At 37.6% G+C, this 288,358-nt stretch overlaps 1 long non-coding RNA gene across 4 annotated transcripts; it reads left to right on the top strand.

Annotated features, from left to right (window-relative positions):
- Positions 1-50,663: 50,663 nt before the first annotated feature.
- On the top strand, positions 50,664-166,390 carry LOC119232459 (uncharacterized). Of its 4 annotated transcripts, none has more exons than XR_008549438.1 (5): positions 50,664-50,826; positions 53,860-53,926; positions 89,289-89,405; positions 111,966-112,098; positions 166,366-166,390. It is a non-coding gene; the product is annotated as an uncharacterized LOC119232459 (long non-coding RNA). The 4 variants fall into 4 exon arrangements; XR_008549437.1 differs by lacking the exon at positions 166,366-166,390 and adding an exon at positions 159,037-159,095; XR_008549439.1 differs by lacking the exon at positions 166,366-166,390 and adding an exon at positions 113,487-113,511.
- Positions 166,391-288,358: the final 121,968 nt, after the last annotated feature.

Here is a 288,358-nt window from a genome sequence, read left to right as displayed (position 1 = left end):
TCTCAGTAGGTATTCAACAACAGCTTAGCAAATTGAAAAACTATAATAGGACAGTGGGGAAACCTGCCTTGGGGGGCTTGTTTGGCTGCATATTTGCTCAATTTCTGTGGTCTACAGTTCTAGAATGGCTTCTAATCCTGTCCTCAATAACCACATCTATTCATGGATCCTCTCATTAATCAGAGACTGTTTCATCCACTATGCCCAGGGGTTAATTTTAATTTCTTAAAAAATATTCTTCCTACCTACACTGCTGTCAGGAACAGACTAATGGGTTCACCATAAATCATTGAAGACATACTGACAAATTGTGTCTCGTCACCCCAATAATTTGCTAAGCAGGGTGTCTTCAGGCATAGTCTACCTTTGGTTTCTTAGTCTCCATTTTTACTGTTGTTACCTATGTAAGGATCTCCGACAGGCAAACAGAATTAGTGTTTCTTTTTCTCACTGAGGAATCGGTGCAACCAAAAGGCCGCATTTTCTACCCTTGTTCATCTTTCAGGGGCAAGATTAACACACACATACAATAAAACTATTGAGCTATTTTAATACTTTTCCTGTCATGCATCCAGGACCCTCTAAAGTTGTCATCAGTTACTGTTTCATTTAATTCTCTGCCCTTCAGGGTAATGTAAGAAAATTGAAGAGATTAGGCGCTATCTCTTTCCTGTTCAATGCATTTGTGTTGCTGTAAATTGGCATCAACCTTCAATCTCACGGTCAGGGCTCTCCAGGGTCCTCCCAGTGATATGACAGCCCAGTCAACATGATAAATGGTGCACACCCTTTGGCACCTTTCCTTCCTGACTCCACAGTTTTCTCTCCCACACGAGCAAAGGGGCAACACGTTGGCATCTGACTGCAAGGAATGGCTGCCCACTATGTGATGTTCCTCAAGTGGATTACAGGACATGTATTCTCTAATTATTTTATATCCACTGACAAAAAAACTTTGACATTAGTCAACTGGGATAAAGGAAACATTCCTTCCAGAAAACTGGATTTTACCATTATATATTTTTCTTTCCACCTGTTCTATTGGAAAATTGTTTCTTCCTGAAAGTATACCATTTTTACCAGGTCACACCATACATTCATAGTTATAAACAAATGTGCTTAATTAAAAAGAGAGCATTCTCAATGATATAAGGAATAAATGATTTGATCTTACTCAGAGTCGTATAATTCTCTTCTATAAGAGCTGAAGTTCTGGGGATTTCAAGATACCTCTGGCATGTCTTAAAAGGGGTTTTGTCTTGGATAACATCTATTGTGAAGATAGCAGTCCTAATAAAAAGTTTAGTGCCTTACTTTCCCCTAGTTCTGTATACTTTTACTTCAGAAAATGAGTTGCCTGGCCCCTGGTCCTTCCATCCTTCTATGCCCACAGATTAAGCCTGGAGCTTCTCTGTGATGCTGTGATCAGTCTCCCTTGCCCTTCTGCCCCCAGCCCTTTGGGTGAGGATTATGGGGATATCGCAGACCATCATCCCCACTCACTAGCACACAGCATGGATGGTTTCCAAAGAGGAGGGGGATAGAGGGAGAGGTTCCCAGCACACCGCGGATGGCATGTACAGTGGTGATGGCAGGTGCATGTACTTATCCCATTTAAACATGAACTGAGCATGCGGTTTTTTAGTTAAAAAAAATCTCTTTGATTTTCCAATAACTAATGAATGAAACATCTTTATGACACTGGGGTTTTTTACCACGTAAAGTTAGTGTTCTATGTTCTTCCTTCTCCCTCAGAACCATATGTCTTAGTCACACAGGGGCATGAATTTGACCTGATGATGTTGTGTTTTCCCCTACATTTTTACTTGAATTCCTACTTGTTTTGTCCTCCTTTCCCTCCATATAGTGCTTCTTGACTCTCTCCCAGTGCCAGGCTCACTGCTGTATTTTGTTCTGCTCTATGATGCTGCAGCCAGGATCTACAAATCACCTTTCCCAGATGGTCTTGCTAACTGACTTCTGATTACGTTCTGCCAATAAGAGGCATGAAAGGGATATTTAGAGTGAGGAAAATGGGAAAAGTGGCTAAAATTTTCTTGTTGGTAGAAATTCTACCCGGTAATTCTTTCCTCACCCTCCTGCCCTGTGATCTGCTTATTGGGCAAGGGAATCCCAACAACAAAGGGTTATAGAATGGTCCATTTATGGAGTTGTGACAGACACGAGGAAGCAGTTCACTCTGAGGTTGTAGGTCTCCCCTCGGGCTGTGTAGTGGTTAGTCTGCAAGGACCTTTCAAGAAATGAGTAAGTGAGCATCATGGAGTCATCCTGAACTTGAACAGAAGGACTTTGGCTGTTCAGGGTGAGAGAGAGAAGTAATGGCAACCAAGAAAAGGAGGAAAACAGCCTTGACAAAGACAATTAAGGAAGGAGCTTGGTAGAAAGTAGCTAGTTCACTAAGGGTGTGAGAAGGGAGAATGCATGCCTCATCTGCTTGGGTTTGAGAGTTCTTGTCCAAGAGACTTAGTGGGGGAGGAGGGCATGGGAGGAATCAAGTGTGAGACTTAGGTTTTAAGAAGGAACTGAATTTTGAAGAACCACCAAAAATCTATTCTAACACTCAAAAGATGAACTGAAATTTCATTAAGAGAACTGACAACACAGAGGGGAGGTAGTTTGAGGTGACAGAACTGGATGTTAATTATTGGGGGAAATCAGATCACTTCATGGCTGTATACCAAGGAGTAGAGGCCCTCAGTAATCCTGTCACATGCATTCTCATTAGGAGATTAGAACAGTAGTTTGTTCAACTCTCTGGGTACTCTTCAGACTTTTTGGACCAAGTGCCGTCCAACTGCACTAGTGCAGTGTGCTGTGTATAAAAGGCAGGTGTAGTGAGTGACTAGACTAAGCTCTGGACACTTGGCTGGAGTTCTTTCTCACCTTCATAAGTGACCTATGACTTGTTATCTTTTGATTCTTCACTGCTGGTCTATTTTGTTTTTAAATTTTAGTAGTCCTGATGTCTAGTTACTTACCTAATTTTTCTCATTATAAGATAAGAAAGGAAGGACATAGTAAGATAATTTTCTTTAAATTAATATATATTGTTTATAAAATGCAGCAGTTATGAAAATAAAAGTGAACAATAATAGCAGCAACAGCAGAGGCAAAACTCTATCCTTACATTTTTACACAAATCATCTAAATTCTTCATACTCCAGCTTTCTCAAACTGGAGTACAAAATGGGTGCTAATTATATATGGAGTTCTTAGGTTGTTAGAAGGGTTAAGTAAGATGAAGGAAAAAGTCTTAAAAATTGCCAAACGCTATTCAAACATAACATATTATTACTCTTATAACAATTATTTGTTGAGTCATATTGCACAGGGATCAAGAGATGGAATTAATAAGAACAAGAATCATGTGATATCACCATGGTGTAGGCACAGTGGTAAACATTAAAGTTGGAGAAATCATTTGCACCTAAATGAACTGGAATGCAAATCAAAGCCAAAACCACCAAAGACACTGTGTGGGCAGAAGTGATCTGGCCAACTTTTCAAATGGCATCCTGCAGAGCCTGATTTCAAGAAGTGTTACCTTGGGAACTAGCAAAATGAGAAGAGAGAGCCCAAGTGCACGGAATCCAGACCTCAACCCTACTGCCAAAGCAGCCTTAAATTGTATTAATTTATTGGGCAGGGATCCTAGTAAGATTTCATTTGAAATCATGTCCAGTTGAGTTGCTATTCTTTATACCACGATTCATAGGGTCCTGAGATTCATTCAAGGCCATGAACTTAGCCAGGAAAAGATCAGACCTGGAGCCAGGTCTTCTGCCTTTTGAGCATTCTTCACATCATTTTACACTGCTTTTCTGGGACTCACGTTTGGAGCTATGGTCTGCAAACCAATATTTGACCATGTAATTTGGACACTGGCCTGTTCCCTATGAACTTTGGTAAAAATAGAAAATTTTAAGGGGAAGCATATTAACATTTTTATAGAATAAGGGCAGTAGGAGGAATGTCTTAGGAGGCTGGGCTCACAAATGGAATTATACCAATTTCATGCACACAAGGGGCCTTTAGGGGGATATAGTTATATATGGCTGCCAGTCACAACTAAAACAAATTAATTTTATTAAAATTTATACAATGCTATGTGAATTATTTGATTCATTCACATTCAGCTGCCAAATATTTCTTTGGGGTCTTAGATTAACATAGAAGGACAGTGACTTGTAGAGGAGGAAGAGGACTTATGTAATAAAGGAATGGCTAAGAAGTGACTGCTATCATGAGAGGAGTAAGACACATTCAAGAGTTATGTCCAGAAACACACTTATTTATTGTTAGGGTTGGACTTATCTTTTCCACAGGTGAATTAAATAGTTTTCTGGCAGATGGCAAACAGTAAATATCTTGAGGAAGACACACTTCTGACTTTCAACAAAGACCCCTATGTGCTGCTGTATTGCTGCTAGAGATGAGATAAAGGATAAAGAGCTACTTTGAAATATCACACAGAAATTTCTTGATAGAGTGGAAGGGTCTCTAAAACCTTCATTCTCCACTGATACTTTCCTCTTACCTGTGACCTCCTGGTGGGTTTATCTGCCAGTCAACTTGCCACTTGAGTTTGAGCCTTTCTGGTCTGCATTCATGAAGATCTTCCTGCAAAATATGTCCCATACTGGGATTTTCAAATCTAACACTTTCAATATCCCCTTGTTCAATTCCCTTTGAAATACATCAAAATGTAGCATTCAGAGTACAAACTTCTAAGGTTTGCAAGGTTTGGCCCCAGATCACTTTTGTGGGATCAGCTGATGCCTCCTCACCCTAACTTTCCCTGTGACCTTGTTGTACAAACAGAACTCCATTTTCAGAGCTTGGAGTACATTAGATTTCTTACTCTTTGGGCTTTTGTGTACAATACTTCTTTGGCACAGAAATTTGTTTTCTTCATCATGAAGTCCTTACTCAATCCAGGTCTTAGGTAACCATCACTTTCTTGGAGCAGACTTTCATAACTCCAGTCCAGCTTATGGTTTTTTTTTTTCTTACCATCACCTCTTTAATATCTATTCTCACCCTTTTAATATCTGTTCTCATGACATTGATGTTTTATTGTGGTAACTTGTGTGGCTAGAAATTATCAATCTATAACTATGGATACCTCCTACATGGCTGAATCATATTCAGGTAAACTATCTTCTTGGGTTTGGATAATCAAAGTTAAGGCTGGTGCTGAGCTGGATTTAGGGCTTGGAAAGAAAAAAGATAAGAGAAGTTTGGTTTTGCTTTATCCCCTGGACTATTTTCTGCATACTTTCTATGTCCCTGACCTGGCCTGGCCTGGCCTGCCTGTTCTGCTCTATGATCCATTTACTAATTTTCACAATAGTACTCTGGTGAAGTATTGTCCTTACCCTAATTATATAATAAGGAAACAATATCTTTCATTAGATTCTACAAGTAATAGTGGCATAGCTGCAATATGTTCTTGAGAGAGAAGGGTCACAGGAGAGACAAGAGAGGCCAAGGAGCCTGGAACTGATATATACATGTGTGTGTGTATATATATATGTGTGTGTGTGTGTGTGCGTGTGAAAGTCATACAACATGGGGAGGAGACTAAGACAAAGCTGAGGCGGCAAGGAAGTATATTTTAAAAAGTAATCTTTCTTGCTTTTCTACTTTGAGCTCATTTATGCATACCTCAACAATTTTTATTAAATGTTTAACATTTTATTAAATGTTACTAGGCACAGTTCACAGATCTATGTTTGGGAGCAGGGTGGGGAGAGGTAGGATACCTCACTTTTTTAAAAAAATATTTATTTATTTATACAAGAACCGGGCACAGGCCAGATGTGCAGGAGGGTGAGAGGATTCACCAGAGAGAGAGCGGGGAACAGAACAGGCAGACTGATGAAATACACTGCTGAGGGGAGCAGTGGGTGAGACAGGAGAGGTCTGCCTTGCCATGTGGGATTCTTGCCGGCCGGCTGGCTGGGATTGAACATGCACTGCAGAGGCTGCAGACAGCTTCACAGTGTGGCGCTCAACCACCTGCATCACCTGGGAGGCCCAGGATACCGCACTTTTAAGCTGTTAATTAAGTAGAAGTCTCGAGAAACAATGGAGCAAACCACATACACATCTGGAGGGAGGGTGAAAGAGACAAAAGGAACAGAAGATGCAAAGACCTTGTGGGGGAGAGTAAGGTCTTTCATCTGGAGCAGGGTTGGGAAGACAGGAATGCTGGTGATTAGGCCAATGTGGAGGTAAATTAGAATAGGTACCCCCTCTAAGCTTTGTGCTGATTGATATAGAAAAGCATTTATAAGGTTTTGAGCTGGAACTTGATCTGATTCATATTTTAAAAGAAGCACTCCGCATGCTGTGAAAAGAATAGACTGGAGGCAAGTAGGAGATCAATTAGCAGGTTGTTGCAATAATCTAAGTGATTTTTGAAATGATATTGTCTTAGACTTGATGAGAAATGATGGCATTTGAGATTTGGGAAGTGGAATTGTTGAGTTTGCTGTGCTGTATTTCTCCATCTGTTAAGTCTTGCTCACTCACTGTAGCAGCGCTATGAGTAGCATGTGTACCAATCAAGGAAGAGGGTTGGGTCTCATGTCTCATGAAGATGTAATATAGATTACAGCTAACAGACCAGACAGGAAAAAGTTTGCTAAACTGAACAAATTAAGCTGAAGTCGGTCCTCAAACCCAGACATGGGATTAAAATTTAAATACCTTGGACGTTCTCTAATTTCTGGGGTTGACACTGGACTTTCCAAAGGGAATATGATTCAATGGATTCGTAGATGGCAGGATGATCCCAACAAAAACCAAGTTTAGTCTATTTTCATTTCTACCTTGCCCTTTACACTGGGACTTAACGAGGACATGGATTGGTTTGTACTTCTATTATTTACCATTGTGCACCTAGTGGTTGGCACACAGTAGATGTTCAGCAAATATTTGTTAGAGAAAAAAGCAAATAGTTTTCATGTCCAAGAGAGAGTAACATTGTTCCACAGTCCCTGTTCATGCTAGAAGCCCAGAGTTGAGAAGAACTAAAATTCAAAAGCCTTGTTGTTTCCTTAACAACTTCTAATCAGATCTCAGCAGGCCAAATATAGAAGTCAGTATTCATAGGGATATTTTTATATCATCATATTAGCAGCAGCATCACTTATTTTGTCTATATTATGAGGCACCTATTGTGAAGCGAGAGGCAGACAGAGAGACAAAATTCAAATAGATGGGTGGGAGAGCAAGACCTGGTGGCTGTTCCTTCTTTTTCTACTTAATAGCTAGGTGCACTTGGGCAAGTATTTTACCTTCCAAGCCAAAATATGGAAAGGCAGATGATTATAAAAATTGGGGATATTTGGAACAATGCATCACGAGGACCCTATGATTTAGATAATATTTATGAATATGCTTTTGAAACTTTAAAGCACAGTATGAGAGAGAACAAAATTTGGAGGACAGGTTACTGCCTAGATTGTCACCCATACGCTCACAATTTTACAAGACATGGCTCAGTCTCAGGGTGTAACAACAGCAAGGTTTATTTACAAATGGGAAATTAGAAAAAGACAGAACTCCTATGGTCATAAATGGCCAACTGTCCCATTCCAGAGTATGTCCACAGTGTCCAGTAGTCTAAACCAAAAGATTGCTCATGCAAGATAGTGTTGTCCCTCTGATAATACCTTGGAACTGGTGACCCACCAGTAAGTAGTGGATCGGGATCCTACTAACCTGTGGCAGCTGGGGTAGTCACAGGTGGTGCAGCAGCAGCATAGCAGCAATCCAAAGAACCACTGGGCAGTGCCAGACACTAGACGGCTCTCAGAGGTGTGCCAGAGGACCATGGCACCAGTGTTTACAGCTCTTGAGAGATGCCAGGAAAAGCAGCAGAACTCCAGATGAATGCAGCTGAAGTGAAGATCTGATGAATGAAGCTGAACTGAAGGTCTCAAAAGTCTGTGTCCCAGATCTTCTCAGGAAAGAGTCAAGCTGGATCTCCTCCTGAAGTTGAAGTCTTTGAAGCTTCTCCCGAGCTGAGTCAAGCCTCTGCTTATATCCCCCTTCAAATTATCTGCCTTTCTAACCTGATTGGTCCATTTTCCAAACCAGCTGTTTCCCAAACTTGATTGGTGCTGGGGGAAGCTTGAACCTACTTGGTGTCAGTAGGAACTCGGACCTGGTCCATTTTCAAAACCAATTTGGGGTTCAAAACTGAAACCCCAGTAGTGCATCCAATCTGCTCTGCACCATTTCATGCAGGAGCTGGGCAGGTAAGCTTTGTGGTATCTGAATGGTGCTGGTCACTTTCAAACCTGACTGCTGTGCCTCCAAAACTGCTGTGTGTTTTCTCTCTCTCTCTTTTTTTTTTTTCTTTTTTGGCTGCTCTGCATTAGCCACCAAATCTGATAGCCAAGGTATAGCCCTGGCCAATGCTGCTCAGCTGGAGACTGCAACCACCTTTGGAGAACCAGGAGCCACAAGGGCTACTCTTACAAGGACATGTGTATATAATAAGTGGACTTACATTATCTTTGGTGAAAATAGAATAATAGAGTACAGTTGATCATGCTAGGTGGATTTTTCTATCTTAGGTAGACTGTACTGACCCTTGTAATCATGCCACTGTGTTCTTCTATATGTGATAGCTCCCCATAGACACAGGCAGCACTAGAGAATCCAATATTCGTTCTTGGCTCTCTCTTTGCTCCCTTCTGGACTTAAGGCATATTATGGAATTACTGTAAGCCAACAAGTCTCCATCTGCAAATGAGGGATAAAATTTGCCAGCTGTCTCCTAACCCCTCTGGGAGAAACAGGGGTTTAATAAGATAATGAACATTATTCTCTCCATATGCACTCTACACCCTTGGCTCTCATGGTCTTCAAAAGGTTCTCCATAGGCATAAATGTAGATTCCCCAAAATCAAGTTCAGACGGTTAGAAGGCAAGCTGCAGAGACTCATGCCAATGACTATGCACCACAAATTAGTATTAATATCCATTAGTTAATGTTTTCTATTAGAGACTGTACAATTAATCAAGAGCATTATGTCACAAGGCAGAACCAGCTGAGGTGGATAATTAGGATGAAGGTGGCTTACTTTCAATGTGGCCACCACATCATCTCTGCTCGTCCTTTCAAAGCTTTTCATTCCTTCTGTTGTTTCTGTTTCTGGCCAACAAATCTAAGGACTAAATCCACAAAAAGGTATTGAGAAAGCACAGCAATGTTTTCAAGGTTCAAAGAGGAGTTGCATTTTAAAAGAAAACCTCAGAAAGACAACAATATTTAAATATATAAAATTAACCAGCATTCATGATAATGAAAACAAATAATGGTGGCAATATTAGTGCTCATTGTGTAAGGCACTGCGAGGATGAAGGCTCTCAGAAGTGGCCCATGATTTCAAAATCTTAGAGTTTCCTTGGGTTCAACAATAAAAAGTCCACAAAAGTGGAAAGATGACACTACAAGTATCACAAAATTCAAACAACAGCAGAAAGAGATTTAATAAGGGTAAGTGGAGATTCCTCTCTTGGGCTGACAGGGTTTGAAGTACAGTTCTGCCACCTTCAGTTTTGTGTTCTTAGCCAGTTTATTAAATGACTTAGCCCCAGTATGCCATAGTTTCCTCATCTTTAAAATGGAAGGAACAATAATTTTTCTCACATAAGGCTGCTTTGAGAATTTTAAGAAATAACAGAGGCCATGTAATTAAAATGGTCCCTGAGCACACCATCAAACAATAATTTAAAATTATGATGCATTATTCATTGCAAATGTGTTACAGAGACACTAAGCACAATGAAACTTCAGGAGAAGGAGTCAACACCATCTCATGGAAAAGAGGATATCTGAACTAGATTTGGCCCAGGAATGAGCCTCAAGATGGTATAGAAGAAGATTCTGTTTAGCAGCCGGGAGGCCACACATGAAAGAATGAAGTTGGGCCACTCTCTAATTCCATATTCAAAAATAAGTTCCAAATGGATTAAGGATTTAGGTATAAGACCTACAATATAAAATATATAGAAGTATATTGATAATATTTTTTATGACATCACTGATAAAGATGTTTTTGGAGGCTTGGCTCCTGTGGCAAAGGAAATAAAAGCAAAAATAAACAATTGGGATTACTTCAAGTTAAAAGCTTCTACATAGAAAAAAAGAACTATATAAGAAGACTAAAAAGACATCTTACTGAATGGGAGAAAATATTCACACAATATTTAACCAACAAGGGGTTAATATTCAAGATAATATAAAAATTACACATGTGAATAGCAGAAAAGCAAACACAGTTAATAGATGGGCAGCAGATATGAACAGACTTTCACTGAAGAGGATAACCAGAAGGCCAATCAATATATGGAAAAAGTTCATCATGGCTTTGAATAAGAGAGATGTGGGTTTAAATCACAATGAGATATCATCTCATACTTGTGAGAATGACACATGCTAAAAAGACCCCAAACAACAAGTGTTGGAGAGAATCCAGAGAAAGAGAAATCCTACTATACTCTTGATGAGAACGTAAACTGGGACATCCATTATGGAAAGCGATTTGGATTCATCTGAACAAAAAAAGTCTCTGAAAATGGAAATACCATATGATCCAGCAGTTCTGCTCTTAGACATTTATCCAAATAACATGAAGTCATCATTGCAAAAAAACTCTATATCCTACAATGTTTATGCAGCACTATTTACATGGAAGCATTTTAAATACACATTAATAAACTATTGGAAGATGGAATATAATTCAGCGATATGGAAAGATGAAATGTAGCTTTTTTTAAAAATTTTATTTTTATATTCCCCATATAATTGCAACCCCCTTATTTTGTCCCCAATCCCTCCTTTCCCTGCCCTCCCACCATAGTGTGTCTCTGGTTCATATTGTTTGTTGATTTTGATTTTTTCTTTCTTATTGCTATTCTTTTTCTTGGTCCCTTATTTAGATTTTCTAGATTCCTGCTATGAGTGAGACCATCCAGTATTTTTCTTTTTCTTTCTGGCTTATTTCGCTGAGCATGACCCCTTCCAGCGCCATCCATGTTGCTGCAAATTGCATGTGTTTATCTTTTTTGAATGCTGAGTAATATTCCATGGTGTGTATGTACCACATCTTCTTGATCCAGTCATCTATTTTTGGGCATTTGGATTGTTTCCAAACCTTAGCTATTGTAAACAGTGCTGGTATAAACATAGGGGTGCAGGTGCTCTTTGGAATTGATGTTTCTCTGTCCTTTGGGTAAATACCCAGGAGTGGAATTGCTGGATCATATGGAACCTCTATCTTTAGTAGGTTGAGGAATTGTCACACAGCTTTCCATAGTGGTTAGACCAGTTTGCACTCCCACCAGCAATGCAGGAGAGTTCCTATTTCTCCACATCCTTGCCAATATTTGTTGTTGCTAGTTTTATAATATGTGCCATTCTCACTGGTGTGAGATGGTATCTCATTGTAGTTTTGAGTTGCATTTCCCTGATTGCAAGTGATGTTGAACATTTTTTCATATGCCTGTTGGCCATGAAATGTAGCTTTTTACAGCAAAAATGAGGGAGTTTGAGGGAATTATGTGTAGTAAGGCAAGTAAGAATGACAAATACTGAGCATTTACATAATATACAATTTGACAAAATAAAAAAAAAAGCTAGTAAACATTAAGGGCTCTGAGGTTAAGAGAAATAGGAAGGGAGAAGGGGACAAGGGGAGTTAGAGGTGGTGCTAGGGAATAAAATATAATACTGTAGGCCTTATAAAAATGGTGCAGAACTTTCTAGAGGGAGCTATGGGGTATCATGTAGGTAGTGAGATAGAGGCGTAGATGCAACATTTAGAAAACAGATCAAAAGGGTCAGGAACCTTCCATGTCAGTTATTAACACCTTAGAAAGGTGAATCTGGCAATGACAGGTGGGAGGACTGGAATTAGGAGAGATTAGTGGCAGCAGGTGAAGTTAAATTTCAGGCATCAATGAAAAAGAAATTTTGACTCCCAGGGAACCCCTTCAGTCTGCTTATGCATAATGTGGGTCTTTTTGGTAGGCAGGGTTTCCTTCCCATCCTAAGAGCTCAATGTGAAGTGAAATGCTAATGACCGCTCCAGAATGCAGAGCTAATGGTGTGCAGAGATATAGGTGGAATTACTTAGCGGAAGTGCTGGAAGAATTTCTAAGGGAGAAGTTGCATAGGTGGTGCACATGCCTGATGATAGTAAAAATGGGATGTGCTTTACTTAAAATCAGATATATCCTCTGTGAGCCTCAGAGCTTTTTCCTTCATGTTACGTTGTGCATTTGAAGCTTGTCAGGACTTGCCTGCTATCTTTTGAATATTGAGCCACCAACCTTTAGGGTGGAATTAGTAGCACTTTAATTTCCTGATAACACCTAAATTAAGGTAAGGGTTCTAAATACTTTATTAATAATGTACACTCTAATTAATAGAAATTACTTTTCCAGCATGTATTATTAAAAGCTGTGTTCCAACATGCTTTTTATGTTTTCCAATTTTCTTGCTTATAAAAGTGTTTGCTGTTTCCACATCTTACCCGAACCTATTCACAATCAACCCTGTACAATATGTGGAGTGGCAAACTCTTCTCTCTGGATTTAAAATGAAAGTCTTCCTCTGTTCCCCATCTGCCTCTCTGTTGAAATGACTTTTTGTTGAAAGAAGTTCTTTCATAAATATGCTTAATGCTGGATTCTTTGAGCCTCAAATTTTACTTTTCAAATGACGAGTTCTTTATACTTTCAGCTTCTGGCTTTCTACTTCCAAATAAGAAGAGGAAAATTGGAATGCTCACTCTCAAATTTGGCATTTCTTTTTTTCTTTAATCTGTAGGATGCCTGCCGCTTTTTGTTTGCCCATGTAGGAAGTTTTAGCATTCAATGTTTCTGACACAGCTTTTCCTTTTTTCCTTCTTCTTCTTTTTTTTTTTTTTTAACTTGGAATTAGTTCCAGTTCCAACCTAGTGGGAAGGGAAATTGAGGAAGTAGGTGACTCCTTCAGAGGGACACCAGAGGGGCTTAAAATTACAGGCTCTGAGATCAGTCTGCTGAGCTCAAATTTGGATTTTGAGATTTTCTCCGTGTGGGACAGTGGCCAAAGTATTTAGCCTTTCTTGCTTCATTTCTTCTGGAAGTGAGAAAGGCTGTGTCTGTTCACAGGGTTATCTTGAGGATTCCAAGAGCTGCTGTGGGTGGAGAACATAGTTCACAGCTTAACACATATAAGTGCTCAATAAACCTCACTGAGGACGACTTCTCAGGGACTCCCTTTCTTACCTCTATCCCCAACTCAGAAAACTTGTGCCCTGATGTGAACATTGAGGACAAGTAAGAGCTCTTGATCAATTTCCAAATAACTTGCCACTCAGTACACCCCAAATGTGCATGTGGAGACTGAGTGACTTGAAAACTGTGCTCAGGCTTGTGAGGACAGATGGACAGGAATGAAGCAAAGAGCAGCCCTCCAGTGTATTCTGACCTACAAGATTTGGAGATGGGAGTCCACACTGAATCAAGTTCAATTTTATTAGCAGGCAATCTAGCTTTCAAAAAGTACTGCGCACCAAGCTATGGAGAGTCTATACTGCTAGAGACTCCACAGATCCCTGTCAGTTCTGTAAGCTGTGGCTCCGTGATGTCTTCCTCTCCCCTGCCCCATATCCAGACATTCAGCAGTTGTAACACTAGTTACTGTCTAGTGCCTCTTGTCCACTCAAGTGTGGGCTGCTGTCAGAGAGATAAGAGTCATTATTTTTTCTCTGGTAATTAGTAGAGTCCTTCTTCATTTTCTTTTAATTTTTTTTTCTTTTTACTCCAGAAGAATATTTTGAATTCCAAGGCAAAGGCTTGGCAGTAGCTCCCAGATATCATGGGACTGAAGATGGATTTCTCTCAGGGGACTCGAGGAGGCCATTGGTATAATTTATTTCTGTCTCAGGGCTCAGTAATGGATGTGACCTTGTATCTCACAAGGCTCTCCTAACACCCATGGCCCTGGATATGAAGAGTTAAATGTTCAACTCCTCTGTAGAGAGATGTAGATACCTTGACATTCAGAGGCACAGTTCCCAACCTAATCCTTTCTAAATCAGATTAGTCCAGGCCACTGCTGACAGTTCACTGACGAGTGCATTCCTCCAAGAGAATCTCATCTGAGATGCAGAGCACTCGCTGCAGTTTTATAGTATCAGAGTAGTAATTCATGCCCTGAGTAATAAAGAAACTCATTAAATGTAGAATCTCGGCTCTTGCTTTGTACTTAGACCTCCCAGCAGTTTAACTTATGCATAATGAGTCTAAATACTTTAAGGGATAATATAAAAATTATCTACTATTCTTTCATATCTAAAATTGTGCATTTGTTTCTCTTCACTACATTGCTAGCATAACTAGGAAACAATATATTACCCTAATTACATGTTATTTATTAGAAAGGAAGCAAATAAGTCATTTGGAGACAAATCCCCATAGTTATTCATGGAACTGCTTTAGATGACAAAGATAGAGTAAAGCCAGCAGTCTTTCATTATATTTATTACACACTCTTTGTGCTAATGAACAATCACAGGCTTCACTGAAATAATGGTTTCTGCTCCAAGTTGTGAGGAATGCTATATGGGCCATATTTATCACGTGCCATTCAGGGCCTTGCCTGTCCTTTGTGTCTTTGCTTTCCATTGAGGGAAGTGGGTAGAAGACAAACGAAAGTAGCATGGGGAATTTTAATAAATACAATGGAAACTAGTTAGCAAATTTTAAAAAAAGGAAAGTTCACTCATGAAAAAAATGATCACTTACCATCCCACATGAATTCCAAGTAGGGTCAATTCTTACCCCGAAGAAGCAGAGCTATGTATACACAAATAATATACCTCAAAATTTGAAATTTCATTGAAAATGTTTTTAAGATTCACTAAGATTCTTTGTATATTTATTTGCTGAGCTCATCAACTGGGGGAAACTAGTAAAGCTCTTTGCTTTATAGTGGAAAACAAAAATATTTTAGAATAATCCAACCAATATTTTAGAATTATCGAAAGATAATTTTAGTCCTTGGTTTCCTAATTATTCACTTAGTTTTGGAGGAATTAGATTAAGAGGAGGAAATTATCTCAGGAGAAAAACTTTTAAAAATGCTAGGAGCAAGTGAAACAGATTTTCTATATGTGTCTGCTATTTTTCTCATGGCTCCTGCTGCTTTTTGGGGAGAAAAAATATCTTCAGCATGAAAGCAAGGGGCAAACCATTTTGTATGCTTGTGTTTTCAAGCAAGTTGTCCAAAGTTGTGATAGCTCCAAGAGGAAAAACATTTTTAGTTCCCTTCTTCTGGAATAATTGAATCAAGATGTTAGCACTTAGAAATGTTGTCTCATGTATACTACCAGAACTGTATTTGAGGGTTAAACCACAGATAACAAAGAAGCGCAGGAAACGTCTCGAGGGAGGGAAGCCAAGAAAGTCAGCTGGGACCATCTTTTCTTTTGAATTAGCAGTTACTCTTCAGTTGCTTTTTTATTCAAACATTTGTCTAGTTCCTCTTCAGAGCTGTTTAGTGTACTTTCTCCTGCTCAAGAATATACAGTAGAATTTCCCGTCCCAGATCAGACCGTTGGTGCATGTAGCTGGTATGCTAACATTGGCAATCTCTCAGTAATGAGGCATCAGCAAAGCAAACCAAGAACAAAGCATGTAAGCATATTGCCGATTTTGCTAGGTTGTGAGCAGGGTGAACCCTTGGGTGGTGCAAGCGGTGGTGGTGGGAGAGACAGAAGCCAAGGGGAGGCGGAAAGTGAATGATTTAGGACTAGGCATGAACTTTTCTGCTGCTGAAGAATGACTTATCCATTCATCCTCTAAAGCCCCTCTAAACTTTTCACAGAGATCAAATAGTTAAATATATACTTTGGAAAACCTTTCCCTGAGTTGTGAGTTGTAAGAGGGAACAAACCTAGGTTAGCTCTATAAATCCTGTTAGCAGAGTAAATTCTGCAAAATCTTTTCCATGTCTCTTCTCTCTGGTTCCTGGGTGGCATGCTTTGGAGGCTTGTGGGTTGAACTACATGTGACTAAGATGACCACATGACCTAGTTTGCTTGGAAGTCTAGGATGAAGTCTGTTGTCCTGCAGTAACATTAATAATAATGCTCCTCCTCTCTATTCTCAAAGTGTCCTGGTTTGGACATTAAGTCATGTGGTCTCCAAGTTGTACTCTAGAACTCAGCTTCAAGCAGATGAACACACTAAGAATTCCTTAATTACATTTTTGGTTCCTAGAAATACCCATCTCTATTTTGTAACTATTATGGGGCGTTTTAAATAAATCTACAAAGTCTAACCTTTGCTGATGAACATGTGTTTGGAAATTTTTCTAAGATTGCAACTTTCAAAGACATCAGGAACCTGCTATCGTTCTGAGTGATTAGAACAGAACCAGAAGACTGATCCATGTGTGAGGTGCTAGCATTAATAACTTGATCATGTTTTATTTCCCTTTGCTCTATTATGTTTTTAACTTGTGAGCAAAGTCAAGGTTACAGGTCCACAAGGGAGCAAATGAATGCAAATCAGTCAGAGTGCTTGGCTTCTCCTGGGTGTTGGTCTTGACAGCTGGTGCAAAGTGAAGGGTTCATCAGGACAGGTGACACCAGAATACTGGGCTTGCTCAAGATCTATCTGCCATAAGACTGGTGTGAGAGTGGGTTGTATGCCATTACTTTCTTTTTGAGCCACTATTAGGTTGCTTGACTATTTCTGAGTTTCATTTCATATTGTGCTGACAAGCCTAATTGGGATTTCAAAGCCATTGTATTCGCATATAAAAGAAACTCTTATTTCTAGTCTATGGAAAATATCTTCTGACAGATTTTAATTGGGCTAGAGTCATCAGCAGATTCAGGGTAGGAAGCTCATGACCAATGACAACTAGAGTCAAACAAATAATATGAAAAAGATAAGGCTGAGTTAAATAGATTGTATTTTTGGTCTAACTTTTTTTTCCTGCTTTCAATCCTTTAGTTAATAGAGATAAGAATATAATAAAACATTTACCTAGAGTTTAGATCTATTGTTAGAAAATTCAACTCATGGTAAATGGAGATGAACTTGGGACCTCTGTTTTAGGGAGAAGAAGTGATGTGGGTGTTGTAGAAATGGAGGCTACATCACCCATCAAAAAAGGGCAAGTCAGATTCAACTTCAGCCACTTGCTACTCTGTGGAAATGGACCCTTGTGATGTAATTTCTAATTTGTTTTTTTTTAAAGATTATTTATTTATACAAGCACTGGGTACAGTCAGAAGCATAGGAGGATGAGAGAATTCACCAGAGTCAGAGCGGGGAACAGAACAGGCAGACCGACGAAATACACCGCTGAGGGGAGCAGTGGGTATGGCAGGAGAGGTCTGTTGTGCCATGTGGGACCCTCACTGGTGGCCAGGGATCGAACTGGCACTGCAGAGGCTGCTGGCAGCTTCTCAGACCAGCGCTCAACCACTGTGCCACCAGGGGAGGCCCATAATTTCTAATCTGTTTTAAGAGAAATAAAGATCTCTATTTCTATGTGAAGTCACCTCCTACCCCTATGACTGGCGTTGTCTTTTCCATTCCTCAAGGTCTTTGCATGCCACCATACACCCACCTTCCTTACTCTCACTCCCCTAAAATGTACTCCTTTGAAGCACAAGCCAAAGAACTAGCTAATCCATTCCTCTGTTATCTCTGTAGTTGCTGCCTTCATTCTCTAAAGAAAAACATTGGCCCACACTCTAGAGTCTGTCTCACCATCAATCTCATGCTTATTTTTGGGCAAACACTGATATAGATGGTTATCCAACACCCTCATACCTCAGTTCCTTGACTTACTCAAACTCTGTATTTCTCTCACTCTACCTAAATCACTCACTCCCATGGTCATTCCCCATACCTTGTCAATTCTGCCACTGTCTTCAATTTCATACACCCTACTCTCTGACTACCATTTCCTATTTTCCAATTTATTCCCTCTATAATCAGACTCTAATTCTCCAGTGTTATGAGGGCTACCGATTTATTGATACAGGATCTTACTAAGCTTAGATACAATGATCTATCACCATAATCATCCAGTTGCATATACCTTAATTTCCCTGACCACTTCACTCTATCACACTTCTCTGGTTCAAAAAAAACCCAACCCTGAACAGTTCTTTCCTATTCCTACTTGCTTCAGAACTAAATAGTTGAATGTGGTTGAAGAAAAAACATAATCGTGCAGAATAGTCCCACTTGGAATTCATAATTTTAAACACTAATGTGCTCTTAGTGCTGTTATTTCCCTGTCAGTTCACCTTCCACCATCCCAGAGAATCAGTTTGCATCTTTTTCTTTCTCAAACCTCTAACACCTCCATCTCCCTCTTCAGTACCAGTTACTGATTTTGATTTTTATTTTACTTGGTGAATATAATCAATAAGTAAGAGCTTCCACATATTTCCCACTAAAAAACTATTAAATTCCTTGTGTTTAGACCTCTGCATTATTTCTTTCCCTGTTGCAACAGGTAAGATACGATTGTTTCAGCCTAATATTATGGACTTTATCCCATCTCATCTATTCACGAGCAGTATCTTACAATTTGCCGCTTTCAATCTAGTATTTCATTCTCTCCTGGTCCATACCAGTGAGCATATAAATATACTTACTTTTCTCTTCTTTGTCCTATTATAATAAAGTGACTGGCCTATGTCTTTACTCTTTTCACAAGAAAAACCTCCTAAAAATGTTATCTATATTGCCTATCTCCATTTTCTTACCTTTTTATGTTGAATCCAATCTAATCAAGTAATTTCAAAGATGTATTTATGATACAATTCCAGCCTTATGAATCTCAGTTGCATCTTCTGACATGCATGAGATATTACACCTATGTAGTACTTTGTAAATCCTATGTTCCTAATCCCATTTGATTTTAATATTACCCCTTTTGCTAAGCAAAAGAGAACAGTAAAATTTGGAGAGATTGAGTAGCTTCTTAATGGTAAGTGGTGACTGAAATATCAGGAATCAGAGCTCTCCAACACCATTAGAAAGATGAAATGAAGAAAGTATAATGTGGTTATTGTAATTGAGGTTAAAAATATCTAAATATTTTAAGATGTAAAGACTCCTAAAATTATTTATTTTAATGGATTGCTATCATTAGAGTTAATTGATGGGCCTAAGGTCACATATTTACTTAGTGGTAGAACCTGGGCCTCAAGTTTCCTGACTTCTGGTTAATGCTTTGTCCTAGACACCCTAAGATTTGAAAGTTCACTGTCTACAGGCAGCAAGCAGTGAGTGTGCTCCTGACAGATAAATATGAAGAGAATGACTGTTGAATATACCAAAAACATCAATAACCAGGAGTCACCAAATGTGAATGTTCTCAAAGTATGATAGATCCAAGAATTTTCTGCATCAGAATCTTATCTGCAATTATTAATAGAGATGCTAATTTATGGGTCTCCCACTTCATTTGTGTGGAGGAGACCCAGGGATTTATATTTTAAACAACCCTACCAGGAAATCTTATATACCCCTAATTTTGAGGGCCATTATGTGAACAAGAGTGTACAAACATATTCAGAACAGATTTCGATTTGGAATTTCATCTTTAAAAGGATATAGTCATAAGCTTTGAATTTTCATTAATGGAAAAAAAAAGGCAAAAGACATTGCACTTTCTCCATCAGTCTCAGAGTCCCACTCACTTTTGTTTCTTTAACTCCCTAGTGCTAGGTGTTGTGGTGGTACTGATTTCAAAACAAGTCATCCCATGCTTATGGAGCTGGGGGTATGAGAAGCAAGGCTCATCCATCAGGACATACTCACATTCTGGAAACGCTGGGGATGAAGGAGGTTCATTCACCCCTGCCTCTTAGCAAAGGTAGTTCCTGTGGGTCAGGGTGAGAACATTGTGGAATAGTCAGCAGGCCTGCCTGGTGATGGATGGGATGGAGCAGAGGCCACACAATGATCTGTCTGTGCAAGTAATTTATATTTGTGGGCACACATAGAGACTGCTGGCTCCAGAAATATTATTGGGGGGGGGTGGATGATTCAACACCTGGGCAAATTTAGTGATATATTGGAGTACTGTTGATGCAATGCTCCTGGTGGTCTAACCCTCCTGTTCCTAGCTCCGTCTCCCTCTGGCTAAACTTTGTACTTAGAAAGTACTCTCATTCTGACCCACATCATAGACTGCTTTCACAGTTTTAATTTGGATGAAACTTTGATGCAGAAAATTACATTTAGGGCTATGAAACTTCCCATATGCCAAAAAAAAAAAAAAAAAACACCTGGTGAAATGAGAACTGTATCTTTTGTGAGGTAAGAGGAAAATTATTTACAAATAATGAGGAAACTATTCAGGCAAATGCACTTAAACGATGTTCCTTGCCGGTTGCAGAAAATAAATGCTTAAGGGCTGAATTTTCTTATCATTTCCTCTGCATCAATATTGTATCCCTAGTTAGGCTGTTAAAATCTCAAGGATTTCCCATTTCGTCAGACTTTTATATACTTTAATTCTGAATCAAATATATCACAGGAACTAAGTAACTACTTGATGATTAATTAATTGGCAAAACTAATCAGTTGTTTAACCTATTATTTTATTTTCATTATTTAGACAATGTGATCATAATATTATCAAATAAATATATATTAAAAAAAAACCTTGAGGCCTCCCTGGTAGCACAGGGGTTAAGCACAGTACTATGAAGCTATCTGCAGCTACTGCAGCACAAGTTCGATCCCTGGCCAGACAGGGAGCAACCCACATGGTGCAGTAGACTTCTGTCTCACCCGCTTGCTACCCTCAGCAGTGTGTTTCATCAGTCTGCCTATTCTGCTCCCCACTGTCTCTGTTGAATCCTCTCACTCCCCACACCTCTGGCCTATATCCCAGTTCTTGTATGCATAAATAAATAAATCTTAAAAAAAATTTAAAAAGCCCCCAACCAGACAAAGTCAACTTAAAGAGATTTAATTCAGCCTAAGCCATCCCAGCAAGCACTGGGTGCTTTCATTACTAGAAGCTATTGTTTTCTTTCTGCCTCAGTTCTTGCTCCTCGCAAGTCATGGGGAAGGGTGGGAAGAAGTCAAACTATCAATAAAGGTTGAAACTATCCATAATGCAGATTTATCATGACATGTTCTCAAATAATATTTCAGCTATTTACAATGCTATGTTTGGGGCCTGGCCAATTAAGAATTATGTATGGTTGCACGCTCATTTAAGCTGATGTGCATAGTCAGATTTTTTTTTTTTAAAGAAAAAGACCAGTACAGATTTCTTACCCTCCCAAGCAATAGCAAATATAATAGAAGCATAAATATGTTTCAAAGATATGAAAGGCAGCTACATTCTGGGCTCTGTACCACAAAACGCATAGAGAGGCCCTCAAATGACAAGATAATGGTGTTCTCTTACATGTTAAATGTTGCAAGGTGTCATGTTTATGGTGTGTGGATTTTTATTACTGCCTTTTAAGAGGTAAATATAAGAAAACTATTTAATCAAATATTTGCTGAACTTCTGATGTCCCATTTGGGTAATACTGCTAAAAAACTCAAGGTATGCTAACACAGGCAAACAGTAGTCCGCTACAGTAAGTCCTCATTTAACTTCCTGCATAGGTTCTTGGAAACTGATTTTAAGCAAAGCCAATTTTACCATGGATAAATTAATAAAAACAAGAGATAAGTTCCGATGGCATATTTCTGGTCACAAAAACATCATCAAACTTCTACACAAATACCCAAAGCAGTTTCAGTATTCAACAATAATTTGTATTCACTTATTCTTTCATTTTCCAACCCCAATTATTTCAGTTTAGGGTTGAAGGTTGGCTGGAGACGATCCCACAGCTCAAGGCCCCAGGCAGAAACCAAGTCTGGACAGGAACCCCTTCCATCACAGGGTGCATCACACACACCCACACACAGACTGGGAAAACCTAGACCTGCAAGTGGACAGAACTACACATCTTTGGGATGTGGAAGGAAAATGGAGTACCTGGAGAACCCACAGCTACTTTGGGGAGAATGTCCCAACTCCACACAGTGACACTGGCTGGTAGTAGAATTTTTGCCTCGTCAATATTATAACATATATAATTATATTACAACATATATATTATAATGGCCAATGAAATCACATTATTTAGGGTCCTGCTGCACTTGCTGTCTGTGTGACTTTAGGCAATTTATTTAATTTTCCACAACTTTAGCGTCCCCACTTATCAATTGGTGCTAACTAAACCTCCTCACGATGGTGATATGAGACTTCATCAAAAACAGCAAAGGCACCGCATATGCCGGGCAAATAGTAGGCAGACAATAAATGTTAGTTCTCTCCCCACCGCTTGCAATGCGCTACAAGAACACGTTCACATGCATGCTTGCGTACTCAAGCGTGAGAACCCGCTGCTTCCCGAGACATTCTCTGCCTCTGGTGTGTCTGTTTTTCAGTCCTAATGATAAGAAACAGTGTTATCCTATGTTAATAAACTTACTTTATATTCAGAGCACACTACTCTCCCCTCTACAGGAGAATTACCATATTGGAGATAAATGGGGGCTGGGAATTCTCGTTTGTCCACGGAACAGACATTCCATCCCTATGAACAGAAATGGGTGGGCTGGGCGGGAAGCCTCATGAAGAGAAACCTCTCACACACCACAGAAGCATCAGGGATCCCCAACTGATGGTGCTTGGAGGCCGCTGGAGCTGCTAATATGGCAGGTGAGATTCAGAATAGGTACCTATCAAATGATTGAGTTTGGAGGAAAGATGGAGAATCGGGAAGCCATCTGATTTACAATCCTTGCTTTTAGGAGGAAAAAACAACCAAACAACCTTTTCTTTTAGGGTGATTTTGCCATTTTTAAAAATATCAGCTGCCTGATGAACTTTTGCTATGTAACAAATGACCTAAACATTTATTGGCTTAAAAAAATAAACATGCATTTGGCTTACTGTTTGGAGGGTAGCAGTTTTAACTGGGCTTCCTTCTTATCTCTGGGGGACTCCCCTATGCGCTGGGCTAGTTGGTCTAGGATAGCTCAGCTGGTTTGTTTTTGTTCCACCTGGTTTTTGCTTGGGCTTTTAATGTGGCAGTTGGGGCAAGGCTGAGACCAAGAAAAAGGAGACGTGTTTATTGAGGCCAAGAAGTTGGAAATGTCACACTGGCATATCTGGCCATTCTACTTACTGGCCAAAGCAAGTCCAAGGCAATACCAACTTCAAGGGCAGAGGAAAGAGATGCTTTCTTTTCGTGCGATGAATGAGAAAGTCACAGTACCTAGTGATTTGACAAAGGGGTGAAAGAAGGATTAGAGTCATTTTCACAATCTTCTGCACTCACAGAGTTCCAATTGTAACCTGCTTGGGGCCACTGGAATGACGAATATGAGCAGTGAGATTCAGTCTAAGAAGCAAATGTGTCAGGCAATTGAGGTTGATGAAAGACTGAGTTTGCAGAAGGCATTTTAAAACATTCCTTTCTCTCTTTCTTTTAAGGTGATTTTGTCATTTTGGAAAACATCAGAAAGATGTCTGCACGAAAGCCCCTTTGAGGGAGGACCACTTCCTGAACTGGAGTGATTGTATGGACCGTGGCCTGACCACCTCATTCCTTCCATCTACCTTAGCCATCTTTGCTGGCCACTCCGGGATCCCTGCAGCCGCAGCAATCAGAATCGATCATGGACAAGGGTGGCTCTCAGGTTTGGCCGGGGTGCAGCACAGCTGGCCTCAATCATGCTTCTTAAATGCTTCCTCTCAAGCTTTTAAGGGTCTCAGAGAGCTGAGTGCACAGGAATCCAAACAAGCCTTAAGACTGACTTGTTCAAAACTGGCTTACTATCACGAGTGGAGGAAAGAAAAGACAGAGTGAGTGCAACGACCTGCTCCAAACAGCATTTAGGAGACATTTTCTCTTTCATGACCCAGATGGTCAGTGCTCCATTCTTTGGGCATTGTGGCCCTCTCTTGCTGGGGACCTTGGGACTCAACCTGTTCTCTGCCTGCCTGAGCTGAAAGGTACAGACTGTGACCAGGGCCAGCTGCTTTCCTTAGAGGAGAATTTATCTGTGGTCAGTCAAGGAGAGAGAAGAGACTTTGACTGTTATTCATGGGGCTCAAAGAAAGGGAAAGAACACTAACCTATTTCTAAGTGCCTTTTCTTTCTTAAAGGTTTTCTGGTTTTCCTTTTTGACCCAAACCATGTCTGTGGTATGGATAAAACAAATGTGGCATTTCCATCCTTCAGCACCTACTTCTTCCTTATCTCCTCCTCCCTGTCCCTCTGAAATAGATGCACTCAGGCTAGGGATATGTTAAGAGTACCCACCAACAACTGGGCTCTCTGCATTGGTGCTAAAAGAGACTAGCCTGTTCTTTTTGTTTGACCTGACAGCAGCTAGAGAGGCACAGGGACAAACTGCAGATGGCATTGCCCTGTGGCTCTGGGTCCAAGGCATAGGACTATTACAGCAAGGCCTGGGTGATGCCAATGGGCTTAAAGAAACACCACTGAACTACTCTCAGATGATCGATTGGGATATCAGGGTTTTCACTTTTCCAATACCTGGCTCTTTACAATCCAGTTCTATAAAGATTTATGTAGCATTGGGGGATGGTCCAAGATATAGCACACCTGGTTTTAAAGCTGTCAGTCAAGAAATGAGGCCAAATGAGGCTTTTGAAGGGCTAGCCCCTCTCTGCTAGAGTTCTTCCTGCCAGATAAAGCTCAGATACTGTAAAGACTGGCTGACAAGACTGAGCTTTAGCTCACCAGTGCTTATCTGGCACTTACTATGTACCAGGTGTTAAACACATCACACACATGGGCTGATTTCATCTTTATACCTGAGGTCTTAGTCTTCCTGTTATACAGATGAGGCTGGCACCTGGCTTATAATGGTCAGAATCAGGATTTGGGTGCTGTAATTCGGCTCCAGAGTCCATGTCCTTGGCCACTGTGCCTTGTGCCTGTCATATTAATAACACCTTCTGTGTCCTAGTCAGACTGTCTATTCTCTCCAGGGTTAATATTTGAGAGGTGGGGTAAGAAGAGAAAGGAAGAAGAGAGGATTAAAACATGCCCCATGCTAAATGTCATGTGTTGTGCCCACAAGGCACAGGGCAGGTTCTCTATCGATTTGGGCTGACTGACAAAGGAAAGTCCTGGAGCCCTCAGTGGCTTTTTTCAGGCCATAATGCTCTTTCTATGACAATTGTTGTGGGGCAAGCCCACAAGCTCACAAAGCAGGGAGGCCGGCCTGCCAGCCTCCTGGCCTTTGGCACATCTTTACTCTTTCTCTTTGGGCTCTCTCTAGCATTCTCTTATGTTCTCTCCCTCTCAAAACCATCATCATCATCTTGTAGCCCCTCTGCTGTAGCCATCTCCTCTCTCTCAGTGATGCTGCCCTTATAGACTCATCCTCCAGGTTCAGGTGTGCACACTTACGTACGCCCACACTATACTCCAGGAGTCCACAATCAGGCATGTGTGCCCAGCGCCCACGCTCCCAAGCACCTTCCGCATTTAAGGCCACAGGTGATAGCCACAGTGGCTAGTGGCATAAAAGCCTGACCATCTTCATTTACCGTACACCATATTAGACCCTTTATAGTCACCTCAGTTCACTCTCAGAGCAATGATGTGAGGCATTCATATCCACAATTTAGATACAACACGCTGAGGCCCAGAGAAGTTAAGTGATTTGATGGATAACATACAGCTGGTAGGGTTTGGGGCTGGGATGTGTTCTTGGCTTTTGTGGTTGTCACAGTCCATGAGAGCACTCCCTACATTTGCTAGTTATATGTTCTAGTTTGCTAACACTTGCACAAGCTTCCAAGAGAAGAATTTGATTCCTGTCTTCTGATCTCTCAGTTATGCCCACTCCTAGATGGTCTCAGTGGTTCATCCTATTTTGTATTCAGATATACAAAACATAGCAGGAGCCTTCATGGAGCCAAGGCCTGAGTCCATGTCTTCTCCAAATTCAGCAATCTCTGCATGAAAGCTTAATTTGCTTTCATATAACCTATAAAGTAATCATAACGATAGGGAATTACAGTGAAATTATTCTGACTGTTGAATAATGTTAGATTATCACAAAACATAAAAGCAATAATAATTGCTAACTTTTACACTCTTAATATATGCTAAATACTTTATTCAGGGGCCTCCCTGGTGGTGCAGGGGTTAAAGACAGCACTATCAAGCTATCCCTCGCTACTGCAGCACAAGTTGTCCCCGGCCAGCCAGCCAAGGAGCTGCCCACATGGCGCAGCACACCTCTCCTGCCTCGCCCGCTGCTCCCCTCAGCAGTGTTTTTCAGTAGATCTGCCTTTCTGCTCCTCACTCTCTCTGGTGAATCCTCTCACCCCCCGCACCTCTGGCCTGTACCCTAGCTCTTGTATGCATAAATAAATAAATCTTTAAAAAAAGTTATGCATACTTCTCCATTCATTCATTTAACCACCACCAGTGCCTGCTCCAAATGTTGTACCGGCAGACAGGGATTGTTAGCTCCATTTTATGGTTGCATACTCTGAGACCGATCAGAAAGTAAAATGACATCCTTAGTCACACTGCTAGTAAAGAACACAACTGGGACCAAAATTCTGATCTCCTTGCTTCAAAATCTGTAATTTAATGTATTTCAAAAATGTATCTGGGCCTCCCCGGTGGTGCAGCAGGTTGCATGCAGCACTGTGAAGCTTTCTGCAGCATCGGCAGGGTTGGTTTGATTCCTGGCTGGCCAGGGAGATGCCCACATGGTGCAGCAGACCTCTCCTGTCTCGCCTGCTGCTCCCCTCAGTAGTGAATTTTGTTCATTCTTACTGTTCTGTTCCCTGCTCTGTCTCTGGTGAATCCTCTCACCCTCCCGTGCCTCTGGCCTGTACCCCAGCTCTTGTATAAATAAATAAAATCTTAAAAAAAACTGTACCAATGAACAACTATTTTAAAAACAAGGAGATGATATCTAACTTTGAACCATCAATTCTTGTGCTTATAGCATAGTCTGGTGAAAACAAGAAAGAAATATATACTTGCCCCCACATAACCTGCAGCTGGTTGGCTGTTGCACATCCCTCTATTATTGGTAATAATTTCCAGTATTTTTGGATCTTTTTCAAGAGATAAATTCCAGTAATTGCATTTTACAACATTAATTATTTTACAAAATATGTTATGCAGTGCTCAATAAATAATCATAATGGTAATTATCATGACATATTTGACATCTCTGGAAATGAGGGGCTATTAACCCAGCCCAGATCTGGGCAGGGTGATTGCACAGAGATACAGGGAAGTTTACTTCCCAGGCAGACTGTCATTTTCCTTGAGTCTAACTCATCATCTGCTTGCACCTCGGGACATGTATAAATTTCCATAGAAATATGGAGATGCAGGGAAATCTGATATGGAAACTTGGTGCACAGGAGAGATTCACTGCTGTTGGAAATTCACTTGGATGACCCTGTGGGTCCCCTAAAGCTTTTGTGGTGACTTCCTTTATCCTGCACCTCACTACTGGAAATTGCACTTTGGCCTGGGAAAAGTTAGGAATGATCCAGTTAGAGTCAAATGTTGGTAGATTAACAACCCAGTTTCTTAGGTGTCTTCTAACAGTCTACTATCCATAACATAGTTTAATTATTATTATGCCATTCCTTGGTTTTATTCCTTTTCCTGTCTTTTTTCCCTACTCCCTCATGGTATATCAGGGCTCACTTAAAACACTTGCACATAAATTTCTGTTTCAAGATATGCATGGGGTTCAGGGGAGAAGGCTTTCCAAATAAGATCTCTTCCTTGATCCCACATGATTCTGCCTTATTCACATTATTTCCATTGCTACTGCATGCCTCCTGCAGTGTTTTTCTACCTTGCATGAGTCACCTTTCTCAAATATAATGCAGTTCTTGGTGTTTCCAAATTTAGAGCCATTCACTGGTCCTTACCTAGTCCCAGGAAAAAAGTAATGACACCTTGGACTTAATTAACTGGCAAAGCCCCTCCCCCCACCCCTGATCTGTGTACTGTGTATCCCAGGATCCCTCACTCAACATGTCTTCTTCCTGTCTCTGGCTCCAGGTGCATTGAACCTCCAGGGCCAGTTGTGCTTGGCAGCCTCAGCACAGATGCTCCCTCTGTTCAGAGTGTCTTTCTGGCTTCCTCTCCATCTCTTTGACCTTTTCTTCCTGTCTTTGCAATCCAACCCTCATTGGTTCTGCAGGTCACCAATTAGACAGCACCTTTTTGGCAAGTGAAGTTCTTGCAGACCTCTCAAATCCAGGTGAAGTGTCCTACAAGATCTCCTACCCCATCGTGACAGACCCTCTTTGGCCTTATGGCCCTGTGCTATTACAGTCTGTAATCTCTTTTTCTCACCAACCAGAGTGTGAGCTTCTTGGAACAGTAGACTTGTCTTTCATCTTTGAATTCTTATGACTTAATACCTGGCATGTGGGAGGAGTTCTGAAAGTTTTGGTGAAAAAAAAAATTGCTATTGCAATTCATGTTTTCTTGATTACTGGTGTGGCTGAATCCTTCCCATTTATTTTCCAGGAATGTACATTTTTTTTTCTGTGAATGGTCTGCCAGGCCATTTAATTAATTTTTTTTCTTTTACCATCTTGCAGTAAGACATCACGCAGTAGGGGTGCCCCCCAGCTTCGGTCACGTGTTTCAGTCCTCACAGGTAGACACCTGTGGCTGAGGCCCTCAGGTAAAATCTGCTGCTTCAAATTCTTCTCTGTGAATCATAAGGAGTTGGGTACCCATTCTGAACTGTCCCATCTCAACCACCCATGGTAACAAAACAGGAGTCTTTTCCCTAGGTGATACCCTGTCAGGAATATCCAAGGTAGGGGTATTTCACAGAATTATTCCTCTCTGGCCTGCTCTATCAGTTGCCTTTACTTGTGTTCCAGCTCTCTGGCTTTAGGTTCCTTCTCTAAAATTCATTACTGACTCTTGAATGAAGTACCAATTTCATGTGCAAGTTTGGCCAAAATGGCAGATTGAAAGAGGAGGAAATAGTCATTCTCTTCCCAAGGCAAGAATCCTCAATTCTCAGAGCTTTAAAGTGAGCCCGACTTCTGGAGTCAAGACAAAAGCCCCCAAAGAAGGCGACGCTGAAGGCATGTCCTCCATTGTCCTCCCTTCCCGTCACTGGGAGTGCTCTCTGAGGAGCTCTTAGCCATTTTGGCTGTGGAAAGTTGAAAGTCTTCCCAGGCAACTTCTACAGAGTAGCAACTTCTAGCTGTCCAGATTTCAATTCGAAGGTTTTAGGCACATTCTTGGGGTTTGTTTCACTTTTCAGGGAACTATTTGGGGGTAAGGGCAGTCACGGTGTGTTTGGTCCCCAGTCACAGTTCTCATGAATATTAAATGGTGAAAATAAATGTAAAGTCCCAGCATTATGTGTGGTGCTCAGTAGGTTTTCCATGGATACCATCTTCTCCCCACTGGGGATGAGGAGGCTGAAGATCAGAAAAACCAGCATCATTAGATGTTTTTGAAGTCCAATTAAGTCCAATTTTAATCTTTTATTCAAATAAGAGCTTCTCTTTATCCAAACTTAGGCTTTGGAAAGTACAATGGGGGAACAAAACCTGTGTGATTTGTTCTTTCAGTCCTAGGGCTCCCTCCTTCTCTAGGCTGTAGGGTCAAGGCAGGGAAGGATTAGGGGTGAATTGTGGGTGCTCTTTATTAGGCTATATTAGTGGTTCTTTCCTGGCTGTTGATGTTCCCTATTAAGGCAGATGTCAGAATTCTTACTCTATCCCGAAAACTTTGGAGGATTCTTTACGGTCTCCTCTGTGATTTCTCTTAGCCCCTTTATTTTCTTCAAGTTCACCATTTGAACCTTCCTCCAGCCTTCCCCCATTCCACCCCTTGGTTCCAGGGACTTCTGACCTGTGCTCCTTGACTTTAGAGATGGATCTTTCTGATGTCTAATGACTCTCCTTCTTCAGCTTATTTCCATAGAGGTTTGCTCAGCTGGCAGGCAGCCCTTATGGACAGAATCTTCCTGACGTTTGTGGGGCCAAGGCAGAAGTATAAACAGAAAACCACCACTTTTATGTTTAAATACATTTAAAAAATATAAGGCAACTTAAAAATTGCTTAATAAAATATGCTCTATCTTTAGGCCCTCGCCACCACGCCTTCATAATAAACTAGAAGGTGAGGCAGGCTAATATCCAGAATTTTCACACTCTTTGGAACCCCATTCTAGAAATTGGCTCCAAGTCTAAACAGCCCATCACCCCAACACAAACATCATTGACCTCTCTTCTCTCTACCTTGGTCATCTCAAAGGGTCTTGTGCATTTGTGTATGGACACTCTTGCCCTCATACCCACCGGCAAATGCTAGCCCTTAAACACTTCTTGGTCCTATTCATATGCATATAGAGATAAGGTCTACCCCTGCAAGTCTTAGAACTATTTGTGAAGGGAATTCTGGGCCCAGTGGCCCAAGTCTGGAGAGGGCACAGTCTCCAGGTAGGCAAGTCCCTAAGGTGGGCTTGTCTCCTTGACCTCATGAACTATAATATTTCTCTGAAAGAGAGGAGCATGTGCAGTGTGGGAAGTCTGCTAACATTCAGGAGCCAGGCTGGGAATCCCTTTTGCCCTGTTCTCAGGGTGCTACTATTCATGGACACAAGCCTTTCAAGATAATTCATACCCATCTACCTTCCACCGAATTCACTTGCCAATGGAAAAACTCAAACACTATATTCTTGCTGATTGTTCTCAAGAACAGTCCTGCCTTCATTTAGTTATACAGGCTAGCCTACAGATGAGAGCTCTGTCACCTTCTCATTGACAACCAGAATTTTCTGAGTGCCTCTCAGAGAGCCCTCCTCACTCTCCTTGAAAGGAAGTAATTTCTCTTCTTCTCTCTATCCACAGTGCCTTGCACTGTGCTTATAACTTAATAAAGCCTCAGTTCAGCTCTTTGAATGATTGAAGGAGTACAAAGCATCCTCTTCTCTCCCCCTCCTGGAGACTTTCCTACTAGGAAATTGTTCTTCAAAGTCTCGGTGCTCTGATTAGTCTTATCTTATTTTGGGGTGATAAACTAGATAAGTCACAACCACCTCTTGAGTCATCTCTTGTCCCTGTGTGGATGGGTACTGGGAGAACTGGTCCCCTCTTTGAGCTCTAACTGGCATTGTAAGTGCCTTTAGCAAATTCTGAGTAACTTGCCTAGTTTATGCAGCTAGAGTGGCAGAGAGAAATTGGAACTCAGCACTGACCTTGTCCATAAAACATCCATTTTCATTATGCTGAGCTCATCTGGGGCCCTCTTTTAACAAAATGGAGAATGGCTTGGGAGTCTGTATTAGCACACTGCTTATCATGTCAGGCTGAGGGCAGCTTGACTTCTGACCGCCCAGAATTGAATCTCTGACGCTTATGACACAATTGTTCCCACATCTCATTTGGCGGCTGCTTTATGTCCGTCCTTAGAAGCTGGCCTCTTGGGAGTTGGGGAAGCGCCCCCAGCTAGCTTGAAAGTTCAGTCAAATGGTTGCACAGATTACTTGGGACTGTTCCTGTGATTCAGCTGCATTGTGATTTGTACAATTAGAACAGCTTTCTCGCCCGGGGCCTTCAAAGAACAATTACAAAAACAAATAGCAGCAGCAGTAGCAGCAATCCTCGTTGCAAAAAAAAGAAAAAAAAAGAAGAAGAAAGCAAAAGCAGCAAATAAGACAAAGGCCTCTCTCCACCTCCCGTTCACATCGTTCAGAGGAAGGCAGAAGCATTTTTTTCATCTGAGGCCTCAGAGAGTCAGCTTCATCAAGAAAAATAGCAGTTAGCTTACCACATAATTACTGCAACAGATACTAACCCATTATTTCATAATTCTTCAGAAATGAATATGCTGGTAAGATTCTCTCCCCTGGAAAGTTCCCCGATTTATGGTTGGATGTCCAGCCCAAGCCAGCAGTTCAGGGGTTGAATGAAATGGTGCCAGAAGCTCCTTTGTGGTGCCCTCCTCAGCTGGTCCACATTTCCCTTGGATGTTGACATCTTCCCCTGTTCTAAGCAGGCCTGACAGTATCTGTACCACTGGCAACTACCACTCTTAGATTTCAAAACATGTTAGGTTGATGTCCGACTCTGCTATATGTACGCATTGCTGGAGAGTTTGATATAACACCCAAACCATTGTAGTGCATCATAAATTACCCAGTGGGAGAGCCCCTCATCCTCATCTAGTAGATAAGAGAGGAGGGGTCAAGAAGTCAAGATATAAAACTAACAAATGGGGCCTCCCCGGTGACGCAGCGGTTGAGAGCTGGGTTGCGAAGCTGCCCGCAGCCTCTGCAGCGCCGGTTCAATCCCCGGCTGCTCCCCGGCCACCGGAGGAGGGTCCCACATGGCACGCAGACCTCTCCTGCCGCCTTCTGCCTGCTCTACTCCCTGCTCTGGCTCTGGTGAATTCTCTCACCCTCCCGCGATTCTGACTGTACCCAGTGCTTATATAAATAAATAAATAAATCTTTAAAAAAAAAATAAAACTAACAAATGGCAGAACTAAGTCAGGGACTCAGGCCCTCGTAATAGCAAACTCTTATACTATTGCTGTACTGTACTGGTTACTAAGATGGGGAGACCACCTCCCAATTTCCTATGTTACAGCTGTATTTTACCAAAGTCTGAAATCTTTTTAAAGGGACACACACACACACACACAGAGAGGTTGGGGGTGGGAGAGAGAAAGCATGTTTATGATAGAAAAATTAGGAACACAGAAAGAGAAAATAGAACAAAAATTGCCCATAATCTCAGCAGGCAATGATAAACTGTTAGTATTTTGATTTATATGCCTGATAGCCTTTGTGTCTACGTACACATAATTTCAAAATTGGTGTCATACCAGAAATGCTGTTTTTAACTTGCTTTTCACTTAATGGTATTTTACGCACATTTTCCTCATGTCCATAAATATAGAAATATATCCCAGAATTTCTCTGGGATATATTTTTGACTTACAAAGAATAAAAGAAAGCTAAGCTTTGGAGTTAAAGCATGTCAGATCTGCCTGCCACAAGCAGAATGCATTAGGAATCACCTAAGTTCAAGCACAACTAAAATTCCCTAGAATGTCTCCACCTTAAGGAGACTGCATTTTATTCCATTGCAGGGGCATATTGTAGTTTGAGCTGTCTCCTGTTATTGGTGGATGGACACCTTTTTTCATATACACTTGCTGATTGATTATTCAAGGTCAGCATTGGAGGACTGTAATTGAGTATGGTGATTAGGACCTTTTTATTTCACAGGCATATGGTTGGAGGACTATGGTTGAGTGTAGCACCGGCTATACACTCAACTATAGCCAGTGCTTACCTCTGGACTCCAGCTGCTGAGGGTGGTATGCTTATGAGACACATCCTTTTGGATTAAGTCCTTTGTGCTCCATAAAATGCAGTGACCTCAGAAAGAATGTACCTCCTTAGAGTATATTTTGATGTAAGGATATTCCTTCATGTGTCTCATATTGTTCTTTTTAATTGTTCATGACTCATGTGGAGAAGCAGTGGATAAAAGTTCATACAAATGTGGACTCTGAAGCCAGGCTGTCTATTAGGATTAATATTAATACTGATATCACCATTTACTCACTAGGGCAAACTTGGTCAAGTTGTTTAATACATCTGTGCCTCGGTTTCCTTATCCATATAATGGGGATAATACTATTACCTAACAACATGGACTTGTGAAGATCAAATGGAAAGTACCTACCTAATTTGGTGCTCTGAGCAGAGACATTTGCTCAATAAAAATTACTAATTATTCTCTTCCTAATGAGTCCATTATCTCTAAAGTCAGTGGCAGTAATAGTGGAGGGTGTCCTGTCCCAAGCCCCTCAGCACTCATTCCTCCCTGCATGTTGGCAGCTTTTTAAGACAAGCATTCACCACTTTCTGCCTGAGGGCTTTCTCTGGTCTCCAGAGAGTGCCTGGACCACACACAGGCCAGGCTTGGGAGTAGTGCTCACATGACAATGGGGAGTGGTGGGCATATGTCGCATCTTCCTGGCCCTTCAGGTAGAACACATCTGAGGCATGATCTACACTATGTCTTGGAGGTCTCTGCGAGATTGTGCCCTAGTTGCCTTGGTAACCTGCTCATGAACCCCAACATTGTCATTCTCTAGTTACCCTCTCACTTCCTCTATTTCTTACCAATGGGAGAACTAGCAGAATACTTTCCAAGCAAGCCTGAGGAATCTAATCTAAGCCATGTATAGGAATTCTTGGAACATGCCACAGTAAAAAAAAAACTCAAAACCAAAAACAAGAAAAAACAATAAATCAAACCATCACCCCACAGCATTAATCCCCTCACAATTTACCAATAAATATGTTTGATAATTAAGTTCCTCCTAGAGATGATGCCTTTCTTATTTTGATGGAACTTCATCAGAGAGCCTTGTGTTCTGTCTACTCTAGCATGGAAAGCATAAGGCTCATGGTAGGGAGAAAATCAATTCCCTTGACAGCAATCTTTTTTCTGTTTTGATACCAGCCTGGGTCTCTAAGCAGAGATTTTTAACTCAGGGATTGCAACTTCACCTCTTCTGGAGGTGAGGCAGGCAAGTCAATGGAGTGAAGCAAACCAACTAAAAGTTGTGGTGCACTGATGCATGGACATCACAGAGGGAGTGGCACTCAGCTCCAATTCTGGATGCCCTGCAGTATGAAACCATTTGCTCCCAGATCCTCAGTGTATTATTATTTCTCAATGTATACTTTTGGTGTCAAATAGCCTTATTTTAAATTATCAACAACTAATATCATTTATATCTCATCCACGGGCAGAGACTACTCATCAGTGACCTACCAACATGACTATCTCTGCTGTAAGCAATGACCTAAGTTCATCCTTTGTGGCCACAAGAGCTAATTTTAATGATAAAGTAGGACACAGCACCTGTTTCTGGTTTCCATAAGGCTCAGAGAAGCTGCATTATAATCGGGGATCAGCCCTCCTCTCAAACCTCAATTCTCGTCGCATTACGTGTGGCCAAGTTTATTTGCTTCCCCAAGCAGACACTGATCTAGAATTATGTGAGGAAGTTTCATTTCCAGATCTCATGTAAAATTAATTTTCATAATTCTCTCAGTTCCTGCCTGTCTATACATATCTTTCTTCATTAACCACTTTATTTCCATCTGAACTGCCTGTCTCATGTCTGGGAGGCAAAGATGCAGGCAGCTTTTAACTATGAGTAAAAATTGCAATCTGGACTCCTGAACTACTGGTGTTAGAGTCTACCTTGCTGTGCCCTTTAAAAATATTAGTGTCGCACCAAAATAACACAACAAAAAAGCATTAAGTTCCATTATGAATAATTAAATCAAATAAAACCTAAGAGAATATTGCTCTAGTGAGAGATGCTTGGGTGTCTTTGAACCCATGGAGGTTCTGTGCCCAAGTTTAATAAGATTTTTGATTATATAAAGGATGCCTTAAACTTGCATGAAAGGCTTCCACAGGCACCCTGCGCAGAAAGATGCTTCCCGGGGAACAGTTCTATTCTGCTTGATTTGAAACATTCTCTCATTAAGTTGGGTTCTATCCACCTACAGCTTATGTTGGCCAGTTTCTCTCTCCTGAAATTGGCCCTAGGTGCCAGGCTACTGAACATCTATTTTTGTTCCTGTTTACGTGGGTCAAGTGGAAGGTTCTATAAATGAAAATCATCATTCAGTTGGGGGTCTACGGGCCATCCTCTGTAGGGGCTTTTCTTTGTTGTTCTCTGTGCTGGAGCGATGCTTTTTTTCCCCTTTCTTTTTTTTTAATTAAACTACAGATTTGGCATTTTTGCCATAGGGTTCATGCTGTGTATGTCTAAAAGCAAGTGACAAGATACTAAATTCTCAGGCTAGAGCAGCGTTCTGAGCCAAGCTGACGGGAATATCAGTGTACAGCAGGAGGGTTTGTCATGCTTCTGCAGAGTGACTTGTTTTCATACTGAGGTGCATTTTTTTTAATTCTGTGACTTTTTTGTGTGCAAAAAGCCAGAAAATTCCTACATGATGATGTTGTGTAAATAGAGATAGCTGCCCCTGTTGAAAAGGTGGAGAAAGGAAGAGGTAGAATGTTTCTCAGGTGCTCAGCTCACAGGGCACCTCTGAGAAATTCTGGGTATCACCATTCAGAGTGGTCTCACGGTCCCTGGCTCACCCTGGAACTTGTTAGAGATATAAACTCTTGGGCCTGACTTCTGCTTGCTAACACCATCGACCGTAGTTTAAAAAGACCCCCAGGTGATCCCAATGCACATTAAGTTTTGAAGAACAGGAGGCTAAGGCTTTGCGAAGTACTATTGGAAAACATTGGTCTAAATCTTCCTTAAATGGTCTCAATCGCTAGATTCAAAAGTTACTTGGTTTCCCCCAAACCGGTGTCAAATGAGATATTTTATTAATATCTACTTTGAAAATGGAGGCTAGTTATGCTTCTTTTTTGTTGTTGTTGTTGTTTTTGTTGCTGTGCTTTGAGATAATGGGAAATAATGTATCCACTTTGGGAGTTATTGGACATGACCAGGAATCTGAGCGATATTATTCATGTCTCTTTCAGAGCAGCCTCTGTCTCCAATGGGCCCTGGACCCTCCAGGACGACATGTGACTTTCAAGTGATGGAACTATATACCCCTCTGGATGCCCTTTGGTTCCAAAGTCATTTTCAGTAAATGGGTCATTATATCTGATAGTGCCCTATCTTGCTCAAGTGAATATATATTAAATGTCTGGGTGGAAATGCCAAATAAGTGACACAGCTGAGGAATCACTCCGCCTCTCAATGTCTGAGATCATATGTCTTTAATAAGTGACAAACTTGTCCTGATTTGCCCTACTTCTTCCTAGTTTAGCACAGAAATTCTCTCATACCAAAAATTCCCATAGTCTCAGGAAAACTGGGATAGTCTAGCATACAAGTGGGAAGAGGAATGTTTAATTATCCAAAGCTCTGAGCATTATGTGAAAACGGCAATGCATGTTCTGAGTTTTATTATTTTTTTCAATGCCCATGTGTGTGAATTTTAAAAAGCGGCTTAATGATATTGTTTCAACACTTATTTCTTAGATAGCAGTTGCAAATGACTCCATGATATGAAACAGGTGTTTCTGCATGGTCTGCTAGATAGAATGAAGAAAAATGTCCTCTAAGATTACCCTACAGATGATGTACCAGTGGTTTCTACTTTCAAATGAAAAATATTCTCAATCACATTGTCGACAGGATTCCATCTGGCCTGTCTGTAATATCCAGAGCTGAGATGGAAGCCTCTGTATTGTTTCTAGATTCAGGCAAAAACCTCACAATGCTTCATGAAGCAATTAAAACAGGTGTGTGTCATCCACACTTGCTGCTTCTACAAACAGTCAGCACCCCATTCTCATGGTCCAGAAAATTACTTTTAGTGTGGATCTGTGCGAGAGCAAACAAATGCTTTGGCAAGGCAAGCTGTGGCGGCCCCCAGCATCTTAATAGGGGATTCAAGCTTCCCTTTATAGAACTGACACTTTCTGTATTGTCCAGAGGGAATTTTCCACCCAAAGATCCTCTAATTTACTGTCTTTGGGTCTGAGTCTCATCTTCTTTATAGCTTTCATAAAGTCCTGGTTTTAGCGACATAGTAATGCTTGAACATTCTCATCTCACACACCAGAGTGATGGCCAGGCTTTGAAAAACTACAAAAGATTGGGAAAAATGAAGTTTTATTTACAAATTTAACTATAAAAATTACTATTAATGGAAGTTCAAACCTTTTAGGTCAATAGATATCAAACATGGTTAGTACCTGAGAAGCACCTAGGAAGTTTGATGCCTGGGTCCTGTGCCACAAATTCTGATTTAATTAATTCAGAGTGAGGTCCTGGCATGAACTCACACATTTTAAAAAGCTATCCAGTTGATTCTAATGTGTTCCAAATTCTTATATAATAAAGTTAGCCTCTTATATACCATAACAAATTCAGTCTTATTTATTTGTTCCTTCTTTGCTTTGCTCATTCATACCTGCTTATTACATTTCTACAAATCAATTGATTCTTTGACCCATTCATTAATTTTTTCCCTTTTGCCCTTTTCAGGCATTGCATTGTATAATATAATTTACAATGAAAGGGGAGAAAACCCCGGGGAAAGGTTTTTTTTTTTTCTTTTTAAAGCTGAATTTTAAAATGATCAGATCCAATGATATGATTCCAGGACAAATGATAATCAGCTATTTTTTCCCAAGTCTAAGCACAGACTTATAAAATATTTTACTTCATCTCCTACACCTCAGATGTTTCTGAGGGACATATAATAAAAAATGTGTAAGTTGTTTCTAAATCATTTAAAAACCAGTTGGCTGGGGTAAACTTTGACTTCTGGATATAGGGTTGTGGTAATTCTCTAGCTGTATTCATTAAATGTGCAATTCAATTACTAACACTTAAGATGTCATCAAACACAGTGTAATTCATGCTATTTATAATCATAAAGCTGATTCTGAATGCTGTGGAAAAATTTATTCCTCATTAACAACTGTCATTTTGAAATCTCAGCATATTTTTGGATCTACAACACTGTATTTTAAGATCTATGCATAATTTTGGAGGGTTATTATGGAAGGAGAACTGGAGTGGGGTCTGGTACTTCCTACCTTTGTCATCTTCTAAAACAGTAAATCTGATCATGTTATTGTCCTTGTATTATGGTGCTCTCTCATTTTTAGTGCAAATTTTCAACTTTCGCACACAGACTGCTGAAACCTCCTGTAGTTTCTTCTTCAGTAGGTTAGTGTACCTACTGGATACGTAGGCATACTGAATAAGTTTGTATACTTTGTGTTCCATTCCCATATAGCAATCTGCCATATAGCATATCTATGGCAAGTTGCCTGTTTTCTGGTGCCCTTTGCTTAAGGTGTGATTGTGGCCCACCAGCACAGATGTTACCTGGGAGCTTGTTAGAGACTCAGACCTAGTGAATCAGAATCTGCATTTTACCAAGACCCTTGGTGATTTTATTCTCAGTAATGTTTGAGGAACACTAGTCTAAGTCCAAATCCTTAACACAATAGACAGGGTCTTCAATCTGTCCTTACACCTCCCTCTCTCATAATAGCTTCTGTTGTTGTTTTCATGTCTCTAACGTGCTTATCTCCTCTTCTCTGATCTCCTATGATTCCGTGCTCTGATAAATACAGTTCCCTCTGCCTGGACCAGCTTTTTCCCTTCTGTGATTGACAATTCATCCTTCAACACATAGTTCAGATTTCCCTTCTGCGAAGCTTATCCTAACTTCTTTAAGCACACAATTTCTTGCATCTCTATTGTATCACATCATTGTATTGACATTATCTGTTTAATGGCTTATTCTTCCCCTTACAAGTTCACTTACAACAGCACTATGCCTTTTAGTCTCTATCCACAGTCCTGCTCATCAATGATAGAATGCATGACCAATAAATATGTCTTGAATGAATGGGTCAACTAAATGTGACACTGATTAAGTCACAGCTTCTTAGAGTATCTGTTTATTCATCTGTAAAAAGAAAGGGGTAGATTACATTACCCTTTGTTGTTTCCCCCTCATCAAATTTACTGCTCTTTATATATCAAAATTATTTAAAATTTCTACAAACAGTCATTGAGCAGGGACTGAGTGCTAGGCATGTGTCTTTAGACAGGATGATGGCCATGCCTTCTGACCTGGTGAACCTTTCAATCTGGTGGGAGAGACAGACCATAAACAACTCCTTACACAAAAACAACTTATTTTGAGTTGATTAAGTGCTTATAAAAAGATATGAAAAGTGTTATGATTTATATGAGAGGGGGCGTTAACCTAGATGCAAAATCTATGATCTCCTTACATTATTGGCATTAATACTTTCCTAACCCCAAAGAAAACTTATTACCATTCAGAATATGGTCTGCTGGATTTATATTGATAGGTCCAGGAAAATTGCAGGCTAAGAAAATCAGCTAAATTGATAGATGGTGGAGACTCTAGACCAGAGTCTTCTCCATGACCCTTAACCTAACATGCCTTTCTAAATAAAAAGAGCATTGAATGCAGCACACAATCTAGGAGCTGCACTGAATCAATGTGGTAGCAACTGAGCTACTGTACATAATTTGATGGAGTAGAGATGCGGCTTGCTTTTGAGATATAGTGTGGCTCCTACCGAATTAGGCAGCAGGACCCCAGGGTTCTAATCCTGAATCTACCCAGAAAAACCGGACCTCAGTTTTCTCAATCGTGGAATAATGAAGATGAATTGATGCTCTGTGAGCGCAAATATCTTTCCAAGGACTCAGAAAGCTGCCAGCCCCTGTGTCAAACAGAGATGATTTTCAGAGAACGCAATTGGGTGTTTCCTTGGCGGTACAACTATTCATTCCTGAATCACTCCAGTAAATTAAATTGTCTCTTCCCATTCCCCCACAACCGTTCCTTCTGGTTGATGGGATTGGAAGGATCTGAACACATAATACAGGGGCTGAGCCTTGGGAACAGCCACACTGGGACAGACTGTGACAAAACAGAGCAGGAAGCATATCCTTCCTCCGATATGTTCTTCATTTTCAGTACAAGCTCGGCTAAGCTGCCATTCAGCAGTTGTAGGAAGAGATATATCATCGGAAGAAGCTGAGCCAAATATTTGATTTGGATGATTATGCTGCAGGTGTCTCATCAGAACTGCAGTGCCTGGATTACTAATTATTTCTCCTCCACCTAGTGCCTCTTGCAGGGAACACAGAGCAAGCAGGAGTCATGAGAGATGGCTCTAATAAATGAGGCCCTGGATGCCTGATGCCAGGAACTAGTTGGAGAAACAGAAGCTGCAAACACAATACAAGCACTGGGCAGAAAAGAGGGTGTGTCCCATCAAGGGGTTAGCCTGGAAGAAGAGGTAAGAGGAGCTCTCTGTGGCCACCTTGCTTGGCTCAAAGGACAACAGCCATCATTTATAAAGTTGAGCCCAAAATGGATGCGCTTGCCCATAAACTCCTCATGCAGGCACTTGAATGCCATTCAGAATATGTCAATTTTCACATACCATTTAGTGTCTGGTGGCATCAAAGAGCTAACATAGAGTTCCAAATCACCAAAAACTACTATACTATAGCAATAATTCCCCACCTGTTGTCATTTTGCACCACATTAAGGGCATTCATGTTCACTATTTTGTTTCAATTTCCTGAAAAATTAGGAGATATTTAATTATCTCAATTTTGACTAGAGATAATTACAAAGGCTTAGTGAGGGTAAGAGATTTCTGTAAGATTAGGACCTGGGCTAGGTCCTTCTGAACTCAAGACCAGTGCCTTTCCCATTTGCTCTCTTGCTTCTCTCAAACTGTAAGATTCTCTTAGCTCATTTGTTTAGCATTTGTTTAGTATAAGAGGTGAGGATGAGGAGGTTGATTTCCACCAAGCCAGTGAGCTTCCAGCTTTTGAGTCTGCATTAGTTCTTTCAGATCTCTCTTTTTCTGATATGGTCATATACATGTGAATGAAAACAAAGCATTCACTGCTTCTGAATAAATGTTAAATACAATCTACATATTGTTAATTTCCAATAATATATCGTTAGCCCATATTTCTTCTTAAGATTCACATGCATATATTTAGCTATCTACTAGATTTATCTCCTATATAGGCAGTGACTCTAAAGCTGCAAGCATCCTTTGTCCCCAGGCCCCCAAACTGTCTCTCTCCTTTTCTGGAGGTTCATGAGGTTGCCACCAACCAACTTTCTCAAGACAGAAAACTGTTATCATCTTTATTCTTTCCTGGCCATTACCTTACCTTTTACATCTTAATGGAAGGGTCTGCTTCATGGAAGTGTGATTAGAGCACTAATCACAAGGTCCTATGCTAAGAAGGGCCTCAAGTTTGGGATTCAGGCCCCTGCCGTTGCTATTTTAAAATTCTTAGTATTTATTATTTTTTTGAACTTGTGTTTCATAAGAGAAGTCTCGTACAATAGTGGAGTAGTTTGGATGGGGTCATGGAGTGAAAAAAACACCCACCCACTGAACTGTAGAACTAGGCCATGGGTCTATGAGTGTCTCCACATTCTCCCTGCAACTATCTCCCTGCAAATATGGATGTGGGAAAATGACATTAAACAGTAAATAAAACACACTGTAACAGATGAGAGAGACTACAGAAAAAAGGACAAAGTTTGTCCACTATTTAAACAAGGGATCCACCATTTTCATTTTTCACTGGGTCCCACAGATTATGTACTTGCTTGGTTCACCACTGATGAAGCTTTAATGATTCTAACTAACAAATAAAACCCTGAATATATTGAACATCTTGAATCTATTTCCTTTCAATCTTATTGACACTTGTCTAGTTCAGGGAATTACTCTCTTTCACTGAAATTATTACAGCAGCCAGCCTCCTCTCTAGTCTTCTGCCTGGGTATCCCAGCTCCAGTGTTCTCTTCTCAGGATGTGGTCAGAGTCATCTTCCTAAATAGCGGCTCTTATTCTTTCACCACTGTGAAATGACCTCAACCTCATCCCAAGTAGCTCTCTATTGTTCTTGGGATAAATGTCAAGCAAGGCTTAAGGAAGTTCATAATAAGTTGTTTGTTACCTGTTGTGGTTCATTTAATGTCAACATGGTTAGGTCATAGTACCCAGACATTTGCAAACACCAGTCTAGATGTCACAGTGAAATTATTTATTGGATGAGATTAATATTTTAATCAGCAGAAATCAAATAAAGCAGATTGTGCTTTATTAAGTAGGTGGACCTCATCTAATCAGTTGAAGAGAAAAAGACTTGTGTCTCTTGGAGAAGAAGGAATCCTGACTCCAGGCTGTCTTCAGACCCTAGCTGCATTATACATCAGCTACTTTGGGTGTCTGGCTTGCATGGCAATTCTACCGAATCTGGGCTTGCCAGTCTCCATATCAGGTGAGCTAGTGTCTTAGAATCTCCCTCTCCATCTTCCTTTCTCTCTCTCCCCCTCTTTCTCTCCCCTTCCTCTTTCCCACCTTTCAAAATCCTTGAAAGTATCAAATTTCCTCAAAATTTTTCTCACCTCTAGATATTTGCCATTTTGTTTTTATGAAAGGCATGCTCTTCCACATTATTCTCCATCTTATTAATACTTCCTTCCAATTCAGAGCCGCAGGTCTCTCTTAAATTCCCCCAGTCACTAGGTGTAGCACACTCTCTTCTGATGCTCCACTGTAATTAACCGTTTTCTGACTCTCTCTATCTGTGGATTCTAGGTGTTGTAAAGATAGGGACACATGTCTATTTTGTTTTTGTTAAGAATTTTTTCCCAACATGAAACTATCTGGCTCATAGTATGAACACTTGGATGAATGAACAGAATGAATAAATGAATCAATTAAAAGGCACACCACTTTGTATCATTACAAAGACTGACAATTTCATGTAGCAGGTGATGTTAACATGGTCCCTAGAAACTAAGCTGTCATAGACTCTTCTTATTAGGTTTTGTTTTCAGGTGATATTGGCAGCCTTGATGATGTTAGTTTAAATTTCAAACTGATAAAAAAAAATAAATGCATCCCGCACAAATTGCCTTATCTCTTTTAAGGCCTGAGGCTAGATGTGAAGCAACATTAAAGGATTAGGTTGTATTTGATGGTCTGTAAGGGATATCATTAATGATTAAGAATCAAACCTCCAACGGTTCTCTTTGTGCCTAGAGTACTCCATTATGGATCAAAGGAAATTCACAAAACACAAACAAATAATCATAATTTCTGGGAAGATAAAGAGATTCATAAACCTAGGAACCGGAGACTCTGAAGCACTAGGTTTAGTACCTGTTTTCATCCTTGAGAAGTCTGGAACTCAGTCAGCTCTTTCCTTATGATGAAAGAATCACCAATGCCAGCAGGGGTCAGCGGCTCTTATCAATCCCCAATATGCCAATGACAGCTGCTTCGGTCATTCCCAGGGGTGACGTGTGTAGGATGACAGTGCCACAGATTCTAAATACAAAGAGGGAATGGTGATAAGGCATTGTTTCTTTATCTGGCAGGCATTTTCTTAAGAATTATTGACTCACAGTACCAGGTCATTGATGAAGATCCATGGACCCATTAGCAATAGAGCTTCTCTCTAAAATCCGTTCTTTTGGACCAAAGATGGGGGTTTTAGGCATCTTAAAGTTTGTCCCTGATCTTGCATTCCAGATGAAATGTGCGGTAGCCCCTTTATCCGCTTAGAATACTTTGCAGTACCCCCAGGGAATATGAAAACATAGATAATTCCAAACCTTATAGACACACTATTTTTTCTTAAACATTCATACCTGTGATAAAGTTTAATTTTTGAATTAATCACAATAAAATATTAACAGCAGCAACAGTATAAAATAGGGCAATTGTAATACTATACTGTAATAAAAGTTACATGAATGTGACCTCTTTTTCAAAATATCTCACTGTACAAAATATGTTCAGATTGCTGTCAACTATGGGTAACTAAAAGCATGGAAAGTGAAGCTATGGATAAGGGGTGCCGCTGTAGTGTGAGATGGTATGGTCTGTGGCTTGGGGATGATGCAAGGTTACCTTCAGTTCAATAGCGACACCTTTCCTCCTCCCATCTGCCACTGTCTGTGACTGCCCAACTCTCGCTTGGTAATAGATAGGTTTGCTACTTCTGCTGATGGAGCTGCAAAGGCAATCACCCCCTCTCTGAGACCCCAGCCTCCCTCCCCACCCATACTTCACCCCACAGGCTGTCTGGCAGAGGCAGGGGGCAGGATGCACAGCGTAATAAATTCCATCCACTGCTGAGCTGAGGGATAACAGATGGATAGGTTTCCTCATGCAATTTCCACTTCGCTTGGTTTGGGTATAAAATAGCAGAAGGGTGGTTTCTTCTTGTGCAATTTCAAACATATAAAGCCAGAGGGAGAATTTGCAAGACTGGGAGGAAAGGGCGGAACTTGACTGTCCTTTAGAGAACGCTGAGTGAAGAGGATGCCTGGCCATCTTGAGAAGGATGCAGGCTTTTACTTGAGGCTGGATAGGAGTCGATTCTGTCATCCAAAGCTGCCTGCTCACCCCTACCAGGCATGGCAAAGGAAATGATCATGGGGAGGCCAGACAGTCTGCTGTTCATGTTGTTAAAGTGTTATGGTGATTGCAGTACAAATTCTCAGGGTGGGAAAAAGGTATAATGACAGATTGTGTGATTATACCCATACTTATAATTAAGCTGTTACAATACAGACAAGCGCCTGCTCTCTAATGTCACCAACAGAAACCTCTTTGCTTGGAAAGGAAAGTGACTCACTCTGGCAATTAGAAGGAGTTCCCTACAGGACTTCATTTTCAAACCTTATGAGCACTCTGGTAGGAAGATATGTGGCTGGCTTGAAATGTGAGGGGAATGTGCTGGAGATCCAGGAGCAACCACCTGATCTCCAAGAATGGGATGAGGTATTGGTTAGGGAGGAATCGTTACCGTCACAAATAATTTCTTTGCAATGCACAAAGGACTTGGCTCCTGCAAATCACTTTATCGTGGTGTTTATATGTCACCCTGTGGGGCAAGTTGAATCTGAGGCTTCCATTTTAAGGGAGAGAGGTGGGGAGAGAGGGATGAGAGAGTGAATACTTGCAGCAGGCAACAGAGCAAGTTGGTGTCCAGCTGGGACTCTGGCCACCTGTCAACATGGCTACTTCCACTGATTGTCACTTGCCTGGTGGCAAAGTGGGTGGTTTCTGCCTGAGTAGTCAGAAAAATCCCAGCTGGGCCTATGTTGGATCTTTCCACTCTTTGAACGTTTTTCCCTTCCATGAGTGTCAAAGTTACTCATTTTCTTTCGTTTTTTTTTTTTTTTTTTTTTTTTCATATACTTGTCTGCCTCTACCCACTCTTCTTTAATTACCGGGTCTCATTTATTTTACTCTGGCAGCCATCTTTTCTGCTAGATATTGCTGCAAGGGAGTCGATCGTTCTCAGAAGCAAATGTGTACTATGGGCTTCTATTAATAATGGTAATAATGCGATTGAGGTACAAACCCTTCAGTGATGAATGCATTCCCATGTAGCAAGCAGTTGCTCTGGGATTTGCACACAGAACCCCTCCTTCTCCTGTTTGTGTGAACTTGCAGATGATTTTCGTTTGGAGGAGGATTCATTAGGAGGGAATTATCTGGAGTTCATTGGTGGTTTCTTGCAGGTCAAAGTCATGCAATCTTTCTGTGTACTATTTCCTTATCTGCAAATCCAAGCAATACCTATCCGCTTTCAGAGAGGCATCTTGAAGACTAATTAGTTAATGATAGTTGTGAAGTTTTGAAGATTCAATACGAACAGCACAGATTAACTGTATCATATTCACAGAGCAATAATTTTTAGGTGCTAATGTTTGAGGAAGCAGTCTTGAATTATCCCTAGAAATACACAGAGCATATTATTAATACTTCTGAATTTTAAGAAATGACCACTTTGTTGAAATATTGAGTGGGGGGCAGATAGTGGCAGTCTTATAACACAGACTAGAGAGTCAATGGGGAAAATATCAAAGTGAAAGCAGACACACAAGAAACCTCAGGGTGGCCATTTCTCTAAACTCCTGGGAAACACAGAGTGCCCAGTGTCCCTTCCCTCATCTGGTGAAAGTTGCATCCCTTTTTGTGGGAACCACCTCTCCCCTCCTAATTCTAACTTGGGTAGGGATGGTCTGGGACTCACACCTAACTAATCAGTAAATATCTTGGCCAAAGTGATTTGTTCAGGGGCTGCTGTGTGACATGAGACCCCAGAGGAAACCTGAGCAGTTGAAACTGTTGGAAACAGAACTTCTAGTGCAATGGGAGGCACAGGGGAAATTGTGCGGTTAGAGAAGGAAAGGTTACATAAGAGTGAGACAAACCCATAGCAAAGGAAATAGTTAAGAAGTGAGTTCTGCTATAAACTCATTTGAGCACTGAATTCTGTTGTGTCTGGACTTTCAATCACACTCGTCAATACTTTCTTAAAAGCAAAATTTAAGTTAGTGTTGAGCTGGGATTTTGCTTGCTGGCAACCGTAGGAGTCTGAACTAATTTAATTCTCATCAATCGTTTGCGTGGACGTTTACTTGCAAATTAAAGATGGCTGAAGCTGAGTGATCCTTGAGCTCCCTTTCTCCCTTACTTCTCTTTCCCATGAAATCCTGCTCCTGGGAACTGTCATTTCAGGAGAGAACGTCCTCACTGTCTGCCTACTGTGTGCAAGGTACAAGGAGAGATACAAAGAAAAGAGGATGTGGGCCTTGTTATTAAAAAGTAATTCATATGTTTATTAGGAGCATATAACATGCATTAAAAGCATAATGGTATGCATTAAAAGGGGTCTGTAACACAACATAGTTTAGGGTTTTCAGAAATAAGAATGATAACAAATGTTTGGGAGAAGGATTACAAAAGCAATGGAATCCAAGCAGAGACATAAACACTTTGAGAGGACAGTGGAATCTGAGATCAGGGGAAAAAACATTCCAGCTAAGGGACAGTGGGAAGGCATGGGAGTCCTGGACAGGGACTGGTGGGATGGCGGATGGAATATAAGCTTCCTGAAAGTCAATCTGGGAAAATTTAGTGCAGATTGTGGCTAGTTTTGTTGTCAGCCTGGGATTTTGATTATCCTTGAAGAGTTGGGCATCTGTGAAATCTTATTGCCTGGGAAGAAAGATAATTACATCTGTGCATGGACTATAGGAGGGAAGTGATGATAGTCTTTGGACACTATTGCAAAAGTCCAGGTAGGAGATAATGAGGTAATCAATTGATTACCAAGGATTTGAAAAAGAGGCTGGGATGAGTAGCAAAGATACTGTGAAAATAGAGTGACTAACTTTAGCCAGTGGATGTGGAATTGGATTGGATGTGAAAACAAAGGAACTTCCTGGTTTTTAATCTGGATTTTGGAAAAGTGTCACACCATGAATAAAATTAAGAAACAGAGGAGGTGCGGTCTTTGGGTGAGATTGATTTGTCTTTTTAAATCTCCCAGAATTCCCTTCCCTGTATGATTTTGGGTGAATGTTGATCCCACTGTGGCAGCTGTGGGCCTTGTCACTGATCTGCGAGCTTGCCTTGCTGGTGAGGGGCCAAACCTACATACCAGCTCCTCCCGTACCTGCCCCATCTCCTCCTGCAGCTTTTTCAATCCGTGGGCCAAGTACAAATGCTTCTCTTGAGTAGGGCACAACTCCTGCTGCCAATGACCCATGGCAGCAGTTGGAGGGGGTAAGAGACTGGCGTGGGTTCTCGCTTATCTTCAGGGCCATCCTTTCCCTGACCCTGCCCAGCTTTCCCTTCTAACTGCCTATCAGACCTCCAGGAAAACAGGCTCAACACAAGACCAGAAACGAGGGTGTTGCAGACTCTGCTGCCAGCTCCTGTGAGAGCAGAAGTTTGCATGGCCATGCTACACCTTTATTCTATACTCTTGTGGTGGCGCTGCTTTTCTGATAAACGCTTATAGACTTGGTGGGGTCAGGGGATAGTAATGCATTCTCTTTATTCCTGTGGAACTTGAGATTTTGGTAGCATGCTGGAGTGAAATATAGATCACAGACAGTTGGAATGATGGGGATGGATTTTGAGAAGGCAGCTGGGGCTGGAGAGAGAAACCAGACAGAGATGAAGCCACACAGAGATGATCATCCAAGCTGGGGCAGCAGAGGAAGCTGTGGAGGCACAGAGTGTAGATGCAGAAGAAGGACAAAGACAGAAATTTGGGCAGTGCCTAACTGTCAGTTAGAAGAAGAAAGAAGAGCCGGGGGAGCAGCTTGCACTTAAGAAACAGGTGATTGGGACTGAGGAGAACACTTATAAAACTGAAAAGTAGGGCCTCCCCGGTGGCGCAGTGGTTGAGCGCTGGGCTGTGAAGCTCCCCGCAGTCTCTGCAGCGCCAGTTCGATTCCTGGCCGCTGCCGGCGAGGGTCCTACGTAGTGCACAGACCTCTCCTGCTGTACCCAGTGCTTGTATAAATAAATAAATCTTAAAAAAAAACCTTAAAAAAACTGAGAAGTAAAGGCTCCTGGAGGAGGCATAAAATTATAATATGGACCACCGGGTACTTTCTTTTCTCTATTGTTGAACGTAACATTATATGGAAAAACTTTGGCATTATTTCATTCAAATCTCATTTTACTGGAGAAAGAGTAGAGGCCCTTTGAGAACATTCTTGAGAACCTGAAGCTAGTTTGGGGCAGACCTGGAAAGAGAGCCCAGGCCTTCTGCTTGTAGTTGAATGATCTTACTACTGTACTATTCTTCCTCCTCTTGTTTACCAGGTTGCTAGACTCATTGAGACGATATTGAAAAATATTGAGTCCTCAGGAGGGAAGATTTAATATTAATGTTGACATAAATTTCAATATTACTTTGTCTTTAAGGTGCAGGAAGCATTTTGCATAAATGATTCTTCTCTGAAGAGTCGTCTACCACAGGTAGACAGCAAATATTTTTTTTCTTCTTTTACAAACAGAGAAACTGAGTCATGCTCTGGTAACTTTCTTTGCACGATAACTCCAGTACCATGAATATAAGTGCATCGCAAAACTTTTGGCAAATGAGGTTGCCTGAGCATCACTAACATTTCCATGCATGACAGCTATTTTTTGAAATAAACAACCCACTCTACCTACAATTGTAATGATAATAGAATAATTTTGTTAAACCTGATTTTTTACCTTATACTAATAATTCATGTACCAAATTCATATTTTTTAAAAAAGATTTATTTATTTATGCATGCAAGAACTGAGGTGTAGCCAGAGGTACAGGGGGTGATGAGAGGATTCATCAGAGTGAGTGGGGAGCAGTACAGGCAGATCTACTGAAATACACTGCTGAGGGGAGCAGTTTGTGAGACAGAAGAGGTCTGCTGCACCATGTGGGTTGCTGCCTGGCTGGCCAGGGATGGAACTCCTGCTGCAGTGCCTGACGATAGCTTGGTAGTGCTGTGCTTAACACCTGTGCCACCAGGGAGGCCCCCAAATTCATATTTTTACATTATTATATATACCGGGAGCCTAGTAGGTATCCAAGAAATGTTCTTGACAAATACTCTCAGGGGTGTTTCTTTCTTTTTTTTTTTAAACATTTTTTTTTTAAAAGATTAATTTATTTATTTATACAAGCACTGGGTACAGTCAGAAGCGCAGGAGGGTGAGAGAATTCACCAGAGCCAGAACAGGGAGCAGAGCAGGCAGAAGGACTGAAGCACACTGCTGAGGGGAGCAGAGGGCGGCAGGAGAGGTCTGCGCATCATGTGGGACCCTCCTCCAGTGGCCGGGGAGCAGCCAGGGATCGAACCTGCGCTGCAGAGGCTGCGGGCAGCTTCGCAACCTAGCGCTCAATAGCTGCGCCACCGGGGAGGCCCAGGGGTATTTCTTCACATATATAATATACAGACATAGGAATAATCCCCATTTAAGAGCATTTCTTTACATCCTTTCCTCTTAGCTTCAACAGCCTTCCCCCAGCTCCTGCACACATACAAACAGACTAGAATGTTGGCAAAGCAACAGTTGACCGAACTGACTTTCATCTCTGGGGCAAAGATTTGGATATTTGGTTAAAAATTGCTCACTCATGCATGGTGGTGTATCAGCAGGGATGAAATGAACCTAGAAGAGCTGGAGGTGCCACGAGGCAATAAAGAGCGCCCAGTGGATACCAACCTGAGGTGAACCTGGGTTTCATTACCATGGGCCAAGAGCCACATCCATTTCTCCTGATTGTTTTTTGTTTATCAGGCTATCAAGGGATTTAGGAGAAAAAACATGTATAAAGGTCCCACACTGTCCCAGGTACTTTGCTATATTTACCAGGTAGTATATACAAGATTTCCTTCCCTAGCGTCTCTGCAGGCCTATTATCTAATGACCGTCTGTCTGTCTGCCTGTCTGTCTATCATCTACCTACTTAACAATGATAGAAGGCAGTTTTCAAAAATGTAAAAGTGTAGTGAGAAATGTACACCAAAGTTCGGTCAGGAGGTGGAGGCATGGATACAAAGGCATTACTGTGCCTCTCAGCCAGCACAAACTGGAAGCCCATCAACAAAGACAGGCCACCTCTTCGTGGCTCTATCGATTTCTTTTCTCACTTGCTGAGTTTACTGCTGTTCCATGGATCACAGCACAAGTGTCCCAGAACACAGCGTGTTGCTGGGAGGGGAGGGTCATAATCACCCCTGACTGGCTGGTCCCTTCCTCTCTCTCCCCGCCTTTGTGTGTGCAGTTCAGGCTGCCTTTTGTCATTCTTGCCAGTGGACTTTTCAAAAGCAAGAATCTTGCTTCCTTTGGCCACTCGGCGAGTGTACAGTATATTTGATGTCTGGAACATCAAACAAATGCTTGTGCTCACAGTGCAGAAATAATCCCAGACAAAAGACGACGATGGCCATGTGGAGAATACGAAAGAGGTGGGGCTGGGAAATTACCAGTCAAGGCAAAGAAGAGGCTGTTTCACCAACCCAGTTCACCCGTGAGAAATAGGAAGCATGAGGCTGGGGGAATCTGCTCAGAGCACTGCCCAGCTCCGCTGGAGAGTGACAGGACAGGAAGTGGTGTCTCCCCCTGAATCCTTAGCTGCGCCGCATGATCTTCTTTGCAGTCAGGGTCACACTCAGTCTCTACATGTCCCTGAACTTGGGCATGGCCAGTTAGTTGTGCTCATACTTATGCATCCCCACTGGGGCAGAAACGGATCCTGGTCTAGCTTCTGATGTCACAGCCAGGCTGCTGGGCATCTGGGGAAGTAGGGCTAAGGAAGCAGAGTTCAGTCTTCTCAGTTCCTTCTTTCTCCATTCCTCAGGCTCCCAGAAAGGCACGGTGTTGACCGGAAGCTGTGGGATTTCCTCTCAGCATCTGGTTTCTCTCTCCCACCCCCCTCTGCTTGTCCTTTTCCCTGCAGGCAGCTGGTTGAGTGACTCAGCCATGAGTTAAGGGGGGAATTAATTGGAGGAGGAGGGCAGAAGAGCCAATGCAGGGAAAACTGTGCAAATCAAAGGGGTTATCTCCCCAGAGGGCTGCTGCTGGTGGGACCCAGTCATGCTCACCAGGTAATTCAAGTTCACCTTGTGGGAAGAAAAATAGGAGTTTTAAGGGCTTTGTAAGAAGAGGGGAGGGGAGAGAGAGATTGGGGGGAAAAGAGGAGGGGGGAGAGAGAGAGAGAGAGAGAGAGAGGTGCAAATCCAAATGTCGATGTGTAGACATAGTGAGGAGAGCCTGCTGCCTGACAGGGTGATTTATTGGATTCTTCCAGTTAATCACTGCCGGCCTGTGGCCAAACGGATCTCCAGCAAAGCTGAAAGGCAGCCGAGGGAAACAGGCTTATAAGCATAAAGCCGCATAATGGTGTTCAATGAAGTGTGAGACTTTTAGTTCAGTCTCGCTGAGCCGGCCGCACCGCCGGAATGTCAAAGAGGGATTGTGGGTGGAAAAATTATGGATTTAAACTGCTAGCTGTAAATGAGGTCAATATGTCTGGTTCATAAACAGTCCGAGCCTATTCCAAGAATGCAGTGAGGGGGAAAATTAGCGTGAAGCCAACACTGTAGACAAACCTCATTGAGATATAATTGCAGCTATAAATACAAGCGAAAAGCTTACCGAGTGCAATAAAATACAGACACGCTTTTTTATTCCCCCTTCTTCTTCCTTCTTTGAATCTATGCATTTGTTAAGGGTTGTGCATCCCTAATGCCCGCCTTCATCTCTCCCCCCTCTCCTAGTGACACCCAGTGTTGCAATTAATTGAGTGTTCTTGATCTCCCATTCCATTTTATTCAGGCAAGATTGGAAAAAATCAAAAGAGCACATCTAAAGCATTTTCTTCCCTTTTGCTTTTCTATTTGAATCAGGTTGAAAAGTGAGGAAAAAAAAAAGCAACGCTTATTTTTCGTGAAGGGGAAAAATCTAAGTAAAAAAGGCTTTTTAAACTAATACATCTGTTAGATCATTTGAATCTCAATTTAATGAAGGGACATCAAAGGCACCCACAGGATCCTAGGGTGGGGATTCTTTAAAGATACCTGGTCTTGGCTCATAAATCATTGACTCAAAATTAATTTTCTTCTTCTTGTCCTCCTCCTCCACCCGCTCTTCCTCTTTTCTTTCCCTTTTCTCAACTCCAAAGATTCTCATTACTGTATTTTGTACTCGAACTCAAAGGACAGAGGACAGACATTAGCAAACTTGCTTGGCCCGGTTTAAAAGCCGATACAGTAATAAATTGAAGTCTAATAGCTTTGGTCAGGCTGTCTCTCCCCCTAAACCAATTGATTTAAATGGCAGTAATTTGACCAGCGAGGCTAGTCCTGTTTAAATTAAACGCATTAATATAATAGCACAAGTCCTGAATGATACCCATCTGCAGAAAAGCCTCCACTGGTCAGTAGTTTCTTAACTGCCAGGGGATGTCCTGAAACACCCACTGACGTACAAACAGGAGTAACAGATTACACCCAGGACCCCAGAAAGCCTCCTGACAGAGCAGGATATGAATGAAATGCTGTGAGTATACATATTCAAAGCCAGTGAGGAACTGATCTGAAGTTTTCAAGGGAAATAACCTTGGTTATTAGTAACAGGGAAAGGTTAATTGTATTAATAACAGCAAGCAGTGTTCCTGAGGGGAAAGCCCTCAGCAGCCTTCTCTTCCTCCCTCCTGTCTCACTAAAGAGGCATTTTTCCTCTTTAACCATTCACTCTAGACCTCACGGCCCAGAAGGACAAAAAAAGATTTCGTGTAAGCAGAGAATTTGATCTTCACAGCTGAAGGTATATGCGTGCGTGTGTTTCAGCACTGGTGTTCAAGGCGATGTCCCTGCCGCGTCCACGTTTGGTTCAGTCAGTTTACATTAAGGTGTTCCAGCGGGTGGAATTTAGACTGGGGAATCAGGAATGCAGCTGCCTTTTCATCACCAAGTCTGAGTCATTGTTTAAGCCTGAGCAAATTGTCTGCCATCTGTTCAAAGGGGAGAGATGCTTCCTAAGCAGACCAGAAAGAGCTTGAACTAGGGAGCTATGGAATTGTGGGGACTTCAGTAATTACATGTATCCGAAGGGTGACAGTAAAAAATAATGCCACATGCATTCACAGGTGGCCGATGGAAGCAGTCTAATTACTTTGTGGGTCCACTCTGAACCCAGCACTTCAGGAGCAGGGAGGAGCCAGCATGGATCTGACAGCAGGGCTTGGGGCTAGGGATCAGGAGTCTGTCTCTGTCGTTAATCAGCTGTGCAGCCATGGACAAGAGCCATCATCTGAATTTGTTTCCTTTTTGAAATAAAAAGAAGAGGAAATATTTGTTCTGCATTCCTCAAAGATTATTGCTGAAATCAAATGAATGTATGGAAAGTACTTGGTGATATACATGTACACTTATATATATAATAATATTAAACATATATGGGATATTATCAGATATATTAGTTGTACTAATAATACAATTATTAGTTTTACCAGCAAAGCAGTTACCAATAACTACAGTTGACCCTTGGAAAACACAGGTTTGAAGTGCCCGGCTCCACTTACATTAGAATGTTCTTGTAAAGAGACAATGTAAATTTCTGGGTGTGATAGAGTATAGTATCTGTAAATAAAGTTTTTCCTCCTTATGATTATCTTAATAACATTTTCTCTTCTCTAGCTTACTTTATTGTAAGAATATAGCATTTAACACATATAACATACTAAATATGTATTATATTATCAGCAAGACATCTAGTCAACAGAAGGCTCTTAATAGTTAAGTTTTGGGGGAGTCAAATTAGAGGATTTTTGACTGTGCAGGGGCCAGTGTCCCTAATCCCCATGTTCTTCAAGTGCCAACTGTATATGAATTTTTTAGGGAAAATTGCATAAATTCATGCAATCTTTATTGAGACACAATGATAGGTCTTCCACCTATTCTACTGCATTTATTCCTCAGGCATTCATGTGGTGCAAATATTATGATCTTCCACTTTATAGATGAGGAAACATGAGCTGAGAGAATTTGGGTCATGGTTCTCTGTGGCTTAATAAATAGCAGAAATAGAATTCAAATCTAATACTTCTACATTCTGTGTTAATCATCTTTGAGGATACATGGTGCTCCCATTTCTCAGAATTGTCACCCTATTTCTTTAGTCAACTATTTTTGTTTAAGCCAGTGAAACTCAATCCTGAAAGCACACTAATAATTGTATTATTAGTACAACATGAAAATTACAAATATTTTTATTTGTATATTTGTTTATTTTTAATAATGCTGTTCAGGATTTGAGAGTTCTGTGTTAGGCCCTGGTAGAGAAACACAGGTTTTGCCTACAGGGAGAGGAAGAGCTAGAACGACTGTCAGTCTGGTCCTTCCAAACTTTGTGTGTTATTCTGTATAATTAAAACACACACACACACACACACACATGCGCACACACACATACAGAGTTTATGAACAAGGAACTGTGTGGATTTCCATGACTCAATCCTTAAACAGCAAAACAGGATAACTGCAGTCCTTCCTACTATGTCTGCCTTCCCTTATCACTGCTCTGCTAAATAGACAATATTGTTAATTCTCTTAATTGATCTTTCTCTGAGAAATATCGGATGAAGAACACCAGTAATCTAATCGCTTGATGCCTCAGGTTTATAGCTTAAGTCATACAGATTCTAGGAGGTGGGCAGAATACATATTTTAATCCATATTTTGCAAGTAATGAAATGGGAAATACGTGACTTGCCCACAATCACAGAGCTAAAATGCATTACAGGGTCACTTTCATTATTAAACAAATACTCCTGTATGCCAACCATTTTTCTGAGCCCTGGGACATCTGCTGGCATGGAACTCACAGTTTTGTTGGAGAAGGCAAAGAATGAGGCAATCACTCATGTGTAATATGTGAAGGGTACAAAGTTCTACGAAAAGACAAAGTAGGATGGATTTAGAGATGATAGGGAATGATGAAAGATGCTCTTTCTTTTCTTTTAGGGAGGGAGGTTGTTTCTGATGACATTTATTCCAGACCTGAAGAAAATGAGGGAAGTTGCCTAGGGAATTGCATGTGCAAAACCCCTGAAGCGTGGTTGTGCTTGTCTGTTTAGGGGTTTCAAATGAAGTTTCTTAATGTATGTCCTACATTCTTTCAGTTATTCAGTATACTCAAGATGAACATTGTATATCCTGGCACATGGTATCTTCTCGTCATTTTATTCCATGCCTATAATCTAAGCATATTAGCAAGTATTTTAAGGGGAAAAATAGAAGAGTATACTTCTTTCTCCCTACCCATGAAGGCTTTCTGGGAAGGAAAAAGGATAGAGAAAAATAACTCACATGTTCTGGAATGGCCATGGCTCTGGGGAAAGAAGCCATTTTGCTTCTTTCCTCTCAGGCCCTCGAAACATGCACACATTATAAAAACAGAAGATTTTTCTTACTTTTATGAGCTTTTCTCATGGGTAGATTGGTTTGTTATGGAGCCAGTACAGGGGTTTGAAAGCCACAGACACCCTTACTTCACAGCCAATTCTTGGCCACAGCCAAGATCTGGGCTCTGCCCTTTGAGGAGTCATGGAAATGTCATCTATAAAGTAATGGAAATATAGAAAGTTTCACAATGCTTTTGGGTCAGTTCCCACTGCCCAGGACTGCCATCTCTATCAAAAAAGAGAACCACTGTTGTTTTGGAACCCATTTTTTAACTCCCAACCACAGTCACATGTAAGCCAAAATGCTAAACCAAAAGCTAGAAAGTAAAGAGCATGTAGGATGACTGTAAAAATAGTAAAAATGTAATTGGATTATGGGTCACTTTTCCCTTCCAGTTTAACAGAGCTAGGGATCTCTTGATGACTTGAGGCTTTCTTGAAAAGTTTATTATTTTTTTGTTTCAATAATAAAAGGGAAGATTTTCTTGATATCTTCTTCAGATTGATTGTTTGTGTATAGGAAGGCTACTGACTTTTGTGTGTTGATTTTGTATCCTGATACTTTACTAAACTGATTGTTTAGTTTGACTAGTTTTTCTGTGGAGTTTTTGGTGTTTTCTGTATATTATCATATCATCTGTGAATAGTGATAGTTTTACTTCTTCCTTCCCTATTTGGATTTCTTGTATGTCGTTCTCTTGTCTTATTGCTCTGGCAGGACTTCCAGTATTATATTGAAAAGTAGTGGTAAGAGTGGACATCCTTGTCTTGTTCCAGATCTTAATGGAAATGCTTTCAACTTTTCACCATTGAGAATGATATTGGCTATGGGCTTGTCATACACGGCCTTTATGATGTTGAGGTATGTTCCTTGTGTCCTGAGAGTTTCAAGGGCCTTTATCATAAATGGGTGTTGTACTTTGTAAAAAGCTCTCTCAGCATCTATTGATATTATCATATGGTTTTTATATTTCTTTTTGTTGATGTGTTGGATTACATTGATTGATTTTGTATGTTGAATCATCCTTGTGTCCCAGGAATAAATGCTACTTGGTCGTGGTGATTTATCTTATAGATACATTGTTGGATTCTGTTAGCTAAATTTTTATTGAGGGTTTTTGCATCAGTGTTCATTAGAGATATTGGCCTATAGTTTTATTTTTGTGTTGTGTGGTTTTGGTATTAATGTAATATTGGCTTCATAGAACATGTTTGGTATTATCCCTTCCTTCTCAATTTTTTGGAAGAGTTTGTGAAGGATAGGTACTGGTTCGTTTCTGAATGTTTGGTAGAATTCATTTGTATATCCACCCTGTCCTGGCCTTTTGTTTTGGGGGATGGTTTTGATTACCATTTCAATTTCACTGCCATAAAATATATAGAAGGAAATATAGACAAAACACTACATGCCATACAACTCAGTAACATCTTTAAAGACACATCACCCAAAGCAGTGATAGTGAAGGCAAAGATAAACAGCTGGGACTACATCAAATTAAAGAGCTTCTGCACAGCAAAAGAGACAGTAATCAAAACAAAGAGACATCCAACGGATTGGGAGAAAATTTTTGCACACAACAGTAATGATAAAGGACTGATCACAAAAATCTACAAAGAGCTGATGAGACTCAACAAAAGCAAAGTAAACAATCCAGTCAAAAAATGGACAGAAGAGCTAAAAAGAAACTGCTCCAAAGAGGAAATGCAAATGGCCAACAGGCATATGAAAAAATGTTCAATATCACTTGCAATCAGGGAAATGCAAATCAAAACTACAATGAGATACCATCTTACACCAGTGAGAATGGCACATATTAAAAAAACTAACAACAAAATTTGGCGAGGATGTGGAGAAAAAGAAACTCTCCTGCACTGTTGGTGGGAGTGCAAACTGGTCCAACCACTATGGAGAGCTGTGTGGAGATTTCTGGACCTACTAAACATAGAGCTTCCATATGATCCAGCAATTCCACTCCTAGGTATTTATCCAGAGGACACAGAATCATTAATTCAAAAGAACACCTGCACCCCTATGTTTATAGCAGCACTATTTACAATAGGTAAGCTATGGAAACAGCCCAAATGCCCCAAAATAGATGACTGGATCCAGAAGAGGTGGTACATATACACCATGGAATATTACTCAGCATTCAAAAAAGATAAACTCATGCAATTTGCAGCAACATGGATGGAGCTGGAAGGGATCATGCTCAGCGAAATAAGCCAGAAAGAAAAAGAAAAATACCAGATGGTCTCACTCATAGCAGGAATTTAGAAAACCTAAATAAGGGACCAGGAAAAAGACTAATTATAATAAAGTAAAAATCAAAATCAACAAGCAATTATAAACCAGAGACACACTACTGGAAAGAGGGGGAGAAGGGAGTAGGATCAAAACAAGGGTGGTGGGAATTGTATGGGGACTATAACCACGATAAAAATGCATACATTGTGCAAAAATGAAAAACGATGTAAAAATTCTATAAAATAAAAAAATTAAAATAAAAAAAAGAAAAGTTTATTATGCCCCACCTTAAAGGCCTAACACCAGGGTTACAATGAGTATTTGTAAATATTTGTTTGGAAAATCTTGTTTACTAGTGGAGATGAAGTACATATTTCTACCAAGAAATGATAGTTTAAGAAACTGTGCTGTATGTGGATCTTAAAATAAAATCTACAGGTGTGGTTTTGTAAGATATACAAGTCCACTGTTCCATGACCCAGGTACTTTCCTTCTCTGGAACAAAATTGCAAAATTGTTGGTTACACACTGCCCAGTTTTAAAGAACTCATTTGGTAAAAGAAATAATCTGAAAAAGTCCTCAATAACTTGATTTACAAGCTTCTGACATTGAAAACTCCACATATCCTCTATCACACTTTCCTGAAAAATTGATCAGAAAGAAATTATCAGGAAAGAGAATTCCTAAATTTCTAACTGCTGCCCTAGTCTGTTCTTACACTCTACAACTTCAGCCGCTATTTAAGCCAATAGCCCTGAAGACATATAGCTAGACTCTGTCCTTTAGCTTCCCTGCAATTCCTCAATGCGTCTTTCTTTCATTCCACCTCACGTGCAGAGGGCTGGCATGATCACATGCCTTAATTCTCAGTATACTCGCCTGGCATGGGCATGTGGGTCCCTCTTATCTTTTATCCCTCCTTTTACCCACAGCCCATGCCTTTTCTCCTGTCCCTCCTCATTAGGCAATCATTCTCAACATTTTAATACACATCACTTTATACCAATTCCAGTATGTTTTTGTAAGAGAGGTGTTGCTTTCTCTACAGATTTAAAGCTTATGTAAATAACATAAATAGGTATATCACTAGCAATTTTCTTTTTTTTTTTACTCAGCACCATTTAAAATAATTATAACTTTACTTGTTGAGCAGTTTCACACTACAGAAAAAGTGGGAGGAAAAAATACAAAGATTTCCTACATACTGACCCTCCATTCCTCCAACACCATATTTCAGGTTCTCCTATTATTAACAACAAAAAGGTTAATACATTTATTTTTATAATTGATAAGCCACAATCAAAGTTAATAGCCAAAGCCAAAAGTTGACATTTGGGTTCAATTTTGGTGTTGTGCATTCCATGGGTTTCAACAAATAAAAAGTGAGGTGTATCTACTACTGGTAGCAAACAGATACTCATGGCCCTAAAGTCCCTTATGCTCTGCCTGTTCATTTCTGTCTCTCTAGTCCCTGGCAACCATTGGTCTTTTCACTTTATCCATAGTCTTCTTTGTCCAGAATGTCATATACTTGGAATAACATGGTTATTACATATTAGTAATATAGTGATATATAGCTTTTTAAAATTGACTTCTTTCCCTTAGCAATATGTATTTAAGTTTGTGCCATGTCATTTCATGGTTTGATAGCATATTTCCTTTTAGCACAGGGTAATCTCATTGTATGGATATACCACCGTTTGTTTATCCATTCTTCTATTGGAGGACATTGATTGCTTCCAAGTTTTGGCAATTATGAGTAAAGCTGTTGGAAACATTTTTGCTCAGGTTTTAGTGAGGATCTTGTAATTTTTTTATCCTCTTTACCCATTTTTATTTTTTAATTAATTAATTAATTTTAAAATAAATTTTATTTTTATATTTCCCATACAATTGCAACCCCCTTATTTTGACCCCAATCCCTCCCCTCCCCACCCCCCACCCCCCATATAGTGTCTCTGGTTCATAGTTTTTGTTGATTTTGATTGTCACTTTCTTATAGTTTTTCATTTTCCTGGTCCCTTATTTAAGTTTTCTAGATTCCTGCTATGAGTGAGGCCATCCGGTATTTTTCTTTTTCTTTCTGGCTTATTTCGCTGAGCATGATCCCTTCCAGCGCCATCCATGTTGCTGCAAATTGCCTGTGTTTATCTTTTTTGAATGCTGAGTAATATTCCATGGTATATATGTACCACCTCTTCTGGATCCAGTCATCTATTTTTGGGCATTTGGGTTGTTTCCAAAGCTTAGCTATTGTAAACAGTGCTGCTATAAATATAGGGGTGCAGGTGCTCTTTGGAATTGATGTTTCTGTGTCCTTTGGGTAAATACCTAGGAGTGGAATTGCTGGATCATATGGAAGCTCTATGTTTAGTAGGTCCAGAAATCTCCACACAGCTCTCCATAGTGGTTGGACCAGTTTGCACTCCCACCAACAGTGCAGGAGAGTTTCTTTTTCTCCACATCCTCGCCAACATTTGTTGTTGCTAGTTTTTTTAATATGTGCCTTTCTCACTGGTGTAGGATGGTATCTCATGGTAGTTTTGATTTGCATTTCCCTGATTGCAAGTGATATTGAACATTTTTTCATATGCCTGTTGGCCATTTGCACTTCCTCTTCAGAGAAGTTTCTTTTTAGCTCTTCTGCCCATTTCTTGACTGGATTATTTTCTTTGTTGTTGTTGAGTCTCATCAGCTCTTTGCAGATTTTTGTGATCAGTCCTTTATCATTAGTGTTGTGTGCAAAAATGTTTCTCCCAGTCGGTGGGGTTTCTCTTTGCTTTTGTTATTGTCTCTTTTGCTGTGCAGAAGCTCTTTAATTTGATGTAGTCCCAGCTGTTTATCTTTGCCTTCGCTATCACTGCTTTGGGTGATGTGTCTGTAAAGATGTCTTTGATGTGCATATCACGTAGTGTTTCGCCTATATTTCCTTCTATGTATTTTATGGTTTCAGGTCTTATGTCTAGTTCTTTAAACCATTTTGAGTTGGTTTTTTGTGCATGGTGTGAGGTAGTGGTCAAGCTTCATTCTTTTGCATGTAGCGGCCCAGTTTTCCCAGCACCATTTATTGAACAAATTTTCTTTGCTCCAATGCATAGTCTTTGCTCCTTTGTCAAAGATTAGTTGACCATCAATCTGTGGGTTTATTTCTGGATTTTCTATTCAATTCCATTGGTCTGTGTATCTGTTCTTGTTCCAATACCATGCAGTTTTGATGATTATGGCTTTGTAGTATAGTTTGAAGTCTGGGAGTGTGATGCCTCCATACCTCCATGCCCTTCTTTTTTTTTTTTTTTCAGGAGAGCTTTGGCTATTCAGGGTTTTTGGTGATTCCATATGAATTTCATCAATAATTGTTCTATTTCTTTGAAGAATGACATTGAAATTTTTATTGGAATAGCATTGAATCTGTATATTGCTTTTGGTAGGATGGCCATTTTAATAATGTTTATTCTTCCAATCCATGAGCAGGGGATGTCTTTCCATTTCTTTGTGTCTTCTTCTATTTCTTTTAACAGTGTTTTATAGTTTTCTTTGTATAGGTCCTTTACCTCTTTTGTTGGATTTATGAGGGTCTTGTATTTTTAAGATTTATCCAAGTTGTTATTTGTACAGTCAATGTACAAACATAAATGTAGCTATTCTATCCTCGCTAGGACTGTCTTGTATATGCCCACTACACTTTATTTCCAAGTTTATCACTAGGAATATGTTGCCATGATCATGTCCATGTGTCCTCATGACCTCATGTCCCTGGATAAGAATACACACACACACACACACACACACACACGTACCTGGGAGTAGAATGTATACCTGGACTTACATACATATATTTTTGTTTAAGTAGTATGAAATCCAAGACCTATACATTGTCACCTATACCTCCATTGGCCAGCTAATTTGCATCATTCTTATGGGTGTAAAAAGGTACTTCATTGTTTTCTCAATCTGCACTTCTCTGATTACTAAGTTTGGATTCATTAACATTTTGAGCTCTGTCTTCTCTAAATTGCATATTTATGTCCTTTCAAGGTCTATTTTCTCTCTGGACAAAGTGTTCTTATGGCTGTTTAGTGAGTCATATTCTCTGGAGTGGGGTAATAGGCCTTACTCTCTAGAGTGGGGTAATAGGCCCTAAGCAATTCTTTTTCTCCCATCACACACAAAAATGCTTTCACATTTTTCCAATGCCTAGTTGTTGTTCTATGCCAAGAAGATGAATGCTGTTTTCCCACATGGCAGACCCAAATTCCTCAAAAACGATGATAAAAGCACCCAGAAAGCATATACAGAGTTTGGTACATTATAGCATCAATTTTATAGAAAAAGGGCTTATCATGACAACAGGAGAGTATGCACTGAATTCTTATTAATTAGAAATGACCAGCACAGCAAGAGTTTCAAACAGAAACTAAGAAACTAATCCACTACAGTGGATTATGTATACGGGCTTTTGTCTACCAAAAACCCAAATCTACACATTGCACATCATTGGGCTTCCAAGGGGCTGATTTGCAGAGTAAAGGCACTTTCAGTTTTACTTTGCTGATTAGTTACTACTGTGGCTGAAGAAATAAATAGAATTATTGACAACTGTTTTTTACAACTCAATATTATATTAAAATTATGTTAATTTAAAACATTTATATTATATTATTTAATTAGATAATTTATATTATTTATAGTATATTAATTAAATGAGTTTATGCATGTCATTCATCGATGCTGTGATGTTCTTCGTGTATTTTTTACTCCAGGATGTGGCTTATGTTTTGCAGAAGTTTTTCCCTGTCAAAATTTTGAACAAGGTGTGGTCTTTTTAGTAGAAGATGAAAAAGGCATGTTCAGAAACTAAATGAATGAATGTGGTAAAGGCTTGATTTTCGTTCCATGGAAAGATTTGCTTTCTAATAGAAGTATCTTGAAAAAGTTAAACACTCTTTTTTTTTTTTTTTTTTAAATAGAGGCATGTTTATTTATTTATTTATTTGCTTGTTTGTTTGTTTTGTTTATACATGCACTGGGTACAGTCAGAAGCGCGGGAGGGTGAGAGAATTCACCAGAGCCAGAGCGGGGAGCAGAGCAGGCAGAAGGACCGAAGTACACTGCTGAGGGGAGCAGCGGGCGGCAGGAGAGGTCTGCGCACCATGTGGGACCCTCCTCAGGTGGCCGGGGAGCAGCCGGGGATCGAACCGGCTCCGTGGAGGCTGCGGGCAGCTTCGCAACCCAGCGCTCAACCGCTGCGCCACCGGGGAGGCCCCAAAAGTTAAACACTCTTTAAAACCCAAAGCCACTAACATCGGAATGAGGGGTTTGGAGTGATCAGAGGTATTGGGGATATTTTGAATAGGGGTAATTAGCCAAACATCATTCAAATGATACCTTTTAAGAAATCACCAATGTTATCACTCCTGATTCAGAAAAGGGCTTACTATGCCTGAACTTGGTCTGAGATAGTGACATAAATATCTATTCTCACAGTTTAATAAGGAAAATAGACAGAATTGACATATTATGATACAGTTTGACAGGTCTTGCTCATGAGATATATGCAGTGCTATTGGAAGCTAGAGATAGGAAATATCTTTCCCTAGAAATATCCAGGAGGCTTCCTGGAGGAGGTGGCTTTTAAGCTGGATCTTAGAAATTATTTAGAAAGTGGACAGTAAGTAATAAAGGGGATGGGAAACTAAGGTACCATGGAGAAATCTTGGTGCTATGTATTACCAATAGAGGCAGAAATGACCTGCCAAATTCCCCAAGATATCATCTTGCTAAAATAGTTAAAGATACGAGGGGGGTATCCCATTCAATCATACCTACTCCTTTACATTCATGTCACCCCTTTCAAGGACAGAGTCTTCTTTTCATTCTTAGGTTGTCTTGGTACATGTCTGCGTTGTGACAATCAAGGTTGATTGTCTTGGATTAGTTATACTGTGGAGCTTAATTTTCCTTTTGAGCTGTTAACCATTCCAAATGTGCTTGAGTCTGTGATTAGTTTTGCTGAGGAGATTTTCTGTTTGGGAACGTGGGTAGCTTTTCAACCCTGCTTTTCTGGCAGCATTATGCAGATTTAATAAGAACTCTGGTTATAGGAAATTTTGGAAGACAAAGAGATGTTAAACCAATATTATGCTAGTATTTATTACCTCTCAGCATATTCTGAGCAATGAAGGAGAAACAGCTTGCACCTAAGAGGTCAGAGTTAACAAAGAAACGACCAAGTGTGTTTAATTATAAAGCTTGACTTTCCCTCTTTGGGCACCACGCCTTTTTAATCTTCAGTAAGGAAAGAAGGGAGCTAATAGGGAAAGGCCAATCTCTTCTCTCTCTGACTTATCTGTGAGACCATTTCATCATATTCTTGAACAAATGAATACTTTTTACTTTTGACATTTGCAAAGCAAAGGTGGTAGTTCCAATTATCGGGTTCTAAAAAAGGGATTTGGCATGGGCACAATGGATATCTACAAATTTATTGCAAGTATAGTGATGTGCATCCAAAAAGAATCATAAGAAATACTAAGACAGAAGGAAAGGTATTTGAGCATGACAGCCAGGAAAGCTGGCTTCCAGTTTTGGATAGATAACTGGTTTGTGAGCGTGAACCTCCAAGGACCTCAGATCTCCTGGCTGTGAAATGAAAGTGGAGTAGATGAATTCTTCCTTTTTTGAAACCTCACATTATGGGTTGATGTGAACTGTACTGTGCAATCCAAGTTTTTAAGTGAAATTCTCATCTGTGATATTATTATTTGTCCAATGTCTCCTGTCCTTCCTTTCCTGCTAAGAGAAAGCTATTTTTTTTGTTTTTGGAGAGCAAGGTATAGCATTGCATCCCACATTAAGAGAGATCATCACTTTTTTAACATCCTTTGCAAATAGGTTTGGCCATAGGACACACTGCTGGCTAAGGGGAGGGACCCAAGAAAAAGTTTACTAGAAGGTTCTGTGAAGATTTGCTTTTCCTGATAAAATGAATGACCATTCTCCTTCCTGCCTTGAATTAGGACAGGAACTGCTGTAGCTATCTTGTGGCTGGGAGATAAAATCGTGTTGTACTGGACATCCCCAAGCAGTCACATATCTCATATAAAAACATAAACAAACCCTCCCTATTTATTTAATTCACTCCCTGTTCCTTTTCTGCAGCCTTTCCCTTTTGGGCCTTAGGGTCCAAAATATACAATCCCAGTAAGTTGAAACTAGCCTCTTCACAATGAGGATACTCATTTCAAACGCTAAACATTTAGATTTTAGTCCTGTTGCTCTATCATCTTTACAGTAGCTTTTCTTTTAAACACAGTCATGCGTTGCTAAACGATGAGGATACAGGCAATTTTGTCACTGTGTTGATCACTGGACGTGGCCTCTTGTTGGCAACAGTAGCAGTAAGTTTTGTCTGCTCAGGGGCTGTGATGAGCCAAGCAACATGGGATGAAATCAAGCACAAGGGAAATGATGCGATCAAGAGACCCGGTAAACATGAAATGTGGATGCTACATGCAATGCCATGACAGTTGCGATGTCTCTAGAAAATAGAAATTTTAAGCCCACCAGAGTATATGTGGTTCATTGCTGGCCAAAAAGTCATGACATGGTGCATGACTGTGTTTAAAAGGGGAATGTCAGACTATCTCAAGGCATCCATTACCCTGTGCTCCTTTTGATTGTATGGTCAAGATCAACTTAAAGCTGAGACGGGTACAGGATATCTGGGGTTAAACATGATATAGAAATGTTATCTTGATCCAGTTTCAGTTCTCTTTTTCTACCGTTACTCTTTAGAATCTCATTTTTCCACAGGAGGGTAAGACACAGTACTCCTAGAAATTCAGTAATCCCTCTGTCCCCCTAAATGCTTATCTCATTAAAGCATATAGAGCAGTGGAGTCACAGGTATCTACATGGGAAGGTCTCCCCCCCCTTTAATGGCTGTGTTTTCTTTCAGTTCTCTTTCAGTAATATCCTGCAGGTGATAACTTATGTCTAGATAAGCCAGCTTGGAATCTATAAATTAATAAGGACTTATTTATAGGTTTATTCACACTGACTAAGACTGTAAGACTATAGATAACACCAAATCATGTATATCTTTTTTGTTGGAAACAGTTAAGAATCAGCATTTTGATACAAACTGACATGCATGTTTTATATGCAAGTGCACACACACACACTCACACACACTCACACACACACATCCTACACTTACTTGCCCATAAATACCTTTTGAGTTTATTTTTATCAGAGACACTGATATGGGGAAGGTGGCACCAAAGGGGGAGAGATAACTACTACTCCACTAGAATTGAAATTATCACTGCTTTCTTGTCAATGAAGCAAGTACACAACACTACACCCCATCAGCAGCCATGGTTCATCGCCTTATGTTTCATTACAGCCACAGTTGAGAGGAATCCACACTCTGGGTGTACAGTAGTGGTGTAGGGGAAAACGCTGCATTCCTGCTTAGCACATCTGCACATCTTAGATGTGCATCCCAACCCTCCCAAGCACACAGCCGCTCACATGGAAGCCCTTGATGTATGAGCTATCAATACTCAATGTGTTTACAGAGAGATCCCCAACTGGGATCTCCTGCTGGAGGAAATACTAGATATGATACAGCACACAATACATTTCAATTAAAGCAGAGAGGAGTTGCTACTTCGTAGAGTGCAATAAGAGGCTAGAAGATGTGTGTTGAATGCGGAATTTGAGGATAAAACTGTTGGTAATATTAGATAGTAGCTTTTCCAGTATTTAATAACTTGGAAGAGAGCACACTGCATTCACCTTCTGACCCAAAACATTGTATTCCAAATCTAGGTGATAAGGGTTAAACAATAGACTGCTTTGTCAGGAAAAAAGAAAGGACTCAGTTTGAGGAAATAGTGTGCACAGATTGGAGGGCCAAGTTGGAAAGAGAATAGTTTAATTATTTTGCCCTTGTGCTAGTCCAAGCAGAGAGATGATTGTTGGGAATGAATGTTATGGACATTTTAAGTGCATGGCTTCTCTTGATAAATGTAGTTCAAAACCATCTCTATACTTGAACTAGAGCAACAGACTGTCCATGTAGAGATGGGGACTTGATTGGGCCTGGTCCTCTCCTATTACCTCTACATGGCAGTTGCCCCCTTGGGAATGCCTAAAGCTCTGTGATTTCTACTGTTCTCACCAGGGTCACCTTCTAAGGGTCTGTGGCTCCTCTTTCAACATTGTACTCTGGCATGAATCTCCATCCTTCTTTTGGTTTTCCTTCAACATTTCTTTACTAAGAGAAACAAAAATAATGATGTAATCAAAGATGACATGGGAACAGAAACATTAAAAAAAAAACTTACAAAGTACAAGTATCTTTTCGTCTTAAGATTACTGCATCATGACCTCCAAATAGCCAAAACAACTACTTGAGTTTGCTGTTGATCTGATCTCCTGATCTCGCGAGGCACACAAATCTTTATTTTTTACCATTGGACCTCTTTTTTTGGACTACTTGCCACTATCCTAGTTGTAGGAAAGGAAATAATTCTTTTTTCCTACTTATCTTGGGTTTGCTGTCTGGTGCCCTGTGAATTAGACTGGCAAAGATAGAGGAATGAAAAAAAAACCGAATAGCAACTCATTAACATGTGCATCACAGCTATACCTGGTAATGTCCAGAAATGAGCTACCCAAGGTTAGAATGAGCTAACCCAAGGTTAGAACTCTGGATTCTATCATCTTAGGCAAAAATAAAGGAGAAAGCTGTTGGGACTTCAGGGGAGGGGGAGGCTGGTTACCAGAAGCTGACCAAAAGTATGGGAAGCAAGACAATTCAGTAAACATTTTATGCAGATTTAAGTTGGTGCCTTCTCCATTGACTGGAACTGTTAAGAGTCCTCTTTCTGGTGCAGGAGAGTGGGACAGCTTTACAAATGAAAATTTCCTTTGTGAATGTAAGTTTCCTTTACCAAAGGAAAACTTGTGGCGTTTCCTCCATCTGTTGGTTCTCAAAGGCCTTTAGCTCAAAACAATCCTTATGCCAAAGAGATGTATTTTGGATGGCATATTCTGGTGGCACCTTTCTTTATTGTGAAAATTGAAAGATCTTGTTTCAGTATTTTAGTTCCTTTAAGCATCTTCATTAATCCCCTTGTCATGTTTTTTTCATTGATAGCGGCTGATTTGTCCGTTGTTAGACGGTGGGGTAATGTCCACCTCATGGAAAATAAATGACAGCATCTTGACCATATACAATAATACTAGATTCATATACAATAATACTAGATTCTGATTGTGCTGAAACATGTTTCAGCCAAGAAATTCATATCATCAAAGAAAAAGTAATTTAAAATTAGTTCATGTCCTTTCCTTGCATTTCTTAAAAAGTGTCATTCACAACACACAGAGTAATATTTCAACCTCTTTTCCTCCCTCTTAATAACTTCTTTTACGTCACTTGGGTGCTCTTGACTGATTTATTTGTACCCTCCTTAAAAGAGGTCTTACCCCCTCCTTCTTCCATACAAGAGCTTTTCCCTAACCCAAATCATTGCATCTTTCTCTTTAACCTTTCTTCTTTCTTTTATTCTGCAATAGGAAGGCCTGAATCACCAACCTGGTGAAGCTGGCAATGATGTATTGTTAGGGAAGGAACAGAAGAAAATGAGGTAGGAAAACCAGGATCCACTTTCAGTGGGCAGGGAAGGGGAAAGAGAGCAAACTCCTATATTGGTAATTCTTGTTTATCTACACTTAGTATAAGATTATATATATTTGACTTAGGAAGCTCATTGTATCTAGTTTTCTTTAAAGGGTGAATTGGATGGGCCCTCTCTCAGTCCCAGTCTATTCCCTCCCTTTATTTCTATCTACTTCTCTCGTCTGGAACATTGGGCCCTAGTCCATCTCTGATCCTGGGATGACTTATTTTAAAGTTTTTCAGGTGTTGATATAGCAAACCTGTGGCCATGATATGTGGAGTAATATCAATCAAAAGCTTTGAAAGAATCAACAGTTATCCCAATGTTTTCAGGATTATCAAATCTCTTTTTCTCCATTACAAAAGAGAAAAATTCTTATTGCCAATAGTTTTGAGATGGTATGCTTACCCCCATAGGCATATTTAACATTGACCTCAGATATGTGAATTTTACTTTAATATGGCTTTTAAGACAGGAATATAGAACTCAAAATAACAAAAGCACATTTGAAATAGTTGCGGGAATTGAGAAGATATAATATTGGGAGCGTAGAAGTAAATTCTTCTTTTGAAATTTTCAATACACTTTCTGGATCAGCAGTTCCCCTTCCCCCCTTGACAGGAAACTCTATGGTTTGCAGGAACACACTGGTTTAATAAAATTGGCCTTCTTCCTTCTACTAAAAGTTTACCTGCGAGAGCCCCGAACATAATAAAATCAGATTATGAAGGCAATCATATTTACTTGTAATAAATCAAATCTTGCAGACATCAGTTAAGTCTCCCTACTGCACTGGGACAATATCATGCTTGCATACATCAATACCTGAGGTGTCAGAAATATATTTCATAAGTTCAGAAAAATTGCACATACACTTGCAGCACCATTATGAGCAGTGAATTTGTAATGTGAACATTATGATGTATAAAGTGGCTTTGTTCCTACATTTAATAAGCACTGCATGTCAAGCCCACAAACCTAATGGAATTTGCTGGTGATTTCTTACCATTAAATGCAGGTTATTGTTTTCAGAAAAAAAAAGAACTTTTCCATGCTTTGCTAACATTATCCATTTCTAAGCATACAACCGCCTTCAATAGAGTAGCAGTATCTTTATTGCAGTGGATAAATGAATGAATGAATGATGAATAAATGAAATTATGATGTTAAATTGGGTTGGGATAAAATAACCCATAGGCCTCCCTCTTTGTCTAGAATTAACTACTATGAAAATCTATGTCTTTCCTTTTGAAAGGAATCTTTTACAATTATAGACCTAAATGGACTATCTTCTGTAGAGAGGTCCCGATACAATATGGCATTTTCAGGTTGGATTTATTGAAATTTTATGGCTCTTTCCTCCAACCCAATACTTCAGATTGTTAGCTTAATTATCAAGGGCTGTAAAATGGGGTTTGAGTTTAAAGAGTTATTAAATTTTACAGTAGTGATTTGGGGGAGTTGGCACTTGTGGGTATTTGTTTTAAGTATCTTTTAATACTTTTGTTGGCTTATTGTAAAAATAAATCTCTGTCCTTTTAAAGATACTGGTTTGAGAGTAATACAAATAAATTGAACATAAATGATTTTTGTTTCATTTGTTCTTTTTCAAACACTATCTTCTCAACAATCTATGTTTGTGGGATCTTACTACTTTAATATATGCTCTCGTGGAGAGGCTGGCAGTGGAAGGGGAATGGTTAGAGAAGGACTAAAAGGCATAACATGAAAATTGACAAATCAGTGTGATGCAGGAGACTAGTGACGGCATTAGAAATGAGGTCCTACTGGGCAGTACTAGCATGTAGCAGATAAATTCATCACTTTCTCTTATCTCTGAAGCACTGATATTTGCAAAGATTTCACAGATTCCCCATGAGCTTCTTTTTCTTTTTTTTTTTTTTAAGATTTATTTATTCATGCATACAAGAACCAGGGTACAGGCCAGATGTGTGGGAGGGTGAGAGGAGTCACCAGAGACAGAGAAGGAAACAGAACAGGTAGACTGACAAAAATACACTGCTGAGGGGAGCAGCAGATGAGACAGGAGAGGTCTGCCACACCACATGGGTATCTCCTCAGCGAGCTGAGATCGAACCCACACTGCTGAGGTATGTTCTTATCCCTGGTACCTCAGAGTGTGACCTTATTTGGATATTGGACATTAACAGAGGTTTCAAGTTAAAATGAGATCAAGAGGTGGTCCCTAATCCAATATGACTGGTGTTTCTATACAGAGGGAGTATTTGGATAGAGATAAACCCAGAAGGAAGTCAGTGTGAAGATGCAGGAAAACACCATGTGAAGGGGGAAGGGGGAAGGGGGAAGTGATATATCTACAAGTCAAAGATTGCTGGCAATTTATCAGAAGTGCCCCAGAAGCAACCAAGCCTGTCCACCCTGTTGACACCTTGATTCTGGAGAAGGAATCAGCTCTGTTGGTACCTGAACTGTGAGACAATGAACTGTTACATTGAGCTACTCAGTGTGTGATAGTTTTCAAAAACAATCTTATGAACAAGAAGCTCCAGTATCAGTATAAGGACAACTGCCTCATAAAGATGACTTAGCTCCCACAGTTGTGAAGGACCTAGTCACACAACAAATCCCCAGTGGTTTTGCTTCTCTGATAGAACTCTAAGTGGTGGGCAGAAAAGAGATTGGTTTAAAAAAGGACCACAGAGCTCTAAGCACAGTTGAACAGTAGGAGGTTTAAGGGAAACAACAAGAAGGATATGACTGTGATGTTAACAAACAGAATAAACCAGAATCTTAATCAGTGGAAAAAAAAAAACTGATGACATAACAAAAGTTCTTCTTTTCTTCTAAAATAGCTATGCTATCAAACTTTATTAATGTTGCCTGTGTTAACTAAACATGTTAGTGACTACTGTCAGCATTTGAACTGTTTAAAAGCAATAATTTATTTTCACAAGTCACCACACAATCATTGAACAATTTATGCTCTTTCTGAAGTTGAATACAAATTTGGGAAATACTGTCTTATGCATTATTGTAGACAACATAGTTATCATTTATTAATATTGCATCTTTCTTCGGAAAAAAAATCTCAGGATGTGGCAGATACTACTTTATTAAAACCCTAGCAGTGTCCTTCTGAGATAGCACAATTTCTTACCACTGACCAGGTGCAGCAGCTGGTCAGCAGGAAAGCTAGGAATAGCACCCAGTGCTTATTCAAACCCCCAGTCTCTTGTTTTATTTCCTTATGGAAATAGCAAATTCTCATGAAAGTTGTTGACTTCTTGGAATTTATTAAAATTCTTACAATAATTACTTTTCCTTATTTCAAACTTTTTTGGACGTGAATAGAGGAAAACTTATTCACCACAAAGCATGCAACCTAGCAAAAAGTAAACATGTTCAAGTTTATTTTCTTCGTGAATGAAAGCATTTCAATATCCCCAAATTTCCCTTTGAATTATCAGCATGAAGATTTTTGGGCAATAATGTATGCTCTTATAAGTTATCACTTACTTTTATTTAATCTTTTTTTTTAAAGATTTATTCATTTATTTATATAAGCACTGGGTACAGTCAGAAGCGCGGGAGGGTGAGAGAATTCACCAGAGCCAGAGCGGGGAGCAGAGCAGGCAGAAGGACCGAAGTACACTGCTGAGGGGAGCAGCGGGTGGCAGGAGAGGTCTGCGCGCCATGCGGGGCCCTCCTCCGGTGGCTGTGGAGCAGCCGGGAATCGAACCAGTGCAGCAGAGGCTGCGGGCAGCTTCGCAACCCAGCGCTCAAACACTGCGCCACCGGGGAGGCCCTATTTAATCTTTTCTTTTAAATATTTTAAATATTTTAATCCAATATTCTGAAAGCTACCTGAAATGGAACCATTAGAAAATGATTTTATAAGGAGGCTTGCCGAAACTAAGATTTAATAGTCATTCTTAAAACACTGCTTTATGTCTTTAACTAGGTCTTTGATTCACCTATAAACTCTTGGAAGTATACCAGCCTATCTACAAGTAGATATATGATTCATTATCTTTTCCAAATCTAATCAGCACAAGCTCACAGTATCTAATGGCTTTAAGCTTTGGTTCTGGTGCTGCTTCTTTACATGATACCATATAATTTATTTATATTAGTATGGAGAACTTTGATATAGAATATTCATCATTTTGTCAAATTCCACTTCCCCTCTTTATGCTGTTTTGCATGCTGCAACCAAAATAATTACCTAGAACATCCGTTTAAGCACATGCCAACTCTTTTGTAAAGAGGGTTTTATGTAAAAGGTATTTTTTAATAGACTGCTATGTTTCAGTTGTCTTTTTAAAATACTAAGATGAGGAGGAAAGTAATTGAAGATATTTCTACCAGAGACCTTTGACAGATTACAATTAGTTATTGGATTATTTTATTAACTCCCTTATGCAAATTAACTTATTTGCTTGGAGAGTCAAAATAGTGAGATTAAAGCCAGCTACAGGAGGTGACATAATTATGGTTGTTAAGAATAAAATATTTCTGGTTTAGAGAATCACAGACATTTCTGAAGAGAAAATGGGAAATGATCTTACATCTTTTCTTGTGTTGTTCTGTCCTTGAAAGAAAGAACTGTGAATACATCAATCCAAGAGCTACTGGGAACCAAGTCAGTTGGTTACCTTTGAGGGAGGAGTGAAGGAGAGAGAGGAGTAGAAACAGCTGAGAAGGATTCATATACCAGTAAACCAACAAATATGAAAGAGACAATGCTTAAATTGTACGAATCAGCAAACTGTAATATTTGCAACCAAGTAATTAATTATCTTATTCAACAAAACAGCTCACAGAGCAGATGGAACAAGCAGAATTGGCAATATAGCATAAAATGGAATCAGACTTAATAGTAAATTGAGCTAAAACCAAAATTAGATGTTGGATTGTGCTTGAATAGAGTTGATTTTGAGGTGTTCAAAGTTAGGAATGCTTTAAATTAGGTTGTGAATTGTATACATCTAGACTTGTCAAAGTAGTCATTAGCCTATCACTTAATAAAATATGTTTACTTTAACAGAAAGGCAACTTTGCCCAGATCATTGCTGTGGGAGAGCGCACATTAATAGCTTTTAGGAAACCTGGCTCCTGGTTTAAATTGTACCATCATTATTTTTCTTCACCAAAAAAAGTGAAGAATTGAAAGTCCCTGATTTTCATATCTGTAAAAAAAAATTGGGGGTAGGTCAGAATTTTTTAGATTTGGATTTCAGCCATGGATCAATTCATTCAAGCAGAATTCTTACTGGCAAACCTAAACTTTTCTGCCCGAAGCTGAAGTGAGGTTGCTAGCCTTCCTTGGCCCCAGCATGTTTCAGTGTCAGTTTAGGGCAGCTTCTACTAGAACTGCAAACATTGGAAAGTTAACCCCACCTGTCACATGTTATTTTTTAAATGATCAAACATGGTATCTTCTTCTGACACTTATGCTTATTTTTCTTCCCAACCATTCTGAAATTTCCATTTTAAAAAATTGGTCTGATTTGGGGACCAGTCTTAAGAAATTATCCTGGTTTTTTCCCTTGTCTTTATTATCTCAGTTTGGTTCTGTTCTATATTTCCTTTTTTCATGTCATTGGCTGTCTCCAATTATTATTAAAACTGTCTCGTATGCCACATTAACACATTAACTTGCCTTTGTTTATTTTCTCAAGGAATTCTGTGATTTGGATTACAATTCCACAGCCTTAAGCAAATCTGCCCTCACTAATTTGTATTATCCTGTCATTCTTCGACATCTGAGAATGTCCAGGTCACCCCCTATTCTGATCATATCCTGATGTTTTAGTGTCAAATACTCTATATAGTTGTTCTCAAGGTTTGTTCTTGAAAGGAAATAATGCCAAATTCATTTAGTCATAGTGTTTTGCACATACTGTCAGCTATAACAATATATTTGTTTCTCTGGGGCTGATTATTATTTCACTTATTACTATCAGTTGGAGATTAAATGAGAATTGTAACAGTATCTTACAATTACATATGAGTCAAAGATTTGTTTTTAATTTATATTTTAGAATTAGAGAATATATGAGTGTGGTTTTAAAAGTCTTACAGCCTTACAAAATTCAGAACAAATAACATTTCTCATTCTTCCTATTCCTGATTGTTGTCTCTGGCAGGTAACCATAGTCCTTTAGCATTTTATCCTAGAATTTGCCACCACATTTCACAGTAAAACTTTGATTTTTAAAAATTTTATTTTAGATATTACCTATTGACTATTGACTAACCTTTCCAAATTCACCAGCTTGAATATATCCACTTAATGCATCCTCCAAAACATCAGCTAATCTTTTAGTCTTACTTTTTTTTCCCTTGAGATATAGCCACAGTCTTGCTCCAGTTTGAGAAATCCAATGTCATACTGATCCCTAATATTTTGTGATATTTTTTATTGTTCTCCTTTTTTGGTCATATTTAATATCTTTTCATTAGCCATGGTATTCTGAAATTTTACAAGTATATGGTGAATGACTGGCCATTTTCAATTTGAGGATGTCTAGCCCTTGACTTTGTGATAACAGACACTTGGTTTCCAATGGTTTCTGATATGAGTTGGTTTCCTCCATCATAGAAACACAAATTTTCATGTAAGTTTTTGTCTAGGATAGGTCATATCTGAGTTTATGGCCAGTAGGAAAAGGGGTAATACATGGTGTTGACAATGTGGAAAGCAGCTTCATATCATGGGGGAAAAGAATCACCAAAAAAAAAATGGATGAGGTGAAAAATTTGCTGATTTTAGATTGCTACGTGTATCCTTCATGGACTCTCTGTAGTTTTCTGGTCCTTCTCTTGGCTTCTCAAGGACTGTGCCTATACTGAGTTGTTGGCACTTTTATTATGGCTTTTCTTAGGAGTGTCCTTACCATGCCCTGGCTCCCCAAGAGAAAAATCAGACTCATAGGAGGAAGATATGTTATCATTGCTCATCCATCAACCATATGCACATTTACTGACATCTACCTGCGAGATTTAGGTGCATAATCTACTGGAAATAAACATCTTTATAAAACCTGCTATTTTCAAAGCATTTAATTCATTTGTACTAACACTTCTGTTCTCGCTCTTATTATACATGCTGAGAAAAATGTCTCTGAGTCAATCCTGTAAAATAGTATTTTTATAAAAACCTTTAATAATACTACATTTATGAAAAATGGAGCAATATAAAAGCAATTCTTAATTTTATATCCTCCTTTTTAAGTTGAAAAACATTCCAAGTGTGTCAGATCTACTAGAATACAGTAATTAAAAACTACAGTTATTTTTACCAGGTATTAATAATAATTAATTGTACTCCATAGTGATTAAGAACAGGTAGTGGGTGAGGTGAGACTTATGCACATATAAAGGTGTGAAGCAGTAATCCTGAAAATTATATAGGATTGTAAATCAATAAAATGTTATTTAAAAATTGAGTAAATTTTTTTTACCATAATAAAAAGAATTCAGAGTGATTTAAAGGAAACAATACCATGTTGCAATCAAAAGAAAAGATCAGAGGAAAGTGAGCACTTTGGATTTTAGGGTGATGGACTAAAACAGACTTTCCCTGGTCTGTCATTCCTAGCTGACCATTTACTTCAGACATCATGCCAATGAGTTGGAATCCCTGAGGTCCAGTTTTGACAAGACTAACTCTCAAAAGTGTGAGAAGAGAGTGATAGTAGAGTCTAGCAGTTGAAAAGTTACATGCTCGGGAAATATTTCAAAGGGTGTTAGACGGAATAAAGAAGTCTACCATCTTTATAATGCCAAGGAATCTAAATTTCACAACGTACTATCTTTGGTTGCCAAGGTGTGTGCTTTGTAATTCATTGACCAAAAATGTTTTCTACAGGCTTCACCCTCACAATTCTCCTTAGAAATAAATGGAGTTTGAAGCATGACTGTGGGGTGGGGTTGAGGGTGGGGGACATTTTGCCCAGCTTCCCCAGGGGACTATTTCTCTTTATATTACCAACTGCCCTCCTTACTTTTCCTTTGACTGTCTCACATGTACTCCCAAATCCTTTCCTCAGGAAACGATCTGATATTTACAATCGAAGGTGTGTTTGAGTCAACATGTTGATGTTTCAAGTAAGCCTTATCTTTAACTATGGAATAACTGACTATTTCTTGTTACAGACATTTCAGTCATCAGCTCTGACACAAATAACCTGCCACGTAAGCAATCCTGTCTTTGATCCTTGTCGTCACAATGTGTGGACAGCATGAAGAAATTGTTAATGTGAAAGAAACAATAGTCCCTATTATGATTGTCTATGTCAAAGTCTTATATAACTTGGCTCAGCCTGGGAGGCATTCTGGATTTATCAGTAATATGATTTAACCTGAAACTTTGGATAAGAATGAAAGGAGATGTACAAATAAAGCCAAGACAATGCTGGGGCAGCCCAGAGGGCATTTGGGCACATGGCCAGTGACTCACGGGAACTTTGAGTTCCGCTGGCTGGCTGGTAGGCTTCATTCATGCCTCTTCTTCACCTTTATCTAAAGTCTTAGAAGACTTCATGGAAAATTTCACCAGTGTTAAAAGTTCTTCCCAAACTGTGCAGGAAAAGAGGTGGTGTACATCTTCCTTGCGAGATTTGGAAAAACTGGACATGTTCTTCTCCTTGCAAAGCTGATGTAGACCTTTACACTATGGATAGTAAATGAATCAAAACACATATCTGTCACCTTGACTTTGAGTCAGGTCCAGCCCATTTGATGTAATCATCAAGCAACCTTCATTTTTAGACCCACCGTCTCTTTAATTCTGTTCTGATGTGCAAGTTCTTGCTCTTGGATGAAAACTCAGAGTATCCCCTACTGGTCACTTATAACACTGAATGTTTCCTGTCACTTTCTGTTATAATTACTCAATTGAGGAGCATCTCAGTTGGTTTGGACTGCTGTAATAAAGATAGCATAAATTTGGTGGCTTCAACAACAAACATTTAGTTTTCAGTTACGCAGTCTGGACAACCCAGAATCAAGATGCTAGCAGATCTAATGTTTGTTGGGAACATGCTTCCTGGTTTACAAAGGGCCATTGACTTGTTTTATACTGACCTGGCAAAGGACAGAGAGGAAGAGGAAGCCAGCTGTCTGTGGTCTCTTCTCTCAAGACCAAATTACATCCCTAAGGTCCATCTCCAAATGCTACCACTTTGGAGATTAAGATTTAAGCATATGAATTTGTGGAGGCCACAGATGTTCAGTAATCATACAGTCCATCTTGATTTAAAGTTAACATTTCAAGTGATTGAAACTTAAAATTTTTTCTCCCCTCCTCTGCTCTTGTCTGTTTCATACTGGAAGCCACAAAGAGTATGAGAACAGCCACCTTCTCCCCTTTCAAGCTTCTTTGTGATTTTCTCCTCCCTATGTTACTAGCTGAGGTTGTCTTATAAGATGGGAAGCCAGGAATGCCACTTAATAAGCGCTGTCATTTTAATCCAGAGTCAGTGCTTTCTTAGCTCAATAGGATAATAGGATGTGACTCTTTCTCTAATGGGTGATTTTGTGAGTTCTTTGCCTTTATTGCTGAGAACGTCTTTCCTTAAATTCATTTGATTAGGACAAATGTATTTCTATTCTAGCTCTTACCTTCTCTACTGTTAGGAATAGAGTGATTGCTCCAGTGCCTTTTACTGAGGTCCAGTGACCCTTTGGGGACAGGTTCTAAGATGACCCAATGCCCGCTCTCTGCCATATGTGGTCCACATTTGGTACAAGGGCAAATTCTCGCTCTGAGTAACTCTAGGGGTGGAAATCATTCACAGTATCCCTGTTCCTTTGCTCAATTTCAGGTACTGAGGTCAGGACTAAAATTCATGCCATGCTAATATATGTGACATTTTAGTGTTTTATTCATTTCTGTTCTCCTTAGTCCACCAAATAGCCAAGTGGTGGAAGTGTGAGGCAAGGGACAACACTATCGTCCTCACATGATTACCATGAGCGGCAATTCCTATGGCTCCTCTGCCCACATCCTATCAACAAGGCAGTTTTCAGAAATGAGATACATGATCACTTGTGATTTTGTGAGGGTAAGTGTGGCAGGTTTTAATTTCTTTATTGTAGAGTCAGCTACTCCTCCAATGAAAAGAGCTGTAGTATGATTTTTTTCTCCAAGCATCAAACTCTGGGAGGATCTCCTATTAACTCCTTTTCACAAAAGCACTTTTCAATGATCTATTATCAAAAGACTTTTTTTAGTCTAGAGTTAGGTTACATTCCAAAAAGACTAATCTGTAAGATTTAAGGCAATTACCTTTAAATACAAGGACAACTTTTTATTTGGTTTAGGGCATTAACAAAATAGTTTTATTTTTTTATTTTTTTAGATTTTATTTATTCATCCACACAAGCACTGGGCACAGTCAGAAGCGTGGGAGGGTGAGAGAATTCACCAGAGCCAGAGCTGCGAACAGAACAGGCAGACTGACGAAATACACTGCTGAGGGGAGCAGTGGGCACAGCAGGAGAGGTCTGCGCGCCATGTGGGACCCTCACAGGCAGGCGGGAATGGAACCGGCGCTGCAGAGGCTATGGGCAGCCCTGCAGCCCAGCGCTCAACTGCTGAGCCACGAGGGGAGGCCCCAAAATAGTTTTATTTTTAAAGCTTTTTAAAAACTTATTTAATGTTATTGAAGTACCACTGTTTTACATCCTTGCTAGTGTTTTGACAGTATAGAATTTTTCCCCCCAAAAAAACTCCCCCCACTGAATTCCCATAGTCCTCCACCATAGTCCATTGTTCTCTCCCCCTTTCCCTCCATTCTTGCCTTTCTCTCCTTGGCCCTCTGAAAGCCACAGGTCTATCTATGGTGAGCTTTCAAGTGTTGGTTTTAAAGTTTGTGATTCACTCTTTGTTTGGTTTTTCTGTATTGTACCTACAAGTGACACCAGCTGGTATTTGTCCTTATTCTTCTGGCTTATTTCACTTAGTATTTTCCTTTCCAGCTCCACCCATCTTGCTGGAAATGGTATGAATTTTTCCTTTTTGATTGCTATGTAGTATTCCATTGTATATATGGACTCTTCTTAATCCACTCATCTGTTTTTGAGCATTTAGGTTTTGGCTATTTTAAATAGTGCTGCAATAAATATACTGGTGTCCTTTTAAATTAGTGTTCTTGTATTTTTTTAGTAGATACCCAAGAGTGGAACTGTTGGGTCATATGGCAGATACACTTTTAGTCTTTTGAGAACCCTCCACAATATTGGCTGTTCTCTGAAGAGCATGTGTACCCCAGAGAATCCTGACAGAAGCTACCATTAAGAAATCAGGCAGAGGGCCTCCCTGGTGGTGCAGGCGGTTGAGCGCTGCACTGTGAAGCTGTCCACACTCTCTGCAACGCGGGTTCAATCCTGGCCAGCCAGCTGGCGAGAAGCCCCCATGGCAAAGCAGACCTTTCCTGTCTCGCCCGCTGCTCCCCTCAGCAGTGTAGCAGTGTATTTCGTCAGTCTGCCTGTTCTGTTCCCTGCTCTGTCTCTGATGAATCCTCGCGCGCGAGTTTGTGTGTGTGTATGTGTGTGTGTATTGTATGGTGTATTGACAGGGGAAGAACTTTGAGGAAAACCAAAAAAGAAAGCCCCTGGTTACTCACTAGAATATAAACCCCATGATGACAAGATTTTTTGTCTTTTGTATTCACTGATGAATTCTAAGCACTTAGACTAATTCCTGGCACACCACAGATCCTCAATAAATATTTGTTAAACGAACAAACTATTTATGTTGCATTCCTTTCCAAAATAGAGTCTGGAAAGTGAGATCCTCCAGTTCCGATGTAAGTTTTGGGAAAAAAAAATCTCAACAATAAAAAAATTGGGGAAAAATTAAATTTGATAATGATTTATGAAGCTTTTAATGTGTTGGCTACAGTCCTGCCTCTCACGTTATTTAATTTGACTTTCCCAGTAACACCAAAAGAAATATTATTATGCATATTTTTACAGATATAAAAGCAATGCTAAAGAAACTTAGTTACTTGTGTAAGGTAACATAATAAACATCAAAATAGGGATCTAAATATTGGTCTTTTGACTTCAAGTTCAATGGTTTATTCACTCTACTGGAACATGTATTTTAATTTTTATGTAGCAATTAATTTATTTTATTGCGTTATATGCTCATTACATTATATATTTCAAATTTGTTTCTTGTGTCATAAAAAGAGAAGTTCTTTATGCTAGAGGAGAGGAGACACTTCTAATACCTTTAGTATAGACTCATACTTTTCTAGCTAAACTTTCTTCCATTCCATTGAGGCTAGACTGATTCCAGTCTAGATCTGCAGTCCCTATGACTATAATGGAAATGTGGAGCTTGCGGTGGATGGTAGAGCAAAAAGGGGTTAGAAGATATTGATGAGGACACTACACTAATAGTGGTGCCTGGTTGTCAAAGGACCTATCAAATATGAGATTAATTTGAAGTAAACCTGTTTCAACAACAACAGGTAGATGTTAAAGATGTTGTGGTCATGATACCCTGAAGCTCAGTTGCTAAGCTGCAACAATTAGCTATGTAGCTTGGCTGCTGACTGGACCCAAAAATAAGACCCATAAAGAATGACCAATTCTGAGATGGAAGGTAGAGAAGCAATATTGATTTTGAAATATAAGTATGTGCCACTAATTCCAGATTTCAAAGGTTTTTCCATCATTTGAAAATTAAAGGAAGCACAATTAAAATGGGAAATGCTAGACTTTACTTCTACAACTCTAGGATGATATTCCTTAAGATAAACTAGACAAGGAAAACCATACACATTGCACTTTCTGATTGATTCTGGCATATGAAGTAAATTTGATCATCAATTCTCAAATCCAATGTTCCTTATCTGTGAAGGATTTCTTGAAGTACAGAGGCAAACTTAGATGGGTTGTCCCCCATCTATATTTCCTTTAATTGATTTCGTATTGCTCTGCAATTATTGTCTTATTTCTATGTCTTCTATCATTAAATGTATTAAGTAGATTAATGAATGAACATAAGGCAATGAAGTAGCCAGAATACATCACTTTCTTAGAGCGCTTTGATTAAATATTTGCTTAAGACAGGCTGTATCCAATTGTCTGTCTTATAAATTCACCTCATGGTTGTTCATAAATATTGTTCTTTGGGTTTCTTCTTTTGGGCTGTTAACAGAGACGATAGACGGTAAACCAGATGGTAGAAATTGAATTTTGTAACTGTAACCAGTAAAGGAGGAGCAATAGCTTTTTCCTTCTAGGTCAGTGGTTCTCAAACTTGAGAGTGTTTTAGAGTCATCTGGAAAGATAATGAGGAACAGAGGAGCAGACTGGTTGAAGGAGGCGGGTCTGTTCCTTTTATTTTTACCAAGTTCCCAGGTATTTAGATCTTTAGCCAAAAAGTTTGAGAAAGTTTTTTTCTGGTGGAAAATGATTAAATTATCATAAAATCTTCTCCCCTCTCCAGATGATCTGAACCTATACTGACCCACAAAGGGATAAAGAGGATACACATGAGGGAATAAATAGTGCCCCCAAACACATATATCATGGGTATTCCACAGGCCCTGGAACACCCACAGTCAATCGAATCCTACTAATTTGAAGGAAAATACAAATTGTCTGGAGGACTTTTGTGTTAAGTTCATATGATGTGTGTGTGTGTTTCCATAGACTCTTTTCTTCAAAACAAATCTTGCATGGACTGTAGATATGTAGAAACTGATAAACCTGAAACTTCTTTATTTAAATGCAGTCAAGGGTGAGGTGGAGCTTCCCATTCAGCAGGATTTATGAACTTTTCATGAAATTCCTACGATTTGTTGAAGTACTGTTTGAAAACCACCAAAATAGTTTAACTATCCCCATCAAATCCTCCTGAATTCTTTTTGGTGGACATAGTCAACGCTGATGTAATAAATTAAAATCCAACTTATACCTGATTTTTCACATTTAGGAAAACACCTATAAGCCAGAAAATTCATGCCAGATCTAGTGAAAGGCAAGATGAAATTCTTGGCTTGGGTTTACCTCTGGACAGAAAGTAAAGCATGAATAACGACAACACCGAGCATGCCAGGCAGACGAGTTTTCATCCTGCAGTTGCCAGTTTGGCTTCCTGTTCTCTCCTTCCCCTTTTGGGAGACATGTGCCTTTTACAAGCGGAAAGAGATGGAGCAAAGTTTCTTTCTGGTTTTCCATGCAGGGTCACTAACTCTTTTACTCTCAGAAAATGATAACATTACTTTGCAATTGACTGTTTTGATGGACTCATTACTGTCTTATTTAATATAATCTAATGTTTAATGTAAGCTAATTTTTTCTTTATATATGGATCTTGACGAAATCTTTTTCTTTTAATTTTAATTTAATAGTTGAAATTCTTAGCAAATTGAGGTGTGACTTTTAAAAGGGTAAGGGAATATGTGATGTTGAGTGTTAATCAAACAATACAGTCTCTGAAGTCAGGATATGAACACACATTTCATAGAGTTTCATCCACTTTGTTTCAAAAGGAACTGTCTCACTTGAAAAATGGAGAGATGATAAGTTTTTCTATTTTTAATGTAAAAACCAATATTCACCCATGTTGCAAAGGAACCCGATGAAGAGTACAAGCATGAAAACAAGATAGAATGTTTCTTCAGTAAACCTGCAAATATGCCTTTCATATCTAACATGACAATCTCCTTTTTACAATTATCTCACAGGATTAAGTCACTAGAGGATAAGCTTCTTAAATCTACTTTCCAGAAAACAATTGTTAGAAGGCTCTGAAACTGATCCTCATTCTTTTACAACGGAAACAGGAAGACACTTTACGTTTCCTTTATCTGAAGAATCTCAGAATTCTTCTGGAAGAAAAACACTGGGGTGATAGAATTTTTACTCTATGTTCTATATTGCTTTATTGACTTTCTTAAAGAAAAAAATGTTTGACTCTGAACTTAGAGATATGGATGAGAGAAAATTCCCCCTAGTTCTGAGAACTAGGACAGGAAAGAGCCACATTTCTAATTTGCATTAAAATATGCTTCTGTGATAGGAGGGCAAAATCCAGTATTTGTGTATTTAATTGGTAGGAACAGACAACAAGCTGCACAATTAGCTCTTTCCTCTCGATTGTTCTCCTGAATGTGTGTGCTCACTGCAACGTGTAGTTTATGTCCATGTGAGGACACAGATTTTATGCTGGCAAGTGTATGTATTAGCCAATATCAAATTTTCACATTCAGAGGAATACCAAAAATTTAGTCTTTGGATTGGTAAGTGTTATATACTTTCAAAAGTTGTCTTCTTTGATCACTACACCTGTACCCACACTTTTAAAAGGAATTTAGAATTGTAAAGTTTTTTTCATCATGCCACAGTGTTTTTGTTTTTAAAATGGCAGGCACAATATACAGTCCCACCGACAAAATACAAATGCAGTACAAGAACACAGATAGTTCTAGGGGAAAGTGCCCCCCACTAAGCATACAGTCCTTTGTCAATAGAAATTTCTTTTTATCCCCCTGTGTCAAAAGAACCACGTTCCTGTTAAAGCTTCTTCAGCCAGTGAACACTCAACGTTGTCATATAGAGCTTATGGCGGACATTATTATATCAAGTGACACAACATTTGTAAAGTTATAAAGTTCTATAAATGTCACTGTTGTTATTACTTAAGATCTTTGACCTTCAGGTTGGAAGATGTTGATGAGAGGAGTACTTTTTATGTATTCAAGTGTAGCGGAAAAAGACCAATAGACTATGATCATTTAGACATTTTCTCTCATTCTAGTCATACATTGACTAGAAGTTGGCTTTTTTTAAAAAAAAAAGATTTATTTATTTATTTATGCAAGCACTGGGTACAGTCAGAAGTGCGGGAGGGTGAGAGAATTCACCAGAGCCAGAGCAGGGAGCAGAACAGGCAGACCGATGAAATACACTGCTGAGGGGAGCAGCGGGCGGCAGGCGAGGTCTGTCATGCCATGTGGGACCCTCGCTGGCGGGGATCGAATCTGCACTGCAGAGGCTGTGGGCAGCTTTGCAGCCCAGCGCTCAACCGCTGCACCACCAAGAGAGGCCCTAGACGTTGGCTTTTTCCCCCTACTCCTGTACCCTTAAAATTAGCTCTTTCAATTCGTCCCTGAATAGTGGGGTGTCCAGCCATAAGCATAGTATTAGGGCAGTATTTCTCCTCTCAGTCCTAATAGACGGGTGCATTCTAGAACTTGTGGGTTGGATGAATCATTTTTGCCATTTAAGACTCATGAATGATAGAAACAGGGAATCTGTCCAGAATAGGAACCCAAAATCACAATGACAAAAAAGAGAAAGAAATTTGTATTGCTTAGAATTACTTTTCACCCTTAAAGCAAGAATACTTCTGCATTCCTCCATCATCTGGAAGTAAAACATAAAGTCAATCCTTTTCCTAGAGTAATTATTACAGCCCATAAATAACCGGGGCGGGGGAGGGTGCTCTAGAGATGGAGATACTCCTTAGGAAGGATTTGGCAGCAGGTGTGAAAGTGCATCACCATTACAGAGTTGAAATGACCTTGGTCTCCAACTCTAGTTGCTGAGGAGGCTGGAAAGATTGCATCTACCTACACTGCAGGGACTGCTTTCCAGAACAAAACTACCTCTTTCTGCTAAGGCCTACAAACGCCTGCATATCTAGCAAGTCTACTAACATTTAGCTTGCTCTTTGTGACTCACTTCAATCACATTAACTAAGACATTTGTGTTACGATTAAGATCTTTTAAAAGGAAAGGAAAAATATCCTGTGTTTTCACTGCCCATGCCCTTCAGTAGGACCGTGAGTCAGAAAATACATGTAAGTGTTAAACTATAAAATAACTTCCTCTCTGAAATCTCCTTTAGGAAAAGCTGTATTCATTGATGCCATAAAGTAGCTTTATATTGTATTGTCTTGTTTTCTTTCTTTTTATTCCTTTGAAGGGAGAAAAGGCTATTTTCTTCTGAATGGGACAAAGAATGTTGCCTTATGTGTGCTGCTTGATGCTTGCCCAGATTTTAATGAAATACTCATACCTGAATACCCAGTCAATCAATTATTTGAGTCCAGTCTTTACATTAAAATATAGATAAAATATAAACTGTTAGTTATACAAAAGGGAATTTGCCAGATTTCTCGATAAAAAAGCCCCCTATGTCATAAAAATATCCTTTCGCTAATCAAAATATCACCTGAATGAAGTCATCATGTTTAGCCTGATTGCATTTCCCTCATATATGTGCAGCTGCATTTGCCTCTCCATAAATGTCATTTGATTATGAGAAAATAAACAGGAAGGGACTCAAAGGGAGTCAGTACAGGGCCTGCTTGTTTACCTGCGGCAGCTTTCTTAGCTGAAGAACAAATGTCATGCAAATGGTGCACCAGCAATGAGCTGCCAATCACCCAGGCTTGGCATTCATGATGATTTGCTAAATCATTTAAAGAGACATGCTTTACTAAATGAAAAAATATCAGCGGCAAGGGCCTGTGTTTAAACACGGGGCTGAGTTATTATCCCAGTAGGCTGGAATGAAATGAAGACATCTTCCAATTAAAGCTTGCAGATGAACCCAGACAAACCCCCCTTTTTTCATAAAGACAGGCAGATTATGATTGGGAAGGAACAGCGACAGAGGCTTTCATTACACGCTGATTATGGTGATAAAATTCCCAGCGCTGTGTGTCTGCGGGCCCAACTTCACATTTGAAGGTTTTTAATATAATTTCCTTAGGGTGAAATGCTGAAGATTTATTAAACTTTATGAAGGGCTTACAGATCCAATTTAAGAGGACATATCATAGGGCAAAACTGACAGACGATAAAATACATTCCAACTATAAGAGTAAAAAAAAAAAAAGCAAGGAGAAAGTTGAGCCGTGAAACTGTTTTTAAACATTTTTGTTGGTGGTGGTGTTCAAGTGAAATCAATCATTTCCCCCAGTGTTAGAGCCTTGCTGCTCCATTGAAGTTTTCTTAATGCTTTTTAGAGGAAGTAGGTATTCAGGCCACAGAAGGATGCTTGGAAAGCTTGCCTAATTTTATTTGAAAAAAATAAAGTCACCAAAATAATTTTGAGGTCACTGATTCAAAAATTCTTAAGATTTACACTTTTTATGTAATTAAATGTGCATGATGTTCCTCCCCACCCCCCGCCCCACCCCCAACCCTCCAGCTTACCACCAGTAAGACATTATTCTCATAGGGAGACGTGTTCTTGCTAACCATTTTCAGAGTCACTGGTCAGAAAGATAAGTTTAGCAAATCCCATTGGTTCTTTTTAATTTGAAAGTTTTCAAAGCATCTCTTTAATTCGTATCACAGTTTCAGGAGGCTGTACTCATGAATTTAGGTAGGATTTTTATATAAGGAAACAAATGGTGTAAGACACCCTTCCACTTGCCAGTGAAGAAATGAAATGTTTTCTAGTTACTTAAATAGTTTAGGTAACTTGCAACTTTTATTGCCACTCAGAACAGGGTGCAGGTAAAAAAGCAGCCACAGGCAACAGTTCTCAGTCACCTTTTCAGAAGGAGTCACTGGAATATGCATACATTGCTCTATAGATAGCATTTCTATGTTGGTTTTTTTTTTGTTTTTTTTTTTTTGCGTTGCTCCTTTTTCCCTCTTCCCTCACTTCCATCCAATAATTTTTTGAGGTAAATATAGCATAAAATTTACCTGTTTTAATCATATGATTCAATGATTAGTAGTAAATTTTCAGAGTTGCACAATCCAGTTTTCCAACATTCTTTATCACTCCAAGAAGATCCTCCATTCAATACCAGTTCTCATGCCTCTGCCCTTAGGCAACTTCTAATCTGCTTTTTGTCTCCATAGACTTGCCATTTCTAGATAATTCATATAAATGGAATCACACAATTATGTAGTTCTTTCCAGATATCTTAACCATTTCATGGTTAAATTTAAATCTCACTCTGGCACTTCGTAGGAACACCATTCACAATCAAATCATGCAATTGGGTCCAGTTGAAGGAGAATATGCCTCCTATCTCTTTCATCATAAAAGACTTGAAGTCACCTTCACTGAAGCGGTGGAAATTAAGTTTTGGGGGGTTGTTGTAGAATCAAAGCAAATTTATATTATAAAATTATCTATATTTAATAAAAATACTTTGCCCTTCATTAGAAATAAAAGTTTCGTCTTTGACTTTTGCATTACACACTCAAGAAGCTCCTTTGAACAAGGAGATAAACCCCAGCCAGTATGATAAGATATCGGGAATGATACAGTAAAATAAATATGGCAAAGAGTTCAACTTGGATACTGAATCAGAAAAAATAAAAGCCATAATGATATAGTCAGGGAAAGCTAGTGACATTTTAATACAGTCAGTGATGGCACACAGTATTATATTGATTCTGCATTTGATGATTATGATGAGATTATCTATATTCTGGAGAAGGTATGATGCCAAAATATATGATGTGAAAAAAGAACATATACTTGTTTGATATATATATATATATATATATATATATATATATATATATGCACACACATATAAATACACACATATAAGATGTACATATATACACACATACATATATATGTATATTATGGAGAAGGATTTAGAGAATGCTACATAATTGATATATCTGTATGAAGGGTACTAGAATGTTCTTTATGCTATTGAAAGTCTTCTGCAATTTTAAACTTCTTTAAAAAACAAGGTTCAATATACGATAATGGTGTCATTGTAGTAACGATAGTTATAATTTAAAAAAATAAAGCCTACCTATTTCTGTGTCTGCTCCTTCCACAGGATTGAGCTTTACAACATAGCACTCAGGCCACCAAAGGAGATGATGATGATATTTATTGAGCGCTCACTACAGGCCAGGCATTGCTAAGTGGTCTGATTTTTTCCTTCAAACAAAAGGTAAGAAAATGGCCTGATTGCTAAGTACCTTGTATTTAAATATAGTGGCAAGAACAAGGATGTCCCACAGCTTTCTTTCCAACTCTTTTGGCCACAGTATAAACATACCTAGAGGTTATCAAAGGCCAACAATAGATCATGGTCTAGTTTCCATGGCAGGCTAGAAGGTACTGGTGGAATCTAGTACTTGGCTCCAGCCCACCAACAGGGATGTATTGGATAGTATGGCTGCAATATTGAAAAACTAAGTGCTTCATAATGATAAAAATAGTAGTCACATTTACTTTTTATAGTGTGCCAGCATGTACAATGAATATTTGTGAATGCGTGTGCTTTCTTCTGCACATAGCAATACATGCTTCTCATTGATTCTTCAAAACAAACTTTTCAGATGGAGACTAAGTATATGTTCACATTCACAGTGAAGAAATGTGAGCTTACTCCAGGTCTCATGGATACTCAGTGACCATGAAAGACTTAAAGCCAGGTCTGTTTGGCACACAAAATGGCTTTCTACTTCTAATCTGCAGTGTGTTTGTTAGTCCCTCCATTCAGATATGAGAAATAAAAATATTTGTCCCCTATCTTTTTTGTAAGGATGGTAATAAGATTTGTAAAACAAATATGATATGCATCATGGACTAAAGGAAACAAGATTCCTTTTGCTGAGAAACTGAAGCACTTGGAACATGACTGTATGTCAAAGAAAAACCAGTTTCTTGTCTCCTGGCTATGTCATTCTCCTCTGCACTAGTTAACATATCCCATCGATTAGAAATGGGCTAGAAGTATGAAGAAAATAGATATTGCTTGTGACCTGCTTTATTGCTAGAAGATTTACTTAGCAATGCAACTACTTGTGACTCATAATGGAATCCTGAGAGCAGATTACTTTGACTAATAATAATAATTGCAGACAAAAGTTAAAATTTTACAGTAGGTAGTTTTCCAAAATTGTCTCATTCAATTCATACTCCTGAGAGATTACACTGACATACAACCTTTAAGGTACTTTGGGAATTGACATAATTGCTAATGCACAATTTGATAACAATATGAAATATTCCCCAAAGGTCTGAACAAAACCAGGGACAGGGCAACAGGTCTGCCCTTGAACACCCAGACCATGGCATTCCCATTCTGCATGTCTGGTGTGTAGGTGGAGACACATCCTGCTCTCCATTCTTCAAAGTATTCCTTCCCAGCGGGAGGCTTCTCCAGCTAAAGAATTACTGCTTTCTTCCTCCCTGGGGCCCAATGACCTCTCCACTACTTTATTATGACAATGAAGTTAAAAATAAGAAAGACTGGTATTAGCAGAACTCTCCTATCTCGCCTGCTGCTCTCTTCAGCAATGTATTTCAGTAGATCTGCCAGTTCTGCTCCCCACTCTGTCTCAGGTGAGTCCTCTCATCCCACCCCCCCCACCTCTGGCCTACACCCCAGTTCTTATATGCATAAATAAATAAAAATAAATCTTTAAAAAAAAGACTGAGAATCACAAGTGTTATATTTGCTAAACTTGGACACTCAAGTAATGAAACTTGCTAAACCATTGTCTAATGGAACTAACAGAAGTTTTGAGATCATCTGAACGATGCCCGATGTTCTAGGAATGCACTGGCTTGCTACGTATTGTGGGTAAAACTGAAAAAGGGGAAGTGAAAGGAAAATTTAAAGTGGCAGAAAAAGGAACTGAAGATATGAAGCAAAAGAACAAAAAATGGATGTTCATTTTCTTTGGGAAATTGGAAAGTGACATTTAAATTCTGACAGTGAGAAATAAAATGGAATTGAAAGTTGATATTGAGAATTAGGGAAGTACCAGATAAAGTATTTTGCCCTTTATGGATAAGTATGAATGAATTTTAAAAGACTCAAATCAAACAAATATTTATTGAAACCAATTATGTGTGAGGCATTCTGCCAGGTGCTGTACATTAGACGAAGATGAATCACAGTATTTCTGATTAGAAATGAATCGAAATGACAGAGAGAGAGAGAGACAGAGAGAGACAGACAGACAGAGACAGAGAGACAGAGATTTCCAACAAAGGAGAGAATTCTTATAATTTTAGGCTGGAGAGAAAAATAAGAGAATACTTAATGGAAGATTCTATCATGCTAAATTTAAAAAGACAAATGAGATTATAAGAGTTGTAGCTGGCAGGCTAGAGATGTGGCTATTCTAAGTGGATAGAATAACATGAGCAAAAGGACACTGATAGAAGGGACTAGAAATCTTCCAGAACCAATGAAAAGTCCAATTAGGCTAGTGTATAGGGTTGTGTTAGTCAATACTGGGAAATAAGGCTGTCTATGTTGGAAGGGTTTGTAATGTGGTAGGGTAATGAAGAACGCTGGATTTTGCGGTTGGGTGTGTTTATTTTTTATTTTACCAAAAGGACTGTACATGAAGAGGAGTTGAAGCAGTGTATAGATAGGAAGGCATAGAGGGTGACTGAGAGGTGAAAAGAGACTAGAAGCAGAAAGTTATCCCAGGTGAACCAAACTGAGAGCTTATACTAGAACAATGACAGAGAAAGGATAATAGATTCAAAAAACATTAGAAGACTGAAAATTTATCACTAATTGGATAAGGGAATGGAGATTAGTTTGCAGATTTTCCAGCATAAATATAGGAATCAAAATTTTCTTTGACTATGATTCATTTAACAAATAGATCTTTAGCTTCTGCTTTGGACCAGACCTTATGTTAAGTGTTCTGTGGGTAAAATAGATGAAATATAAAGATCTGCAGGCTTCCAAGGACCTTACAAATAAGCATTGTACAAAACAGAATATAAATAGGTTTGTTACAAAGGTAAAAATCAAGTTCTATGGGGTTTTGTGGAGAGAAGGGATCATTTCTTAAGAGGAGGACAATACTGAGAATTTGGGAAGGAAGGGTCAGTGAAGACAGAGCCAGTGAAGAAAAAAGAAAAGATTTTGGCAGAGTGAAATATTGGAATGAGTGGTGGGAAGAAAAGGAAGAGAAAGAGATATAAATTTACCTGGAAAAATGTCAGAAAAGCTTGAAACTGTTGGGAAATCCTAATCCCAATCTCTCCTCTTTCTCCTCCTCCTCCTATTCTTCATCCTCCTTCTTCTCTCATTCTACCTCTCTCTTTCTTACCCCTCTCTCTCCCTCCTTCTCCCCCTTGCTGCCTTTCTGTTTTTTTTTTAAAGATTTATTTATTTATTTATACAGGCATTGGGTACTGTCAGAAGCACAGGAGGGTGAGAGAATTCACCAGAGCCAGAGCGGGGAGCAGAGCAGGCAGAGGGACCGAAGTACACTGCTGAGGAGAGCAGCGGGCGGCAGGAGAGGTCTGCGCGCCATGCGGGGCCCTCCTCCGGTGGTGGCCGGGGAGCAGCCAGGGATCGAACCGGCGCTGCAGAGGCTGCGGGCAGCTTTGCAACCCAGCGCTCAACCGCTGCGCCACTGGGGAGGCCCTGCCTTTCTGGTTTTGACTGTGATTACATGGTCACAAGCCCTTCCTCCAAAATCTTAATCTTTATCGACAGGTCTCATATAGCTAGTATAGGATTAGCTAAAATATGTACAGATCTTCCAGAAATGCAGAACAAAATCACCAGAGCAATATGTATGAACTATAAATATAAATGAATAAGGCTGGCTTTCATTATCAGCTTACAAATACGTTGAATATAAGTACACAGCTGATCCTTCAATATAGTCAACATCAGAAGATATCTTCTATGCTCCCAAAAGAAAGAGAAAGAGATCTTCTATTCCATTTAAAACAAAACAAAACAAAACAAAACCTTCCTTGAACTCATTTTGCTATAATTGCTTTATTATTTGGAATCTCTGGAAAAGTTTGAAAACCTAGTGAGTAAAAGCTGTTGTCAAGCTTCTGAGAAAAAACAAAAATAAAATGAAACCTCACAGTGTGCTTTTGTAAGTAATGTCTGTTCCTGAGGTCATGAATTGAAAAGTCATAATTCTAAGTTCAAATCAGAACCAGCTCAGATTTAAGTCCAAGCTGGTGCAATAATGAATTCGAGTCATCTGGAAGACTAAATTATCAAGCAGCTCCTTTCTGCCCCGGGCAGTTTTCGAAACTAAATAAAACAATACCATGTACATCTTATAACACAGAGTATTATCAGGTTTGTGTACTGTTTCTGACCTGGTTTCTCAATGAACCAATTCAATAGGAGAAAAAATAACCACTGAGGGAAAGGGTTGGAATTAAGCAATGTTTACTTATCCATCTTCAAAGGAATCCAAATGACTCCTCATGCAGCACAGAGCCGGCCTGAGAAGAGAGGTGAGCATTGATGTGTCTGCATTGATAACAACTCCAGGTTGTAAGCACATTTGGGGAATGGCCTGCAAAAGGTCAAGTGCTTGGGATTATACTGCATTCTCCAGTAGTGATTTCTGTGATCTGGGGAAAGTTTCTTTTCTTTTTTCCTGGGTTTCCCTTCAGCAAGAAAAACACTAGCTATTTACTTTTCCCTCTCTCAAGGATTGCTTCTGGATTTTTTTTTTTTTATTATTGAGTAGTGTCTTCCTTGAGACACTTCATTGTCTTCTGTTTCTTCAGTGGGTGAAGAAACAGAATAGCTAACACTCTTCTTCCTAGTGCAGAAGGTTATTAAGGGGACAATAACTAGGAGAAGAAATTGTCATAGGTCGTTATCCAAATCTACAGACCTACAGACCCCCAGTTACCTACTGCTCCCTACATATCAGGTAAGAGAATGCAGTCACCACCTAGGTCCCAACATGTCCACCTGAGAGAGAGACGAAAATAGTCTAAATGTACAGAGACAGACTGTAACCAGGTGATATGGATAATTAACGTCCGTCTTTATTTTTATTTCATTTTAAAGAATAGGAGAGATTCTTCATCAATAATTTTAAAATTTTGTTTAGTACACAGTCACAGAAGTTCACAAAATAAATCATTTAGATGACCAGAGTAAGAATTCCTTTCCGATGCCATTGTCCTATACATCTTGGCATACATGCAACACACAACAGTACCTTAGAACAGAACGTATCATTTTTGATCACCACACATGGGTGGTTTCCCTGTTACTGAATTGACTCGGCATTCCCTAGTACACAATTCCTATCAATCGTTCTCATAGCTGCTTCATGGACACAATTCCTACTGATAGTCCCCATAGTTGCTTTCGGGAGCCGTGGGAGAAACCAGAGCTAAACAAACCACACAACTAAGTTTATACTATGCGGTTCAGAATTCCAAGCTAAGGTTAAGCCATATGATGGGCCAAGCCTGCTTTATTTAGATATTGAATATCAGAACTATGCACAAGGTCTATGGAGCAATATGCCAATTTCCAGTTAACAGCTAATATTAACCTGCAATGCTCCAAGCAAGAAAAAATAAAAGTTGCCATGATTTATGAGTTATTTCTTTCTTCCATGAATAACTATGCTTAAAGGGAGCCTTATCTTGATACCCACTCCATCCCTCCCCTCCACATGTCTCATTTTTCTTTCAGTCTTTGGCCAAGAAGTCTTGGCCAAGAAGTCTGCTGTGCATTAGCCTTTTATTGAAAGTGCCCTGCACTTTCCATCTCCTGTTCTGTGTTAGTGTGTATTGATTCTCAGTATTGGATCTCTCCCTTCATGTCCCATACCAGGCACTATTAAGTTTGTAATATATTCTTTCTGCAGTGCAACACTTTCAGTGGCTTGAGTTTAAGTAGAAGCACAGAGTCGCAGAAGCTCAGTGCTGAAAGGAACCTTAGAATTTATGCAATTCAACTCCATCATTTTACAAATGATCAAACTAAAGGCAATACAGGTTAAATGCCTTGCATAAGATCAAGATCACTCAAGTACTAAAAGTGAAGGATCAAGGACTCAAACCCATGGGTTCTGTTTACAAGTTCAACCCCATTCTTTGCTCTGTTGCACAGAGTTCATCTCTTCTTAAAATTCTGAGGTTTACTACTCACTGAACACATCATACTAAGGACTTGGCTACAACCAAGGGACATATTAAGGAGGGAATTCAGAATAGGATGTTCTTTATTAGAGGAAATTCAATTATTTAATTTATCTAAATGGCAAATCAAAGTCTAAAAGATTTAAAGTATTATTACTATTACCCAAGAGACTTCCTTGTGGTACCCTGGGAGAAAGTATGTTCTTATGGATGATCAATCATTTTCCTGCACTTTCCTGATAGCTTTGCAAATCCAATTGCTTATTAAGTTGTTTTACTTTACTTGGATTTTATAGAAGCATGCAGAAGAGAATTAGAAAGAGGCATATGGTTGTTTGGACACAGGAGACAAGGAAGATGGAGACAATTGTTTCATACTGCGGCTCATCTGGTAATCATTTTCCAAAAATGCACTTTTGTTCACTATTCTCCACAATCTCTGCATTGGTATTCACCTGAGTTATGGAGAGAGGAGAGACTTCAATGACCTCTATCAACTACATTGCCCAGATTTCTTTGACTTTTGGCTTCTGGTTGGAATAAGCCAATGGGAAGTCCAGGTAGGAGATCAAAGGACAGGAAAAGAGAGAATATAGGGCATTTCCCCTACTACTTTCACCCTGCTTTGTGCTGTGGTTCTCCATGCCTCAATTACATCTCCTAGGAGGAGATTCTACAGCTATCCCTCTCTAGTCCTAGAGTCCTCTGGGACTATCTTCCCCCTCCCCCACCACCTCTTGAGATTCAGGATGGTAATAGCCTCTGCTTGTTGTTGGTCTTTAAGTGCCTCAATGTCCCCTGGAAGTTCTCTGAATGTTTCTCTGCAAAAGTCCCTTTACATGCCGTAAATTTTTGGAGCAGGTTTTCTTTGCTTGCCTGAGCACTAACTGAGACAGTGCATTTGGGGTTAATCATAGACTGAAGTCACCATTTATCTTCTTTGCTGCAGCAGCAAAGCCATCATCATAAAGGATAGAATCAATTCTTGTTCATTTTATATCTCATGGATCTGCTAATCCATGAGAAATGCAGCTAAACTGAGCAGAGGACTGATTCTCACCTTCAATTATATTTTGCTTTTGGGTTTGGTTGACTCTAAGCATGAAAAAGTAGATAGGATGGGTGTAGGAGCAAGGGCTATATTTGGTTTATGTTGATGTATCTTAACACTCCCTACTGACTATGGAGACCAATGGAAGAACACACACATATATATTTATATATGTATATATACACATTTATGTATACACATGTATACACATGTCTATATGTGTATATGCATAAAGACATGTATATATAAATATGTATAAAATATAATATATATATAACAATCCACAAACAAACACACGATGCTGGGTTTTTTGAATTATTACTGTATTAATAACTGTAGCTAAAAGAAATCACTGACTTCATTCATACGAAAGCATGATTAGTGGGTTGGTTTAAAACTGGCTCTAATTTTCCTCCAGAACAGAATTTTTTTCGTTTTTCCTATTGTTCTCAGTCATTGTGAAACTATCCAGTGTTGATTAATGATTATCAACATGTCTTTGAGTTGTGTGTGTTATTTTTGCTATAGAAGAAATTCTCTACTTTTTTTTTAAGGGAAAGGATATTATGCGTTTACTCTTTTCCATTAATTCTTGTGAGTTCAGGGAACACTACAAAAGGACAAAGATGCTTTTTCAGTAGATAGGATATGGGTCAAGCAGTAGAGAATATTGAATCTGTCCTTAATATTGACTGGATTTGGGTATTAACTCATTCATTCTTTCAACTCATTAACATAGTTAAGGCCTAGTAACTGCCAGAAGCTGGGGCTGGAAAGATTAAAAAGACATGTTTCCATCGTGAGGAGCACACAGCACAACACGCAAGGAGATGTGTGCAGAAGTAACTGTCCTGAGTAGAGGGAAGGCGTCAGGTGCGAGCTGTTCTCACTCAACTTTTCAGTTTGGTTAAAGAGAGAGAGAGACTCAGTCCTGACTCCTTGGTTTCATCATTTTGGAACTGAAACACTAGGGCAAGCTTCTAGCTCCACTGTAGGGAGCAGCGTGTGGTGGGAGAGCCTTGAACGTGGAGCTCCAATTCCCTATTTAAAAGTTTTTTGAACTTAAGGGTCAATTGCTACAGAAAAGAAGGAATGAAGAAAGGGAGGAAAGGAGGAAAGAAGGGAGGAGAAAAGGAATGGAAGCAGGAAGGGAAAGAGGAAGGGGAAAATCCATGGGGTCAGCGCCATATAAGGAACAAAATATTACGTATTTGAGGCTTTGTGGGTCATACTGTGTCTACCACACAGCTACTGCGATAGATAAACAGCCAGAGACAGCAAGTAAACAAATGAACACGGCTATGTAATAAAACCATGGGATATTGAAATTTGAATTTTATCGTTTTCATATGCCACAAAAGTATTGCTTTTTAAAAATTTTCCCCTAAACATTTAAACAATATATATATATATATATATATATATTTATATATATAAGATTTCTCACTCAGAGCCCATTTGACGAATTGGCTACTGTCCTGATTTAACCTATAGACCAGAGTTTGCTAATTCCTAGCCTGAAGTAAGAAGCCTGAAGGGGCCTCCCTGGTGGTGCAAGGGTTAAGCACCACACTATGAAGCAATCCACAGCCTCTGCAGCAAGAGTTCAATCCCCGGCCGGCCAGGAAGATACCCACATGGCGCAGCAGACCTTTCCTGTCTCGCCCATTGCTCCCCTCAGCAGTGTATTTCGTCAGTCTGCCTGTTCTGTTCCCAGCTCTGTCTCTGGTGGATCCTCTTACTGCCCCCCCACCTCCACACACCACGCCCCCCCCCCATCTCTGTCCTGTGCCCCAGCTTTGTATTCATAAATAAACAAGTCTTTAAAAAAAAAAAAAGAAGCCTTGGCCTCCCTGGTGGCACAAGGGGTTAAGCACCGCACTATGAAGCAATCCACAGCCTCTGTAGCACGAGTTCGATCCCCGGCCGGCCAGGGAGAAACCACATGGCGAAGCAGAATTACTTGCCCACTGCTCCCCTCAGCAGTGTATTTCAGTCAGGCTACCTGTTTTGTTCCTTGCTCTGTTTCTGGTGAATCCTCTCACCCCCCCAACATCTCTGGCCTGTACCCCAGAAGCCCTAAAGGAGCAGAACACTATAGACCATTACTTGGCTGGAATACATGATAACAGGTGCTCTCAGCTCCTCCATGGCCGTTCAGTACATTCCCTGAGTAGTTAAGTAGGTTTGGCATGTTCCATGTGACTAAGGTGGATTGGTTGGCTTCTCTGAACTTCTCTTTTTTTGCCTGTTAAATAACTTTACCTGTTCTTTGAAAACGCACAGGTTTTTTTTTTTTTTTTTTTTTTTTTTATGAGGATAAATGAAATAAAATCCATGGAAAGTACTTTGTGCTCTTAGGACAAAAAGCATTATACAAACCCAATGTATTATTAAAGAAAAAGCAAATCTGTCAAAAGGAATTGGAAAGCCCCAAGCATAGCGCAATGCGACTGAAACGCTGCCCGAGATGGAGGGCTTCCTGCTAAGATAAATGATGTGGCTTCCCTTCCTTAGCCTGGTCTCCCCACACTTCATCATCTGCAAATGGGATGACTTGACTGCTTATTCTTTTTCTTTCTTTTCTTTTTATCCCCCGCCCACCGTCCCCACCTCATTAATACATAGAGGGAACCAGATTGTGCCTCAAATGGCTCGCTCTGTGGTGCCTTGCTGGCTCCCTCATCCAATGCAGCTCACAGGACTGTAGCTATCCAGCCAGCCTGCGCTAACCTCCCAAGTTTAATAATTATTTGACAGATGACCCCTGTATGTGTTCAGTATTAGAAGCTTTTTTAGAAAGTCCAGGAAAAATATGTCCATAGCTTTTCTAGAATCAACTCGTCTAGATACTTGATAAAATTGTCCTTTCAAGGGTGGTACAATGCAATCATTCCTGTGAATTAAACCTGCTTTATTTTCAGCAAGGAGAGACACTTATTAGTATTTTAAATACCTTTTCTTTTTTGAGGATGAATTCTCCTGGTATCGTCTCCTATAAAAGGAATTCAAGTCTGGGCTACTCTGATTATCCTAATTTCCAACCCTCAGGTAGAGTGGATTAGTTACATTAGACTATGCTTTGTCAACCTTATTTTCTATCTGAAAATTTTCTACCTGAAAATTTTGAGTTTTCTGTCTTCAAATGTTTTGGTTTTCAGATTTTGGTCTATTAAGTCCAGCTGTGATTTCTAAGAATGACTATAACAAGATTCCATAATATCTTTTTTGTCATGAAGGAATTTCTTCTTTTCAGTGGACGTTACCTTGGCCTCGAGTTCTTGGGATATTTCTCTTAGAAATTATTTATCCAATTTTTCTGTACATCATCTTTTTTCTAGACATTCCAGCGTTTGCCTTTCAGAGTAGAAATAGGCATAGAAACACTCAAGTGGAAGTCTTTAAAGAGATTTTGCGTAATTAAAAGAAGGGTTGCCTTTGTCTTTGGTTAAGGTGAAAATTAGTCGCTTAGCTTTTCAAGATGATATGATTAAACCTGATCTTTTCTGTAATATCATCATTCATGTGCATAATCTCCTCTTCCTAACCTTTAGAATTCCTTTCCTTGCTCTGGATTCATTTCTCTGTGTTCTTGTCATTGTTGCACCAACAATATTTCCACATGAATAAGTGACATGAATTAGCTCTATATTACTCTAAAGTTCTGCTCTTCATTTATTTCTCCTAAACTTTCCTTCCTATAATATAACTCTAATATTCTACAACAACCATCTTCATTGTGGTTTGACACACACTTATAAAGTCAGTGCAGGCAGAGTAAAAGATATCTTTCTAGAGCCTTGTTTCATGAAACTTGAGCCATAATTTATATCAGATGGAAAAAGATTGCTCCTAGTAGAGGGGTAGAAAAGAAAAGCACTTCTTTCCGTTAAAAGGAATTTTGAGTAGTTTTAATAATAAACCATTCTGGGACATTGTTATTGTGTCTAAGAGGTACCAATGTCCCTCACTTCTGCAGTTTGTGCTTAAAACAGTGTCACTTGAATTCAATCAAGTACAGCCCTCTGATTTCTTTTATTTCTGGGAAAGATTTTCAAGAGCAACTTCTAATTTTAGGTATTGTAGCTAAGATTCTTCCCATTCTCTGAACTCCACTGAAGTTCGCTGTGCATTAGATTCCTTTTAGGGGTGACAATCATAGGCAATCCATAGATGAAGCAGAAATCTTGGAGGTGAAGGAGGGTAGAAAGAGAGCTAGATACTTTTTGTGTGTTTGTGTCTTTGTGCTTAATTTTGCACCACCACTTTTGCAAAAAAGCAGTTTTCAAAATATATTTTCATTAGAATAATGTTAGGGACAAGAATACAGTCTGAAGCTAGTCTAATGATTTAGAATAAGACCTAATGCTTTATTTCTTTTGTGTAGAAATCTGTTTTTGTTCTTTCTGCACTCACGATGCATATAACACACTTTGCATCCTCCTGGATATTTTACAAGACCAGTGCTCTAACCCCTGAGCTATGGAGCCTCCTGGATATTTTAAAAGTGCACATTACTCTCAACAAGTTTTCCTCTCTGTGACTAATGCAAACACAAGGGCAGAAGAGGCAAAAAGGTGTTACAAAGGTGCAAAGGTGAGGAAGGTTTGATGTTTAATTCTGAAGTATGTAAACCTCCTCGGCTGGGATGCTCACCCATATAAATGCAGCTATCCTGACAGAAGTCCTCTAAAGCTAATTTTCTCATTGTTCTGGACCTCTAAGTTCTCACCTGTCTGAATTCTAAGACCTGAGCAAGGGTAAGGAATGGGCTAGAGGCGAGGCAGAAACACTAGGAAAACGTAGAAAGGGCATTATTAGAGGGACTAAAGAAGAAAATGAATTTGGAAAGAGTAAGGAATCCATCATCTTTTTGTTTTAGGAATGCAGATACATCACTTATGTTTCCTACTGCAGAGCCATAGCAGTCACTGTGCAACTCAGCATGGTTACCAGTTGGCCTTCATCAATCTTGAAGGTGAACTGGGTACTCAAACCATCCTGTGTTAATCGGGATCCCAACCAGACCTCTAGGGTGTCTTCCTGAGTAGTGTTTAATGAAGTAACTACTTAACAACTGTGTGAGCAAGTGCTGAGGTATACAAAGGGATGACAGCCCCCTCCACGCTGCCCCATCTTACCCCAATCCCCACAAAACAGCAAAGGTAGAAATCCATCACCAAACAAACACCAGCCAGAGCAGAGGAGCCTGTGAAGGCGAGAGGGGCCAGTGACGACTGTGCCAGGGAAGTCGAGAATGTACTGACACAGGCAGGTGGGAATTGGGGGGGAACCCTTTTTATGCTTATCTTCTGATTTTCTCAAAGTGGCCCCCATCAGAGGATGCCAACTGGCTACAGAAAGAGAGGGCGGACCTGGCAATGCAAGCCTCAGAATCCAGCCCCCTGGCCAAAGATCAGGGCAGATCTGCCTGGAGCAGAGCTGGCGGGGGAACAGAAGATGCCTGCATGTTCTCCTCACATAACCTTGCCTCTTCGTTTTCCTGAAGTTCTTGGCTTTGCTTCTTGATTTTTCTCCTCCGTCCTTATGCTCTCAGTTTCCCTGCTTAGCTGTATTTCCTCACTCTGCTCACTGTCTGTGACATCCCATCATGCAATTGGCGCAGAAGGCCTCCTCCATCTGGCTGCTCCGTCGCCTCCCCCAGCTCCGCACAGCTTCACTTCAACATCCAGCGGGCCCTCACCTGGGGGGGCTTTGCGTGGTGTGTCTCAGCCACCTTCCGGAATTGGAAATCTTTTCCGCACCAATATATTGAAGTCACGCTTTGAGGTTGCAAATCTGTCACTTCTATGTCGCTCTAACATGGCACCATTTGTATTTTGAATGTTGCGTAGTAAATCGTAATTGCCACTAACTAAAATAGACACAGGAAATAGGAAGTGTGGGCCTTTCTTATAATTTACCATTCACGTTGAATCTTCTCAATGTGACTGCAGTAACAGCTCTTGCATAAAACACCAAGTAACGAGTTGGCCTGAAGTAAAGAAAACTGCTTATTCTCTTCAAATGGTATTAAGTTTAGTTTCAGGCCTAACAGGTTTTCTCTCCACAGGAATTTTGAAGATGCCAGTTGATGATATTCTACTTGCCAAAGCCCAGTTGAATCATTTAATGGTTGGTGGTGTGGTCACTGGAAGTGCATGAGGATTAGAGGAAATGAAATCTACATCACAGTCACCTCTTAAGCGAACCCAGAGGAAAATCTTTGCAGATCTCAGTAGCAAGAATTATCATGCTGCTTCTGGGACAGCTGGTGTATTTGCATCCTCTGGACATTGTAAATCTTCTGTTGGTGAATCATGCTTTTCTCTTGGCGTCAGCAGTTAAAAATCTTAGTGCAACTTCAGAGTCACCTCTTGCATGCTTTTTGTGTATAGTGTTACCCTTATTGTTATGTTTTCTTTCTTTTTCTCACTTCCATCTATGAGAAAGCTGTTGGTTCTATTTCCAAAATATATTGGAGTCCATCTGCTCCACCTCAACTTTATTCTCGGTATCCTCTGTGATGAAGAGGGAAAGCCATCAGCATTTCTGTTCTGGACCACAGATCCAGACCTCTGACTGCCCTTTTCCTTTTCACTCACCCTTCCCAAGTCCTTTAGCATCTTGAGTATATTTTTTAAAAACACAAATCTAATTATTTCCCCAATTTTTATCTTGAAAAAATCAAACTTAGAGGAAATTTGTAAGAATATGAAGATAAACACCTATGTACTCACCACCTACTTTCACATTTGATCCCTGAATCCTTCCGTGTATATTTCCTAACATAAGGATATTTTATTTAACTATGCTGACTTTGTCATATTCAGGAAATTTAGGATCAATACAATACAATTTCATCAAATATATAGTCATTGTCAAACATCCACAATTGTCTCGATAAGGCTTTTCATAGTTGTTGCTCTTTGTTGTAGTTGTCTGTGGATGTTTTATTCACGATTTAATTTAGGATCATGTGTTGAATTTAGCTGTCATGTCTCTTTACACTCCCTTTGAAGAGTCCAGGTTTGTGGTGTTGCAGAATATCTCTAAGCTTGGATTTGCCTGATTGTTTTCTCATGATTAGGTTCAGGTTAAAACTTTACATTTCATTTTTGCATGGACACTGTAGAGTTGATGGGGTGTCTTCAGTCTCTCATGGCAGGGGCATAGACTGTAAATTTATTTCATGACAGGTAATGTGACCTTTGATAATATAGTCAAGGTATAGTTCCCTAGATTTTCCTGTTGTAAATGTTTCCTTTTCTGCTGGTAGTTTATATGTAATCTGAAAGCTGATGAATCTAATTAAAGGTAAAAGTCTAATCTTCAGTAATATTATATAAAATCCTTTAGATTCTTTTCCACCTAAAGACTTCTGTGTATGTTGCTCTGATCACTCTGTTCATTACATTGTTAGCTTCTTCTTATACTTCATGTCTGGTGTCAAACATCTCTCTTCCCAGGGACTTTCTCTAATTAACTAATCAAGGTGTCCTCTCACCAGCCACAAATTACACTGTGTCATAGTATCCTGCTTGTTTTTTTTTTTCCTAGTACTTTCTTAAAATGTAATTATTGCTCGATTATTTTCTATAACTATAAGTTTGTGAGGGTAGAAAGACCAGGATTGTCTTTTTCATTATTATACTGCTAATGCTAGAATATCCAGGGTCACGCACATGTTATACTATGAAATAAACATTTGTTGAATAAGAAAATGCATGAATAAATGTAATATCTTTTCTTGGTGGATATTGCTTATTTGTATATTTTAATATAATGTTTATAGGAAGAAGGTCAAGGAAATGGGGCAGAGACATAGGGTACTATGCCAACATTTATATTCTCACTTCTATGGTATGGAATTGTCACTGGGAAGCAGCTGGCCAAGCAGGAACTACATTTCCCAATACCCCTAGCATCCAGGTGGTCATGTGATTACTTCTTGCCATCAATGTGGTGAATATTGTGTGCTTCCGTTCCTGATTTTAAGAAGTAGGTGGAATTTCTCCACCAGCTTTCTCCATGCCAGCTGGAAGTCAAGAACTTAAAGCTGTCAGTACTCAGCATGGTCCCAAATGGAAGGATCCAGAAGAAAATTATCTTATACTCAATCGAGAATAAGAAAAAAAATCTTTTATTGTGTAGATCCATTTGTGATCTAATACACAAAATAAAATTTGTGATTTATTTCTAATACTATCTAGCATTATTCTACATAATATAAAAATAAAGATGGAAGTCTGCTAGTGAGAAAATTAAGGGAAAATGTGAAAAGAAAGTTGTAATTACTTAAATTTCATTCATACTACTATTTTTGACAGTATATATTTTCTAGATTCCTCAGTCCATACACAATACGAGGAGGAGATTGTGAAGAGAATCTTACCATAAGAAAAACAAGGGCAACCCTTGTCTTTGGGGAAAGTGAAAATGCAGTCACTTAGCTTATATAGATGGTGTGATTAAACCTTATTGCTTCTGACACCCTGTACCCACTGCCAAACTAATCTGGGGAAATTTCAAAATGATTTAAGAGACAATCTATCAAATCCTTTCTTTTTTTCTTTGGTGAATTTTGTTTTCTGTGCATAGTATTACTAATGGAATAACAAACTATCTAATGATTATTTATCAAAACAGTGAGTAAAAGGGTTCACTCAATTTTAGAGATGGAGAGGATGTTAAGTTTACTTTATAGTGGGCCCAGATATATAAGTGCTTCCCTTTCAAAGTGTGATACAGAGTAGTACTGGCCAATCTGCCCTCAAAATTAGGGTTCCTAACCACAGTAGTTAGGCATCTACAGATCCCATGCAATATGATACTCAGACCATGCTCAATGGGTATGATTTTTTTTAATTTATTTTTTTTATTTTACATTAACCTTTTACAATACATAATTTTTTTTATTTTTAAACAATATTTGCTTCCCCCTAACCCTCAGGTTGAGTCCTCATAGAATTTCCTTCCCCAAGGCACCTGTGCACCATCACCTCAGTCCCCTGTGCTCCTCCCTCCCTGCCACTGATCCGATCCCTCTCCCTCCTCCTTCCCTGTAGTATGTCTCTGATTTATAATTGTCTGTTTTTGCTTTGTTGTGTTTTATACTGTTATTACTATTTTTTACCCTGGTGTCTTATTTGGTTCCCCTATGTTCCTGTTATAAGTGAAACCATCTGATATTTTTCTTTTTTCCTTCTGGCTTATTTCACTGAGCACAATTCCTTCTAGCTCCATCCATGTTGCTGCGAATGGCATGAGTTTATCTTTTTTGATTGCTGAATAATATTCCATTGTGTATATATACCACATCTTCTTGATCCAGTCATCTATTTTTGGGCATTTGGGTTGTTTCCAGGTTTTACCTATTGTAAATAGTGCTACAAAAAACATAGGTGTACAGGTGCTCTTTTGAATCACTGTTTTTGTGTCCTTTGTGTAGATTCCTAGTACTGGAATTGCCGAATCATTTGGTAGCTCTATTTTTAGTAGACTGAGGAATCTCCAGACAGATTTCTATAGTGGCTGGACCAGTTTGCACTCCCACCAGCAATATATGAGAGTTCCTTTTCACCACATCCTCACCAACATTTGTTGTTGCTTGTTTTTTTGACATGTGCCTCACTGGGTATGATTTTAATGCACTTCTGTGACATTATTCACACTTCTGTTTCTGTCGTAACAGGAAAAAGTTGGTAGTACACTCAAGAATGTATTTAATATATTTGTCCAAGTCTAACTTATACTAATGTTACCATTTCTAGCCAAACACAATGCAGATATATTCAAATACTCATGAACACTTAAGTGTTATGCATTTTTCTAGTGATAGTGTCATTTCAGAATTTTTAAAATTTGTATTTAGAATTGTCTATAAGAGTTCAAATTAGTTCTATTTCCTTTGATTATGAAAGCAATATTATGTACTCAAGAAAGTAGAAATAGAAAATTAAAGTAGCCCTTAATTTGATCACCCAGAGGTAATCATTCTAAACATTATAAAGTGATTCCTATCATATAAATGTTTGTGGGAGTATGTTTTGGTGTATCCCATATGTACAGCCTATATAATGTTGTGTCAATCATTTTTTCACTTAGCATTATCATGAATTTTCCAAAAAAAAATATAATTTCTTAAGTTTAGCTATCATATTGAATTGGATGGCATATACTTTTTGGTCGGCACTGCAACTATTGCAAGTTATAGGGTAAATATTTAAAGGCTTTTGCTCTTGAAGTGGGTGCATTCTTTTGACTGTCCTTTGTGTTAATAAACCTTCATCCTTGGGCCTCCTCTGGTGGTGCTGCGGTTGAGCGCTGGGCTGTGAAGCTGCCCGCAGCCTCTGCAAGGCCAGTTCAATCCCTGGCCACCGGTGAGGGTCCCACATGGCACGCAGACCTCTCCTGCCACTCCCGCTGCTCCACTCAGCAGTGTATTTCATCGGTCTGCCTGTTCTGTTACCCGCTCTGGCAAATGCTCTCACTCTCCTGCACTTCTGACTGTACTCAGTGCTTGTATAAATAAATAAATCAATTTCAAATAAATAAATAAATAAATAAATAAATAAATAAACCTTCATCTTTGGCGCTATCATTTGAAAATAAGCAAAAGATATTGGACCCAAGTCTGATAAATAAGGTAAATGATAGCCTGAGGAATGTGTTTTGAGTAAAATATTAAGGTGTTAAAGTGAGGTTTTCTGAAACTATCTCCAAAGTCAGTTCAAAAGAGGAGTTTCAAACAGTTGGAATAATGGAGGTACTTAACTAGAAATATGTATTCTTATAAGATGACTACTCTGGAGAAAAACAATCCTCTTGGTGCTTCAGTTTTGTAGTGGCTGTCAAGGCTCAGCCCCTTGACTTCATGGATGTTACTTGAATGTGTGTACACCATTACACAGAGGTGGGGAGCAGCAAATCAGAATTTACCATCATATGTGTGTATAGGAAAAAACAGGGATTGTGTCATTTCCTATAGTCTGTCTTGTTTAAAAGGAGAGAAAGAAGACAGGAAAAGAAGGCAAGAAGTCAGGAAGAAAGAAAAGAAAAACAAAGAAATGAAAGAAGAAAAAGAGGAAGAAAAGAAAGGAAAATGAGAGAGAAGGAAGGAGATAAGAAAAGAAGAAGAAGGAAAGAGAGAAGGAAGGGAAAGGAAGGAAGGAGAGAAATTGACAGGAAAGAAAGAAAGAAATGGAAGGCAGGAAAGAAGGAAGGAAATCAGGCAGGCGAGCTGCTATCCCAATTTCCCTGTAGTTAGTTTACCAATAGTAGTCTTATCACTACTTAAATGGATTGGAAGCCAACCAATCTTAAACTTAGTGCATATAGATGGTTTTCAGACTTTTAGAGACAATGGTATTCTCCTTAACTCCTTCCAAAATACCTCACTTATAGTAAAGTTGTTGAATGAACTGGGAATGACAGAGCAGAGCCATACAAATTCATATGAGACGCTACCATCATAATAACACAGGCTCCAGAGAAAGAATAACACTGAAGACAAGTTCCACACTGATGAAGCCCATTCATGTAGTTAGTCGATGTACCCAGGGCTGCAAAAAGGGGAAGTTAGTCAATACCATATAAAGCTAGCTGAGAAAACTTCAAAACACAAGGTCCTTAAAAATGAAGCATCCTGATCGGAAATGAAATGTTAGTGCCTTTATTAACTCATCCTGTTTATTCTCTAAAAGCAAAACCATTGTACACAATGTGCCCATTAAAATCTACCACCTTCAAGGGTAAAATGCCTTCCAGAATTGCAATCTGTCTTTATTCATATTTTAATGGGACTCAAAATAAAACTTGATTTTAGAGCTGCATTTCTTTAAGATTGCAAAATCAAGTCACTGATTTCAATAATTTTATTTTACTACCTACTTGAGTGAATAACTCTTTAAAAATTATCCACAAAAATACACAGAGTTCAGAAATAAAGAGTGCTTTTCTCTTTCCATCTAACTATATTACATGTTTCTGGAATTAAGTCATGATATGTAAAATCCTTACAACTGGATTGGATTGTTAAATAATAAATCCTATGCATGTAACAATAAGAACAGTAGATGTTGGAGGGACTGCTCACCTCTTATGCTTCTGCTTTAGGTAGTGATATGCATTTTCAGTAATATCAAAATATAGAGAAAAATAAAATAGTGAAAAAGTGACTTGAAATTTGTTTTTTCTTAATGTTAAACAACAATACAATTCAGGGAAAGAAGGTGAATAATATAGTTATTAAAGAACATTTGCTTGGTAAATTTGCATGGGCTTGGACAAACATACCATGATAATTAAGGTGTGCTTTCTGGGAGCTACATTTTGAAAGCAAGGAAGACAGACAGAAAAAGACCAACACAAAAGAAGATCAGGAGTTAAACATTATAAATAGAAAAGGATACAGGGCTGTAAGAAAAAATGTTGCATCAAAAAGGACATTGTTTATAATTTGTATGTTAAAAAGTCAGAAAGTATTTACCTTCTTAGATTTCAACTTAAAATATCAATAACAAAATTATAGAAATAGTGAATGAAAAATGGATTTCAATTCAAAGGAGTGGTGGAGAGTTAACCTTCAAAATCAAAAAAGTTTTGTAATGTTATTAGTTGTGGTAGTTAGAATAATGGTCTCTCAAATAAGTCTGTATTATTATCCCCAGAACCTGTCATCCTGTGTGTGTATATATATATATATATATATATATATATATATATATATATATAAATATATATGCAATATATATATATATGCAAAAGGGACTTTGCTGTAATTAACTTTCTTGATTTTACTGGGTTAGGTGAGTGGCACAGTGTAATCACAAGGGCTATTATAAGAAAACAAGGGAGGTAGAAAAGTCAGGTAAGGAGCTTTGATGGTGGCAATGGAAGTGAGATTGATGAGACCTTGAGACAAGGAATGTGGGCAGCCTCTAGAAACTAGAAAAGACAGGGAAACAGATTCTCCTCTGGAGTGTCAAATAGAAATGCAGCTGTGCCAGCCATTTTCGACTTCTGACCTCCACAACTTTTAAGCTAATAAATCTGCATTGCTTACCACTTCTAAATATGTGGGAATTTTTATCATAGCAATAGCAAATTAATACATTATATTTGGGGGAAATTTTTTAAAGAAAATTCCCACAAAATGAGACATACTCTCCAAACAGTTGATTTCTAACTCAGAAGAGGATATGATGAATCAGTAATTCTATTGCTATTTTTTTCTAGTAGTTTTTTGTTCTAGCACCATCTTCAATACTAAGAGAAAGGAATATAGAACTGTCTTTTCTTGTAACTCTACTAGGCACCAGTCAAAACGGCTGATATTTTCTCTTATTATTTCATTTAAACCTTATAAATAACTATAATATGGAAATATCCATTCCTTTTTACAAATTAAGTAACTGATTCTCAGAGACTATAGACTACAACAAATTTCAAGTTGTTGGTAGCATTAGAATGTCAGTAATTTGTATTTCCTTTAGAGATCAAATATAGAGAGGGAGGGAGGAAAGCAGGGAGGGAAAGAGGGAGATAGACAGACAGACAGATAGATAGATGACAGGTACACAGACAGATAATAGATGACAGGTACACAGACAGATAATAGTATCAGAAAAAAGCAAACAAAATTTTACAAACAGAATTCACTGCAGCCAAAAGTTTGGCCAAGAAGAAACATCTTTTGGACACTCCACCTGACACCACAGGGTTTTCTCCTTTATAAAGGAAAGATAACAATAGCTGTCTCTCTCTTAAAGCATCCCAAGGAATTGGACTGAATACTGTGACACTGAAGAGCTCTTTAAATGGTGATTCAACACTCTGTGGCCTACTTAGGATCCCCAAACCAATTTGTGACTCATTCAACACTAAGAGGTTATCTGTTCTAAAGAAGAAAAAGAGGCATTGTAAATCAGGTGGCTATCAGTAATTCCAAAAGGAATTGAAAATATTCTTTGTCCAAATGAACAGATGATGTTGGTATGAGTTGTGTGCACTCGGTGAAGAGTGGATACAGCCAAAGCTGGTTACCAGAGGGTGAGAACAATGCAAGAGAATCTTCAAGAACAACAGCTCCAAGACATCTTGGATAAGTGTCTCAAGTTAGGTCATCAAGATGAATGAGGTCACCTAGACATAGTTTAGACAACTGCAAAGCAGAACAATATGACCCAAGGCTGTCTTAAGACCTCAACACAACTACAGAGCCAACAGCAGCTGGAAACTCTTAAGGACTAAATGCAAAAGAGAGAGTAATTTGGACATCAAAGGGATCAGTTTGACAAATGAAAATCAAATTGGATGGACTTTAATGCAAACAGCTGGACATGATGCAACCTAAAAAGGCTGATTTCCTGGAGTCAGCCAAACAGATTTTTAGAATCCTCCATACCTCCCAAGGAGAATGTAAATACAGAGTTTTGAATTTTCAAGTTTTTCCTTTCCAAACAATGGAGGGGAGAGTATAGTTGGATAAATAATTGGTACCGCTAAGATTGGGATTATCTGCTGACTATGCCTGTCCAGTTGTGTCAAAATGCTTGCTCTGTTCTGTCCACATTGTCATTCTCTTATCTTTCCATCTCCTGTGTAAATTTTACTTCGGATAAATCTAAAAATCAGCCAATAGATTCAAAGAGCAAGTATTTTCCTGATGAGGGGTTTCTGATATTGACAGTTCCTATGAATGAAATGACCAGGGCTATGACACCTTGAGTAAGAATGATAGATAAATTTGCTTCTTAACATGTGCTTGGCAACCAGCCTTCCAATGAAAATCACCAAGTACAATATGAATATATAACAGCTGTAGCTTAGACCAAATGGTAGGTTGTTAAATTGCTGATGGAGAAATCAGACTCAAAGTAATTGGGAGAAAGATCAAAAGTTTATCATCAGCCAGTAAATCACTCTATGGTGTGGCTTTGGCAATATCTGTTCTGTTTTGTCATAATGATTCACCCTTATTCCATCATTGGTAACTCATTTGAGTCTTGTCCATTGCATAGGATTAAAGTTGTTGGAAAAGGTGATGCTATCACATACATATTAAAGGAAATTTTGAAGATAGAAACATCCAAAATGTACACAAACTGCCTAATATTGCTCATTATTGTAGCCCCAGAAATTTACGTACAAAATGCATAATTACCATGTTAATGAGTAGCATGAGCTGGAAGCTTGTAAATGAGTCTAGACATGATTAAGTATTAAGGGAGGGATAAGACATCTTCTGTTTCATGAACTCATTATTAGCCATTTAACTTTCCTCATGTTGCAGAATCTATAGAGTTAATTCAAAACCATAAAATCTAAATTCAAAATTAGTTTAGGGTTCAAGAAGACAAAGCGGAAAAAAAATCTGCTAGTTTTTGGTGTCATTTAATTAGGTCTGTTTTCCTCATTTCAGAATATATACAATGATGGCTAAGGATCATGTGAATGATTTTAAGCCAACACACCACTTACTGTGGTTTGCTGGTAGATCAGTGAATGATTTCATTGACCTGGTGCTTTATTCTTGCTCTTGTGCCCTCCCAGATTATTCTATTGATATGCTGAAGCAAGATCTGCAGGTGAGAGCTAATGGGCTCAGCAGATATTAAGCCTGTTTTCTTTCTGTTTACTACCCACAACTCCTGCTGGTTTCAAGTGTTTGGATTTTCATTTGAAGGTATGTTTTGTTGACATAATAAGCTGTTTAGGGCCAGACCCGAATTGAGGCGAAGGTTTTCTTGCAAACTCATGATTATAAATCAGTAAAATAGAAAATACAATAAGTGAACAGATATTTGTGCCCAGAAAATCCTGTGCACAAATAGCTGATAAACCTCTAAAAAAGCCTGAAATGGAGGTGCATTTCATTAATCATATGTGGGGCAATAGTCTCCAGATTTTCGTGGGTTTAATAATATTTTAAAGAGTTTAGCTTCAACACCTAACTTTTCAAACAACCTTTCAACCCAGATAATGTATTTTTAAAAAGTACTTCAGAAAAGGCTGTGGTATTGTTGTATCTGTATTTGTGTATATTAGTGTGTGTGTGTGTATGCATTAGACATTATGTTCAAATTCTAAATTATGATTACATTAGCTTACAAAAGACAGCAAGGCTGAGGAAGAACTTGTTATAACAAACCATGTAAAAATGTGTTTCGGATACTAGATAATTTTAGCATTAGTAAGGAGGGTGAGATCAACTTTATCTGACTAAACAGCCATGGGCTTTTCAAACACACTGGATATCAGTTCATAGTAGCAATAGATTTTAGCATTGACTAGATGAAATTAAAATTCTTCTAAAAATAAATGAGCTCACCATATAATGCCGAGCAAGACTTTGAATCTAGATTTAATTTTAAAATAGTTTCCAGAATGCTTAGATCCATTAAAATTATTTTTAGTTCACAAAAGTTGCCTTTTCTCCTGTGTGATCAAAATCCACTTTTTCCTCACCTTTTACTACTAAAAAAAAAAACAGAATAGAGAGAAATTCAACAGAATTCACTATTATGAATTTACCGCAAGTCTAAGATTGATCCAATTTAAGTAAATCCCACATGTTTGGGGTGAACTAGCCAGGTGCCATTTTCTGTTTCCATGAATGCTACTTTTGTCTCTCAATCTTTGGTAGATGTGTCTATTCATTTACATGATAAGCTTTTAGAAAGCTAGTCACCCTAGAACAAAATAGTTTTGAGTCAAAATAGTTTTGAGAATAACACTTGATTTTAGCCTGTGTGGACAAAAAAAAAAAAAAAAATTAAAAGAAAGTGACTTCACAATAGCAGTAAAAAATGTACAAATGTACAAGAGATGGAGCTCAAAATCAGCATCTGTCATTTGTGGGTCATTCTGACTTTGCGAAGAGGGTTATCTCAGCAGTTAGGAGTTTTCTGTGTAGTTAGCGATGGGAGCCAGAGAGGTTAAAACAGCTCATCACTTTATCAGGATTACTGAGAGTATGAGGGAGGTCTTAATGGTCTGGCAGTCCTTTTTGTCACAATTTAATGGCATATCGATCTTGCAGAGTGAACAATCATGACCTTCAACTGTTTACAGATGCTTTGGAGGGAAAAGGCTTAAGGAGCTTATTCCAGGGAAGCTGAGAAGGTGCAGTCCTGACCAGTCAAGTTGGGGAAGTCAAACAGTAATCAAAACATCCCAGTTTGGGGCAACTTTCCACTGGGGGTGGCACTTACAACTGGGAAGATCACAAGTGCTTCAAGAAAAGCCAGTGGTGTTACAGACAATCAATAAATCAACCAAGAGTGTCATTAACAGAGAGAGGGGGAGAGAGAGTGAGAGAGAGAGATAGAGTATGTGTGTGTGTGTGTGTGTGTGTGTGTGCGTGTGTGTTAAGAGTGATCCTAGTATCAGTATTTCTGCTGAATACATTTTTGAGAAAACGGTTACTTGAGGTGGCTGCAAGGTTTGTAACCTTCATATCAGCAGGCTAGTAACCCTAGCATGAGGACCACATTTCACAAGACAAATCAGAACAAAGAAGATGGGAAACAAAGTGTAATTTTACGAAACATAATTAATCTGGGGGTTCTGGAAGGTATCCTCTTGATTTACATAAATCTGCCTGCTGAGATGTGGAGAACAGCTTTTTGAGCTACATTTCTAGATTCTAAGCTGTTTGTATGGTGTCTGCAATGGTGCCACAATTTTTGCACCATGGAATGCCTTCCCTGCTTATCCACTCAGCAAACTCATTTATTCTTCAAAACCCAGCTCAGCAGTCCTCCACTAAGAACCCCCCTGACAACTAAAACAGTAAATTACTCTAGGTTCTCCCTAGCCTACACTGATGTATTCATCATACCATTCTATAATCTGTTTATATAACTATATCTCGTAATAGATTGGAGTGCAGAGGGTAGAAATTTTGCCTTCTTTGTGACAGTCAAAATATAAATATCTTATCATTACATCTCGAGTGCCTGGTCTTGTGCTGGACAATAATTGTTATTCAATAAATGTTTGATGAGTAAATGAAAGTATGGCCAGTCTTTCTGTGATTAGTAAGCTCTTAAAAGCTCTTAAGATATGTACATTTACTCACAAGTCATTAAAGTATAAGGAGCTTTTTTTTTTTTTATTTCAGGGAGGAGAATGCTTTTTTCCTTGTTTTAAAATTTAATAAGCTTAATATTTTCTAATTATAAAAATAATGCAAGTTCCTTATAGAAAATGTGGAAACTCAGAGTAAATAGGTTGAGTTCTCTTTAATCCTGTCACACAAATATAAACAATTTCTTATTTGCATGTACTTAAAAATGCATTCATATGGTCATAGGAGCAAATAATTGTGACAAATATTAACTATTCTCTCTCTCTCACACATACACACACACACACACACACACGCATGCACGCACAATTATGGTCACTTCTTTATATTAGTTAAGGTAGTACCACTTTCTGTAAAATCCAGCCCTAAAAGGTATGAAGACATAAACTCATGTAAGTTTCATTTGCATAATGTCTAAGATAGTTGTTCATGATCACTGAGATCAGGACCAGAACTATTTCCCTCTTCTGGCTCTCCAGTCTTCATAACGGTGCCCAAAGTTACTTTGTTCCCACAGGAGAATAAAAAGCATGTGTGATTACTTGGGAGAGGGTTTAAGGAATGGGGCTCTTTCAGGGGCCTGGCTTAGTTCCACTCACTTTCTATTGGATAGAACTAATCCACATGGCTCCAGCCTCCCTGGTGGCACAGGGATTAAGACGCAGAACTATGAAGCTATCCGCAGCCACTGTAACACAAGTTTGATCCCGGGCAAGGGAGGTGACTCACATGGAGCAGCAGACCTCTCCTGTCTCACCTACTGCTCCCCTCAGCAGTTTATTTCAGTCAGTCTGCCTGCTCTGTTCCCCACTCTGTCTCTGGTGAGTCCTCTCACCCGCCCCCCCCCATATCTCTGGCTTTTACCCCAGTTCTTGTATGCATAAATAAACCATTTTTTTTTAAAAAGAACTAATCCACATGGTTCCATCCAAGTGCAAGTTAGATTGGAAAATATTGTTTATTTGTGTGCTCAGGAAGAAAGAAATGAGTGCGGTGATCCATTGATCAGTTTCTGTCATACAATAAATATACCCTTTTATAACCTGGTCTTTTTACTTAACAAAATATTTTATGGAATGAAGTGATAACATAACATTACTCATGAAATCATTGAGGCAAGTAATAATCTGTTTGCTATGCTGTCTACTTTTAAGAATATTTTTAAACAATTATTTCATAAGTCACAATCACATGTAATTAGCCACATATGTATATACATCTATCACACTTATGTCTTCACTGTAGATTTTACTTTCTATCAACATAATATGACTCTACTTGTCAATGCCCCTTGCTTTTGGCTCTATTTTGCTTTAAATAAATACCATCACTTATGTGTTCCTTTGCTTGTATTTGCCTGGCCATCTTCCTAACATTTCTTACATTTTCGGAACAATATGTTTTATATGTGTCTATATAGATTGCATATAGTGGGATATTTTGACCCAGTTTATTGGTCAATTATATAGAATACAGCTGTTACTATATTTTTATTTTTTAAATTAACTACTCTTACATACAGACTTTATAACACATTTTATATTTATTTTGTTAATCAACATACTGGCTTTTTTCTATGCTATATTATGATTTGTTTTTCTAAGTTATTTTTATCTAGTAAATTGTAAAATAGTCATTTTAGTTTATATCCTACAACCGACTGTCTTATTTTAAATGATGCTTTAGTAGATAACTCAGTTTTCCAAAGTCCTTGCTTCAATCAATGAGTGAACAAATGAAATAAAGGAGGAAACAAATCTAATTATTTCTCTCTAAATATGAGTAGAAATTTTTATGCTTCTTTCTTTTACCCACTCCCATCCTCCACTGCTTAGTTTTAATAAAAGGGGATTTGCATGACCTACATAACTAGAACCAACTTAACATTAATTATATTTTCATTGTATATCTCTTTCACATATAAAGAGTAACTTCAACTATAGAATTGATGTGTCTTATTACCATAAAACTTCTTTTTCTGCAATAATCCAGGTCATATTTAGCTGGAATCATAAAGTCCCTCCTGAAATCCTCTGTATAACTCAATTCTGAAGTGAGAGGTAATTTATTCCGGTAACTTCACAACATAGTTAGATTATCACAGTAATAAAACTTGGAACAACATAATCCACATGGGACCCCCTCATCCAATCTTATTTTCATCATATAAGGTGTTACTCAAGTCCCACCTACATTAAGGGGCTATCCTCTCCCCTGCAGCCCACCCTCCTCTCTCTTCCTATAATATTCACAGCTTATGTTCCATAATTAAGCTGTTAATTATGATCTAGTTTCTATCATTCCCTCATTGTGGTTTGCACGTTTGCCTTATCTCACCAAATAAAAAGTGATTTCCTTGATGGCAGGAGCTGTGTTCTCTTCTCTCTGTATAACCAATTGCTAGAATGGTAATGAACACTGTAAGCACTGACCACTTATGTTTTGCTTGCTTGATCAAATTAAAGGTAAATTTCAGTTATCAGTTTCAAATTTCTTATCTCCTTTGAATTTGCAAAAGTTAGCAAGAGTATAGCTGCCTAGTTCAGAGCTATCATTTACTTCTGATCCTCTTCTTATATATAAAACGACAGAAACAGACAAAATGGTTGAAAGGTAGGCACCTAACTAAAATGAGGAAGGAAATAAATGCTCTGAGAGACAGAAGCATTGACATAATTTATAAGTTAACACCACCACTCCCATCACCAATAATAATAATCAGCAGCAATCACAATAACTATGACTTTTATGAGTGACAGATGTAATGCTAAGAGCTCACACTAATTATCTGATATAATCCTTACTTTAAACTTATAGGTAGTCATCGTTCTCCCTCTTTATAAACCAAGGAAACAAGAGGTTTACAGAGAAAGTAGAAAGCTAAGGGGGATTATGTTACTTCTAGTTTTATGTAATTTGAAATGTTGGAGTCAGGATTTGAAATCTATATCAGTTTGCTTCTGGCTTATTATCTGAAATATGGTACTACATTCATTGGTTACTCATTGTGAAAATACCCAGTAACATATTTTGCCTTTAGATGCAGCATCCTATATTGAAAATAATGCAGGATTTTACACTAAACAGAAATGAGTTAGAATTTTGACTCCTCTTTTGTGTAACAGTGGGTATATTAATCTCTTTGTCTCCAATTTCCTCACCTATAAAATAGGAATCATATTTATATCACAAAGCTATTAGGATAATGAATGGTAATGTGTAGGAAGTATGGGTAGATGGCAGTTGTTCAATTGGTAGTTATTGTTTTTTAAATAATTATCATCACTCATTATCACTCTGCCTTCTCCCTTTCTCAGTCTATCAAAAATCTAATTTTTCTTTTAAGGACCATCTTAAATCACGTTTCCTTCTACTCTGATAGCTGTAATTAGTATGTGATCAATATCCCTTGCATTTTAATCTTAATATCTTATATTATGTGTGTGTTATATTTGTGTATATATATATGTTTTACATATCTCTTATCACTTATATCTATATATTATTCTCCTCTATTTCTTAGTTCGTTACTTTTTCAGACTAAGAACTTCCTCTTATTTTTTTCTTCATGCTCTCTATAGTATTATGTGGTGACTCAGAAAGTCTCCAACAATATTTATCAACTTTGGCTCAGCACTGTGTATTCATTAACTGCCTTTATTAAATGAGTTAGAAAAAATTACCTAACAAGTTTATTTCTTGTTGCCACTGAATTGAATATTTTCCTTGTTCATTGTGTTGCAGAATTGTATCTGTAGATAAATAGTTGAATGAAGCAGATGAATGGGCAACACATTTTTAAAAGCCTTTAAAAGGAAAGGATGATTTTTTTATTATTATTCATAGAGTAAGGCTGCATTTCTCAGTTTTGGTTGATTGGGTTGACACTGGACATGGTTTTTAATAATTGCCATTGCTTTGAGTGAAAATGAGCTCAAGTGTGCTAAGGAGAACTTTAATGACCTTTAAGATATTATATTAAATGAAATATAGGGAAATTGGCATGGTAAGCCAATGCTGTTTAAAAGTATTTTATAAGGGAAGAAAAAAGAAGAAGGACTGTACAGGAATCCCGTAAATAGCCAATAAAAATTCACCTTGTCTATGTATTGTCCTAGGAGACACAATCTCATTTACATTTATTAGAAGTAATGATATAGTGTCCTGCAGATAATTAACACAATAAAATGCTGCTAATTTCACAGTGTCATTATAAAATTTGCCAGTTCAAATTAGAAAGTGATTAACCCTCTGAGTGAGGCAATGACATTTCCATTCCCACTTTGTGAATTAAATTTGAAAGAATGTTTCCCCTAGTTTGAAAGCTCAGCTCTCTTACCACTCTTGCTTTTTTTTCTTTTACTGCCTTTACCATATTTTTCTACAGATAAAGCCTCTTGACTTACTAAGTGAGACAATTTTGTATCACAGGGTGTTCAGATTCTCCCCAAAATAGGTTATGTTGAATAGGGTTGAAGTTAATTTTATTTAGTTACAAAAAATAGAAGGAAGAAAGGATGAGGGTGGGAGGAAAGAAAACAGTTATCTCAGATGAATGTAATTTCATTGAGTAATAAACCTCTTATTGGTGCCTGTAAGTATGAAAATTCTCCATCACAAGATGCCTTCAGAATGTGTTTAATTTCATTTAACAGCAGTTACTTCTTAACCTTTGCCAGGACGGTACTTTATCCATTTACTGCATATCTCTCATCCACAACTGATTTTAATTAATTCCTTAAAAAGTAATAAATTCATTAAAGAGAAAATATCTGTGGCATCTCATTTTAAATATTCTTACTCAACGGAGATCCTATTAAATAATATTTAATGAGGAACTGGTATTGTAAATGAATGAAATCTTGAGTTATAAAATTTGCCCAATCTGTTAAGACAACTATTAATTGAATAAATACACTCATTTATAAAGCTGATAAAAATATGATGTCATTCCCCTTTTGCCTGCCTTACTTCCTTTCCTCTTCTAATGATGCAGGGAAAGAAAATATATAGCTATTGTAAGTAGGAGACACCCTTAAAATATATGGATTTATTTCCAAAGCACTAAAGCTTGCTAGGTAACTTCAAGGAATAAAAACAATGACAAATTTTCAGAAGGCTTTTAAAAATACTATTTTAAGAAAATTTGATTTTGTTATTTTCTTTATATTTCTGAACTCATTTTTTATCAGTGATACCTTTTCCACAAAGTTGTGCAATTTTAATGCTGAGATGACTGAAGGACTTTGGCTGAGAATTTTGCAGGTTTTGTGATGAAATCTAACCTGAACCAGCTTTAAACAAAATGAAGAATTCACTTAGCTAACAATAATGGGTCCAGGGCATCAGAGTTGTCATTGAGACTCTGTCTCTCCTATGTGTGTCTTTCCTTTCTGTGGTTTCTTTGGAAGGCAGGTTTCCTTCATGTCTCTCAGCAGCTGCAGGCCCATATCTCCCCAACTAAGCCATCCTTGTAGACAGACAGCAAACCCCAACCTGGTTCTTGCTGATGGAGACTAGGTTAGGCAGACAGCCTTGACCTGCCACTGTTGGTCCAAACCTAGGAAACTTGCCTTGGCAGAAGGGTTAGTCCTTCCAGACCAAGTGACAGAGCCTGAAGGAGAGAGGTTCCCCAAGGGTTATTGGGTACTATTACCAAACCCAGCTGACATTGAATGGGGGAAAATAACTGATACCCAGAACAATTACCTAGTACAAACTCATTTTCTGAGAAGACTGAGGTCTAAACAAGCTATGGCTTCAACCTTATGTTGTGCCAGGAGTCTAGCATCAATCTGTGATGCAGGCATTCTGTCATTCTCTGTAACACTTTGAGTAACAATCCATGGTGATCAGGACAATTTCCTTCAATAATCAAAGGGAAGCACTGGTGCTGAAATTTTATAAGACTTTCTAGAAGCCACAAAGCCCAGCTAGATGTATATGTGAGAGGATGGGGAAGCTAACTGAAAAGTTACTGGAGTCCAAGGGAAGGGTGTGGACAGAGTATTGATTGCCACTTTGTTGACAGGAAGTAAGTGGTCTCTCACATGAGTTCTCTGAGAGTTAATGACCTAGAACAGGCCCAGTGGAATCTTTCCTCATAACTTCCTACAATCAAATACTTTTTAATGTCACAAGTGACTTTTTGTCACATTTGACTTAAAATGACTACATTTTGAAGTCACAAGTTCTTTCCAAGATGCATTCCTCTTGTTTGTTAGTGGTTTCCACCTCAACACCAGCCAAATGTGAGTGTGGGGGTAAGCTTTTACTCCCTCTGTAGCACCAAGGCTCTGGAATGTGCTTAGAAAACCACTGAACTATATAAGCTTCAACAGCTCTCTAGTTCTAACGTGAGAAACAAAAAAAAGTTAGCCATTCTCAAGTTTTTAATGTCCACCAGTGTACAAACTAGGAAAAGAATTTTCTCATATTTGAATTTTTATTTATTTAAAGCAGGTACATACACACATTTTTCTAATAACAATGCTTATCTACAACTCTACAACCTGGAGGCACCATCCTATGTTTGCTATTACTAGTTTCTTCCCTTGGCAACACTATAAAAATTAAAGGTTTTTTTTTTTTTTCTGTATCTTTTGCTGAAAGGCATATTGGTAGAAAAATACATATTTAAATTGTATTTGATTATAGTTCTCACAAAAGCCCAAAGTTGGAGATTATGTCCTGTTGGTTGTCCTATTGAGAGAGAGCGGTAGCAAAGCCTGGATTTGAAGCTAGTCCTGATTTATGGGTGAAATCTTCAGGGCAGGAACACCTTGGAGCAAAGGGTGTAATTGTTGAGTTTGCTGATTGGAATGATAAAGGAAGATAGAAGACACACCTCTGGTTACACAATAGTTTTCTAGTGTATTTAAACCGAGGATATTTCATCCACTGTCAAGGAAACAAATTGCTAAACCTTAATCTATGCAATAATTTCTCCCATACATAAATGTCCTTGTACTATTAAATCAGTTCTCTCCTGCAAACTTCAACCCACAGCCCACTGGATATTTTGTCTCCGAGGCTTTAGCCTGCTTATCTCTCTCCACCTCCATCATATGCCTTTCTGCTGATGAACACAGTTCTCTCTGTGTTACTGGGCACTCATTTCATGTGACTTTGTTAATCATATTATTTATAGGATAATTATAGTTTAGGCTGTGAACACTTTTTTTTTAGCTAAAAAAAAATAAAACTTTAAACATCTTTTAAATGTTGGTTACCTACATGAATCATTCTGCTTCTGGGCTAATCCTAGCTCCTATACTATAAACAATGCTAACATGTTACATAGATACACTTATCTATAACTTGATGTAACAACTCCATGAGATCATTCCTTTTAAGCACATTTTACATATGGGGAAACTAAGCCTTGAATAACTAACTGAATTGAATCAACATCCTACAAGTAGCATTTAGATTGTGTTAAGTCTGACTCTAATGCCTGCACTTATCCACTGCATCATGGTGCTTTCTTTGCAAACCCATTTTTTATTGGTGTGCTAAGTTTAGGTGAGAGTTCAGAAAGGCCATAGATTAAGCACAGAGAAGTCACCATAGTGCTATTTAAGTTGATTGAGATCCACCAGTCATGTGAGCACAGATCATTTGCTTCCCTACTCAGAGCTTCCTTTTTCTCAAAAATGAATTGAATCAGTCTATCTACAAGATTTCTTCTAGTGCTAACACTTCAAGAGGTTGTGCTATTTGATAGAAAATATTAGCTTAGATTCTAGCAACTGTATGCTACAAGTATCAAGAACTAAAAAAATGCACAAATCAATTTCATGATTTTTGGATACCAAAGCAAAAAATAGAAGATTTCCAAAGCCCCTAAAAAGTTTCCTCTTGCCCCTTTCCAATTCATTATTTACTCCCATTATTACTAGAAAGCCATTTTCTTATTTCTCTTTATATTAGTTTTACTTCTTCTTAGAGTTCATATAAATGGAATCATACAATATTTACTCTTTGTAAATTGCTACTTTTCTTATTAATTGTGTTAAATTATAGCATTTTGAAATTCACTCATGTTTTTAAATGAATTAGTAATTCATTCTTATATATTGTTCAGTTACATTTATTATTATTTATATAAATATACTATTGTATAAGTATGGATTTGTTTTCCCTTTTCCTTATTGCTATAGATTGGGTTGTTTCCAGTTTAAGTGTTTATGAATAAAGCTATTATGAATAATGCCCAAAAAAAGCTGAAAAAGAAAATATATGAATTCAAATTTCCATGTGTTGACAAACCCAAGCAAAGTTAAGATAATGGGAAGACTACACATAGAGAAACAAAACACAAAAGAAAAAAAAAGCAAGGTTCTGTGTGTACCTTACTGTGCTGCTTTGCTAGATAATGCCACCCACATCTCCAGGCAAGTTTTGAGAGTGAAACGTAAGATAATATCATGGGCATTTGCACTGATACAAACAGCCAAAGATGTTTCACTTATTATTTCACCTCGAGATAGTTTTGTGCTACCATTGATTTAGCTCTCTTTATGCCTGCTTATTGTCCTCTTTTTGGATTGCAATAAAGCCTAGATAACATACATTTCAAACAAATCAAGAACAAAGGCTCTTTTAAAAATGTTGCAACCATTTTAACTGGGGAACATGGCTGAGTCAGTGCAGCAACTGCCAAGACCTAGGGGCTGAATTAGCAACTGCTGCTGGAGGACTGGCTACTCTTGCCAGATTCTCTTAACTTGATGAGGTTGTGGGGAGGTGGTTGATAGAAAACCAGACAAGTTTTGCAAGTTAACATGGCACTTGATAAGGTGTGGATCTGATAGCTTGCAAGAAAAGAAAACAGTTTTAATATGAAACTTCTTATTTTTCTTGCTATGATTAGAAGGAGATTTCCCAGGTGAGAAGAGTAGAATGGAACACCTTGAGTAATAGAATGATCAGAAAAATGCAAGGAACTATTTAGTCAGCTATGGCAGTACATACCAGAGAGACATAGGAAGGACCAAAAAATTGTAACAACAATTCAATTTAATGAGAATTTATTTAAATGGGCATAAAATTTCTTTTTCATAAATTAAATATTTGGATATGAAGGTAAATTACATAGAGAGGGGGAGAAAGGAAGAGAATCAAAGATGTCTCTGAAGCTCTTGCTTTGGAAAATGGAATAGGCCAATGGTGGCACCGTTGGATAACAATGAGGAAGAAGGAAGAGGAGTGGGTAGGAAGGACCTAGATGATTTCAGTTTGGAGATATGTTGAGTTTGGAGGTATGTTGTAGCTTCAGATTATGCAAGGCAGAGCTATCAACTGGGAGAGAAGCCTTAACTGGCAATACCGAATTTTGGTGCCATCAACAGATAGGGGATAGCAGAAGCTACAGGTGTGGAGAACATCCTCTAGAGTATAGTGAGGCAAGTGAAGGAGATGAGGAACATCAGCAGTGGGTGAATGGAGGAGCAGTATCTGTGAGGCAAAATTCCTGTGAAGAAATACCTACGAGGTAGGAGGAAATGTGTAATAGAAGATAAGGGTCAAGGTGAAATCCTTCAAGAAGGCTAAAAAAATGTCCAGAATAGAAAGCTGAGTCACCTTAGATGGTCTTCAGCAATTTTGCAACTTTTCCTGTGACTAAATCTATTTAAATACGTTAAAATAACGTGACATATGGTGCAGTAGAAAGATAATCGACTTTCTTCAGTGGTTTTGGGTAAGTTTCTTAACTGCTTAGAGTTTTCATAGTCAATTTTGTAAAACTGAAGACACTTAGTTTTTATATTCCAAAGAATGATGCAAGAATATACATAACTACGCAAATATTTTTATTTTTTTTAACTTGACAACAGAATTGATATCTTAATGAATTGTGTGTGTGTGTGTGTGTGTGTGACTTAGGAGGATTTCTTGTACAAAACTATCTTATGAATATAAAATGTGATTTCTCTGAAATTTTATTTGTAACATATGTACTGTCCAATATGCCTTTAATACTTAATAAAACCTTTCCAGGATGACAAACATCATTACAATGAATAATCTAAACTCTACTCTAAAGCAAAAGCTTAATTTCCAGACTGTACAAAGAAAATTTAAAATTGGCTTTTCACATCCTAAGCAGATATTTGGCAGCAAATATTTCCATTCAGAAAGAGACTAGTATACACTGTGAAGACTTCTGGAAAAGAAGTGCTCTCCCATTCAAAAGGAGAAAAACTTTTGCAGATGTTTTTAGAATTCAGTCCAATTAAAGTTCTGCTCATTTAAGTTCTTCGCCTCTAACACTTGATTGTGATGAAATGCAGTGTACCTGGCAACTGTCCATAGTAGGCCTGAGAAGCAATGCATTTTTTAAAATCCTATTTCTTACCTGTAACAATAATATCACCCACCTATCTTGCAAAAGCTAGATGCTAAATTGGCCATGAAGATCTTGGCAGCATTTGCTGAAGATGTTGGTGAAACCAGTGTTGGAAGCTGTTTACTAATTACTTTGTGTTCTTCATTATAGGCAAGTATAGAACACACACATATTATGTAAATACTGGTTCTTATATCCAAACAGTGTATAGCATCATGAGGTCTAAAGTTGGAAAAGTCTACATTTATTGCTTTCCCACCATCCTTACAGTTTTTTACTCAAACCATCTGGTAAAAATTTAAAAATTTTGTCTTGTTGTTTATGCCAAAGATTGGTAAGTAGTTTAAATCTCCATAGTATCAGAGCATGATGTTTGAATTAAGGTCTTAATGCTGGTCTCTTGTTACAATATCCTTTCCTTGATGATGGGTTATAACAGAGATAGCCCCAAGAGGTAATAAAAGCTCAAAAGAAAGAGCAGAGTGTGAGATAACAGGCAACTCAGACTCTGAATCCAGACTGTGCTCCTAATCTAGCAAGAAAGAAAGAAGAAAAGGAAAGGAGGGGAAATCTCAGGAAAGCTGAGATTAATTTGTAGATTTGAAAAATCCATATAACCAACAATGATTTAGACACAATTGAAAACCACTGTTGTGGAATTTGGAGCACTAATGAATATTTTGTGAGACTTCCTTAATATGCTGGGTATTACTCCATCATATCATATGACCCTATCTAAGTAAATTCAACTGTTGCTCCTGATATTTATGTGTTACTGAGAAATTCCTCCATGCTAGGTACTATGTCCTATGTTGCATATACAGAAATCAACCAGACATTTGCTCCAGTGATTCACCATTTATGTAACTCTAGGATGGGCATCAGAAAGAGGGAAAGCGTGAATTGGGGATCTGAAAGTTCTTGCGATGGGTAACCCACAGACCTCTAGAGTTAGGTGTGTCCCATCCTACGTTATCAACCATTCTAAAAAAAGAGAATTGTTCACTGAAGTGTAAGAGCTCCCAGACTGTGACTCCTTTTCAAGATAACAAAGTGAGATTTATGTAAGGAAAGGCAGGTATTTTATGCTTGTCATGTTTTCCTCTGGGAACTCCTGAGAGTCCATATCTGTTACTCCCATTTGCAAATGAGCACAGTGTTTCAGTGATTGTGAGTAGCTTGTTCAAATTTCCACAGTTGTGAGTGGTTGTATCAACCACAGCTCTTTTGACTGAGTGATAGGAAGCTTGATATAAAATATACTAACAGGGAAAAAACTCTTATGGGGGAAAAATCATGGAAAGAGGGAAAGTGCAGGTGGAACTTGAGGATAACTGGGGTCAAGTTCAAGGGCCTCTGGGAGTCCTTCTCCCTCCCCAAATTTCCATTATTTCTGGCTTCATTCTTTCATAAAGCTTTCTCCTTGAGAAAAGCAACTATTTGACATCCCCAAGTATGCATTTGCAAGAAACTCCTAGTTTTCAAGTTGAAAGTTTGGGGAATACAGTGATTATTTCAATCTGGATTAGGTCCCCATCCCTGGACCAATTAATGATCCCAGGTATGGGATGACATGTAATAAGTGGGTCACTTGAGTTGGGAGTCCCAGTGCTAGCAACCATGGATCTTCAAGAACATAGAAGCTTCTTTTCAAATAACTGTTCTGAGCTGACCGAGACCAGTTGTTAGTTACAATTAATTTTATTATCTATAGTTGTTTTCAAAGAATCTGACCAGATTTGTGTCCATTAAGGATTAAAAATTTCACTGAGATGACAAGAAAGGTTTCCTAAGTTCATTTTCTGGCTCTATCACTTACTAGATATCAATTACTTTCTGCCTTCTGCCTAAGTTCTTCTGTAAAATTGCAATAATAATATCATTTAAAGATTTTGAAATTCAGTAACTCTACAACTGAATTTAGCTTCCTTCCCTAAAAGGGACACTTGCTCACAGTTTTCCTTTATCAGTTAATGGCATCTTCAGTTCCTCAGGCCTCTAGATCCAAAATCTCAGACTTCCTTTTAAGACATCCTTTTCTTCCATGCCCTATTTTCAAAATGTCTTTTATAGCCATCTCCATTTCTCCCTTCCACCTACCCTGTCACAAGAGCCCCATCAGCAAATATCTGGATTACAGTTATAATCTCCTAACCTGGGCTCTTGCCTTAGAAAGTCTAAACTTTTAATCTATTTTTTGGCTGAGTTACCAAGTGAGTCATTCTCTTTGAAACAGTCTCCAATTCAAATACCTGAATAAGAAAAGATAAAATTACGTTGCTCTCCTAAATTATTTGATTTTGTTTTTCTTGAAATTCTTAATTCTACATTTTAATCCAACATTTAAAAAGAAAATGTTGGACTAATAAAAAAATATAAATATACATGCATAACTAGTCTATACTTGTTTACTTTTATAAAATAACATGTATCACATGAAAGCATTTTATATATGTAAATTTTTATAAACTATTAAATAGTTTTATATTTGACATGATTTATTACAAATTATTTACTCCAAGAACAAATTATCAATTATTTTCCTTTTATTTAGTTACAAGTAATTTTATATTTGTCAAATTTTGTTTTGGTTTGTTTAAGTGAGATTTGAAATATTAGGTTTGCTGGAAGAGTTATGGAACTTTGAAAGCAAAGGAAATATATCCACTTGCGAATTTGCTTAAGAAGAAGTTGATTCTATTTATATTGGTATGTTGGATGGGACAGTATGTTTGGCTGAAGGCTCAGCAAGTCAGATGAATCACCAAATAGAAAAAGATCATTGCACTAATTTTGTTTGGTTTTGTTTTGTTTCTCATTGTAATTTTTTAATAAAAAAGAAGAAATATCTAAAACTATTTTTAAAGCATATCTATTTTTTTCTTTGCCTTTTTTTTTTTAAAGATTTATTTATTTGTTTATACAAGCACTGGGTACAGTCAGAAGTGCAGGAGGGTGAGAGAATTCACCAGAGTCAGAGCGGGGAACAGAACAGGCAGACTGACTAAATGCACTGCTGAGGGGAGCAGCGGGTGCCACAGGAGAGGTCTGTCTCGCCATCTGGGATCCTCGCCGGTGGCCGGGGATCGAACTGGTGCTGCAGAGTCTGCAGGCAGCTTCGCAGTCCAGCGCTCAACCGCTGTGCCACCAGGGGAGGGCCCATTTTTTTTTTCTTTTTATTGCGCTAACATTAGCTTACTATATTATATAGGTTTCAGGCATATAGTTTCTCTCCTCATCACCTGTGTATATCATACCATGCCCACCACCAAATGTCCAATCATCACCAACCACCAATTAATTAGCCCCTCTACTCTCTCTTCTTTTGTCCCCTCCGGTAACCACCATTCTGTTGTCAAAGTTTTGATTTGTTTGGGATTTGTTTTTGTTTTGTTTGTCTCAAAGCAGGGATGTGTTTTTGTTCTGTTTGTTCTATCACATTTCCTTAATCAACAAATGAGTGAAATCATATGGCATTTTGTCTTTCTCCTTTCTTATTTCACTAAGCACAATCTCCTAAGTTTCATCCATGTTGTTGCAAATGGCAAGATTTCATCTTTTTTATGGCTGAGTAGTATTCCATTGTGTGTATATAATTTTTTTTTCCTTAATCTACTCATCCATCATCAGGTACTTGAGTTGTTTCTAACTTGGTTATTGTGAATAGTGTTACTAAGAACATAGGAGTGCACTTTTTTTTTTTTGAGTTAATGTTCTCATATTCTTTGGGTAAATGCCCAGAAGTGGAATTGCCAGATTATATGGTAGTTCTATATTTAATTTTGTGAGGAACATACACACTGTTTTCAAAAGTGGTTGCAATAACTTACATTCCCACCAATAGTGCCAAAGGGTTTGTTCTTTTTCCATTTCCTTGCCAACACTTATTATCCCTTGACTTTTTGATAATTACCATTCAGATCAGCATGAGATGAAACCTTACTGTGGTTTTCATTTGCATTTCTCTAATGATAAGTGATGTAGAACATTTTCTTGTGTGTCTATTTGCCATCTCTTGTCTTTTTTGTTAAAATGCCAAGTTAGATCCTCTGCCCATTTTTTAATTAGGCTGTATTTTTTGTTGTTGAGTTGTGTGATTTGTTTATATACTTTGGGCATTAACCTTCTGTCTGATATAGTTTTGCAAATACCTCCTGCCTTTTCTATTTATTTTCTTAATTGTAGAAAATTTGGGGAAAAATAAGAAAACAGAGAACTTTGAGTTTTGAATTTTGAAGGGCAATAGAATGGGTTCTCGAGTAATCAAAAAGGAAGGAAGAAAATTAACTTTTGAGGCAGTGAGATTTCAAAATGTGATTAGAGATTGTCTAGATAATAAAATATCTATAGCACTAATCTAGAACAGATAGTGCAAGTATATATTTAGTCTCAAAATTATTTGCAGTGTTGTCAGTGTGGGATTGTAAACTAAAAACTATATATATCTATATATCATAGATACCACTTGACTTACCTAGTGTTCCAAGATATTGTATTTCTCTAACTTTTGCTGTAAGGTGCATAATATCCTATTAAATATGTGAAGTATTCAGGAAACATTTATGCTTTCCTGTGCTTATTAGGATTTCTCTTTTTACAGTAAATATGTAACTAAATTCAAGACTTGTTAATATTAAATAATGTGGAATCCGAAAGATGCAGTAACAAAAAGAGTGCTGAGAAGTATGCTATATTCTGTGTTGAAGGTCATGTAGCATGTTCAGTGCCCTGGAGTTGTTTAAAAAGGACTAACTTCATGAGCACTATTCAAAACTGCATTTTTTAATATTGTAGCTATTTTTAAAATAGCACATTATATGTTAGAGCAGTCTGTGAGGTTGAATGAAGACAACAGAGAAAGAAAAATGATACCTTGGACAAGAAGGGAGAGGGAGCAGAATGTAGGAGGTGAGAGAAAGTGTACTAGGGAAAGAAAGGTGTTTAGTCACAAACTGTTGTTTTCATAGTTTTGCATCAGGTTGGACCTGAAATGTCAAGTCTATGAAATCTTCAAGGTAGAACTTACTAATTCCTTTCTCCCAAAGAGAAAAAAAGTATCATTTGAGATGGCAACTTGGGAAGGGTAACAGATCTATGTGCTGGGGAAGTTTAGAAGGACTAGAAAGTGTGCATTCTATGAAAAACCTAAGCGGGGAAAATATAAGCTCAAGGAAAAGTTCACATTAATTGCACCACATACATGTGGATAATTAGATCTTTATATTTAAAGATTTATATTTAAACTAGTTATACACACAAAAGTGACTCTAGAACCCTAAATCATCTTACTTGTCTAGTAATGTTGATAATAACAGACTTAAATTATAACTGAGGGACTCTGCTCCAGAGAGGATAAAAGGTTTTAAGGATCCACAGTTAAGCCAAAATAGATATCACTTTACTAGTATGTCCTGGGTGTGGTCTTGACCCCAGGCAATGAAACAGACTCAAGTACCTACATGTGAGCATAGGTTCAATACTTTCTTGTATGATGCAGGCACGTTTGGAAAATTAATAAGATGGTATCTAGAAGGAATTAGAACTCTTAAGATAGGCCAAAACAACCTGTGTTGTGTTAAAAAAACACCCTGTGAATCACTCAGCAGATATACCCAGTTCTGTTAAGATGAGATGGAATCTCAACCACAAGAATGAAACTCAGGACATAAATTTGGTTGCATGAAGCTAACATTTCATTATAACTCTTATCCATTTTTCCAGAGAGAGTCTGTCAGATGATTGTTTCACCAAAGTCAAAAATTCTATAATTTCTATTTTCCTCTTTCATCACTGTCCCTCCCCTGAAGCACAAAAGAACTAGGCACAGACAAATACGTTCCACCTCTGCAGAAGATAGAACCTTCGGAATGTAACTAATCACAACATAGCAGCCAAGTGGCTGGAAGCACCAAGAAAATTACAGCAAGCACACAGGACACAGAGGGCGACCTGTGGACGTGCTTGGCAGATAGAGTTTTGCAATCAACTAAAAAAAAATGCAGCTTTTCGTTTCAACTATGACTTTGCTGAGACTCTAACTACTCACTTTTTCTCACCTGGTGGGACTGGGAGTTAGCTAGTTCCACATTTCTTAAGAATCTCACACTCCATTTCCATTTAAAAATGGGGGTTCTTGGGGCCTCCCTGGTGGCGCAAGGGATTAAGAAGCAGCACTTTGAAGCTATCTGCAGCCACTGCAGCACAAGTACGATCCTTGACCAGGGAGGTGACCCACATGGCATAGCAGACCTCTCCTGCCTCCCTCACTGCTCCCCTAAGCAGTGTATTTCAGCTAATCTGCCTGTTCTGTTCCCCACTCTGTCTCTGGTGAATCCTCTCACCCCCCACACCTCTAGCCTACACCCTAGCTCTTGTATGCATAAATATATCTTTAAAAAATAAAAATGGGGGTTCTCATAAAAATTATATCAAACTTTAGTATGTTGTATATGGTCAAAATCTGAGAATTCAACATTCATTTGTGCAAGCATGTTTTCATTCATTTAGTGACACATGATTATGCACCTGTTTTATGCCAGACTGTGAGTTAGATGTTGGGGAAACAGAAATGTGTAAGATCTCATCCTCACAATGGTCACCCTTTAATACAGGAGACACATAACTACACAGATAAGCATAATACAAAATGGTCATGGCAATCTCACAGATGTCATGATGCAATGGGAAGATAAGAGAAGGGAAATCAGGTCAACCCGTGATAGTGTAGTATACACATGTGTGTATGCATATATGTGGGGAGGAGGTAGGGACAGGATTAGGGAGAAGGGCAATTCGAAGTAGACTTCCAAACCTGGTAATTTCCTGCCTGTGCTACCAAAAAATGAACAGGAGTTAGTCAATTAGAAAAGGGCATAAAAAATGTGCAAGGTTGAGAAGCTGTGTGTGGACATGTTCAGTGGTGTAAGAAAGCAGCTTCAAGACCTTGCAAGAAGTTCCAAATGACTAAAACATTCAGTGCATTTGGAGCTGATTGAGAAACAAAAGCAAAGAAAAAAGAAAAGAACATGAGATTTCTTGTATGCAATGATAAATAGTTTGAATTTTATCATGGCTATGCTATGGAGCCAGATAGGGCTTATCAATCAAGCATTCAAATATTATTCTGGTAATTCAGAAGCAAGTTGGAATTGTTGCCAGTGGAGATCGTAACCAATTAAGGGACTGAAATATTAATCCAGGTAAGAGAAAAAACAAAAAAAAAGTTGAGGCTTTTGCAGTGGGATTGGAAGGGAAAGATTTGAAATAGATGAAAAATGATGCAAGTAGATAATTTTGGAGGATAGTTAGAAAAGGAGCAACTAAAATGACTATCCTTTTCATGCTTTGAACAAAAGATTTAAGTATGGACTTTACCTGAGATGCTAAAGATGCTAAAGAATGAAATTCGTGGAATGAAAAATAATAACGTGGAAATGAAGAGTTAGTAGACACATGGGCTACATGTGAGTTGAGGACATTTCTGTACTATAGAGATGTACTTGGAGATGATCAATAGCTAGATATACTTAAAACCATGTGTATGGGAAAGGCTACTGAAGTAAAATAAATGGAGTGAATAGAGAAAAAAAAGTAGGAAGAAACCATAGAAAAGAAAATAAGGCACAGATGATGTATGATGAACATTAATAGGTAAAATCAGAGCAGGAGAAAACCCAGAATCAAGTAGTACTTTCAGATGCCAATGGGGTCGTGGTTAAAAACACACAGTGTTGCCAATGTATCAAGTAAGATTTCAAAAGTATGAGTTGAGACTTGAACATGAAAACCTACTAGATATTAGTGAATAGATAAAGTAATTAGGTTGTAGATCCTTGTAAAAGCACCTATTTTTGTCTTACAAGCCTTGTTATATTTTACTGTTCATAAACAGTAATGCAAAAAAGAACTGCTTAGCAACTGCAAAGTAACTTTTTTATGAGTAGTTGAGTATTGTTTTATTGATCCAAGAAATTTGATAAATAAGCAGTAGGAGACTACCTCCAAGAGTGTACTCCACAAACCCCATCTCCTGGTCTTCACGCCCCATGTAATTCCCTCACCTTGAATGTGGGTGGAATTAGAGACTTGCTTTTAGAGAACATAGCAAAACAGAGCTGATAGGATGTCATGTCTGAGATTAGCTACCAAAGACTGTGACTTCCACCTTGGAGCATTCTCAGTGTATCTCTCTCAGTCAGCTCTTGTTCTGGGTAAAGTGAACTTTCTGATATGAAGAATCCTTTAAATAAGTCCACATGGCAAGGGACTGATCTCTCTAGGCAGAGCCAGCAAGGACTTGAGGTCTGCCAACAGTCAGGAGACTGAGTCTTGGGAATGACTCGGAGGGTTGTCAAGTCATGCAAATGAACTTGGAAGTGTCCTTCCCAATTTGAGCCATGAGTTGACTGTAGCCTTAGCTAACACCATCACTGGTGCTTCGTAAGATATCCTGACTCAGAGGCACACAGCTAAACTACATCCAGATTCCTGATGTGGAGATAAACATGTGTGTTGTTCTAAGCCACTAAGCTTCGGTATAATTTGTTATACAGCAGTAAGTAACTAATTCAGGATAAGCACCAGATACTTAAGTTCATCACAATGAACTTTTCTATCTTAAAATATGGCTTTAGTTATAATCTCAAAGGTAAGTGATTATATTATAAAAACAGGATTTTTAAGGAATGGTTTGCCTCTTAATTTTTTAAACTAAAAAGTAACAACACTCCCGCTTAACTAAAATTCAACAGCAATTTTAGAGATTTTAGAATTTCTTAACATTATGGTCACGTATGAGCTTAATTCATAATGGAAGGTTTGAGAAGCAAGAGAGGTCATCTTGGTGTATTCATTCCCTGCCAGCCAGGAGGAGAACTGGGCTGTTATCTCCCTGCCCTCCTAGTGATTAATTCATCACATCTGTCTTTCCTACATCATACCTTCCTCAGCTGGTATCTTGTGCTTTCTGTTTACTAGACTCAGAAATGCCATGTCTCCTAATCCTCCAATCCTCGTGTATAATCCTGTGCTCAACTCAAATGTTTCTTGATTGTATTGGATGTTATCACATCCTATTGACTGCCTGGAGTTTGCTGTTATCTCCAGAGGGTGTTCATCCTTTTGTAATTAACAGCTTATTTGATTCAATGGTAACCGGGGTCAGACTGTGTGTATTTTACCATTCTGAGTTTGCAGGGGTATTTGCCCTCCCCTTTGATATCTTTATTTTAATTACTTCTGAGATTTGTGTCTGTATCTGTAGGATGTGGAGTGTGAGTTATTTTTAAATATTTCTCTTCTTTTTAATATAGTTTGTGCATACTTCATTCACTCCTGAAAGACTCCATGCCAGGTTCGTTAAGCATTTGATTCCTTTACTTATTTTTATTTATTTTTTATCTTTGGTTCAGCTCCATTTTCCTCCAACCTTAACAACAATTTTCAGTTTGCATATTTTGATACAGACATCACAGAGGGCTAGGTGGCTCTCTCCCAGGTGGAAGTTAAATTTATGAAGCTAAAGACCAAACATATTTTTATGTGCAGTAGACTTCTTGTTTCTGTAGTTTCTGAAATATAAAATGTAACATGAATAAATCTGATTGGGTTCCTTAATGTTTACCAAGATTTTTGGAAGTTACCCAAAGAGTCTTGTAGATAAGTGAACACAAAAGCCTTCCTTTTAGATACAAATGATGAAAGTTGCTAGAAATTTTCATAAAAAAGGAAGGATAGTGCCTTGTCAATTGCTGTGGGTATCAGTTATTTTGTTTAAGATAATATTTTTTTATTAAAGGCTTGCAATAAGGTTGAAGGCAAATTTATAATATAGGAATATTTGCAGCACCCAAAAAAAGAATTCAGATCTTTGGTTCTTCCTGTGGATAACTAGTTTATTGCAATAAGCAGTGCCAAATTTTATCTTCAATCAATTTGGTTTTGGCATTTGGTTAGGATCATCCTGATTATTCCAAGATGTGTACATAGACTCATAAATGGGAACAATAAATTTTATAATCAATCCATATGATTATCCAAGATCTTTAAGCAGGGCCTAGGGCAGAGGTGTTTAAAATCGGTAATGAGAACTTATTACCAGGGAAATACAAATCAAAGCCACAACGAGATACCACCTCATACCTGTGAGAATGGCCCATATTAAAAAAAAAAAGAAAAAAAGAAAAACTAGAAAGAACAAAAGCTGGAGAGAATGTGGAGATAAAGGAACCCTCTTGTATTGCCTGTGGGAATGCAAACTATTCCAGCCACTATGGAAACCTGTGTGGAGGATCCTCAAAACACTGAAAACAGATCTACCATATGATCCAGCAATTCCACTCCTAAGAAACTACCCAGAGAACATACAAAAAGCTAATTCAAAAGGTTGTACTCCTACTCCTATGCTTATTGCAGCACTATTATAATAGCTAAGATATGGAAACAACCTAAATGCCCCAAAACAGATGAAATACTATTCACAGGTCAAAAAAGATAAACTCGTGCCATTTATGGCAACATGGATGGAACTGAAGGGATTATGCCAAGTGAAATAAATCAAAAGGAAAAAGATAAACATCAGATGGTTTCAATTATGTGTGGAATATGAAGAAACCAAAAAAAGGTTTAGGAAAAAGACAAGACTTGCAAGCTGACCATAGATCTGAGCTATACAGTAGGGGAGGGAGAAGGAGAAGGCTCAAAATGGGAGTGAAAAAAAATAAGGGATGGGGGATGGACCATGGGTGCTGTGGTGGTGGAAGAACTACTGGGACCTAAGGAAAAAAATAAAATACTGTACTAAAATGAACAATGATGTAAGAAAATAATTAAGAAAAAATTTGTGATAGAGAAACCCAGGTAGTTAGACAACATGAAAGAAAGAAGCAAGACTAAATTTCCAAAGCCAGAGAAGGCCACATCATCATTCTAGAGAGTCAAGCAAGTAATGAAAAGTGGACTATGTAACCCAGAAGATCATGAAGATACATTGCTGACTACGTTTCCTCAGTATAACTGAGATGAGGAGGGTGCAATGAAATTTGCATTGACGTTTTTATTTAGTAACATTCTGTTTAGTAACCTTCTAGGCATCTGAGATGTTCTACAGAGTTGCCTGATTGACTCATCCTTCCATAAAATCAACGTGACAATAGTAGATACCTTTTTATATAGAAATTATGCTAAAAGACAAGTAAACTACTTTTCTTATTCCCACAAGTTTCCTGATGATGCTAACATTTTACGGTAGTCAAATTATATGCAAAATCAACTAAAATGTCACCATAATTCAATAGTGCAGTCCTGGCATATCAAAATAATGGAACACATGAGAAAGTCCAGAAATAAACAAAAGATTATAAGAGAATTTAAGATATGATAGAAGAAACATCTTGAATCAAAGAGTAGATAAACTATTTTTTAAATGGTTTTGAAAAAGGTAGGTAGAATAATGAATCTCCATGAAATATATTCAGATGTAATATTAAACAGACAAAGCTCATGTCCACAGTTTAAACTATGAAAAATTTCAGATTGTTTAAAAGGGAGAACCTCTCAGAGCATCCAGGTCAAGGCTTTCCTTTATACACCAGAAAGCACAGAAATGACACAGCTTGCCCAAGATAATGAAGCAGCACTGACAGGTCCAGAGTGGAGCTCTAGACTCTGTTGCAGGCTTCTTGGATTCCAAGACTGGTGGGGCATCCTATGAACCACATCATTTTCAATGACAATTGTAAAGCAAGAACTGTAAGACTCTGAATTTGGCAGCATAGAAAGCAAGAAGAAGAAAATATCTAGATCAGCAATTTCAAAAATAAGTTCCTTAAAGTATCAGTCTGGAGGGCCTCCCCGGTGGTGCAGGGGTTGAGCACTGGGTTGCAAAGCTGCCCACAGCCTCTGTAGCACGGGTTCAATCCCCGGCTGCTCCCCGGCCACCGGAAGAGGGTCCCACATGGCGCACAGGCCTCTCCTGCCGCCCACTGCTCCCCTCAGCAGTGTACTTCGGTCCTTCTGCCTGCCCTGCTCCCCACTCTGGCTCTGGTGAATTCTCTCACCCTCCCGCACTTCTGACTGTACCCAGTGTTTGTATAATAAATCTTAAAAAAAATAGTATCAGTCTGGCAACATATTTTAATAAACAAACTAAAAAGAAAACAAAACAGGACTTTTATAGGCAAATAGATCTGTGCAAATGCTACATTCCTTTCGCAAAGGATTAGGGCAAATAACAATTCTCCAGAGTCCTCCAATAATGAAGCCTTTTTTTACTTTATTTAATGCAGCATTTCAAAATAATTCCTTTTCACATAACATCTACTAACATTGAAGAGCAGAACATACTTAAAGAAACTATTTTAGATTTAGGCTAAAAAAGAAAAAAAAGCTGTCCCCAATAGGCACAAAAGAAAATAGGGGGTTAAGATTCTGTTTTCCCAAATTCCCTGGGTAATTACCTCAATTCTCCACTTTACTTTGTAGTTCTAGGTCTATAATTAGGTGTGTTCCTGTGCCTCTCCCAATGTCTTATGGCTGAGTCACTGATGCCTGCCACCTGCAGACTAGGACCTACCCACATTCTGATGTGAGCCTGCAGATGACGGGCCAGCATTAGCAACCACAGCCCTCCAGACATGGAACACAGCCAATCACATTGACATTGATCTCAGTAAGTCATAGATTACTAATATGTTAACATTAGCTAATATGAAGTCATTTGAGGGTTTTCCTCTCCATTTGGTGTCTGGTATGAATTTTATCTAGAATCACAGACCACATGTTCAAGAACCTCTTTTTTCAGGACTACAACCTCCCATGAGTATTCTTTACACATTCCTTAACTTCTTCTTTGGCACTGGCTGGCCTCTGAATATAAATGGACAATTATTATTATTATTATTATTATTATTGTTACTATCATCACTCTACCTAATTATAAACATTTTGTAACCCTCAAAGGATACCCCATATTAATGAAGAAGTATCTTCCAATCCATCTTCCTTCCAACCCCTGGAACCAACTATCTGCTTTCTATTTTATGAATTAGCCTATATTGCACATTTTGTTTTTTTATTTTTATTTTTTTAAAGATTTATTTATTCATTTTACTCAAGAACTTGGGTACAGGCCAGATGTGTGGGAGGGTGAGACCAGAGACAGAGCGGGAAACAGAACAGTCAGACTGACGAAATACACTGCTGAGGGGAGCAGCGGGTGAGCCAGGAGAGGTCTGCCACGCCATATGGGACCATCGCCGGCTGGCCAGTATTGAACCAGTGCTACAGAGGCTGCAGACAGCTTCACAGCGCAGCGCTCAACTACCTGCACCACCAGGGGAGGCCTCTATGTTGCATTAAATGGAATTATATACCACATGACCTTTATGTCCTTTTTTTAATTTAGCATAATATTTTAAAGATCATCCATGTTGTAAGGTACATCATTGATTTCTATCTTTTTATGGCTGTATAATATTCCATTGTATACCACATTTTGCTTAACCATTCACTAACTGACAGACATTTGGATTGTTTCTACCTTTTGTCTACTGTGAATAGTGATTCTATGAACAGTGTGTACAATTTTTTTTTTGTTGTTGTTGTTTCTTTAATTCTTTTGTGTACACTTCATTGTAAGGGATTATATGGGGGTGAGGGATAAAAGCCAGAGCACAGAGGATTATTTAGGGGAGGGAAACTATTCTGTATGAATCTCTCATGGTGAATATTCATCAAAACTCATGGAAATTATGGTATCAAGAGTGAATCCTAATGCAAACTATGGACCTTGAGTGATAATAATAAATCAAAGTAAGTCTGTTGAGGGCCACCCTGGTGGTGCAAGGGGTTAAGCATCACACTATGAAGCAATCCTCAAGACTCTGCAGCATGAGTTTCATCCCTGGACAGCCAGGGAGCAACCCACATGGCGCAGCAGACCTCTCCTGGCTCACCTGCTGCTCCCCTCAAAAGTGTACTTCAGTCGATCTGCCTGTTCTGTTCCCCACTCTGTCTCTGGTGAATCCTCTCACCCCTCACATCTCTGGCCTGTACCCCAGCTCTTGTATGCATAAAGAAATAAATCTTAAAAAAAAAAGCAAAGTAAGTCCTTTGAATGCTGAACAAATGGTATTCCTGTGGTGTGGAATACTGAAAGTAGGGGAGACTCTGTGTGTAGGTGTGGCAGAAAGTATATGGAAATATTTTGTACTTTCTGCTCAATTATGCTGTAAATCTAAAATTACTCTAAAATATAATCTATTTTAAAAATGCCACTGCTCTCTTTTACTGTATCATAGCAGATTCTTCATTCATTTCCTTTGGTTGTTGTTTTTGACTAGACTCCAAAAATTCTGCAAAAGTTTATTCAGAAGTTTTTTGCCAGATTACCAGCTACTTTTATGGAGGGACTGAGAACGTGGAGTTCACTGTTGATGAAATTTAATGACCTTTCACTTTGAATGAAGTAGGGGGTCACTGGATAGCTAAGGGCACAAGTGATTTTGATCTGGCATTTGAAAAGGTCCATTCAAGATTGTATGTCAAGCTAGACAATATGAGGACAAGGATAATCACAGGGAGACCAGTTAGAAGGCTATTTCATATCTAGGAATGAGATGCTGATATCTATAGTAATATAATAGCAACTGAGAGGTAACTGGACTCTATATAAATGTATAGATATAGCCTCAAGGTCTGAATGTGAAGTGTGAAAGAAAACAATTATTAGGAGGACTTCTTAACTTAGTTTGCCTTTATCATACACTAAAATAATAAAATTTTGAAAATTTTATGATGCCTTGAAATGACATACTTTGGAATCTGGGACATCTGACTTCATCCTTGTTATATCCCTCACTAATAGTGTTAACCTAATTGAGTCCAATTGACCTCATCTAACATGGCCGAAAGGACAGCAAGTGCTCAAAAACTGTGCATGTACAAGACAAAAATGTAGGGCATCTAGTTTTGTGCCTACATTCTAGTAAAAATTCATGAGCTAAATTCTATTTACTACTCACTGTTTACTAATTCTGATAACAGTGGGTCCATTTTAGAGGTTCATGTACTTCAAAGCCCACTCATTCATTTGGACATACCTAATGAATACTACAAGGACATACTCAAATAAAAAGGCTACATTGATCAGGGAACACTATAGCACTCCAGGGACAAAGGATGCATCTTCATCTATCAAGTTCTCACAAAGATGCACAGCTATCCTTGACTGACACAAAGATTCTTCCATCTTCAAGGAGCTCCTGTTTATTGTTCACACAGGTGGTCTTAATCTCTTTTACATCCTCCCTGTTGTTTTAAATACTTAAGGCATGTTTCTGCTAACCAGATGCAAGGAACAGGTGAAAACCACAGTAATTTCCTAAGCATTTCTTGGGAAATTAACCAGATCAAAGTTCATTTTTCAAACATTCTACCCCTCTAGCCAGTTTCAGGCCTAACGTAATATCTACTCTTGCTGGTCCCCAAGCAGTTAGACCAAATTATAGTAATACTGACATACACTTAGTATGTAAATATATACACGATATTTCGGATAAATTCTAAATCTAGAAAGTGCACAGTTTCTTTTTAAATTTTCCTTACAGTGATGCCATGAAACTTCTACCGAGAGGCACAGAAAAGAATAAGAAATCCAGCCTCAGGGCTGTGCCTGAGGTTTGATTTGTTCTATTGAGCTGCTCTCTGCAGCTTTCACAGTTTTGGATGATGTGTGGCATGTATAGGAGATGTCCTCTTCAGGTAGGGAGGGCTCCATGAAGCCACCTGCTTTGTAGGTGGGAGGACACTCTGGAAGCTCAAAAAGTCTAGGTAAGAATTTTCCCTCAGAAGCATTACTTGGAATTTGATGAGATTAAAGAAAGACCTGAAAGGGCAAAAAAGAGGAACATTTTTTTGGCCCCAGGGGAAAATAAGAACTGTTTAACATCTGTCGTGCCATCATTGCAAAGGATGTTTAATCAACAATAGTTCTCATTTAGTCCAAGAGTGAGCCAATAAATAGACTAATGCTATGGACTGACATAACGGCTCATTCATCTGTTTAAGTTGTCTGAAATTTTCAGCTGCCAGCAAAGGATTAATATTGATTTTTTAGGCTGTCTTCGTTAAATACCTGCTACAGACTACCACTCTCTTATTCTCCTTGCCAACCCTTCCCCCAATTGTCACTAGCATTAAAATGAAACCCACCTATTATTAAATCAATCATGCCTGGCAAAACTATTCAAAAAGAAGGGAACATCCATCATCTTTATCAACCACATGAAGCCTAATTTTTGTTGTCATTGTTGGTCAACCTGGAGTTGCTAGTATGATTAATTAAAATTTCCTTACAGAACTCATGTAAGAAATTAAATGTGAATTATGTCTATGGAAGGACACCAAGTACAAGGGGAGGAAACCACTAACATTTTGATAGATGCAAGAGCATGTCTTAACCTTGAGCTGCTACCAGCTCAAACCATAAGACAGGGCTGACACTTTTGACTCTTGGATGCCCTGTTTAAAAAATCTGGGCTCCACAAACAGCATGTGTGAGCGTGAACGTAATGTCTTTGGTAAACTTATGACCCTTTTCTGCTCACAGTCTATGTTTTCCCTGTATCACTTTCAATTCCCCCAGACATCAGACTTGCTATTTCTCGTCTCCACATCTCTCCAGAGGCTGTTCTTCTGTCTAGAACACTTCCAGGCTTTTGTTCCTGGGAAACTCCAGCTCATCCTAGAAGACATTCCCTCAGTCCATTATGAAGCAATCCCAGGCCCACCTGGGTAGACTGAGAACCTCTTGAAGGTGATTTCACTGTCCCTGTTCAAACCTGTAGCATAGTCTTCACCATGTTGAAACACCCTCTACAAAGCTATGAACACATTGAGGACAGGAGCTGTTGTTCTCTTCAGATTTGAAATTCTAATAAGAGATGATTGAAAAACCTCACAGTGTAGATGCATGCTAAATATTTATTAACCAAATGAATGAGTGGGCTTTGAAGTACATGATTTCCATCTGGTTTTCTTGTACAAATACATATTTTCTGAGTCTATTTAAAATGCAATAGTATCATGACTATCTAGATTTCAGTCTCAAAGTCAGACTTTCCTGCTCTGAAACCCAGATCTATCTCTTATGAGCTATGTATGATATTGGACAAGTTCTAAACAATAGCTAAACTATTATTTGACAGTATCTTATTATCCTAGCTTAACAACAGAACTCAGTTGGATGGATGTATGGATTAAACAAGAGAATACAAGCAAAGCACTTACTGTAGCATTTGATGCATGTAGTGAATACCTAGTAGTTATTTCCACTTGGAAACCTTGCAGCAACTTTGCTGTATGTTTTAGGAAATGCATTTTTCACAGTGCCATAAAATTTACAGGACACTCACCCAGCCAATATTCCTAAAGGAGCTCATATATCACATGGGGATAACGAACATAACTAATTTCTTATAATAACACTATATATTCATTTAGGAAATGCCTTTTGTACATATTTATTGATCATTCACTACAAACTCACCGCACATAGCTCTGAAATCAAAGGTGAACAGTACATGGCCGCAGCCTTGAGGGAACACCCAGTTTCCAAAGAGATTGTTACAATAAATTAAGTGGCTTGAAAGTTGGGAGTCTGGGATTTAGGTTACCTCGTAACTTTTCTCTTTTATATGTGAGAGCACAAGTAATGTTTTTTTTTTATTTGTTAGTTTTTTTTTTTTTTAAAGATTTATTCACTTACTTATACAAGCACTGGGTACAGTCAGAAGTGCAGGAGGGTGAGAGAATTCACCAGAGCCAGAGCGGGGAACAGAACAGGCAGACTGATGAAATACGCTGCTGAGGGGAGCAGCAGGCGCAGCAGGAGAGGTCTGCGCGCCATGTGGGACCCTCCCCGGTGGCCGGGGGATCGAACTGGCGCTGCAGAGGCTGCGGGCAGCTTCGCAGCCCAGTGCTCAACCACTGTGCCAGCAGGGGAGGCTCCACAAGTAATGTTTTTAATAAGCATTTGCATCATGTGAGCCTTATACTGAAATACCAGTGAATAAATATAGGAGCACTAATTTAAGACATCCTAAAATCTACTGACATAAACCATAATAAATAACTGGATGCCCCTAACAGTTTGACCATCACATTGTCTACATCAAAATGGTTATGAAAAAATGGTATGAAAACAAATATTCCCTGTTATTGTCTGAATAGCAAAAATACTACTTCTTACTTAGAATCTATTTAGAGATTCCACAGATACCTTAAGCAAACTTTCTTGGATAAGCGATATTAATGATTTAATTCAAAATGAATGAAGTTCAATCCATATTTTTAAAATAATATTTCAAATGACAACTAAAATATAACGTTTTTACCCTTGCTTTTCCTTCTTGGGCTCTATTCATTGGCTATGTTCTGATAACTACTTGAAGGTATATGGGTTCTAAGGCAAGCCTGTTTACTCTTTCCTTTGATGAGAATAATAAAAAAGGAGGGTCAAGAGAAAACAGTCTCTAGGAATATTAAAGCCCCTTTCTAGCCTATAGTCATCTGACAGAAATAGAACACATCTAATCTACAAAGAACTTAAGCAAAATTCTATGTCTCAAAATCCATTTACCATTAATTTCCATGGTCATATTAGAGATGTGTTCCCCTGGGATAAAATCAGGTGTACATATTAAAAACAATCATACAGAATGTTGCAAATATTTAATCAGCAGTCATCTATAGAAAGAAGTATTATGTTCACAAGGGATTCATATATAATACATATCAGTATGTTTTGGCTAACAATGAAGAAAGCATTCAAAATTGATTTCTAGGTATACATTCATAAGAGGAAGAAAGATTTTGGTTTGGTGCAAGGGATTGAGGTCTGGAAGAAAACTAGCAGTGGTAGTTACTGGTCAGAGTTATCATTGGAGTTTCACATACATACTTAGGTATAGGGGTCCTTTTGAATTTCTTGGTTGTCATCTTCTTGAGGTGTCCTTTCTCTACACTAGTATATATTAGAATATGTTTGTTTTAAGACTTACCTAACTGCTTTTCCCCTCAAAAGGAAGCTTAGGAAGGAAATATGTAGGGAAAGGAAAAATGGAAACTACCTCAAAAGTTTACTTCATTAAACCATATACAGGTGTGTCTGTAAAGTTAAATTTCTCACTTGCTATCATATCACACTTGCTACCCCTATTATTGTTACTTTACTTCTAAATAAGATTAATTACGGCAAGAATAGACAAAAAAGTCAGTATTTATTAACTCTATTTCATTGATTTACCAAAAAAAGTCACTATATCCACTATTCATATGTAACTATGGTAGGAGAGATAAAAACACAAATTCCTAGCCTCAAGGAGTTTATGAACCACTAGGAGAGAGAAATTTGTAAGGAAACAGACACATTATAAAGCTATCTTTATAATGAACCCTAATCAAAATCATAAGCATTATAGTCATGACACATAATTTAATGTTCAAGTCAATGATGTTGAAACTAAATTTTTCCTCCATTTACCAGAGTAGAACAGTGACTTGCTCAGGATGACACAGTGAAGGAGCTGGGATTTTAAACCAGAGTCCAGCTTCAGAATCTGTGCTTATAAACTATGCTGTGTCCTATTTATTTTTTTTTGAAAGGATATAGGGGTCATTTCCTACTTGGACATTCAAGGAGATCATGATGGAAAAGTGAAGTATAAGAGTGAAATAAGAGAAAAAGACAAATACTATATTATCTCACTTATATCATATATGTCATATATAAAATCTAACAAACTCAAACTCTTAAGAAAAGAGAGTAGATTGATGGTTTCCAAGAGCAGGGGGCTGCAAATGTTTTCTACACAGATGGAATAATATGAGCAAAGGCTCAAAGGTCAGTATGTCCACCTATTGCTTTAAGAAATGTGAGTTTCCTGGTTTGACTGGTATATAAGGTATGTGCTCAAGGTATCATAAATATAATTCAAAAAGGTAGCCTGGATTCAGATTACAATAGTATTTGAAAAAGTAACAAGTCAGGTTATTTTCTTTTGTGATGTGTCATTATTACATTTATATTCCTCCTCACTGCTGTGAAGAAGATAAAATGGTTAAAATGGGTGAGATACTGTATTAAAGCGGGTTATCCTACCACTAATAAAACTCACCAAGTAGCTGGCATAATTGACTTGTAACTCCATTTCTTGCTTAGCAGATACAACCACTTTTACATTTACTTTCTATTACCTTCCAATTGCAATAGTTACCAATCTTCCAAAGTAAATGCCTACGTTTCACTCCAAAAGTAGCAAGTAAGAAGACTAAGTGAATGAATTAGTTGGTTATAAGTAAAGAGAGAATTAGAAAGAATGTTAGCTCTAATGTGAAATATTTACTTACCAATTTTTAAATGATCACTATCCATTTAAAAAGGACTAATTCTTTTGAAAACATCTTGAATACACAGAAAAATTAGAGAGGACTATTTTATCTACCAGAGGCCTTAAATACTATAGTATTCAATGTTCAGGAGCTGTTTGCAATGATTACTACCTTATGGAATCAGCATATTTCCTATATTATCTGAGATACAAAAGGTCTAATTGTGTAAACAATCACTACAACATGTTGAAGGTTGACAAAGAGAGCTGGGAGATTTGTCCCCACCTCTCCATTTTTCTTACCTTGTAAAGATTGAATGGCACGACTTATATTTAAACCATATCATTGAGTGGATTCTAATTTCTCCCACAACATAGCTCCTACAGTGCTCAAACAGATACAACTCTTAAAGTTACTTTCTTCTTTTGTGAGACAAGAAATGGCATTATCATAGTAATTTAGAGAGGAAGGAAAACTTTTCTAGGATTGGAAATAAAAAGGAGAGGGGAGGATGAGACAACATTGCACAGAAATAACTGTAGATAGTTACCTACAGAGTGGGATTTGCGGAGCCTCTAACCCCCAGATATCTCTTTGACTAGGTACTGAAATTCCCACAATTTAGAGGTCTTTAAAAATCCTTTGCATCTTTACAGTTTGAAGCATTATATTAAAAAAAGAAAATACATAATAAAGAAGATATAAGATATAATAAAGATTCTAAAAGAAGATATTTTATCTAAAAAAATGCATTACCATTTATTGGCATTTACCAGAGTAGGAAACCTTGAGAATGGAATTCAGGAGCAGAGAGAGCAATTCTAATGGTCAGAGAGAGGAAGGTAGTTCGAGGAAAGTATTAGCAATCTACCACAGTGTATAAGGATGCGTGTTTGGTGGAATGGACAGAAGCATTTGTGCTTTCAATAAAGCACTGTATTAGTTCAGGTCTTCCAAAAACAGATGTCAAGACAAGATGAATGAGGAGATTTACCAGTGGAGAGAATAAGCTGGGGAGAGGGAGTGTGAGGAGGCAGAGAAAGTCTTCAGTCAGAATGTGATGTAAGTAGGACACTGTGGAGAAGTGAGGGAAAGAAGGACCATGGAGTAGGAAGAGTAACGGACTGTAAAATACTTCCCACAAAGATGCAGCCAGACCAGTGGTAAAGCCCTTGAGTCAAAATCACTCTATCCAGACATGTGCATCTCACTGAAATGGGCCTGACTCATTACCACTCTGCTCAGGCATTGGCTAGGAGTAGCCTACAAGGAATATGTCTTTGGTAAGAGTATGGTGGCTCCTGAACGCAACATTTTCATGGCTATTACAAGTACCAACTTAAAAAAAATGGCAATATGTATATAGTGTGTCCTCACTTAATATAGCTAACAAGTTCTTAGAAATGGCATATTTAAAGAAAACAATCTGGGCCTCCCCGGTGGCACAGCGGTTGAGCGCTGGATTGCGAAGCTGCCCGCAGCCTCTGCAGCGCTGGCTTGATCCCCGGCTGCTCCCCGGCCACCGGAGGAGGGTCCCACAGGGCGCGCAGACCTCTCCTGCTGCCCGCTGCTCCCCTCAGCAGTGTACTTCGGTCCTTCTGCCTGCTCTGCTCCCCGCTCTGGCTCTGGTGAATTCTCTCACCCTCCCGAGTTTCTGACTGTACCCAGTGCTTGTATAAATAAATTATATTAATAAATAAACAAAGAAAAATAAAAAAAAGAAAACAATCTAAAATGACACCAATTTCACCATAGGAAAATGGATATATAAGCAAGAGTTAGATCCCTAGGGTATATTTCTGGTCATAAACTCATTACCAACATCTACATTAAAAAAAAAAAAACCCAAAAACTTCTAATGTTGAACAATAATTTGTATTTATTCATTCATTTTCCAATCTGCTTATTCTACTTTAAGGTTCCAGGGAACCAAAGATCACCCAGCAACTTAGTGCACAAGGCAGGTTGGGACACCATTCCATCACAGGCACATAACACACACACTCAGTCTGGGACAATTGAGACACGCCCATGGCTCCTGTGTGCACATCTAGTCCACTCACTACTGCTAGATTGTCTGGAGAAATCCACTCAGGCATGGGGAGAATGTGCTGACTTCATACAGAAAGTGGTCCTGGCTGGGTCTCCCTGGTGGCACAGGGGTTAAAGACAGGGCTATTGAGCTATGACCAGCCACTGCACATGAGTTAGATTTCCCCGGCCAGCCAGGGAGCTAACCCATATGGTGCAGCAGACCTCTCCTTCCTTGCCTGCTGCTCCCCTCAGCAGTGTATTTCAGTAGATCCACCTGTTCTGCTCCCCAATCTCTCTGGTGAATCCTCTCAACCCCCTGCACCTTTGGCTTACATCCCAGTTCCTAAATGCATAAATAAATAACTCTTAGAAAAAAAAGTGATCCTGGGCCTCCCCTGGTGGCGCAGCGGTTGAGCGCTGGGCTGCAAAGCTGCCTGCAGCCTCTGCAGCGCTGGTTTGATCCCCGGCTGCCAGTGAGGGTCCCTTATGGTGCCACAGACCTCTCCTGCCACGTCTGCTGCTCCCCTCAGCAGTGTACTTCGTGGGTCTGTCTGTTCTGTTCTCCACTCTGGCTCTGGTGAATTCTCTCACCCTCCCATGCTTCTGACTGTCCCCAGGGCTTGTATAAATAAATAAAAATAAATCTTAAAAAAAAAAGAAAAAAGTGGCCCTGGAAGGTAAACAATTTTTCTCTCATCAATGTTAAAATGAAACTATATTAAACAAAAGTTATTTGAGGACCAGCTGTACTTATTTGCCCCTCCCAAATGATTATTTTGCATGTAACTAAAAAGTTTGTGGTATTTTTATTAATCATTTTTATCATATTAGAAATCCACTTAGTTTATTTCATCTCTTTGTTAAATATTAAATCTTTTAATAATATAAAAATTAGTTAAACAGCTAATCTCTCTTTTTTTCTTCTAGCTACTGCTTTCAGGAACGCAACCAAATCCAAAGCTAACTAATGTTCTCTACATTTTCTTAAGTTCAATGCATTCCAGGGAAAGGAAACCCGCCCCCCGCCTCACTAGACTTCTCTGGCAGCGATTTTCAGTCCTTGTGGTAGAGCTACTTAGTGGGTTTTATATCATTATTTCCAATTGGGATGTGGTGGGATAATTTGAACTCCCCCATCCATCACCATAACCACCAAACTGAAAAGAAGAGTTGCCAGTTCTCTAGTAACTCTGCCTGCATTTTTAATAAACTCCCCAGGTTTATGCAGTTTTTATTGAGGATCACTACTTTAGGGAAGATGGTTTCAAAATTGAATGTGTGTATGAACACCGGAGAAAGAGAGAATTGTTAAAAACAGATCTGTGTCAATAGTCTGAGGTAGTAATTACAACAATTTTTAGTAAGCACCAAGATGATGCTATGTATTCATGTGGGCCACAGAAATATATTCCTAGAAACATTAAGTCAGGGTCATGATTAGCTATCCCTAATCTACAGTGAGCAAAAAGTCATCTAAACTCAATGGAGCTAGCAGAAAAAGCTAGCAGAATGAGTGGTCAGGGTACGGACAGAAGGCCCCACTAGATGAAGACAGAGGAGATGAGGAAAGGTAAAGGATGGAGAAATTATGTTCTATTTATCTTTATCCATCAATATACACGTATATCTCATCATGAGTTTCATTAGGAAAATCTATATCAGTTTGGAGAATGAAAAGTGATACATCCAAAAAAAGTTATTGTCATTTTATATCTTAGTGTTTTTTTTTTCCCCTCTAGACTATAATCTTGTATATGTATGGGTACACAGCAATACATATGTGTGTGTATGTATATGTATTATGTGTATACACACACTGTTATCTTAGGTCTTCTGAGTTTTACATTAGATGTGAAGAAATAGCACTCATCTTGCATACATTACATATTATAATCAGTATATATTCTGACTATTTGTACTCCACAGAGTAAAAGGCAAGATCCATGATTATTGTGCAAATTTGCACAATTATAATATTAGCTTATGTGTAGCCTAATTCTTGTTTTACAGTATGCACACTACAAAATCAAATCTGAAGAGCCTGATAAGCTGAGGAAAGAAAGCAGATGACAACCCATATTGTCAAAGGGGCAGAGATTCATCTTTATTGTTAAATTTCTATGTTATTCCCAAGCACCTTTTTTGAATACTGATACAGGAAAAAACATCATAGATACACTGCATAGCAAAAGTGTTGAATCGTTTCTGTACCCCTTGGCTTGCATCCCTGTTGTCATCACCCAACTGATATTATTGTGACATTTTGACACCGCATTCTGACACAATGACCTGGTGCCTCCAGCAGCCTAGAAGGACAAGCTGATGATGGCACATGATGTATTAGGAAGCAGTAAAGCAGTTCATTACAGCTACAGAGAGAATATCTTCTCTGAAGACAAGAATTCTTATCTAAGCATGAGACACTATTGATTGTGTGGTTCTGTATATGGGCATACACACACACACACACACATACATATATATCAACATGTATAGCCAAGATATATATATGTGTATGTGCACACACACACACATGCACACATATCTGACAGACAAATAGATCAATCCAAAGGCAGTGATAACATTTATAGTCCATTCCTGGTAAATAGAAATTTTGGAAGAGCATACTTCAAGGAACAAAATTAAATGAAAATCACATTTGACTGGCTTTGGTACTACTATAATTTGAGAACTATTTCCTGCCTGACTTGCTCTTATCTATGTCCTGTCTTAAAGTCCTTCAGCTATATAGTCTGGCTATACAATCCTTCTTTGGTCTTTGTTTAACATTAAGATTTGTCTTTTACGTCATAATGAGAGCAAGTTGTATCTCCTGCTACATGGTTATATGCATCCCACTCACCTCTAAATTCCATCCAACAGATATTCTCTGATAATGTGTAATCTCAGTTTCTCAGTTGTTGCAAAACAATTATGGGTTGGTTCTCACAAGGAGGGTTTGTCTTGGAGATGATGTCACAAACTATGGAAAAGCAGGCTTCCGAGTTCATGGCTTTGTTCAAATACCGACTGCTACAGTTGAGGACAGTTGAGACACAAACTTAGCCCACAGAAAATGTAATCATGGATCTTATAGGCTTAAGTTTATGTCTTCTCAGGTCACTTACGGCCAGGAGCATTTTGGATTTCACAGTTCCTTAAGGAGCAAATGTTCTCAATAAGGCAAAGGCCAGTAACTAATCAAGTGTCCATCTATTCTGCATTAAGTGACAGAGCTGTATCTTCTAACTTTCATTCTACAGCATTTCAGAGGCAGAGTAATGAGCCATGGGGGTACCCACAGCAAGAATTCTGTAATCAAGCCACAAGGGGGCAGGGAAACATGCTGGCTTGCCACCCCAGCCAGGAAACATACAGAAGCTCTATTTTCATAGCCTTGTTTGTTTTCTTAGTAATCCAAAGAACATAATAATAAGTATAGTCACAGAGGAAAGGGTAGGTAGGATTAAATGCTGGGGGGAAGTATTAAAATGAAAGAATAGGATAAGGATCACAACTACTTCCAATGCTTAGCTATTTCCTGTTCAAAGCCACGTTCCCTTTATCAAATATGAGTAAAATGAAGGCAAAAGCATGCTTATTCCAAAAGCAAGCTCATTTCTTAGTGCCCTGCATTCGCCAAGTCCTGCTAACAGTAGAGAGTTTGATGAGATGAATTGCTAGATGCCTCATAACTCTTTTCTCTTTAACATGCAAACTTCATCTCGTTATTTTTAAAGGGGCTCCGTCATGTTTCTTAGTACTCAAAATTCACTATTTCCAACCACAACAGTAAAAAACAAGAACAGCAGGGAGAAAATGCAACTCAATTCTTACAGGAAAACATTGCAGAGCCCAGTTATCATGGATAAAGCAGTGGCACTTACTAGAAGGAAAGCTTGGCTCAACTTTTCATTACAAATCTAACTAGGATATATGTCACAAATATTTTATGTTGGCCATGAACAAAATTTCATTATTTATGAAAAATTCAAGAGGAGAGATTCAGTAACAATGAAAAAGATTATATATCCCAGGATAGAACCATTGATTTTTTTTCTTGGTATGTGTTGATTTTTTTTTTGTATCTAATCTTCTTCTTAATTATAAAACAATTTAAAATATAGAGAATACTGCATATAATGAATACTCATGGATTCATCACCCAGAATCAGAATCAATGGAAAATAACAATTTTCTAGCTCTGTTGTTGCAATGCTTGAATTCTTTCTTTTTTTTTTAAAAAAAAGAAACAATATATTAGAGGTAGCTACAGGGACATCTGAAGCCTGCCACCTGCCTCCTTTTCTCCTCTCTTCCTCCTTGAAGGAAACCACTCCCTTGCTTGGTGAATATCATTCCTAGTCAAAGAAATGCTTGTACATTTGTACAGCAAAAACACAGAAATGCCCTAACTGTCCCTGGGTAGCAGAATGGATAAGAGACTGGCTTTTCATGAAATGTAATATTATTTAATAGTTAAATAATAGATAAATCTAAAAAACAAACTACTAAATAGGAAAAAACAAGTCACCAAAGGACACAAAAAGTATTACTGTTCATGTAGATTTTAAAAACATATAGTAATGATATAGATGATTTATGAATACCTCTTTATGGAACAACAATACAACAAATGAGGTTTTTTTCACTGTAATGTTTAATATCTTTTATTTGCTGTATGTATTCCGATAGCTGTCATGTACTCTATAGACTGAATGTTTGTGTACCCCCCCCCCCAAATTCATGTGGAAGCAATCCCCAAGGTGATAGTATTTGGAAAGGGGGCTTTGGGAGGTGATTAAGGAAGATTATGAGTACAGAGTCATCAGGAAGGAAATTTAGTGTCTTTATAAAAGACAGAAAAAAACTGTCATCCCTTGTGCTAGGTCTTCTACAATGAGAAGACAGCAGTTTATGGATCAGATGGTGGGCCCTCACCCGGACACGAGGCGGTTGATTTGAGCTTGGACTTCCAGTTACACAACTATGAGAAATAAGTTTTATTGTTTATAAGCCACCCAATCTAGGCTATTGTTTTTATAACAGCCTAAACAAGACTAAAACGTACTCTGATAGGTACAGTGGAGGACAAGAAGTGTGTGTGATTTTGGATAGGTACCCTCTAATTACAGGCACTAAGATTTAATCAAAAGTGACAAGACATGAATGATAAAAATTAGTGACTACGTGAGTAGGATAGTACATAGCAGTGATTTAAACAAGTCTCAGCAAATGCTGTGCTATACAGTAACTATTGCTGGTTATTCTCATTGGATAGATGAAAAAACTCAGGTTTAACCAAGTGAAATAACAGATCCCAAATCAAGGGTGAGCAAGTTGGGAGTCAGACTGGAACCCGCATGTACCTGAGGCCACAGCTGCTGCTTTAATCTCGTTGTATTGTGCTAATTGAACCTATTTGTTAGTTCTTGTGAGAACAGAAGGATTGTTCCAAAAAATATAATACATGTCTTTCAGGACAAAGGCAACACTTTAGAATAGAAAACAGATCAGTGATTGCCAGGGGCTGGGGGTTGGAGAGATTTGAGGGAAGGGTAATGGAAATGTTCTCCATCTAAGTTTCATTTGTCAATACTCAGAACCACACAATTAAAAAAAAAATTACTCTATGTAAATAATGCTGCAATAAGCCTGCTGCAAAACAAAACAAACCCAACAAACAACAATCTCCAAAGGCGTGCTCAAACACCCTGGGCGTGGAAGCCCCTTTCTCTATCACTGTGGACAGCTTATTTCCTCTAAAAAGGAAGAATTTCGGGAAAGAGTCCTAGGTCGGTCCCACAAAGTCAAATAAAACCTGGCCTGTTTCCACCGCAGTTTCTGCTTGAGAAAACCGGGCCTGAGTTAAGTAAGACCTTTCCTTCAGCTACCAGTGAAAGGGGGCGGTCATCTGCGAAGCAAGGCAGCTTGTCCAGGGAGCCCCAATTCTTGAGCCAGCACCCGAGCCGCCTCGGAGCAAGTTCGCCAGTCCGCGTTCTCTGCGGGTCCACGCCGGGCGGAATTCTAGCAGAGGCAGGAAGGAAGCCTCTTTAATCTGCAGCCTGAATATCTCACTATCTCACCGTACAGCCCTCAAATCCTGGCAGTTTAGATCCTCTGGTGATTACAGCGACAGAAACAGAAAGACAATGCAAGAAGCAATTTAATCAAGGCTGTAGAAGGGATGGCCAGAATAAAGCCATCCGCTGCGGAGTCAGGGACTTCGGCTCTGCCTCCCAGAAAGCCGCGTTTCTTTGTAATGCTGAGTTGAGGAGTTACAGCTACTCTTTGAGGCAGTAGAACCCAGCAGGATAAGATATTAACAAGCTTGAAAGGTATCACCTGCCTTGCCCATCCAGGAGGTTTGCCCGATTATGGGCCTTCACATCTCTCTTGTGCTCTCCTGAGGAATTTAGTTAAAATTGCCAAGGTGGAAAATAATTGATTTAGATTAATCTGGCTTTTCCAAGCAGGAGAGCCTCATTACTCTGATTGGCTGCCCTCCTTGCTCGCAGAAGGGCGGGGGAGCTTCTGGTTCCTAGGTCTTGATGGATAAGTGAAAAAGGTCATTAGCATCCTTTCATAGAACTCCTAAAAAGCTTAAAACAAACTGGACAGCCAAGTCCGTGGAAGGAGTGGTGAGTCTACATTTCAGTCTTTTGCAGGACCAGGACAGCTAAAAAGAAATATGTAAATGTCATCTCCTGGGCATGCATTGATTCTACCAGGATTACAGGTCATGACCAGCCTGAGTTTTAGGCCCAGTTAAAACCAGCTGGGAAAAAAGCATCCATTAAAGATTTCAGGAAGGCTTTATTTGTTGCAAAGGAGAAAACAACTGCAACCACAAAAACTTCCTTTAATTGATTCTAAATCATTGTGTGCTGTTGTAAGCTTTATGAACTGTCTCCACAGAAAAGCAGGAGAGATGCCCTTTTCAGAGAAAGCAAATGACTGGAGATAAGGCCTTAAGTGGTGCTTCTCGAACTTGAGCCTGCAATCAAATCCTCTGCAGACTGGTTAAAATGCAGATTCTGACTTAGTAGAGAGAGATTCTGTATTTCTAACAAGCTCCCTGGCAATGCTACCGGTCTAGGAAACACACTGAGTAGTAAAAGACTTAAGAGAGATCCATATGAAAAACTTTGCAAAGTGAATGGTATTATCCATTCAAATTATTCAAATTATTTGTTGTAACATGAACATTACTGTCAGTGTTTATTCATATTTTTGTTAAAACCCAACACTGAATTTCTTTTACTTTTGTTTATCTGATCTTATATAGACAGCTACTAGGCTGTGCAGAGCACAGAAATATCCTAGCCATTGATTCCTCAATATCTATTTTTATTTCCCTGTCATGAGAATAAATGCGTAAAACCATCCCTAATTCTAAATGCATACACATATTTAAGCAGTCACCATTCCCTTCCCTCCCAAATCAGAATAGCTTCTCTCCAAATCTTTTAGATATTCTCTATGGAAATCTGAACAAGAAAGTGCTAGGAAAATAATGCGGTCATCATGTCTCAATGACTCAGATTTTATAAAGATATTGACATAAATGAATTGAAGAAAAAATGATTTGAAACTACCCATCTTTTGTTTATTTGCATAGAAAGGAATGGGCTATGCAAACAGATAACTCCGAAAGATTTTTTTAAAAAAATTGTATGAAATCTTTAATAGGTACTATTTCCAGGCATAATTACATATTTTAAAACCAAGGAGAAGAGGTGGGTGTTTCTGAAATCTTGAGCAACAACTGGACCCATTTTAGTGGTTTACACACACATAATTAGCAGTTTAATTTCCTCTGTGGCTAAGTTAGCCTTAAGATTTCATTTAATAACAAGCACAATTTTACTGCCAGAAGCAAGGTTCCAGTGCCACCTTCAGCTCAGCACTGCCCTCTGCCGGTTCCCAAGCAATTCACACTGCCCTGATCAACATAACAGCATCAGAAATGCAAATTTCAATTGGACTGCACAAAAATTAATTGTGAGAGGAAAGGAAAAATATAACTCATTTAAACTCTCTTTAATGAGACTTTTATTCTTAGCTGAACAACAACAAAAAGCATGAAAAATTATATTATTAACCGCTTTTCCTCTAGTCTCTCAGATAATACTCATTATCATGTTAGCCTTGAAGTAGGTTCCCTTTTCACACTACTTAGCACAATTATGTTGAATACCTCCACGCAAAAGATGGCCAAAAGCAACTGTTGCTCAAAAAAAGCAGTTTTACCCTTTAAGTAACCAAAGTAGGAATGATGCATTTTATGCCTGCTAAGCCCAATTTTGGTTTTATGTCCCAATATCTTTATGCAATTATTTTTAATGGGGGAATGCATTTTCTTTGATGCCTGAAGACCAGTCACTTTGTGTTAAAAGCTGAGTATGGTTGACCATCATGCTTTGAGATGTGTCTTGAAGATTCCTGCTAACGAGCTGACAAAGGTTACTCTGAAGCAGCATTCTTCAGAGTCTGTCCTCCCAGCCTGCCTTTACTTTTCATCAGAATGGGGAGATTTGACAATTATATCAGTCTTTCCATTCAAAATTCCAAAAAGAATGATATGCCACATACAGAAATGCTTTCAATGTGATACAAAATGTATCTGTCTGAACTAGAATTAGAAGAATTTGCTAGGATTTGGGGGAAACAAATGAATATTCCTACTGGAAATGCAGATAGGTTGGAAGTACAAAAAGCATTGGTGCACCAATGTATTGAAATTGCCTGAGGCTGTATCCTCTGTGTGCCTGCCAACTACTTCCTGCTGGATTTGTTAGGCTGAAATGCTGTGGATGAAGAATCCTTGCCACCAGAGCTTATTACCAGAACTTGTAAAATTTCTATTTAAGTTAAAAGTGTGGTTTGCATGACAGTTCTGTTCCTTTGTTAGCTGTATGGTTTGATCCCAAGTAAATTGCATTGTAAGTCTTAGTTTGTGTACCTATATGTAACTGAGGTGATGACTCATATATCATGGTTGTTATGAGGTTTAAATTAGATATGCTGTGAAAACAGTCAGGCACCCTAAGTCCTCATGGATTCTGAACACAAGATAATGAGACCATTGGGAGAAGAATGGTGAAATAAAGTTGAAAACGGAAGAGACAAATACCTCTGATAGTAATTAAGAACTGGGTTTTCTGAGTTCAAGCCTGGTCCCACCAATTTCACTGACTTTGGCAAAGTTACCTTAAATTCTTTAAAATTCAGTACCTTCATCTGGATGAAAGGTATTTCCACTGCAAATAGTCACTGTGAACTAAACAGGGAACATCATATCCATGGCACCTGATTCACAGTAAATGTTTCCACAGGTAGTAGATGTTCATATGGAACTAGACTGGTAAGGAGAGCTTCCTTCAAATTCTGGAATCAACATTTTGGTGGTTTTAAGTCTTTGCATATTGCATAGCTAAATATTGTAATCACAATTGCCCTCTTTAGATCATAATAAGATGAACTCTATTTTGCATAACAAATTAGTAAGGCAAAGATGAAAGAATAACTTAGAAAAGAACTCTGACATGATGACCTAGAAAGTTGGCCAGTGTCTGTCTGCAGAGTTGTATTAGGCTCCATGCCATTAGCTAAGGAAGAGTCTTTACAGCTGGTTTACAGAATTCATTGGATGCACAACGATGACCTTGACTATTATTACCTCATATTTTCCTCCTCTTTTAAAGGGCAATGACCCAACTAATTTATAGCCCTGATTCTAGGACAACTGAGAAGGAAGTACATCACTGTAGCTTCTGTCTGGCATCTGGTACCAGTGCTACTTAAAGAACAATTAAAAAGCCTCCTGGGTGGAGATGAGGCTGCCTGCTTTCCTGCAATGTCTTCTTTATTTTTGTATATTCTCACAAGAAAAATAGGAGAAAGAGATCGATAGAAAGGCTGGGGATGGTTTAGAAGGCCAATAAACGATGCTTTTCTTCCATGCCTGAATTTGGAACCAATTAAGAGACAGATATGAGACAGACTGCTGGAGATGAAAATATTAGCTGCACAAGTGGTAAAAGCTGGGCTGGAGCATGTGGCATTAGATCAGTGGGCTTTCTGCTACTTTAGCTCTGAATGAGACAAACATACTAACCAGCCAGGGGCAGAGCTGGACCCCCGTCAGCTCTGACTACTTGGCAGAAGGCAGCTGGGCATGTAAGATTTGCACACAGGCAGATTTAGTGAGAGGGAAGGGGATAGAATGGAGTGAGGCTTTCCCTGTAGCTCCATCACTCACCATTCAGATCAGCACCCCTCTTCCTGTTGGGAGTACAGTCTGAGGGCTGGAGGAGGAGATACAAGTGTACCCCTAGGCTAGGGGTTAACATTTTTTATGGCTTGCTCCTCTTCAGTGGACCAGAGAAGCTGCTAGTCCTCTTTTCAGGATTAGTGTTTACATTCATAAAATAAGATCCATAGACTTGCAAAACCAATTAATTATAGTAAAATATAGTTATCAAAATATTTTTAAAAACTTGAAATACAGTAATATGTGTGTTCCTTTTATGAAACACACTAATCATAAGATCTAGCAGCAGGTCTAATAATTACCATAATTTCAAAGTAGCAGAGAGTATTAATGATATTTTGAGATATCTGCAACCATGGGAATGTGATGTGAAAATATCTCTGATTCTTATCAGTAATGTGTACTACTAAGTCCCACTCTGGTTTGTTGCTTACCTTTACAATGGTGTGAAATGCTAAATTTGATTAGTGGTTAGTAAAAATAAAAGTGATTTTTTTTTTCCCCTGTCCAAGTTCATGAACACCCAGTTAAGGACACTTAAAAAATCCCTTGAGATCAATGGTTCTCAAACTTGAGTGTGTGTCAGAATTACCTGGCGGGCTTATCAAAACACACATTTTTGTGTTTGTTAAAACAGTTTCTCTATAAGTTAATCTGGGTTGGAATCCAAACACTTGAACTTCTAAGTCCCAGATGGTCGGGACGCTGCTGGTCCAGAAACCCCACTTTGAAAACCCCATCCTACATAAAGGTCCTTCACATAAAATTACTTAGAGTGGGAAAAGTATTCTTCCCTGAACTGTCATAATCATACATCTAGGAGAGCCAACCTGGTTTTTGGAGATAGTAACTAGAATCTAAATGAATATTAGGACCATTACTCCCACACTTTCTCTCCTCCCACGAATCTCATCCATTCCCCCAAAGCTTTCCTAATTTTTCTCATTTTCAAGTACTATCAAACTACTCAAATCGAGTTATCTCAGGTATTTTAAACCTATTTGAAACTTTAATATGGAGCCTGATGAAAATGTTGGGAGGACAGGTTTATGATTCTACTGTGAGAATCCAGCCTACTTCCACACTTGTGTAAGGAATAACCTCTCACATGGCCTCATCTGACTCTCCCCAGGCTGTTTCTTTACCCCACATTGTAGCCCCTGTTCATTTCTATTTCAAATATGTTTAAGAAGAAAAACATTCCCTCTACTTATCATTACACTGAAATTATATTAGTAACTTCTTTCAAATGAAGAAGCAGTGGCTACAAGGAAAGATAATAACTAGATGAGCCACAGTAGAATCCTTGTTTATTTTCCTTTCAGTTTGTCCTGTATAACCCTCTTTGGAATATAATCTCAGAAGCAGCCTTGACTTGTTAATAAGACTGTCATGTAAAATGAAATCAGAATCAAAACTCTAGCTGAAGCCAGGTAGATTACAACTACTGCTTACTTCTTATCACCTTGGCTTGTCACTCCAGCACACTACGAAATGACACTGGTCTGGACAATCTGATCTTCCCAAAGTATTGTGGTGGCAACTCAGGATCTGGTTTTCTTACAGAAGATAGCAAGCTGAAACTTGGATGATTTCTTCAAGTATCTTTCCAGGTTTTGAAGTGAGATGCAGAACTTGAAGTCACCAGGATAATTCTTGGTTCTCTTTATTAAAATTTGGCAACTCATTTGTACTTGCTGGCCTTCAGAGAGCCTACTCTGTACTCAACATTTTTTTATAATGAGGTAGAGAACTCAGCTACTCTGTCTTGAATGCACAAATATTAAAGAATTACAAGTCATATCACTTCTGCTTTTCAAATATCTTTCAAAGTGTTCTCCTCACCTCTCTGTTTAATGCCTTAGTTTACCATTTCCCTCCTTTATGTTTTATAGCTGATAATTGATCTCCCACCTGTAAAACATACCCCAGTTGAGCCCATTCTCTCAACACATCATATGCAAACAAAAACAAAATAAAATTACCCAACTAAAAAATGAAAATGAAAAATCAACAGGAATAACAAAGATCCATATCAAGTCATATCAAGATCATGTTGAAGAATCCCATGGCCCTCTCTCACCCTTCAATGGCTGCAGCAAAAGGTAAAAACTTTCTGGCATGGGTGATAATGCCCTTTAATATCTAATTCTCATCTACCATACACTTGAGCCAGTACAATATGCTTGAGTAAGGCCAACTTTTGTCCTATTTATGTTTTATTCCTAGTAGTCATTTATATATTGTCCTGTTCACAAAGATGAACAGATATAAATTTCTTTAAAAATGGGTGGGGGCTGTTCTGTTTATCTCTGTATTCCATGCCTCCTCCATGTCCTGGGGAATAGCAGACACCACAATAATTGTTCAGAGAATGAATATCCCAAACTAGAAAATTACATTTTAGTTCTGATACCATTCATTCAGTTTTTTAAAGCATTGTCCAGTAGAATGGTCTCTGTTATAGATTCTACCTCCTTACTCCCTACAATTATTTGATTCACTTTACCTGGGCAGGACTGGGAAATGGTGGCAAAGAAGGGAGAGGATTAATGCCTGGAATGAGGAATAAAATAAATTCCATCATCTCCACAATTGCACGGTAGGGCCATACAAGAATTCAGATTCACTATTTTCATGTATATATGCGACATTTAATAAATAAAAGAAAAACCTAGTTGAGTTATAATAGTGGTAGTAGATGGCATCATTCTTTCTGTCCACAATTTAGGAGTAGATTGAGATTTGCAGTAGCTTTAAGGACCCAAGCTAATCCAGCCTTGCTACCATCAGAAAAAAACTCACTCTATTATAGATGATGTTCCCAGCTAGGCTGTTAGCGTCAGCTTGGGATATAGAGCTGTTACTATACAAGTTGACTTGCATTTTAGCCATGGACAAGCCAGGCTTCCACAAATGCAGACTGAAACTGGTAAACCAGTTGCAGGTCAAAGTTGGCAATAAAGCAGCTTAGTCCCTTTACTTAATGAGTATCTGACCTTATTTTATATTGCTTAATTAATCCTTGCAGATTTCTACTTTGGATGTAATAGTGGCAAAGGCTGCTGTGAAGTTGATAAAAATTGAATCCTTCTTAGGACTGAAAGAAGAGAGCTTTGGAGGTTGCCATGGGCCTATAGCTAGACTAACTCTTCATTGGACCCCGTCTACTGTCAGCTTACAGAGGCACAGTGAGAGAGCCCTCACTGCTCCTTTCCATTCCTGTGAAAATAGACAACACAGCAGCAAGTGTATTGGGAGGGAGAAATTTCAATGGGGCCATGAACCTAAAGGGATGGCTTAGAGCTTCTTTGCTTGGAATTTAGTCACTCTTGTTCTGTTCTCTGTAGAGATAGCACATAACTGCTTTATGGTCTCTGTGTGATTCCACAGGGTGTACCCGAAGACCTTTGTTCAACAACACTCAGTTTTTCCTGACTGCCTAATTAACCCTCTTTTGCAGTGTTCCCTCATGGATCCTAGCCCAGCCCTTTAGTCACTGCAGTTCCTGTTTCCCTGGACCCTCTCCAAATAGCTCAGCCATACGATGCCTCACAGAGCAAGGGCTTCCCCCCAAGGGTTACAGGTAGCCTGACATCTCAGTGAGAGAGAGAAAAGAACAGGAAAAAGCAAACAAAGACACACAGGCTGCCATTTGAGGCAACAGCTTCCTGGTGAGGACATGACCCCTCATAACACTCCCTTGACATGGCTTGGCTATTAGACTGACTGGGAATTTGTCCAGCGCTCTCTCCAGGTGAAAAAGCAAGTTCTGATTCAGACTGAGGAGGTGCCATTAAGCCATTTTCTGAGTACCTTTCAGGCCAGCTATGAACTATAAATAAACCAAGTGCCAGGAGTAGCCACAATACTTGCTGTAAGGTTATTGGCATCCCTGTCTCTATCTGAATTCCCCTTTTGCCAACTCTCCCTTTTAGAAACCCCACAAGGTTGGCAGGTCCACCACTCCTGCTGCCAATGTCAGTGCATTAGCACTTAGCTTAAGTGAACACACATGCCAGGCAGGCTCACATCTTCCTCCCTGCTTTGTTCCTAATGGAAACACCTCAGATAAAGAATGATATCACTAATATATTGCATATACTAATTGTATTGGTCCTATTTTAAACAATTGGCCCTTGAAAACTGTATCAGCTAAGATGATGTAGAGTGACCAGCATAGCCATATAATCATGATGCAACGATGATCAAATAATAACAGGAGTGGTAACAATTTCATGTTTATTGAGTGCCTGCTAGGGTTGACCAGGCATCTTGTATTATGCACTGTATATGTCTGTGTATAGTTTTTATATATAGCAGTTGGGTCACCGAAGAGTTAAATTACTCATCCAAAGTTACATTCATTGAGGAAGTCAGTATGGGGTGTGAACCCAGGTAATGGGCTCTAAAACCTCCAATGGTGACACTCTTCAATGCCGCAAAGCTATATGACACAGCCCAAGTTCAGGTTATCAGAGAGTTCTCAGGGGTTGAGCTAACACTAGTCTCTCTCCTGTGTGACAGGAGGGGGCCTGATCTCAAAATACCCTGAGTCCACAGTTGAGACTCCAAGCTCCACAAAAGTCTCATTAACAAGATCAATTGCCTGACTAGTGGGCTAAGTCATTTTAACCCTATTAGGAATCCAGGATGATCAAAAATTCCCCAAATTCATAGTTTCCATACACTTTCTCCTTATAATAGATTCTAAAAGGATTAAAGATCATTGACTTATTTAAGCCTGCTTGAGAAGAAACTGAATCCTGAGTTTGCAGATTCTGGCAACAGACTTCCCAGGAGCACTGCTACAAGGAAGAACTTTCCCTCCTCAATGCACTAGTCGCCCTTTATAAAATCACACTAGATCACTGACACACCCTGGCAGCAGATAGCACCTTTTAAATGTGAGGTTACATGATCTTACACATTACCCTTACCCCCACCCGCACACCCCCCCCCCACCGCCCCGGCCAAGTCATTTGCTTCTTGCTCCAAGTCACTAATAGCAATCACTTTCAAGAAAGAACTTTTTTTTTTTTTATTAGATAATAAATTTTATTGTTATATTCCCCATACAATTGCAGCCCCCCCATTCTGACCCCAATCCCTCCCCTCCCGCCCCCGCCCCCCTAAAAGTGTCTCTGGTTCATAGTTTTTTGTTGATTTTGATTTTCACTTTTCAAGAAAGAACTTTTAATTTTCCCCTCAATTCTTATGACCACCTGTATATTTTAGCCCTTGACAACAATTTTCTTAACATCCTTTTTGAAACCTTTATGCATTTTTCTTATCTACACACCCGTCCATGAGCAGTGGACTCATCCCACTATTGAATGAGAAAGAGAGTTAGGACACATCCACACCACAACATGTAATATTGAGAACCTGCAAAGAAAGTACAAGATAGCTTAGTCTGTGGTGCCTTGATAGCCATGGATGAAAAGAGTTAGAGAATCAGAGACTATCATTCATAATTTAGCAGAATTATTTTATTATGATCACTTCTGGTCTCCTAGATTTATCTCACATCTTCCGTGACATTTTAAACAAAAAGGTACTTTCCCCCAATTCTCCTTCTGTTTTTGTTTCTGTTTTTTTAAATCAGGTTATGTTACATCTTGTCACATCAAGTTACGTTTGATGTGACATGATATGGGTACCACGTAACTTAACCCAATCAATAGAGGAATGAGAACAGTCCTTTTGGATCTTTGATACAAAGCTGGGATCCAAGTTTTGGGGAACTGTTGTTTGACATTCTCACAGATCTTTGGTTACCGGGTAGGACAGGAGCAGGCACATCCTCATAAAATATGACAATGCCCTATTTGTTGATTTCATTTTCCCTGCTACTGATTACCTAGCCAGAGAAGCTGTGGATGAAATATTTTTCAATTAAATACTCTCTTACAAGCTATATTTTCTACATCTAGGACTGGCTACATGATTTCCGCTGCCCAGTATAAAATGAAAATGTGCTGTCCCTTATTCAAAATTATTAGGAATTTCTATTTCAAGATGGCAACATCCCAGCATTTCAAGTATGGTGCTGGCCTAAGCACTGGGTCCCAGTGACCCAGGCAACATGCTCACACACACAGCAGGCTCCTGGCATGGGGATCATAAGCAGCTCCCTTCCTGTCTTTAGAAAGTGTATCCTGCGTGATGGTGCACATTTCTGATGATGGCCTATCGTGCCAGACACAAGAGGGAGAAGAGGAATGTCATTATAACTGCATTCAGGGATATTTCAATCGGTGCTGATTGCTACTTCTCCTTAAAGCACAGCAATTTGCTGCGCAGATTCTGTAGTGGTGGGAACGGCACCAACTGCTATTTCCTACCTCTGTCCACCTCCCTCTCCTCCCTGCCACCGTTCCTTTATCCCCTTCTGTTTTGGTTTGGTTCATAGTGCTTTGGGCAAAGATTACTTCCTATATATTTTACATTGTTCTGAACCAAATCTACTTTGCTTTATGGGTCCTCTGCAAAACAGCAGCAGCATAATACATTTTAATTGGTACAATTGATGGACTCTGACAACCACCCACTTCCTCTGAGCTTTAAGTTGTGTATTTGTGTGTGTGTGTTTACATTTACAACTATATCCAAGCACATGTTCAAACTGCAAATGAAATTGAACAAATTTGTTATAAACTCATGATTTTGAAGTTTGTTGAAATCTCTAAAAGTACCATGTGCATGAAACAGGAAATGAGAAAATGGGAACACAAGAAACCTTATAAACCAAATATTTCCCTCTGCAAATAGGTTAGCCCAAATAATAGACCCAAATCTCTGTTTTTAAAGAAGTTAAATAAAATTATTTCAAATTCTAAAAGATCCAGTCTATGAATGAGATCCTGGGTCCTCTTGAAATTACCAACATTTTAACACCAGCTGGCATCAGAAGCCCTGCTCTGCTGAGGTGCCTTTGACACATCAACTCTGCCTTTGGAGATCTAAAAAAGAAATTACCCAATTAAGATGTAATGGCCCTCCAGACTTCCCAGGCATATTTACAATCACAGTGCACCATAAACTTTTATCCAGTTGTATCATATCAGCAGGGCTAGATTAGTCCGCGCTGTCCTGGTGCAAAATACCCAATGTGCACATGCAGATGATGGGAGCAGGAAGTATGACCTCTCAGGGAGATTTTGGAAAATGGCTCCTGGACATGGGGTTGGGTGAAAATGTGCTGGGATATAATGGCAATATAGAGTTTACCCAAGATGGTTATAATATGTCCCCCAAGAGATTACGCAAATCAAAAGCCATATATATATATATTTTAACAATAAAGGCATCTTTTAGGATGCAGAGGTATTTTTACACATTTCCTTGAAAAATTAACACATACTAATTTTTGGAGTTTTATAAGGTGACTTTTTACTTTATAATTTTACTACGCGTCCCTAGAAAATATCTTTTTTCCCAAATCCTGAATATTATTTATGTTTAGGAAAGCTGAAGGACTTGTTTACCAGTCTAAGCAGTGTCTCTAGTTTCTCCAAAGGTTAGGGATGATGCATAAATGCATCAAATTTTCTCATTCTTCATCTGTGTCTTCCTCTTTCACCTTAACAAAATTAGGGAAATGGTAGGTAGACACAACTCCAGGCAGGCCTGCAGAAAGGTGACATTCAGTTTCATGTTTGAAGAGGACAGCAGCACAACTTGGTATTAATGCAGTACATTTAATAATCCAAAGCTGCATATCACCTTCCACTCACTGTCAGAGAGTGTAGAGGAGGTGTCACTCACAAAAGATAGACAGAAAAAATAGCTTCTGAAAGAAGAAGGTAGAAAAGAGGTTTGATCAGGTAGTCATGTCCCACAGAAACACAGTGAATTTGAGTGTGAGTGGGTATATGAATATGTGAGAGGGGGTGTGTGTGTGTGAAGGCATGGATGTGTTAATGGGGATGTGTGAGAATGCACACTGGGGAAGAGGAAAGTGAAAGAACAATGTGGGAGAGAAAAGAAGGACACACAGACAGAAGAAATTGGCTGTCCAAAGACACTCTGGAGGAGTTTCACTTTTCTGTAAGTGTGTCTATGTTTTACTAATCTGCAATTTTAAAATGTGGATTCTCTGTGTTCTGTCTTTAAATGAAAGAATATTGTTCAGCCATGAAAAAGGAGGATATCTTGTTATTTGTGACAACGTGGATGGAGTCTGAAGTTGCTAAGCTTATTGAGATAAGACAAAGACAAATATGTATGGTATCACTTATAGGGAAAATTTTTAAAAGCAAAGTTTGCAAAAATAGAGAATAGAATGGTGGCTATCTGGGGATGGGATGGGTGGACAGACAGATGTTTGTCAAGGGTACAAACTCACAAAAAGTACAGAATTCCTAGAAATTTAATACACAATACTGTGAATACAGACAACATAGTATTATGATCATCAAACTTGCTAAAGGAGCAGAATTTAATTATATCAGCCACTAAAAAAGAGAGAAGTATGTAATGTAATAAAGGTGCTAATTACAACTACAGTATCAATCATATTATAATGAATGAATGCATCAAATTTAAAATTATAAAATTAAGATCCTCTAAACTTCCATTATTTAATACAATAGCCACAGTTATTACTGAGCATTCAGAAGGTGGTTATTTCAAATAAAGACATGCTCTTCAGAATAACATATACACCAAATGTCAAAGACTTAGTATGATAAAGAAAATGTAAATAATTTGTTAATATTTACATTAACTCATGTTAAAAAATTATGACAGTTTGAAATAGCGAGTTAAATAAAATATATTCTTAAAATTGATTTCACCTGTTTTTTAGGTAACCAAAACTGTGACTGTGAGAAAAATTTAAGTTACAAATGTGACGTCCATTATTTTGTATTGGCCAGTGCCTCTAAATCTTTCAGTGCCTGGTATGTATATAGGGGTGAGTTTTAGAGAGAGGTCTGTGACTTTTCCTCTACATCTGTATAATTCTTTGATGTCAGCATCTTAATCATCATGAAACTTCTCACTCAGTTACCCCCGGTCCAGGAAGATATGACACATTCAAGAATGGATGATCTAAGTGTGTCAGTTTCTCCATGTCTTATAATCTTGCAAAGGAAATATATTTACAAGGCAGTTATCCCTGGCAATTCTCTTACCTTTCCTAAAATATGGGTGAGAAATTGATTGTATGATAGAGCATAAAATGAGAGTTGTTCTTTTATGCCACCTTCCATGCAAGTGGCATTAGGTGCCAGGCTATTTATATAGGAACTCCAGAGTCCAATGGAGGAAGAAAAAAAGAAAGAGGAAAAAAAAAAAACAAAACTCTTTACCAAAAACCCTCTGATTTCTCCAGGAGCACACAGAGCAAAAAAAGACATTTGGTGTCAGCAGTAATTCATTATCTAAATACTTTGTAATTACTCTAAAGCTATCATTAAAGTAAAAAGTGAAAGTTATTAATAGAATCTTCTTGTGTTTGTGTAGCTCTTTATAATTTAAAAAACATATCCTCAGCTATCATTTGATCTCTTTTGATGACTCCCATGACTTGGATGGTTTTATTGCCACTTGCAAGTGAGGAGATGGAGGCTACATGAACTTCTGAAGAACAAACAGAGGTAGTGGTAAGCCCTAGTAGAATTCCATGAAGCTGATTCTAACACTACTTCTTAGTTCCTCCTTGTAAAGGCCGGACTGGGCACAGTGCAGGTTTTCTGATCCCATGCAGACCGGGTAAAGGAGGAGTCATAGTCCTTAGTGGGTTTTTGCAGGTCTTTTATTAGGGTTCACCAGGCATATGGCAGGCAGGGGTGCGGGGGCGGGAGGCTGGCAGTCCTCCCAGGCCCCAGCAAATCCTCACTCTATCTGGGCTCTCTGGCGTTCTTTGCTTCTGCTTCGGGCTTCGTCTGCTGCTTTCTCGGCTTCGGCTTCTACTGGCGTCCCTGTGACGTCGCCCTTAAAAGCACAGTCTTAGCTCAGCTGAATCCCATCTATCTATGCCCACACCCTATTCCAGGTGCCCGCCATCAGGCATGCATTCAGGACAAGGATCCATCATCTATCCTGATGGTGGAAGGGCAGAAAAGCCTGACATTTTCTTTACCCTACACTCCTGTATTTATGGTTTAATTGGTCTTTCTTAAAGGGACTTCAAGGTGTTATTAAAGGTGTTCTCCAAACTCTATAAGATTTGTAAGTTAAGAAATAATAAACGCGGGCCTCCCCTGGTGGCGCAGGCAGTTGAGCGCAGCACTGTGAAGCTGTACACAGCCTCTGCGGCGCGGGTTTGATGCCAGCTAGCCGACAAGAATCCCACATGATGCAGCAGACCTCTCCTGCCTTGCCCGCTGTTTCTGTCAGCAGTGCATTTCATCAGTCTGCCTGTTCTGTTCCCCGCTCTGTCTCTGGTGACTCCTCTCACCCTCCCGTGCATCTGGCCTGTACCCCGGTTCTTGTATGCATGACTAAATAAATCTAAAAAAAAAAAGAACTAATAAACTCTTGGGGTATGGGGCACAAAGCTCATAAAGCCACTTGGTATAGCTATGTCACTTGAAATCAGGTGGTTTCACTCATGGCTGTGGATGTGATATAGATATAATCACTCCATTTTGCTGTGAATAAATTGAGGATCAGAAATGTGGTTCCCACTGTTCTAACATCAGAATCACCTGAAGCACTTATCAGACACAAATGACTGGGCCTGCTCTCCAGAGTTTCTGGTTCTGTAGCTCTGGGGTGGGTCTGATTATTCCTAACTAGTTCCCAGGTGCTGCTGTGCTACAGGGCTAGAGACCACCTTAGAGAAGCATTACCTTAGGGTGTTAACTACACAGCAGAAATTCACAGAGGCAGAAGACATAATTGCAGTGACAAGAAGAAGTCAATGAAAATGGAGGTTTAAAAGCTGAACTGGATTTTCTTTGAGACCTTTGGGACCAAGACACCTTACATTAGTGAATTTCTAGGATATAGGCAATTTAGAAAATTGGGTCAAGAGGCATTTGGAGGTAGATGACAGTTGAAAAGAGAGAAAGAGAAACAGAGACACCGAGAGAATGAGACAGAGAGAATGGGACAGAAAAAGACAGATTGACTTAAACAAAGAACGTTTGAGAGTCAACTTACCACAGAAGTATAGAAGTGCAGATCAATATTACAGTTTTCTGTTGTACACATATTAAGAATAATCAAACAATAGAAAGGTCATTTGTTAGCAATTTAAATGTTTGCAATGTTTCCCCTGTGAAGGGAAATTATCATTTATCTTCATGGTTGAAGTCACTTAAAAAGTTTAAATACACAGTTACTCAAATTGTCAGTGCAGGCAGAATCTGTTGCCTCTCCAAACTGTGATCAAGCAGTGGGACTTCAAAACAGTCTTTTACATAAAGTTCTGAAAGGCTATTCAAGCAATGCAATTAACTAGAGGTCTTTTTCCTATGACTTACATATTAAGTAAATAAAATAGGTAACCTCACTGTGCTCCCAAAGCAGGGCAAGTGACAGGGCATGCCATTCTTGTAAAATGTCCTCTCCTAACTGCAGACTCCCTCACATCTCTCCTTTGTTTTTGTCTATATATAATTCTAAGTTTTTTAAAAAGACGTAGTGGATTGACAAGTATTATGGAGCAATGGTCAAAAATTAAATTACCCAAAGTACATTAACAAAAACCTTGCTTTATGGGCCTCCCCTGGTGGTGCAGCTGTTGAGCGCTGGGCTGCGAAGCTGCCCGCAGCTTCTGCAGCACCGGTTCAATCCCTGGCCACCAGCGAGGGTCCCACATGGCGCGACAGACCTCTCCTGCCATGCCCGCTGCTCCCCTCAGCAGTGTATTTCGTCAGTCTGCCTGTTCTGTTCCCCGCTCTGGCTATGGTGAATTCTCTCACCCTCCCGCACTTCTGACTGTACCCAGTGCTTGTATAAATAAATAAATAAATCTTTAAAAAAAAAAAAAAAAAAAAACCTTGCTTTAAGGAAATCACTCTTTTATTTCAAATCTGGGACAAATGAAAATTTCAAGTAAATGGTTTTTGAGGTATTAAGATATTCATAGTGACAGAGTGAAACAGCTGGATAATTATAAAGCAGAATGTCAGTGGGGAGAGTAATTTCCATTGAAGAGAGAGTAAGAAGTCGGTTTTCATAGGAAGTGCTTTCGGATTCAGTGGTTTGGGGCAAGGAAGTAAAATGGTATCTGAGACCTGATTTTCACAAACAGATTCTGAATGCACATTGCCCACACGTGTCTGGTCTCAGCACAATTCTGCTATGGGCCTCCTTTTTGCCCTGCTCAGTTAAAAGTTGGAAGGAGTGCAGCTGTAGAAAGCTATGGCTAGCACATTTTTTTTATGGGTAAAATTTATAGAGTAATGTATCTACTTTTAGCATGACTATTGTTAAATCTGGAGATCAAGCAAAGTGACACTGAGTATATTGCTTTATCAATTGGATTCGTTCGAGTGAAAAATGCTGATCAGGCCATGTCTATCCCTTGGGTGCAGAAACCCTACTTCAACTCTTGAATGGTCGATACATAAAAGTCAAATTCATTATAATTTGTAGCTTTTTTTTTCTTGAAGAAGCATACAGTTCTCAGTACATCAATATCAACTCTTAAATCCACATCGGATGGAGAGGGTACAGCACAGTAATTCAATCTCTTTACACTTAATATGGTCAGGAAGGGAGAATGAAAACAGCCTCTTGTAAAATGATGGAAAAAACAGGATGCAATCACTCTGATGGAGCAGTGCAAAGGAGTCATTTTACACCATCCGTTACCAGGGCAACAAAATACAGTGAGCCCTATACATCTAACAGGTGACATTTTAGCTAAGAAATTGCTTCTTTGGTATTTTTTCTGTCTATGAAAAACAATGTTACCAGCGTTTTCACTTGTCATGTACTATAGGGCAACATATTCCTGCTGACAGACCCATAATGGAAAAATCGAGCAGTTAAATAGTATTACAGTCTAACTTTTTGGATACATGTTAATATGCTCTTTAAAGAGATTTCAGACATTTTCAAACACCCTTGAGATTCAAGGGACTGGAAATCTCTGCACACATCCACACACTCAACTTAGTTTTTAGATAAGGAGAAAGTACTTAATTGTGTTTCCAGAAAATGGTGCAAAGTCCTAGAAACACTTTTGAGAAAAATAATTAATCTAGTTGTTTTATGCCATGACTTCCACTAACTTGGCAACTCAACATTATGTTACCAGCTCTATCTTAAGAAGAAAAAGTAATAAAATTATGTTTTCTAAGTAGAAAAGTCTTTCATTTTCAGTTTACCCCCAAAATAATCTGTTACCAAAAAGCCAGTAACTGGGAAAATTAACTTCTTCAGGAAGACTGTAAAGAATTTTACAGAATGTAATGTAACTGCTTTTTTTAAATACCTGAAGGAGATGATTATTCTCCATCTTCTACCCAAAAAAATTATGCCATGTGGTCATTCGGAAATATGATGTAGTCTTTGCTGGGGTATTGTTTGGCCATCTAAGGATTTGGTTACCACCTCACAGTTGCTCTAGTTCTTCTAAGGTTAGATTGCAAAGGAAAGTTTTCACATTTGTGCCTGGGTCATCATTGTTCTCTCAGAGCCATTGATGTATAAGAATAGAAATTGAGAGCTAAGAGAGAGTCTGGAGTATGCTTCATCCAAACATTCCTTTTTTTCTTTTTCATGTTTACAAGCACTTATTTTTTTCATTTTTTTACTTTAACATGTATCATTTTTACATTTTTTAGACAATATTTGCTTCCTCCCACTCCCTCAGATTGAGTCCCCATAGACTCTCCTTCCCCAAGGCACCCATGCACCAATGATAAACAAAGAACTCACACGGCTCAACAAAAACAAAATAAACAATCCAGTCAAGAAATGGGCAGAAGAACTCAAAAGACATTTCTCCAAAGAGGAAAAGCAAATGGCCAACAGGCATATGAAAAAATGATCAATATCCCTTATAATCAGGGAAATGTAAATCAAAACCACACCGAGATACCACTTTACACCAGTAAGAATAGCACATATCAAAAAAACAAGCAACAACAAATACTGGCGAGGATGCGGTGAAAAGGAACTCTCCTATATTGCTGGTGGGAGTGCAAACTGGTCCAGCCACCATAGAAATCTGTCTGGCGGTTCCTCAGTCTATTAAAAATGGAGCTACCATATGATCCGGCAATTCCAGTACTAGGAATCTACACAAAGGACACAAAAACAGTGATTCAAAAGAGCACCTGTACCCCTATGTTTATTGCAGCACTATTTACAATAGGTAAAACCTGGAAACAACCCAAATGCCCTAAAATAGATGACTGGATCAAGAAGATGTGGCATGTATACACAACGGAATATTATTCAGCAATCAAGAAAGATAAACTCATGCCATTCGCAGCAACATGGGTGGAGCTAGAAGGAATTATGCTCAAGTAAAATAAGCCAAAAGGTAAAAGAAAAATATCGGATGGTTTCACTTATAACAGGAACATAGGGGAACCAAATAAGACATCAGGGTAAAAAAATAATAATAACAGTACAAAGCACAACAGAGCAAAAACAGACAATTATAAACTTGATGGTGGAAACATTCCTTTTTTGCAGATGACTAGACCAACGACCAACATCTGTGGAAGGGCAGGCGATGGCAGCAGAACCCAGGCCCCCTCCTGCGTGCTCAGTGCTCTCAGTACAGCAATGTCATCTAAATATTTTTTGAGCAGTCCAGCCTTCTGGGATACAAAATTGAATAAAACTCTGTCCCAGGCATTCAGGAGCCCATAATCAGGTAGGGGTGACAGATAGTTATAGATAAAACAGACTAAGTGCCCTAACAATAGAGGTAGGAAAGTCCCTATTTAAAGCAAAGGCCATATGTTCATTATGCTGCGATTTGTCACCCATCGTAACTTACCTGCCCAATTATTGGACTCAAATAGGAAATGACATATAAGCCAGTACAACTGTGTCAAGGACCAGAAATAGCTAATTTCTTTCTTTTAAAGAAGGTTGTAAAAAAAAATTCTTTCTTTCTTTGTCCATTTGGGCTGTTACAACAAAAATACCCCAGACTGGCTGACTTATAAGCAGCAGAAATTTTATCCTTACAGATTCTGGAACTGGAAACCTGAGTTCTGATGAAGGTCTTTTTCCAGACAGCCTATTTCTTGCTATGTCCTCACATGGCAGAAGGGGCAGAGAGTCTTTAGGTGTCTCTTCACTAAGGGCATTAATGCCATTCTTGAGGGCTCCACTTGCAGGAGTGATCTACTTCCAAAGCTCACCTCCTAATGCCATCACACCCACACCGGGAGTTGTGAATTCAACATAGGAATTTTGCGGGGACATGCTGTCTATAACACCATTTAAACACTTTAAGTTGAGTTGGGCTAAGTATATTCAGGCTGTTGTGAAACAGATCTCCAGAGCTTTTTCATCTTTCAAAGTTCATACTCGCTTGTGTATAAAATACCTTCCCTTTTTCCCTCCTACCCCTAGGTCCCAGAAACCACCATTCTACATTCTGTTCCTATGAGTTTGATTACTTTAAATAACTCACACAAGTGGGCTCATGAAGGACTTGTCTTCTGTAACTGGCTTATTGCACATGGCACAATGTCCTAAAGCTTCATCCATGGTATAGCATGAATAATAGCCTATTATATATGAATATGTGCATATCAAACATACATAAATGTATTCATATACATATATGTATATTACTTATATGTGCACATATTCATATACATATATGTATATATAAACTTATATATATGAATAATATCTTGTATCTACTACATTTCATTTATCTACTCAGACATTTGAATTGCTTCTACCTCTTGGATATTTAAATAGTTTTGCCATGAATATAGGTGTACAAAAGGATTAGAAATAACTTAACAAGGAGAGAAGAAATATGGCCAGAGGAAGACAGAAAACAGGAAGAAAAAAAGTGTGTGTGTGTGTGTGTGTGTGTGTGTATGTGTGTGTAAAAATGTTGAAGAAGCAATTGCCTTAAGAAAATTTTTCTGGGGGGCCTCCCTGGTGGCGCAGCAGGTTGAGTGCTGCATTATGAAGCTGTCCACAGCCTGTGCAGCACGGGTTCGATTCCCAGCCGGCCAAGGAGCAACCCACATGGCGCAGCAGACCTCTCCTGACTTGTCCAATGCTCTCCTCAGCAGTGTCTTCAGTTCGTCTGCCTGTTCTGCTCCCCACTCTGTCTCTGGTGAATTCTCTCACCCACCGCACCCCTGGCCAGTACTCCAGATCTTATAAATAATCTTTTTTTTTTTTTTGGTGGGACCCTCGCTGGTGGCCGGGGATCGAACTGGTGCTGCAGAGGATGCCAGCAGCCTTGCAACCCAGCACTCAACAGCTGCGCCACCAGGGGAGGCCCTAAATAATATTTTTTAAAAAAAAAAATGAAAATAATTCTCTGACTTCAAATTTGGGCCAAACTGAATTATCTAGATTTTACCCATTATATTTCCTGTAAAGATAAATACTGAAAAATCAAGGTGGAAATGTTTAGTAAATTAACATGTGACAGGTGGGAAAAGAAAGAAAAAGAATATTTTCCCCTTATGACTTACATTAAATGCCAAAGAATCCCTAGAAACAAAAGGGACCACGAATGGGAAAATGACTGAGAGAATGTAAAAGTAGGAAGTTGTGACTAATGGGGGGTATAGGGGAGAAGGAAAAAAGTGGAACATTTTCAATATATCAAGACTATAAAAGAGCAATTATATATATTACATATATTATATTTACATATGTAAATTATGGATTTTTTTTATACAGGCAAGAGAAAGTCAATGGGGGGATACATTATAGATTAGAACTATACAGAAGTGAGAGAGGCTTTCCAGGTTGGGACAGGAATCCAAAGAACAGTTATAAATGACATAAATGACAGCAGGTATACTAGGGCCCAACTAGACAAAGAAGGTAATTTTTCTGAAAATATAGAAATAAATAAGTATGAAAGTAAGAAGGAATCTATACTATTTTTTTTCTCCCCCTGTGGCTTTCTATGAGGTGTATCTATCATTATCTGGTCTGTTCTTTTTGTTTCATATACATTTGTTTTAAGTGACTGACTTAATCTGAAAACTTTAATCTTCCCTGTTTGGTGAGAAACTCTGAGCCAGAGACCTTGAGAAGTTCTACTTCCTCACATCCATACTGTTAATGATTTCTTCTCCCTGGGAACTAAGTCTCCCTGGAGGTGTTGGATCCTGGGTGGGTAACTGTTCTGTTTAGAATCACACCTCATTTCAGGAGACTGATAGAATGACGAATACTTGGATAAGCTCCAGAACAATGTGTTAAGTAAAAAGAAAGGCATAAAAAGTACATGGTAATAAGGTAAGGCAAATACATATGAAGTAATTTCCCCCCCAGGATTATATCCAAAATCTAGAAGACAAAAACTTGCTTTCCTGAATTTTAAAACATGTCATTCAACTTTTGTTTTTAATACCTGATTAAAAAGTTTTTTAGTAGTTTCAAATTTGGAGTTTAAAGTCTTGAATGTTTTTAGTAAAAGAAATTTTTAAAAAATTGACAATGTAAGCTAAAACAACAAAAAAAATTTGATATTTTTGATGTCTTTTAATTTTTTTGATAAGATATTTTCCCTAAATAAAATCTGGAAAATAAGACAAGGTGGAAAATAAGATGCAAATGCTAAAATAGTTTCTATTTTGTAATAGGTATATCTAAAAGGTACGTAATTCATAATATATAAGATATATAGTTAAAAGATATACAATTCATTCACAAAGATTCTTTGAGTAATTACAAATGAAATAGTCACATATTCTGAACACAAAAGGTATATTATGAAAATCTATACAATTTCAGTAGTAAATCTATGACTAAAATATAGGTAAATATCCCTACTACAGTTAATGTGACACAAAATTTCTAATATAGTAGGAAGAGTAGGGTACCACTTTATTATTCTTCAAATTTTCTTAGTTTTCTCAAATGAAAGTTGTGAGAAAAGTAAATAGTGTAATAGTCAGAAAGAAGGATGAAGTAAAAAGAAGGGGGTAACTCATAAAATATAATTCAATTTCTAAAAAAGTTTGATAACTTCATGGCTTTTTCATTTTGGGGGATAGAGGTCAAAATATTCATGGAGAAAAAAATGTGGGAGCAAAAGGAATGCTACAATGTGTAAATTTTTGTCTGAATGACAATAAAACACATTTTCATATTGACATTTTAAATCTATTAAAATATATGAATGATGCAACAGTTACTTTTGATAGTCATTATACACATATAATTTGTTAGTCTTATCAATGGTTATAAAGAGTAAGTGATGATTATTTATAATTAGACTAGTATTTCTTTCCTATATTTCTTTCTTATCTGTCCAATTTCGACTACTTAAAAAAAAAAAAAACTTACCATATTAGAATACAAGTAAAGATGGCTTGATCCCTAGTAACTATTTAAATAACCTCCTGACATAAGTGCCCCTAACACTTCTGCCATTTGCCTCCATATAATTCATCCATTCTGCTAAGATCATTTCATTTATTCAAAAGAGTGAAGCCCACCTACCTTGAATTTATGTATAACTTAACCATTAGTTACTTTTCCACCTTCCACTTCCTAACAAATTTCTGGTCTACCTATTCTGAAAAACTGGTGTTCTGTGGGTAGGTCTTTCTAAGCCTCATGCCTTAGCTTATCTTTCTATTTGGACGGCTATTTTGCAAACCTGTGCTCCTGGACAATTGCTGATGGGATGTAAAATTTTTAAAAAGGTTATTCTAATAGTGCATAAGAAACAGACATAAGCAGAGAAAAACCAGTCTTGCCAAATAAGTTGAACCTAAAGTACAAGGACAGTGAAAAAAAAAAAAAAAGTCAAGTCAGCTTAACCCCAAATGGCATTTACAAGATTAACAATAAGGTTTGCAGTGAACTTGGAAGGAAATCAACTAGCTTTAAGATAATTAAGTGCTACTATCAAGGAAGGACTATGCAGGTGCCAAATACGGTTGTCTGGGACACCAAATCCCTCCCTATCCTATAATGCTATAAACATATAAAGAGATTGGAGAAACATAAGTCTTCAAAATACCACCAAAAAACCAGTAATGTCACCATAATCCATTGGAGCCTCTCCTTCTTTTGCTCCCACTCCCACCGCCTCTCTTTATGGTAGCCTCAGTTCTTTTTTTAAATTAAAAAAAAAATTTCTTTTTATTGAATGTCAACTTAAGACTATTTAATTCTCTTTCTAGCACCTGTCAAGTTAGAATGGGCAATAGTCTTGAAGCTGCCCATCCATTTTTCCATTCCTCTTCTGGAAAAATAATAGACAAAGAAGGGAAAAGCTTGATCTTCTCATATGAGAAATAATAATAATCTTGTTGGCATGCTCTTATCAATACCCAGGAGGGTTGTGCCCACCCAGCACTATAAATATTGCAGAATCAATTGCTACCATCTTTTACAACCAGCATGAAAGTAATTTGCTCTCTGGAACTTTTTAATTTGTCTTTACTTCCTCCAGTCACATTTGTTTTTTATACTTTTGTGCAGCACTTTATACAACCCATAGTCATATTTTGCATTACATACTTTAAAATATCAATTTAAATTCCTAACTGTTGGGGTCCAACACTTTATCTTTTTCATTCCAATACCTCGAATACTTTGAATATACTTTTTATTAGAAAAATGTCTTTGTAATTGAATTGTCAAATTAAGCTATGCGTCTAGAAGTTTCTAAGTCATGTTCAATCCTATTTATTCTATAAGTTTATTTCAATGGTTTCATGAAACCCCTCTTTTTACTTTAACCTCTGACCAGTGATATTGCTTCTCTGAAATGTCATTGAATTTATTCTTAGTATCTTATGTTTCAGAGCTTAATTATTTCTCATACAGTCATTCTCACTTCCTTGGTAGATAATTGGATTCTTGAGGATAGCATTTACACTTTATGTTAAAAAATGTCTAGCACAATAATGGCATCTGAGAAGTAAATACTTGTTGTATTAGTAAATACAATTAATATTAGTAAATTTGGTGTATTAGGTCAATATCCTATGTTTCATCCAATATATTAAATCTGCTATGTGAAATTTAATACTGATAGTAACAATAAATGGCCTATGCAGCAAAGTCAGATATTCTGGGATTCTGAATTGTTTCCATGGTTAAAAGGGATACTACGGAATCAAACATACTTACTTGACATGAATCAGATCTCTGACCCTCGATACCAGTATGACATTGAATTTAATCTTTTTAAATCTTATTTTCTTCTGATATAAAATGAGAATAATAAAGTCACTGCAGCATAGAGTTGTAGCATAAAGTAAATGGTATAATACCTATAAAGTACAGCAACAATGCCTAGAACATAGTAAGTGCTTTTAGGAAGACTGTTATAATTGTTGCTATTGTTATTATTACCACAATTTTAAGAAAAGTAGTCATCATCACAGGAACATTTGAGCAATCCTTTAAATTGTTCCTGAAATTCAACCTCACACCCTTGAAAAGGATCCATATCAAAAAGACCAGAAATAAGTGTTGGTACGATTGTGGAGTAAATGGAACCCTCATATACTGTTGGTGAGAATGTAGTCTAGTCCAGTATCTGTAGAAACGGTGAGGAAGTTTCTAAACATGGATGTACAATATGATCTAACAATTCCACTCCTAGATATCTACCCAAAGAATACAAACTCACTAATTTGAATGGACAAATACATTCGTATGTTAATTGCAGCACAATTTTCAGTAGCCAAAGTAGCAAAGCAACTTAATGTCCAATGACAAATGAGAATATACAAAAGATGTGGAATATATACAGAGTGGAATACTACACAACTATGAAAAAGGATGAAATATTGCCATTTGCAATATGGATGGAACTGCAGGGCACTGTGCTATGAAAAATAAGCCAGAAGGAGAAAGACAGATACTAGATGATTTCATACTGAATGTTTCTAAATATGTGGAATATAAAGAAACAAGTCAAGGAACAAATGAATCCTTGAAATATGACTATAGAACAAACACCCCCCATAACCTCATTGTGTAAAATTATTCTAAAAAATTTTGACTATAAAATTTTCACTACAAAAAAATAGGTTTATTTTATCATTATCTGTAGATGATAAAATTACCTATCTAGAAAATTTAGAGGAATCAATGGGGGAGGAAATGTCCTGACAAAATATTTTTATATGGGTTTAGTTCAATATATACCATCTAGAAATATCCTATTATATTAGTAGCAATAACAAGGTAAGATTATATCAATGAGACTTATATGAAGTAACTTTACTAAGAAATAAGGAAATGATTAAAGATACAGGTTAGACTCCTGAATAGAAATATGTATTCTATCATTAAACTACAGGTTTTCAAATTAATTTATTATTAAAGAAATTCCATTAAAAATCCCAGAAAATTTTATAGAAGTTCTAAGATATATTTCAAAAAATACAAAGGTGAATTTTACTTCCTTCAAGAATTTTTTGGGATGATAGATAGAAAAGGGGGGAAACATTTCCTACATGTAATAAAACTTAGAAGTACTATGATCAGATCAGTGTAGTATTCAGGATTCCACAGATGGACCAGTGGTTATGAATAGGAAGCCTAAAATCTAACTGTTTTTCCATATAAAAATTAAATAGAAGATATACAGAGTATCAGAATTAAGTAGGAAAATCACTCTTTTCCTTTCCCCCACACACCTCTTTGTTTTGGAAAAATAGATCAGAATTGGGGAACAAATGAACACAAACTCACATCTCACATCTCACAACATACGCTTAATTCCTCATGATGTGAGAAGTCAAATTAAAAAATGAAAACAAAGAAAAGTATAAGATATAAAAGAAACTTGAGTACATCTTGCTAACAAAAATAAAGCAATGGGAGAAGTCACACACTTAAAAAGCTAATATATTGTGTCTATATACAAAGCTTAAACTTCTGAATGCAAAATGAAGACACTTAAAGGAAATTTATAAGATGTGATAAAATATGCTACATTTTTGACAAATTAATTTGGTTCAATATTCCTGTGTTATTAAAAAAAAAACCTTCAATAATCAGGAAGTAAAGAATGTAAGATGCAGTAAAAATTGATCAAGGTATGATAAAAGAAATAAAAATTAAAAGGAATGGACACAAATATAAAATTATTTAATGTTGATTCCTTGTTCTATGAATGAAAAGAGTACATATAAAGAACCATAACAGATTTCTGCCAGAAGATATACCAGAAGGACAGGTATCCTGGGAGTACATAAATAAGTTTCACCCTGTATCAGCAAGCAGGGATAGTTTAAAGAGAACTGATCTCAGAAGAGTTTTTAGTAAAAAAGAGTATCAACTAGCATGAGTGTCATCATCATAAAGAAATTCAGAGATGCAGAAGAGGACTGAGAAGACTGAAAAAACACTTGCCATATGCTGTGATAGATATTGAAAGGAAACCACAGTGGGCAACAATGATGGCTCCAAGGTGTAAGATGTCCCTGTGGCAGTGGGGACTGGATAGAAACCTGGATGAGTGGAAAAATGGGAACATGGAAGTAGGGAATTGTGTGTATAGCTCTGAGCCCAAATATGCCTATTTGGGAACTACTGGGTCTTAGATATGCTGCTTCTCTTGTAGACACTGAGCAGTGTGAATAACATGAACTTACAGAGCTGCATCTTCCCAACACCACTTGTGAAAAATGGAAGACAGAGAAACCTTAAAAGCCATGCCTTGGGACTAAAAAACAACAGGCTTTTATTTCTCTCTCTGCTCTTACTCTTGCCCAAAATGAAGTGAACTTCAGAGACAGGCCTTATATGCTGACCAAATCTTCTTTTTTTCTAAAGCAAAGGCAATTCTTTTATATTTTGTATTTCTCACCCCTATAGATACTTTGGTACTGCTCAAAAAAATCATAATTAAACAATCATGTGTCATTTTTTCCCATAAAACTGGAAAGAATTTTTTTTTTAAATGTATTCTGTAGACTTGACAAATGTGCCTAGAAGCAGGTACTCTCAACATATTGCTTGTTCAAATATAATTTATATAAGCTTTGTGTTGGGAAAATATAGCAAGGACCATATAATAGTTAACATAAGTTTTTCAAAATTTTCATTTTTGCTTGCAGACTTGAATTTAATCATTGGTACAAATATTGTCAACTGTTTTCCTTGAAAAGACAAATCCACTTTCTTCATTTTCAAGAAAGTGTCTGCCAGATAATCTTCTGAATAACAGTAAATTGTCTGTCAGTTGTTTTTTTCAAATCAAAATGGTGTTCCATAAATAAAAACAGCTATTTCAGCTCATAACTCAATCACACAAGTGTTCTTTGTACTTCAGTATGGAGCACAAATACTTCATGCCTAATTGTAATTTTGTCACACAGAATATTAAAAAGATGTGCACTCAAGATTCAAGATTTAAGAAATTTAATATTTTTCACTGATATATCAAGGACATTCTTTAGCAAAACTAAAGCCATATTAACCTCATTTCATTTTTTTGTTTAAATCTCATCTCTTCTCTCTGTTTCACCTTCTAGGTAATTCCTAATCTATAACCCAGTTCATATATGATTTGCTAGTTATTCTTAACCTGATGTTTAAAGTGTTCACTAAAGCTTTATCCCACAAATTTTGGTTTTCATTTCTAAAACTCTCTGAGCTTTGTCCATAGAGTCTTAGAATTTTCTCTTTTTAATTTTTTCATAACACAAATCTTTTCTTACATATATTTGTTTTAGAGGCTCTATTATCTGACATTTTAAGGGTATAATCTTGCTACTAGCTATGACTACAGGACTTATTGTCACTAAATTGTTTTTATTCATGTTTGATGATATTAGGTAGTGAGTTCATCTTTTGTAGAGTTTCATCAAGGAAAACTGAATGGGGAGTGATAGAGGGTAGTTCTCCAGAATAGTTTTATATTTAATTTTTCTAAATGTCCCAGTGGTATTATAAGTTCAGAACACTTTCAGTAGTTTAATTTTTAGATTGTGAATAATACACCAAGATTTTAATTTCAAAATCACATGGTGGTAAGCCATTCGTTAAAAAGAACTGTGGGAGATTTGCCACCTTATTTAGACCCTTATCATAGCACAGAAACATTTTCAATATCTCAGTAGAATTGCTGAGTATTTCCTTTTACTGAAAACAGTCATTGGTTTATGTGAATTTTCCCTTTAAATTCACCATCTTTTCTGACCAAGCGTTTATCTTCTCTCCCTTTCTACTTATACCTGCTTCTAGAAACCTCACCCTGTTTCTTTTCATTGCTTCTAAAACATTGTGCTCATCCTTGGTCTCATTTCAACTTTGATATTGGTCCCTAGGGATATTCCTATTCATGAGTTCAACTATCTGTATAGGAAGATGGTTGGGAATATGAGGTTGTTTTAATATATGAAATTATCATTACTCTTAGTAAACAGCTAATTTGATTTATAAACATTTCCCAAATGTCCGCGCTTAAAGTGCTTGTTATATCCCGTTTCTTCTCAATTGTTCGTATTTGCAAAGTATATTCATTATTTTAGGATTTTTTAGGGCTTACAGAAAATGTTATTCTTTTAGCTATGAAAAACAAATGGCCATAATTTTGTCTTCACTTCTGAATGACAGTTTGGTTGCATTTTAATTCTAACTTGACAGTTTGCTTTAACTCAATACTTTGAAGTTATTGCCTTGTTTCCTGGCATCTATTGTTGCTAATAAAATCTACTGTCATTGTATCATCATTTTGCTATATAACGGTAAAAGAAAAATCAAGATACAAAACCACATTCATAGCATAATTTCAACTATCTGAAAATATTTGTGCTAGTATCTTTGCTAGCTAATTTCTTTTTCATTCAATAAATATATTCACTTTAATTTATAGATTTGATGATACTGACCTTTGCTACCTAATTTCTAAATTCTGATAGAGCTCTGATGGCAAAAGATAACCTATTATTTTAATTCATTCTATTCCCAAGTTTTATATTAGAAGTAGTGGATACTTATGTAACTTTCTGGAAACCAACATAACAATATGTCAAGGCTCTTCCAAAAACTTAACCTAGTAAATTCATTTGTAAGAGATATAGATAGACATTTATTTATAAAATTGTTCTATATGTCAAAATGGAAACAATATAAAAATCCAAATATTTTAATAGAATATACAGTAGTTTTAAATGGCTGTTTTGAAGTATTACTAATTATATATAAAATCAGAGTACTTTGTTACAATTATGTTAAAAGAATCGGAAACATATTATGATTACAAAGACTTAAGGCATACACATATGATTCTATGCATATGCCTTTGTAATTTGTTAAGTGTCTTTTCTAAATGCTGAGTTTGTATATAATTATTTGTTCATGCTCAATTTTTAAAGATTGTTCTAACTGTGATATAGTGAAGTATCATTCTTTATAATTAAAAAAACAAAATGAGAAGTTATTAAAATACATTTACATAATAACCCTTCCTACTAAATAGTTTAGAATGTAGTATTATTTATCACATCATTAAATTGTGGCAATGGTAATAGTTTCCCTACTATATTTTCCTTGCATTCAAATAAATGCAGGGTAGCACTGTGTTTCCACTAGGGCTGGAAGTAAATGGCCTTTTACAAACCCTCTTTACACACACAAAGGATCCTGAATCCTTATCTCAGCCTTCCTGTTTTCATGCCTTCTTGCAGGATATGTTCTTTCCCAGTTACATAAAGAGTAAGCTACCTTCTACTTTTAGTTCCTTATTGCCTCTACATATTCACATTCCCATCCTCAGTTAAGACTGCCCATTTCTTCTCTATTTGGTTTTACTTTTCTATATTTCTGGTTCTTCCCACAAATTACCTAAGGATATCAGCCCCACACAGATAACCAGTTTACCTAGATCATCATTGTCATTTGTTGTTCCTATTTTCATCACGTTTCTTCCATCACATGCTTTTTTTAACTTCTATTATTATAGAATGGTATATTATGCATAAAACCAATTTATCAAATAGTTTTTATTAAATTATTTAAAAATTAAGCTAATGGGTAAAATATTTCATGTCTCCATATTTCAAAAATTTTTCAACATTTTAAATTTGAAAGTGCTCTATCTTTAGTGAAATGTATAAATGGAATAAAAGATTTCATTTCTGTTAACATTATGAAACTTCTCATTTTGCTTTTTGCCAAGGTGAACTGAAGTAATCCAGGATTTTGTTCTTTTTGTAAGAGATGAGCAACTTTATAAGAAATCTAGGCGGGGGGAAGTTTCTTGTATAACAAGCATTGAATGGTAACAGATATTTTTATACAAGGATTTTTGGCTCAATATAAAGAAGAGGATTTTATATCCCCAAATAGCAATCTGAAATCCTTCAAACTCATATGGACAAGTTTGAATATTAGGAATCCAATATGATCTCCTTTAAAAACTGGATAAAATTAAATTTAGATATCTCATTTAAAAAATATATCCTAAGAGAAAATCAATTTTACCCCAACTACAAAACTGAATGTCCCTATGTTTCCTATTAAAATATTAAAATGAGATTAATGATAATACTAGAGATTCAAAATCTAGATTCAAGTCTTGAGTTTAAAACTTAGTTGAAATATGGCCTTGATCTTTCAAGATGCTTCTTTAGAAGGGACTATTAATCTCTACCTTGACTTCTTCACAGTGTTCTTGAGAAGGGGAAAATCAAGTAATGCATGTAAAATATATGGTAAACTTCCAAGCACACTATTGATTCATGATTGATGTCCATATAGGATACCTTTGATTATGAAGTTTATATAACAGAAATATGCTTCCCTGATGTCCAACTAATATTTCCTGTATTAAGTTTTATGCATTTGGGTTGAATATTCAGATACTGGTTTCTTGGGATTAACAGCTCAACTTTCATGGGTCAAAGAGGTTCTCCTTTAGCTGCCACTTTTCTCCTTGCCAAGTATTATGAAAACACAGTCCCCAAGCACCAAGATCAACCTTTATTTTCCCTGGTAATGATATTAACAGTCACAACAGAAATAGTTAACATTTACTATATGTTCATAGGCTATGTGCTCGGAGTTTTCAGGCAGCATCCTAAGCACTTTTAAGAAGTTATTTTATTTAATACTTAGAACAAACCTCTGATATTGATACTGTTAATTACCTACTTTCACAGGGAGGACACTAAACTTTAACAGATTCACTTATTTATTTATTTATTTATTTATTTAAAAAATGTACATTAACATGTCAAGTGTGTATCAGGTATTGAGCTAGATGGGGGGGGGGGAAGAGACTTAACCAAGAATAAAAAGATCTATAAAGTCATAGAATTTATAGCATGGTAAAGGAAAATACAGAAACAAGGAAAGAAATGTCTACATCTTAGAAAGTAATAAGATGTATTACATTCAACGTAAAACATTGAAACTGAATGACTACTTAAAAAAGTTGTTAGAAGAAAGAGCCCAAAAGATTAATGAAACCAAAAGTTTGCTATTTGAATAAATCAACAAAATTGACAAAACTCTAGTGAGTCTCACAAAGAAAAGAAAGAACGCTCAAATGGATCAGAAATTAAACAGATGAAATTATAACAGACATTTCAGAAATTCAGAGAATCAAAAGATATGACGAACATTTGTATGCTAGTAAGTTGAACAACATAGTAGAGTTGGAAAAATTCTTAGAAATATACAATCATCTGAAAATGAATAGGGAAAAAATGGAAAGCCTGAACAAACCAATTAGAAGGAAGGAAGTTGAAACTATAATCAGGTCTTCAAAAAAAGAAAAAACAAAAGTCCATGGTTTTATAACTGAGTTCTACCAAATTTTCAAAGATGAGCTAATACCCACCCTTCTTGAACACTTCCAAAAAATCAAGAAAAAGGAAATATTTCCAGGCAATTTTTACAGGGCTAACATTATCCTATTACCAAAACAAGATAAAGTACACAAAAATAAAACAATAGGCCAATTTTCCTAGTAAGCATAAAATGCAAAAATACTTAAAATCTTAGCAAACCAAATTTAACAATGCATTACAAAGATTATATACCATGACCAAATGGGATTTACACCAGGGCCACAAGGATGGTTCAATATCTGAAAATCAACATTATTCACCACATCAATGAAAGGAAAGACAAAACATATAATCAAATCAATAGATTCTGAGAAAAATATTTGATATGGTTCAACATCCATTTATCATAAAAAAAATCCATGAAAAAAATGGAAATAGATGGGACACATCTCAATATATATGACAATCCCACAGCTAACATCCTTTTCAATGATGAAAAACTGAAAGCTTTATCGCTAAGATCTGGTACAAAACAAGGATGTCCATGTTCACCACTACTGTGCAACATACCATTGGATGTCCTAGCTATAGCATTTAGACAAAAGAAGGACATAAAAGGAATCAAATTGGGAAAGAAGAAATAAAGTTATCATTACTTGTATATGACATGATAATATACAGAGAATCCTAAAGACTCCACTGAAAACTGATTGAAACAATAAACCAGTTTAACAAAATGGCAGGTTCCAAATTAGTACCCCAAAATCAGTTGCCTTTCCATATGGAAATAATGAGCTAGAAGAAAGAAGATTTTAAGAAAACAATCCCATTTACAATTGCTTAAAAAAGAACTAAATACTGAGGAGTAAAAACTTAACAAAGGAAGTGAATGAGCTCCACAAGGAAAGCTCTAAGACTCTCTTAAAAGAAGAAGACATAAAGAAATGGGAAAATATTTTATCTGCTCATGGATTAGAATTATTAACATAGTTAAAATGCTTATCTTACCCAAAGTTATGTACAAATTCAATGTAATTCCTATCAAAGTTCCAATGACATTCTTCAAGGAAATAGAATAAATAGAAAAAGAAATTCTTCAGCATTATTGAAATTCAAATAGAATCACAAAAGACCATGAATGGCCAAAGTAATCCTGACAAAAAGAGGAAGAATAGTGGTATTCCCCTCCCTGACATCAAACTATACTACAGTGCTATAATAATCAAAGCATTCTACTAGAGCAAATAAAATGCAGAGCAATGGAATAGAATTGGGTAGCCCAGAAATAAACTTACACCAAATGATGAATGAATCTATAGTAAAGGAGCCAAGAGTATACAATGTAACAAGGGAAACCTTTTCAAAAAATGGTGCTCAGAGTATTAGACTGCCACATATAAAAGAATGAGACTAGACCTTATCTCATACTGGGCACAAACATCAACTCAAAATGGTTAAAAGACTTGTATGTAAGACCTGAAACCACAAAATTCATAGAAGAAAACATAGGCAAAACACTCCACACTATAGAGATGTCTTTGTGGATTCATCTCCAATAGCAATGAAAACAAAAGAGAATATAAATTATTGTGTGGGACTACACTAAACTAAAAGCTGCTGCACAGGGAAAGAAACTGTCACTAATACTAAATACAACTCTTCTTAATGGGAGGAAATATTTGCATACCATACCTTTGACAAGAGGCTGATATCAAGATCTATAAAGAACTCATAAAACTCAGCAAACAGAAGACAAATAACCCAGTCAATAAATAATGCAGAAGAGCTAAATAGACACTTATTACAAAGAAGATATACAGATGACCAAAAGCACAAGAAAAATGCTCATCATTTATCAAACGCAAATCTAAAACCATGAGATGCCATCTCATTTCTGTGAGAATGACCCACAGGAAAAAAACACAAACAAACCCAGAACCAACACGTTTAGGCAAGATTATAGAGAAAAAGTTGCCCTTTCTACACAGTTGGTGGGAATATAGACTGGTCTAATCCCTATGGAAAACAATATGGGTATTTCTCCAAAGATTACAAACGGATCTGTCATATGACCCAGCATTTCCACTCCTCGGTGTTGATCAGAAAAATACAAAAACACTAATTTGAAAGGAAACATGCATTCCTGTGTTCATTACAGCATTATTTACATTAGTCAAACTAGGGAAACTATCTAGGTGCCTGAAAATTAGAGAATGGACCAGGAAGACATGGTATAGATATGCAAAGGAATACTACTCAGCTATCAAAAAAGATGAATTGGCTATTTATGACAGCAGGGATACAGCTGGAAGGGATTTTGCTAAGCAAAATAAGTCAAAAACAGAAAGACAAGTACAATATGGCATTACTTATATGTGGAATATATGGACAAAAAAACAAGGGGTCAAATAAGTCAAACTAATGACAAACTCTTCAAATATGACCATGGTGTTGAGGCTACCAGTGGGGAACTATAAGGGAGAGCAGCGAGAACAAAGTGAGGAGGGAGCACAATGGACTATGGGTCTTTTGGTGGTGGATGCAGTATGGTAACCAACAGCTGAAGGAGGAGATCCTATACCCATAAAGCACAAACAATGTTGTAAACCAATGATATCTCAATTAGAAGAAAAGTTTCTAAGACCATGTGGTGGTGTGAAGAACTCTAATGCAGTAAATGTGCACATGAAATACAGAAGAGATCATTTAAGTGTCATTGAAATAGGCTTAAAATAGTGGAGGGCAAGGGATATTATCAGTCACTTTTCTGGGGGCACATATCTGATTTAATTAACTCTGCTTACTTTTGCCTCTCCTTTTAGAGAGGATAAACAATTCTAAAGGTTAAGAATTATTGAGTGGCAACTGGAGTGGAGGAGGTGAGAAAGATAACTAATACCGTTTTCATTGTCTTCTTGCTCTAGATCAGCTATGTCCAAATATTGGCCACTAGTTGCAATTTAAAAGTAAAATACAAATACAATAAATTTACCATATTAATCATTTTCAATATACAGATCAGTGGCATTTAGTACAGTCACATGTTGTACAAATACCATCATCCATGCACAGAATTTTTCCATCTTGCAAGACTAGAACTCTGTACCTGTCCTCCCATAAGCCCTGGGTATTCATCATTCTACTTTCTCTCTCTATGAACTTGACTATACTAGATTAAAATAATAGTATTTTGGGCCTCCCCGGTGGCACAGCTGTTGAGCTCTGGGCTGTGAAGCTGCCCGCAGCCTCTGCAGCACCGGTTCGATCCCCGGCCTCTGGTGAGGATCCCACATGGCACGTAGACCTCTCCTGCTGTGCCCGCTGCTCCCCTCAGCAGTGCTACTTCGTCACTCTGCCTGTTCTGTTCCCAGATCTGGCTCTGGTGAATTCTCTCACCCTCCTGCACTTCTGACTGTACCCAGTGCTTGTATTGCACCGGTGAATTCTCTGGCTCTGGTGAATTCTCTCACCCTCCCACGCTTCTGACTGTACCCGGTGCTTGTATTTTATTGCTTGTATTGCACCGGGTACAGTCAGAAGCGTGGGAGGGTGAGAGAATTCACCAGAGCCAGAGTGGGGAATAGAACAGGCAGACTGATGGAATACACTGCTGAGGGGAGCAGCGGGCTCGGCAGTAGAGGTCTGTCGCGCCATGAGGGAACCTCGCCGGCGGCCAGGGATCGAACTGTCGCTGCAAAGGCTGCGGGAAGCTTCGCAGCCCAGTGCTCACCCACTGTGTCACCAGGGGAGGCCCAATAAATCTTTAAAAAATAAAATAATATTTTGGGTTTTCTGAGTTGAATAAATACTTCAAAGATTTAATTTCACTTTTCTGCTTATGGCTTAAAATTAAATGTGTTCACAATTTATTTCTTACCACATATGGCTATTTAAATTTAAATAAATCAGCATAAAATAAAATTAAAACTTCAGTTCCTCATTTGCATCAGTTAAATTTCATGTGCTCAGTAACAATATGTGGTTGGTGATTGCCATAATGAAAAATAAGAACTATACTAAGATACAGAACACTTATCATTACAGTCAGTTCTATTGGTTATTGGATAGTGCTGCTCTATAAGTCCCAATGAAATTAAGAAATAATTCAAGAAAAACAAGGAAATCTGTGAGAAGATCAGGATAGTTGAACAAATAGTTCTGTATTCAATGATTATCAAAAATGATAATCAATGATTATCAAAAATGATAAACAATTTACAATGCAAAAATTTAAAAAATATTGTAAAATTTGCAAGTTGCAGTATTTATTTTAAAACACTTGGGTGACAACAGAAGGGTTTAAATGCTTTTCCTATGAAATTTTAGATGTTGCCACCAAATGTACAACACACAACTACTGTATACTGTCATAAGTCAGCTAAAACACGTGTAAACATATGTCATGTCAGTCATTAAGAAGAAGGGTATAATTACACTTTTAAATGTGGCAAAGCATTTTGAAAATAGTATATAATTTTCTAGAGCAGGAACCTTTGTGAACATATCTTTCCCTGAGTGTTTATACAGCTTGACATCTTCACGTTTGTTCAAATCAAGAGCCCCACTGTGAATAAGCCAGGGGCAGACAAAAGAAGCAATTTGTTCTTTAGGTACCATTTCATTTAGAGAACCAGAAAGAAGTAAGTGAAGTAGGCACGGAGTCACAGACAGACAAAAATTCTAGCCAGGAGAGTGTATGGCTAGATAAAAGCAAGTAGTTGAAAACATAAGGTGGGATGATATTAAAGGAACACATTTTGAATAATTGCTTTTGACCAAGATACTAGCATGACAAATACATAGTTTATCTTGCAAATCTTGATGCCTCTGAACTGTTTTTATAGCTCCATCAAGGTATTATTAATATATCAAAAAAGTGCACCTATTTAATGTATACAACCTGAGTTTGGACATATGTACACACCCATGATAACATCACCACAATCAAGTCTATGAACATATCCATTACCTCACAGCTTCCTTGTATTCCTCTGCTTGCCTGCCTGCCTGCCTCTGTGTGTGTGTGTGTGTGTGTGTGTTAAGAACACTTAGCATGAGAAGCATGCTGTTAACAAGTTTTTAAGTATATAGGACACCCACTGTTAAGTGTAAGCAGATCTCTAGGACTTACTCATCTTGCATAACTAGAACTTTGAACCCATTGAACTGTCCATTTCTCTACCAGTCCCTGACGACCACCATTCATTTCTGCTTCTGTGTTTTACTATTTTTAGATGCCTCATATAAATGGTCCGATGTAGTCTATATTGGCTGAGTCATGATAATATTTTGGTGGGTCCTGTTAATTATATCTTCTATCATTTAGCTTTTGACTTATTTACTATTTACTGTGTTCTCTTTGTCTTCATGTTTCATTTCTTGCATTTGATCCACCGTTATCCTGCCCCCAAGAATGGCATTAACTCCTGCCAACAAGGATTTCAGCGAACAGCTCTATTTTAGCACGTATCCCATAGGCACAACACTCTGAAACCTCTCGACATTCCCCAATGCTTGTTTTCTGAAGTTTTCTCCCTCCAGAAGATTCTCAACTAGCCCCAATGTTTAGAGGAAAAACCCAACAAATCCATAAACTGGAGAGAGACTTATCTTTCCATACTTTTCAAAGAAGAAAACAAAGCAATATAAACTCTAAACTCAGAGTTAAATAAATATTTGGTATTATTTTAAAATTATGCTGTTAAATGTGTTCCTTGGTAACATATCTTCTTCAATTCCTGACAATGCAGGTTATTCCTAACAAGAAAAAACATTTAAAAAAAAATGGAAATTTTAGGATATCCCCATCAGGCGTTGACTCCTATCTCCAAGCAGAAATTCCTTTAGAATATGAGATCCCTCTTCTCCTTTGTTAGTAAAGTAATAAAGTTCTTGATCTGCCTTAAGAAAAGAATAAAGAAAAGAAATGCAAAATGAAAATTTTGTCTTATAGGAAATTCTCTGCTTAGTTTTGTTTCCTTTGGGTGAGTAGACCGGGGCTTTCCAAATGGTATTAGCCATGGCAGTAGCAACAATTCCAGAAACTGAGACAAAAAAACAAAAACAAGAGTTCCTTTTCTAGCTAGACTAATGGGAGAAAGCTTAAATCTCTGACAGAAAGATTTTGAAAGCACACGTGAAAATCCCTTGTACTGGGTCACCATTACTCAAAGAAGGACATGCTGAAAATAAAAAATTCACAGCTATCCTGCTGACATGAAGGGAAAGAAAACTTCAAAGTAAACCTTGAAGAAATGATTTTTAAAGCAGTAGAGTCAAGACTTGACCCAGTAATAGATTTTGAAAGGGTGTTTGGTATCTCTGTGGTAAGTCCGGGTGTCCAACAGACAAGGCTCAGACCCGAATGCAAGCAGGCTGGAGGCGCCTTAATAGTGATATTGATTGACTATAAACAAAGACAGACGAAAGCAACCAGGACACCAGAGAAAAATGTATTTGGGGGAAAAGGTTATTATCCTCCTTCGGGATGACTAATACCACAGCCATAGAAATTCATTTTACAACAAATATTTTTTGAGATCCTACAATGTGCCAGGAACACGATAAAAGATACATTTCTAACCCTCAAGGCATTTTCAGGCTAGTTTATGTATTTTAGGGAGGTCAGTGGAAGGAGTGAAGAAGCATGGCCTATCCACAAAAATCAAACCTGCCACTTGAGCATTATCAGTGTCCTGTGTTTTGTCGAACTGCCCTGAAGAAAGAACTATACATAAGGCAACTCATTTTTTTTTTCTGTCACAAATCGCTGGGTAACTTAAAGCAGTGACTTTACTTTTCTGGTTCTTATAATTTCTTTATGACCAAATAAAGGGCAGGGAGGGATAGTAGGGAGAGTAGGGAGACAGTCAGCAAAGGTTACTCTACATCTTTCACAATTTAAATTGGGTCAATGCAATATGGAATGTGATTGTCAAAGATCTTGGTCAACAAAATACAAATTCACTCTTTGCAAGAATAATTTTGTCCCAAACCTGCAGGTGGCATTATTCAGGGCAGCAGATCTGCCACAGTGCCACACTCCTTATTCCCAGCACACTTACTCCTTAGCTCAGCATTCCTGCTTAAGAAGTAGCCCTGCATCAGACAGGGGGTAACTTGGAGCTGGGTGAAGTGCTTTCCCTTTTCTTGTCTTGATGAATGGTTTCCAATGACTGGGATTTATAGACTATTTTTAAGTATTCCATTCTGGAGTAACTCCACAGAACAGATTACCTAGGGGTGGCTGTGCTTTCCCATGACTTGTGTAAGGCATGTCTTCAGATAATACCACTTCATCCAACATTCTTTCATTTTAACATTGATGAGGAAAAAAATCCAATTTATCTGATTGTGAACAGACAACACAATTTGAAGATGTGCTTTTGTTGTATGTCATTTCACTTAATGTCTCAGTTTCCAAGAACCTATCACCATGTGAAGTAGGGACTTGCTAGAAGGCATACAGTTGCCTTCTAGCCCACAGAGCAGTCTCCTATTCAATCTGCTATAGCTAGGGTACCCATGCTGCCATGAAAGTTGGAAACACCATCATTAAAAGGTAACCTTGACACATCAGATTAGGAGCTAAATTCCAAAATATACAAAATTCTTCTACAATCTAACAACAACAACAACAACAAAAAGCAGACAACCCAAACAAAAAATGGGCAAAAGACCAACATAGACATTTTTCTTTATTGGTCTTCAGATGGCCTACTGATACATGAAAAAATTTTCAACATTGTATAGGAAATGCAAATCAAAACCACAATAAGATATCATTTCACCCTTGTGAAGATGGTCCATATCAAAAAGAATGGAAGCAACAAATGTTGGAGAGGCTGTGGAGAATATGTAATACTCATCTGCTGTTGGTGGGAATGCAAGTTGCTGCAATCTCTATGGAAAATGGTACGGAGATTTCTTTTTTAAGTTCTTTTTTTTTTTAAGATTTATTTATTTATTTATACAAGCACTGGGTACAGTCAGAAACACGGGAGGGTGAGAGAGAATTCACCAGAGCCAAAGGAGAGAAGAGCAGGCAGACTGACGAAGCACACTGCTAAGGGGAGCAGCGGGCGGCAGGAGAGGTCTACGCGCCATGTGGGACCCTCACCCAGAGGCCAGGGATTGAACCGGCGCTGCAGAGGCTGCGGGCAGCTTTGCAACCCAGCACTCAACCGCTGTGCCACTGGGGAGGCCCTGGTATGGAGATTTCTTAAGAAAATAAAAGTGGAAATATGACATGATCCAGCAATACCTCTACTAAGTATGCACCTCAAAAATACGAAAACTGTTATGTGAAGATTCATGTACTCCTTTGTTCAAAGCAGCACTGTCCACAAGAAGTCATAGAACCAACTTAAGTGCCTATTGGCAGATGAATGAGAGAAATAAAATGTGGAGTGTATACTTGGTGGAATACTATACTGCTTTGAAGATGAAATAGCACTTTTGGGGGTAAAATGGATGGACCTCAATGTGATTATGCTAAGTGAAATAACTCAGAAAGTGAAAGTTAGAGATCATTATTTCACTTGTCTGTGGAACACAAATAAGCAAAAAAAAAAAAATACTGATGAAAAAAATCTTGGACTTAGTGAAAAAAATTACTGATTGTGAGAGGGAATGGGGGAGCAAGAAAGGGGCAGGGAAGGAAAGTAGATAGAAGATTAGCATGAGTGTTCTGTGGAGGATGAATAGAGCATGTGTGCATATGGAGGTATAAAAAATACACCCCCAAATTATAATAAACAAGAACCAACCTTGTGCATAACAGATACATGGGATTTAGTTACTCAGCTGAAAAATGTTTAAGCACCTAGTATAAGGCAATAGTGTTCTAGGGCTGAAATGATGGTCAGGAAGGAAAGATAATTTGATTTTGCAACCTAAAGGGTAATACACATGACAAATTCAACAAAAAGTAACTTCAGAGATGAATATGCTATAACAAATTGCAGTTCCACACTAGAAGCTGGCTCTGGCTGTGGCAAGTTTCTATGTAAACTTCAAACAGCTTCACCTAGGCACAGTTTGCTGGTGCCTCCCCTTGGGCCAGATGACTGCCCGAGAGTTTCTCAGATTGGATAGGAACTTGCATGAATTGGGAGCCTTCTAGGTGCTTATTCATGTAATTGCCATTCTGGAAGTAGGAGATGGAAGATAAATATGTTTACTATTTATCTTCATGGAGTTAAGTTCTGAGATGCATTTCATTAAGCACATCAGATAGATCCACCAAATTGAAATGAATTCTTAATATTTGCTTTCCTTGCCTACTTCAATTACCTGTCCCTCACACCGGCTCCTTGAGATCATTCCCAAAAAAACTGTATTCATGCAAGTTTCTGTCTCATGTTCTGCTTTATACTTTGTTGACTAGACCACCCAAATACTTGTGATTCTACAACTTAATCCACTGATATATCCTTATTGCAGAGCAGAATATTCTTGGGGCTGTGGGTGGGTAGGCAAGTGTGGCTGCAGGAAGAAATTTGAGGATTCTGTTGCAAGTATGAAATTCTTCAAAGTCAGGTGTTTTAATTTGTAAATTTTGCATTCTTCACAATAATTCCACCTGTTTTAATATAAATTATTAGCTGTGTAGCATCTCCCTAACAACTCTAGTTTTTCAACTGTGTATTGGCTGACCTAACTGTCTTCAGTAGTACCACATCCAAACCATGTTTCATCACATTCTAAAATGCAAATTTGATCAGCTTATTCTTTTCCTAACAACATTTAAAGGAACAGATAATTTGAAGTTCAGATTCCTTAACATGATTTATAAGGTCTTGCATAATTTGGTCCATGCTTACTTTCCCAGCCACTTGCCATTGTCTTATTAACATTTATCATCCAGCCATAATGAATTTCTTTTAATCCCTTAATTCTCCATGTTCTTTCACTTTAAGGCATTTGCTCATTCTGTTAAATCAGCCTACAACCCTCACTTAACTACTCTTCAACCTGCCCTTAAACTAGTTCTTCATTCCTCAGCTCCTCCTCAGAAAAATGAATACCTGTCTTTGTCTGAGTTAGGTGCTTGTCCTTCTGCTCCTGTTACATCTCATTTTCCCATCATAGCACATGCTTCACCCTTTTGTTCTTGCCTATTATCTGGGCCTCCCACAGAACAGAACAGGGGGCCACAGGTCACTCCACTGCTCCCTGTAACAGAGTGCCTTGCAGTATTGGGAACAAAGGGAAAGACTGTCAAGTCAGAGGCATGAAGTTCAAACGCTGTTGCTCACACCTGCTAGCTGTCTGGCTTTGAGCAACTCTTATCAGCTCTTTTAGCCTTAGCTTCATCTATAAATTGTGGGAAATAATAATACCCTGATTGTAGAATGATGAAAAATAAATGTAATAATTCATGCAATTTAGAAAAGTGACTGACCCATAGAAAGCATTTAATAAATGTCAGCTATGATTATTCTAATAATAATAATTATTATAATGATTCGGTAGTCGATATATAAGAAATGACTAAGTGAATGCAAAATAAAATATCTTATGGCCTTTTTCCACCTGTTAATGAGAAAGTGAGTTTTCATTTTCTATCAAAGTTTTAAAAATAGCTAAATTGAAAACACCAATAAACAATGTAAGATTTTGGAAACTGTTCTACACCACTCCATTGTCAAAAACCAACATGCCTATGTGGCTAGGACTAGTATTAGGTTTTAATTTTTCTGCCTTTTTATTACTAGTTTATTAGGATAATAAAGGAGATTGTGGTAAAATAAATAATGCCTCCCCTACCAAAAAAAATAAATAAAAAACAAAATTTTACATCCTAATCTTGGGAATCTGTGACATGTTGTTTCATATGGTGAAAGGAAACTTTAGAGATATGATTAAATTAAAGACCTTAAAAAAGGTTTAATGAAGTCACAAGAGGCCTTTAAAAGGCAGGCAGGCAGGAGAGTCAAAGAGAGAAGGCAATGTGATGACAGAGCAGGTGGCAAAAATGTGATATGCTGTCAGACCAAGAGCCAAAGAATGAGGACAGAATCTAAAAGCTGGAGGAGGTAAGCAATAGATGCCCCTCTGGAGTCTCAAGAAGGAAACACTCTTATTACACTTTGATTTTAACTCCCCAAGACTCATTTTTAAAAAAACATACCATTGACATATTATGTAAGTTTCAGTTGTATATGACTCATTACAGATTCTCATTCCAGAAGGCCAAATAGTAAACTTGTGTTGCTTCAAATTACTAAATTTGTGGTAATTTGCTACAGTAACAATTAGAAGTTAATATTTGAGATATACAGAATATTGACACAAAGTAGTTTTGCACAGTATTTTGTATTTCTGAAAATGGAGAGATGGACCAGCAAAAATTTATACTGAAGTCATAATCTTTTTCATGTAAAGAGAAAAATTCTGGAGGTGTAATTCCATCTGTTGCTGGCTATTTGCATCACCATTTCTTAGTCTAAACTCCAACTCCAATAAACATCTATACACATTTTATGTCTGTGACCAAACAGTTTTAAATATTGTGGCTCTGCAGTGTAGTTTAATATTTGGTAGAACTTGCCTTAACTCATTTTTTCCTTTAAAAACTGTTTTAGCTATTGTACATTTATGCTTCCATATTAATTTGGAAATATTCTGTCAATATGAATAATATTTAAATTTCCTTTTGGTTTTAGTTGACTTTAAAGGATTTTTTAGGTTGTATAAGCATGTTAATTTTATCAAGTCTCCCTCATGAATAATGCATAGTTTTACATTTAGCTAATTTTTCCTATGTTTGGCTTAGTAGAGTACTATCTTTTCTTAAAAATATTTTAAAAATATTAGGTTTATTTCTAAGTATTTTCTTCTTGTTGTGAATGAAAACTGTTCTTTTATATTTGGTGCTAAAGGGTGGGATGATTTGTCCTCTCAAAATTCATAGGTTTATCCTTAGTGATAGTATTGGAAGATGGGACTTTGGGAGATAAGTTTAGGTAATCAGGGTGGAACCTGCATGAATGAATTTAGTGTCCTTATAAGAGACAGCAGAGAGCTTTCTTGTTTCTTCTACAATGTGAAAACAAAGAAAAGATAGTCATCCTGCTATGAACCAAGAGGTGAGTTCTCAACAGACATTGTGCCGGTGCCTTAATCTTGGACCACCCAGTGTCCAGAACGTGTTTGTAAGTATTTTATTATAGCAATTTATGGAATTTCATTATAGCAGCTCAACAGATGAAAACAATCACACTTTTTGTTAGTGCTACCATTTTTTTTTGCATCTTATTTTGTTGTTAGAAAAACTAATGGGTGATTTCCTCTTTTCTTCTCCAGCCTCTTGCACAGTCTGTGTTCTCTTTTATCTCCATGAGAATGAATTTCTTATTCACAAATTTCTTTTGTTTCCTGGGATAAATATTCTACTACAATAGATTCTCTTATGCGTTATATTCATTTCTTTCTTTCCTTTTTATTTCTAAAGAAAATCTGACTTCAATACTTCCCTCTATTTAAAAATATAAGCTTATTTTTTTCTGATGGGTACAATTCTGAACATTCTATTTGCTCTCTAATAGTGTTTGGTTTTCTTCTTGACTTTTCCTTTAGATTTCATACCCCATTGCTATCCTTCCTCTAGAACAGAACTTAAGAAATGGCTGGGGACATTTTCCCCCAAATCTCCAGCAGCTTGGGGCAAGGGTGGAGCGGAAGAGCAGATCTTGCCAGCTACAATTGGTAATATAGACTTTTTTCCCTCAGAAGAGGAACTTAGCATAAGAACTCTCATTCTGTGGTATCAATTACGAAGGCACATGAAGGTCTGTTCTTACAATTCCAATTACTGAGAATATCAGTATGCACACACCATTAGTGGAATCATTTTACCATCCCAACCAATTACAGAAGATGAGTGGCTCCTGGCTTTTACCACATAGCCTTACATGACAAAGTAACAGTATTTTCAATTTTATTAAAAATTTATTTTTACCTGAATTACATTATCTTTACTGTCATGTATGAAATTGAAGAACACACAATTTTATTGAGATGCAGATGCTGTTTTCATTAGTAAAGTGGATTTCATACATACAAACTAGAATCATAGTTCATGCCAATTCAATTTCTTGCCACAGAAAAATTATCAGTTACTTTATGTTATGGACCTTGAATATTCGGCTAAGACGTTCAAAGTCGTGAATGCTAAATTTTGAATGCTAACGGTCTGTTCTAACCACTGTAGCTATCCAGACTTGGAAATTGCCTAAGTAGGTAAGATATTTCATGATAAGCCCTGTAATGCTGTCAGTTCAGGCCATTTTGTAAATAGAAAAGAGTTCTGAGAGTAAATTTTATCATTTAAGCTAAAAATCATTATGTATGCAGAGATGGCTATTACATAGATATAACTTTTCTATTCTGAGAAACTCCTATTCATAAAATAGACCCCATTTTCCATATAGTTGTGAGGGAAGTATCTGAAATATTGTCTGAGATCAAAGACTAAATGGAAATGGAGAAAGACAAGAAGGTGAAAGTTAGAAAAGATTTAGACTATGCAATTTTTTATGTCAGCAAGTTTTAGTTTTCCTGTTCAGAGACATAAGGAAACCACTTTCTCCTGATACCTCATTCACTCAGATTTGCAATATCCAGGGGTACTGAGGCAGGGGCAAGAGGGGAGTAGAAGGGTCTGTAAAGGTCATTAAGGAAAAGTCTCCAAATTCAGCTCACTGCCCAGAAACTGCTGCTCAACTCGTTTCTTGTGTCACCACTAACAAGTTTTGGAATCATACCGCTAAAGGAAATAAAAGGATTCCTAAAGGTAATTTTTTTTTCTTTCTTCCCCTTTGGAAATAACAACACATTTATTCAAAATCCCAGTGAAGTGGGTATTTGAACAAAGTTACTAAAAAAAAAAAAAAATAGTCTACTGACTAGGACAGGCACACTTTCAGTACTGTCCTTTGGGGTATTCCATAAGAAAGCATGTTTAAAAATGACTTCAACTTTAGAGAGGCAGCCTAGATTTTAAGTCTTGCAAGATACAGAGAAATGTAACCAAAACTTTGATGCAATCTTACATCTTGTTCTGCATTTAATATAATCTCACTCATTGCTTATACATATCCTCATTTTCTTCCAAGGTATACTAAAAATCATATATATAATTCAACACAAATGAAAAAATGCCCTACAAACCTAGACTAAGGGTCATAAATAGGCTTTTTGACATCTATTCCCAGAATCCTGTTACAATGCAGGAAACCTCATTGTTGGTGGAGAAATTATTACATATCACTAGGTGCAATTCTATTTGGGGGGTAGCATCCTGGGCTAAGTAAGTGTTTGCAGTTTTCCGACATACAGTCTGACAGCTGCTTCTGTGATCTTTACTTATCTTGGCACTGCCAACAGTAATGCTACTCCTGTGGCTCCCTAAATACCCCATAGCTGTGCTCACCATTGACAGTTCTGTATGCTGTATGGATAAGACATCTTTTTCACAACAGAACGAAAAAGATGAATCTTTCAGGAAAAAACTCTTGAGTTGACATTTAAACAAGTAATTTGGTTTTGGAGCAAGAAATAGTTTAATTTATTGTCATTTTGAATCTTTATCCTCCTAGTGAAATTAATAGCACAGCAAGATAAAACTTTTCAAAATTAACTGTGTCTTATATAGAGGTTATATAAAAAGATACCCTTGCTTTGAAGGGTAAGATATACTATAATATATACAGTAATCTTATTTATAAGTATATATGTATATCTGAGTACCTATCAGATGTACATGCACGAAGGAAAAATAGGAAATATTAACAATTGTTAAATGTAGGCATGCAAAGGCAGGAGTTACATTTCTTTCGATTTAAATGCTAAATATTATTTCCAAGTAAATATTTTAAATACTGATATGTACATTAAAATTTCAAGGTAAAAATAATGTTCATTAAGATTTATTACCCCCTCCATAGGCTAAAGACCATAGAATAAGAGATGTGCATTAAAAATCAGGAAAATGACAAGCCAAGCCAGTTTGCATTGTGAAAGAGGCTGCCCATGGCATGGCAGGACTCAGGATCTTGAAACAGCAGTCAAGTACACATCCTTCCTTCTTGCCTCCACGCTTCCTGATTCCGTCTGCTGCTTGCTTCTCTGCAGTCTAGCCAATAACATGCTTAGGATAGAATCAGAACTCTTTTCAACTGGAGTATCCCATATGTTCATTACAGAAAATGTGTTTGCATTTTCACTGCAACACACCACATATACTGAGGCTGCCTGACTGTGAATTCATAGCTGGAGAGAAGAGACACTGGCAGATGATGTGAAAGAAAGTTAGCGAGAAGCAGAATTCCAGCCCAAGAGAGTTTTAGAGTTTCACAGGACTTTGAAGCTCTTCTGCTTGGCATAGTTCTTGTTACAGAATGCCTGGGTTGTCGTTCCGTTCCCCCTCCTGGGGCCCCTATCCACGTAGACACGGTTATAATTTCATCAGTTATAGCAACACATGAACTTTCTCAGTCTGGAACCCTATGTGAGACAAATGTGTCTAATTTCTGTTTGGTTGAAGTCTGTTTTAAAGTGATTTCCGTTTTTCCTAGCCACTGAGTACCGGTTTGTATTTCGCGTGTGTCTGTAGATGCACCATCACCAACATTTAGCTTACCTCTATAGTATGTGGATGGATGGTTGGATCAATGGGTAGGAGAGAGAGGGAGAGAGATGCAGGGGGGGAGGGAGGGGGAGGGAGGGGATGCAGAAGGAGAGAGAGAGAGAAAGAGAGAGAGACAGGGAGCGAAGGAGAGAGCGAGCATGCACACCATATTTTTGCCTTATTTTAGGGTTATCTTAGAGTCTGCTATTAAAGAACACATAGGAAAGGTGCAATATACATAGGAATGAGAAAACATTATTTACTGAATCCCCATTTTTGTGCTGCTTCCAACAGACGGCATTTGGAGCTTTGTGGCACCTGTCTTCATAAAGTCTGCGAACTTCCTCTGATTCCTAACTTCTATTAATCTGACTAACATAGTAAAACCAAATTCATTTTGTTACTGATTACTTGAAATATTCAGTTGCCCACTTTATTAGTTTTCTGGAGCTGCAATAACAAAGTATCACAAACTGGGTGACTTAAAACAACAGAAATGTATTTCCTTAATAATTCAGAGACTAAAAGTCTAAAATCAAATGTTCAGAAGGGCTGTTTCTGGTGGCTTCCAGCAATCTTTAGTGTTCGTTGGATTGTAGATCAATGCAATTTCTGCCTCTGTCTTCTCACAGCCTTCTAGCCTTTGTGTGTTTTTCTGTATCTTCACATGACATTCTTATCACTAGTCAATAGATTAGGGTCCAGCCTAGTCCATTAGGACTTCATCTTAACTAACTATACCTCAAAGACCATATTTCCAAATAAAATCACATTTGGAGGTTCCTGGTGGTGATAAATTGGGGGGGTACTATTTAATCCACTGCACCCACCAAGAAATAAATATGTCACTTTAGTATGTGAGTTTCTGTTTTGAAGAATTCATAGTAAAGGTTCTTGTACAAGATCTTTTAAATAAGCATTTTTCTTTAATTTCACCTAAGATGATATTTCTTTTTTTTTTTAAGATTTTATTTATTTATACAAGAGCTGGGGTACAGGCCAGAGGTGCGGGAGGTTGAGAGGATTCACCAGAGACAGAGTGGGGAACAGAACAGGCAGACTGAGTGAAATACACTGCTGAGGGGAGCAGCATGAGAGGTAGGAGAGGTCTGCCACACCATGTGGGTAGCTCCCTGGTAGGCCGGGAATCCAACTGACCCTGCAGAGGCTGCAGACAGCTTCACAGCGCTGCACTCAATCTGCTATACCACCGGGGAGGTCCTAAGATGATATTTCTTTGAGTGCTTCCTATTTTGTCTTACAAATTGAATTTCTGAAACCTGTGGTCAATCAAATAAAAATCCTGATGTGCAGTCTTACAGATTGAAATTTTGTTTATAAAAGATGTAGAATATTTCCCAAGACTCACATTAATTATGATTCCTTCAGAAATAACATGTCTGAACTGAATTACTGAGAATTTAGAGTTAACAAGACCAGTTTCACACCTACATGTTCCACTATGAATCTGGAATCAGGTTACCCAGATTATTCATATTAGCTGCATTCCCTTTCTCAAGTTTCTCTACTCACCCTCAAGCTGTTCCTTACACTTAAAATGTTCTTCCCCCACCATTATTAGCAAAATCTATCCATTATTCCAAAACCCAACAGAGACTTCTCTCCCCAGTTCTCTTTCCTATTCAATTTCACCAAAGATTGAATTGATTTTTTCTGACCCCTACCTTTCTCCTATCCAATAAGTCAATTTTTGACCTCAGTTTCTTTGAGTCTATCTCTTAACACCACCATTCTCTATCTGTGAGACTTTAGAGTACATACTTAGTCTTTCTTGGGATGTGGTAAATGAGGATAATTATATCTACTTCCATGTAAATTGCTTAAAATAATGCTTGGCACAAACTAAGAAGTCAATAAGTATTAGTTCTCCTTTGCAGTCATTTTCTTGTTTGTTCTGTGGTTATTTGTAACAAATGTGCATGCTCTACCAGACAGAGAACTATTGGAAGCCAGGGGCTATGCTTTATCTATCTTAGCATGCCATATGCCATCAAGTACATGTTCGTTATGTAGTTGTGCTCAGTACATTTCTGCAGATTTGATAGAGAAAGGAACCATTTTCAGATTCTGTCTGAATTCTTAACTAACATGACAAGTTTTTTCTTGTTCTCTAATAAGAGTTCTGGTAGAAATCTTTTCCATCTGTACAGATCACACATGAAGTAAGTGCATCAAACATTTTATGTATCTCCTTTTTTTTTGATGTGCACATGTTAAAAGCGCTTAAAATAATCACACACTTATTACAAAAATAATATTTTTTAGACACCTAATACATGCAAGGCACAGGTAACATATCTTAATTTCTCATCCTCACAAGAACTGCGACATGTTTTTGCTATTTTTCCGGGTTTACAGAAGACAAAAAACAAAAAACTCGGAGAGATTAAATCAATGATGCAGGTCACAGGTAAAACAAGTGACAAGGCTGAGATCTAATCCATTTTATTTAGCGCTAAAGTCTTAATTTCACCCCTCGATTATATTGTCTTCTTTCATTTTTGTTATAATACTACAAAAATTGAGTAGTAAGAATTATCTACTATAATTGCAACATACCACAATTACTGTACTCATTTTGCATATTGCCTCCTTGTGTTCTCCATTAGCCTGCCTCTTTTACATAATTTATGTCAGAGTATACAGAAGACTGTGACTTGCTTTTCACTACATATTTGTTGTATACAGGAATTGTCACCATTTTCCTTTTTCTTTGAGTGAAAAATAAAATATGTACCAATCAAATAAAAATCTTGATGTGTCGTTCATATTCACTGTGTTTTGAATTAATTTGGAAGACTTTTTTTTTTTCAGAGAAAGAGAATTTAGAGGAGAGTGCAATGAAATCACAAATAAGAGCATAACAATGGGTTGAGACAAGATGAATTTGATTTTGAAATCAGAATGGGTAGTTTCCTGTATAATATTTTTTACCACTTCTGTCTCCTGAATTTCACTCTCCACAGGAAAGACAAAACTGGGAAAAACTATCAGGAAGAGAGCACACAGACACAGAGTTAAAGGGAGGAGGAACACAAGGGACTACGGCAGAGTATTATGGGAGCTTTGGTGGTGGGACAGGTATGATTGGGGAAATCCTGAGGGAAGAAATCATATCAAAATACTAATAAAGATGTTAAATAAATATATGTATATACACAAATATATAAAAGTTCTGCCCAAAACTTTAAAAAACAGTAACAACTACTGAATCTGTTGAGCTAACTCAATTCTAAAATTAATCAGAAACAGGAATGAGTCAACTCCCAAAGCAAGAGAAAATCTTAACCTATGTGGTAGGCACTTTATGGAATTACTATTTTGTGACTTATGTTCACTACTATGCAAAAAATTAGGAAAACTAGGTGCTGGTTGTTTTTTCCTTTTTTTGTGTGTGTGAAAATCTTTATTAGAGCTTTGATTCAGGAGTGGTTGGAAAATCAAATGTTTACGGATAAAGACTTTTCTGAGCTTGGTAATAGCCTAAATTCATGGAGGATATTGTGTCTAGAGGAGGGAGGGAGAGAGAGAGGTGGGTGGAGGTGGGGGGAGAGAGAGAGAGAAAGAGAGAGAGAGAGATCACTCTCCTGATCTTTGGAGACAAGTAGAGGGTAGAGAAGAGTAAAGAAAATGAAAGGGTGACGAGAAAGAGGTCAGGAAGGAAAGAAAAGACACAGAGGTGGGATGCAGGAGGAAGAAACAGAGAAGGCGCTTCTGGGCTCTACTTTCATTAGAGTGGATCCAGATACTGAAGATCAATATACATTCTCTTTTGTCCAGAAATGTGTTTGGTTCTATAGACACCATCTTACCCACCCCCTCAGAGGGCCTTCTAGTTGGCACCATTCTCTGTATGGATGATTTGCCTTCTAGCAGAGCTATTGTTACACACTGGCATCAGTCTGCGGAGATGTGCCCACTCCCAGACGCCTGCTTTTGTTGGCAACACTTTTGAGCTGTAGTCCTTGGTGCCCTCCTCACTGTTTTTCCATCTCCTTTCTCATCTGTAGCCTTAATTCCAACGTCAGATTTCTAGGGTTTGTTATTGCTTGTTTTTGCCTATCAAATATCCATTCTCCTTTTTTAAAAAAAAATATATATATATATTTATTTATTTATACAAGCACTGGGTACAGTCAGAAGCGTAGGAGGGTGAGAGAATTCACCAGAGCCAGAGTGGGAAGCAGAACAGGCAGACTGACGAAGTACACTGCTGAGGAGAGCAGCAGGCATGGCAGGAGAGGTCTGTCGCGCCATGTGGGACCCTCGCCGGTGGCCGGGGATCGAACTGGTGCTGCAGAGGCTGTGGGCAGCTTTGCAGCCCAGCACTCATCCGCTGCGCCACCAGGGGAGGCCCATTCTCCTTTTCTTTTAATGAGTCAATTTTTATATTACTGCAGGGGAGAGGCCATGAAATATTCAGTAATAAACCTATATATCTCAGCTCTCTTCATATGTGGGGCTGTTTAAGATACACAATTTTGACCAATGAGTTAAAAGCAGGCATATTTCAGGTAAGTTTCACTTTTCCAAAATAATGCCTCATGTCTTGTTCTTTATTATTTTCTTTTTCTATCTTTCTGGAATGCAGATAAGAAACTAGAGGCAAGGTTGCCATCTTATGATACTGAGATGACTGTGGAATGAAAGCCATACTGTATGGAGGACAGATAAGACAGATGTAAGAAGAATGTTGAATACATGGAACTAGTGTGCCAGCTATAAATAGTATGCTATAGAAAAATTTATTTCATAAGGAGAACAACTTATTTGGTAATGTCACTGCAGTACTACATAGTAGAAAGTACTTTCTGATATTTTCATTTCAAACATTATTAAATATTTCAAAATCAATGGATTTTAGAGTAAAACTTTCAACTAAATGCTACTAATGTGCAGTAGGCCAATATTTATTAGTAAACATGGCCAAATAGGGAAGAAAAAGAAAAAGAAAAATCATTTTACCTTCATAATATACATGATCTGGAAAAGAGTTTTGTAAATGTCTACACTGATACACATTCTACTAAAATAAAATGTGTTTATATTATAGCAATGGTATAACATCATGTTCATGTAGGTGAATTAGCACCTATTAAAATGAAGAAAATGCTGTCTTCTGAGCTATGATTGTACTAAGAGTGATGAAATCTTGATTCTTTTCATGGTTTTGTAGGAAACAATTTGCCTCTAAGTAACTTAGGAAACTTCTCTGTAACTCAGTTTCCTCATCTGTAAAGCAAAAGTTTAAGGTAGTGGAATTCTGAATTCGTTTGCAGCTTTAGCATTTGGCAAATCTATTGAAGTATTTCTTCCCAGGAGACAGGATTCACAGTCTGATTTCCTTCCATGTTTGGCCTTTGGGGCTGTGTTAGTTTAAATGGTGAGATTAAATTTTTGGCAATGATAACCCTTAAACATCCACTGTTTGCAACTCTCACAGTATTCCTTCTGCTACGGAACCTACCCTTTTAGAAGACTCAACTTATTCAGTATTGCATAAAGCACCTTCATAAAATTTCAAGTGAAAAGGATTTCAAGGAAGTCAGATTTAGTACCTATTTTCTCTTTCAGAGGTTCTGGGAAATTATTTTTAGTGAGCTAAGGAAACAAGGACTATTCATACAATTTAGCATACTCAATATGTGAGTGTTTTAAAATATTAGTCTCATTTCTTTAGTTCTATTTACTATTAGGCATTATTGAAAATTCTACCTCTTTTCATTTACTCTTTAAAAAACCCCAAAAGAATCTTTTTCCAATTCTGAAAACTCTTGGCTAAATACTGGTGCTATTTTCAACTTATAGTAACTGGCAAACTCACATTTTGTGAAGTTCAAGGAGAGCAGAAACTCAGCTTCTGAATTTGTCGCTCTGTCAGCCAGTTAGAATGTAAAGGAAGCAGACAATGCAAGGCAAATTTTTGGAAGCCAAACCTTCCTTTTCTGTGAAGAGTAGACTAAAAATGAAAACTAGTTTTCAAAGCTCCTCTTTTAAATAGTCATGTGGAAGGTGGGTGACACCCACTTGTAATCATTCTTCTTCTACCCAAGCCATCTATCAGAACTCTGATTAAACCTTGCATTATACTCAAGGTTATTTCAAATACTATTTATTTTAATGCTACTGTTATCAAAAATCCCATAATCTACCTCATATTATGTCTATAAACCATGACTCCAAGGAAACAGTATTACCTAGTGGTTAAAAAAGTACAAGAATAGTAGAAAAAGATATCTGTCACATAGAAAAACTTGCTCATTCTTTAGATCTTGGTTTCCTGTTTTGCATTTTACATGAGCTATTCAGAATCTCTACCTCATAGAGCATTACTGTAATGACTGTAGGGAAACATGCACAAAATACTCAACTACCCTTGGTCATGGTAAGTATTGATAACTATACGGTACCTCTATTATTGCATTTATCATATTGCTTGAAATAATATTTCTCAAAATATTTGTGCTGAAATACTTCCTATTATTACATAAACTAAGTAGAGTTCTAGAAGTGACTCAATATCTTCAATTTTTATGTTTTTATTGGTTTCCAGAATAGCTGACAAGAATTTTTGAGAGTAAGGAGAGAGCTGTATTCACCACTGCATGTTCAATATCCAGTTCAGTGTTTAATGCATAAATGTTCATTGAACAAATCACTTTTGAGTGACAAGCACCAGAAAAATTTACTAATGGCAATCTCCTGCATTTTAACTCTATTTCATTAACAATCTTTCTGCTGGTTCTAATGTAACAAAATATTAAACATTATATTAAACAAAATATTAAATGGAAACTCTTATAATATAATAATAATGTTTTATAATAACTGAGGCAAATCTCTAAACTGTGAAGTAAAGATACCAAACATTTCTTTTAGCAGAAGAGGCTTGGGTTCTGCTGCCTGTCACTACCAAAAAGTCAATAAGCAGAGACAGGAGTTGAATCTATAAACACTTTTATTTTTCAGATCTCTGGCCATTGATCTGAGGGAAATGGTGGGCATAACACCCTGAAGAAACCGTTCTGCCACGGCCATTGATCTGAGAGAATGGTGGGCATAGGCCCCCAAAGAGACTGTTCTTACATCTCATCATGAGCTGGCCTTTTTATAATGGGTTAGACAAAGTCCATTAGCCATAAGGAAACAGCCCATCAGAATAGGCCGCCACAGTTGCTGTTTCTGGTATTGGTCACATTCAGCCCTAGAACTTGCTGTCAGCTTCCTGGATATCTTGACCCTTATCACATCTTATCTGATCACATCTCACAGTGCCAAAGTCCAGCATACCTTCAGGCATCATCAGGATAGGAACCTCAGCAAAGGAAGTGCTTTAGTCTAAGGAATACAGATCATTAGTCACATAGTGTGTACATGCAGTCCATGCTGTGTGTGGTGCCGTTCGCCTTCCATTCTCAGGAAAGAGAAACCAAAGATCTTAAAAACACTCTTGCAATTCTTTTTGCAAACAGCAATTCTGGAACGCTGACTGTTTAGCCTTTCCTCTCCAACTCTCCATAAGAGACACATATCGGGAATTTGAAAGGAATAAATTCTTCAGTTAAAGAACTAGAGTCCAGCACTCCAAATGGCAAGGGGGAGGTCTATAAGATAATTGCTTCAGACTGATGTTTGTAAGGAGGTAAAACTGGCATCTCATTTCCTGATAAGTGTCTGCTTAAAGAGTGGACTTCCGGGCCTCCCTGGTGGCGCAGCGGTTGAGCGCTGGGTTGAGAAGCTGCCCGCAGCTTCTGCAGTGCCGGTTCGATCCCCGGCTGCTCCCTGGCCACCAGAGGAGGGTCCCACATGGCGCGCAGACCTCTCCTGCCGCCTGCTGCTCCCCTCAGCAGTGTAGCTCAGTCCTTCTGCCTGCTCTGCTCCCCGCTCTGGCTCTGGTGAATTCTCTCACCCTCCCGTGCTTCTGACTGTACCCAGTGCTTGTATAAATAAATAAACAAACAAACAAATAAATAAATAAATCTTTAAAAAAAAAAAAAAAAAGAGTGGACTTCCTATGCTTTCTTTGGTTCTGTGTGTGAGAAAGAGCCAGAGAGAGGTAAAGAAAAAAAAAAAGAAATTGGAAATAACTGTTAAGGTGAAGTTAGGGAGGAGAGGAGCAGGCTTCACATTCACCTCTGACAAGATGTGATGTGGGAGTTTCCACATTCACCAAAGTGGGCCCTTGAAAGTGGTCCATCTTGAGCCATTTTGCAAATAATAACCCACTCAGGTAATCTCCAACAATAAACATTGAGTGGAGAGAGATTCTCAGTGATGTGGAGCTGAGGAGGATGTCTGAAGAGTCATCTAGAGAATACAGTCACAACAGGATCCTATGAAGGAGGAGATTCTGTTGAGGAACCCACCAAGCTAACCCGGAGGATCACACCAAGGAGGGTGCCAGATAGTGAAAGATTTTGGTTCTTTGCTTGAATCCTCCTTACCTACCCCTAAATCCCAGAGAGGCAGGGAAAAACAGAAGAAGAGGCAGAGCAGCCAAAGGGCATGGAAGAGAAAAGCCATGATACAAGGTGGAAGGTGGAAGTTTTAGTCTAGATGCAATGTTTGTCGAACTTCAGTATAAAAAGACAGAGATGTGACTGTTCTCAAACCAAGGGTTCTTATGGAACACAGTCTAGGTGTTTTCTAGGGATATGAAAAGGAAGTTCAGAAGAGAGAGCGTGAAGGCAGTGTCAGCAGGAAATTATATCTTTCTTTTGTACCTTTATATAGCCAAGGCTGTTTGTTACTGAATAATTATACTGAAGTAACTAAGTGGGTAGGCAGATCAGTCAGGTTTAGCTGCTTAATGCACTCACTGTTTCTACAAAGCAAGTTAGCAAAAGTGGGGATCTGAAGCAAAACCTGTGAGGCTGTGCCAAGGCCTTTCCACTGCACCGCACTACCTCCTGTAATAAGGGCTTCTGCTTATATTGCACTTTAAAATTAACAAAGCACTTGGAGAAACCACTGCCTTGCCAAGAATGTTTAGTCTGAACAAAATTCTGTTTAACGAGGTGTCAAAACAACCATTAAAGATGTTTCTAAGAGCATTATCTTAGCACTGCAGGGAGTTGAGGTGATGTAGAGAAAACACAGAATTGGGAATCTGGAGGAGGCTTGCATTCTGGTCACAGCTCAGCGAAGAGCAGAGCAAAGGAGCATGGCCTTTGGAGTCAGATTGAGATTCAAATTCTGGCTCTGCTATTTAGCAGCTGTGTGACCTCAGGCACAATTCTTAACCTCTTTAATCCTCAGTTTCTTCATGCATAAAATGGGAAAATGGCACCTACTTTATAAGATTGTTGAAAGGAATAATGAGATAATATAAAGTCCTAGGAAAGTGCCTGGAACTGAACCCAATAAAGCTCCAATAAAGCTTGAGTTTTATCAAATCTTCATCAGTACATTTTCTGCTCTGGTGATCTAAGAGAACTCTTGTGATGATGAAATACAACAATATAGATGAGGAAAACTTTTTACAGTGCAAGTTATTTAAAAATATTTATTTTTCTTGTTCTCTTCTGGGAGCTATTTTTCTTTGAAATATAATAATATACAGGGAAGATGAGATGGGGAAATTCCTTCTAGAAAACAAAGTCTAATCTCTAGAAGCCAGTTGCTTTATCTTTCCTAGGCTACTGTTAGTTTTATTAGTATTTATCTCTATATATGTATCATTTTTTCTCAATTATATACAACTTCACTGTAGAAAATATTGCAAGGCATTTCCTTGTAGCTTTTTTCTGGACAAGAAGATTTTTAAGAATTGAGCTTTTTATGTATATAGTTTTATATTCTGCTTTTAAAAAAGTTAACACAATATACTAGGACTTTTGGTTAGGATCACTTGAAACTTGGTTCAGTATCTGAGTCAATAAACAATAAAAAGACCTGTAATTCACTAATAAGAAATAAAGCATATGAAGGTGTTTATTATTGTGAACTGTACATATGGGAGGAAATACAAAATATGTGTGTACAATTTGTAGAAATACCAGAAATCAAACACTTGAGTAACTATCTCAAGAATTTAGGAATAGATCATCTCTATATCTACAGAAACCTACTTAGACATCCCCCCAACCCCAGGCACCTTTCTTTACATCCCCCCCAAAATAATCTATATTCTCAAAAGTATGACTCAAAATGCATAATAATTAATATGCATGTCATTTGTCACTCCAAAACACCCCCATCCAGGATCTCAGAGACCACAGCTCTCAGGATGTGGGAGCTCTTCCTAAAACTTTTCTAGTCTTTTGATTTTGCTCATACTGTTCTTTGTGATGTCGTTTATTTAAATTTTACATTTAATTTTATTTAGCCATCTTATCTCATAATGTCTGTGGTTTTTTTTTTTAAAGGAGAGGTAGAAATGCTTTCTCCACATCTAGGTTATAAAGAATTCTTGTAGTACTCATATAGTTTCATTCTCCACATTTAGATTTCTGGTCAATGAGCACATTATGGTATATGGTATGAGATATGCCACTATTTTATCAATAAACTGACATGGCACTTTCACTATACACCAAGTAGGTTGGGCTCATTTATTTAATTACAGGGGTTTCATCATATGTTTTAATATCTGGTAGCACTAGTCTCCTTCATTGCTCTTCTTTTAGAAGGTTTTTCCAAGAAATTTTTCTTTTTTTTTAAGATTTATTTATTTATACAAGAGCTGGGGTACAGACCAGAGAAGTTGGAGGGTGAGCGAGTTCACCAGAGTCACAGCAGGGAGCAGAACAGGCAGATGGAGCAGCGGGCACAACAGGAGAGGTCTGCCACGCCATGTGGGAATCTCCCTGGCTGGTGAGGAATCAAACCTGCACTGCAGAGGCTACAGACAGCTTCACAGTGCTGCGCTCAACCTGCTGAGCCACTGGGGAGGCCCCCAAGTAATTTTTCAAGTTTATTTTCCATGTGAACTTTATAATCATGTATCTAATGCTCAACAAACTCTAACAAAAGAAAACAATGTTTGTTTGTGTTTTACTGGGATTTATACATTAAATTTATACTAACATGGTGGAGAAATAACATCTTCACAATAGTAAGATGGTTTCTAAGGATAAGAAAAGCCTTTCTATTAATTCAAGGTGAGCTTTGTGTCTTTACAAGATACTGTGATATTTGTCTCATACAGATTTTATCTCTTTCATGTTAACTTTATTACTAAGAATTGTGTCACCATTATACAATAACATATTTCTTCTATTATATCTTCTAAATGGTTCTATTGACTTTTTGTTAATTTTACAGTATACTGCTTAGTAATTTATTGCTTCTGTTAATTTTGTCATTTATTGTCATGTATTCCCCAGGTATACTATTATCTTACATACAAGAAGCAATAATTTTACTTCTTTTCCAATTCTCATACCTCTAATTATTTAAGGAGTTGTAAAGATAGTCAATATCCTTGCATTTTTACTTGACTTTAGGAAAATATTTCTAACTTTTCCCCTTCCATTTGATGCTGTGTTTAGAACTGTTAGTTCACACACATACAACTCTGTAGACCAATTTTAGAGATAAATGTATTCAAAAATTTTAAAGAAAATATTAATAAATTATATCCAACATTACATCTAAAAAAAAAACTACCAAAAACAAGAGTGCTTTTTCCCAAAAATAGTGATTTTAAAATATAAAAAATCTTATTTTATATTTACCATATTTATAGCTCAAAGAAAAAAAAAGGCATGGTTAGTTCTCTAAATGGTGATAGAACATTCAACAAAATTCAACTATAAATCCCAATAAAACAAACTCAGTAAAAATAGAAGCATGTGAATACTACCATAACATAACATGCATCTATGTCTATACTTACATTCATAGATGAGAAATTAAATTCAGTTTAACATTGCTAAAATGACCCTCTTATACAAAGCTACATACAGATTCAGTATAATTCCTATCAAAATTTCAATGACAATCTTCAAAGAAATAGAATAAACATTACTGAAATTTATAGAAAACCACAAACGACCATGAATAGCCAAAACATTCTGACAAAAAGGAGGATGAAATTTCCCCACACACAGACTTTAAACTATCCTATAAAGCTGTTGTGATGAAATTGTATAATATTGGAATAAAAATAGGCACACCCACGAATGGAACAAAATTGAGAGCCTAGAAATAAACCCACACTTTATGTAATCAATCTATGACAAATGAGCCAAGATTAGATATTGGAAAAAGAAAAGTCTCCTCATAAATGTTGTTGGGAAAAAACAGATCATCATATGCAAAAGACATGAGACTACTAACTCATACCATGAGCCAAACAAGCAAACAAAAATCTCAAGAGGTTAAACACTTGGAATATAAGACCTTAAATCATAAATACAGATTTAAAAAAAAAAAAACATAGGCAAACATTCTAGGACACTGGCTTCTGTGATGTCTTTCGGGTCCCACTCCAAAGGTAAGTTAACAAAAGCAAAAATAAATAAATGAGACTATCAAACTAAAAGGCTTCTCCACAGCAAAGGAAGCTACCATTAAAATGAAAAGACACCCTACTGTTGGGAGAAAATATTTGTACATAATGCATCTGAGAAGGACTGCTATGTGAGATCTACAAAGAACCCATACAAATGAACCAAAAAAATAAATAACCCAATCAAAAATTGGGAAGAACATGTAGACACTTTCCCAAAGAAGACATTCTGTTTGTCAATGACCACATGAAAAAAATGTCCTCATCACTTACCAGTGAAATGAAAATCAAAACCACAATGAAAGCCCATTTCAATTGTAAGAAGAGCCTATATCAGGGCCTCTCTGGTGGGGCAAGGGGTTAAGTCTCACCACTCTGAAGCTATAGGCAGCCACTGCAGCATTAGTTAGATCCCTGGCCAGGGAGCTGACCCACAGAAGACCTCTCCTGCCTCTCTCTCTGTTCCCCTCAGCAGTTTTTCAGTACATCTGCACGTTCTGCTCCCCACTCTGTGTCTGGTGAATTCTCTCACACACCGCATCTCTGGCTTGCACCCCAGCTCTTGTATGCATAAATAAATAAATCTTTAAAAAAAGAATGGCTTATATTATATAGGCCAGAAACAACAAGCATTGGCTATGATGAGCAGAAAAAGGAACCTTCATACATTGTTGGTGGGAATGTAAAACACCCAACAACTTTGGAAAACAATATTGTGTTTTTCTAAATATTAAAATTTGATCAACAATATTTTCCAGAAATTCTGCACCACTGTATCTACACGCAAAAAATTCAAAAAAAACCCTAGCTCAAAAGAACATATGCATGCCTATTTCACTGCAGCACTATTTACAATAGCCAATTTATGCAACAACGGAACAATTTATGTGTACAGCAACAAGGTGGATTAAGAAGTCTGATACACACACATATGTGTATATATATGTTTACATGTGTGTTTGTATGCATGTGTATATATACACATACACACATATCAGAATACTACACAGATATGAAAAAGATGAGAGACCTTTTCCCAAGTAAGTCCAAATTGTATAGCAAATTCCATGGAATCTTTTTGAGTTCCAGAATATCCTAATTGGCTCAATTTTCTGCCCTACAGCTCCACCATAGTGAAGGTCATACCTTTTGGAATCTTGGGTTCTGTACCCCCAGTTTTGCCGAGGGATTGGTTCCCCACGGCTACAAGTGGCCCTACCCTAGTGGTTTTGGGTAGAGGCCAACTGTCCATTAAAAACAAGGCCATGGTTTCTTTTTTTGAGACAAAGGGGAACTGACTTTGGGGTCATTTTTCAATTTTCTGAGAGACAAGCTGCTGGCTTGGTTGAGATGACTGAGAGATACTAATCGAAAAATTACTGTGTGACCACAGAACCTTTCCTACCACACTTTCTAGTGTTCTTTTCACATTCATATCCTCTTTAATAATCACAAGCAAGGATAGCCTCAGATTTATAGCACCGAAGTAGGCATGTATCTTGAGAGGGCAGTTCCAGTTAGCTCTCTGAACAAACTCAGGTGATGAATGACACTTAAATGCCACTTACTGATTTACATGCACTTGGCACTCCCAATAGCCCCTGTGTTTTTCCTAGAGAGCTCCATTGCCTGCGGACTGCCAAGACTTTGCTCTGTCAATTAGTACAACATCAGATTCATTGATTCTAAAGGGTCTCTGCAGATAAGGAATAAAATAAAAAACATGGATTCAATCAACTGATTCTTGCTTTGGTTATAATTTTTGGATCATTTGGGATTTTTCTTTTTGGTGATTGTTATTTTTAAGCAGGTAAATACACTAATATAAATATTGCAGAAAAAAATACAGATGGATAAGTTTATTAAAAATCCCTATATCTATGAAACCAGATAAAATCCAGCAAGTCCTTTCACATTTTAGAAGCTCAATTTCTTAGTCCACATGCATCTAGAATAAAAACCACAACTACCACCTGATTTATCACCTGATGGTCTTTCTAACTTGAACATCTGTTCTTGTTCCCTTCTCTCTATGACCCCAGTCATGCTGGCTGCCTTCCTGTTACTCAAATCTACCACACTTGCCTGATATTTGAATTTTTCTTGCCATAAGGAGCTCTACTCTTCAGTTTTACATGGCTACTTTTCCCCTGTCATTCAAATTTTTTTTAAAGATTTGTTTATTTATGTATACAAGAACTGGGGTATAGGCCAGAGGTGTGGGGGGTGAGAGGATTCACCAGAGATAGAGTGGGGAACAGAACAGGCTGACTGACTGAAATACACTGCTGAGGGGAGCAGCGGGGGAGATAGGAGAGGTCTGCTGCACCATATGAGTCAGCTCCTTGACTGGCCAGGGACCAAACTTGTGGTAAAGTGGTTGTGGACAGTTTCATAATGCTGTGACATAATCCCTTGTGCCACCAGAAAGGCCCACCTTGTCATTCAAATATTAACTTAGAGTCTCCACACAATCCAATGATGTTCCTTGCTGCATTATTTTTTTTCTTCTATCATCCCATTTATTAACCTCACTTTCCAAAACTATATTTGAGTAACTTTTACCTGTTTAATTGTCTATCCACACTCTTTCTCTACATCCTCACATAATTGAAGTCTCCATTAGCAAAAAAAGCCAAGTGTATACCTTTCTTACCATTTTATTTCTAGTATTTAGGAAAGTCACTTACGGAGAGTAGATATTAGCAAATATGGATAAATAAAAATGAACAGATTTAATGATTATCTTGACCATTTGAGCTCAGTCAGTGTGGGGGCCCATGCATCTGTATCTAGGATGTCTCAGATCCAGGCAACACTATGAGCCAATGATATTGCCAGTATCTTTCTCCACCTGCTCCCCTCTCCCAGCATTGCCTGCCCACAGTTGACTGCCCATCACACCACCCATGCTCTTACTGTTATTTACTTGTTTTCAATATAAGATATTCTTTCTGGATATATATCAGCATGATTTTGCTGACTTTCAAAGTATCCTTCTTCCACAAGTGAAACAATTCAAGGCCATTCTACTAGATGGGTGGTTTCTTTCAATGCCAATTTAAAATTATGTTCATAAATACATGTGCATTGAAAATCAGGGAAGAAAAAAAGGAACAAATTTGAGATTGAGTGCAGTGCTAACACAACCCAGAAATCCATTACAGTGTACTTTGCAGATACAGTAGGTAATTAAAGACTTTTAAGGGCAACTACAGTATTATTTACTTGACAGTGGAACTCTTACAGGCTATTATGTAAATATGCATTGAGCACATTTTAAAAGTGCATGCTATTTACTATTCATAAGTGTTGTTAATATGTATTTCATTTAACCCTCAGGAGCCATTTCAGTCTCTTGTGTGAATTTACATTTATGAATGTTTTTGTAAAATGTGTATTATTTACCCAATAGGCAGCTCTGCCATAAGAAATGCTAGAGCTGATTGTCAATTTAACTTCACATGAGTTTCCACACAATTGTTCCTTAGGTCCGCCTGTGTGGTGGGGCATTCCTAAATAGCCCTTCCTTTCGGAATCCTGCAAGTCAAGACACATGTGCTGTTCAAATGAAGGGATTTTCTAGCCTGTTTTGGTGGTTCTTGGGATTTTAGTATCATCTTAGAAAATAAAATAAAAATTTCAGCATTGAAGATGACAGACTATAAAGTTTATGTGTGTAATCACCTTGTTTGCTCTGAGAACTGAAGTCAACATCTACAAAATAAAGATGAGTTGACTTTAGAGTAAGATACTGAAAAAGGGAATCTTCTTTCTTCCTTCCCCTTTCCTATCTTCTCTTCCTTTTTATCAAAATAGATACCTTTGTGCCCTAGCCATTTTCACTAAGACACCAATTTTATCCTGCCAAAATAGACACACACACACACACACACACACACACACACACACACACACCCTCATATGTAGAATTTACAAATGGAATCCATTTCATGACTCCTATACCCCTCAATTGGATCAAAAACATAAACAGGAATCAGAAAAAAATAACTTCATTATTCGTCCCTGCTTACCACAAAGTCAAGTGTAGGTTTTTGTTTTTTTTAAAGATTTATTTATTTATCTATTTATTTATTTAAGCACTGGGTACAGTCAGAAGCACGGGAGGTGAGAGAATTCACCAGAGCCAGAGCGGGGAGTAGAGCAGGCAGAAGGACCGAAGTACACTGCTGAGGGGAGCAGCGGGTGGCAGGAGAGGTCTGCGTGCCATGTGGGACCCTCCTCCAGTGGTCGGGGAGCAGCCAGGGATCGAACCGGCGCCGCAGAGGCTGCGGGCAGCTTCACAACCCAGCGCTCAACCGCTGCACCACAGGGGAGGCCCCTTGTTTGTTTTTTTTAAAGGCAAGAACTGGGGTACAGGCCAGATGTGGATTAGGGTAAGAGGATTCACCAGAGACAGAGCAAGGAATAGAACAGGCAGACTGACGAAATACACTGCTGAGGGGAGTAGCAGGCGAGACAGGAGAGCTCTGCTGCGCAATGTGGGTATCTCCACACTCTAGACTGACACTGCAGAGGCTGCGACAGCTCCACCGTGCTGCGTTCAACTGCCTGCACCACCAGGGAGGCCCAGGTTTGTTTTTTTAACAAGGATATTGAAAAAGCTAAATGGACTATAAGGCTTTATAGTTTATTTTCTGGATACTTGGTAATGACAGGTAACTATCAACAGCTTTTCATGTAAGTATTACACTAACTCATATCAAATAATGTATAGATTATTACAAATCATTTTTATAAATTAATGATATAAAGATATTAGATATTGTATGTGATTCAGTCTAATGTAATACCCACAATGTTTAGTTTGGCCAACACAGAATAGAAAAGTAAAAGGAAATAAGTGAAATTTGGTGACTTTGGTGATTTTTTGATTGGTATTCCAATACTTTTCAATGTTCCTCCACATCTTGTCCTTCACATTTTCTACAGAGTGTGGCAAAGCAAATTTACTCTTTTCCAGTCATAGTTAAGTATAGTCATATAGGATATTTTTATAACGTATAGTTTACACTGGAGCTTACTGAAAGATACTACTCTTAATAAAAGATGTGGATCAGGCTGGCATCATACTTTTCCTTCTCTTGCCTTCATCCTGGGTTTGATGCTGTAGGTAGTCATTGGTTAAAAAGTTTTAATTGCTCATCAAAAAAATAGAAATAATTTTTGAGAGGTACCTCCAGGCCTTTGGAACCTCCTGGGAAACCCAAGCTGTGTTATCCCCAGTCACTCCACTTCCAGTTGCCATCAATAAAGGCTTTTGATACCATGAGGGGAAAAAAGGCAGAAAAAAAGCTGGGTCCCTGATCACCTCATAGTGCCTCCACACTGGGATGTCTTCTACCAGACTTTGGTTATGTGAGGAAAAACAACCTGTATTTACTTAAGCCATGCTTTGCTGAATTCCCTGTAACATATAACTGACACAGCAGTAGACATGTGTATATATAGATACACACAGGAATTATCAGGGTCTGGGTAATAATGTTTTTAGTTGAAAATCCTCTAATGAAAGTTAGGAAATGTGTTTTTTTTTGTAGCAATCTCTATTAGAATTTGTATTAAATATGTCACACAGCTCTGCTATAGTGAATATAGAAAGCACAATTTCACTTTTTCTAACTGATACTTCAACCTTAATTTAGTGCCACAAGTTCATCTTCTTGAGCAGTAAAAATGACTAATAGGTTAAACCTTATGAAACAGCAGTCAGTAGTCTAGTTCTGATTAATATAAATGGTGATTCCCTATGGCTCTATAGGATCTATACCCTGTCACTAAGGCTGGAAGGCATTTCTGAAATTTGGCAGCAGCTGTGCAAATGCCAGGACATACTCTGGAGGGACAATTTAAATTTATTTATTTATTCGATAAACTAAATTTTGAAATTTTGTTTTCCTGAAATTTTTCTTTCATGCATGAAAAGAAAGTTTAGCCAAACTTTGGATGAATTATGGTCTGGGATCTAATGATACACAATGTGGTGGTGCATACAAACACACACACACACACACACACATGTCACCAATATATTGATTAAAATCTGATCATCAGTGATGGTTGGTGTGTCCATCCACTTCACGCACACATGTATCCATACACACATGCACAGGAATCATGCATATCTTGTAAAGATTCTCATTAGTCCAAACTAATAAATTTTCAGGCCACACAGAATGACTTCAAGAATTCAAAAATCAAATCTTCTCATCTTACTAAATGCCAATAATAATGATATAATTGATGAGACATTTGGCATCATTTCTTGCCTATTTATTAATTTGTTTTAAAATATAAAAATATTATGGAAGTACCTTTCCCTTAAAACTCAGATTTGAAAGCTGTCTGGAATGTCAAACATAATGCATTTTACATTAGTTCTAGATAAATTTTCATTGAATTCAAACTTTTAAATAAATCTTCCAATATCTAATGCATCATATTATCAAAGCCCCCAAAAAACCATTATATGATTATAAGAAGAACCTCAGAACTCACTGTCTTCAAATTTAATGGACTCCCAATGCTTTTTCCCCCTGCAAAGACTGTTTTTAAGACATTTCACAGTATTTTATACATTATAAATGGATTCCATTCTTGGCTTAGTAATTCACCTAATGGACAATGGATACAAAAAAGCTGTAACTCCAGGGACATTAAATTGGTTCTAAACTCTGAAAATTACAGCTTTTACAAAAAGAAGAAAATACTAAAAACATGTCTAATGCAACACTGCATCTAATTTTCTACTACCTCCAGATTGTGTCTAAAAGCTCCTAAACTTCTTAATGACACAATATGTTAAAATTGCGTTCCTGTATATTTAGATCTCAGAAAGATCTCATCCATTTTATAACCCCAAGGAGGGCTTACCAGCAAGAAGGGCACGTGTGTTGGGGGGCAGAGGGAGGAAGACGTGTGAAGTGCTACATCTACCCAGAGACTGTGAATTCTCATACGGAGGTAGAAAACTAACACCCTTGTGCGGCATCCTTTCACTCACCAACGCAGTTTCAAATCCAGATTCCCATTTTAAGCACTAATCAATGATATTTCCTTAAAGGGATAGGAGGCGAACAGAAGGAAATGTTTTCTAGGCATGCCTAGTGATTCACTTTAAGCTTCTAATTTCATAATACTACCATTTAGATCCTCATCCATTCAGAGATCAGGAGCAGTTCTCTAGGAAGCATAAGGAAACAGTACATTCTAGCAGTGGGGGTGAAAGCGTTATCCCATTCAATTGCAAAAATAAAATGCTTTACATTCTGTGAATTTACATGTGACTGTAATAAAATATGACTCTAGATATTCTGAATGCAAAGAGTTTATAAATGGGCACGGATTTTAATAATGTTAAACATGGGGTCAGTTGACCAATTCTTTTATGAACTGTTCTATTTTCAAAGAAGATACTTCCTTACCTTTATCTCTCCTTTATGGAGAAATAAGTGATTCAGAATATTATCATTGTAACACAAATCTCTTGTTTATCCAATTTTTTCTTCTACTTTATTCTGAGATTAGGAAGTTTCTTTCTCATGCAATTTTTTGTGGATTTATTTTACACACTCACAAATAATTAAGAATGGTATGGAGAAATGCCTGTCTTACCTGTTCCTTGAAATCCTGAGGGCCTGCTTTACATTATTTGTATTTGAAAAAGCATTATTTTGTTCTATGTTTCATTCAATTCCTTTTCAGCTGCTGATGAATCTATGACAAGTGTGGCACATTTTTTAGAAAATTTGGTGTGTTTTTTTTTAATTAGCACCATTTGACCATGTAGGTAAATAACATTTTTTCTACCTAACAACTTTTATGGCTCCAGTTCTTACCCATGATAATACAAATTTACCTATAACAGGCCTTTTGACTGCCTCAACCTGCGTACTACATGTACCTTACAATATGTTGATAGTTTTCTCATTTTTTTTTTCATGCTCGAGAAAGAAATCTTGTCAGTTTTAAGTCCCGAATTCTCTCTTAATTTGCACCTTTCCTCAAAAGCATACGTCACCCTCCACTTCTTGAAGAGAACACTTGATTTTAATGAGAAAGCATGTATTTTTTTTTTGTTAGCAGCTTCCTTACTCTGTTCTCCCCTTGATTTGGTCTAACAAATTTCCTATAAATGAATTCTTCCATCTTGTTCCATAAAACTTCCTGGGTACATTCATCATCAGTCACATACACCACACGTCACACCTTCATATTACGTGAGGTAACAGTGGTAAATATTTCCCTCCCTTTTTATAAAAAACATTTGTGCGAAAATTGGCCTTTCTTTTCCTGTGTTCTCTCTGTGCCCTTTGCCCGCTTTCTTCATCATCTATTATTTAATGTTCCCCTGGGTCTTCTTGAAACAAAGCATTTGAAATAATTTCAGTTTCTCACCACCATCCAATATCATAAAAAAAATCCTGTGAATTCTGACCCCTAATATATCTAGCATTTGTTCCCTTTGCCTCTTCCCTATTATTTTATGTACATGTAAAGATGCTAATATACATTGCCAAGATGAAAGGTATTGACTTGTTTTATTCTGTTCTACATCTTTTTGTTTCATTGAATCAAATCATTCTATCATTACAACTCCCTAAAACAGTTACTGTTACTCTTCCACTCTGCGGATGAAGAAATGAAGGCACAGGGAAGTTGAGTCATTGGGTTATTGGGAGAAATCAGTGTTTGAACCTAGGCAGACTGATTCCAGAACTTTTACAATGTGGATTTCTTCTTGCTTGGACTATTCTGAGACACTTCGAAGTACTCTTCTAAACTAGTTTTCCACTGGTCTCTAATCCACCACAAAGGCACTAAGTCAACTTTCTGTAACATCATTTTGAATAAGAGATCTTGCTGCTTAAAAAAAACTTGAGTAGCTCAACACTGACTCTAAGGCAATATTCAAATCCTTTTGGTGCACATGCAAGATTACGGGCAATCTAAACATACCTCTCCCATCCACTGGCCCAATTTTTTTCACCCCTTCCACTCCACATCAATCCTCCAGTTACAGAAAATATCACCCTGCTTTGAAGCCACACCCTTCCCCGTTTTTCTCTGAGAGTGATTCTCTGCTTGTAGAGCTGTATCTTGAACTAAGCTATCTGCCCATGCTCCCTTACATGTGCCCCTGTGCATGCTTGCTCATGATGTCTGTCCACTCTTACATGGAGACTTGTGGAAACGGCTAGTCAGAAATCATCTCCCCTTCCACTATATTGCTGGATAAAAATCATATGCTTGAAGGTATTATTCTAGAAACTTCAATAGAAATATCAACTTTCAGTCAGAAACAATTTATGCCCTGAGTTATGCTCTTGGATAACTTTCCCCTGGGGTCTTTAGTTTTTATTTCTGAATGTCCTGATAATCCTCCAGTTTACCAGCCCTGAAGCACAGATTCTCAAAGTGTGTTCTGGGAACTAGTGCGGGGCAGGGGGAGGTGTCTCTGAGACCCAGAGATCTGTGAGGCAAAAACTATTTTCATATTATTTCCAAGTAATACTAGGGACTTACTTGTCTTTTCACTCTTATTCTCTCTTGTATGTCTCATGGAATTATCTAGAGAATTCAAGACGGGATGATGATGTCAACTCAAGGCTAGTGGAATGCATGCTTTTTAAAAAGTCTGTTTTCAAATCTAATTCAGTAAATATTATAGATGCAAACAGATAAAGACAATCTCTTTAGACTCTTCAATAATTTTTAAGCCTATAAAAGGGTCCCAAGACCAAAAAGTTTGCAAACTAACTGCTCTAACTTCATGCTTGTTTACTTTGAATTCCAGTGTGCTGCTAAGAATGGAATGAAGAACAGAGTCAAAATTCTAAAGGTGGCATGTATATTTTCATTGTATATTTTTAGTCTTGTCTTGTATCCTGACACATATTTTTAGCATACTTGAACAGTGTTGCCAAAAATGTCTTTGGAAAGGAATGCTGAATGTGACCCAGGATGTTTTGCTTTTTGGATTTTAAACTACCTGATGATTATTAGTTTCACTATCTGCCCAAGTATTAAAGTTAAACTGACTTCTCTACAAGAGTTGCTCTTTATAAAAAATAACGATGGATATGGATTTTGTATTAGTACTCTACAGAGAATTCAGTAATAGTGAATAGCAGGTCTTTCCATTCTCATAATATTTATTCTTGAACTATCCTCTGAAATATGTCACTTTGTTCACACAATAGAGAAAACATGACATCCAAAGCTTTCCTTAATTTAATCTAAATTTGCAAACCTTTCTCAAGGTTATACCTATTTCAACTAGCTCCTTCCTGGTCTACAAATATGCACATTTTCTAAAGTGAAATATCCTGTCATCATTTTCTTATGCTTTCTTAAATGTAGCAACAAGAATGAATATGAAAAAAGTCTATTCCAGGATGAACCTTATTCTTTCTAACAATCCCATTTTAAAATTTATAATTTTTCTGATACAATTTCTTCTTCCACTAAGGCAAACACAAAAAGAAGTGCTAAGAAAGATTTCTACTTATTTCTACTTTCTAAAAATATAGTGCATACATTCATCTTGGCTAATCTTTCTGTGTGTGGTTTCAAATAGATTATAACATTTTGACTAGAATAAAAAACCCCTTTATGAATTTTCACTAATATTAAACTCACAGGGACATAAAATACATACAAAGGAGTGTTTATTTCTTTTCAAGCTCATGCATTATAAGACTTAGTCTACGTCAACAGATGATGTGATGGAATTTAACCAAAAGTAAAAACCAAATAATTAAAAACTTAAATGCTTAGTAACTTCTTGAGGTTTGGGGCAATAAAAAAAAAAGTATTGATTGTAGAACAAAGGTAATAAGATTAATTTCCTCCCACCACTATCATTCTCATGAAAATATCTAACTTTTGAAGATGCAGTTAGAGTGGGAAAAAAAATCTAAAATTCTCATCATCAAACCATGTTGAGAGAAGTCTTGTCAAGTCTAAACCTTCCAGGATTACACCTAATTCTCAAGCTCATTGCCATGATATACTCTTTCACACATAAGCTGCCCTTTAGGGCTCTACCCAACCCCATATAGACACCCTGTTGTTTCTCACATTTTCCTGTAATTTGAAGAGATAAATGGTGCCAGCTGGCTCCTGTTTAACTCAAGGCAAGATGATATTCAGCTCTTCAAGAACTTGGTACACACCTCAGAAAACTTGCCAGGAGAAATCAAGAGTGATGGGTGTGTATATTCAACCAGGGAGGGAGAAAGTGTAGAGGAAGAAATACCTGAATCTAGGGTATTAGCAGTAATGCCTATAAACCATAAGTGAAGCAGATGGAAATGAACTGAAATTTAGTATACAAAAGAGAATGACAATCTCTCACATACTTGGAAATTTTTAATATCAGTTTGATTAAATCACCCATTTTCTCAGTCGGGCAGTTCAATAGAGGGGGAAAGGGTGGTAGAGTACTACAATTACAGAAAATCTTTAAATTGCTTTTCTTTTTTTAAAAAAAGATTTATTTTATTTATGCATACAAGAGCTGGGGTATAGGCCAGAGGCTACAGGGGGTAAGAGGATTCACCAGAGATGGAGTGGGGAGCAGAACAGGTGGATCTACTGAAATACACTGCTGAGGGGAGCATTGGGCGAGCGACAGGCGAGGTCTGCTGTGCCATGGCGGGTCAGCTCCCTGGCCAGGGATTGAACTCATACTGCAGTGGCTGCTGATGGCTTGATAGCACTGACTTTAACCCCTATGCCACCAGGGAGGCCCCTTTAAATTGCTTTTCTTATAGAATAATATGGAAATAAATTAAGGATATGTGTAGCTGAATAATAATAACAACAAATAATAATTGACACTCTTTGAGAGCTTAATATGCGCCAAATATGCTCCTATGTGGTTCTTGTAGAATAACTAATTTAAATCACGAATATCTCATGCTGTGAGTAATTTCCATTCACAGTGAAATGAAGAAATCAAGGCAGAGTTTTAGTCCCTTTCTCAGAGAGCACAGAGAAGAGGTGTGGGGGATTTGAACCCAGGAAGTTTTGTCCAGAAATCATACCCACAGTCCTTCCCTATTGCCTCAAGACCTCATATAATGAATGACCAGATGAAATTTAATTGTGATTCTCTTATAAATGCTTTATAGTCTATAATTTCATATACTTGAGTGCTTATTACATTCACATATTATTGTGAATGTTCTCATTTTTATCCCTCAGGTCCTCTTCCTTCTTCTGTTGAATAAATTAAGAGAGTAAGTCCTGTAACACATTTCTCAGAAACTAAAAATCTAACTTAAACATAACTGTGGCTAAGAATTCATTTTTGTAGTGATGACCACAGTTTAGCCATCAACACTGTAAAACTAGTGTTTCATGTTGTCCTTGTTCACGTTTTTAAAATTTTTTAGAAAGTAAAATTCACCTTAGTTTTTCTAGTTATAAAAATATTGCATATGTATTGTAAAACTCTTAGAATATGTTGAAATGGAAGGAGGAAACTGCTTCATGAAAAACCAGCCTCTGTCACCAATTGCCTGTCTCCACAAAGAAACGTCTAAGAATCAGGACTAGCTGGCAGCAGGCTGAGCAGCTGGCACAATGTTCTGGAGTCAGAGCCCAAGAAGACAAGAAGACCACTTAGACCAATTTGCAGGTGTCGAAAAGAAAAACAACAGACCCAAAATGGAGTCACTCATGTCCGAGGAGGAGGTCTTCCCCTGAGGGAAGTGGCTTTGTCTGAAATAAATAAGATTTGCCCCACCCTCTTTCTGACTATAAAAATTTCCTTGCAGAGCCTTTCTGCTTGCTAGCTACCCTAGTCATGATTTTTTTTTTTTTAATAAAGCCAGTTAGGTCTCTGAATTCATTCTGATGAGTTTTATTTTTTAGTACAGTTTATGTATTATCCAGGGGAGAGTGCTAAACTGATCTCTGAGGGTAAAAATGTCATGACTTGTAGTATTTGCCAGTATCTATGGTGTAAATACTCACACCATGGTTGATTTAAGCTATCAGAATATCACTGAATGTGGAGTTTGCCTAGAGGCACACATCAGCTCTTGGAAAACCAGCAAAAGCCATAGCCAGTAGAATAATGAGGGTGTGCTCTATGATTCTTACTAACCCTAACAGTCTAGGATGCTGTAGTGAATATGTTAGAGCTCACATCCCCAGGACGAAATTATTTTCCTCCTTTACTTGCTAGGACACTATACTCTCCTCCCAATTGGTTCACCTGGTCCTCTTCCTATCTGTTCTTCACAAAGTAAACACAACATTCTTTCAAAGCTAGAAATCTAAGTATACTATGAATGCAATGGCTTCTGTATTAGGCTAAATAAAAGCCCCCAATTATGTCCCGTTCTTAATTATCAGAGGCTGTGAATGTTACTTTATATGGCAAAAGGGAGTTTGCAAATGTGATTAAGAAAGATCTTAAAATGGATAGATTATCCTGGATTATCACAGACATTTTTTGTAAGCAAGTTCAAGGTCAGAGCAGAAAGTGATGTGATGATAGAAGCAGAGAATGGAGTGATGAACTTTGAAAACAGAAGGGCATAAGCGAAGGAATACAAGTGTACACTAGAATCTGAAAATGCAAGGAAACAGATTCTGTCCTCACAGCCCCCACGAAGAACCAGATCTGCCCCACCTTGACTTTAGTTCAGTGAAATTGATTTTGGATTTCTACTCTCCAGAACTGTAAGAGAACAAATTTGTCTTGTTTTTAACCATTAGATTTATGCTAATTTTTGGAAAAAAAATAGTGTCCATTTCTATGAGGTAAAGCCAGAATCCCTTCTAATAGCCTGTGTCCTCTACACAGTCTTGCTCTACTCTCCCATGTCAACTCATTTTGCACACTCTCTTGGTCTTCTGCTCCAGCCATACTGCTTTTCTTTCAGTCCTGCTATTTTTCATGACTTGGCTGTCATCTGTGTTTTTACTTATGACTTGAATATTCTTGCCTATAATATTTCTCTAATTACTAATAAATATCAATTCAAATATCACTTTCTCAAAAAGGCTTTTTCTCTACTGTTAAATCAAAGCTCTCTCTCTATATGTATATGTATATATATATATATGCACATATATGTGACACATATATACACACAAATAGAATATCTCCTCTCTTCTTTTCTCTATAACAATTATAACTTCACGTGTGTACATATGATTTTTTTTTTTACTAATTGCCTTCTCTTGCACTGGGTAGTGTCCATGATAGTTTTAACTTAAATTGTATCCTAGGGACCTGGCATATAAGACACATTTAATAAATATTTGGTTTGTGAGTGAATATTACCAGTTCATTCCTGTCTAACAGTTGTGATCAATATACTCTTGGTTCTTTTACCATACATACAACTATCATTTGGCAAGAGTCAACTCTATATAAAGTCCTGATCTCATATATTCATGAAATTTCTCTCAACAAAAACATTAATAAATAAATAGTGAAACAATGACTCTCTATTGCTAATTTACTGTGTGCCAAAATCTGGAATAGTATTTTAAGTATACAAGCTCATAACATGAATATAATTACCATTTTCTGATCTGAAAAAATAGAGCTTAGAGCATTTATGTAACTTTCAATAGAACATATGGCTAGAACTAGATAAACTATGTGGATATGACTAACTAAAACTTTATTCCTTAGTAAAGTATTATTGTTTGTTCTTTCAAGGCCCTACACTTATCTACAGGAATTATTTATATATTTGTGCTTATTTATTGATGTTCTCTCTCTTATTCTCTCTCCCTCTCCACAACCCCCCCACTTTCTCTTTACTGTTTTTAAGAGCTACTCATGTTTCTGGGAATACACACAGCTCATTGATTTTAATTGTTGCCACAGTTTATTCAACAACACATATTTATCGTAACCTTACTGACACTGTCAGAGAAGGCTAATACTTCTCCAATATCCATCCTTTCTTCTTCCTTTAGTAGTAATGGACAGCTGAGAATATGATTGTTCAATTAGAAACTACATTTCCCAAAGTCACTTGAAGCTAAATGTCACCACGTGAGTTATATTCTGAATGATTCCATGAGTTTTAGTGATGTGTCAGACTTCCAGATTGTGCTTCTAAATTGAGGTAGTTGACCCTCTACTTTTCCTTTTTCCTCTTCCTACTGACTGGGGCTTAGCTAGTCCTTTCAAGAGTATGAGGCAGAAGAATGGGTAGAGATGGTGAAAAATCAAATAGAAAGAATGCTTGCCATATTACCCTTTAATTACTGAAATCTAGTTGTCTAGTCCATAGACATATGTACATAGATAGATGTAGATAACTCTATCTATATATGTAGATAGATAGATATATCTGCCTTGTTTATGCCAATATAAAGTTTGGTTTTTCTTAGTGGGGTTGTATTGGCATTAAAACCAAGACATTTACCCATTCCCCTGGAGTGCGACATTCAGTATGCTCTTATTACCCACTGCCACACTAACAATGTTGTGTGTCTTTACACACACCCCTTGTTGAATATGTATGAGACACTGTCTAGGCTAGGTATCTAAGAGGTAAGAGTTTATGGATCATTACTGATAAGAATACATCATTTGATTAAAAACTGTCACATTTTTTTATAGAATGGCTGATCCCTTTGGGAAAAAGTGCTCTTTCATTTGTCTCGGCTCTTTGTTATCTGTTAAACTGGGAAGTGAAGAAGATTAGACAATTTTTACAAAAATATCTGGAATGCGATAAGTAAGAGTTTGTTAAGGAAAATGAAGTATATCTCATCCATCTAAACTATGGACTGATATTTGCCCCATTCTGTGAACAACACAATTATTTCAAAAAGGCAATCTAAAGAGTAGGCACTACAATGAAGGACCATTTTAATTAACTTACTTTGCTTTATTTTATTGAGGGAAATAACTACAGTCTAAAACACTGCAAAGTAATCAAAAGTGAGCTATTAATCTAATTACCTGATTTTTTGCATCTCAAACTTACTAGCATTTAGGAAAGAAGCACTATTTCTGATGTTTGTATTGAGAAGCTAAACTGGTTGTCACAACCTTTTTAGGGGAGGTTTCCTTCCCTCAGGGGCTCAGCATCTCCAATGTATCATCAGAGGTGCTAATGCTGGAATCTAGAAACTGGAGGGTAAAGTCCTAGTTGATCTGATCATGAGGCTGGCCTCTGCACCCCATGCCTGCAGTGTCTTACACACAGATATCCGGTTGCAAATGGGTTGCGATCACTGTGCAGTGGGCAGTCTGCTACTGAGTGAGTCTTGCCAGAAGGAAAAAGTCATGCTGGGAGAGAATTTTCATGTCATTGGTGGTCTGGGTTATGAGTTAGATGGAGGCAATCAAAAACTTCTTTGTTAGATAGCAGCCAAAATCCTGGCCTCACACCTAGAGACATTTAAAAATAAATAAATAAATAGGATTTGACTCTACCATAAAGCTTCACACCAGTACATCCCCGAGGCTATTTAGTGGTTATAAAAACGCTTTTGAAGAAAATCTCCTTTAGTAATAGTTGTGAAAAGTTCAGATTTTACACATGAAAAGAGGCAATCCCTGTCTCTCCCCATATGGAAGACTCATCTCTCCTGACCCCCCTTCAAGGCTCATAGTCATTGCCATTATCCTCTGTGTGGAGGTAAATTTCTTCCTTTATACTCCCAATCTTTTCATCACTATTGTCATACAATGAATAAACACATTGTTTTTCATATTATAGCTTTTTTATACCCAGCTCCTGTGCACCCTTCCAGCCTTATCTCTCACCAACCCAGCTTGTAATAAACTATTCCTCTCCCAACCCTCTGCTGGCTGTTCAATAAACACATCACCAAATTTTATATGTGAGGTATTTGCACTGATATCAAACAACTTAACACCTGCTGAACACTTGCTGTTCTGACCTTAAGTGTAAACTCTCACAAGTGCGTTGGCTACCTTGATGTTTAAACTTAGATACTTCTAAGAACTCTTTTCCAGCTAAAGAGTTAAAGTCTGGCTTAGCAGGTGGCCTTCAGAACCCAGCCCAAGAGCTCCTGCAGGTGTCCATTCTAATTTTTTGCCAAGATCTTTCTTGTTAAAATATTTCAAATATCACTCCTGCAGATTATCAAAATTATCCAAGTTCTGAAGGAGAAATTGCAGGCATACCGTTAACTGGTATAAAGACAATGCACAGTGAGATAAACACGAATGTGACTAAAAATTAAATTTGCAGCCAGAAAATATTCAGTATAGCATCATGAGCTAAAGGAAATTAAGAGTTTGTTTAAGCTACCAAGGAAAGGCAGCCAGGATTGGAAAAATGAATGTTTCAAATTCAACATCTAAAATGGCTTAATCAAAATTATAAGAGAAGAAAAACCTCTCATCATCAGAACCTTTTATTTACTGCAGTAGTTTACAAGTGTTTAAAATCACATTTGGCTTAGTATTTAATAACTTGTCAAATGCACATTGAACTTTTGTGAATTTAGATGCATGTGGCATATACAAGAGGTAATAACTACAGAGAATTTACAATTGGGGCAGTCCCACCAAGCAACTTATTCACATAATTAAGGATAGTGTTGAAAAATGGAAGTAGAAGCAAAATGAGGTACACAAAGATTGTGAAGATTACTTTAGTCATGCAATAATGTTTCCAACTGTTGGAGATGTTTAATTGTTGCTTCCACTGTTATGTTATTTATGAGAAATAAGTGATGTATATAATAGAAATGAATAAACTGCAACAAAAATGTATATACTCAGAGCAATAAGTCTGTAAACAATTGGTCTGTTACCTATGTTTATCTAAATGAACTCTACACTGGAAATTTTCAAAGAACAATTAAAATAGTGTGTGAAAGGAATCATTATCTCAGAACACCAATTTCTGAGAGTGGGGCCTCAGGAAAAGGAAGGTGACTTACTAGGAAAGATAAGACTGTTGTCAGAGCCCAAGTGGATATGTAGATTTCATAAAAATTTACTGAGATCCTACTGTGTGGGGTACTCTGTTTAGCAGTAAGGGATCCAAAGATGCATGCAGTGTGATCTTGTTCTCAAAAAGTTCATAATTCAATAGTACAGAATAAGATAGAAAAATCCTTATAATTTGGCTCAGGATATAATCAGTAAAAAGTAGAAAGCTATGAAGACTCCTGGGAATAAGTCATTAATTCTGATGAAGAAACACTAGACCAAAGGGCCATTTTTAGTTTTAACAGGGACACATGAAAAGGGACCCTACCAAGTAAAAAAGAAAAAGAAATGTATATTCAGAGATGTAAAGTTATTAACTTGGAGAGATGATGAACTAGCCAGTCATATATAAAATCTACATAAACTGGGGAAGACATAAAGAAAGCCAAACCCACCCACCCAGCACACACCAAGGCAAACAATCAAGGTGAAGTTCAGGGTATTTCTAAATATTTCATAGAGTGCCATCCAAAGACCACATTGTCTTTTTGGCTACAGTCCCTATGCAGCAACACATGCCTTAGAGTAGCCATCTTCAGAACATGCCCCCAGCTTCAGAGCTCCACAGCAGGAAGTGGAATCCATGGCATGGGGACTGGAGAGGCAAAGAATGGGATAAGGAAAGAAAGACTGCAATGCCAACATCATAATAGGGGCGAAATCAAGATGGAAAAAGGAAATTGGGAGACTTGAGAAGCAGCTTGGCTTTTGCATCAGAAAAAGGGTAGACTATGCTGTCTGTGCCTATTTTAACTTACGTTTAAACCAACTGAAGTTGAATGAAATTCAGAAGTCAGTTTGTGAGTCCACTAATCACATTTCTAGTGTTCAACAGTCACAGTGGCTAAATGGCGACTGTGCTAATCAGCAGGGATACAGAATATTTCCGCTGTCACAGAATATTCTATTGGACAGCACTGGCTTACAACTATGAGTGAACAAGAAGAAAGTATCAGAGGGGTGAGAAGTGGGAAAAATGAAAGCAAAAAAAAAAAAAAAACGATATGGAAATCTTGAGAAGACTAATAAGGTTTTTAGGATGGACAGACAGTGACTATTGTCAAAGGAGAGATGAGACAATGGCTATTGTCAAAGGAGAGATGAGACAATGGCTAATTTCAGAATCTGGCACACACAATATTCCTGACCACATGAGTGCAGTGCCCTAACAGAGGATGAACAAGGAGAGACACAGTCAGTCATGCAGCTGCTCTCATTATTTCTGGAGTGGAATTCACTTGCTCTGTTTTCTAGCAGTGGGCTCAGCCAGCTCACGTAAACTCTCAGAGTTAACTTTTTCACTCATAAACTTGTACCTATAACCTCATCTCTAACAATGGTTTAATGATCAAATGAGATAATGCATGTGAAAATGCATTACAAACTTCATGATTCTAAGTAAAAGTATTATCCATCCTGACTTCTTTTAATTAATCTTTAGAATATTAACTTTGTTGCTGTCATTAAATAATTTAGGACTAAAATGTATTATAAGTGACAGCCTTGTGCAAAATTATGATCTTTACTCTTCAACATCTTAGCCACTTTTTAAAATGTTTTCTAATCATGTCCTCCTCACTTGAATATAAAACATTTGAGTGTAGAAACTGAGCAGGATTCCCATTCCTGATAAGATCAAGTCAACAATTTGAAGAATAGTCATTAAAATTATTTAGTGATCCATTTACTCAAACATCTCAGGGATGCTGCAGCCTGGCCTCCTTAGGAGTCAATCCTGAGATGCAGATGAACATGAGGTATACACATTAGCACATCTGGTGGAGTGCACACCTGTATAAAAAAAGGGAGAAGCACCTCTGGACATACAGTGAAGCTTAGCAACATCAAGAGTCATTAGCAAACCTCAGGGAGCTGGAATAATTCTTAAGATTTGAGGTGAGGGGGGCTTTATACCTCTTGTTGATCACAGCTTGGTTGTAAACTCTCCCTTGATGAGGTGTGAGATCAAATGAAGCTATTGTTTGCCACTAGGTCAACGTCCAGGGAGAGCTTGAAGCTAAGAGCTAACTGGCAGCACTCCAAACTACTCCAGGGGAATCACCCTCATTTCTGAAAGGACTTCTGGGTGGTGTATTACAGATCTCCCCCCAAGGGAGAAGCAGAGTAAGGGCAACTCATAAAGAAGAAACAGTAACTGCATTCAGAGACACTGGAAGTTATAATTGTGAGTGATGCCAAGGAAGGTGAAGGGTCTAGAAGAGTGAGTGTCCAGTTGTATTAAATATAACCAAGACCAATAAAGTCAGAATGAAAAGTGCCAACTTGATTTTACATTAATTACATTTTTACTTTAGCAAAAGTAGATATAGTACAAGGGAGAATGGAGATTATCTGGTATCAAAGAGAAGAGTAGATGCAAGATGCCTATTTTTTCAATTAGATAAGCTGTGAGGACAGAGATGTAGTAGTAATTAGAGGTATGCATAAATTTAAAGGTTATATTTTATTGCTGTTTATTAGAAAAGCATATTTTATTGTCCAAAGGAAAGTCATTTGCAATAGATAAATTTTGGAGGGTAGGAGAGGTTATGGGAAATATGGCAAAATTGACGGAACAGGGTACCTAAGGAATACATAGAATCCAAAACATAGATCAATCTCATTCTGTGAAATAGGGCTGAAATGCCTAGAAAGGGTATGAAAGAGGAATCTATAGGGACTGTGGCAGGGAAGGAATTAGAGGTGGTCCCTATCTGAAGATTACTGAATGCTCTGAGAATATGGAGGTTGGGTAATTGACACCACCAAAGACTTTGATGGTGGCACTGATGACTGATTGAATATTGTCATAATACATGCTAAAAATCTTTTTAGATTTTTTTTTTGAAGAATTATTTATTTATTTATACAAGCACTGGGTACAGTCAGAAGCGTGGGAGGGTGAGAGAATTCACCAGAGCCAGAGCGAGGAGCAGAACAGGCAGAGCAACGGAATACACTGCTGAGGGGAGAGGTCTGCCACGTGGGACCCTCGCCAGTGGCCAGGGATCGAACCAATGCTGCAGAGCCTGCAGCCAGCTTAGCAGCCCAGCGCTCAACTGCTCCACCACCAGAGGAGGCCCTACATTTTTATTTTTTTTTTTTTTTTTTTTTTTTTTTATTCTTCAACAATAAGTGTTTATTATTCTTACAATGATTTTTTTAAATACTAAATATCTGAAATAGGAAATCAAATGTCTCAGAAATAAATATTTCCAAAGGAGACATTAGTAAGTTCTCAAAAATGGAGTACAGTGGTGAATCTTTTCATATTCTGACAGTACAATCAGAGTTGAAAACTAGTCAAAAGAATTATAAGTCAAGCATTCACTAACATTATTTAGTACTACACAAGCTGGAAAATAAAAAAAAAAAAAAAAAACAGGCAAGAGCTTCTATATTATTTTAGCTCTTGAAGTTAATAAAAATCCCAAACAAAAATGCACATTAGATCATAAAACTATACTGAACAGCCTGTTTATAAGTATATTTAAAAAATGCCCTAATAGTCAAAACATTTATGTATTTCATCTTTACATAAATATAAACTGAATATTTATCTTAATACATCAAAGATTAAGAGGATGGGCAATTAATACACTAGGTTCAACTACTACTTAATGTTAAAGCTTTTTTTTTTTTTCTACAATCAAAAGCAATTCTTGTAACGACTTACTATGGAAAGCCAGCTAGTTCACCAAGAAAGGAAAGAACAGCTCAGAGAGTTTGAGAAGAGAGGCCAGCACACTCCCGTGTTACTCCCGAGGGGAGGCTAATAGTTTGCAAGAATGGCTGATCTGTTATTATTGGTCATTTTCCCAATGGACCCAGAATATTGCTAGTGAATGTCTTTTTGCCCTAGCACTGCCATCTTTTGTCAAAATGGAGGAAAGCATGTGTCAAATCTACTGACAGTCATCATTTCATGCATAAAGTTGCCCAACAATTTATTTACATCAGGCTTCTTTATCTGATAAACAGTAACTTTTTTTTTTTTTTTTTTTTTTTTTGTGGGACCCTCGCCAGCGGCCGGGGAACGAACCGGCACTGCAGAGGCTGTGGGCAGCCTCGCAGCCCTGCGCTCAACCACTGAGCCACCAGGGGAAGCCCGATAAACAGTAACTTTTTAGAAAAGGATGGAAAGCAGACTCTACAAGTATGGCAGGGAATCTGCTATAGCTCATCAGGTCTTTCTGATTCCCCAATGGCACACCTCCATCTCACTCTAAATTCACAAAATTGTCTTATTTTTCCATTTAAAGAAGGAAGAGCATGAAGGAGGAGTAAAAGGAAGAGAAGATGGAGGGAAAGAAGAAAGAAGGGAGAAAAGACTAGAAAGGAAGAAGAGAAGGAAACATATTCAAAAACAACACACCACAGATGAACAGTAAGGCTACCCTCCTTTTCACTTCCACACACCATCTTTGCCCCTCAACTTCCCACTCTGCCCCTGAAGCCACCAATGCACACAGTGCACCTTTGACAAACCTGATTTTACAACTGGCAACAGATCATTTCTATGCCTTCCTTTTCAGTCATCTCAATTTCTGAGATTTTCCCCACTTTCTGATGGCATTAAAGTAATAGATTGAACAGTAAAATGAATCAAAATGTCAAAACATTTTTAATGCTAAAATTTCAGGCCTTTCCACATTGTATTAATAGACAACTCAAAGTATCACTTTAAAATTGGTCCAGAATTTTAAATAAAAATGAATGGTTATTTTCAAATGTGTGACAAATGGAAAAATTAAAACAATTTTAATTGTTATTCTCAATTTCCTTCTATCACCTAAAGACAAGGTACTTAATTTATAGCCAGAGACTTTGGAATGTTTATATGTAATTCAAGAAAGAATCTAATACATAGTGTGAATAATTTTTTTTCAAGGAATCAATGTTGGTTGTTTTATTTTTAACTAAATGTGTATACTTTAGAGTTCCTTATTATAGATACATTTGCACCCACATAGATAAATGTAGCAGTTCTCTTATCCCACCCGCACTGTCACTGATACCAGGGAACCGGCAAGGAAATAGAAAAATCGCTTTTAATAGATTCTGTTCTTTTTTTAATGTGCAATATACTAGTGGTCTTTTTAGTATCAGTTTAATGCTTATACTGGTTTTCTTTCAGGCTGAGGCAATCTTCTAGAAAAAATTACTTCTTGTTGGAAAAAAAAAATTGAAGCCTCCCTTCCTACTTAATTCTGTTATTTTATAACTCAAAACCTTGGGTAACCATGAATCACTTTCCCTTTTATTTATTAAATATGAAAGCAATCTGAGTTGTCTGAGTTTGGGATAGGTCTGAAAAGTTTGAGGGTTGTGCTGCTCTGTTGGGAAACATTAACTGAAGCAGCAGGGAAATCAGGAAGGAAAAACAGGGATAATTTTCAGAATTGGGGGAAAAAGCTAACCAAATGAACACAATGTCTGCCTTTGTGAATGTTTGGATTAGGGGAATGATTTAATAACTGTAGATTTACTCTGCATGGAGTCTATGTTCTTTGCAGAAATTCTGAACAAGGTCATACAATGGATTGAAAAAAATTCTTATGTTGAAAGCTTAACTCCCCAATGTGACAATATTAGGAGGTGAGGCCTTTGGGCGATAATTAAATTTAAATGTACTTGTGACAGTGGGCTCTTCATATAGGTTTTGTGGCCTTTTATAAAGAAATCAATGTGTGCACATTCTCTCTCTCTCTCTCTCTCTCTCTCTCTCTCTCTCTCTCTCTCTCTCTCTCATATATATATCAAAAAGGTAGCTAAGGTAGCTGTCTGAAATCAAGGAAGAGCTAGGAAGAGCTTCCGTACCAGAACTTGACATTGCTGGCACCCTATCTCAAAGTTCCTAGTCTCCAGAATTATGAGAAGTAAATGTTTGCTGTTTAAGTCACCCAGTCTTACATTTTGTTATAGCAGCCTGAACTCACTAAGACAGGCCATCATTCACTAAGAGTAAAATGTAATTACTTTTGTATATAATTAAAGACTTATGGTTCACACCTTTAATGATAACAGAGCTAAGAGTTTTAATTCCCCTTTTCTTTCCTCCGTGCAATCACTGGTGCTATAGTTCTAAGTACAAACACGTTTCATCCATTTCCAAATGACCTACTCCTGCTTACCATTAAAGTTCAACTGAAGCGTCTTCTCTTAAGAGCATTTCCTATATCCTTTCCTCAGAAGTTTCCAGCCCCTTGTATGTGTATCTCACATTGTACTTATTCATTCCAAATGTATTTACTAAGTGGCAACTGAGAGTGTGGTAGCAAGTCTCTAAAATGATTCCATGATCTACACCTCCCAATACTGATGGCTTGTTGGATCCCCTACCTTTGATTAGGGTTGCAGTTTGTGGCTCACCTCTAACAAATAGAATGAGACAAAAGTAAAGGATGTCACTCTGAGATTAGATTGAAAGAGGAATGTGGCTTTCCTCTTGCTCTCTCTCTCTGGCTCTCTGACTTGCTTGCTCTGAGAGAAGCAAGCTGCTGCGTTGTAAGCTGCTTATGGAGACTCCCATGAGCCAGAAATTGAGGCCAATAACCTGTGAGGAACTGAATCCTGCCAATAATAGTGCAAGCTGCATCTAGATCCTTGACTCCCAAAGATTGTGAGATAATAAATATTTGTTCTTTTAAGCTATTAGATTTGGGGTTTATTTGTTATATAGCAACAGGCAACTAAAATATTGAGATGAGCGCACTAAGAGGAAATGATCACATCATTTGTATTATTTTTATTTTTTTATTCACATCTTTTGCTTCCTATTGTGTTGTCGACATCTTGAAAACAAAGTTCTTCTTTGATGAAATGAAAAGTATCCATAATGATCCCCAAATTCCTCCTTCCTTTGACCAATCAAAATTTACTTTTTCCTAAAATTTTCAGTTCAATTTTTTCACTGCTTACCTCATCCTCCATCCATCTTTACCCATCTCCTCCACCCAAAAAGTATCTATTTTACAAGACCCAGGGATTTCGTATGCTATAGCAAGGAAGGGAAGGGCATAGGGCAAGGGATCTGAGAGACTGGAAGGAGGAAAGGAAAATTTTTGGCCAAAAATGTGCGTTGCTGGGAGGAAGAGGAGACAATAAAAATGTAAGTCCACTATCTGGGATTACAGAGACAGTTTTACTTTTTTTTTTTTTTTTCAACAGTTTTTTTAGTTTATATATATATATATATATAGAGAGAGAGAGAGAGAGAGGCATGTTTTTTATTTATTTGTTTGTTTGTTTATATAAGCACTGGGTACAGTCAGAAGCACGGGAGGGTGAGAGAATTCACGAGAGCCAGAGTGGGGAGCAAAGCAGGCAGAAGGACCGAAGTACACTGCTGAGGGGAGCAGTGGGCGGCAGGAGAGGTCTGTGCGACATTTGGGACCCTCCTCCAGTGGCCGGGGAGCAGCTGGGGATTGAACCAGCACCACAGAGGCCACGGGTAGCTTCGCAACCCAGCGCTCAACCACTGCACCACAGGGGAGGCCCTATACTGGTTTTTTTGACAAGTAAAATACCTAGGAAGCTGTATTCAAAAAGAAGAAAGGTCAATAGACCTGTCAGTAGCCATGTTCATTCATTTATCCAATCCATGGTTATCAATTAAATGCACTTTGCCCTCATAAAGTTCACACTCTGGTGACTAAACACAAATCAATAAAACAATAATTTGTGATATAATATTATGAACATCTCTAATGGATTCTTTTTATCTATCACTGCAGCCAGCATACTGCTTTCATATAACAAAAGATATTATTTGGATGGTTGAATGTATAAAAGAATAAATGAAAAGCTACATTTACATGTTTGAGAAATACCTTTTATCTGTTATGTAAGAAGATGCTTCATGCCATATGTATTAGTTTGCTAGGGCTGCCATAATAAAGTACCACAGTCTGGATGACTTAAACAATAGAAATTTACTTTCTCAGAATTCTGAAGGCTAGTAGTCCTAAATCAAGGTGCTAGTGGAATTATTTCCTGCAACTTCTCTCCTTGGCTTATAGGTGGGTATCTTCTTTCTATCCTTTACCTGGTCTTCCTTCTGTGCACAACTGTGTCCTAATTTTCTCTTTTTATTAAGGACATCAGTCATATTGGTTTAGGGCTTACACTACTGACCTCATTTTAATTTAATTACCTTTTTACATATTTCGCAATATTGCTATTTTCTGAGGGACAGAGTGTTAGGAGTTCAATATGTGAACTTGGCGGGTGGGGAGTGAAGACATAAAACTGTCCAGGACACTGTACAAGATCCAGACATGTGCTGGGGTGAGGACTCTGCTTAGACTTGGGTCAATCACCTGAGTCACAGGACTGAGTCTGCTATACCCCAGTTATGTGATCTTGGGCAAGATAGTTATACTTTTTATGCCTTGGTGTCCTAGTCCATATAATGGAATAATAATAATGTTTAAATGGAAAAATGGGGCATTAATCACAAAAAGTTGTTTTAAAAATATCTCTGACACACAGTGAGAGTTAGCTCTTTGTTGTTTTATGAATGAAAAATTGGGGAGTCAAAAAAAATGACCTGTCCAAATGTAAAAACAACTAGGGGCACAACAAAGAAGAAAACTCATATATCAACCCTGAAAGCAATGCTTTTTCTTTTCATCAGAGAACATTAGTGATAGGTATCTGGGAAGAAACTTAAATTTACTACTGCAAACCTCCCAATTAGAATCTAGTGAACTATTTTGAGGGTTAGATCATATTTTTTGTCTTATCATAATCAGATTAGGATGAAATGCTAAATCTACAAGAATCTATTTTGGCCTTCTTTCCTTCTTTCTTTAGTATATTTCCTAAGAACCAGATGTGTGACAGGACACAGGCTCAGTGGCATGGATACATGATAGGCACTGTTATGCCTTTTTAAGGCTCAGAGGACAATGAAGAAGTGGGCAAAAAGCACATGATTATAGAAGAGTGTGACGAGAATGATAGGCAAAGCATAAAATGAGATTGAGGGAGTAAAGATGCTACAAATGGTGTTGCCTTAGGACTTTCATGAGTCCTAGGCACTTTCGCATCCATGAGTCCCTTCTTCCATATCTATCTATCTACCTACCTACCTATCTACCAGCCATCTATTTATCTAGTAAATGATTACTTATGACTGTGTTTGTATAAATGATATATTGATATCATAGTAAAATGTTTTCTTTAACCTACAAATTCATATTTTTCTTCTGATTTTAGAACAAATCAGAACATGTCATGCTGACCTAAAATGTACTGTGGGCCATAGGCACTGTGCCTACTACTGAGAAGTTGGCCCTGGCCACCTAAATGAGTGATTCTTAGACTACTTTTTGAAGGCTAAACATTTATCTTATGCAGTGTTTCTCAAACTTTATAGAACATGCAAATCATCAGGAGTCTTGTTAAACTTTGATTCAGATTTGGTATGTCTAGAGTGAAGTCTGAGATTCTAATACTTACAAGTTGCCAGATAATCCTATTTGTATAGGGACAGACCTTTACATGATAAAAGCCTAGATCTATGTCATCCAATATAGTAGCCAGTAGTGTAAGAATAATTTAAACTTGAATTAATTAAGATGAAATAAACTTTAGAGTTCATTGATTGAACTGACAACATTTCAAGTGTTCATTAGGCAACATGTTGCTATTGTTTACCTTTTAGATAGTGTGAGTATAAAACATTTTTATAATTGCAGAAAATGCTATTGGACAGAAGCTATCCAGACAGAAGGAATAGGATTGTAGGTAGAGAAGTACAAGGAGAGGCCAGGTAGGATGGGCTACCTAGTTGAAGCCTCTCAAGTAAAATAAAAGAATGTTTTCCATGCATTAAAGCACCCATCACATAGAAGAGACATTCCAATTCAATTTATTTCTCTACTTATAGCTGAACTATTGTTACAGATGTCTTTCTTGTTACTGATAATAAATCAGTATTCAATCATAGAATGAAGTCCTCCATATGTGTTTTAACATGTCTCCTAAATGGGGGTTTAATCCAATTAAATTATTAGACTTCAGGCTTCTATTTAAGCTAGCATGGGCTCAGATCAGAGATAGATTAAACCAAGGGCACTCTGTGTATATGAACATATGCATGCATGTGTGTGTGTGCATGCATGTTTAAAGACTGATGGTTTCCATCTTTGTGCTGTTTCAAGGAAGCTAAATGCCCTTTCTGACAGAAATAAAACAAACGTCCCAGTCAGCCATCCTTGTGACATCTTTTGCTCATTTCCCATACTTGTCCCACATATGCAGTATTTTTCCTTAGTGACTCATTCATTTAATTACAGCCCCTGTTCTTTTTCAAGTTTATAAAGGGAACCAGAACCTAAGAGAAAAATGCAGTTGATGTAGTCAACATGCCAGAACATATCCAGAGCATTCATCCCTCTGATTGCTCCCGCTACAGGTCTTCCTCTAAAGCCAGGATGTAACCATGCAGAAATCTCAGCCCACCACTCCTGGGAAACACACTGAACAACAAAACTAACTCTTCGGGGTTGCTAGCCCCTCAGATTAGATTGGACATCTCCCTGTGCTGCTAATTGTCTTTCTGCTAAACATCCCACGATGATGAGGTGTTAATTTTATTTTTCTCATATGGCTCATTAAATCTAGCACAAATAACGAAACCCAAAGGCTTTGTGCATTACAGAGTCAAGTGGATCTGATCACTTTACAGTCCATCAACTTTAAAGATTTCAAGTCAGGGTTAGTCCTACTAGGGGAGGGAAAAATATCAAAAATACCAAAAGAGTATGATAGCACACTTTGGCTGCACAACATGTGAGAACTCAAAGAACACACTATTCTCCAGCTTTAAGTGCATCTGGCTGGGAACTTCTGCTGCAGCCTCTCCAATTTATCACTAAAATACCTATGAAGAAACAGAACAAGATAGAAACTCACACCTTCCAAAAATAAAGACTTATAGAAAACTATTACTTAGGTCTGGAATGTCTAATTGCTACTCAGCTGTAGGTGCTGAATTAAGAAAAACACACTTAGCTTTACAAGCAATGTCGTTTGAAACAGATGACAAATAGGGTAGGAAGTTATTTCTCCTCTCCTCACTGTCTATTCCATGCCAAACAACAAAACCAGGCAGGCATCCTTCACCTTTCAAGGAAGACAGAGAACTCGGCTACCCACCTTTAATCTTTGTACATCCACTCCAGGAAAAAATAATAAAGAATAAGAGAGAAGAAAAGATGGTGTAAATGTGTGTTTGGTTGGGGTAGCTAAATTAGGCACTTTGTCCTCAAATATTAGGCCTTGCCAATTCAGAAATACTTGTGTTCGTTTGTGTGTGCGTACATGTTTGTATTTGTGTGTATATATATTCATATATACATAATAAATACATTTTTGTATTTTACCACTTTAGGGGGTTACACAACCAGATGCCAGCATATAAGAAAAGCCCTACTTCATTCCAGTGCTATTTCACAAGATGAATACCTATTAGACATTGACAATTGGGATAACTATCAGTGCTCAAACCAAAATTAAAAAGAAATGTGCCCTGACTTAACTGGAGGGTGGAGAGAGAAAAGTAGAAATCCATTGCTCCAACTTTGTAAATTAATGCAGCTATCTCTTTTCTAATTTCATGAAATGTGAAGAAATAGGGGAAAAAAAGATAATCTTAAAATGTACAAAAACAGAGAAAAGCAGGCATCACTCTGGATATTCAAGAGAATAACCTTATAAAAGTGATTAACAATAGAAACTGAAAGACATTTTCAGAAAATAAACAACTTTTGAGGAGAAGGTAAATGTAATGGCCTGCTTTTAATAAAGAAGCTATGCATAGGCACACGATGAGATGAAGATGAGAAAATGAATCACGGAAGGTTTGCAAAAAAATTTTAAGTTATAAGAACAGAATTTAGATCCACATTGAGAGCATTAAAGAGTAGAATTTAAACTGTGGAAGATAAAGTCAAAGTTGTTAAAAAAGTAATCCGAGGGCATTTTTATTTCACCAAAATATTTATGTGTGTACAATAAATATCAGGTAGTTTCAGGATATAATATTGTCCCATAAAGATAAGGATCTGCTCTATCCCAAAAAGGATAAAGTTAACAAAAAAGCAAGCAATAATTAAACTCACAAATTAGTGTTTCAAAAAAAATAAATTGTGGTGATATATTTTAAAAGGCAACACTTTAGATTGGCTGATCTCAGAAGTACCTCAAAAGTGATATCCATGGTGATCTTCAAAGAATTGATAAAACAAGTCATGGAGAATTTGCAGAAGTCTAAACCAAGCATAAAGGAAGGGAAACATGGCCTTGTTCATGCAATACTAAGTATATTAGTTAAAGAGAAAAAAGAACAGAGTCAACTAAAAGATTACATATGCATTGCAATCAAAATTTCTTAGTTATGAATTATGATTCCAAAGATTTGACTTTGAGTCCAAGCTCCAATACTTGCTAGCTCAAATTGGAGAGAGAGCAGAACTTGGGTGTACGAAAAGCACAAATTCTTCATTACAGAATTTAATCACTGGTTATCATTATGTATGAAATTGGACCATCCCAGAACATCATTCAGAACATCAATAAATTTTCACTTTTGTTTCATTTTATTTTGGTTGGTTGTAATGTACATATTATACAGAAATACTGACATTTCCATATGTACATTTAAATTCCATGACATCATTTAATATCTGTTTGAATAAGTTCTTAGAAAATTAGAATTTATTCAAAATTATTTTAAAATAATATTCACAAGTCAGCTTTCATCTTATTTTCAGAAAAAAATAGGTTTTTTTTCCATTTAGTTAAAAAACATCTCTGTAAACTGTAATTGTAAAACAATCCATATTTCCATTAAAATTGTAAACAACATAAAGATGTCTCACAGTACATAATATTCAAATTTTCAGTAGACTCACTGATTGTTCTAGAAATGTAGGAGAATAATTTAAACTATTTGTGTGGAAAAAAGGGACAAATCCTCAGGATTTGATAATGACACACAGAAAACACAGGAAAATAAGCCAGAATATAATTAGACTACATATGATAATTTAATTAGACTACATAGGGTAATTTAATAAAAAATACAATATCATATATAATAACAACTTTTCAGAATGTCTTCAGTAAAGATGGCAGCTTAAGAAACCAAAAAATATTGTTTCTCCTTAAAAACTATGAATAAACTTGCAGATCCTATCTGTGTTAACTTGTCCCAAACTTGGGAAAATAAAAACTTATAGCAACTAAAAGGACATGTAATCAGGCAAAAATAACTGAGTTTCATTAAGTAAAGAGAGCTTTGAAGCATTTTAATGTACCATGGTCTCATCCCCAACTTCTACCTGGGAGGTGGCCTGAAAGAAATCAGGAAGCACTTTTGGTCTTACAGAAAACAGGACAATCCTTATTAGAAAAGAACAATAGTTGTTTCTTGTGATGTATCTGCAAGCTCCACAGAGAACCAGCTCAAAGGTCCATTAATGTGCATTTATCTCACCTAATTTGGACTCTTCAATGAAGAAATGGTCACCCAGGTGGTATTTGTCAAAAATATTAGCCACAGATTCTCGGTGCAATGTGTAACATCTGGGACAAACAATAGACTAACTAAAGTGCTTAGGAGGAAAGACTGAAGAATGAAATATTTGGAGGAAGAAGGTCTTTGGCAAATTTCTGACATTTTCTTAGCAATCTAGAGTTCTCTAGAGTCATGTACATTCTCAGGAAATACCTGAAAAAGCTCTAACTCTCACCTCTGATTGACTTTTAGGTTTGCAAAAGCAGGAAGTGAAAGATAAGGCAGAGTTTTAAACTGCCTGCCTGACTGTTGACTGTGCCACAGCCCACATAGGCTCCATGTAAAAATAGCGGAGATTGTTTTGTTGTTCCAGATTCTTAAGAAAACCTTTGACCACCAAGCAAATGCAACAGAGACTTCAGTGGCTGAGTGTGACAAAGAATGCAGACTTTACAAAACTAGTTCAGAAAACAAACAAAAACTGCAATAACAAACCCTGACAATTAAGGCAAATCTAATTTTCAGGGTGTCATAATATTCTAAAGGTTCAGTTTTCAACAAAAAACTTATGGAACATTCAAAGAAATAACAAATTAGATCATATATAGACGAAAAAAAAATTATCAATGGACTCTATGGCAAAGCCCAGAAACTGGATACTAACAAAACATTTTAAAGCAACTTTAACAAATATGATCGAGAATTAAAGGATACCATGGACAAAGAATAAAACTAAACTATGAAAATGTGTCTCACCAAATTTTTAATCTTCACATCCAAAACATCCACAAATTCCAAGAAGAGCAAATTCAAGAGATCCACAACAAGACACATAAGCATCAAATTGTCAAAAGCAAAAAATAAAGACAGAACCTAAAAACTGCAAGAGAAGCATTGTGTACACAAGAAATCACGAATAAGATCAACAGCTGATTTCTCATCAGAAACTGGAAGCCAAGGCATGGCACATTCAAAATTCTGGGGGGAAAAAAATTCTGTCTGCTAAAAATTCTTTATACGAGCAAACATCCTTCAAAAATGAATGACAAATTAATATAATTCCACATAAACAAAAATTGAGAATTTGTTGTTATTATACCTACCTACAAGAATTTCTATAGGGAATATTTCAGTTTGAAATGAAAGGATGATAGTAACTCAAATCTTCAAGAAGACACAGAGGACACAGATAAAGTTAGCTAAGAGTCAAATGTGAAACTCAATATTTATGTAATTTTGTTTGTAATTCTTTTTTTTTTCTCTGTGCTTGAAAAACAGATGCATAAAATAATACTAAGTCTATGTTAATGAATACATCAATGCAATTTGTGACAATAACAGAGTTTGGGAAGGATTCACATTGTCTTTAAATGTTTTTGGTACAATTCACCAGTAAAGATAATTGGTTCTGGGCTTTTATTTGCTTTATTTGTTGAAAGTTTTTGATTCCTGATTTAATTTCTTTACTTGTTATAGGTTTGTTTAGATTTTCTATTTCTTTAAGGAAGTCCATTTTGGTAGTTTGTGGGCCTTGAAAAATTTACAGGAAATGATAAATTTTCTTAAAACCTACAACTACCAAAAAGTACAAATGGAGGGAGTACTTTCTAATTCATTCTATGAGGCATTAGTTCCATTGGAGGACAAAGAACAAGGAAAGGAAAGTACAGGCCAGTATTTCTCATGAAGACACAGACACACACATCAACAAAACACTGCAAATCAAATAAGTATATCACAAAGATCAACCACTATGACCAAGTGAGATTTATCCCAGGAATGCAAGAATGGTTCAACATATATGTGTTATTCAATATACTATACCATTTATAATAGAATGAAGAGTAGAAAAGCCATCCTTAATAGACATAGAAACTTAAGATACATAAAAATCATTTAACACAATACAACACCCTTTTTGTGATTTTTTAAAAAAAAAATCACCAAATTAAGAATAGTAGAGAACTTTTTCAATTTGAAAAATAACCTTTATGAAAATCACACAGCTAACATCACAGTTAATGGTAAAAGACTGAAAACTTTTCCTTTAAAATCAGAACCAAGTCAAGAATATCTATTTTTACCTCTTCAGTTCGAATATTTATTAGAAGTTGAAACAGAGCTATTAAATAAGAAAAATAAATTAAAATGCATCTAGATTGTAAAGGAAGAAATAGAACAATATACAAAGAATAGAGGATTAGAAATAGATGATCTGGTTAGTAGCAATCTGAAAATGGCATGGTAATATATGTATAGAAAAATCCAAGGATTCCACTTAAAAATCTATTAGAACTAATACATAGGTTTAGTGTAGTTTCAGGATATAATATGAATATACAAAAACATTTATACTCCTCTCTATATGCAGTTAATAATTAGAAAATAAAATTAAACCATTCCCTTACAACAGCATAAAAAACATAAAAATACTTAAGAACAATTTTATTTATTTTTAATAGTGTATTTATATGTATTTTATATCATCTTTTTTGATACTGTTTGCTTTCTTTTCTCCAATGTAGCTCCTATAGAAAAATTTTAGCCAAAGATATGCAACATGTAAACACTGAAAACTACTTTAAAAAAAAAGCAAACCATGGGAAGTCATACACTGACATAGGATATCATCCTGTAACACTGACAATGACTTAATGTTGTTACATGGCAAAATTCCATTAATTTATCTACAGATTCACTGTATTTTATATTGAAAGTCTGTTTTTTGGTAGAAAGGGATAAGTTGACCCTAAAATACATATGGCATTGCAAGAGCTCCTAATCTGACTAGCTAAAACAGTCTTGAAAAAAAAAAAAATGCAAAGTTGGAAGACTCATTTGCCTCCCTTCAAAACTTAATACAAAGATACAGTAATCAAAACATGACAAACATAAAGGCGTACAATAAAACATCCAGAAATAAACACATATTTTTATGATCAGCTGATTTTCAAAAAGGTCACCAAGACCTTTTGCTGAGGAAAGAATAATCTTTTAAATAAATGATGCTAGAACAATGGTATATCCACATGCAAAAGTGAAAAGACAACTCATAGTATGGGAGAAAATATTTGCAAAGCATATAACTGTTATGGCTCTAGTATCCAGAATACATAAAGAACTCTTACAATTCAATGACAAAAAGGATAATAAAATAAGAAAGGACTTGAACAGTTTAACTACAAGTAGAACTTGAATTTTAACAAAGAAGCCAGATGGCCAGTAAATAAATGAAAAATAATGAACACATTTGTCATTAGGGAAATACAAATGTACAGAAGTAGAGATTACTATTACTTTATATCCATGAAGATGGTGGTATTTTAAGCAAATAAAAAAACCATAAAATTCTAAGTATTGTGGAGAAATTATATTGCTCATAGGAAAGTGAAGTGACACATTCACTGTGGAAAACATTTTCACCTTTTCTCAAAAAGTCAAACATGGAGTTACCATATGACCCAGCAATTAGTCTGTTCCAACTCCACTGAGACAGAGAGTAAATTAGTGATTTCCTGTAGCTAGGTGAGGGGCCAGGTAGAGAGTAACTCCTAATGAATTTGAGGTTTCTTTCTTAGGGTGACAAAAATGTCCTGGTACTAAATAGTGGTGATGGTTGTACTACATTATGAATATAATAAAAAACTACTGATTTGTACACTTTAAAATTGTTAAGATGGTGACTTTTATGTTATGTATATTTTACCTCAATAAAATTAATAAAGAGAAATGAATAAGAAACAAAAAAGAAACATGGTTCTATTTTGAAATGAGTAAGAAAAACACATTTCATTAAAAATAGTAGCAAAAAAATAAGAATCTAATCTAAAAAATAAGCATCTAATGAGCATGCTATCTTTTAAGATGCAAGGAAGTTAAAACAACAACAACACTGTCAACTATTCCTTAATACTCACCCAAATTATTGGTCTTTGCTTCTACCCACCATTATAGAAATAAAACTTAAATTGATCTTCCCAGGCAATATTCTTCGTAAATTCCCTGAAGTTCCCACAAATCTGGCGCAAGTAGTGAGTCAATAGTGAGGGGAATAGAACTATCCTCGGAGCATTTGCACTCTAAGGGTCTTCTCAGAATTAATAAAATTTTCAGATTTGGGGGAATATAAATTAAAGGAAATTCCTGGATGGCCATAACAAAAATGGCAGGAAGTGGTGGTTCTGACCAGATACACCCTCAGTGGGGGTGAATGGCTGCTGTTTGCCTAGCTGTGATCTCGATTCAGTTCTTGGCCCCAACTGTTCTCTTTCAGTCATAACAAATTAAGACTTGATAGGAGCAAGTTAAAACATGCCACCTACAAATTGTCTCTGAATATGTCAAGCTGGAATATAGTCTTTAGTTCTACTGAAATCTCCCTAAATGCTATAGTTTTCCATCATATAATTGTATACTTTTATTGACAGAAAAGATGTTGGGTTAGGGAAAACCTGCTGTTTTATTGATTTCCAACAGCATTTTTTTATAACTAAATTCACAGGATGTTGTGCTTTCACTCAACAAAATGAGACTTTGAAAATGTATTTGTTTGGTTGATTTGGATGCTAGCCACTAGAAATAATCTCCATCCTAGAATGAGTAGTTTTCAGATGTATTTGTGCATTTGTTTGTCTGGCAAAATTAAAGTGATAAGAATTTCTCTTCTAAAATTACCAGGCAACAAATAGGACATAAATTGGACACAGTCTTTTATTAAGACAATTGTGAAAGAATAGTAGATGTCAAGTCAGAAGGAGGCAATTTTTACCTGGAGGTGATTTTTAATTAATGTAAATTATATAAAGAATTCTAAAGTATATATAAAATATCTAAAAATATATTATCTCATTCAATTAACTCTGCTTTTCCAAGAAGAAATATAAAGCTCAGGAAGTTTTGTAATTTATTCAACATCATAAAGACACTAAATGATAGAAAACTTAAATCTGGTCTTAAAATAAGCCTTTAGAAAATTGCATGTTTTATATGAAAATTGGCATTTCATATATCTAAATGACTCAAATCTGAATTTTCTTTACTAAGTCACCATACAGAACAATATTATTTTATTTCTATAATTTTCTGGATATGGAAATATATACATAGACATACAATATCTTGCATAAAGAATCATGGCAGTGATAAAGAGTTGTTTTAATTGTAACAATTGTGACTTCTTGCTGGGTCATATCCTAATTCCCACCCTTTTTGAAGATTAAAGATGGGATGATTTCCATACATTAGGAAGAAATATTACAAACATCATTATTTTATGTTTTAACTGAAGGGGAAAATTAATACATATCAACATATCTCAAAGTAATTATTAAAACCACCTTACTCTTCTGGTATGTTTGTCTATATACAATATTGTTATTTATTAGAAATATATATTTGTTTTTTCAGATGACCAAAATATAGTTCTCATGCACAATTTAATCTTTATCCATGATTCTGAGGACTCAGCTCTTAAATCACTTATTATTTCCTGAGGTTAATAGCAATGAGACCATCTTTTGTAAAAGTATTTGTTTTCTTATTCTCAGTATCTGAAGTCATGATATTATGGCTTCAGAGCCAGAAAGGTAAAATGTGTGATTTGTTATTAATCTTTATCCATGATTCTGAGGACTCAGCTCTTAAATCACTTATTATTTCCTGAGGTTAATAGCAATGAGACCATCTTTTGTAAAAGTATTTGTTTTCTTATTCTCAGTATCTGAAGTCATGATATTATGGCTTCAGAGCCAGAAAGGTAAAATGTGTGATTTGTTATTCAGAACAAACCCTTTCCCAACACAACCAGCCCCTGAGGATGGGGCTGGTTGCCAAGGAGCCAGCCATGACTTGTGGAGAGAGAAGAGAAACTGAAGGTTGGATCAATTACCAATGGCCACTAACGTTATCAGCCATGCCTATATAATGAAGCCATCATAACAATCCAAAAGGATGAGATTCTGGGTTGGTGAATGTGTGGAGGTGCTGGGAGAGTGGTGCTCCTGGACAGGACAAAGAACCTCCATGTTCTTTCCCCTTATGTTGTCCAGAGCATCTTGTACATCTGACTGATACTGACATCCTTTTATAATAAACTGACAATATGATAAGCAAAATGTTTAAGTTCTGTGAGCAATTCTAGCAAATTAATCAAACTCAAGTTGAGTGTTCTTTGTAACCTCTGATTAGTAGCCTGTTAGTCAGAAGATCACGTCTTGGATTGGCGATTGGCATTTAAAGAGGCGGGAGGCAGTCTTGTAGAACTGAGCCCTTAACCTGTGGAATCAAATGCTAACTCCTAGTGTTACAGCTGAGTTAATTACAAAGTGATATGAGAAACATTCTCCACCCACACACATACAAATCAGAATTGGTGTTCAGAATACTACTGTAGTAGTGAAGCCAATTTGACCAAATATTTACACCTGATGACAAATTATTCATCTGTGAAGTCACAGATTAGCATTATTTATTATGTATATATTCTTCCACGTACAAGAATTCTCTTTCATGGGTTCACCATAATCTATTGATATATTTACAAATCTATAATCATTAGATGTTTTCCTATGTGCTGTACATATGATTGTACTCTCTGTGCAAATAACTTTATTCTATTACCTACTAGACCAGGAATTGGCGGAGGGGAGTTTATCCTAGAAATTTTTACAATATGTTCACAATGCAATGATGAAATCATTGACTGGCAAAACTAAACATAAATAGAATTCTTTCTAACTTATGAGCCACAGTTTTATGTAGTTCTTAATTAAATTGTCTGTCTTTTAAAATGTCCTAGAAGAAAAATCTTAACCATTAGATGAAAGTCAACCAATACATTTCTATAAAATTTCATCTCTATTTTTAAAATTTCTCTTTCCTTCAGTTCAAACATTCCTTATTATCAAGATCTAACATTGTTTTTTTATTATAAAAATCTACAGATATATGCTTTTAATTAATTTTAATAAACTAAATTCATGCAGATGGCACTTCAAAAATGAAAGGTTATGCATTGAAAGAGTTTGGAGCAACAGTGCAGGAAGACAAATTGGAAACAACGGGTAGAGTGACATCAGACATGCACTAAAAAGCACAGAGAAAGAATTTTTTGGATATTAGTAAAAAGAGAGAATTTCAGATTGACAAAGATGAACAGATAATACCTGCTATGAGAATAATGATATATTCAACTGCAGTGATTTCAATCCTATGGGATTCATAGCAGCTTTGTAAATAATATTAAAAATGTTTTTAACAAGTGGGACTTTGAGAGCTTGAAACATGATAGCAAAAATCTGAGGAAAAAAATGCTGAAGAAAAGTTAGCACAATCAGGTTGAAAAGAACATACATATCAAATCATTTTGTGCTTTGAATTTTTCTTTGTAAATCCTTGCTTCATTTGGTATTGTGAATAAAATGTATTTTTATAGTAAAAGTACTTATCTACCTTTTGTGAGATAATGGTAAAATACTGGCATTTTTTTCCCCTGAGATACCTAGTTTTCAGGGCATATTCAATTCAGTAAATGCACCAGAGTTTTTTGGACTATCACTTGGGTGAAAGATATGTTTCTAGACACTGAAAGAGATATATAAACTTATAAGCTCCCTTTCTTTCGAAAAAGATCACATTTTCTTATAGAGAAAGTGAAAAATGTACTCAAATATTCTCAGTCCAAAATAGCGTGAGAACCATGTTAGATGCTACAGAGGATGATAAAAGGAGGAAAAAACTTTACTTGATGGTTGAACATCAAAACATTGAGATGCCATTTGAGATAACAAGAAAAAAAAATGTTTAAATAGAAGGTGGTAGAAGACCAGGAGCAAAGAACCATGGAAAAGAATAAGCAAGGTCAGGAATGACAAAGGCTCCCTGCTGGTGTGCCTTGAGCATCTTACTTTGTGAAACAAATTCCAGTGATTAGTATCTTTATCCACATGGCTGTATGGTCTCTCTGAAGTGGCTGAATGCCTCTAGCCTCATAAACATGACCAAAAGACTAGGGAATTTATACCTCCTGGAGTGGATGAGAAATGTCCAAATCTCTTGCCTCTGATGATTCTACACTGACTGTAGAGTTTCTTATAGTAGTTGCCTACTATAGAAGAGAATCCATACCTTTTATTCATAATATTTTATCAGCTGCCTTCTCTGTTTCATGTTTCCATTACCCTACTGATTTTTCCTGCACCTCCCAAACTAACTTGAATCCTTCCCCCCAAAAAGCTGTTTGGATGGAGACTAAAGTAAGAAATATGAATGTTCAATAATGAAGACAAATTATAAAAGGTGGACAACGTGATCCAAATTGGGATATCACAGATATGACTGGAGAGATAGGTTGTACCCACTGAGCCATGATTCAAACATTGTCTCTACTACACTACTAGACATAGACATCACACATTAACAAAATGTAGTGCATAGAGGTAACAGAAAAATCAGGATAGAAAAATACAATGCTTCATTTACTCCAAATTACAAGAGTGGAAACAGCATGTGAATGTACAAAGAAAATCATCCTATACCCTTCTGGGTTCTTCTAGGCTGCCAAATAATCAAACATCACATAGATTTGTAAGAGATAAAACCATAGAGATGTTTAATAATTGCATGTACACCTCCTGTATACATGGACCCAGCACGACAGAGTAGCTGCTTTAGATGCCATCTTAAATAGGTTAAAGGACAAGGGATGGTGGGAGAGAGAAAAGGGAAGACAGGGCATTTCCTGGGGAAAACAAAGGTATTTTTGCCTTCTCAATTAAGAACTGAAGGGGGATTAGATCTTCCTGGAAAATATACTCACAGAGATAAATTTAGATCTAAATATCAAAAGCAACATCCACCCACCCTGTAGTGCCCCTCCCATGAAATAAATCCCTTGACAAAGACATGTTTTGGGATGGCAGAATTCCACTCCTCTATAAGCATATCTCTTGAAAAGCCTCAGTCAATGTTTTGCTATTGATGAAAACATACCAGTTAGGTGATACAGATGGGTGGGGGGAGGTTTGGCACATGCTTATTGGAGGATGCTCTTTGTGATACCTGTGTACTAAAGAGAACTAAGATAGGAAACTTTCTTTTGCTATTGAATAGAGATAGACTCTACCCAGTCCTCAATGAATATATTCCTAAATCATCTTTTTAAACATGGCTCATTTTTCTAAGGTTTACCATGATGTACCTTTATTTATTCTGACTATCATTTAACTATGAAAGTACTTCTCAACCAGTGAAACGTAAAAAGAGAGACATACATTTCCTGTATGGTTACTGCCTTTAAGCCCTTGAGTGAAATTCTCTCTTGTTAAACTTATTTGCTCAAATTTAATTGCATTTTCCCCAAAGATTTCAATGTATTTTACCATGTGATAAATAATAAATTATCTATCTATTAGCTCCTTCAAACACATGAATCAAAAAATATTATTGAATCACTACTGGCATATTCCAAAATAATCAGAGACCACAGTGATAAGTCACTTCTCCCGCGGATTGCTTTCTTCATAAACCACTTTTATACAAACTTGAAGTTTCTATCTCTGTGTTTTTAGCTTTCTAGTAAGTAAATGAAAACAGTAAATAATATATGTATTTATTTAAAACTTATATAAAATAATAAGATGAACGTTTCCTTAGCATTGGACTGGATGTTGCAGGTATTGGAACAGCTAAAGGAATATTTAAGAATGGTGGACTTTAAAATATTCCAGAAATGCTCATACTTGGAGGTATGAAAAGCTTGTGTCATTTTTTTTAAATTAAAATGTACAAGCTTCATTTTCAGTATCAATACCTCCAAAGGAAAACCAGTATCATTAAGAGGAAAAACAAGACAGTGAGTTTCTTCTTCTACATCAAAATTCACCTTTCAGACCCTCCGTTTTGGATTGTTTTTTAAAATGTATTACAACATATTTAATATTGCTAATATTAATTATTTTTAAATTAATATTTTATCAGTCCTCTTTAGAGATGAACTATATAGACAGGTTACCTATATAGTAGGTAACCATGGTTCTAGTTAGTAATTTTGCATCTTAGTGTTTAAACAATTTAAAGGGAAAACATTTTTTTCTTTTTGTTCTAAATTTCATTAGCTTTATAGAATCAGTTACAGGGGAGACTGAGGCAATGACTATGGCATATTTCCTTCCATACTTATTTGTGGACATCATTAAAGTCAAACAAGTAAACCAAACAACCATTTCATTCCTGCTGATCATTTTGAAAATGAATTCCATGACCAAAGACACAGCTGCTGACACCAAGCAGCTGTGTCCTGTCAGAGTCTGACTCTGGCATTGCAAGTTCAACTTACCCTGAGTTTACTTTCAGGGCATAACAGGAATAAATTGCTACATTTATGATAATTTTTTTTCCAGAAGGAAATGATTTGAAGGGAATTGTGTAGAAAATTCACCTTCGGGGAACCACAGGATAGTGACAGCATTAGACATCAAAGTCAACCCCTATATAGGGGAAGGCATTTCTTGAACTTAAAAATTAAAGAAAATGTGCCTGGGTTCAGTAAACAACCATTCCAACCTCTTTTAATCCAGAGAAGCCCAAAGTTCTGATTCCAACTGAGTCAATGTTAAAATTCTGTGTTTATGTCAGGGAAAGTCCTTGTTCTCGGGATATTTGTATTGAATTATTTTATTTTATATATATATATATAAACTATATATATATATATAGTTTGTTTAGAGAAAGAAAAAGTTTATTAAGGAGAAAAGGAAGAGAAATAAAGTGGGACTCCCAGGCTGGGGAACCAGGCCAGGGAGGCGCAAGGAGGCTCTCCGTATTGAATTATTTAAGGGTGAGGTGTGCACCTTACTTTCAAATAGTTCTGCAAAATCTAAGTCATGCAGGGAGACATGGAGAGTAAAGTATATATTTATGAGGAGGGTTTGGTGCAAATGCAGCAACTGCTTAACAGTTGATGACTTAAATGATAATTTGTTATTAAAACACTATGCTTTCAAATTTTCTACAGTTTTCTTTCTCTTCCTTAAAATTTGGAGAACAAGTGCTAAATATTTTTGGTAAATAAACAAAAGTATATTTAATTTCATGGCAAATTTTAATTAGTATGTTTGCTATTTAAATGACCATTCATTAAAAGTATATCAATGTTAATTTCAAATTTCTTTATCAATCTTAGAAAAGAATATCCTTCAATTCTTTGGACTCCAGATTTCCTGCTTTCTATACTTAATAGACCACATTCTATTCTTTAAAAAAGGACAATATAAAACAAGTAACCTTTTAAAATTTTCTAATTAGATTTTGTTTCTCTTTATTTGTGTGATTAGTGTTAAGTCAAAAAACACTAAATAGTTTCATTATTTTTTAAGTTAAATAAAGCCTTCGCATTACAAAAAATACCTTTCCAGATTCTCTCATAAGTAGGTTTCTCAATGTGACTTACATTCCATCAATTGATGCCCTTTTGTGAACCTTGATTGCTAAAAAGGTCATGTGAGGAAATAAGGAATAGAATATCTATTTGCTGGTACAGAACATACTAGATATGATATGTTTCTGGAGCTGTATTAGCAACTTACCAATTCGTAGCTTATTTTCTTGGTCATGGCAGAAGCAGCATGTTTTCCGGTCAGCAGTGGTGATAGCAGCCTCCTGGAGAGTAAGTATCCTGTAAAGGCAGAAGAGAATGTAATGGGACTGAGTCTGGAAACAGCTTCTAGAATTTAGCCTACAACTTTCAATAATTTCCTAACCTTTTCAATAATTTCATAAATTTCTATTTTTTGGTGTAAAAATTAGCTTCTGGTTAATTAGACTGAGTTCTGTTATTTGTAATTTAATGATCAATATTACCAGCCTTCCTCTTTAGTCATGTAAGGTCAATAGTAATTAAAATTTCTAAAACCATGGGCCTCCCCGGTAGCACAGCAGTTGAGCGCTGGGTTGCGAAGCTGCCCTCAGTCTCTGCAGCGCCGGTTTGATCCCCAGCTGCTCCCCGGCCACCAGAGGAGGGTCCCACATGGCGCGCAGACCTCTCCTGCCGCCCGCTGCTCCCCTCAGCAGTGTACTTTGGTCCTTCTGCCTGCTCTGCTCCCCGCTCTGGCTCTGGTAAATTCTCTCACCTTCTCGCACTTCTGACTGTACCCAGAGCCTGTATAAATAAATAAATAAATAAATAAATTCTTTAAAAAAAAATTTCTAAAACCCTGTCAAATTTATTTTGAATATATAGCCAGTGATTTTTCCCCCTCAATTTTTTGAAAAGATTTATTTATTTATGTATACTAGAACTGGGGTATAACTCAGAGGTGTGGAGGGTGAGAGGACCCACCCATGACAGAGTGGAGAGAAGAACAGGCAAAATGACTGAAATACACTGCTGAGGGGAGCAGCAAGCTAGTCTGGAGAGGTCTGCTGAGCCATGTGGTACCTCCCTGTCTCGGAATAGAACTCGTACTGCAGTGGCTATAGATAGCTTCATAGGCTGTGTCTTAAACCCTTGCGCCACCAGGTAGCACCCCCTTTATTTCCTCAATTCTTGAAAAAATCATTTGAACTTCATTTGAAGTTTAACTTATTGTCCCCAATTATCTCTCCTGATGTTTTACTTGAATTAATATTGTTATAATATTGTAAGTTTTAGATGTGCATCATTGAAAATCAATCTTATTAAATTAAGTCTATCTCTAAAAGTCTAATTCTATCCTATCCCATGATTGTCTCCTCTGTCCTCATTTAGCCACCCCCATTCTCTCTTCGCTTCCAATCAACTCTATAGTGTAATGTTTTATTTTTGTTTAATTTAGTTCATCTGTTTGTTTCCTCTATATACCAATAAAAGTGAAATCATAGTCCTTGGCTTACTTCATTGAGCAAAATACCCTCTTGGTCCTTCCACGTTGCTGTACTTCCTCTCCCACACTCCCATTAGCTTGCCGATCTTATTTGCTTTGGCAATTGAACATGAGTAGAACATACACTATGTATGTGTAGATGCCTTAAGTCCCATTGGTTTATTCACTTTTGCTATTCCCTTTCTTCTGCAAGAATGATTTGTCTCATGTAAGGGCTACTCCCTCAGCCCGTAACTCAGGACAATGAAGAACCAATGACGTATCCCCATAGATGACCCAGACATGATGTAATGAGCAAGGTGTGTTTTTAATGAAACATTTTTAGGTTTTGATAAAAGCTATGTTGTTATAAGTACAGCCTTTGAATTTATTCTTCAGTTCCTTATGCCCCATCTACACAAATCTGTCTAAGAACAATTAGATTCACAAACTTATTATCAATTCTGTGCAGTACAAGTTTTACCCTCTATCGCCTCTACAGACATGACTTTCAAATCTGCATCTCTTGCTGTAGCCTCACTGTGAATGGCATTCTTTCACTTGTCTTTGCATAGCATGAGTAATCTGCTGGTAACCTACATTCAGCCCCTAAAATTCATGATTTTATACTAAAGGTCTGATTCCTGACTTCATTTTCCTGAATGAGTTCTGAAGTCCTTGTTTTACATAAATAATCATTACCGGAAGTACTATAATTTTTCACAACTATCCAGGCTCCTTGACTTGTCCTTGACTTTCTCTTCACTATTGTCCACTGCCAAGCTGATCACTAAATCGTTATTCAGCCATAAAACGATTCTGCAAAGACAAAATGGTGTTTTCCTGTTTAAATTCTTATTGAAATCACATAATCTAAACCTTAACTATTGCTTCCGGGGGCAGCTAGTCTCCAAAGAGCGTTCCCAAGGAACCACAGCTTTTACTAGTCATTTTCCTTGACTTTCTCTTCACTATAGTCCACTGCCAAGCTGATCACTAAATCGTTATTCAGCCATAAAACGATTCTGCAAAGACAAAATGGTGTTTTCCTGTTTAAATTCTTATTGAAATCACATAATCTAAACCTTAACTATTGCTTCCGGGGGCAGCTAGTCTCCAAAGAGCGTTCCCAAGGAACCACAGCTTTTACTAGTCATTTTTAGTAGATTTCACTTCCTTTCTCTTGGAATGTTCGCTGTTTAGAACCCTGAATCACATGTAGATAGGCCACATAGAGAAACATAAGGAAGGGCCACATGGAAAATGAAAGATCTCCAGAGTCCTTGTGAGCATTGCAGCGTGTTTTTTCAAACTATAGATAACTTCAGTGCTAGTCACTGGTGTCTGAGAACAGTGGAAAACCCACCTATTCGACCCAAAGAACCTTGAGAAGAAAACATGTAGAAGGAAGAGGCTGGGTTAAGCCATTAGGAGAGTAACTTATTTCACAATGACAGCGAACACAACCACTAACCTGACTTGTATGAAAACAATAACATTTCTATACTCGCTGCAGTAAAGAGTTAAAGCTGAGAGTCGGGTGGAATGAGGTTCAGCTTACTTGCCACTCATTTATAACATTTATTCTGTAAACATATCCACACTTTCCAATCCCCAAGTCTATGATTATATGAACTTCAGACAGTGAAGATTCTTTATTCTAGCATGTCCTGTCAAATATGCTTATCAAAAACGTACCAATTCTTCAAGTCAGGGTCTCCAGCATTTGCTATTAGTATCCTCTAAGGCTTCTGACATTTTTCCATCTCTCTTGAGTCACTAATCATTTTGCCTCTCATAGTTATAATTTTGATTTTTTAAGGATTTTTTTCCTACTGGCTCAAAATATATTTTATCTGTGCCTCTCAACAATACTTTTCAGAAACAATAGAACACTTGTGAAAAGAAAAAAAAAAAAGAACAATAGAACCCTTGTTGGATTAGACTATATATTCTTAATGCACGCCTAATTTTTCAAGATAAAATATGCTTGTGGGACTAAAGACACGGTAATTGAGCTCTGTTAGGATAATGTAAAGATTAAACTGAATGAAATGGGGGAGTGTTTTTTGGGATAGATAAATTTTCAAGACTATTTGACGTTATATCTTTTTTTTTAATAAATTGGTACTGTTTTATTTATTTATTTATTGATTGATTGATTGATTTATACAAGTACTGGGTACAGTCAGAAGCGAGGGAAGGTGAGAGAATTCACCAGAGCCAGAGTGGGACCCTCCTCCAGTGGCCAGGGAGCAGCTGGGGATCAAACCGGTGCTGCAGAGGCTAAGGGCAGCTTCGCAACCCAGCGCTGAACCGCTGCGCCACCAGGGAGGCCCTTGACGTTTTATCTTAAAGACTCCACAATCATACTTATCAAATCTTCCTGGAAGTAGTTCTCTAATATTATTTCCATCATTCTACTGAACCATCAAAATACTCTGATTTTTAATATTCTAATAATTTAGTTCTCTTACTCTCCAAACTTTTCTCCTACCCGTAAGAAGCATGGCAATCTATCCTTCTACCAACCTCAACTGGTATTTTAGACAATATAGTTGAAAAACAAATATCAGGCCTCCCCGGTGGCACAGTGGGTTGAACACAGCGCTGTGAGGCTGTCTGCAGCCTCTGTAGCACAGGTTCGATTCCCGGTCGGCCAGGGAAATTCCCAAATGGCGCAGCAGACCTCCCCTGTCACGCCCGCTGCTCCCCTCAGCAGTGCTTTCAGTCTGTCTGCCTGTCCTGCTCCCGGCTGTTTCTGGTGAATCCTCTCACCGCCACCTCCCCGTGCCTCTGGCCTGTACCCCAGCTATTGTATAAATAGAAAATAAATCTTTAGAAAAGAAAAAAAGAAAAATATTAAACTGCTTAATTTTTTATATGTTATGAGCATAAATATTTAAATACTAAAAAACTAAAGTAAAATATAGCATAAAATCCCAAGATTAATTACAAATAGAGTTGATACTTCTGACTACATGGGGTAAAAAAAATGTAGAAACATCCCCTAAAGAATACCAAGTTAAAATAACCCCAAGCATAAATAGTAGCTTTATAATATTTTTTTTTGGTGAGGAAAATTGCATTAGCATCAATAACACAGCTGTTGACACCTCACAATACATTAAAAGCTATGTTGTTACAGAGCAGCCAGAATGAGTAGGAGCTTAATAAGTGTGATCCCTGATAATAAATTAACATCATATTTTGAATATGCACAAAAAATTTACCAACCCAAGCAAAAATGTTTCCAAGTTCCCCCATGGAATTTTTCTTGGCAGTAAAATAAATGAAATCATCATTTGACTTTCATCACCTGGCATCAGGGTCAGCTCTATATGGGAGTCTGATTTGTTGCTACTTGAGCAGCATCTGCATCCTGGAACTTGTTAGAAATGCAGAATCTCAGAACCAGCCAGAGTTGCTGAGTCTGAATCTGCACTTGAGTAAGGTCTTCCAGGAAACTGGCTTGCACATTAAAGTTTGAGTAGCCCTGCACTAGTGCATCTCACTTGTTGGTTTTCTTTTATGATCTACTTCCATATGGGGTGTGATTGACTGGCTAAATCATTCTTTGTACAGGGCAAGTAGGTAAGAGGCTATTTTGCAAGCATAACAATATGTTCATAACCTGCCCGTGCTGTTCTTTCTTCTTCAAACATTGTACCCATCAATGCCTTCCCTGAGTCATCAAGCATGTCAGCCTGATTCAGGGCAAACTACAAGATTTTCATCTCTCTTTGATGTTTCACCCTTTTTTCACTAGAGCACAGAGAAAAGAAAGTAACATTGGCTGTTCTTACTCTTCCTTGCCAACTTGCCTCTCCCCTGCTGCCTTCAGAAACAGGGGCAATTAACACCCAGAGCAAGTTTAAAGAAAGCCCACTAGTATTTTCATCCATTTGCAAAATTATCACAGAAACTTTCCCTTTTTAACAGAGTCATGGGTAGTTTTAACAAGCATACTTCTATCCAGAGGTCTGAATTCTTACAGATATAGAAATTGTTCAATTTCCAAAGCAAAAGACAGTCTAATACTTCTGGTTGTCCCTCTTTAAGAACACTTATCATAAACTGTACTTGACAACTTCAAGTTCATGCAAAATAATATGTAATTTAGCTAGCTATAATCATTTTAATGCCTTTATAAAATATTTTTTCTAAAAAGGAAATTAGCATTCATATGATACAAATTTGAACTTTTAAGAAACCATTTTCCCACAAAGAACAGTTATTCACCCTGGCCAAAATGCATAACCCAACAAAAAAGTCATAATGGAAGGATCTAGATACTAAAAATCTGGCCTGTTTTGAGAGAGTTAAAACTTGAAGCAAGTAATCTGTGTAGAGTGAGGTCCTTATTTGGTTGTAGCTTTACACTGAAGTCTGCAATATTTGAAGTGATGGTCAAAAACTATGACTAGAAAATAAAACATTAAAGAATCTTTTTACCCAGAGAAATCAGAGAAAGGGGCTATAGTGTAACCACAATCATGAAAGAGTGATAGAGCAACCCCCAAAATTGAATGAGACAGAAAAGGAAATGACTGACTGACTCCTGAGTTAGGCTTATAAAAAGGTGATTAAAACAATTAAAACTTGAGATTTAAATCACTGTGCTTAGTACTGAACTACTGCCCAGCATATGTATGATGGTTTGCAATTTTCATTGTCCTGAACTAATTATCTAGCAAAATAGAAATATCAACACTGATTGGAACATAACAATCCAGATAATATGCAACTCAATAATTACAATATATAATTCAAATCTTTAGTTGATGTACCAAAAGTCAGGGAAATACAAGCCATTTTTAGAGGAAAAGGCAATTGAACCATGCTGAGTTGACTCAGATGCTACAGCCATCAGACAAGGATTTTAAAGCCACCATTTTAACTCTCATTAGTGAGTTAAAATAAAAGAAGATACAGTTGTCTTGAATGAAAAGATCAAAATAGTCCATACATAAGGAATTTGAATAAAAAAGAATGAAAATATAAGATCTCAAATAAAAAAAAATCATTGAATAGAAAAACAGCAAAATAGAGGTGACAAAGACTAAATGATCTTAAAGATGAATCAATAGAAAGCGTAACATTTGAAGACAAAAAAAAAAAAAAAAAAAGACTTGAAAAAATAAAAATCACTGCACTTAGATCTGTGGAACAATTTCCAAAGGTGAGATATACAAGTATTTGTCCCAAATAGAAGAGGAGAGAAAATGAAACAGAAGATATTTGAACATATAATGACAGAAAACTTCCCAATTTGATGAAACATACACACTTATAGGTTCATAAAGCTTAGCAAACCTGAAATTGGATGAATTTCAATAATCCACACTTAAACATCTCAAATGTAAATTTAAAAATAACCAGCACCCTATGGAGGAAAGGAAAACTTTTATTCTCATGGTTGAACACTGACAATTTACCCAGAAATGCAGTCTAGTAAGGACACCAGTTTTTGCAAGTGGTATTCTCTACCACTAAAGTAAAATTCAGTTTATCTAATATAAATACAGGTGACTATTCTCAGTAGAAAATAAATACCTTAAAGAAAGTATGTTATAGTAGCAAAGCATTTATTTCTCAGGCATATGATAACTTCTTAGCATCCTAGGGGATCATTATCTCTGGGACAGACGCAATCTGTACATGAGGAAGGCAGAGGCATTAAGAGAGAGAAATGTATCATCAGGAAATGCCTTTGTTTTAGCTGGATGCTGGGTCACTTCTAGACTTTCAAATGATGGATTCCTGCTGACCAATGGTAATGGGCAAAAGTAGCTGCAGGGTATTATTTCATAGCAAATCTCTCTGATATGCTGACTCAACCTCTATAGTTCTATTTTTCCTCTGTGCCTAAATTTTGTTAATTTTCTTTCACAGTTGTGTCCTAACTTTGCTGATATTCTTCTATATACAAATAATGGAAAACTAAGAGAATTTTTCCAAACAAGATAATTCCGCAAGACATAATAAAAGAAATTCTTCAGGCTGAAGAGAAATTATACACAGAGGGAAACTTGGATCTTTAGCAATGAATGAAAAACATTAACAGTAGTAATAAATGATTTCACAAGTTATTACAAAAGCAGGGACAATTACAAGAGAATTTTTTATCTCATAATTTATTTAAAAATGCGTGACTTAAAAAATTGAGTTTATAATATATTCAAAGGACTACAGCTAAGTATCAATAAAAAATTAAGTTATAATTTTATAAAATATTTAGAAAAAGGTAGGAAAGGATAAAAAGGAAGGCAAAAATAGAGGTAACATTGAAAATAGCGCAATGGCAGACCAAAATCCAAACATAAAAATCATTCCATTGAATGTTAATAGATTAATCTTTCCAACTAAAAGAAAGATAATTGGAATGGATTCAAAGGTAAGATTCAACTGTACACACAGAAAATGTTTAAGCAAACACAGAAAAAATACATAACGTGAACAGGAAGTATAAGGAAAAAACTGGCATAGATGCATTAATGCATAGTCTTCAAGACAAAAAATTTATCCAGGATAAAAAGGTACATCTCATAACAAGTCAATAAATCAATAACAATAATTGATATAAATATGCTTTAAAAGCCTCAAAATGCTTGAAGTAGCAATTGACAAAATGAAAAAAATAAAAAGAACTGCACAATCACAGTAGTAATTTAAACACCTTTCAGCTACTGACAGAAAAACTAGATTTCATTTGAAATTATATATTAGTTTAATAGTTCAGCTATAACAATTTGCTACAAACTCAATGACTAAAAACAATGAAAATGTATTCTCTCACAGTACTAAAAATTCTGAAATCGGAATTCTGATATCAAGGGTTATTTTTTCTGAAGGTTAAGGGAGAATTGTTTCTGGGAACAGGACCTGGAACTCCCTGAAAGACATTGTCCAGCTCCCACAGAGGAGTAGAGAAGAAGGTCTGCCCAAGTCAGACAAAGTAGGAACTTTTAGTATAAAACCTAGGAAGCAATGGTCTTGTTAAAAGTTAATAAAAACAAAAAAGTAGGGGAGAAAATAGAATTCAGAACACGTGTTTATCCACACCAAAGAAAGCTAAAGAAGCCAAGCAGGGAGACTTGAGAGCATCGTATTTCAGGGAAAGGCAAGAAGCTTACTATCAGTGCAACTGAAGATAAAATGGATGCCAGAATGGTCACATAAAGCTCTATATGAGATACAACACAAAATTTGGATTTTCTTTTCTCTGTAGATAATGGTAAATAATTAAGGAATTCTAAGCAGGCAGTAATATAATCATGTTTAAAAAAGCACTCAAGCAGAGGTCACTAAGGCAGGAGGCTGGTAAGTGTGTTGGCTACAGAAAATGAGGACCTGAATAAGTGCTGCTAAGAGTGGCTATTGGTTTATTTGGTTTTTTTTTTTTTTTGCTATTTCTATTTTCAAATAATCAACTTATTTACAACCCTGTATCATTTAATGACAGCCCATAAATTGTGGCATTTTAGATTTTTAAACTCATTATCTCAGAATTTTAATATGCTAAGGGTCATCCACCAGGTCAGACCATCTCTGAAGATAGTCAAAGAGCAGTAACAGGGCAATTCTCAGAAACCTCTGGGAAAATAAAAATAAATCTCAATCTCAGAAAGATCCACATTGCTGAACCTTTGCCCTATTTGATGGGAAATTACCTTTGAGAAACTTTAATTTCAGTCCTGAAAGCCCAAAGCAGGGGCCATTTTTCATATCACTGTACTTTAAAGCGTTGCACTATGCTGCCTCTCGGAAAGTAAAAAAGAAAATCTATATTACAACTTTCTCATTAACAACATCTGAGAATTAAAATATGACTGCATTTGAAAAGCCCTCCAGAGGCTTCCTTTCTTATTCTCTTTGTGAGAAAATTAAGGTTAAAAGTTGGAAAACTTATTCTTGGCAGACAAATTTTTCATTCAATCAACATGGTATTAAAAAGTACACTTCTGTGTGTAATCTCAAATTAAGCTCCCAAAGCCCCTTTCCTCATCCACACAATTGAAACAGGAGAAACTTTTAGTTTCCTCAACTGGTCTAAAATTTTATCTCTGAGCAGTAGTGGTCACGATTTACTTGCACAACTGTTTCCACTCTCATTGGAATGATATTTAGTATAAGCAAACAAAATTAGCCTCCCCACAAAATTTCTTGCTCCTCTTTCCTTCTTTCACTTTAGGTCCATTCCCTCTCAACAAAATCAATTATTGGTTACAAGGGAGACAGTTTGGGATTGGAAGTATTTACTATTTTCAAATAAGTAGAATCTATCACGGGGATACTCTCTAATGGGGTGGAAAAGAATGAGAGCACAAAGAAGGGGGCTGCAAGGTGCATGTGTGTGTGGTGGAAACCCAGGTAGGAGACAAGAATGATGATGGGGTTAATCACTGCATTTGGAAACTGATAAATGATCATTGAGTCACCTTATTATTTCTTTACATTTGTGTATGCCTGGTCAAAATGACCTTCTGAAAAGGAAACTTCATTTCCTTTTGGTGAGATGAATTTCAAATAGATATTTGGGAACGCTATATCAGCTGCATTCAGGTTCTGTCTTGTTCCTAAATACAATTTCCCTCACACTTAGAGCACTCCACATTGGAAATTTTCATTACCATAATCCCATCCACCAAATCCAGCTGTGGCTTTGGAAGATTTGAAGAGGGTAAATTGACACTGGTGGTATAAGCAACAAGTGTTGCTAAACTTGAATATTCTGTTATTGTTATGTTTATTATCATTGATTTTGATGTCAATGATGTCACAAATTATTTTGGAGAAGGTAGGCACAGAAAACATAGTTTAAATATAATGTGAACTCTTTTGAGTGTTCCTCCTTGGATGGAAATACAATAGGATAAATAGAGGACAGTCCTTGAATCTGTGAGCAGAAAAGTGGCAAGTGAATTTAATGTGATTTTAGTGCAAGGCAAATATTCAAGAAAAATAAAACTCAAACTCTCTTCAGAGAATAGACTCAAAGCAATCAATTATGATTGAAGAATGGGAGCAAAGTGTCATCATAAATACTTGCTCAAGATGAAGCTTTGTGGAGGGAAAAAAGATAAAAAGAAATCCATAAATGATCTGATGTTTAGTATTAACATTTAGAAACAAAACAAAATGATATTGTCTCCTGTGATACAATGGCTATTCTAATAGTATATATTCTGTGGCATTCTGGTTGCTTTAACTTTAGGAAGACAGAACAGCTGTAGATACTGTGGTAGACCAAAATATTTCGGATGTTTTGTTTGGTTTACTTAACATTTCTTTATGGAAATCATCTCTTTCACATTTTAAAAAACACATACTTCTAGTAGAGTAAAACAGAATTAATCCTATACCATCCCAGAGCTTCCCTGGGGGGCAGTGGGTTGAGCAACATTCTGTGAAGCTGTCTGCAGCCTCTGCAGCACGGATTCGATTCCCAGCTGGCCAGAAAGATACCAAGATGGCAAGGCAGACCCCTCCTGTCTCGCCCACTGCTCCCCTCAGCAGTGTCTTCTGTCCACCTGCCTATTCTGCTCCCTGCTCTGTATGGTGAATTCTCTTACCCTCCCGTGTCTCTGGCCTGTACCCCAGTTCTTGTATAAATAAATAAATCTTTAAAAAAAATCCTATACCATCTCTAGTGTGAGTATCTGCTTATGACCTAGTTCTATCCAACTAGTATCCAGTGCTGCAATGGCTGGTCCAAGGGAGAACAGGACACACGATTCAGGACAATGAGGCAATATATGCCTTCTGCTTGTGCTATAGGGAAGTAAACATAGTGTTGTACTGGGGTTGCTTACTAAAGCACTGGGGTGGCCTGAAGTAGCCAGTGTCTATCTTTGCTGTAGGAGGAATATTGCTTTCATGGGAATGAAAGCAACACAGACATAAGCAGAATTGCAAGAAATAGGAAAAGTGTGAGATTTCTGATGACATCATTTGATCTCCTGAATTCAGCTCTAAATTCCAAATGATATATATCAGTTGGTTCCCATTATTCTAATACACAAGTTATAAGTAATGACTTTTCAGTCTTCCAAAGGGATAAAGTACAACCAGAAAATCATGAAGCAGCAAAATCACATGAAATTGTATTGACCTTTTTGAAAGAGATTTTGGAAACTGCAAGCCCCACCCCATCAAAAAAAGCATTGAGTTGAATTAAACTTTTACAAATATAAAGTGTGAAATGAACACATGAATTTCATTACCCAAAGAGGTTGCACTGGCTAAGAATATGTCATAAAATCATTAATTATATTTATGGTTGCTGTATTTATAATGCTTTAACAAGGGAAACAAAAATTCTTTCTTTAGTATCTTTAGAAAAAATGTTAAATGTATTTCCAGAGGAAGTATTTTGGGCTGTTCATATATATTAATTCATTTATTCAGTAAATAATTATTAAACACCTACTACTGTACCTGGGAATGGGCTTGGCTCTGGAGATGAGTGATTTCAGACACATTCACTGCTTTCAAGGGGCTCTCCCTCTGGGACAGCAGCAGACATATTGCAGTAAACATTGATGAATGAAAAGAGTATTGAGTAAATACAAGAAATGGTACAAAGGAAGAAGAAATATAATTTTCTTGGTATAAAGGAAGAAATTCAAAAAGTCTTCACAGAAGAAATAATAATGTAAGTTCCTGAGAAATGAAAAGCATAAGGAAGGTGAAATAAAAATGCTCTATGGCTTGAAAGGAATATTCGGGTATGCAGAGTTTGGGGTATTCAGCAGGGTTGGCAGGTGGAGAAGTGGCCAAGCATCTGGTCATGACAGACTGACATGCTATGCCAAGAGCATGGATATTATCCTACATGGAACTTTGAAAGACATTTTATAAGTGGCATTATTTGTTCATGACCTTAATGTAATGAGACAGTTCTAATCTTCATTGATTTGGGATCTTGCGGCCTCTACCTCTTCCAGGAAGCAGGCATCTTGGGGTTTTCTGCAGCTGGCAGTGCCAGCACCTTCTTTAGATCTTATTTTGGGCTATATTAATATGCTGAAATGAGAGCTTGATACTTTTTTTTTGATGAATTGGAGGACCTAACTTTGATAAAATGGAGATTAGTAGTGTTTGATCCACATTATTATGGATATGATTTTCATATTGCCAATTAATAAAACTTTAGCATAAGTTATTTCTAGTGGTCTAAGATTCAAGTTTTACCCCCAAACATCACAGTGATCTTCCTCATGGCACCAAATTATTAGTTCTGGGTACACAAAGAAGTTTGAGGGGGACCATGACCCCATAACATGGGAGAATTTCCCCTGACTGAATTATTTTTTTCCTTCAATCCCTATTTACTAGGGAAGGAGTTAGTAAAGATGCTAGTCCTAAACTCACTTCTTCCAAAAGCCTCTGGTGCTGATGGTGTGAAAATACTGTATTTGAGACAGAAGACATATTTTTCTTGACATTTTGAAATCATTTACTAATAATTTGAAGGGTTTTAAAATCCACTCCCCTTTTTTTAAAGTACTTTCATATCATTGGTCTTTATATACAAGACTTTTGTATATGGAAAGCCAAGATTATATCTTTATTGGCTTTATTTTATCTGTAGTATTTGCAAGTCGTCTTCAATCTGCTAATACCTTTTGCCTCTTTAGACATGCATCTATATTATTCAGTATCAAATTTGAAACTTTTACTAACATTTAATCTACCATCTCAAATTAAGTTGCTTGGTATTTCTTTAATCCACTGAGAAAAAATAAGTAGCATCAAGAGAAGAAATGAAGTATCTTTCTTACTTGAAATAAATCATATAAGTTCAGGCAGTTCATCCAAATAAAAACTGTTGCATCCTCTCAGTCTATACTTCACTCTTTTAGTTTCAAGTTTGTGCCAAATATGCAGAATAAAGTATATAGTAGTGGAAAAATCATAATGCTTCTTAACATAAAGGAACATGAATCATATCATATCATATCAGAGAGAGAATCATATCAGAACATGAGATAATTTAGGTACTGACAATAAGGATTGTGACTGACATATGGGAAAGATATTAGGACAGCATTTAATACTCCAACTTGATTTTGCTCTGACAGTAGAACAGGAATTTTTTGTGTCATCCTCCTGTAACAGGGCAATCCCTGCCCACTCTAAGAAAGGGGGAGCAAGCCAGGAAGGGGAAGCTAGAGAAGACAGGGATAAGGAAGGAAGGAGATCAGAAGACCTGGAGGAGGCACATGGACCAGAAACCATGCTTGATTCTTGACCTTGGACTTGTACTAGGGATTTGGGGCACATGGAAGGAGACACTTGAAAGAAACAGAGATGTGGGTGAGAGATCTGTGGGGACGATGACAATGGCTGACTTTATCTTTACTTGGGTTTGATTTTGCTATTTTCCTTCCAGAATTGCCTGGCCTCTTCTTCCCCTTCCTTATGGGTTCCCACCAGAAGGCACCTGAGACATGTGGTAAGCTTTTGGGCCTCAGAAGTCCTGCTTTGAGCCAACCTTGTTTGTCTGAGCATTTACCCACAAGGAGATGGGTAACATTGGGTGTTTCATGGGGAAACTATTTTAACTATTCTTTCTCTTCTCTTTATTGCACATTTATTGTATTAATGTTACTTCCTATTGAAGGTCTTATACATTAGAGTATGTTTTGTCTTGATGTGGCAGATGGACAGAATCTATTTAGAGCAGGCAGGATTGGGGGTGCTGGGGTAACCCTCATGCTGCCATAAACACTCCCATAAGTTGTAAGTAATTTAAAGTAATTTATAGTTACAATTAATTTATAGTTATTCATCAGATTTAATGCAGTATGGTAGCTTAATAATTCCACTAGATAAAGGCAACAGATTTGTATTTTATCCTACCTCACGCTGTGGTATGTGATTATGGGCAAGTGACATATTCTGTCTGAGTATCACTTTTCTCTTCTACTTCATAGCTTCCTTATGATCTTCCTAGAATTCACTACTCACTAAGAGACTACATATACAGTCAGGAAATACCACACTATACATAAAAATGGAATTCAAATCCATAAACTGCAGCAATCACTCCAGAAACCCAACTTACTACCTATAGTAACAAATCCAAGAAATGTGACAAATGTCTGTCAAGTAGCCAAGGAAATCAAACAATAACTCCTATAACTGTTGTTGAAAATATTCAGGCCTTGATCACTAATTGACAGTTTTCCAGTTTTTCACTATTTCCAATTTAGGACCAACCAGAGAAAGCTAAACATGTACTCCTAACCAATCACAAATCCTGTCTTGTTTCTAGTTAGCTGTCAGCAGCCTTTGCAAGGGACTGTAGTATGAATGAGAAATACAGTATTGTTCTTCTAAGCAACTGATAACTATTTTTAATGTATTTTAACTTAGCCTATTCTTATTGACATAATGTATTATTTAAACTATTAAGTGGAGGGTGTGCCTGGTGGCAAAGGGGTTAAGCCTAAGCACTACAAAGCTATCCATAGCTACAGCAGCATGAGTTCAATCCCCAGCCAGGGAGTTACCAGGTGGCAGGGCAGAACTCTCCTGTCTCACCCACTGCTCCCCTCAGCTGTGTATTTCAGCAGATCTGCCTGTTCTGTACCATACTCTGTATCTGGTGAATTCTCTTATACCCCACACCTCTGGCCTACACCCTAGCTCTTGTACACATTAATAAAAATAAATCATTTTTAAAAATAAACTATTCAGTAGAGGTAATTATACTCTAAGTTCCCCCTGAAAAATACACATGCAAAGTATAGGAATGAAATACTATATACCATGCTTTAGATAAGTTCAGAGTAGTTTATATTTTTGTCAATTCACTAGCAATATCATTGAAATCAGTTGTTTTAATCTTTTATTGCCTATCAGAATCACCTAGGTACCTTATTAAAAATTCAGATTCCTGACCACAATTCCAGATATTGTGACTCAAGGGATCTGAAATGAACTACAGATATCTTCAGTTTAACAATAATTCGGTGCTAGAGACTTGATGTCAGTGATTCATTGACCATACTTAAGAAACACAGCTTAAAATATTTTTCGAGGGCCTCCCCGGTGGCGCAGTGGTTGAGCATTGGGTTGCGAAGCTGCCCGTGGCCTCTGCGGCGCCGGTTCGATCCCCGGCTTCTCCCCTGCCACCGGAGGAGGGTCCCACATGGCGCGCAGACCTCTCCTGACGCCCACTGCTCCCCTCAGCAGTGTCCTCTGTCTGTCTGCCTGCTCTGCTCCCCGCTCTGACTCTGGTGAATTCTCTCACCCTCCCGCGCTCCTGACTGTACCCAGTGCATGTACAAACAAAACAAACAAACAAATAAATAAAACATGCCTCTATAAAAAAAATAAACAATAAAATAAAATATTTTTCAAATTATAGTTTATTATAAATAAGTTACTAAAGTTACTTTATAAAGGATTACCTTTTATCACAGATTTGGATGCACAGTGACTGATGGAATACACCTTTTATGTACACACCGATATATTTTCCTACTCTATCAATAGAAGACAGAATATCATTAACACATCTGTATAATTTCTGACACTCAATTCTACATTGAGTGTCAGAAGTTAATAGCCATCTCTGCTATTAATATATGGTTCTTGGATGGTTTCAGTGACAATAGAAGTAAGATGCTGTAAATATAACATGGTACATATAGTCACTTAGCAAGACTGTCAAAGGAAATGTAAAAAAGAATCCCTTAACCAACTGAAATGATAGCAGGGTAAGACTCAGATAACCAGAGTATAATCACATAAATTGGACTGGGCCAGTAAATAGAGACCAACAGTTAAAGAAGAGGAAGAGTTTGAATGAAATACTTACCCAATTCTTTTTGTATTTTATAGAAACATGCCTCCAAATAAGCCAACATTTACTGGAAATGACAGAGGATCCCTAAAACAAAGAACTCTGCTTACAGAGTCACATGTTCTATTTTACCTATGAAAGGCAGGTAATCATACCAGCAAGATATGACAGAGTGAAGACTCTGGGCTCATGTCCACATATTCACAACCAAATTAGAACAAAATAAACAACTTCTGAAAGATAAATATATGACTACTGCATATACTGGGGAGTGCAATGGATGAGAGGGAGGGGCAGCTTGTCTACAAAGTCACTCTGCTATTAGTAACTCAAGGGCATGCGGCCACACTTTAAAAACCAATCACAACACTGGAGAAGGTGATACAAAAACAAAATAATACCAGACAGATACAATCTAAGACCTATTATAATTAAAGTGTTCAAGATCAATAACATAGATAGGATATTAGAAGCATCAAGAAAAAGAATAACCTACAAGAAAAGTCCACAGAATTTTCAGTGGAAACATTAGAGGTAGAAGGGACTGCCAAGATACATTAAATTACTGAAAGAAAAAGATTTCCAACCTAGAATACTATATCCTTCAGAAATATCATTCAAGACAAAAGGAATGATACTGAATTTCACTAAAAAACAAAATTAAAAAAATACATCAATACCAAATGAGACTTGAAAGGAGTAGTAAGGTGCTTTCATAAAGAAACAGAATAAATGCAGAGGTAACATATACCTAAATTAATACAACATTGAGGAGGAAGAGAGTAAAAATTTGACCTATTAAAATGAGTTTGAGGGCCTCCCTGGTGGCGCAGCATTTGAGCGCTGGGTGGCGAAGCTGCACGCAGCCTCTGCAGCACCGGTTCGATCCCCGGCCACCAGGTGGTCCCACATAGCGCAAAGACCTCTCCTGGCGCCCGTCGCTCCCCTCAGCACTGCGTTTCGTCTGTCTGCCTGTTCTGTTCCCCGCTCTGGCTCTGGTGAATTCTCTCACCCTCCCGCGCTTCTGACTGTACCCAGTGCTTGTATAAATACATGAATAAATCTTTAAAATGAGTTCGAGATCAAAGTGTTCAAGAGGCCACAAAAATATTCCATCATATACTAACTTCAGCAGAGCCTTCAAACAAAAAAATCAATAAAGTAACACATAAAACAATGGAAATGGAATCTAAATAAAACACAAATGGAAGATGCCTTGCCCCTAAAGACTAGCCAAATGTTTCCCTCTAGTGTGCACCCATTTTTTTTGTATACTTTATCCAAGTGAAGCATCTTTGCATTACAAAGTCATGACCAACTGGTTTATTTCTGTATTTCTGTTCCTAGATAATGAACTCACTGAGTTCAGAGTTTTATGATCCCCTATAGTTTTATTACTAGCTGGAGTTGTGGGAATGAGCAGATTCTCTGATAAAGGGGGTAGACTAATTAGTTCTTAAGGGTATCTTGAATTTGCTTCTGAAATAAAAAGCTATGCGGGCCTCCCTGGTTGAGTGCTGGGTTGCAAAGCTGCCTGCAGCCTCTGCAGCGCTGGTTCGATCCCTGGCCGCCAGGCGAGGGTCCCACGTGGCGCACAGACCTCTCCTGCTGCCCGCTACTCCCCTCAGCAGTGTATTTCGTCAGTCTACCTGTTCTGTTCCCCGCTCTGGCTCTGGTGAATTCTCTCACCCTTCTGCGCTTCTGACTGTACCCAGTGCTTGTATAAATAAATAAATCTTTAAAAAAAAAGAAAAAGAAAAAGCTATGTGACCAAATTTCCTATGTTTGAATATTGTCTTTTTAAGATGTGTGGTTAATATGCAATCAAGAGAGGAAAGCATAGAAATGAAAGCCTATAGGCTCAGTAGAAGTGAATGGAAATATGAAATAAACCTGTTTTTTAGATGACCTTGTTAAGTCATTGTTACACACAAGGAACTACTCTGCCTCATCGTCTTAAAAATGACCTTCATTTCTTAGGAGTATTTTAGTTGAATATTCTATAACTTGAAGTCAAAAGATTCTAATGCAGTGAAGGAACTAATGAATAAATGAGATCATTTATTTAGGTGAGTATTCCTTGCACATTATTTTTTATCAGGATGAACAGAGAACTTGTTACTAAAGAAAAATCATGCACATTACCCTTTACATGACCATATACTTTTAGGAACCGTCTTAATAAAGGACAAAGTGTTCTCTACCACTTGATGTTCCCGAGAAAATATTGCACTTTTAAATAAAGAGATATGAAATTTATGAGATCTTTAGTTTTTTATATTAGCAGTTTATAACCTGAAGTGTGATTTGTGTGTATCCCTATATGTGCACACATGTTCCTTGTTAATGATGGTGTTTTCTATTTTACTTTACATTTACACAGATTAAGCTATTGTTCTTACAATGAACAAGAATTGAAATACAGCAAAAATCAAGGCCATTACATGCACCAAGGATGATTCATAGCACAAATTTCACTTTGACTTTCATCTTTGAGTTTAGGAGATGGACTTGATCAATCACAAGTCTCTGCTGGTGGTGAAAGAGGTCATTAGCTCCTACTCTACCTGTGAGTTGTGATGAATCACTGTTCTCACCCCATACTCTTCTCAATAAACCCAAGTTCACTCCAGAAACTCTAATAAGTTGTGATTTCAGAGTAAAGGTATTCTAAAGCACCTGTGACCACTGAAACTACCTAAATGATATCTAATAAAAGAAAATATTCCAATGTCCGACCAATTCATTCATCGAGGAAAAAAAGTCAGGCAGTCAAGATGAAAGATTCTTTTAAACAACAATCATTATTCTTTAGTCCTAATTATCATTCTCAGAACTAGCTATATACATAGCAATAGCAAGAAAGTGTTCTGGATGTTACTTCTTTCAGTTTCTACTAAAAATGTAATAGGGCCTCCCTGGTGGCGCAGCGGTTTGAACACAGTGCTGTAAAGCTGTCCGCAGCCTCTGCAGTGTGGGTTCGATTCCTGGCCGGCCAGGGAGATTCCCACATGGTGCAGCAGACCTCTCCTGTCACCCCTGTTCTCCCCTCAGCCATGTGTTTCGGCTGTCTGCCTATTCTGCTCCCCGCTCTGTCTCTGGTAAATCCTTTCACACTCCCGCATCTCTGGCCTGTACCCCAGCTCTTGTATGAAAATAAATCTTTGAAAAAATAAAATAAAAATGTAATAGTGCCTGCTTCCATTATACATTTCCCTGTGTATTTCCATCAAAATGTCACTTAGCCACTGTTCTTATAGTGCACTTAATATCTTCATTAAAACCAAGAAATGACAAGGGTGCAGGTGGGTGCAGGCAATTAAACTCCTCCTGTATGTATTGTTAAGTAGCAGTTGAGGAAAGAAAGAAGCCCCAATGAACACCTGTCCCTTCTCTTTTGAATGGCAGCTAACAGAAATCCACTTAGCAGCTATTGTCTGCCTATTTTCCTGACAGATAATGTGAAGAACAGGCGGTTATTGGGCCAGTAATTCAGAATTAATTTTTCCTTCACAAGAGTGCTGTGGTCACTGAATGCAGTAATGCTGCCTGATCAGGATTCGGGCGGGGGGTGGGGGAGGTAAACAAGACAATTTGAGATGATGGGCAGCAGATAAAAGCTCTTTAATGGCTCCTTCCTCGTGCAGTCAGAACTGTGGATTTTTGCTGGCACCTTTAATTATTATAATAATAATTATCTTAATCTCTCTCAAAACAAAATTGAAAGAGTTAATCATTAAAACATTTTCCTGGAATGTGTAGGGTGTATGTGTGTGTGCGTTGAAAGAGAAGACCAAGAAGACTCTACAATATTGCTCTCTTTTAGCCCCCATACTAAAAATGCTAGTGACCACAAAAGACAGCTGTTAAGACACATGGAGATTGTTTATGGAGCTTCCTCCTGTGAGTTTCTACCTCAATTGAGAAAATTACCACATTTCCTTTAATAAACTGTGACCTTTTGCTAACCCAACATTATTGCTTATTTCATTCTAATAGGAAATACCCACCTCTTACATGCACAATAAAATTTTTTCCCACCAGACCAAATTAAGTTTCTCTTTTTTTTTTTTTTTTTCAAATTCCCTCCAACTTCCTCCCACCTCCGTATCTCTCTTCCTCTTCTTTCTAAGTCCCTTTCCTAAATACTAGCCAACCAAATCATTACACAGACCAGCTGAGTGAAGACTGTCTGGGGATGAGTTAAAGAGGAAGATTAGATACAACAGCCCTCTGGCCAGCTTTTGAGACCCTGTTGGCAGACAATGGCAGACACATCTTGTGAATTATCTCATAGTCACTGACACAAATAATTCAGAATAAACAAGAATTGAAGATTGATTTCCACAAAATTGGCTTTATTACTCAGGTAAAATGAGTTGATCTGTTATAGAAAAGAAAAAATACAAGCAAAAGAGGACAGTCTACACTAAAATAACAAGCATAAATCATGCCATAAATCCTTCCAGTTCAAATATTTGGTATTCTGTATAGAATATGTTCTTGGAAAAGTTCATCAATATGTAACTTAAATTATTTGAGTGGAAACTTACAGTATCCAAATGTTTTATTGAAACTAAAGTTTACTTAGTTATTGAAATATATACTATAGAGTGACCTCAATTTCCAAATCCTAAATCAGAACACGTATTTTGATGAGACTCTTCTTTATACTTAAAAAAAAAATCAATAATCTGGCAATAGTTTAAATACATTTGAAACATTTTAAATCCAAATAAGATCACTTAGTTATTCTGATTAATATCCATAGAGGCCACCTCTTATTGACTCATGAACTTTAAAAGGGAAATTGGAGTTCAGCAATATGGAAGCAGAGAGAAGCTGAGCTTCTCAATATATGGGTATATTTACTAAACATACCCAGGGTAGACCTCTTGCAATAAGTTTGCTAAGGTCAAACTAGGTACTGTGAACCTCAAGATGCCTACTATCTTTATTTAAAGAATGTAGATTATTTTAGGTTAAGATCATCCAAAGTCCTAGAGGCTGAAAATTTTTTGTCCTTATCTCTCATTTTTTTCCTAATCAAAGAAGCAGTCACTTCTGCTTTTGAATGACCTAGACCAATGTAGCTCTTTTGGCTGGGGGTGGGGGGGTGGGGGTGTGTGCGTGTGGAAGGTGTGAGAGTAAGGTAGGTGTAGTTTATCAGTGACCTGATCTAAAAAAAGGTCTTTTTACTCTCAGAATGAAAGGAAAACAGGGCCTCCCTGGTGGCGCAAGGGCTAAGATGCAGCCTATGAAGCTATCCGCAGCCATTGCAGCATGAGTTTGATCCCCGGCCAGGAAACTACCCACATAGCACAGCAGACCTCTCCTGTCTTGCCTGCTGCTCCCCTCAGCAGTGTATTTCAGTCAATCCACATGTTCTGCTCCTGTCTCTGATGAATCCTCTCCCCACCCTCCACCTCTAGCCTACACCCCAGCTCTGTTATGCATTAATAAATAAATCTTTAAAAAAAATAAAAGGAAAACAGCCTTTCCTTGTCATATGAAGTCTCCCCCATCCTGATATCCCAGATTTCTTAATATAGGATATGCATTGCTGTTCCACTCCATTTTACTTTAGAATTTACAACCATGTAAATTTCCTATGCATATGTTACTAAATTAATTCTTCCTTTATTAACCCTTCTGATGCTGTCTTGATTATTTGTCCTGTCCAGAAGAACCCGGTGGAGTGGAAGATTTCCTCCCCTCCCCACACTTCAACAAAATCAATAAGTAGTAACATAGTTCTGTAAAAAACCAAATTCTCATTAATGAATTTCAGACATTTTCTTTCTATCAGTAGATAATAAAGTAACAGATATATGATAATGGATAGTCTAGGAAATGTTAGATGATTACTTGCAATTAAAGAAGCTTTAACAATGAAAAAATTGAGAGGTATATCCATGAGACAATTACCTGCAAGCCTGAATTATATTCAGGTCATCAAATATATTCAGGCCATCTTTGCCAAAAACAATTGGGTAAGCAGCTGATTTTATGTGTCATCAAACAGAGAATATGCAACAATTATGGAAATACTGCATAGTCAGTGGAGTATATGACAATCTTAACACAGAGATTACATAGCATGCCCAGTGGGCAAACACTACCCACCACTGATTTAGAGATCAAAACTCTCAGTCAATCCAACAAGCTTGCTGACATATGAATATCATAAAAATCAGGATGAATCATAACATCTTCAAATTAGTTGTGGTTATTTGTGATACTACTTTCATAGTCATTTCAGGAATCATAATTGCACAGAAATGAAATGTGCTATACTTAAATTAGAAGGACATCTAGTATATAGACTGTCTTTTTAAAAGTATCAATTTTTCCATATACTTCTAAGTCAGTCTAAAATATAGGTAGAAGAAAATTCCTAAAAATATGGGAAAATGAATTTAAAACTTTTATATAAATGTATAATAGGGACCCTGGCAAGTTGACGGTAGAGAGTGGACACTGGGTTCACTGACTCCAGATACTCAAAATAAATTGCAGTAAAGCAGAGTCAAAAAAGAAAGAAAAAAAAATGAGGGTTAAATGTACAACCAAAGTACACACTAGGAGTAGTAATCCAGCAGAAAGGGTTAGGAAAATCTTAAGGTGAGCTTTGTTTATAATGATAGTGGGGCAGTGTAACTCACAACTGACAAGGGTCACCGCTGCGCAGATCCTCCCATAGCCATTGACTCAGGTGCATGTCGACATCAGGGACTCCTGACACCTGGAATTTCATTGGATAAGGGGATATGTGAGTTGGCACCCAGGACAGAGGGTGCACTGTTGGAGAGCTGCAGGGTTGGGGATGTGGAGTGAGGATTGCTGGCTTAAGTTTGAGAATCTCAATGCAGAGCAGCTGGAGCCTGGATTGGCCGGCAGAAGCAGGTCAGAGCACCTGGGTCTGCTATAGAAGAGGTTACTACTCAAACTCAGGCTGAGATATTCTAAACACCTGCCACCCCTCACCCTAGGGCTAAAACCAAAACAAAGAAACACTTGAACAAACTAGAACTCCAACACCTGTCAATAACAGGCACAAACACCCCAAAGCTCTGTGCTGGAAAAAAAAAGAGAAAAACTCTCAGCTTGTGACCTCGTATCAATGATTCATGCCCAGCACTGCAGATGGTACTTAAAGATAGCCCAGAGTGGAAGTGGACACAAGACTATAAGAAACACTAGACCAAGTTAGTGGCCTAGAGGAGGGGGATCACTGTGGAATCAACCTAACAAAGGAGGTAAAAGACCTTATACAACAAGAACTACAAGATATTGCTATAGGACTTTCATAGCAACATCAACAGGTAGAAGAATACCCAATGCTCATATATCAATATAATCAAAATGACTATTTTGCCTAAAATAATATATAAATTTAAAGCAATTCCCCATCAAAATACCAGCCATATTCTTCAAAGAACCTGAACAAAAAATATTGAAATTTATATGGATTCACAAAAGACCTGAAATTGCAAAACAACCCTAAGAAAGAAAGGCAAGAAAAATGGAGGTATAATGCTACATGACTTCTTCCCTTATACTGAACTCAATATGGTATTGCACAAATATAGATAGAGAGCTCAATGAACTAGAGCCAAAGTCCAGAAATAAATCCATGTACATACTAGCATCTAATCTGATAAATCAGCAATAGACATAAAATGGGGAAAGAACTGTCTCTTTAATAAATGGTGCTGGGGAAATTAGAAACTCACACCTAAAAGGAGGAAATTGGTTCACTTGATAAGTCCAAACACAAAAAATAAACTCCGAGTGGATTAAAGATTTAGATATAATACCTGCAACAATAAAATAGATAGAAGAAAACACTGTGGTACGTTCCATGGTATCAATGACGAAGATATTTTGGTGACTTGATCCCTATGGTAAGCAAATTAAAAATAAAAGTAAACAATTGTGATTACTTCAAGTAGCAATGCTTCTATACAGCCAAAGAAAATACAGACATTTCAAAAGATACTATATTTATATAATATCTAAATGACAAATTATTGATATCCAAAATATGTGAAAAATCATATAATTCAACAATAAAAAAAGACCTAATTACTAAATGACTAGATGTGAACAGACAATACACCAAAGAGGAAATCCTGAAGACCAAAAGACACATGTAAGAATGTTTGTTGTCACTTGTAATAAAAAAGATGCAGATTAAAATCACAATGAGAAACCATCTCATACCAGTGGAAATGGCACATATTAAAAAGCCCTCTGAGATCAAGTGTTGGATTGGATAAGAGGAACTCTATTATAATGTCGGTAAGGAAAGTAAACTGGTATAACCATTACAGAAAACAATCTGGATTTAACTTACATCAGAAATGGAGCGGTTGGATTACAGAAAACAATCTGGATTTAATTTACATCAGAAATGGAGCGGTTGACAACAGAGGAGTGTAGGGGCAGGAACGGGCACAGTGCAGGTTTTCTAGGATCTAGCAGACTGGGTAAAGGAGGAGTCAGAGTCCTCAGTGGCTTTTGCAGGTCTTTTATTGGGATTACCAGGTACATGGCAGGCAGGGGTGCTGGGGGGCCGGGAGGCTGGCAGGCCTCCCAGGACCCATCAAGTCTTCACTCTACCTGGGATCTCCAGCCTTCCCTGCTTCTCTCTCGGCTTCTGTTCGTTCTTGGCTTCTTGGCTTCTGCTGGCGTCCCCGTGATGCCACCCTTAAAAGCCCAGTCTTAGCCCAGGTGAATCCCATCTACCTATGCCCACACCCTACTCCAGGTGCCCGCCATCAGGCATGCATTCAGGACTGCAAGGATCCATGATCTATCCTGATGGCGGGAGGGCAGAAAAGCCTGACATTTTTCCTTACCCTACAAGGAGAAACATGGAAAGTGAGTCTTACCTTAGAACTTGTAGGAAGAGTTGAGTTTTCAAGGGAAAAATGAAAAATTATTCTATATTGAAATCTCTAGTTTTCCTTAATGATCAAAAGTAGTATCTATGGATAGTATAAATCTGTGTTGACCATAAGAAATAACTTTGCTGCCTGCTCTGATGTCATGTATCTTTTTAAAGAGAGATATTCATTAAAACTTACGTGATAGTTCTAGATGGGAAAAATAATTAATAGGAGAACAGAATCTTATCCGGAACTCAGTACCTTAAGTGCAGTTATTTAAAAGATATTAGTTTGTTTTCTTTCTTTCTGTGAGAGTGTGTGTGTGTGTCTGTGTGTCTGTGTGTTTAATCAATCTGACATTACCCAAGATTTTTAGACAATAAGTACAAGAGATAGGGAAGAGAGGAAAATGTTATATGGTTTCTAGCAACCCATCCTAATTCAGAGACACCAGCAGGAAAGTAGTCTTCTCAATTTCTCATTTCCATATTTCCTTCAGCGAATTAGCAAGTTATATATGCAAATCAAAGTTAATCCAAAAACACTTGGTTTCGCCATGTTACTCAAAAACATGCCAGAGAAAGACAGAAAATGTCAAAACATGGTTGAGAGCCTGCAGATTAAATGTTTTCCCTTTCACCCCTAATTTGAAATCTCAGTCACGACCATGGCATTTTGATTACTGTCTTCTCCTCAAACACATCTTCCCATTTCTCTTTCTAATGGCCTCAAGAATTGCTTCTCCTTTTTTTATTTCTGGACCAATCATCTTTCTGACCATTAACTTTCCTTCTTCTAAACCAGGGCATGTATATCTAAAATACTGATTTAGTAACAATAAGATGCAACATACAAAGCAACAGCAACAAAAACCCTGCATTAATTATCAAATACAGAACTTTTATTTAAAGGGACATTAGCTTTGCATACTTAACCTAATGATTTTTCCACATTTTTAGTGCAATAAATTGGAACTAACTTTACAGTCCGCTCATATATAGCCTCTATCTTCCCTTTACCCTGAAGTAAAAACCTCCTATTCATAAGCCCTACTCATATAGGAAGAATCATGATCAAACTTTCTAGCATTTCAATCTCATATATGAGGTTTAAGCAGGTAGGGGTGTTATAAACAGTTACAAAGTTATCCAAAAGAAAAATAAAAGTTAATAATATATGTGATATATATGACATGTAATAATATAATCATAACCTTATTATAATTATGAATGACAAGATAATGACCATAATAATAATATAAATATATAATATATTATATAACACGATCACTAATTTTAAGGTAGAAAAGAAGATGGGGCAATGTTGGAGATAGCAAAAGTGACTTTAATTGCATATCTTTTATAATAAAATTTAAACAAAAAATAGAAATTTATAAATCAAAGAATAGAACTAAATGCTACTCTACCATTTAAATGTTTGGTAATAAGCACCAAATTAAAAAAATAAAATATAATGGTTAAATATGGTCACAGTTAGGAATAGGGATGAACATGAGAATGAAGTGGTATGGAAATATGATTTATTTTACATTTTATACCCTTGTATACTATTTGGATTCTTAAAAAGAAAAGAAAAAAATCTATGCATACTCATAATTTCCAAAAAATTAAACTAGAAAATTTAATCACTTTAATTAAACTTTTTACTACTTGATAATCAGTTTATACTGAGGTAAATTTCATCCTTACTTAATTGCTGGCTTTAATTTGGCTTCACTCTCATTGGAAAAAGGTTATCAATGCCAAAACACCAAACACACAAAAGGAAGATGAACCTCTCCACCACTTGGTCTTAAATATATTTCCTTATGACTTTTTGTGAGAATGTAGAAGACTCAGGCCAAGTGTGAGATAAAAGAATGAGCACAGATCATGGATTGAGAAGTTTTCAGTTCAAGTTCTGGTACAGCACCCAATTCTCACTTAATTTCTCCTAGTTTCAGTTTCTTTTATATGCAGCAACTGTAATGCCACTCAGAGTTGCTGAGAGGATTAATGGAAGTAATACCTGAAGATTTTCTATTGTAAATAATGAAACAATGTTTATTACACATGTCATTTGTGTTCCATTTTTCTTGCTTCTTGGCAACTGCTGTATCTATTTGGTGCTGCTTCTGACTGCTTCCATTTCCAAAACCAGTTCAGCCACAGCACTGTATTCTCTCTGTTTCCAGAATAACATGAGGAAAATGACTGCTTTTCTTTCCTGATACAGCCCACTTCAGCCATGTATAGAAAGAAAATTTGTTCTTTATCTCATTATGCTTTCAATCGAAATAATTTACATTACCTAAAAGAAACATTGCTATGAGGGCATGAAATGTTAATTCCTTCCTCCTTACACAGAGAGTTGGACTCTGGTTTGAATTATTGACCAGAGACGGCTTTTAAGAGTCATCTAAACAGTAAGTTGTGATTCATGGCCTCCTTGTCTGAGCCCAAAGGCTGCCTGTCTTCTTAAAGTGGTTAAGTGGAAGTTATTGATGAACACTTGAGTGAGATTTGACATCAGGCTTTAATTATACCTTGAAAGGCAGGAAAATGGAAAATGAAAGCTAATTCAATTGAACAGTTGATCACTAAGCAATAATCACAACAAAAAAAATGTATTTCCCTTTCATCCAAGTGCTGCCCACTTGGAAGATGGGTATCCGTAATTAGATTTAAGCTACTCTTCTTAAGATATTTTATTTGGAACAAAAAGGGATACTTATTTAATCTATTTGAAAATGTGTTTTCATAGAGATACAGACCTGGGATTTCCTTAAAATGTAAAAGAGTGGGACTAAAGAAGCTCCTACATTATTTCAGTTCTCCGGAGGACATTAATTTACTATCTGGTCAGCATTATCTATATTAGAAATAGAGTGCAAAACACAGAAGCACCATGATCAAAACTCATATCCAGAAATACATTGCCTGAGGCCACAATTACAAAACACATTAAAGGTATATTAAAATATACTTAACGCATCCACATTTATGCAAATTTTTTTGACCTAAGTTTCATCTTCCCATTTTCTGATTGAAAAACATAGGTGTGACCGATTGTTTATTTCTAGTCTGCCACTTGGAGTGTCTTATTTCAACATATTGTCTGAAAACACCCACAAATTCAAGAAATCCCTTGCAAGATTACCACAAATTTGCTACGTAAAATCACATAATATTACTTATTTTCAACCTCTTTTTGCCTACAAATATGGTAGTGTCATGATCTACCTAACAGACGAGGAGGAATTAAGGATGAACATTCTCTGATTCTAGCATAGTCAGTTACAGTCACATCCCCATTGTTCAGGGAAGCACTTCCTGATTGAAGAAACTCAGTGGCTCGTATCTTTGGCTATTAAAGATGAATATTATAAAGCTATGTTAATTCACGTGACTATTCTCCTCTGCTATAGCAATTTCCAATGAAAGAACATTGACACTAAAAACATTCATAGTCATTATCTGTGCAGACATAGGTTAATTTTTACTCTTTATACTTAGCCATATTTTCCAAATTTCTACAATGATCAAGTATTTTAAAATAAAAAACATGTTGTTTTGAAAAATTAAAGAAGTTGAATTTTAAATATCACATTAAAACCTGAAGAGAGCGAGTTGTATAATAAATAGGCCTATTCCTTCAGACAAAATACCTATGAATAATTCTGAAAAATGACTTGTTTATTACCACCGGCACCCCCAATTTCTCCTCCTGTTGACAAGTAGTCAGGGTAGTTGACACTTCCAGTTTCACTTGAGCTGATTTGTGACACTTATTAGTCAACCAATTTAGTTACACAACGTGCTATGGTGGTCTAATGCCACCTCTGGTCACATATTAACCTCATTTTGGCTTAAATGCTCCATTTAAATGGGAAACCCTATCCAGCTGGCAGGGGAATAGCACTTGCTTTAAATTGGATATTATTCTGAATTACAGTCAACTCTGTAATTCAGTGTGATGTGGCTGCTAAAAAGCCAAGGATCTTAGACTGCATTAATAAAAGTGTAATTTCTGGTTTATGGGAAGTAATCATCTTTCTATATTCTGATCAAACCACGTCTGGAATATTATGTTCAATTACAGGTCAACATTTTAAGGACCATGGTAAATTAAAATATGACCAGAAGAGGAAATCAGTATGGGAAAGGGTCTGAAAGCCACTCTCATTTTTGAGGAACAAGGAATAGAAAACATACTAGGTGGTATAGATGACATAATAGCTGTCTTCAAATATTTGAACTGGTTGAATGTAAATGAGAGATAAAATTCTGTGTTGTTCAGAAGCAGTGTGATTATAGGTTTTCTGGGAACATGAAGGATATTAAAATGGAGGTTTTAGTTTTGTTTTTTTTTTTTTTATATCTCCCTTTAGACTGAGATCATGAAATGCTGGGAGCAAACCATTAAGTGACAACTATTTCCACACTCAAAGTGAGGTGAAAGTCTGAGGTGGACTTGCAAGGGAGGTGGTGCAAACAGTTGCATAAGCTTGAGATTACTTTGAGGATATAAAAAAATACTATAGTGTCTGAGAGTATACATTTTTTGAAAAAGAAAGTATTACTGCAGAGCACTGGTATTTTCTTTCCTCTAGAGGAAAGAGAAGGGGTGTCAATCCTTTGCCAGAAGCAGAGTGAGGCAGGTAGAAGCATTCAGATTGCTTGATTTCCCTCTGGAGTATGGAGAACAGAGACTGGTGACAGACCCACACCAAAAAAGGCCTAAAGGTGGATGACGGTGGCTAGCAAGCCATTCTTACTCTCACAATAGACCAAGAAGAGGCTCAGACGTAGCCTTGCAAGGGGAAGGTTTCATAGTGTGTGTGCTGCAAACAGATGCTCGGCAAAGGTGGACGTGAAGGCTTACATACACCCTCACTCTGATCCCCATGGGTGGATCCCCATGGGTGGATCTCAACTGCCCACTCAAAGGGGTGTAATTTTGCACAGAGGTAGTGGATACTGGCAAAGCCTTGTCCTCTGTAAGACAACAGTTCCCCAGAAGGATCACTTTTTTCTAACTTGCAGAAAGGTATCATACAGTCCTACTAGACAGGAAAGTTTTTCACACAGACCAGATGTGAGCCTTTGAGAAGAGAAAGTCAGCTTGGATTCACCTTAAGAAGAATTCTTTTTCAACAGTGTCACCTTTAGAAAGGCAGCATTTCAAGAGAGGACCTGAGTTGGCTGAATCCTCAGATTTATGGAGAGTTCTAAATGGGCAACAAGAGAAAATACCAGCTGTGCTAAGGAAGGGAAGGTTAGAAAATCACAGTAATGGTAAAAAATCTCCACACAATCAGCAAATGCCTAACTTAAGATAAAATATCTGCTTAAATTTTCTCCAAAATCAAACCATCAGCACTAAACCATGACACTACCTATAAGGTGAAAACTTGCCTGTACTTTCACACTTCTCCTTCCACCTGATCCAATTCCATAAGCACCAGAAAAGTGCAGGAAAAGAAAAGTATAAGTTAGAGAAATAAAGAAAAAGTACACCATTCCTTTCTTTCCCGTGGCAGGATTTCAGAGCGTGGGACAGCCAAGAACTTGGGGGATGGGAGCAACGCTAATTTCAAAATCCTGACTATTGCTTAAGTAGTTACTTAACTACTGAAGAGAGATTATTAGTAAAATAATCACAAGATGCTTTTATTTCTACAAGTAACCAAAAAAAAAAAAATGGGTGCAAACTGAATACTGTCAGGTAGCAAAAAGAAATGGGTCTATGGCACAGGTTCAAAGGCCAGAAAAACAGGAGGGAGGAATAAAACTGGAATAAAACTGTCACTTAAATCTATAGGACTTCACACAGTGGCCAGCCCCCACCCCTCCCCATGTCTCTCTCTCTCTCTCTCTCTGTCTCACACACACACACACACACACACACACACACATGTACACACTCCAAGTAAAAGCTACAAAAGTGTAGATTTCATATCAACATAAGAAATATTGACCATTAGGGGACTCTCTGTTGGTGCAAGGTGTTAAGCACAGCACCTGTGAAGCTATTCACAGCCACTGAAGCATGAGTTCAACCCCATCCAGGGAGCTACCCATATAGCACAGCAGTCCTCTCCTGACTCACCTGCTGCTCCCCTTAGCATGTATTTCTGTAGATCTTCCCATTATGCTGCCCACTGTGTCTCTGATGAATCCTCTCACCCCCTGCATCTCTGGCCTGCACCCCTTCTTGTATGCATAAATAAAATCTTTAAAAAAAAAAAAAAGAAACATCCACCATTAGACTGCCTATGAACAAAATAGGGTGACTCAAAATCTGACCAACTCCCAATTTGTGAGGCCTGGGAAGACAAGTGATAGGGAAGTAGATCTCTGAGGATGTTTTCTTCTGTTTCTATGATGCAGCTGGAGTCCATGTCCATGGTGATGGAAGAGAGATAGAGAAGTGATAATGTAGGAAAACTATGAATCCCCAGATCAATAAGAGTATGTTTTATTGGTGAAAGCAGGAAGACTCTCACGATGCTGATTATTCAACTCTTTGATTATCCTGGGCACCTGTAAGTACAGATCTAGTCTCCTTAGTTGAGGGTGTGGTCGTTCAGTGTGGTCTATTGGACCCTGAGTCACAATGCATAATCAAATTTATGGAAAATTGAGATGTGACCATAACATGTGACAACTGAATAAATTCAAGTACATGAATTTTTCAAAATAAATAATCTTAGTAACTGTAATGCTGACCAAAATAACTTCAGACTTTGGTTGTATCTCCATGGCACAGGTTCTTAAGAATGTA

This window comes from Talpa occidentalis, unplaced genomic scaffold (assembly GCF_014898055.3).
Source record: "Talpa occidentalis isolate TD23 unplaced genomic scaffold, MPIMG_talOcc4v2.1 talOcc4.7, whole genome shotgun sequence".
In the NCBI taxonomy this organism is placed as follows: domain Eukaryota; kingdom Metazoa; phylum Chordata; class Mammalia; order Eulipotyphla; family Talpidae; genus Talpa; species Talpa occidentalis.
Note: the sequence above shows the minus strand (reverse complement) of the source record. Positions and strands in the feature narration are given on the sequence as shown.